Source organism: Euleptes europaea, chromosome 1, assembly GCF_029931775.1.
Source record: "Euleptes europaea isolate rEulEur1 chromosome 1, rEulEur1.hap1, whole genome shotgun sequence".
NCBI lineage: Eukaryota > Metazoa > Chordata > Lepidosauria > Squamata > Sphaerodactylidae > Euleptes > Euleptes europaea.
Genome location: NC_079312.1, coordinates 31,315,118 through 31,598,954, shown reverse-complemented (window position 1 = coordinate 31,598,954; position 283,837 = coordinate 31,315,118). Strand labels below are relative to the sequence as shown.

At 44.6% G+C, this 283,837-nt stretch overlaps 4 protein-coding genes across 4 annotated transcripts in view; 2 read left to right on the top strand and 2 right to left on the bottom strand.

Annotated features, from left to right (window-relative positions):
• Positions 1-9,705: 9,705 nt before the first annotated feature.
• LOC130491290 (monoacylglycerol lipase ABHD6-like) lies at positions 9,706-28,915 on the top strand. The gene is made up of 8 exons (XM_056865004.1): positions 9,706-9,824; positions 13,702-13,858; positions 16,162-16,275; positions 19,649-19,781; positions 22,042-22,202; positions 25,987-26,041; positions 27,097-27,197; positions 28,748-28,915. Exons 1-8 carry the CDS (start codon positions 9,706-9,708, stop codon positions 28,913-28,915), a joined length of 1,008 nt encoding a protein of 335 aa, XP_056720982.1.
• A 37,343-nt stretch (positions 28,916-66,258) lies between these two features.
• Positions 66,259-83,005, top strand: LOC130487957 (monoacylglycerol lipase ABHD6-like). The gene is made up of 8 exons (XM_056861527.1): positions 66,259-66,380; positions 69,186-69,342; positions 71,949-72,062; positions 75,000-75,132; positions 76,743-76,900; positions 77,565-77,619; positions 79,934-80,034; positions 82,798-83,005. The coding sequence occupies exons 1-8, from the start codon at positions 66,259-66,261 to the stop codon at positions 82,963-82,965; spliced, it is 1,008 nt and encodes a 335-aa protein (XP_056717505.1). The 3' UTR covers positions 82,966-83,005.
• Positions 83,006-102,280: 19,275 nt separating this feature from the next.
• PRKAR2A (protein kinase cAMP-dependent type II regulatory subunit alpha) lies at positions 102,281-243,361 on the bottom strand. The gene is made up of 11 exons (XM_056861515.1): positions 243,100-243,361; positions 199,731-199,766; positions 150,575-150,627; positions 142,330-142,413; positions 126,617-126,723; positions 123,811-123,964; positions 114,068-114,169; positions 112,432-112,506; positions 107,548-107,613; positions 104,817-104,955; positions 102,281-102,531 (listed from the first exon to the last, which is right to left on the bottom strand). Exons 1-11 carry the CDS (start codon positions 243,356-243,358, stop codon positions 102,398-102,400), a joined length of 1,209 nt encoding a protein of 402 aa, XP_056717493.1. The 5' UTR covers positions 243,359-243,361; the 3' UTR covers positions 102,281-102,397.
• Positions 243,362-276,434: 33,073 nt separating this feature from the next.
• Positions 276,435-283,837, bottom strand: part of SLC25A20 (solute carrier family 25 member 20) — a 23,954-nt gene continuing 16,551 nt past the window's right edge. The window contains exons 5-9 of the mRNA XM_056862013.1: positions 282,665-282,782; positions 281,543-281,615; positions 279,652-279,761; positions 277,855-277,979; positions 276,435-276,536 (exon numbers count right to left, since the gene is read on the bottom strand). Of these exons, the coding sequence (XP_056717991.1) occupies positions 276,474-276,536; positions 277,855-277,979; positions 279,652-279,761; positions 281,543-281,615; positions 282,665-282,782 (489 nt within the window). The 3' untranslated portion in view covers positions 276,435-276,473. The remainder of the gene's footprint in view (positions 276,537-277,854; positions 277,980-279,651; positions 279,762-281,542; positions 281,616-282,664; positions 282,783-283,837) is intronic.

The window sequence follows — 283,837 nt, the reverse complement described above, 5'->3', positions numbered from 1 at the left end:
AGTATTTGGCTTATTTCCAGGTTTACTGAAAAATTTGTACCCATTATAGTCTATGAGGATTTTTTTTAAATCTCCTGTGGGGGCACTTTTGGAGGTAGAGTCCCAAAATTTGCAGCATAGTGTCAAGGGACTCTTCTTAGATGGTCACCAAAGTTTGGTGAACTTTTGGACAGGGGGTCCAATTTTATGGGCCTGCAAAGGGGTTGCCCCCATCCTCCAGGCATTTGAGAGCCAAGCTGTCCATCGGTTTGCAGGTTCAGAAGTTCAGTGTTGCCAAGGACTGGCATAAAAAACTGATTGACAAGCTGCCCCTCAAAGTCTGGGGTCTCCCTTCATATCTGAGGCGCATAGCATGATGCCCATGCAAATTAGCTTCCAAACTGAGGAAAACTGCTTAAATGCAAGAAATATAAGGCACAGAAAACATTTCTTTTGGTGGCAAATGACATCCTATCAGCCCACTCTGAGCCCAGTTCACCGGGAATGAGGGCAGGATATAAGTGTGATGAAATAAATAAATAAATAAATAAGAAGGAAGGAAGGAAGGAAGGAAGGAAGGAAGGAAGGAAGGAAGGAAGGAAGGAAGGAAGGAAGGAAGGAAGGAAGGAAGGAAGGAAGGAAGGAAGGAAGTCCTTTATTATGGTCATCAAAATCTGATTTCAAGAGATGGTCATGGTGCAGGGAAATGAAGCCTCTACTCGGGGAAACCTTCAGTTTCAGAGCAGGTTTTCGGGGGGGGGGTGATATCGGAGCTAGCCGAAGTCATGACCAAGGCAGCTCTTGTGAAGGAGATTGCTCGTCTGCGTGGGTGAGGAGTCTTCTTCAAAAGCCCAATAAGTAATTGTAGAAGCTGCCTTTTTTTGGGTTGGGGGGGTACATCCCTTCAGATGGGACTTGGTGAACTTTTAAAGTGCAGATCAGCCCACCGCCTGGTTGGTCAGATAAAGTTGGCTCTGATTACATGACCCCGACCTCAAAAGGGCCCCAACTATAGGGCCCTAACAAAACCAGTCAAAAAAAGATGGAAAAATGGAAGAAAGCACAAAGCCCTGTGCACAAAGGCGAATAGCCGAACCCAAAAAAGCTGAATATTTTGAATAAGCTGAATATTCAACTTTTTCTGAAATCGCCTATTCGGCTTTGGGGAGATCCCCAGGTTCTGGTGTTCTGTAAACCCCAAACCCAAAAATTACCAAAATGGCTAATTTCGGGTTTATTTTCGGTTTGGGTTTATTGATATGCACAACCCTACTATGCACAGGTAACTTCTGCTACAAATGTTTCAGAAATGGTTTCTCCTGCCTTCAGACTTGGAGAGAAAATTGTTTAAAGTGGTGAATATACTTTCAAAGCGGCACCACTTCTCAACAAACTGGTTTTCAGATTAGTTCCTTTCTATAGGGAGCCCCGTGGCGCAGTGTTAAGCTGCAGTACAGCAGTCAAAAGCTCTGCTCACGACCTGAGTTCAATCCCGACGGAAGTCGGTTTCAGGTAGCCGGCTCAAGGTTGACTCAGCCTTCCATCCTTCCGAGGTCGGTGAAATGAGTACCCAGCTTGCTGGGGGTAAAGGTAAGATGACTGGGGAAGGCACTGGCAAATCACCCCGCTGTGGCGGGAATTCTTTGAATTCTTTTTCTTTATTAAAAGTATAACTTTGGATTAATAAGAACCAAGTTTAGTAATCTCTAGCTTAGAAGACCTGACTTTTTAGCTGACCCCAGTTCCAATTAGGGCCTCTGATCTTGGAGGAAATTGCAGGCTAAGGAGCTAGTTTACCCAAAAGTAAACACACCAGGATGCTTGTAATTGTTTGATGAGGGAACAGACATTTGGTCAGGCAGCAATCTATCTGCTAGATTGGGGGATGATGAGGGAACAGACATTTGGTCAGGCAGCAATCTATCTGCTAGATTGGGGGAAGGTGTTAAAATACACAAGACTTCATAGGCAAACATTTGTCAGAAACTCTGGGAACAGAAAGCTTCAAAACAAAAATATGGCAAGCCCATCTCCGGGAAAACTTGAAAGGAGGGCTGTTGTAAAAATCTTTCTCCCACAGTTTTACCTATAAAAGAGCTTCCCAAAATCCTGGTATTTTGTCATTCTAGGGAAAGAGGTCAGGCTTCTCAGTTCCTGCCATTCTCTCCTTGGGATGACCCAGAGCGCTCTGATTGTCTGTCTGCTAGTGTGTCCATTTTATGTGGGTCTGTTATTTTCTGTCTTGAATATTTACCAAAGTATTATTGTGTTTTCTTGTTGTTGTTCTCTTACCTTATATATCTCTTGTAAGCCTAATAAACCTGCATGTTTTACTGATATATGTTCAATGTGATGTTTGAGGGTGATGCAGGAATGAATGGCCTGTTCTGATTATCCCATCTCTAAGCTAAGCTTTGGTGAGTAGGCTAGCAGAGATTTTCCATTTACATCAAGGACCGAGGGAGAGGGCAAAGGGAAATTTCTTCCAACACCCGCAAACAAAGTCTGCCTTGGAAACGTCAGGATGTGACGTCACCCCAGGGGTCAGGAATAACCCGGTGCTTGCACAGGGGACCTTTACCTTTACTTTTTTTCCTTCCTATAAGAAACCCTTTCCACATAAATTTATCAGAAAAAAGCACTTCTACTCCACACCATACCCCAAGCCCAAAACTGCCCCTGTTGTCCCTCTGACTGGTCTCCCCATCCCTATGCAGGGCCTCGTGGCTGCTGTTAATGAAATTCTCTCCATCCTTGATCTCATGAAGGGTAGCAATCCAATCCTCCAAGTTCTGAACCTTTCCCTCTATGAGCTCTATCAGCTTACACTTTTGACATACTGGGTCCTTCCTCAACCCCAAACTGGGGGAGCAGACAGTGATGGTAACCTTCCTCCGTCCACAGAGTCCCAGTGTAGACAATGGCCAGATGTGTTCATGTGTTCAACTTCATAATGGATGACAAGAAGTCTTTGCTTATCTAGGCTGCCGGCCGACATGAGAAACACGAGACGGACCTAAGGCTTTCCCCTGCACTGTCATTAAATCAGCTGAATTTCATCATGGTCCACACCCAGCTCAGTTGATATATTGGCTACAATCCTCTTTTGAGTCTCGGCCAGTTTGTTTCCTCCTACTTCTGGAAAGTAGTTTGGTTTGCACTAATTCTGGTTTGGATGGAGAAGTACACCTAACTTGAGAATGTCCATCCTGACCACACTGATTAGGGTTTCCCGGTCCCTCTTTACCACTGGTAGGAGGTTTCTGGGGTGGAGCCTGAGGAGGGCAGGGTTTGAGGAGGGGAGGGACTTCAGTGCCATACAGTACAATGGCCAAAGTGGCCATTTTCTCCAGGGGAACTGATCTCTATTGGCTGGAGATCAGTTATAATAGCAGGAGATCTCCAGCTAGTATCTGGAGGCTTGCAATAAAGAAACAGTGCAGGCTCAATATTATCAAATCCTATATTCAAATTACTACAGAAAAGTGCCGCAACAAGACATCACAAGTGAAACAAAAATATATACAAAATCTATACAACAATTGTCCACAATGTGACAAAATTCATTACAAAAGGCTCAAGGAGGGAGTTGGAGCACTGAACCTTACATTCCCTCCTTTATTCTTCAACTTTGGAGCAGCGATCCTTACATTCCAGACTTTGGGTTCATGTACCCTTACCATTGATTTGGACCTCTTTAACTTCGTCTACTTGGAGACAGCCATTGAGCCTTTTGTAATTAATTTTGTCACATTGTGGACAATTGTTGTATAGATTTTGTATATATTTTTGTTTCACTTTTGTCTTGTTGCTGCACTTTTCTGTAGTAATTTGAATATAGGATTTGATAATATTGAGCCTGCACTGTTTCTTTATTGCAATTGTTGACAACAGTGATAGTGAGCTCTTTGTTAGTACCTGGAGGCTGGCAACCCTAACACTGAAAGCAAAAATACCGTTCACTGAATCATTTCTTCTTTGGAGCCTGAGTGGAGCAATGGGATAAATAAGGTGTATTTCCCATAGAAAAGTTACCTTCCATTTTAGTATTCTTTATTTGACTGTTCCCTTTTTTGGCAAATATGCTTTTGAGGCAAGCTAATCTGCTACTTAGGGACACAACACTTGCTTTCTCTTCCACACTATTTTCCTCAATGACCTTAAACTCCATTAATTGGCAGACACTATTATATGCCTTAGAGGTTGATTTGCCCAACTGTTTTGTTTTTCTACATTCTTTAGCTTCATTTTCTTCCTCCATAGAATGAATTTTGTACAGGGTCTTTGAATAAGAGACCCTTAAATAATCTGTCAAATGGAGTTGAATAATAAGATCTTAATTCCAGCATCCAGAAATAAATTGTTTTATCAGAGGCTAATCACTCTTGTCCTGCAAGTTCTCTCCCTTCTCTACTGTTTCCCTCCAGTAGCTATTCAGTCTACATAAATACTCTGAAGTTTTTTCTGCACTCTTTTGAACAGTCTCCAAAAACTATGCTTATAAATCATCTGCAGTTGCAGGAGACAATAGGCTTTCTAGCAATTTGTGCTTCTTCCCAGTGGCAAATATCTCAGAATCTTCTAATAACAGTTGAATTTGTAGTCTCCGTGTATCAAAATCTTTTGCTCCTACAGGTTTTGGCATTTTCCCAGAAAAACATTTTAATCTATAGGAAGCATGATTGTAACCCAACTCTGTAGCCCCCCGTAGTGGATTCAGGAGCCAGCGTGGTGTAGTGGTTAAGAGGGGCAGACTAATCTGGAGAACTGGGTTCGATTCCCTACTCATCCACATGAAGACTGCTGGGTGACCTTGGGCTACTCACAGTTCTTTCAGTCCAGTGAACTTTCTCAGTCCACGCAGACTCAGGCAATGGCAAACCACCTCTGAACATCTCTTGCCTTGAAAACTCTATGGGGTCACCATAAGTCAGCTGCAATTTGACAGCACACACACACACACACACAGTGGAGTCAGGGTTACATTAGCAATATATTTAGCAAATATATTTAGCAAAAAGCCCATTGGCCATAAGGGGAGCGAACAGCAGGTACAATTGGAAACAGCACTGGATGTGGGCAGGAAAGTGCAGAAATCTACCTTTCTCATCCACATGTTTCCAAAGGTCTTTCAGGAAACATAGTACCAAAGCGTGTTGCAGAAAACGTGCTGCAGAGCTGGGGGAAACCCAGAAAGTGGATGACTGTATGATAATGTTTGTGGCAGCCTCAAGAAGAACTGCTGCTATTTGGGAGGGGTAGGGGTGAACAACTTGGAATAAAACCTTTAGGCTTCATTAGACCTGCTAGAATTAGAACTTCCACAGAAGTATTTCATTTCGAAAGGCAGTAATGACATTTACAGTGCCATACTAACAAGAGTTAGATAGTAAAGAATGTTCCAGGTGTAAAGCAACAAACCTGATGATGGAACCCATTGTTACTTTTACTTTAACACGATCTGGTGACCTATTTCATGTTGCTCTAGCGAGCAATGTATATCAGTGCTGCAAAATTAGTCTGTTATGATGAAACATAACAATGCTGTTTTGTTCTCTCTTTTTTAAAAAAAGAATTCACAATACAAGAATGAAAAAAATTGAGCTCGGAATCATTTTTCAAGTACGTACATTTAAAATATGTACAACGCAGGGGTTACCAGCAGTTTACCTCAAATACCTCCAACACTGATCTTTCAGGAAATTTGTCCCTCGAGGCATTATCTACTGTAATAACAAAATTAATCTTGGCAAATAGCATTTTTTTTTAATTTAGCACATTCAGAAAACAGGTTTATCCACTTTCCATCAAGCATGCCTCCTACGTTGTTCTGCCAGGGAACTTGTCTGAGGCTAAAAGAAAAGCGACAAATATCGGTTTCTAAGTGCAAATGTGATAGAATCATAGCATCATAGAGTTGGAAGGAACCACCAGGGTCATCAAATCCAACCCCCTGGGCAATGCAGGAAATTCACAACTACCTACCCCCCCACACCCCTAGTGACCAGAAGATGGCCAAGATGCCCTCCCTCTCAGTTCATAATAAGATTTCACTTACCCATAATAGTGACAAAGATACTGACTTGTCCTGTTTGACTGAAACCTGGTTGGAGGAAGATCACAATGTTATTCTGTCCCCAATTGCTTCAGCTTGGTATACAATCTTTCATTAGCCCTGACCTGGAGGGTGGTGCAGGGGTGCAGTGAATGTCCCTTTCTTATGTAACAGTAGTGAACATTGTGGCAACCAGATGTTATCAGGGCTAGTTGCTTGCATTGCACCAATACTGAAGTATTTGCCCTGTCTGCCTATGTGTTTAAGGTCAGTTCAAGGTGAGGTCCCTTACTTGTAAAGTCCTTTGTGACCTGGGACCTACATACTTGAAGGAACAACATACCTCTTTCTCAATGTGAACATAAGAACATAAGAAAAGCCATGCTGGATCAGACCAAGGTCCATCAAGTCCAGCCGTCTGTTCACACAGTGGCCAACCAGGTGCCTCTAGGAAGCCCACAAACAAGACAACTGCAGCAGCACCATCCTGCCTGTGTTCCACCGCACCCAAAATAATAGGCATGCTCCTCTGACCCTAGAGAGAATAGGTATGCATCATGACTGGTATCCATTTTAACTAGTAGCCATGAATACCCCTCGACTCCATGAACATGAACATTCCCCTCTTAAAGCCTTCCATGTTGGCAGCCATCACCACATCCTGGGACAGGGAATCCCACAATTTAACTATGCGTTGTGTGAAGAAATACTTCTTTTTATCAGTTTTGAATCTCTTGCCCTCCAGCTTCAGCAGATGACCCCGTGTTCTAGTATTATGGGAGAGAGAGAAAAGCTTCTCCCTGTCCACTCTCTCCAAACCATGCATAATTTTATAGACCTCTACCATGTTTCCCCTTAACCACCTTCTTTCCAAGCTAAACCGCCCTAAGCATTTTAACTGCTCCTCATAAGCATTTTAACTCCTCTAGTCCCCTAATCATTTTGGTTGCTCTTTTCTCTGGTGACTTCAAAAATGCTATAATTTCCATAGAGGTTTTTTTTTTTTTTTTTTTTTTTTTTTGAGGGATGTGCTAGAGCATTCCAGGGTAAACCCGGAATGGACATTATTGCGCACACATGGATCGCTCCTCAGCAGCCCACTACGTGCAAGCTCCCGCCAGCAGCAGGTAGGGACCTGGCAAACCCTATTGGGAAGGCTGATATTCTTCAGGGACTGAATATACTTGTCCTAGATGGAGTTTTTTCAGAGCAGGTTAAGGGCTTGGTGGTGCTCCTGGGCCCTACCTTGCTGTTCGAAAAGCAGGTTGGCAGGTTGGTGGCCAGGAGCTCCTTCAACCAGCAACATCTGATTCACCAACTTTCTTGTTACCTAGACTCAGCTGATCTGGCCATGCAGATCCACTCTTCTGTAACCTCTTGGTTGGATTACTGCCACGCACTCTATGTGGGGCTGGTCTTGAAGACAACTATTGCCATTTATGCTTGGTAATTAGCAGCATGTTCCAGGCTGAATTGCCCTGCATATTTTTTTTAGTTTTTCACGCTGAACCGTCATTTAGGAAGTGGCTATGAAGCCGGCACATACCTGCTTTGCATTTCTTAAGAGCCCCTTTAACGCGACCTTTTGTGTTTGCTTCGCCCTCACTGCAAAGAATCCCCTCAAGGAACCATACAAAATCACAGCCGCGTGTTAGCTATGCACACGGCGGTTGCTAATGGCTATGTTAACAGGAATGAAGGAGCAGGCGAGTGCGGGGGTGGAATTTCTCCTTTTGCATCGGGACCATGAATAGGCATTTTAAAGGTCGCATTTTTAAAAACAGCTTTGTGCGAGCATCAAAACTGACCCTGCATAAATGGCCTATAACTGGTCCAGAATCTGGCCGCCCAACTGTTGTCAGGGGCCAGCTGCTGGGAACATATGTTAACCATTTTGAAACAGCGACATTGGCTGCCAGTCTGTTTCCAAATTCAATTCAAGTTTCTGGTTATGACCTTTAAAGCCCTATGTGATCCAGGATCCACATATTTGAAGGACCGTCTCCTTCCATAGTCCTTGTGTGTCAACTATGGTCATCAGGCAGCCATCCGTTGGCTGTCCCACCGCTTAGGGTTGCCTGTCTGGATCGACCAGAGCCTGGGCCTTTTCCATCATGACTCCAGCTATGTGGAATGGGCTCTCTGAAGAGGTAAGGGGTCCCCCTCCCAGGAGATTAAGCCTGATCAGCTCCAAGAGATGATCAGGCTTAATGACAGAGCCATCTGCCAGATCCTTGGCGTATAAGATCAAAAAGGGATATGACTCGCTTCCTTTCAGCAGATCAGGATAGTAACCTCACTGCTCTAGTAGCCTCCTTTTTAGCTACAGCCCTCTCTGAGAGAATCCCCAAAGATCATCCAGATCAAGAGAGCTCAAGTATTATATAAACTGTAATTTTAATCGATAAATTATCATTACTAATGAATCATAAGAATGATTTTAACCTATCTTTGCCGGCTGTTAGGCGTGTTTTATTACTTCAAGATGCCATTAAAGGTATAGTATTGTATTGACAGAGTTGCCGCTGTGGTATATCAGATCAGAGATAATCATTCCATAGTAAGAACTGCAATTTGCGAGCAAAACTGTGGTGCAACAGATCAGTGATAATCATTCCACAGTTTGAACTGCAATTTGCAAGCAAAACATACAGCACATTGCTGTACTGTAATAGGGTTGCCAACCTCCAGGTACTAACTTATAAACACAGCAGCATAAGACAACAAAACACCTAAATCATACTATGCAAAGAGTGCTATATTCTATGTGCAGTAGTCAAATACAGTGAATAAATATATACAGTGATGTTAGATCCAACTCAGAAGTTTGTAACTAACATTACAGCAGGCTGATTACTTATTTGCCATAACCTCCAGGTACTAGCTGGAGATCTCCAGCTGTTACAACTGATCTCCAGCTGATATAGATCAGTTCATCTGGAGACAATGGCTGCTTTGGCAATTGAACTCTATGGCATTGAAGCCCCTCCCCTCCCCAAACCCCGCCTTCCCCAGGCTCCACCCCTAAAACCTCCCGCTGGTGGTCAAGAGGGATCTGGCAACCCTATTCTGTAATCTAGAAGTTACCAGGGCATGTACCACTGTGACGAGATCTTTTTTGCCCGTGCTCATTTTGCTCATAAAATAAAAGGGTCTTTAAGTGATACCTGTTGCTTTCCATCCAATCCAATTTATGCTATACACAACATTTTTTTCAAAAGCAGTTCGGTTTCAGCATAGAGTCTTGTAACATCTTAGAGACTAGATTGGGCTACCAGATTTCATGACTTCGAGGCCATTTCATCAGATGCATGAAGTATTACATTCAGTTGGCAGGAAGGCACACACTTATAAACTTGCAAGCAGAAGGAAGGCCGAGTAGAGAGGGAAGATGTTACAAAGCAGCGCCAGGAGGTCAATGATTCCAAGATGCAAGTGTGTTACAAGTATTGTTTCCGGATAGACTATCATTAAGCCAATTTTGTAAGAGCAATGTGTACCTGCCAAGGTCAGTTTACATGTAGCTCGAACAGCAGAGAACATTTTAATTTCCATGTCTTAACTGTGCTAATGCCTCCACTCTTTTCTTGTATCATATTTTATTATGTCCTTTTCTCCTTATTGCCTTTTTACTATGTGCAGGTAGCAAAGATCAATCTTAACTAGGAAGGATGGAGATCAGTATGATCACAGTACTCGGGGTGACTGCATGCTGTGCTGTGGCTCTCTTGATTACTTTTGCCACAGTGTACTACTGGAGGCCTTCACAAATACTCAAGCTCCTGATATGGTGAGTGTATATCTAGGATACTCTAGGAATGGCTTCCATGCCTTGCCTCAAAAAGTAGGGCCTTAACCTTTCCTTTGTCCCTTAGGAGCTCCTTGATCCATTGATCTTGAGCAGTGTAATTTTAAATCTAATGTTTGAAGGATGTGTGTGTAAAGTGCCGTCAAGTCGCAGCCGACTTATGGTGACCCCTTTTTTGGGGTTTTCATGGCAAGAGACTAACAGAGGTGGTTTGCCAGTGCCTTCCTCTGCACAGCAACCCTGGTGTTCCTTGGTGGTCTCCCATCCAAATACTAACCAGGGCTGACCCTGCTTAGCTTCTGAGATCTGACGAGATCAGGCTAGCCTGGGCCATCCAGGTCAGGGCGTTTGAAGGATATAAGGGCTGAAATAAATCTTGCCACTGACAATGTAGCCTTGGGGTCCCTGTCACTTAATAAAAAAGGCATTATATCGGACACAGAGGCATTCGATTTATATATTAAAAGGGGAGAGATATAACGTGATCTAAGTTCCTCATAAAAGCGGCATTCCAAAAGGGCATGAGCTAGTGAATCAACAGAGCCAGAAGGGCAAGGACAGGTCCTTTCTGGATATGGCTTATTCAAAATTCTGCCTTGCATAACCATAGAGGGGATAGCATTCAGTCTAGCTAAACAGAAGGCTCTAGAAAGATGATTGTAAAATAATAAGTATAAGCGGGCAAACCACGTGGTGGTGGTATTCCGAAAAACTGAGATGAACAAATGCAGCGAGCATGAAAAGTAGTGCTATTATAATCAAGATCTTTAATGCTCCTTTTAATTTTGGTGAAAGCTTCAGTTTTTCCAAGATCTAATATGATATCCTACGAAAAGCCCAACAGTGACAATTTCTCATCTAAGATTTTTTGCCATGAGGATTTAAAAGAGTCATGCTTCAAAGAAGCTAGGAGCCCCTCAGTGCTAAAGCGCAGCTTAAGTTGTAACTTAAAGGCAGCCAGCCATGCCCTAGCTTCGAGCGACATTCGGCCAAACTCGGAGTGAAGGGTAACACCAGCAACGCATCGAGGGGCATTTAAGAGTTTTCATTAAAAATGAAGCAAAGGACGATCTATAGATAGGGCCTTAACCAGGGAGCAGAACATGGGGCAAGCTCAGAATCCAGGGAAGACCGAGGACTGGAAATTCAAAGGAACTAGTAGCTCACAGCGATCAGTCATTATAACATGATTATGCTTTAGCAATCTAGCAAATGCAGATTTTTAAGGCCCCCAACCCCTCTAATGGTGTTTGTGTGAGTGTGTTACCAAAATTGCTCTTTGGATGGGGAATTAGCTCGAGCAATCGGTAACTATGTATTTATTAAGCCGGGATCGCCCTATGTCTACGAGGGTTTTTCTCAGTGACTCCCCAAATAAAGACAGACTCAGGAATTTCAAATTAAAAGGTGTTTATATATATATATATTCATTCATTCAATGTTACAAGTAACTCACATACAAGAAACTAGGAATAAAGATAAAGGAGGTAAGCTAGAGACATTGAGGGAGTTATTAATTAGGATACTTTACCAATCTCTAGAAGTGGAGATGTTCCAAAATCCGTGGCATAGAGGTAGACAGAATACAGCGGGGGGGGGGGGAGAGGGAGGGGTGTATGGAACTTAACACACGAGGGAGACAGGGCAGAGAGTGAAGGGGGAAGATCTGCACTGAGCCTTGTTGGGTAGGGCAAAATATACCCTTTTCTGGGGGTGGGGGGGGAGTGAGATTCTCCAGATGGCTCCTTTCAACAACAAAAAGAGATCAAAAAGACTTCAGGGTCAGAGATAGGGTGAGGTGGCAATTTGTGTACTAAGCTGGCATCCTTGATTTATACATCCTGAGATGGTCCTTCTCCGGAGGTTGTAAATCTTCACATTCCAGGGAGGCGGCAGGGGGAATCCTTCAATGTAGATTGCTGAGGATGTTTTCCCACAGGATACAGGAAGGGGGGGGAATATGCATAGAAGGGCTACGTGATGCTCTCACTTCGGCATAATGGCTTCCCTTTGGGTCAAGAGGCAATCAGGGATCATGGCAATTCTTTTGCAGGTTCTGCAGGTGATCCGGCCTCTTGTCCTGGAAAGTCTGGCTTGTACAAAGCTGGGGAGAGCTAGCCCAGAGCAGCAGGCTATTAAGGTGCAGGCAGCAATGTTTCAAACAGTTCAGCGAGTCTCTGTTATGGGTGCCATCTCCAGGGCTGGAGCTTTTAGGTATCAAGTGCGAACAAGTCGCTTCTGAGTTATGGCAAGCCTATGAATTAATGACCTCCAAAATGTCATATTGTTAACAGCCTTGCTCAGGTCTTGCAAACTGAGGGCCCACTTATTTGTCTTTTTGGCAGTCCATGGTATCTGTAAAACTCTCCTACCACACCACATTTCAAATGAATCAACTTTCTTCCCGTCAGCTTTCTTTATTGTCCAACTTTCACACCAATACGTAGTAATGGGGAATACTACGGTATGAACTATCTTGATCTTGGTCACCAGTGACACATCCCTACAGTTAAGAATCTTTTCTAGCTCCTTCTTGGCTGCCCTTTCCAGTCTCAATCAACTTCAGATTTCTTGGTTGCAGTCTCCCTTTCGATTGATGATTGAGCCAAGGAATAGAAAAAGTTTAATGATTTCAATTTCTTAATTGTCAAAGTTGTGTAATTCCCCAGCAGTCATTACTTCTGTCTTCTTGATGTTCAGCTCTAATCCTGCTTTGGCACTTTCTCCTTTAACCTTCATCAGTGTTTGTTTCAAGTTGTTACTATTTTCTGTCAGTAACATGGTGTCATCTGCATTTCTCAAACTTTTAATGGTCCTTCTGCCAGTTTTCACTCCACCTTCATCTAAATCTAACCCAGCTTTCCTTATGAGATTTTTTGCATATAGATTGAACAGCTCGAGAGATAAAATATGTCCTGATTTGAGACCTTTGCCAATTGGAAACCATTCTCTTTTTCTGTGTTCTCTCCTCACAATAGCCTCTTGTCCAGAGTACAGGTTGCACATGAAAATAATCAGGTGTTGTGGCACACCCATTTCTTTTAAAACCAACCATAGTTTTTCATGTTCCACATAGTCAAAAGCTTTGCTGTAATCTAGAAACAAGAGTGATTTTCTTCTGAAATTTTCTGGTATGCTCCAGTAACCAACGTAAATTTGCAATGTGATCTCTAGTGCCTCTTCCTTTCCTGAATCCAGCTTGAACATCTGGCATGTCTCATTCCATATAGGGTTAACAGTCTTTGCTGTAAGATTTTCAGCATCACTTTACCCATGGGAGAATGGGATGGTTCAACAGTTGCTACAGTATTTGACGTCTCCTTTTTTGGAATTGTGGTACCTCTGGTGGTACCAGCAGAAAAATGCCATGCACCAGAAAGTTGAGACAAGGAAAATGCAAGGAAAACTGCCATGTGAATGCTTCTTTACTGCTGTGGAATGCCTCTGAGAATAGTCAGTGTGGAAGCAGCCTAGAAGAACCACAGTTAGAGAAATGACTAGCTAAGCATTTCTAATGGGATTTATATTTTCAGAGTTAACAAGTCCTGGAGATATGGAGTATATGGAGATAACAGCCCTGATCACCCCTATTGTCTCTCCCAATTTGTTTACACAGAGTCAAGTTCTTACCTCTCTCTAAAAATGCAAAGTTTCAAGGTGGTCCATGAAAAAAGGATTGTTGAGGTGTAGTTGCTTAGGGTAGGGAAGAAGAGACAAATTCAAGAAATTAGAGATGCCAACTTCAGCCTCTGAAATTCCTGGAGATTTGGGGATGGTGTCTCTGGAGGGGGGAGTTTTGAGAGTTCATCTTATTAATTTCTAATTTCTCTGTTCATCTTATTCATCTTTTTGCCTTTAGGTCCATGTATAAACTTAGACATGTGAAGGTAAAATATGTCAAGCATGAGAGCTACAAGTTCTGTTACTTCAGCCGTGGGAAGCCAGGACCGCAGCCGTCTATACTGATGTTCCACGGGTTCTCACTTGACAAAGACAGTTGGTTGCCTATAATGAAAGTATGTTTCCATTTTTTCTATTCAGCCCAGACAAAGATGATCCAAAATTTTTCTTTCTTTTTTTGTCTGGTACATTTCATAGAATTATAGAGTTGGAAGGGACCTCCACGATCATCTAGTCCACAGTCATCTAGGTCATCTCTGCCCAATACAGGAAATTCACAACAATCTTCCCCCCACACCTCCAGTGACCCCCACTCCATGCCCAGAAGGTGGCCAAAAAAAATCCTCCAGGATCTGGCCTGGAGGAAAATTGCTTCCTTACCCCAAAGTGGCGATCGGCATTTCCCTGGGCATGTAAGAGAGGGCCGCAAGAGCCAAACAGTGACGCAACCCTTCCTGCCCTCCCTCTCACGATCAGTTCCCTTGAAAGGCGTCGAAGGGGTGTGTGCAGAATTTTCCCATTGAATTATGTCCAACCCGCCAGTTCCCTGTTCTGTTGCCTGACTTTGCTAGTTGGTAGGACCACCTGTTTGTCAAGAGGTGTCGCGCTAGGGGACAAAGGCTCCACGGAATCGTCATTCAGTTATCCTGCAGTAAACTGAGCGGCTTGTGCCAATTGCAAAAGCAGCAAAACCAAGCCACCTACAGACAAGGCAGAGGTTTCTACATCATCCGGCGATTTCCTAAGGCCATGGGAAAATACGATATTGTAAGAAAAGAGGAAAACAGAAAAACCTGATGAGGATGGCACATTCTCCCAAAACCACAGGACGTTGAGAGCACCTGAGCTGAGTGTCAAAAGGAGGAAAGGAAATTTGAAACTGAGCACCCTTCTTTGGTATTACCATTTAAAGGTGAGGGTAGGGTTGCCAACCTCCAGGTACTAGCTGGAGATCTCCTGCTATTACAACTGGTCTCCAGGCAACAGAGATCAGTTCCCCTGGAGAAAATGGCCGTTTTGGCCATTGGACTCTACGGCATTGAAGTCCCTCCCCTCCCCAAACCCTTCCGCTGTGGCAGCTGCTGCCAAAAGCAACATGTTTAAAAATCTGCACAACCAATCAAATCTCCAAAGGCCAATCAGAAATGTTGCTGGGCAAAAGCCCCAGCCATTTTCTGAAAATACTTGGCGGGCAATAGGAAAGGTGCTGGTGGTTGCCCACAGACCCCACATTGGGGACCCAACTTGGAAGGCTTTAAGAGGGAAGGGGACATGTTTATGGAGGAGAGAGCTATTCATGGCTACTAGTAATAATGGATACTAGTCATGATGCATCCGTATTCTCTCCAGGATCAGAGGAGCATGCCTATTATATTAGGTGCTGTGGAACACAGGCAGGACAATGCTGCTGCTGTCATCTTGATTGTGGCCTTCCTGGAGGCACCTGGTTGGCCACTGTGTGAACAGACTGCTGGACTTGATGGGCCTTGGTCTGATCCAGCAGGGCCTTTCTTATGTTCTTATGACCCTTGGTATGGGGAATGTTGAGCCATATAGATCTTTGGTGTAGTTGAGCAAGCAGTACCTTTGATGTCTCTTACCTGACCTCCACTGAGGTTTCTCTGGAAAAGTACATAGCACAATGAGACAATACCAGGAGGCACCACATTGCTGATGGAAAACAAAGTACTGGTTGCAATATGCATAATCCACTTCCAGTACAGAGCAGGAAAGAGTCATGTGAAACATCTACACATCCATGGGAGATATATTGTACACTTGCCCCCTGAAAACACCCATCTACTTTATCAGAGAACCTGTGCGGTATAATAAAGTCTGTGGACCGTGGTCCAAATCCCCATCCAGGCATGAAGCTCATTGAATTATCTTGGGTCAACCACATTTTCTTTCTCTCAGCTGATGTACCTCACAGATAGGGTTGCCAAACTCCAGGTACTAGCTGTAGATCTCCTGCTGTTACAACTGATCTCCAGCAATAGCGATCAGTTCACCTGGAGAAAATGGCCGCTTTGCCAATTGGACTCTATGGCATTGAAGTCCCTCCCTTCCCCAAACCCCGCCCTCCTCAGGCTCCGCCCCAAGAACCTCCTACTGGTGGTGAAGAGGGACCTGGCAACCCTACTCACAGAGTTGTTGGGTGGATAAAACGGAGGAGAGCAGAACCATGTACACCAACATGTGCTCCCTGAAGGAAGGGATACAAATATGACAGATCAGAAATCTGCACGACAAAACCCCTCTCAGATGTTTTACTGCTGAATATTTGATGTCATTTTTCTGTATCGCAAAATAAATCTACTGGATCTAAGATTATGAATGGAGATTAAATACATTAACCCCTTCATCAGAGGGATCCAATTTTCGTAGCTCCAATGGCTTGATTTCGTTTGTTTCACAGTATATTCCTGAGGAGGTGCACGTGGTCTGTGTGGACCTGCCTGGGCACAGGGGAACAACTCGCTTGCCAGGAGAGGGCTACACAGCACTTGAGCAGGCTAAGCGGATGCACCAGGTAAAGCTTCCTTCTAGATATCCTCAGGTTATGTTCCACTTTGAAGGCAGGCAGTGGCTGTGGAAAGCATCCCTCTCTTTGGACCCAAGAGATCTGTTCGGCATTGAAATTATCATGACTGTAATTGTTTGGGAGGGGGGCAGTAGAGAGAATAGGACAGTCACCAGGCTCTCATCTGTGCATTTCTGCAATCACTTTTTGGCACTAGGCACTGCTGTTTTGCTATCACAGTACAGAGGGAATGCTCATCAGCTTGGTAGTCACAAGTTCAGGAATACATAATGCGTGTAAAGGATGGGAAAAAGTGTCAACAATCATGTGCCCGTGGTGTAGTGGTTAAGAGCAGTGGAATCTAATCTGAAGAACCGGGTTTGATTTCCCACTCCTACGCTTGAGTGGTGGACCCTAATCTGGTGGGTGACCTTTGGCTAGTCACAGCTCTCTTAGAGCTCTCTCAGCCCCACCTACCTCACAAGGTGTCTGTTATGGGGAGAGGAAGGGAAGGCAATTGTAAGCCGGTTTGAGTCTCCTTAAAAGGTAGAGAAAATCAGGGTATAAAAACCAACTCTTCTTCTTCTTATCATATAGTTGGAAGAGAGGCAGCAGATATTTTGAATCCAACATCCTCACATCCTAAGGCTTGGTAGCTAATACAGATACATGGGGAACCTTCCATTTCTATTTCTGTCCAGAGTTCTCACCATGTCAGAAGAACCCGCAGCTTCATTGGACACCTCATTGTGTCTGTGTGTAAAGTGCAGTCGCAACTGACTTATGGTGACCCATTATGGGGTTTTCAAGGCAAGAGATTAACAGGGGTGGTTTGCCAGTGCCTGCCTCTGCAGAGCAACCCTGGTATTACTTAGTGGTCTCCCATTCAAATGCTAACCAGGGCTGACCCTGCTCAGCTTCCAAGATCTGACAAGATTGGGCTATACCATGCTGCCTTCCTTCCAGGACATCTCATTATTCTATTGCAAAGCTTCTCTGTTTGACAAGAGAAATTTAAAGATGGACTGATAGGAGACAACGTTGCCTTTGGTGTATGCATTTCTTTTGTTCCATCACCATTTCTTGCCCCCCCCCAAAAAAACCCTGCATATTTTTGAAGCACTACAAAACTCTGCAACCCTTTTTTCCATCAAAGACGATTTTGCATACTATATTGGGCACTTCTTCTGCTTGTAGTGTTTTAACACTTTAAACAAAGTATTGCGAATTTCCAGCTGAGAAATTTCCCTTTGCAAGAGCAAATGTTTGTGCCAGTCATATAAAATTCAGAGAATAGTCTTTTAACAGCCCTTGGTTCTCACCCACTTCAACAGTGTTTCTCAAAAGCAGGTTTACATCATGCTCTGGGGCATTTTTCCTCATAGATTTTGCTTCTGTTTTGCCACGGACTAAAAAAAACCACAATTTAAATGTTTTTTTCATGGCCGCGATTTATCCCTGTCAATCTCGATGTAGTTTTGGTTTTTCATGGGAACAAAGCACGCTGTATTTGACAACGGTTTGGTGTGTCCCTTTTGCAGGAGGCCTCCCCTTCCAACAAGCTCATTGTTTATGCCTGCCCCCAGCTCCGCCCCAACTCTGCCCAGCAGATTACCTCGTGCGGTTCACCAGCCCCAGCGCAAAAAACAACCACCAGTCCCTCTGGTCTCCTCCATTTTTCTTCCACCCTCGCTCTGTTCTGCTTTTGGAACAGTCAGATTCCAAATTGGGGGGGGGGGGGCAAGGCAGCGCTTTCCTCAAAGCTTCCCTCTATTTTCTATAGGTGTGGAACCCATTGCCCTTTAATGATAGACAGGATGGGGGGGGCAGGAATTGCATCCATGTGCCCAGAGAAGTGTTTAGCTGAAAGTGGGAATGGCGGGGGGGGGAGAGAGAAAAGAAGGCCCCTGGCTTGTGCGCCAGCCATGATCCGGCCACAGTGCATTGAGAGAGAGGAGGGAGATAAGAGCAGGCTGGCCGCCCCTCTTCAGAAGAGTGATGGGAGGGAGTTTTGCCTTGGGTTTTCCGCTCTCAGGATGCACATTTTTCCCATCCGATTTCTCAAAAATCCCCCCTCCCCTCTGGGGCAGAGGGGCCAACAGCTCCTTCCCTTGAACATCCCCCCCACGGGTCCAGCTGCCCTAGACCGAGCTGCCACCACCACCACCCCCAGCGCGCGAGGAGCCCATGGCGTGGCCCCGCCGGTCTCCCCCTGGAGCCGTCTGTCCGACGTCCCCCTGGGCTTGGAGGTGTGGGCCCAGCTTCAAGGCCCATCCCGGGTGAGGGGCGGGGAACGCGTGCCGCCTGCCCGCCCGCCAGCCTCCGGGACGGAGGGAGAGAAGTGCCAGGACTCTAGGTAGACAGGCAGGCAGGCAGCAAAAGGGGCAGTATTCTTGTCAGAGCGCAAAACTCCCCCAGTCAATCACCGTTCTTGGGGGAGGAGAAAGGAGACGTCCCTGGGAGCGAAGCAAACATTTTTTCATGGGCATCCGAGCAACAAAACGCGCTTCTACTAGAAAGTATGGCTCAGAAGTGGTTTGGTTTGCCGCTGACATAACGCGACTTTTATACCTCTATCAGGGAAAAGCCGGATCTGCAGTGAAGAACCAAAATTTGACTCCGACGCAAATCAGCGTCGAAATAGCAGCAAATCTCCGTGAAAAATTCCCCTCTGAGAGGGGCCTTCCCAAACCTATACACATACTTAGAGCTGCCAAAATAGTGGAGATTGGGAGCCCAAGGAACAGGGCAAATCAAATGACTTGTTTTCCGGAAGGGGGTGGGAGACTGAGGAATCTTTGTTTTGAGGCCCTCACTGGCTCTCAGCAGTCCCGCGCTTACAATCACACACCATGTGCATATGTGCCAGAACACAACCCATCTTCGCTTTGAGGCTGAGAAGCGATGCTCATGTAGCACAGTCCACACACTTGCTCAAGAAGATGGCATCAGAAAACATACTAGTAGGAAACTACAAAATATCACATGGAAGGGGATAAAGAATAGGAGAGAAACCAGACAGGGACAGGGGTTCAAAGAAGGAAGAAGTGTGTCTCTGTTTCCTCTCTTTGTCCATCACATTTTTTTTACAAGCACAGGTCAGTTGGGATATCCTGGTCCAAGCAGCAGCAATGCCTTTGTGCGTCTTCTCGATGGCAGCAGAGTGGAAGGAATAACCCAGTGGTCACCATGCATGTCACTCTGACTTGGGCTTCTTGGGCCAAGCAGTGATGGCAACATTTGACCTTCTTGCACGCTGCAGTCCCTCTCAATCCCTACCTGTCTCATGTCACACAGAAACAGAAACACCTTCCTTGCAGAAGGCCCTAAGCAAGCATTTAGAGCTGAAACGTGCTTCTCTCTTTATTACCACTTCTTCCAGTTTGTTGAGTGCACTGGTCTGAACAAGAAGCCTTTCCACCTGGTTGGCATCTCCATGGGTGGAATGATTGCTGGTGTTTATACTGCTCTTTATCCGTCGGACGTCTACTGTTTGTCCCTCCTTTGTCCAGCTGGTGAGTGTCAAAAGCCCTGAAGCAGCTTATCTTGGAAGGAGGAGGGCAGGGTGCTTGGTCCAATCTTAAGGTGAGAAGAAACAAAAAAAAATCTGATTGGGAATGGTATTAATAAGGATTTTCTTCAACCAACCATTTTATGGCAGTCACCAGTGTATTACAATTCCTACCTCATCCTTATAATATCCCAATGGGATTCATTTATTTATCTACTGAATTTATGCCCCATCTTTCTCCACACTGGGCACCCAAATTGGCTTACACCATTCCCCATCTCTTCCATTTTTTCCTCACAACAACCCGGTGAGGTAGCTTAGACTGAGAGCATGTGACTGGCCCAAGGTCAGCCAACAATCTTCTATGGCAGAGAGGGGCTCAGAACTTGGGTCTCCCAGATCCTAGGAGTTCTCTAACCACTATGTAACACTGGTTCTCATGGCTGATGTCAAGGTATGTGAACATCTTAGACACATTTCATGTGGTGTAGTGGTTAAGAGCCAGCGTGATGGTGGTTAAGAACAGTGGTTTGGAGCAGTGGAGTCTGATCTGGAGAACCAGGTTTGATTCCCCACTCCTCCACATGAGTAGCAGATGCTAATCTGGTGAACTGGGTTGTTTTCCCCCCTCCTACACATGAAGCCAGCTGGGTGATCTTGGGCTAGTCACACTCTCTCAGCCCCACTTACCTCACAGGGTGTCTGTTGTAGGGAGGGGAAGGGAGGGTGATTGTAAGCCAGTTTGATTCTTCCTTAAGTGGTAGAGAAAGTCGGCATATAAAAACCAACTCTTCTTCTGCTTCTGCTTCTGCTTCTGCTTCTCCAAAAAATTTCCCACTCCTAACCCACAGAGCCCTATGCCATCTTCTTTCTCCTCTACACTTAGCAGTCTCCCCTTCCTCTAGTAACTTGGACTTTCCCAGCACCTGAACAACTTCCCGTACATGTGTGTTAATAACAATCTTTTGGGAGCAGATCTGAATCCCATTGGAGGAGGTTGGGAACTGGTAGTAGGGGATGTTACTCCCTATCAGGGATCAGGAAATTCCAGATGAGTAGATGCCTTTGTCCATGGCAGCATAATCCGGCGGCACAATTGAGACTGATGAACATTTATCCCAGAGTAGGCTTTCGGGACTCAGAACTCACTTCATCAGATGTATAAAATGTACATTGAATCTGTCGATGCATTTTATTCACATCAGGAAGATGGGATAGGGGAAAGAAGTTTCAAAGAGAGGCCAGTTTGAAACAAGATCCAATTTTAAAAAAATCAGTTCAATGAGACCGCAAAAAGACAACTTCCGACTGTCGTTAGATAGCCAGAGTGGGATCAACAGACCCACTAGGAAGTTACAATGAGCTATAGCTGAATTAATTAACATCTGTAAGTGTTGGGATATACAAGATATTAGGGCACATCCCATCATGAGGGAAGAAAGGTGAGGTATACATTTTATAAATAATGGTGAATAATAATAATTAATAAATAAAGCATCATGAGTGAGGAATTCCAGGAACTTGTTAAGACCAGGGAGGGTAAATTGTCTTGAATTTATCAAAGAATTCTAATCCAGCAGTTTACATTGGATTCCCCTCGACATTCTTTTGTAAGAGATCCGCAACAAAACACCCGGGAAGATAAAGCTGCTAATCCACTGGTTTCTGGATACTGTGGTTCTTAATGTCAGATTTGGGTCCATTTATGCTTTTGTACAGAGACTGACTTGTCTGTCCAAAGCGGAAAATAGAAGGGCATTGCAGTCACATGATCGTGGTGGACACTTGATCCCACTATTTACGCCCATTAATTAGTTCAACTATACCTTTGTAACTTCTTGTTGTATCTGTATATCTTGCTTCCTCCTGCATTCGATTTTATGGTAATCCCATTTTGCCTGCCTAACAAAAATTTGGGAACGCCACTCCATTCTAATGAAACTGAACTGATCATTCAGTCAGCATTTGTTTTAAACTAGGTTCTCTAACATCTCACCACCACCACCACCTTTCTGTTGTGACTATACACCTAATAGATAGATACTTCCAGCTTATGCCAGAATGAATGCTGTTAGTGCCACTGGACTGAAGGATCAGGTAGTGGGTGGTATGAAAGACCTCACCCTAAGACCCTGGAGAGCCAGTACCAGGCAGAATAGACAATACTGGCTTACAGCCCAAGAGTTTCACTCAGTAGAAGGCTGATTCACGCATTCAGTATTTACTACTAAGGTAGGTTTCAACTATGCTTTCTCAACTCTTAGGTCTAAGATATCCAATGGATAATGACTTCGTGAAGCACTTGAAGGAGCTGGAGAAATGCAAGGACTACAAGGATATCCCTCTCATTCCTGTGACTATAAACCAGTTAGAAGAAATGTTCAAACTTGGCCTCTACCGTCCCCCACTGAATCTAAACAAACAGGTGAAAAAGTGGTGCTCTGAAGACTGTAATGCTCCGGCCCAGTCTTCTGTAGGAATCAGTCCTCCTTAATTGCTTTTCTTGTGAAGGTAGAAAATATAGTGATTAAAATTGGGGTCTGGGGGAGGTAATAAACCATGTTTGAGGAACATGCAAATTTCCACCTGAAACTGAGAACTAGGGCTGTGCAAAAAAAAAAAAAAAAAATCATTAAAATTCAGGTTCATGTTTATTGGTCTCAATTTTTGTTAGGAAAACCTGAAAAGCCAAATTTTCCATAACGGTAAATGTGGGAATTCGGCTTTTTTCCAGGTTTCCCAAAAAATTCAGGTCCAATAAAACCTATGGGGCTTTCTGTGGCTCCTGAGGGGCATTTCTGCAGCTAGAGGTTCCACTTTTTCAGCGTAGCTAGAAGGGACTCTCCTTGCAAGAACCCCCAAGTTTGGTGAAGATTGGGTAAAGGGTTCCGGAGTTATGAGGTCTCGAAGGGGTCACCCCATCCTCCTCCATTGAAAAGCATTGGTGAAGTGGGTGTGTACAGATTCTTTAATGTGACGTTCGCAATGTATCTCAATGGAGCAGACAGGCTTTTAAACAGTGGGAAAGTTTGCCCCGTGCCTCCATAGAGATACAATGTATCCAGATATGTTATAGCTCTATGGAGCAGTGGTTCCCAACCTTTTTTTGACCAGGGACCAATAGGACTTTTTTGTTCAGTGCAGGGACCCCAAGGTTCAAAATAAAAATTCAGAGAATTTGAAAATAAACTTTAATCATAACTGTTAGTTAAACATTAAACTTAGAATTATATTTGAATATATATTTTTATAATAGAGAACTTTTAATTGAAAATATTAATTTATTATGGGTTTATAATTTTGTTTTGCGGACCTTAATTTAGTTCTCGTGGACCCCTGGGGGTCCATGGACCCCTGGTTGGGAACCAGTGCTATGGAGGCACAGGGCGAACTTTCGCCTATGTAGTTTACTATATGGTCTATGGGGAGGGGGCCGTGGCTCAGTGGTAGAGCCTCTGCTTGGCATGCAGAAGGTCCCAGGTTCAACCCCCAGCATCGCCAGTTAAAGGGACTCCGCAAGTAGGTGAAAGACCTCTGCCTGAGACCCTGGAGAGCTGCTGCCGGTCTGAGTAGGCAATAATGACTTTGATGGACCAAGAGTCTGATTCAGTATAAGGCCAACTTCATGTGTTCATGTGTTCACTTTGCAAACAAAACCGGGGGCCAGTACCAGGAGAAATATTGGGGTTTTCACCATGCATTGAATGTAAAATGAGAATTCCTCAATGCATGTTCAAAGAACAACGAAGTGCACATTGTATATGCGTTCACTGTAATTTGTGACCAGGGCTACAGAGAGAAGTTGCTTTCAAAACTTTATCCCCTCCTCAAAACCTTTTTCCTCGTCAGCTTGCCTGCTGAATAACTTCTCCGTGTATATGTCAGGACAGTATATGTCAGGACAGATCCCCGGACTGAGGAATCCCCAGACTGTGATGCTTCAGGGGCCGCTTGGGTCCGACCTTGCCAGCGATTGCCTATGCTGGATGTCGATGAACCTGGTACCATTTGCTCATGGCTGCCTGTAATCCTCCATGGCAGCAGCCCACTGGGTACTTTCCCTGTACATGAAATGGCCAGTCTGCCCCTGATTAGGGTGTGCCCATTCACATAGGACACTGGGCAAACCTCTCGGGGTCATCCTCTGTGACCCGGGAATGCACTCAGGAACAGGCCCCATATTCCCCTGTGACTGTAGATTTCAGGGGGGGGATGAGTATCGCTCCACGTGTGATGCCACAAACTCTGTTTCAGCAGTGCACAGCTGTCACTGTTTATCTTTACAGTGAAGAAGCAGTGAAGAAGTGAGCTTCTGAGCCAGTGTGGTGTAGTGGTTAAGTGCAATGGACTCTGATCCAGAGAAGTGGGTTTGTTTCCCCACTCCTCCCCATGAAGCCGACTGGGTGACCTTGGGCCAGTCACAGCTAGGGTTGCCAACCTCCAGGTACTAGCTGGAGATCTCCTGCTATTACGACTGATCTCCAGCTGATAGAGATCAGTCCACCTGGAGAAAATGGCCGCTTTGGCAATTGGGATTCTATGGCATTCAAGTCCCTCCCCTCCCCAAACCCTGCCTTCCTCAGGTTCCGCCCCAAAAACCTCCCGCCGGTGGCGAAGAGGGACCTGGCAGTGGCACCCCTAGTCACAGCTCTCTCAGAACTCTCCCAGCACCACCTGCCTGTTGTGGGAAGAAGAAAGGAATGGGATTGTAAGCCACTTCGAGTCTCCTTAAGGTAGAGAAAAGCAGGGTATAAAAACCTACTCGTTATCTTCTTCAACAGAGTTTGAAACCCCCGCCCATAGAGAAGCACGTTCCTTTTTCCCTGACCATGGCTCGGAGCCAAAGAGCTACTTAAGGCATGCCCCAGTGGGAATTTGCCTTTTCTGGTGTAGCCAACCACTCTGCTTTGGAAAGTCCAATCACCTTCAAATGCAGTGTGCCAAGTTTCTGCTGTTCAAGAAGCAGAAGAGTTGGTTTTGATACTCCACTTATCTCTACCTTAAGGAGTCTCAAAGTGGCTGACAATCACCTTCCCTTCCTCCCACCCCCACAACAGGCACCTTGCGAGGTAGGTGAGGCTCAGAGAGTTCCGAGAGAACTGTGACTAGCCCAAGGTCACCCAGCAGGCTGCATGTGGAGGAGTGGGGAAACCAACCCGGTTCTCCAGATTAGAGTCCGCTACACTTAACCACCACACCACGCTGGCTCCCAGACGTCTGTGGAGGGAGGCCTGCCTCCCTGGACATGCAGAACTAATGGCATGGTTTTTGGTCTTTTGTTGGTCCTGTTCTCAAAGCGTGGGGCCATCTTTCCTAAGGTGGTACAGACAATCACTAGAAAATGTGGCAGTCACTCTGACTCTTGACTACTAGAGTACAAAGCTAGATGGTGTGAAGGCTGTGTGCTGTGCTCCATTTAAGTAGATATAGGGTGCACTAGCATTTGAACCCCCTCAAACTGGCACCTTTTTCCTTTGGCAGTGTTACTGCTGTGCAGATCCCCAGATGTTTACAGAGAGAGTACATTTACTCAGTAAGAGCTCCCTCCAGGAGTATCTTGAAATTGGTTCTTGTAGGTTATCCGGGCTGTGTAACCGTGGTCTTGGAATTTTCTTTCCTGACGTTTCGCCAGCAACTGTGGCAGGCATCTTCAGAGGATTAACACTGAAGGACAGTGTCCTTCAGTGTTAATCCTCTGAAGATGCCTGCCACAGTTGCTGGCGAAACGTCAGGAAAGAAAATTCCAAGACCACGGTTACACAGCCCGGATAACCTACAAGAACCAATGAACTCTAACCGTGAAAGCCTTCGACAGTATCTTGAAAGTTTGCTCCAGCATCGGGGGCTGCTCTTTTGGTCACTGTTCACTCCTTTCTGGCCCACTAGGTTGCTTGATTATCAGGGATCAAGTCCATTACCCCAGACTGTTTCAAATGAATATGAGCAGTCTCAAACTGTTTTTTAAAAAGAGTTCACTCCATTTGGGCTACTTGCTTGTGTATTTGCTTATGACTTTGTTAATGAGCAATAAACCAAACTCCAACCATTTGGGCTATGAAATACGTAAACCAAGAAATGAGGCACAAGTAAGAAATTCTGATATAATAGTTCTCTCTTTCTTCAGAAAGGGCCATTTACCTAGTGCAGCCCAAGAGAGGCCTGCCCTATACTTCTGACCCACTCCTCTGTTTCTTTTTCTCCCCATTTAGTTCCTGAAGGTATTTCTTGACTATCGGAAACCACATATTCCTTTTTTCATTAAATGTAAGTACAAGCCAGGAATAGACTCTGCTTGAGGGTTGTTGCACAGAAGAAAACCCAGGTTTCCTTCTTATACTCGACAGTGTTATTCAGCTGCAACTGCAAAACACTTGGCTCTTCTGCACTCGCATATTCATCACTTGTGTGCCCCTGTTGCCTTGGGTTTTTTCTTTTCCCCATGTGTTTTGATCCCTCTTGTGGTTGCTTTGTATCTGTATCTCCAGCGTATTTCCTTGCACTTTAAAACTGCAGGAAAATATGCTGGAGATAAAGTCATGTAATGTTGAAGCGACCATTAGAGGGAGCAAAACACGTGCGGAAAAGAAAAAAAACAAGCACTAGGGGCACACAAGCGATGAAAATGAGAGTGCAGAAGAGCCCAGAATTGACTTCTAGAAGGAACTTGTTCATTTTGTCAGAGATAGCCAAGTTTAATGACTCATGTTTGTCAATTTCTCACTATGCATGTCCTTTGGAAAACGGGGGAGAAAACAGCCTTAGTGGTGGAGCATCTGCTTTGCATTACAAAGGTCCCAAGTTCAATCCCTGACATCTTCAGTTTTTAAAAGGATTAGGAAGTAGATGATGTGAAAGACTTCTGCCTGGAACCCGGGAGAGCTCCTGCCAGCTAGAATTAACACTGGCCTCAATAATCACTTCAGAACACCTGATCTCTGACTGTCTCAGACAAAGTGAAACTGGGGCTACACAGACAATGACACGTTACAAATCATATCATGTAGTTTGGCCCTTAAAACACAAGTGAGAGTATGTATGTCAGTAAGCATGATAACCTGACCTGGATGGCCCATACTAGTCTGATCTCATCAGATCTTAGAAGATAAGCAGGGTTGACCCTGGTTAATATTTGCATGGGCAACCTCCAAGGATTACCAAGGTTGTGATGCAGAGGCAGGCAATGGTGAACCACCTCTGAATGTCTCTTGCCTCGAAAACCCTACTGGGTCTCATAAATCGGCTGCAATTTGATGGCACTTTCCACCACCACCAAGCATGATGACAAGAAACTGCCCAGGGTTTTTTCCTTCTTTCAAAAGGCTTTTTAGATGTCTCCAGTATGGAGTCCAGGTACAGCCTTCAAGACAATATAAGCAAGATAACAGCTCCAACACAAGTTCTCTGGGGGAAACACGACAAGGTAAGGTACTCAGCTGCCTTCAGTAGCATTTTATTTCCAGAGGTTGTGGTTGTTGGGAACTCAAGACAGAGAGCTGCTGACTCAAACCAATCTCTCCGAATCCTGAGAAGAGCTCACTCCATATATTCTTGTATGCTTGATCTAGGTAGCTGTTAGCATGTTGGTAAGCAATGTTTTCAGATACACAGCCCCAAGGATGAAAAAGTTGGACCTTAGAAAGAATAAGCCAATTCCCTTTGTTCCACCCCTTTATTATTCCAGAGTTGTTGTTTTTCTCTGCAGCACATCTCAGCCCACCTTCATTTCTGTTTAACTAAGAGACTTTCTACAATTAATTCTGGAACTGCAGCATGCACAATTTGTTGAAGTGTTCAGTCTTTCATTTTTTTTCTTCTCTTTTTTTTTTACATTTTAATTAATATTCCAAACAGAAAACCACCACCCTCCACCCAGCCTTCAACATTACTAATCCACACATGCTCACTATTATCATAAACTCAAACTTTCCTATATGGAGATGACTGTTGTGTGGTTCTGAAGAAACGTGCAGAGCACAAACCTAGGCAGAACATGGCTGGTGGTCTTTGAAGTTTCCCCACTATCACACATAACTGGACACATAATTACCAGGGACTGGCACATAAAGCAATCGGTAATAAGACTGGCAGCTCATTTGGGTATATTCAAGCCCCCAAAGCTTGATTCTCCCATTTCCAGCACGGAGGGACACCAGCCAGGGTTTGTAAATCCCTTCTTAGTTCTGAAAATCAACTTAAAATTAGATGGGAGAAGATGGCAAGGACTATCTCTAAATATGACTGGCCAGCTATGTTTTTACCAAGGGACCAACATCTCCACGTATGAGTCTCAGAGAAAACCAGTCTAAGCTTTGATATTCTTGTTATTAACCCCTTACCAATTTAGTAAAACATTGGAGGCCCAGATGGAATTGTGGGAGGGAAAAGCACTTTGGAGATTCCACCAACCCCCAAATCTCTGCCTTGAGGGTTTTCTATGTTAATGGGGCTTGGGTAGGTTAAGTTTCTTCCCCCCACTTTTTATTTTAATTGACCCAACTGCTCTTAAACATTCTGTGCACCTGGAATATATCCAGCACTCATCAGGTCTGTGTTGCATTTTGTTTTGTTTTGGCAGAGGGGTTGATTAATTTTCAGCGTGACATTTTCCTGCATGCATAGAGAGTCCTCCACCCTGACCTGGATATCCCAGACTGGTCCAATCTCCTCAGATCTTGGAAGGGAAGGGGAGGGAAGGAAGGGGAAGGAAGGACGGAAGCTATGGAGCTGTGGGAGGGAGCAGCAAAAGCAGGGGGTGCTTAAGAAGGAGGATCAACAGGGAGAAGTAGCTTCCCCTGTGAGTCCTCACAGGTCTCAATCCCCCACCGCCCAGCATGTTCTAATTTAAAACGAAATCTTGTAGCAGAAAGCTTGAATACATCTTTCCATTGCTCACCAGGCCTTCTGGGTTATTTCATAGCCTTTATGAATACAGACCACTACAAAAGGATACACTAACTCTTTGTTGTTCAGGTGCTTGATCCAGCTGGTGGAGAAATTTTGGGCAACGCCATTCCTAGCTGCCAACTGCACATGCTGGATAGATGTGGACATCTTATTACAATAGAGAGACCAAGGAAAGCCACAAAGCTAATCTTGGAATTCCATGCTTCTGTTTGTGGCACAAAGAAGAATACGTAGGCATTGATCTTCATTCAGGAGTCATGCAGCTGGAGTATTCAACAACTCTCTCTACTCTGGAAAGAAAAATATGGACGTATCATGATGGAGTTAAGTGATAGTCATGCCATATTTAGAAGCTGGTCCTTAAAAGATGGACTTTCCCCCACTCTACTCTGGACTGAATATGCAGGTTTTGTGTTTGTACCATCGTTTCGTACCTCTAATTAAGCATAAACTTAAATAATGAACTGGGGGTTGGGGATTTTTTTTGAATAATTTTATTAAATTTTATGAGATACAAAGGGAAAAAGGGAAAGGGGTAAAACATCCGTCTGCATTAAACAAACATTCTTTTTGGTCATTGATATATAATTCGAATATATATTTGGAGTTTCATATGAGTGATTAAATTTTCTACTTTCTTATTGAAGTTCTAAAAGATTAAAAAACTGCTGATTTATATATTACATATTAGATATATAGGTATAAAATGGCTGCCACTTTTCATAAAAGCAATCCACAGAATCATTATCTGTTAGGTTCATCATAAAAGTCATTTTAGCCATGTTTGCATACTCTAACATCTTATCTTTCCATTCATCAACGTCAGGTATGGTCATTTGTTTCCATCTTCTTGCCAGGACAACTCTCGCAGCCGTGTAGCATATTTAAACAAGTCTTTATATTTATCAGGTAGATTAAGTGGTGTTATACTTAATAAAAAATATTTCAGGTCTATGAACTGAGGTTTTGAAAGATAACATTTTAGAACAGGACAAAGTCATTTCATCCAAATGTTGGCCTTTTCCGCACACATACTTTACAATGTTTCATGCCATCAAGAGCTGTTTTATTTTTTCACTTCCAAATGTTTTTTCCTCCATTTTCCTTTGTCCCCTGGGAGAAACGAGTTGTTCTTTTACATGGGAAGCAAGAACCTACGGCCTAACTACGTTAACCAAGCCTGAGATCCTGACAGTATCTCGCTGGTCTCTCTGAACTAGGTAACTCTGAGTGGACACCATTTTTTCATCTGTATCCTTCTGATCCCACATGCTGGAACCGTAGTTTCTAATGGACACTCTGTCACCTGCATGCAGATCTGGAAGTTCCTGAAGCCTTTTATCAAATGGTGTTTTTGTTGTTGATTCATCACTTACTTCCTGTGGATATCACTGTTGTCAGGTCCAGTAAGTAAATAATCAGCAATGGATAGTGTAGAACATATCCGTCGTCCCATGAGTAATGGATCTGGGCAGCTCCCATTGACTAATGGAGTGCTACGGTATGCCAGTTGTTACCTCTAGTAGGCAGTCTCCATTTTTAGATGGAGGAATTAGCGTTCTGGAGATTATGTTTAGCAAGAGGGAGGGGTACAGGATCTTTATACAATTTTTTATGGAGCTAAGCCTCCTTGGAAAACTCTTAAATGAAGAAGCATCATTTATAATGTCCCGAGACGGGCCCGGACCCGGTCCGTCCGGGACTGCAAGGCCCCACCACCACCAGGGGAACCCAGGGGCAGGGGGGGACTAGGGAGGGGGCCGGGGACGCCCAGAGATCCAACCCCTTACCTGCCGGTTTTTTCTTCCCCACAGACGCTGCGGCAGGAGCCGGAGCGGCCCGGGAGGAGGACGGGGCCAGTGGGTCGAGCCGGGGGGGGAAGCCGGCCGGCACCTCGAAGAGGGAGGGCAGGGCCGGCAGACGGGTGACGACGCCCGAGCTCCGGCTGGCCACAGGGGCCTTGGCAGTCCTGCCGTCCCCGCAGGCCTCCGAATAAACCGCCACATGGTCCAGCTGACAGGCGGGCGCGTGCGCCCCGGGCGAGGACGCGGCGATCCCGCGGCACACGGCACAGGAGGTCATCCCCCGGCCCCACTAAGAGGCGGGGGGGAGGCGCGGGCTGGACGGCCTGACCCAGACACGGAAGCAGGGCCCAAGGTGGAACGGCCTGCTTCCAGAGGAGGGGCTCGCCAGCCCTCATAAGGTCTCGGGGGCGGGGCCTGGGAGGGGGAAGGGAAGAGCCAGGCCTTTATAAAGGCCACTGGAGCGGAGGCCGGGGAGGAGTAAAGTCAGAAGTCTCCTTGCTGGCGGCTGACAGCGGCGAGACTCTGGCTACGTTGGAGAGAGAAGTTGACTCAGACTCTCCCTCCGAATGGTCTGAGGCCGAGGAGGCTCCGTTGGCTCGACCCGTGCAGGCTGCAGAGGAGCGGAGGGCACATACCCCAGAGCCCCCGGATCCTACATATAATTTTAAGGGGGTTTATTGAAAATAATTTTAAACACATGCACAGCAACAAAATCACACACCACACACACACAAAAGCCTAAGAAATAAAAGGGAAGAGTGGGTGGACACGATATGAGGATTTAGGGTGATATTTACCAATCCAGAAGAAATGCGACGTCCAAATGATAGCAGCGCTGAGCAACAGAGAAATGCATCAGCAACTCTTGAAGATGAAAGGACCTTACATGCAAGTAAGGTGTGGGTGTCTCAGATCCAAGAAAAACATGCACATGTTTGAATGGTAAAAGGGCTACTACTTATAGAAAAAATGGGCCCTGAGGCTGCATGAGGTAACTGACAAAAACAATGGACTTTGCCAGGGATAAAAGGTTTAATTACTTCTCCGGTGGCTATTAAAGTGTGAACGGGCATGAGGTACATTACTCACGTCACTCACCTCTGGTATAAGGCCAACCAAGTACTATCTCACTGAGTCATTGTCTAAAGAACCTGTCCTTTTGGGGCCATCCTCCATTATTTACCAGGGCTCAACTTGTGCCAGGATTGAAACAAAAGTCCCTCCCTCCTTTTGTTTCCAAGTATGGCAAGAAGAGAATAATTTCTGTGCCTCTCTTGCTAGCCCCATAATTAGCAATGGAATCCTTCCCCAATAACAACAACAACAACATATAAAACATCATAGTTACAATTCAATAAAATAAGTACAATCCAATATATAACCATTTAAAATTCAGAAATACAATCCTACCCAGGTGGCATAAAAAATCTCCACATCTAGGGAGGATGTTATATTGAGTGTTCATGTCTCCGTGCCCTTTTATTGTTATCACACAATCCAGGGTGGGGGGGGAGTGGAGATGGAAAAAGTTTAAAAGGGAAAAAAATTAAGGGAAATTTAAGAGAAAGGCTCTAGGGAAAGGAAGGGGGGGAAGGAATGAGGAAGGGAGGCCGGCTCTATGTACATGCTTGTGTCTGCTGTCCTAGATATGCTCTTGTCTTGAAAGCTGCTTAAGTTGTCCATCTGTTGCACAAAATGTCATGCACACATCCTATTTATTAATGGACCAGCTGCCTGGATTCTTCAGTGGATTCCTAGCTCGAGCTCAGGATTGGTTGCTATTTCACTTGCTCCCTCCCTTAACACCACACCACACAGGAGCCCACACAAATTGCTCCATCTATTGTCCTAGTTATACAGTGGAATGGCTGGGTGTTTCTATTAAGATACTTGCATTTCCATGCCACATGGAGGATGATCAGCCTTGAACCAATTCTATGGTGTCTCCTAAAGGTGTGCAGAAAAAAAGTTCAGTAAATTTCAAGTTAGGATTTATTGGCAGCAATTTTTCCCCAGTAAATCCAAAATAAGCTGAATACCCATACTGGTAAATGAATATTTCGGCTTTATTTTTGGTTTCTTGAAAAAAGCTCGAGTCCATTATAGTCTATGGATTTTTTTGTTTTTGTTTTGCAAAGCTCCTGTGCGGGCATTTGTAGAGGTAAAATCACAAAAATTACAGGGTAGCTGCAAGGGGCTCTCCTTAGATGGACACTGAAGTTTGGTGACATTTGGGACAGGGGTCCAATTTTATGGGCCCCCAAAGGGGTTGCCCCCATCCTCCAGGAATTTGCGAGCTGAGCTGTCAATCGGTTTTCAGATTCAGAAGGTCAGCGTTGCTAAGGACTGGTGGTTGATTGGCAAGCTGGGGCCTAAGAGTCTGGGGACTACATTCGTATCTGGATCGCTTTACATGATGTCCATTCAAATTAGCTTCCAAACTGAGGAAAATGGCTTAAATGCAAGAAAAAAAGGCACAGAAAACTGTCCTTAGCCATCAAAAACCTGATTTCAAGAGATGGTCTCAGTGTGGGGGAACAAAGCCACTACGCAGGGCGATCTTCAGTTTGAGAGCAGGTTTTCATGAGGGGGGGAGTCAGCCAAAGTCATGACCAAAGAGGCTCTTCTGAAGGAGATTGCTCATCTGCGCAGGTGAGGAGTCTTCTTCAGAAGTCCTATCAGCAGCTGTTGAAGCTGGTGCTTTTAGTTGGAGGGTATATCCCTCTGGGCAGGGCTGGGTGAGCCCCATCTTTTAAATGCCCCTTCTGCTATCCATATTAATCCACTGAATGGTGATGGATAGTTTGGTCTGACCAAGTTGGCTCCGATTACACAACCCCTACCTCAAAAGGGCTCCAACTATGGGGTTCTAACAAAACCAGTAAAAGATAGAAAAATGGGAGAATTCTGCCTTCTCCCGTGCATCTGAGCAAAGGCAAATAGCCGTAACCCAAAAAGCTAAATATCTATTCGGCTTTTTGGGAATCGCCTATTCAGCTTTGGGTAGATTCCCAGGTTTTGGTATTTGGCCGAAATAAAACCCGAATATTGCCGAAACGGCTAATTTTGGGTTTATTTTCGGTTTGGGTTTATTGATATGCACAGCCCTTGTGCCCCTGTTCCAGAAAGTAATTAGGCATCATTATTGTCTACAGGCTCTTTTGGGACATGGAATTCTCAGTGCCTAGAGCTCCAGTAGCCACATTTAGAGGCACTCGCCCTTCTATAAGGCTGCCTTCCCTGTATGGCCCACAGATGTCCAATCTCTATCCATCTGCTGCCATCTAGTGGCCTTCTTTTTAGTTGACATCTTAAAACTTGCAGAGACCATTTTTTTCTTCATAGCTGCAGCTCTCAAACTATCAACCCAAGGACTTCCATTTTTGTTCAAAATTGTTTGCATTCCCTCAGGCTTTCCTCTATTCCCTTGCTTGCACACATCACTTACTCAACAGCCAAATTTTTTGGGCAAGGCACAATATGCCCTGTGAAGACTTCTGCCTTATCCTCAAAACCATACAGTGCAACCCTTATCAGCCACCCTTTAATAGCAAGTTTAAGAAAAATGTTTGTATTGTCCATACGTGGCCTACAAGGTCAAGTCTTATGTGGTAGTCGATTCTCTAGAATCACAGTTCAAAAGGCCCTTGCTTGAAATATTGTCGAAGGCTTTCACGGTCAGAGTTTATTGGTTCTTGTAGGTTATCCGGGCAGTGAAACTGTGGTCTTGGTATTTTCTTTCCTGACGTTTCGCCTGCCACAGCTGCTGGCGAAACGTCAGGAAAGAAAATACCAAGACCACGGTTACACAGCCCGGATAACCTACAAGAACCAATGCCCTTGCTTGAGTTCTACTGAATCTCACCCTTTGATCGGAAGGGACTTTCTGCCAGAAACAGCAAGAAATCTCCCATTTGGTTAACATAGGTAGAGCCCCTGAACAGGAATGGGAAGAGGCATGGAAAAGCTTTCAGCATTGCTCAGAATCACACAAAACGTGAATTTCCTGTATGCATTGGAAAACTACATGAAAAAGCAGTTTTGTTTTATATCTGAAGTAACTATTGGTCATTTGACACGAGTCGGGACACAGGTGCTCAATGCTAGTGGGGTGTAGTGGTTAAGAGCTGTGGACTCTAATCTGGATAGCTGGGTTTGATTCCCCACTCCTCCACATGAGTGGCGGACTCTATTCTGGTGAACTGGGTTTGTTTCCTACACATGAAGCCAGCTGGGTGACCTTGGGCTAGTCACAGTTCTCTTAGAGCTCTTTCAGCCTGACCTACCTCACAAGGTGCTTGTTGTGGGGAGAGGAAGGGAAAGAGATTGTAAGCCGGTTTGATTCTCCTTAAAAGGTAGAGAAAGTCGGCATGTAAAAACCAACTCTTCTTCTTCCTCCTCAGACTTTAGAGCAGAGGGACAACCCTCTAAAAACCTTTAAAAGTCTTTGTCACCCCACTCACCTCCAAACACTGCAAGGGGTGAGGAGAGGCTTCATGCTTCACCCCATGACATTTTAACCAACAGCAGTGGCCATGTGGGGGGCTATTTCTCCCTATTTCTAGTTCCATGTGTCCTGGAAATGGACAAGTGGAGCATAAGGAAGGGGGAAACAGCCCCCCCCATGGTTAAAACAGCATGGGAAGGAAGCCCTTCCTGCCCACATCATATGGAGCTGTGCTGGGTGGCCGGGCAGGGTGAAGGTGGAGAGGTTGGGTGCCAGCTGGAGGCTCAGAAAAGGGGGCTCACAGTGGTGAGGATGCACCCTCCCTGCCCAAGCCTCGCCATGATGCAGGATAGGATCCTGCTGGGCCAGATGGTTTGAAGTTCTGCCCTCCAGGTGCCTCAACCAATCACTTTCCAACAGTGGATTTGAATGGGGAAAGGGGGGTAGAGTTTGGCAGTTTAACTGCTGGGCAACTGACAGAATTGAGGTTTGTTGGGTTTTGGTGAGAGGAGGGTTAGGAGGTCTTCTGGGTAGGCAGGGTATTTTAAAGATAGGTAGGGTTGACGTGCTGTGCCTGCCAAAAACAGTTACAACATGGACCAGAAAGGCTTTTAATGTTTATGTCTGAATCAGTCAAACAAGAAACATGGTTTGTAGCAGTTATTCTTTCTCATGCCCCAGGTCTCCAGTAACTTGGTTACTATAATATTGAGTCAATTTGCAAGATCTGAGCAAGGCTGTCAAAGACAGGGCATTTTGGAGGACTTTCATTCATAGGGTCGCCATGAGTCGGAAGCGACTTGACGGCACTTAACACACACACATAATATTGAGAGAGCTGTAGAAAAGGACAACAAAGGAACAACCAAGCTACACAGACCACAGAAATAAACCAGTTTCTTAGTTGTTTTCTTTGAGCCCATGGTGTGGTTCCATCAAGCCTATAATCTCCTCATAACAGGGCAAATGAATGCCGGTTGGCACCCTGAGCCCAGGTATTGCCCTCATTGAGGACTAGTAGACTAATTGGCTGCACTAAGCTTCACTTATAAAAATAAAAGTATAAAAAGAAAAAAGGTTTGTAGGGTGTGAAATCAAGTCCCTAGCTTCTAGATCTGAAGATGGTGTGTCATCAGTCCCACCCAGCCCTGCCTGGCTGCAGCAAATGATGGGACCTGCAAAGTATGGGAACCACCAGCCTGGCCTGGCTGTGGAAAATCTCTGCCCAGCCTGCCCTCACAGCATGTACTTTGCTGCAGCAAAGCTAGGCTGGGCCGACGCATGCTGTTCTTTGCCTTGGCCAGGCCAGGCTGGGAGTATCCTGTCCTTTGCTTCAGCCTGGCAGGCATGTCTCATCCTTTGCGACAGCTGGTGGCTGTGGTGAGGGGTGACTCCAATGCGGGGAGGTCCCCCAGACCATCAATCCACCAGGTATCTTTCTAGTGACCTTAATGGCCAACCCATAGGGTTGCCACATCCCTCTTCACCACCAGTTGGAGGTTTTTGGGGTGGAGCCTGAGGAAGGCAGGGTTTGGGGAGGGGAGGGGCTTCAGTGCCCTAGAGTCCAATAGCCAAAGTGGCCATTTTCTCCAGGTGAACTGATATCTGTCAGCTGGAGATCAGTTATAATAGCAGGAGATCTCTGGCTAGTATGTGGAGGTTGGCAACCCTACCAACCCACCCCTGGATTGGCCTTGTCTGGCATAGAGTATCACATTATGGCCCACTGTATTAATAAATTCTTATAATATTTAGAGTTTCTTTATCAACTTTATTGAACAGGTTTTTTAGTACACAGTTTGACTTTAATACAAAAACTTTAATACAAAGTTCTTAATACACAGTAAAAAGAGTGGAGAAAACAACCCAATAGGAGAAGAGAAAAGAAATGTTTTATCAAACATGAACCTTGCTACTAATGCATATTAATCTCTTGAATAAATTCAAATACTCATCTAAGTGAATGAGGCATCATCATCTAATAAAACCCCAAAGAGGACAGTTTACCAGGTTAATGTAAGCCGACAGATTCCTTCAACAGCGTCTATAGACACATGGCTTTTTAAAAAGCTTTCAGGGTTTAGAAATCCCTTAGCTATGCATATTTGTAAAATTAATGATTCCATTACAGCCGCTTCTTAGACACCAAGAGAGTATTAAAGGAAGAGCCGCAGATTTTCAGGGACCAGTGTGTTCCATTATATTTGCATTTAAAAGGCACACAAGGACTTTATTTTCAAGATAGTTTCAGAGGGTTGCTGTGTTGGTCCACAGTAGAACAGCTAGATTTGAGTCCAGTAGAACCTTAAAGACCAACAAGATTTCAGGGTTTGAGCTCTTGAGAGTCAAAGCTTCTTTTGCCAGACACAATGCCTCGAATTTAGCTATTTATTTTCAAGGCTGAACAAGTCATCCCTGAATTGCATTGTATAATTTTCTCCATCTCGTGAAAGGTTTCCATTCCATAATATAAAGCCATATTGCATCATCCCACGGGTGGAAAAGGGTGCCCACCAAGTCATAACATCTGAAGCAGAAATGTGGAGATATCCAATAAATACAACTGATCTTTCGAGGGTGAAAAATGACTCTTCGTTGCTTCTTCCACCGCAAACCATTTTATTTGGTTCCATATCCCATATAGCAAATCCACAACTGTAGAAATAGCTAACGTTAGCATTTCTACAAAGTAATATTGCCACATCCTTAGCACTGGCACGTACCTCTCCCACCTGGTTTTTATGGCCTCTTTTTATAGATGCTGCCTCAAGGCAGGCAATGTCTATTGTAAGCTCTTTTCAGTTTAATAATAATTTGTCTGCATTTATAAGGAACACACTTCTCGTGTTATTCAGTTGACAACCATTTTATAGCCTTAAGGTGGGAATTCTGAGGAAAGAGCGGAGTAGCTATCTTTGGGTTTGCAGAACAAATAGTGGGCTTTACAGAAACAGAAGGTCTTAATCGAGGCTTGCTTTGGGGGCACAGACAGGATAGTTCGTGTCGATTCCAAGGCAATGGGTTAGGTAGTGAGGTGAAAGCAGGTGTCAAGGAGCTGTGGTTCCCACAATTCCTCGCTGAAGCTATTTCAATGGTTCAGGCTTTGGGGCCTGCTTAAGTTTGATATTAAACTCTGAACAGTTGGATTGCAGGCATTCCAGCTGACAATTTACAGCGGTGGGAACGGTTTCACTTGTGAAGATTCACTCCTACTGGGAGGGAGGTAACACCCAGCTGTGGGTCATCTACAGCCCTGCCTTGTCCTCCCTAAATTGAAGGCCATTTGTTACCAGGGACACAACTCTGTTGGATAAGTGCTTATCTTGTTTCTGAGGAGTGTCAGGCGAACTGGGTTCTGCAGGCCCGGTTCACCTACAAACCTTTCGGATGCAATAGTGGGTCAATGTTTGACTCAGCATTAATTACTGGTTCATGGATATCTGTAGAGTTTTATCGAGGCCCAATGGATCGTGATTGTGGTTAGAAAGAATTAGGTCAAGCACACAATAAAACAGAGTCAAAGACTTTTCTCTTGATCAAACAAAATCCTTTACTTTCCTAAAAATAGGGAGGGTTACCTGGAGTAAAAACAAATAACAATCTTTCTATCTGGTTCCCTATAAATCTTGCTAGGAATGCTAGGAGGTACTAAGGCTTGAATCCCTTTTGTCTGTGTCCCAGCTCAGGAGAGCTAAGAACAGACATCTTGCTTCTGTGAGATTCAAAAGTAACTAACACATCCTGCCCCAAAGTTTTCGCACCTTTAACAAAGGAACAGGGTAATAAACAATTCTGACTCCGTGCCTTTCTGCATGTTTGCAATGGCGATTCCCTAGCCAATAGAATACTTACATCTGTCATTTCATCATCACCTTGAGACTATCTAAACTGTTGATATAAACAAGTTAACCCTTTAACTGCCCTGACAGAAATGGAACTCGCATTGAATCCCTAATAATATCCTCGGAATCTCATTGGGTCTCATGGGCTCACTCCACTGAGATTGGGACGATAAATGTAGCCAGTTGGGAACCATAATCTATGAACGCTTGGGGTATGCAGCCAGCATGTCGGGCTTCATCAAAACCCGTTTTGATTTACCCTTTTAGGGCGGAACTCTGTCAGACTGACTTTTGGAACGATTCGGGATGCTGAATCAAGATGCAATAACTTTTGTGGAACTGGTAAACCTATTTGAAACTTGCCTAAGCTTTTTGCCAAACTTTTGAACCTTAGAATCTTAATGTGTAGTTAGCCTCACGAATCCTTTTGCCTTCTGTAATGAGCACAAATCTTTGAAATAAATCTTTAAACTATATTTTGGTTGTGTTCTTTGGCTTTGCGGGCTTCAAGCTCTAAATCTAAGCGCCTTATTGTTTTGTGGGCCCACCTACCAAACCCAACCCTTCGACAATATTCCCAACCCTTTTGTTTGTGCAGCCCTCCCCTGTTGGGCCTCCTACCCTGCAGGGAGAGCGCTGCACCCTAATTTGGCTTCAGTGGGCAGAGGCTGCCCTTATCCTCTGCCTGGGGTTAGACTGAGTGAATAAGGGCTGGTGGCAGACTACCGGCTGAGCCCAGGGGACTCCTGTGCTCAGTGTTTGTTTAGAAGTACCTTTTGGACCACCTTTAAAGAGGAACGCCCAGCGGATGCTTGGCAGCTTTCCTCTACAATAGGGTTGCCAGGTCCCCCCACACCACTGGTGAGAGCTTTTTGGAAGTGGGGCTTAGGGGTCGATCCACATACATGTGCCGCAATGAATTAATTTCCGGGTTTAACCCTGAGTGCTGGCGTTGCACAGGATGCTCTAGCACTGTCCTCCAAAAACTCTATGGAAACCATAGAGTTTCGGGGTGAGAATGCAAGAGCATCCCTGTCACTTCCAGGGTTAACCTGAAAGTGACATCATTGTGCTTCATGCACACCGATGGCTTCCCCCCCCTTCAGCGGGCCTGCTCCTAGCTGAAGGGTGGTTGGCAGCCTGCTTAATTGGTGAGCAATTTCACAGGCCCACTGCAAGCATTCATGGGAAACTGAGTTTTCCCATGACTCTTTGGAGAGGAAGCAGCCATTACAGACTGTGAAAAGTAAGCCTTTTTAAAATTCTCCCTGGGGGCATTTTTGGAGGTAGAGTCACCAAATTCACAGCATAGCTTCAAGGGACTCTCCTTGCATAAACCCCAAAGTTTGGTAAAGTTTGGAACAGGGGGTCTGATTTTACGGGGTCCATGCTTCTCTATGGAGGAGGCGGTGACCCGGACCCCATAAAATTGGACCCCCTGACCCAATATTTACCAAACTTTGGGGTTCATGCAAGGAGAGTCCCTTGAAGCTACCCTGAAATTTGGGGACTCAGCCTCCAAAAATGCCTCCCCCAGAGCTCATTAAAAAAATTCCCATAGTGAAAAACCTGAGGAAAGCCGAAAAAAGCCGAATACCTATTTGGCTGCCTCGGCGATCTCCTATCCAGCTTTGTCTTTATTCTCAGGTTTTGGTATTCGGTAAAACCAAAACCCGAATATTGCCAAAACGGCTAAGTTCAGGTTTATCAATATGCACAACCATAGTACAGATTTCAGGAGGCCAATATTGATCAATGGCCGCTACTCTCAATAAGGAGTTTGTATTCCAAAACTACCTGAGTGTTTGGAGGTTTCTGTCTAATAAAACTGAAACATCTAGAGGTGTTAAGCTAGGCTTTGGGAGTTCTTTTCCACATCTATTTCAATGTGATCAAAGGACTTCATAATCCTGACCCCTCATTTTGTTTAGAACCATACATTTGTGGCCTTTTTATATACCAACAATGTTGCATCACTATCAAATATTCAAGCTAGTTTACGATGTCTGTAAAAATGTTTTGTCTGTTGCCTTGAACAGCATCTTTCCGTCAACTACGCCAAAACCAAAACTGTGTGGTAGTCATGATAGTCAATTAATGGTCATCAAATTGAACATTAAAGGTTTTTAAGTATCTTGGAGTAATTTCAATTATTCCACTGCTTGAAAATCATCCTTGCTAATAAACTGCTAGTAGTGAAGTCCGCACAGGCTATGTTTCTGCTGCTTCCATGTGGACTCTTCCATCTTGCCTCTCCAAATGGAGTAGGGGGAGGGTTGAGTTTCGGTATGATGTCGTTGTGCCATCATCCACCTTCCGGGTTTTCCCATCCCTCTTTGCATGTGTTTCTGAGTGTTTTGCCTGCGTTTTCTGGATGCTGGCTAAACAACTGGCAAAATGGGTGGGGAAAGCAAGGTGACCCCTGACAGTCAGAAAATGCATGCATAATCAAAAACAAAGCCCTGAAGTAGTCGGGGGTGGTGGTAGCCGCGAGGTAAACACCCATGCATAAAAGGCTCCGGATACTTCCTAATAGAAAAGAATGGCTGTTAAAAGTTCATGATACTCTACAAATGGTAAAATTAACTGCGCTGCAACGTTTTAGGAACGTGAACTATGAAGAAGAAAGTTGGCAACCTTTGATTAGCTATTTCAATTTAGTAGTAAAGCAATGCATAGAATAGTGTGGGTTGTTAATTAGAAATGAATGTCAGCTGATTTTCAAACTGAATATTGTTTTGCATAATTATAATGTATGTAATGATATTACAATGGGTATTATATTATTTTTTAAAATTAAAAAAATGGGGGGAATAGAGGGGGAGGAGGCTGTGTACACTGCCCTAAATTCCTTGAAGGAAGGGCAGTATATGAATTAGACAGATCTTTGTCAAATGTGTGACCATCATTGTCACAAGTATATTTCATCCTTAACCTTCCCTTCCCTTAAGGAAGACATTTACAAGCCTACGTTTCCAAACAAATATAATGTTGCATTACACACCAGTATCGTGTGTGGTCCTTGAGTGTGGTGGATGATACTGAGCACTACATTTGATATTGCCTCCTTCATAAGGGTCCCAAAGATCTCTTTTTCATTACTGGTCCCGTATAGGAATTCATTCAATTATACCATTAACTGTGCTGCATTATCACACAAGGATCTATTGATTCCATATGGAACTGCATATGTCTCTTGGAGAGTTTGGTGCCATTGTGAAGGGAATTAGACTGTCAGAGATAGATGGATCTGAAGTTACTCAAGGTGACCAGCAACATCAAACATGATTTACATCAACAGTTTGGAAATCCAATCGCAATCATTGGTCTTTTATACATGGCTGTTTCACTTGCTGAAACTCCTCCAATGACTATTGTCTTTGCAGGAGATTTGTTTTTCTATTTCATTTATTAAAACATTATATTAATAGCACATGGCAGAACCAAAGTTTCAAACAGCCACCCTTGTCCAAAGCTAAAGACAACATAGTACCTTTTTTTAAGACGAGCCCAAACAACACAAAATAGTATTATTTATACCAGAGGTATCAATAGGTTTGACAGGTCCCTCTTCACCACCGGTGGGAGGTTTGGGGGGCAGAGCCTGAGGAGGGCGGGGTTTGGGGAGGGGACTTCAATGCCATAGAGTCCAATTGCCAAAACGGCCATTTTCTCCAGGGGAACTGATCTCTGTTGGCTAGAGATAATTTGTAATAGCAGGAGATCTCCAGCTAGTACCTGGAGGTTGGCAACCCTAAGTATCAAACTCAATTGTTACGAGTGCCGGATATGATATAAATGCCACTTGGTCGGGCTGTGTCATGCCTCGCCAGCCCAGATCAGGACTGCGGTGGGGGGGGGAGTGCCTGCCTCGGCTGGCTCACAGGCAGGATAAGAGTTCTCAAGGGGCTGGATCCAGCCCCCAGGCTTTATGCTTGGCACCCCTGATTTATATCCTTTTCTCCCTGGTGGGGACCCAAAGTAGCATAGAAATAGGTCTCCACTTTATCCTCACAATAACGTCTCTGTGAGGTAGGTTAGGCTGAGAATATCTGACTGCCCTAGGGCCACCCAGCAAGCTCCCACGGGCAGAGTGGGGATTCAAACCTGGGTTGCCCAGATCATAGTCCAATACTCTAACCCCTACGCCACACTGGCTGAAGAGCATGCAGACTTCTGCGTTCTCAGGAACACTTCATCCAGTTGTATGGTTATGGTGGGGTGGGGAGGAAACAAAGCTGTTTCAGGTCATGGATGTAAGGGCTTTTGTCCGCACCCTGAATAGAATGTCAGGTCGGCTTAAATAAATCAATGGGCACCCCAATGGAACTGGTGTCAGGTTGGACCGCTGGCCTTCAACAAAGGATAAAAGAGGGAAGCAATAGCTGCCTCCAGTTACAAATATTAAAATGTGATGTTCATCAGATGTCCCTTAACAGGCTGAGAGCAGAGGACAAGGCAGATGGAGAGTCAATGGAAGCCAAATTGGGTAATACTGCCCAATTTGCCAAATTAGCCAAATTGGTTAATGTGTAATTTGGCTTCCATCAGCTCTTTCTCTAGTGGATTATCTAACATTAATCTCAGTACCATTAATATAATGACTACCATGTTTTCCCTTCTGCTGTCAGCCTTGTAAAGAGCTTGTGTGTTCTTCCCAGAAGGCCAAAGCTGCCACCTGATATTAGCTCCACCCAGCAGCCACCCATTTAAATCTACCCGGCCTTCTACAGAAAATACAAAACTAAGGCTTTAAGATCATGTCCTGAAATTTCTTCTTCTTTTCAGTGCCATCCCAGCCTGAGTTCCAAAAGAGTCCCCAAAAAACCTCAAAAACGTGCACGCTGTGCTTATTCGGCTGAATTCAATACAAGCGATTACATGACTTTTATTTGTAGCAGAACTGAAAAATTCTGTCATCAGAAAACAAAACACTCCATATCCTAAATATAAAGCCTTCTGTGATATTATGTCCTTACATGCCTTCCTAAAAATCAGCAGGGAGGGATAGAGATCCTTCCTAATTCCTCCATAAAAATCAGCCCAATGACCAGGGGCCGAAGGAGCGCACAGATCTACAAGAGAGACTTTTCAGCTGCCTCCCAGTTTTGGCTAGAGATAATTTGTAATAGCAGGAGATCTCCAGCTAGTACCTGGAGGTTGGCAACCCTAGGTATCAAACTCAATTGTTATGAGGGCCGGATATGATATAAATGCCACTTGGTCAGGCCGTATCATGCCTCACCAGCCCAGATCAGGACTGTTTTCAGTTGCCTCCCGGTGCATTGCTAATTATTCTCAACACATTCTGGAGATGATTGATATGTTTACTGTTCAGTTTTCAATAAGAGCATAAGAAGAGCCCTGCTTGATCAGACGAGAAATTAATCAAGTGCAGTTTCCTGTTTCACGCAGTAGCCAAAATAGTTGCCCTGGGGTGCCAAATAAACAGGGCATAGAGGCCGAGGCCTTCCCCTGGCACTGCCTCCCAGCCCCGGGATTCAGACATTTCTTGCCACTGCATAGGGATGATCTCTTCAGTCATCATCATCATTACCTTTACATTACATTGCATTTACATCAGCATACAATAAACAGAATTGTGAAAACGGTTAAAAGAGGTTACATTAAAATGACATTACTTAGAAGTACGAACAAACTGCTCGCAAATCCTTTGTGCAGACAGGAGAAAACTAGCTACTTGTTGGGTGACAGAGAGGTTTCTATCAGATAAAAGGTACATCACCAACTGCTGATCTGAGAGACGTTGATCACTGGGCAGTAGGGGTTTAATATAGGTATTCCTCGGCCTCGTGTAAAGCTGGCAGTACAACAGCACGTGGGTTAAGTGTTCAGGATCCCCAGTCTTACATGAACAATACCTATCAATAAAAGGGATTCCTTTGTATCTTCCTTGTAGAATAGCTGAAGGAAGAATGTTAAGTCTAGCGAGCATAAAAACTCTGCGAATGTCCGGTGACTCCAAATAAGACCAGTAGGAAACTGTAGCTCCATAAGTCGGAGTAATACCATGAAACATGGGGGAACAGTGTCTATTAGCTAGGGAGGTTAGGGTCTGCATTTCTATATCTAGTAGGCGCTGACGTATCAGCCTAATTGCTTGCTCTTTCCCAAGCATCAAAAGAGAATCAAATGGAATACCGATCTCTTCAGTCACTATATCTGTCGATGGCCGTCTCCTCCATGAATCTGTCTAATCTCTTTCTCTGGAAGTGAAATCCACAATTTAATGGCTCATTAAGTGAAGAAGTTCTGCCTTTTGTCTGCCCTGAATCTGTTGCCCATCAAGTTCTAACATGATGCACATGATACAAATCCAATCAAGCTAATTGTTGGAGTATCCTGGCCCACATTATATTCAGGCACTCTTGCACACACCACTGCTTGCCGTGGAAGCTAAGGATATCTGTTTTCGGCAGGCATAATCAGAGCTTCTGAGAGCCACAATGGGCCCCCATGGGGTGGAAATTCCACCTGCCCCCCCATGACCCTGATCCAAAACAAATATCAACATCTATTAATAGATTTGGAAATACTGTCAAAACACCTCTCCGGAAGTCTAAGGGTGATGGGTGCACAGTTAAGGTGGGTGGTGGTTATCGGGGCACTATATATTTTATAAATTTTACTGTATAACCGTAATGTTACTGAATGTAGAAGTGCTCTTTTTGAGAGTGCGTATTTTAATGTTGTTTTTGTATTATGATTTTAGTTTTTATATTTTTTTAAATTTTTTATATTGTTATCATTGTTTTGTTGTTGCTTAGTTTATTTTTTGTTATGTTTAATTATAAAAAAATCAATAAAATTTAATTTTTTTAAAAAAAATCAAAACAAATCACGTGGCTTTCTGTTACTGTGAGTAGAATAATAATGGTTACCTGGGAATAAGCCCCACTGAATTAAGTGAGGCATGTGTCTCTCTCAAACAGTACTAAACTGCAAAAAGATTTCTAACTAGGAAAAAAAAAGACTCACAGCATGTTTAATGGGGGAAGGAAAACTGGGGAGGTCATTTTCATCATCCAGGGAGAGGAGGCAGGATAGCCAAATCTCCAGCTGATGTTGTCTTCCTGCATTTATACTTGTATAACTTTTGAAAACGATTCTAGTCTCCTGATGCTAAAATCCAGGTAGCTCCAGCTCTCTCTCCTATTCCATTCCATTCCATTCCTGCTGCTGCCTCCTTAAAGAGGAAAAAAGAAAGCAGGAAATAATTTCCAGAGTGGCCTAATCCATGTTCCTGATCAGATTGAAGGGACAGGTCCTTAGTAGATAGAAGTCAGCCTACAGAATTGGCTAAATCTTTTGGGAGTAATCCTAAACAGGTTTCTCTAGAAATAAGTCCCATTTTATTCAATTACGCTTACCCCCAGCTTTTTGTTTTCTTTGCATATGAGGTTTTAAAAATTTAACATGTAATATGTTAAATTTTTAAAACCTCATATGCAAAGAAAACAGAAAGCTGGGGGTAAGCGTAATTGAATAAAATGGGACTTATTTTTGCATGGAAACGATATGGAAGAATTTAAACTAACATGGTCAAAGGCCTCCTCATATTGGGATAAGATGGCAAAAATGAATTTTACGATGTTGTTTAGTGAAGTATAGAAAATAAATTTTTAAATAAATTAAATTTTAGATAATAGATAAATAGATAGATAAATAAAGACTACCAGACACTTCTTCGGAAGTCTGGTGATGGGTCACTTATTCTTTTTGGTGGGTGGTGGAGAAAGGGTATTTTTTGAATAATTAGATTGAAGATTGTATTGAAAATTGAATGGTATTGAATATGTTGTATAAATACCCTTTTACACTTTTCTTTTGTTTTTAATACTATTGTATTTTTTTGTTCGTTTTTTTGTTTTTATATTGTATGTTTTGTTAAAAATTTAATAAAAATTATATATATATAAAAAATTTTTAACATGTAATATGAATTAATTACAAGGTATCATAGCTCCATAGCATGCATTTTAATGGGAATTGCAACTGTGTTTCTTTCTTACTAACAAGCATGTGTAGCAATATCTGCAGGCTGAGAATTCAATTCACACAAGGGGATGAAAACGCTGTGTTACATAATGTCAGATAGGGCTTCTGACAGTTCCGTTCCCAACAAGATGGTTTCCCCGCGAACAAGATGGAGTTCTCTGTGCACTCCTTCCCCCCCCCCCCGTTTTGCACACGAGCTCCGGCCAGGGATTTACAATTGTATGGGGATCAATCTCCGATCTGATATCGGGTCCCGCGCACAAAGCCGAGAGCTCGGCCATCTCCTCCACTGATTGCTCATAATTGTTTCTGTTTCAGTTTTACTTAAGTCGTTACCGGCAGGAAACGACTACATTGTCTCTTTGTTCCTGTAACCCTATTGTATCAGCCCTATATATGTATCCTCTCTCCCCCAGTCATGTATTCCAACCTTGTTTGTCTCCTTACTGAAATCACTACTTTCGGATTAATCTTTGAATCGCTGCTCTGCCTGGATTTCAGTTCTATTGCCTGAAATGCCGTGCATTTGCTGAAGCCTGACACATAAGTACAACAAAAATACAGCAAAATTAGGCTAACAATCAGGTAAGAGCAATAAGTGCAAATTGAATATATTCTCAGGTAAGTACTATTATCAATTGATAATTACTATGATACAATATGACACTTTCACATCTTGAATACATCAAATAAATTTGCCATAACTCGGATAACAAGAGGACATCACGTTATAAGTAATTATAAGCAGTGGCGTAGCGTGGGGGGTGCAGGGGGGGCCGGCCGCACCGGGCGCAACATCTGGGGGGGCGCGCTCGCACTCGCAGCTCTCTGCCCCGAGGGGCCGGGTCTCCATGGCTGGGGGAGGGGGGCAGACCCCCCCCGTCCCCAGCAGCCGTTCTTCTCCAGAGTCCGCTCCAGCCTCGCCCGCCAGGGTCTCAAGGGGAAGCCTCCCCTCCGGCAAAAGGGCGCTTCACCCGACCCGCCACCCCTTTCCTCTCCAGTGGGGACCCAAGACGGCTCACGTCGTTCCCCTCTGCGGCATGTTATCCTCACCCCCACCGGGTGAGGTGGGCCAGGCGGAGAATGCACGCGCTTGGCCGAGACCACCCAACACGCGTGCACGACGCAGCCGGGATTCGACCCCTGCCCCGCCGAGCCGAGCGTCCGCCAAGCCACCCTTCCTGGCGCCGCAGTCGGCCTGGCCGCTTGCTGGCAGGGAGGCAGGCAGGCCGGCCCCGCGCCTCCGCGCCAGCCCGGGGGCACGCGCAGCCCCCTGGCCCGCTCACCTGCGCGGCGTCCAGGTGGCTCTTGCTCTTGCTGCGGGGCCAGCAGACGTGGCGCAGGGAGGCGAGGCCCGGCCCGGCCCCCTCGCCAAGCACCTGCGCGGCACAGGGAGCGGAGCCAGCCCGGCCCCTGCGCGGCACAGCAGCCCCGCTCCCGCGGGAACACGCCCTTTCGGCGCAAGGCCGGCCCTTCGGCTTCTGCCGCCGGCCTTTCCTTCCAAGCCAGCCCCTGGAGCACGACCTGCAGCAAGACCCCCTCCCCAAGCCCCAGAAATCAAGCTGCCCTCCCTTCTGCGCCCCCCAGCAAAGCCAAGATTTGAACCCAGGCCTCCCAGGCCCCAGTTAGCACAACATGCTCTGCAGGGGACCAGTGCCCCCCCCCCACAGGCCCTCTCCTTGGAAACACATTACAGCCCTGGCGGAGGCTGTGGACACCAGGATGCTCTTCTGAGAAGTGTTTGAAAATAAACTTGTATTTAGATGCATTTTACTTTAATTACATCAGTATTTTCATAACAAACAATACATGTGCTTAGGGGGTAAGGGTTTCTTTAACTAATCTAGTGGAAGAGACTCGAGTGCTAAAATCCACGGGTTAGGGGGCGCAAATTACTTGCCTTGCCCCGGGTGCTGACAACCCACGCTACGCCACTGATTATAAGTAACTTTTTTTACATTGGTCTTGAAAGCTTAGTTAACCTTCCAAAAACGTTCCTACACAATCTTGTGCTTAACAAGTTAAGAAGGATGGACTTAACTTGTTAAGCACAATGATACTGGATCATTCGGTAACATCCATAAACAGTTCACCCCCAATTCCAGAGAATTTATGGAGAAACTGAATAGCACTGGTCCCAGTGATATCCATGTGTGACCTCAATATATATTTAAAAGTTCTTTGACAACATCTGTGTCTGCTATGTGATGAAAATTAAATGACTGGCTGAATTTCTTTTGTATCTTGGCAAATATTTGGAGGGGGAACATTTATAACTACCTCAAGAGTTGTGGAGAGGGATATGAAATGCCCTGCCTCGGGGGGGGGGCGGAGTCCCCGTCTTTGGAGGTTTTTAAGCAGAGGCTGGATGGCCATCTGTCAGGAGTGCTTTGATTGTGGGATCCTGCATGGCAGGGGGTTGGACTGGATGGCCCTTGTGGTCTCTTTCAACCTTGTGTGATTTTGTGATTTGTGATTTATGGAGAGGTGAACAAGAAAGGGTCTGAAAGCACATGAAGCAGTCACATGAACACATGAAGCTGCCTTATACTGAATCAGACTCTTGGTCCATCAAAGTCAGTATCATCTACTCAGACCAGCAGTGGCTCTCCAGGACCTCAGGCAGAGGTCTTTCACATCACCTACTTGCCTAGTCCCTTTAACTGGAGATGCCGGGGATTGAACCTGGGACCATCTACATGCCAAGCAGATGCTCTGCCTCTGAGCCACAGCCCCTTCACCTTGCTGAAACTAAGCAAGTCTTTGTCTGGTCAGTACCGAGATCAGATATTTCCCACAGCATCTCTGTCTGCTCCTTCAAGTTCTGTAATGGAATAGAGGATGGATATAAATGAAATAAGAACAACACGGTGGAATTAAACAAGGAAAGAGATGCAAGGGAAGAGACACTCCCTCCCAGCTTTATCAAAGTTTTGTTCCTTTAAGAAAAGCAATGTTGGGAGAGGTGGGTGGCTTAGATACTGGTTTCTCCCATTGTGGGTCAGAATTGCCTGAGGATGATCCAGCACACCTGTGTGTTATGTGCCATCAAGTCACTTCCAACTTATGGCAACCCTATGAATTAATGTAAGTGTAAGGATGTGTAAGGATGTGTCACTGGCCACCAAGACTAGATTAATTCATGCCATCGTATTCCCTATTACTATGTATGGGTGTGAAAGCTGGACAGTGAAGAAAGCTGATAGGAAGAAAATAGATTCCTTTGAAATGTGGTGTTGGAGGAGAGCGTTACGGATTCCGTGGACTGCCAAAAAAACAAATCAATGGGTTATAGATCAAATCAAGCCTGAACTGACCTTAGAAGCTAAAATGACTAAACTGCTGTTAGGAAAAGTTGAGGGCAGCAGGAAAAGAGGAAGACCCAACAAGAGATGGATTGACTCAATAAAGGAAGTCACAGCCTTCGATTTGCAAGATCTGAGCAAGGCTGTCAAAGATAGGACATTTTGGAGGACTTTCATTCATAGGGTCGCCACGAGTGACTTGACGGCTCTTAACACACACACTCATGAATTAATGACCTCCAGGACATCCGATTGTTAACAGCCTTGCTCAGATATTGCAGACTGAAGGCCGTGGTTTCCTTTACGGAGTCAATCCATCTCATGTTGGGTCTTCCTCATTTCCTGTTGCCTTCAGCTTTTGCTAGCACCAGCATGGTATAGTGGTTAAAAGCAGCGGACTCTATTCTGGAGAACCAAAGATTCCCCACTCCTCCACATGCAGCCTGCTAGGTGACCTTGGGCTAGTCACAGTTCTCTCAGAACTCTCTCAGCCCCACCTACCTCACAAAGTGTCTGTTGTGAGGGGGGAAAGGGAAGGTGATTGTAAGCCGCTTTGAGACTCTTTTCAGTATAAAAAAGCCAGTATAAAAACCAACCCTTCTTCTTTTCCAGTGAGTGAGACTTGTCTTCTCATGGGCACCTAGAGGACAGTATATGAACTTCCAGAGAAGGAGAGAATCTTGAAGCAGATGGAGCCTCTCTACTTTCTTCAGTCAAGGTTTTGCAACGGCTACTGCCTCCAAGGAGGAGGCAAGGCAGGTTTGGCATGAGGCACTGGGGGTGGAAGATGAAGTTTACAAGAGGAAGATGATCCAGCAAAGTGTTTCCTTCCTACCTCTCCTCCCAGGAGCTGTGTCTTAGCATTAGAGCCAACACCCTTCTCTGTGTTGTGGAGGTTTCCCAGCCCTAGGTGTGGGAGCTACTAGTCACAAAAAAGTAGTAGTAGTAGTATACTGCAAGCATAGGACTTTGTGCAAAGAGATCCATAGATTTACCTGTTGAACAAATAGCTGGTTGCCGGCTTGAGGGGTTCAGAAAGTGTTACCACACCCCCACAAAAATGTGAACATAATGTCAGATTAACATGGGGAATTGGGATCTTTTACCTAAAGAGTTGACTGTGAGTACTGAGTTTTCAGTAACAAAAGAATGATAGAGACCTGATTTAAAGATTTAAAAGGAATATCGAATTTATTGAGGGATTTGGTATAATAGTGAGGGCAGGACCTATCTTAAGCAAATACTAGCAAATAATAAATCAAGTTTAGATAAATAGCGCATTCCTCATCCTAGCTAAACTATAACAGCAACAACCGAAAATCAATCAGAGCTACTCCACTTTGGAGCAGGAGTTACTTTTTGAGCTAAAGGTGTGAATGTGGGGAAATAGGAGAAGTGAAATCATTTGGGACAGACGGGTCCAGTCTTCCAGATTGTGAGGCCCTAGAGAGCAGAGAGGAGCAAAGTGCCGGCTCTCTGTGTAGTGCAAATGTAGTTTGTAAAATAAAGGGAAATAGATCAAGGTGGGGAGCAAAGGTATACCTGTCCTAGTCTCCGAGACATCAGATGAAAGAAGGAGGGATCCAGTATCAATCTCACTGCATACAACGTATCAGTACAATCTCACTGCATACAATGGAGAACCTCCGTTGCAGACCAGTTTGTAGCCCAAGTCGGACTCCACGATTTCACCGAGGAAGCAGACCAACCATGAAGTTGAGGTAACAGGTAGGATCCAGAAACCAGATACAAAAGTTGTAGGGGGGGCCCTGAGAGGTAGCTTTTATACACCTTTAGTCACATTGAGCAGGGGTCAGTGTCTCTGCTGTGATGGGATTGGGTGCTGGCTAGAAACTTTGAATCTTATTGGAGGAAGAAGGAAATATGTATTCAGGTCCCCCCTGGCAACCGGCAGGAGCTTTCTGAGGCTGAGCCGATGTGACCCGGAAGTGGCGCAGACACTCTTAGCAATTTCCTCCGAAAACTCTCTGGTTTCCATAGGGTTTGGGGAGAGTGTACTAGAGTGTTTGCATCGCTTCTGGGTAAACCTGGAAGTGACGCAAACGCCTTAGCAATCTCCTCTGGATACCATAGAGTTTGGGGGGGGAGTGCTAGGGTGTCCGCGTCGCTTCCGGGTTTAACCAGAAGTGATTATCATTTCGCCCCCTTCAGTTGGCCCTCTTCCACCCACTAACCAGCTGAGGGGTGCCAGGCAGCTAGAGTTGCCAACTGCCAGGTAGTAGCAGGAGATCTCCTGCTAATTCAGCTGATCTCCAGCCGATAGAGATCAGATCACCTGAAGAAAAATGGCCGCTTTGGCAATTGAACTCTATGGCATTGAAGTCCCGCCGGTTGAGAAGAGGGACCTGGAAACCCTACAGGCAGCATTGTCAATTGGCGGGCATTTGCCTGCCAATACCGGGCAATTGGCAAGCCTAGAAATATGGGGAATGTCAACCTGGGGTGATTAGAATACCAGTTTGGTCAGAATACCAGTTTAGTCTGGTTTAGCAAAGGACTAGACAGAGCTTCATGGCCCTTAACAAGGGCCAGGAGGTGGCCGATGGGCCTAGCCTCCCTCACCATTAATTTTTCAGGGAATTCTACATTGTAATGCAGTTTCCTGAATGGTCCTAGAAGGCAAGTTATTCTTCTACAAACCTGGATCACTAATCATGGCCTGAATTTTGATGAGCCCTCAGGAAGCCAAAGGATAGAACCATTATCGAGGGAGTGTCTAGCCCCCTGGGGGATGTGGCCCCTTCCCTGTGGGTCGGGTTTCTGTTGCCTGCACCCTGATATCTCTTTCTCAATTTTAATATCAAACATGGCTTCTCTTTCACAATCTCAGACAGCATATGGTTTAAGAATAGGGTTGCCAGGTCCCCACTTACCTTCAGTGGGAGGTCCTGTTGGGCGGGGCTGGAGGGAGTCCTGCGCACTCCTAACTCCGTTTCCGGTTTCCTAGCCTTGCTGTGCACACACTTGGAGCACATGCGCACAGCAGGGATAGGGAGGAATGCTGCATGCTTCCTTTATCTGCTAGAAGCCAAATCAGGCTTGTAGCAGGGACTGGGAGCCTGGAGCCTTCAGCCCCACTGTGCGCACGCTTGGAGCGCGCACAGCAGAGCTGGGGAGGAACGATGCAGGCTTCAGAATGCTGCAGAAGCCCGATTGGGCTTGTAGCAGGGACCGGGAGCCTGGAGCCTTCAAAACCCCGCTGTGTGCATGCTTGGAGCACGCGCACAGCAGGGCTGAAAGGAACGCTGCAGCCTCCCTTTCCATGCTACAAGCCCGATTGGGCTTGCAGCGTGGAACAGAAGGCTGGAGCCTTTGTGGGAGCGCGCGGGGGATCGTTCCCCCCTTTCTTCTTCCTCCCGCCGGCCATCAGCTGGTCAGTGGGAAGCCCAGTTGATTGGTGGGCAATTGCCCGCCACAACCGGGCAGTTGGCAACCCTACCTAAGAAGTCCTGGTGACCCAAAAAAAACATGGCTCCTGACTCAGGGCTGCTTTCAGATTTACAAAAGTACAGCTGCTTTAAAGGGATAAGGTTTGAATTCAAGAGTGAAAAGACTAAAATAAAAGAAACCTCACTAGGCAATCACAGGGGAAGATTTCTGCCAAGGAATACCCGATGCTTGGACTGTTGCTGCTAATTAAATATGTTTTTGCAAATTATTGTTAGCTGCCTTGGGCTTGATGAAAAAATGTGGTTAGGGATTTTTTTTTAAGGATAAATGCAACTACTGTTTAACAGGGAACTATTCTGAGAGACATCAAAGAGATTATTTTTCTGCTCCATTCCTTAGGAATTGCCATGTGTCCTCCTGCACCATATGATGGACCTAAGAGATATACACCAGATAGTGAAATAGGGTTGCCAGGTGCCTCTTTGCCCCCACAGGAGGTTTTTTGAGCAGAGCCTGAGGAGGGGGGGTTGGGAAGGGGAGGGACTTCAATGCCATTGAGTCCGATTGCCAAAGCAGCCATTTCCTCCAGGGGAACTGATCTCTATTGGCTGGAGATCATCTGTAATAGCGGGAGATCTCCAGCTAGTACCAGGAAGTTGGCAACCCTCTGGTGAAAAGGTCCTTCAGTCAGTGCTGGTCTCCCAAACAGCCTCTGCCTTAAATGACCAGGTCCCAGGCGTGCTCCATAGAAGTTCTTCCTGAGAGAAACAAGTGCAGCCCCTCATCTCCTGCTGGTCCTAGGGAAGGCTACATTATTCTAAGGAGGGGCAGGAATTTGAAGCTCAGATTGAAATTAACATATCTGGAGCAGCTGGGCTGATTGGTTTAGCAATAATCTCACTGCATGCAATGATTTGTCACACTTGGGGGGAAATGACTCTGCCACCTCCAAGACCCACGTGGACCTCGGATAGGGTTGCCAACCTCCAGGTAATAGCTGGAGATCTCCTGCTATTACAACTGATCTCCAGCCAATAGAGATCAGTTCACCTGCAGAAAATGGCCGCTTTGGCAATTGGATGCTATGGCATTGAAGTCCCTCCCCTCCCCAAACCCCGCCTTCCTCAGGCTTTGCCCCCAAAACCTCCCGCCGGTGGCGAAGAGGGACCTGGCAACCCTAACTTTGGAGGCAGCTGAAATTTTTCAGGTTTGGGTTTAATAGAACCGAAAATTTTTGAATATCTGAAAAAGCTGACACCCCCTACAATACCGATATTGGGATTTGGCTTTTTCGGGTTTTTTTGAAAGTTTCAAACCCGATCCTGAAAAATACAGGGGAGAAACAGTGCACACAACTTATTGTGGATGGGGCAGAGTGCAACACAGTGACACACACAAGAAACTCCCCATGTGACCCAAGAATACATTCACGCTTTCAGGAAAATATTTATCTTTTATTAATAATGTGATGAATGGACACATGACTGAATGAACTTAGTTTACTCTTTAAAAATAAAATATGAAAGAGGGCCATCTGCTTGGACCATGGGAACAAGCCTGATGATATTCCACTTACTGTAGGGTTGCCAACCTCCAGGTACTAGCTGAAGATCTCCTGCTATTACAACTGATCTCCAACCAATAGAGATCAGTTCACCCCAAATCCTGCCCTCCTCAGGCTCCGCCCCAAAAACCTCCCTCCGGTGGCGAAGAGGGACCTGGCAACCCTAACTTCCCAGCATGTCTGTCTGTCAATCGAATAGCCCACTTGGGAGGAAGTTGGTCACATGCTGTGTTTTATAGGATGCCTGTCTTTTCCTTCGGCAAACTGGGAAAGCAGGCAAACAAATAAACCTCCATAACAGGAGCCCAATCTCTGCTGCATTTAATTTGCATCATATTAAATGCTTATCTAGCCTGATGAATAATTTTAGTTTTAAGTGGAACTAGCAATCATTGTCTTGCTCACAGAAGAGTTTGCCAACAAATGTTGCTTAATAGAGAGGGAGGCTGTTTTCTTGGGCTTCGAAATGTGGCGTTGCTGGATCAGCACTGATGTAGTCGCAGAATTGACTCCACCGCCTCCCCAGACTAAGGAAGGAATTATATTTTAAAACCTGTGTTTTGAAAACATGGCCTTGCCAGTTAACTGGGAAATACTATTTTCCTGTGCCAGGGAGGGGGGAAGCTGAAGACTGGGGACAGATAAAGGTAGGTTGGCCGTTGGGTGAGAAGGAGAGAAGGAAGCAGGAAAAGGGGAGAGGCTCTGGGGGCTTTCAGGGGAGGGAAAGAGAAAATGAAATACCACTCAGAAGCCCTTGCAGGTCCCCCGCTTGTAGTCATGTAATATTCGGGTTTTTTAAAAAAAATAATAATAAATAAATAAGACCTGCAGAAACTGACTAATGGCCAAACTAGACATTATGATTTTTCACAGGTTGGGTCTGGGTTCCTCAAGCTGACTTTTAGAATGTCAATCACAATGCCGAGAATTTATTTCCCAAGCATGCCGGGCCACATTTTGTATCAGGACCATGGTGCAGAGCAAGAAAGGGCTTCAGCTTTTCCCACCATGCCATTTTCCCAAGCCAAAATGGTCCTGGGTGGTCACTATTTGCCTTGGTGTGGGGGAGCTGTACATGCACTGATATGCTACACATGCAAACGCCCCACATATTCCCTCTTTTGTCATCTCATCCGAGTTTGCTTATCAGGGGACCTGACTGCTTTTCTGGGCTGGCCACAGCCTGTGTGCTGTTGAATGGGCGCCAATTTGGTTTTAATGTTAGAGAGGTTGGTTTTAAATTGGTACCGAAATTATTTTGTATACTGTTGTTGTTTATTGTATTACATTTTAATTGATGTTAGCCGCCCTGAGCTCAGCTTTGGCTTGGATAGAGGGTGGGATATAAGTCTGAAAATAAATAAATAATAAATAGCTCTCCTCCAGGGCTGTTTCAGGTTGGGAACATGTCCGGGGGGGGGGGGAGGCCAAAGCCTCTTCTCCCCACACAAACTGTTTCCCAATCCTTACATTGTCATTGTCCATTTGTTGACTTTCCATGGTTTCCTCATTGTGCTCTTTCAAACTACCTTCAATTAGGGTTGCCAATCTCCAGGTACTAGCTGGAGATCTCCTGCTATTACAACTGATCTCCAGCCAATAGAGATCTGTTCATCTAAAGAAAATGGCTGCTTTGGCCACTGGACTCTATGGCATTGAAGTCCCTCCCCTGCCCAAACCCCGCCCTCCTCAGGCTCTGCCAGCAAAATCTCCCGTTGGTGGCAAAGAGGGACCCAGCAACCCTACCTTCAATCCAACATTGAGAAAGCGTGGTGAAAAAAACACAAAAAGACCACAAATGGAAAATGATGTTGTGAGGAATGTTGGAGAGGGGAAAGTTGCAGTTCAGCACCCAAGCTGCAGGGAAACAAACCTCCATGTGAAAAGATCCATCTGCTTCCCCCTGTTCAATGGTGTGCTGAAATCAACTAGATCACTTTGCAAGGTGTTTTTTTTGGGGGGGGGCAGGAAGAGGGTCTACTGACTATCATTCCAAAAAAGAAACATTATACAACTTGTTTTTGAATGTGCTGAATGAAGATGAGGAGCTCTTCTTGCTCAAATAAAAAAAGTATTTGAAGATATGAGGTTGCAATGTGTGAATATTTTTATTTTGGTAACTTTTTAAAAGGGCAAAGTCATTATTATACTTGACTTTTTAAACTTTGCCGCTGCTCAACCCATTGGCGGGCCTCCAGAAGTGGCTGAACATTGGATACGCACCACTTGAATGTACAATGCCCTAAAATCCTTGGAGGAAGGGTGGGATTAAAAAATATACACACATATACACACCCATCACATATGGGGGTGGAAATAATAAAAACACTTTTAAAGTTGCTCTAATGATAGGGAATGAAGGAGTATTATTTATCTATTTTGTTGCATCTACACTCTGCCTTTCTCCCAAGGAACTCAAGGTGGCATTCACAGGGTTCCGTCCAGGCACCAGCCAGATCCAGATCTGCTTAAGTTTCACTGAGGTTGCTAAATCACATGTCTTTAGGCTACACAGTAAGACAAGGATCCCCAACGCAGCTCCCCTGGGCACCATGGTGCCCACCAACATGTTTCCTGGTGCTCACTTCCTTTCTGCCCGAAGCTCCTCTTTCCCAAAGCAAACAGCCAATCCTGACTTTCCTACATCTCACTGCAGCAGGAGGTGTTTCTGTAGAACAAAGCCTTCCCCTTTGTGTCTTCAGCTGCCTCCATTATGGAGGGCTGCTTGGGTTAGAAGCTCCCAACAGTTTGATAAGATTGGCCCCGGACCCCATGCCCCTAAAACCCATGGCAACCATTTTGTACACATGGATACTAGTCATGCTGCATACCTATTCTCTGTAGTATCAGAGGTGCATGCCTATTATTTTGGGTGCGGTGGAACACAGGCAGGATGGTGCTGCTGCACTCGTCTTGTTTGTGACTTCCTAGAGGCACCTGGTTGGCCACTGTGTGAACAGACTGCTGGACTTGATGGGCCTTGGTCTGATCCAGCAGGGCCTTTTTTATGTAGCTGGCTGTCCACCCTCACGGCAGCAGTTTTGTGGTACTGCCCACTACCTCTTCTCAAAATTTCAGAAGTTTTCACCGGTTCCACAAGGTGGAGACTACTGCCCTAGGCTATCAATCACTGATGAAATGGGAATCATTCGTTCAACTCCGGTAGCACCTTAAAGACCAACAAGATTTCCAGTATAAGCTTTCAAGAGTCAAACTTCCTCAGATATCTGAGACTAGCAAAAATACATATCCTTTAGCATTCTGGGCTACTTCAAGCTTAGTAAAAGGAAAATAATTACTGCCAAGAAATGTCACAGACACTGTACACTAGGTGCTGAGGCATCACAGAACATATGTCAAACTTCTAAAAACCCATATTCTTTGATGCTTCCCTTGGGATTCTGTATTGGTAGTATTTGTTGGAAAGCCATTTAGCAGGCAATGTAGTGCATGGATTCCTACTGATTAATAACTACTTTCCAACTTTCATCCCTACAAGCTCTGTTTTTCGGGGCAACTCTCGCAGCAAACATCAGATGAAATTATTTCTGAGGATGCCTCTGAGGACTTTGGGACATCCTGGAAGTTGGATGGATACTTCCCTCCGAAAGAAAAATTGTTCCCACAGTTATAGAAAATCTTATTTAAAATATTTATATTGCTGCCTTTCTGCCTCCCCAAAGACCCAAGTTTGGTCCTCAGAATGAGGACATGAGTTAGGGATACCAGCCTCCAGGTGGGACCTGGGGATACCCTGGAATGACAGCTCATCTCTAGACTATTTGGATCAGTTCCCTTGGAGAAAACGATGCTTTGCAAGGTGGACTCTATGGCATTGTCACCCCACTGAGATGCCTGCTCTCCCCAGACTTCATCCCCAAATCATCAGGAGTTCCCCAACCTGGATCTGGCAACACTACCCCCACATCCCCCACCAGTGGCCAGGGGGGACCTGACAACCTTCCCATGAGTTCTTCATTTAGGATCCTTGAGAGAGTATAACAGGCTTCCGCAAGATGGGCATGACACTCCTTAACAGTCTCCCTTGGCCTTCCCAATGAAATGTGGTTAGATATGTATCTGCAAAATAGAAACAAAGCCATGGCCCCTACCATTGGGTCACAGCACCTCTGGGTGTTTCCATCCTCCTTCAGTGAGGAAAAAAAAAAGCTCCAGGTGTGGGAGGTAGAATTGTCATAACACCTCCACAGAACTGAAGGACTTTAAAAAGGCTCCTCCGCCCAGCATCAAGATGCAGAACCCAAGCACTACATCAGCAGTAGAAAGAGAGAGTGGACGCCTCTCCAGAACTGGCGGTCTCAGGTAAGTCTCAATATATGTCTGATATACAGGAATGGAAAAGGGCAAACAGGAAAAAAACTCGTGGAGGTTTTACATAATATTTATTACACACAATATTTGCATCTACTTAGTGTACACCTCTTACCTTTTGACATTTTGATGAGCTCTGCTTGGTGGTATGTAAGAGGAAGGCAACAAATACATGGCACTGAATGGGCAACTAGGATGTCCTAGTTTCTTATGTTCTAATGTGCAGTGTCTAAAGATGGTAACTCACCAGACTAATTTGTAATATTACAAACTTAACTGGGTATTAAAAGAAGAATTATGTGAAGATGTCTTTTGTCTGTCTTGACTCCACTGCCCATCAACTTTGTCAGATGCCTTGGAGTTCTGATATTTGGGGAGAAGGAGGACAAGATCTTTGGGCAAAAAAGCACGGTCGCTTTAGCCTCCTTTATTCCCTGTTTCAGCCAGGATTCAGCCAGGATCGAACGCAAGTTCGGCGAAACACATGCGTTCGATCCTGGCTGAATCCTGGCTGAAACAGGGAATAATGGAGGCTAAAGCTACCATGTGTTTTCACCCTTTCTCTCACCCTCTCCACACCATGAATGATTTTATAAAAACTCTCATCATCAACACCTTAAGTAGTCTTTTCCTCTAAACCGAGAATCTCCAAATCTTTATCATTTTGTGTCATTAATATGCTGATAAAACAATGTTTAAAAATATAATGGTAAACTATTAGTAAGTAACCTTTAAGACAGTATATCCCAAATAATGGGAGGGAATCCAGTATTTGGGGAATTATTTTACAAGTTATATGAAATAGTCGTCTTTGCAGCAGAAAGTAAATTTGTTTTCCACATTCTTCACCAGTTCTGTAGGAGTTGTAATAGCTAATGAGCTTCTCAATGTATTTCAAGATAACATTCTAGAATTTCGTAAGTTTACTACAGTAAGAATAATAAGTCAACATGTGACTCATTGTGTTGCCAACAAGACATTTGATAAATTAGCTTCAAGCTATGCACGTGAAATATCTTAAAATAAGTTTCCATATTCATTGCGATCCATATTATTGAGATCCATCTCTTGAAGACATTTGTCCAAATCGAATTCCATGTTGTTATGGGAATTTCAACCCTCCCCCCATCTCTCTTCCATTTCCTCCAAGTTATCAACCCATCTGCTCAACTCATTGTGCAAATTTCCCTTGTAGAATTTCTATTGCAAGTCTACTGAAGCATGATTACAAACTGAGCTGAATTCCATAATGGACCATAAGTTCATATTAACAATATAACCACATGTCAAATCCAGAAGTCCTGGAACAAATATAAATCACATGGATAAAATTTCTCAGTAATTTTATCAGGCGGAGATATAAACTCATTCTCCACAGTACTTCTTAATGCCATCATTCGTTCCCCCTCTCCCTTCCCCGTGTTAATATATCTCTTCAAACTCTCCTTTCCAACCATTTGTTCATTAAGAACATGTAGTCCAGCATCCTGTTTCACACAATGGCCAACCAACTGCCCTGGAAGGGCAACAAAGTGGGCACAGAGGCCAAGCGTGTCCCCATGCTGCCTCCTGGCATTGGTATTCAGGCAGGTATGCTGCCTCTGAATGTGGAGGTCCCCTTTAGTTGCCATGGCTAGCTGCCATTGATTTGCCTCTCCTCCATGAATCTGTCAAGTTCCTCCTTAAAGCCATCTATGCTCATAGCCATCACTATGTCCACTAGCAGTGAGTCCCACAATTTAATTACTTATTGAGTAAAGAAGCATCTCCTTTTGTCCTTTCTGAACCTACTGCTCATCAACTTCTTTTGGTGCCTACAAGTTCTAGTATTATGGGAGAGGAAAGAAGCTCTATCCCCTTTTTCTACCCCATGCATACTTTCATTAACCTCTATCATGTCCCCCCCCCCCTAAAGAGTCTTTATATAGAAAGGAGCTGTGTTATTTTAAAAGAGCTGTACACAGAGAGGGTCCTGAGTCCACAGTGTGGATTTATATTTATGCCTAACTGGAATGCTACACTAGGACATGGATTATTCTTTATTTTGTTAAAGTCTTCATTCATTTGAAACCAGAGCATGTATTTCAGATAATTGCTTAGTTTTCGTATCAACCTTTTTCAGATTAAAATAGGGACACATTTGCAAGACCTCTATGACTTCTGCCAAGAGGTTTTTTGTTCTCTGCATTAAAATTTGGTTGAAAAGTCAATTTGTCATCAACTGTTCAAAACATACACTTTCAGCTGCTGCAATATGCTTTACACAGGGCCAGGGGTGGTCTCAGCTAATGAGCGACAGGAGACGCTGCCCCAGGCCCTGTCCTGGGAGGGACAACCACCCATGGACCCACTCCCCAACAGAGAGGGGGAAAGAACCAAAGAGAACATAAGAACATAAGAAAAGCCATGCTGGATCAGACCAAGGCCCATCAAGTCCAGCAGTCTGTTCCCACAGTGGCCAACCAAGTGCCTCTAGGAAGCCCCCAAACAAGACCACTGCAGCAGCACCATCCTGCCTGTGCTCCACAGCACCTAATATAATAGGCATGCTTCTCAGATACTGTAGAGAATGAGCATGCATGACTAGTATCTATTTTGACTAGTAGCCATGGATAGCCCATGAACATATCCACTCCCCTCTTAAGGCCTTCTAAGTTGGCAGCCATCACCACATCCTGGGGCAGGGAGTTCCACAATTTAACTGTGCATTATGTGAAGAAATACTTCCTTTTATCTGTTTTGAATCTCTCACCCTCCAGCTTCAGCAGATGACCCCGCATTCTAGTATTATGAGAGAGGGAGAAAAACGTCTCCCTGTTCACTCTCTCCGTACCATCCAAATTTTATAGACCTCTATCATGTATTCCCTTAACCACCATCTTTCCAAGCTAAACAGCCCTAAGTGTTTTAACCGTTCCTCACAGGGCAGTTGTTCTAGTCCCCTGATCATTTTGGTTGCTGTTTTCTGCACCTTCTCAAACGCTGTAATATCCTTTTTTAGATGTGGTGACTAGAACTGTACACAGTATTCCAAGCGTGGTCTCACCATAGATTTATACAAGGGCAGTATGATAGCGGTAGTTTTATTCTCTATTCCTTGTCTAATTCTGGCCAGCATGGAATTTGCCCTTTTCACAGCAGCTGTACACTGGGTTGACGTCTTCATCGAGCAGGCTTCCACCGCCACCATTGGCACACATCCTGTCCAGGGCTTGGGCAGTCTGCTCACAGCAACAAGCATTCGTGCCCACCCTCTCTGGGGCTTGGGCAGCCTCTCTAACTAAACTGCACAACATTTAGGAAGAAGAAGATCCCATTACAACATCGAAGAGCTGTATGGGAACATTTGGGGAGAGATGGTCTTGATTCCTAAACCTATTATAGAATCATAGAATCATAGAGTTGGAAGGGACCACCAGGGTCATCTAGTCCAACACCCTGCACAATGCAGGAAATTCACCACTACCTCCCCCACCCCACACCCCCAGTGACCAGAAGATGGCCAAAAAGGTTTATTGATTCATAAACCTAATGCCTTCCACTTTCCACACTTCAACAGTGACAGGTAGTTCTATGCTCCCCCTTGTTGGCAGTGCTTAAGCAGCAGCTGGACAAACACTTGTCAGGGATACTTAAAACTGATCCTGCATTGAGCAGGGGGTTGGACTAGATGACCTGTATGGCCCCTTTCGATTCTACGATTCAATGCCTTTATAACATTGAGGATCAACCTCTTCTTGGAGTTGCCCTTGAAAACTGCTCAGAAGCTTCAGCTAGTGCATAATGCAGCGACCTGCTTTTTGATAAGATGTTGGGAGCCAAGAACTCATTCAACCAGCTACACTGGATGGCTTCTGGAAAGGATCCAGTTGTTATCTTTACAACTCTCTATAATCTTTCTGATCTTACCACATGCCTCTCCCATCTCTCCTTTACAGAGCAGCCAAATCTCCAGCATCTCAAACCCTGAGATTTGAGGAGCAGAACCTAGTGATGTCCTACTAATTAGCAGCAAAATGGCCAGGAAAGAAAGAATTAAACAATCTTTCTCTGCCCATGCTTTTTCTGGTCAGATGTTTTCAATTTAAAGGTTTTTATTATTAATATTTTTAAAAACTATGGATGTGAATGTGAATACGAATACGAAGCCTTATTGGCATTGGTATACAACAATAGCATCTGCATAAACATAAAACACAATTTAGGATCATCTCCATAAAATTAACACTAAAACAGTTTTAAATGCAATCAGTAGATTACTCACTTCAGAGCCCTAAGATCGCCTCATTAATTACACAAACTTTCACGCACTTTAATTGCCCTCTGTAAGAATCTTGCCACCACATAAATTATGAGTGGATCCTGTGCGTTCATAAGGAGGGCGGCCTTAATGCTTACAGGTAACCATTCTCTGCCCGCAAATATTGGGTCTAGTAATTGAAGCCGACCTCTGACATACAGTGGGCAGTTGAATAGGATGTGGGAGACTGATTCAGTCTCACCCTCCCCACATGGACAAACCCTGTCTGCATAGGGGGAAACTATAATAATCACACACATGAAACTATCTTACACTGAATCAAAACATTGGGTCCATGGAGGTCAGTATTGTCTACTCAGACTGGCAGAAGGGTCTCGGGCAAAGGTCTTTCTCATCACCTAATGCCTGGTCCTTTTTACTGGAGATGGCAGGGGTTGAACCTGGGACTTTATGCATGCAGAGAAGAGGCTCTTCCACTGAGCCATGGCCCCTAGCCACTAAATTGCTTTTGTTCTACCACTCCTTGCGCAGAAGTGAGAGTTTTCCTGCATTCCTCTCTGCTCTTTTTCTAAATTCTATTTTATAAATTGAAAAAAAAGTTCTACAAATATTACCATTTCTAACACTGTCGAAGGCTTTCACAGTCAGAGTTCATCGGTTCTTGTAGGTTCTTGTACAAGAACCAATTTCTAACACTAATATTAAAAATGGTAAAGGTCCCCCGTGCAAGCACCGGGTTATTCCTGACCCATGGGGTGACACCACATCCCGACATTTACTAGGCAGACTATGTTTCACAGGGTGGTTTGCCAGTGCCTTCCCCAGTCATCTTCCCTTTGCCCCCAGCAGCAAGCTGGGTACTCATTTTACCGACCTCGGAAGGATGGAAGGCTGAGTCAACCTTGAGCCGGCTACCTGAAACCGACTTCCGTCGGGATCGAACTCAGGTCGTGAGCAGAGCTCGGACTGCAGTACTGCAGCTTACCACTGTGCACCACAGGGCTCCTAAAACCCTAATCTTACATACAAATAATATTTCTACATAACAACCTTGCATACATTTCCACTAGATTTAGTTATAAAACAACCCGCTTTCATAATCATAGGCTTTCATTTATGGTCTAGTTTGTTCTATCCCTAATTTTCTGATATTCAGTCTAATAAGTTTATACAAAACTGTCACCTTATCATTCCTGGCCCCAACAAAGATAATTTCCAGGGTGGTAGGACCCACATCAAGGTATAGTGACATGGGTTGGGAGGCTGTAATTAGAAGGAACAAGGGGGTGAAATCACTCATCCCTCCTCTTCTGCAAGTGCAGGTCTGCTGAGGGAAAGGGTCAATTTCATATCCTTGTCCCTCCCCACTCCAACCCACCGACCTCTACAGGGATCCTGCAACTCCAAGAATTATGTTTCTGGAGGCTGGAAGAGGTTGCAGGAATAGACAGGAATGCGGGGAAACTTTCTGTGCATGAATAGTTGGATGCAGGCCAATGTGTAGTTTGAGCCTCAAGGCCAAAAGAACAAATGCCAAAAGAGCAAATTCCTTTGAGTATAATAATGGTTAGCTTTGAACACATGAAGCTGCCTTCTACTGAATCAGACCCTTGGTCCATCAGTCAGTATTGTCTACTCAGACTGACAGCGGCTCTCCAGGGTCTCAGGCGGAGGTCTTTCACATTACCTACTTGCCTGGTCCCTTTAACTGGAGATGCCAGGGACTGAACCTGGGACCTTCTGCATGCCAAGCAGATGCTCTACCACTGAGCCACAGCCCCTCCCCTTTGATCTATACTGATCAATATAGCAATGTTATTAGGAGGTATAAAAATCACCACATACTCTTAAAATGGCAAAAAAAAAAAACCTGTGTATCTTAAATACAGGTTGAGTATCCGAAATGCCTGGGACCAGAAGTGCTTCGGATTTTGGACTTCTTTGGATTTTGGAATATTTGCATATACATAATGAGATATCTTGGGGATGGGACCAAGTCTAAACGTGAAATTCATTTATGTTTCATATACCTTATACACATAGCCTGGAGGTAATTTTATAAAATATTTTTAATAATTTTGTGCATGTGGGGCATTGTGGGGAACTTGCCATTGGCATTACCACCTGCACATGTGCCATTTAATTACCCTTTATGGGCGCTCAAAAAGTTTTGGATTTCAAAGTATTTGGGATATTGGATTTCCAGGTAAGGGACACTCAACCTGTATACTACAGAACATTCTCAACAGCTTGCTGAGAACTTTCAAATGCACACATTTCTTTATGCAGACACATACACCGAAATCTGAAAGGTTACACTATCACCAGCAGCTAGTAAGGTAAAATGAGCTATCAAAGTAGCAACCAATTTGTGGAAACCCCATCATCAAGTTTTCAAGGCAGATGATAAGCAGAAGTGGTTTGCCATTGCCTTCCTCTGCCTTTCTTGGTGGTCTCCCACCCAACCTTGTATTAAATGCCCCCATTTTCTTTTTATCATGATTTGTGACTTAATTCCTTTTTTAAACTATTATCTAAAACTTCTTATACTATGTTGTGCAGGCAGCAAAGGCGACACGTAACCAGCCACCATGGAGCTCACTGCGGTCAGGATACTCTACTTGGTTCTTGGCTCCATTTTGGCTTGCATCACAAGTATTCTTGTCGCAAGGTACAACTTGTGGCATAAAATACTGTTCAAGCTCTGGACATGGTGAGTGTGTATCATGGGATGATAGTCTCTTGGATGTCTTAACCAGGAAACCATATCTGGTACCAAAATTAGAATCCCACAGAAATCCATCCAAGAGAGATAAGTACTAGCAAGTCTGGCCCTGGTTGGTATCTGGACGAGAGACTACACAGGAATTCCACATGTATGGCTGTGACCTCATGAAAGGAAATGACACAAATGAAATAAAAACATAATAAAAAGGTTTGCCAAACAGTAATACTGAATACTGCTGTGTTAAAGGAGTCTGGAACAAATTGCCCCCTGTAAGACATCTTGGTCTGAGGCACTGTTTTGAATAATCAATAATATCGGTAACAGGGGAATGGTTAACATGGTTAAAAAGGGGGATGTGCTGGTATTTACACAAGAAAAACAGAATTTGTTTTTAAAGCAAGAACCAAGGAGGCTATGAAATCCTTAGAAACTTCAGGATTGCTTCTTCCTGCCATGACTGACAGTTGCTCCCCAGAGCCTCTTGTCACTCAAATTTCTCAGGCATACTTCATCTCAGGAGCCTTGACTCTCTCAAGCACAAACTGACAGCTTCTTTTTAAGAAGCATAGAGCTGCTTCACTTATTACAGCAGAAACTCGGATGCTGTCAAAAATATTCCCATATGTGGCAACCCTAATATATAGGTAAGGGTTCGCTGGGTGCCGACAAGAACTCTCAAGGGATAGTCACATCCTCTTGGAGGTCACTGACACAATCGTGGACATTTTCTACACAACTGCAAAGCAGCACATACTGAGTCCATTACACTACAACATAGGGTTGCCAGGTCCCTCTTCGCAATCAGCCGGAGGTTTTTGGGGCGGAGCCCAAGGAGAGCGGGGTTTGGGGAGGGGAGGGACTTAAATGCCATAGCACCCAATTGCCAAAGCGGCAATTTTCGCCAGGTGAACTGATCTCTGTTGGCTGGAGATCAGTTGTAATAGCAGGAGATCTCCAGTAGTACCTGCAGGTTGGCAACCCTACTACAACAGTAGTGTTGGACTGCTGATTTGATTGCAAAAGTGCTTCTGAGGGAGAGAGCATTTAACCCTTCCCTCCTGCATCCTCTCTCTCCTCCCCCACAGAGATCTATTAATCCCATCAGGAGAGAAAACACAAGGGTAGATGCCGTATCTGTTTTCTATGTCCTCCCACAGAGCTACTAAGGTAAAGGTAAAGTGTGCCATCAAGTCACAACTGACTCATGGCGACTCCATGAAGTTCCACCCCATGGGTTTTATAAGCCAAGAGATGAGCAGAGATGGTTTGCCATTGCCTGCCTCTGCATAGTAGCCCCAGACTTCCTGGGAGGTCTCCCACCCAAGTACGAGCCTGCTTAGCTTTTGAGTTTTGATGAGATCAGGCTAGTGTGGATTATTAGGGATGCTACTAGCAGCTGCCAACGGAGATTTAGACTGAGGGTTAAACCCTATTCCCTAATGAAATTAACAGCCTCGCCCAGCAGCTTTGGAGTTAAAGATGCTGACCATCATTCACCCACAACACAGCTAAACTGCCCATTAAGTCGAGGCCAGTTTTCTACTCTACTAGCAGTGCTGCCTGTTTTTGACAGCAGTCTAGGACGCAGATTGCTAGGTGCCAAAGGGTTATGTTTTATTTTGATGCCTGTTCTCTTACTAGCTTGTATTTTAAGATTTTGTAGGCTTTATCTTTGTTGATTGATTGTTCATTGAATTGTTGTGAGCCGCCCCGAGCCCTGTGACCCAGGGAAGGGGAGGGGTATAAGTTCAAAATAAAGTAAAATAGAGTCGATTTATGCATGGCTTTTTCCTCGTGGTCACCCTGCTGACTATGTTGGGGCTTTGCTTTGATTATGCTTGCATTTTCCGACCGTCAGAGATTGCCTCGCTCTCCCCATGCATTTTCTGGACTCGCATTTAGCCAGCGTCCAGAAAACATGGGGGGAATGTGCGGAAACTCATGGGGAGAGTGAGGGCAACCTCTGACAGTTGGAAAATGCATGCATCATCAAAGCAAAGCCCCAAAGTAGTCAGCGGGGTGACTGTGAGGAAACAGCCATGCATAAACGGCCAAAGTAATTATTCTCCATTTTGCCTTCATCGCCTCTGTGGATGCAGAAGCATTCGCCATAGGCAAGGGAGTGACCATAAGGCATTTTCCTGTACAATTTCCCGTCACCTTCCATTTGCCCTGCATTTTGCCCTGTCATGCCACCAGAGGACTTTTGGAGTTGTTTTTTTTTTTTTAATGAATAATTGTTATAGTGCTATAACAGCTAAATTTGAGTCTGGTAGCACCTTAGAGACCAACAAGATTTTCAGGGTATGAGCTTTCAAGTGTGCTATAACAATGAACCATTTTTAAACCCTCAAAAAGCCTACAGGTGGCATGGCAGGGAAAATGGCACCCGTGGGGGGCAAAACCTTCAAAAAGGCAAACGTTCCCATCCAGATGGCATGCCATCGTACTTGGAGTACGTTCTTTCCAGAAAGATGGTAGTAAACCAGATTTGAGAAAGGTCATGGCAAGGATGGAGAAAACGTGGACAGTGGATGCTCCAAAAAGCAGCATTCCCATTTGGAAGCAGAGGCAGAGAAAAAAGTATGCATGTTAGACCCCCTTTGAAAAACCCAGATGACTGGGATTATAATTTAAGGATTGGGATTATGCTTGTTTGGTCTATTGGTAAATCTACCAATCCAATGTCAGCACCATGCCTGTAGAAACGTTTCCATCTTAGTTGCAAGTGAATGGTGCTAAATAATATCCTTCCAATGCAGAACCACTTGTTTATCTTTTTGCCTTTAGGTTAAGACGCATGAAACGGGGTGTGAAGGTGAAATGCGTCAAACACAACGACTACAACTTCTGCTATTTCAGCCGGGGGAAGCCCGGAGCCCAGCCATCTATCCTGATGCTTCATGGGTTCTCACTCAGCAAAGACATGTGGTTAGATACTCTAAAGGTATGTCTCCATTCACACCAAGGCAAGGCTAGACCAAGATATTTTGGTTACTGAGAAGAAACTGTCTATGTCCTTCCACAGTTTCCATTCATTTTAGTGGGGCTTATGGAGAAAGACTTCAGGATTGTGTTTAATCTTTCTACTTCTGACTCTGCTCACTGAGATGGCTTCCCCAACCTGCCTCCTGGTACCTCAGGGAGTATTTCCCAGTGGACAGGTCTACAGTAGCCACTATAAAATCCATACTGCATCTACAGGAGGAGGAGGAGGAGGAGAAAGAAGAAAGAAGAAAGAAGAAGAAGAAGAAGAGCTGGTTTTTATATGCCGACTTTCTCCACCACTTAAGGAAGACTCAAACCGACTGACAATCACCTTCCCTTCCCCATAACAGACACCCTGTGATGTAGGTAGGGCTGAGAGAGCTGTGACTGGCCCAAGGTCACCCAGCTGGCTTCATGTGTAGGAGGAAGGAAGGTAACTTGTACCAGCACAAAAACAGCAAAGCCAGGACACCATCAGAACAACCAAAAAGACCCCTTTCTCCAGTGTCTCAGTGAAAACCAAGCATCCTTCAAGAGCCACAGAGCAGTGATAGTTGCAGTCAGTTACAGGGGAGAGGAAAGAGAAATGGAGGAACTGGCTTGTTCAAGCCCCTGTATAGAACCTGGGGCATTTGCACATGTGGGTGCATGCATGCACATTAATTTTTGTGTAGTCCATCACCACCCCATTCCTTGTGAGGCCCAAACCTTGGACAGCATAATAATAGTCAGCTGCCTGTCTCTTCCAAACTCCTAGTTTCTTCACTAGTTAAGGGATTCACAGTTAGGGATTTGTGTACTCTGGCTATCCTTGTGTCACAGGACACGTACAAGATACAACACTTGGGACACAGGCCATTTTCACACGGGTTACCTGCCCTGGGTGCAATGCTGGTGGGATTTCCTGTTTCTCCGCAGCATTGTGGTGCATTTTTGCACCTCCTGGGTTGTCCCCCGTTTCCCTTGGAGAGGGGAGGGACCTAAGTGGCGTATAATGCAATAGAGTTCACCCTCTGAAGCAGTCATTGTTGCTCTGGCAGCAGCTGCTCCCACAGTACAAGGATCTGCACTGTGTTTCTGAAGTTAAGCTGTGGCAATCATTTTGTGGCTGGCCCCGCCTCCCATGGCAGCCATTTTGTTGCTGCGCCCACCATGCCGCATCAGAATTCCCAATGTGCCGACAGGCTCAAAGCGTTTGGGGACCCCTAATCTAGGCTATTCCTATTGAAGTGGTTTCCATTGGGTACGGTGGGTAGGTTGATACTGCCTCGCCTCCTTGTATAAGCATTCATATCTAGACCCACGTGTCTTTGGTATCCACAGCTGCACCTGTTCCCTTTCTTCCTCTCCAGTTTCAAGCCGCATCACCAGATGTTGCCAGAAGCTGCTTAAAGAGAAAGCATTCTCACTAATCTGTGAAATGGGATTTAAATTGGGATTTAACGTATTAACTGTAATGTCAAGGGAGGATCACTGGACTTTATGATTATCCCAGGGCTTGTCCATGTCGCCTTATTGGCATGACAAATGAAAATTAACTCAATTCTACTGTAGATGATACTGTGGCTAGTTTATCTCAAAATAGAAGGCTCTTGTTATTCCCCCCCCCCATTTATTTATTGTCCATTTTTACCCAGCCCTTCCTCCAAAGAGTTTGAGGTGGCATGCATTATTCTCTCCCCCTCCCCTTTCAAGAGTGGCCCTGATTTGAACAGACGGATGCAACATTGGTCTATCAAGTTCAGTATTATTTATTCTGACTGGCAGCAGCTCTCCAGGGTCCCTGGTAGAGAAAGGGTTTTTCACATCATCTTCTTCTTAATATGTTTTTAAACTGGAAATGCCAGGACTGGACCTTCAGCATGTAAAGCAGATGTTCTAGCACTGAGCCATATGCCCCTTCCTGAAGGGTCTTCCCAGATCTTAGTCCAACGCCCTAACCACTGTCGCACACTGGCATGTATTCCCCTTAAGTGCTCTCAGGAGCCATTGTGGTGTAGTGGTTAAGAGCAGTGGTTTGGAACGGTGGACTCTGATCTGGAGAACCGGGTTTGATTCCCCCACTCCTCATCCACATGAGCGACAGATGCTGATCCAGAGAACCAGGTTGGTTTCTCCATTCCTCCACATGAAGCCAGCTGGGTGACCTTGGGCTCGTCACAGCTCTCTTAGAGCTCTCTCAGCCTCACCTACCTCACAGGGTGTCTGTTGTGGGGAGGGGAAGGTAAGGTGATTCTAAGTCAGTTTGATTCTTCCTTAAGTGGTAGAGAAAGTTGGCATATAAAAACCAACTCTTCTTTTTCTAGCACTGAGCCATATGCCCCTTCCTGAAGGGTCTTCCCAGATCTTAGCCCAACCCCCTAACCACTGCAGCACACTGGCACTTATTCCCCTCTCATGTGCTCTATTGCATATTCTGCATTATTTTCTATATTATAAAAGCGATTGTGTTTCTCTCCAAGACTAGCAGCGGTGTTCCAGAAGATTAACCTTCTTCGTGGTTTGATATTTAAAGAAGCTTGGCACCATTACTCTGATTCATTCCCGATGTTTTTTTCCTCACAGTATATTCCTAAGGACATGCACGTGGTCTGTGTTGACCTCCCTGGTCACGGGGCAACCACTCGCTTGCTGGGAGATAGTTACGGAGCACCTGACCAGGCTAAGCGGATACATGAGGTAAGACCTCCCTCTAGATGTCCTCAGGTTGTGGTCTACCTTGAAGGCAGGCACTGGCTCTAGTAATAATGCCAAAGATTTCACCGATCCAGTAAAGGATGGAGCTGTGGTAAGGGTGATTGAGTCAAGAACAACAAACTGGGCAGTTGCCGGGAATCTGGGTGTGCATTTCAGCAGTCAGTGGTTAGGATTGTGCACTGCAGCATTACCATCCCAGTACAAGGGAAATTCTCGTCTGTTTCTGACAACCCCCAAAAAATGATACATCACCAGCTTATATGTCTCAATCATATAGAAGGAAGGATTGCTGCAAATCATTTGCGTCCAGCCCCACACCTAGGGTTGCTAACATCCAGGTGGGGCCTGGGGATCTCCCGCTATTACAGTTGATCTCTAGGCAATAGAGATCAGTTCCCCTGGAGAAAACGGCTGCTTTGGCAGATAGGCTGTATAGCATTGTACCATAATGAAGTCCCTGCTGTCCCCAAATCCTGCCCTCCCCAGGCTCCACCCCCAAAATCTTCAGGTATTTCCCCACCCAAAGCTGGCAACCCTATCCCCACACAAAGACCTCATAGATGACAAAAAAGGGGGCAGATCCCCCCTCCCAGCAGTCCCCTTACACCCTCACAAAAATTATTCCTAAGATTGTGGGAAGTAGATGATTTTGCCTTTTTCTCTCTCCTCATTGAAGCTCCTGGGTTGGATCCAGACTAAATGTTTTGCTAATGGAAGGGGCAGGAGTCATTTCCACCAGTTCCTTCTCCTTGCTGTAGACTCCAGATTTGCTTGTCATGCTGTTCCAGAGGATCACCTATCCCTACAGACAAGTAGTTTGGGGACTTTTAGTGGGCTGCTGTGCGAAGGGTGGGGTGACAGGAACATTCTGTTCTGCTGACGGAAGTAGAAGAAGAAGAGTTGGTTTTTATATGCCGACTTTCTCTACCAGTTAAGGGAGACTCAAACCGGCTTACAATCACCTTCCCTCCCCCTCCCCACAACAGATACCCTGTGAGGTAGGTGAGGCTGAGAGAGCTGTGACTAGCCCAAGGTCACCTAGCTGGCTTCGTGTGCAGGAGTGGGGAAACAAATCTAGTTCACCAGATTAGCCTTCGCCGCTCCAAACCACTGCTCTTCACCACTACACCACGCTGGCTCTCCAGCGTGCTGAAGTGCTTGCATGAGTGGAAAATTTCATCTGGATCCAGCCCTTTGACCCAGGCAGGTGTTTGTCCATGTGAGCCCTGCAGCCACAGCAATGATCTTGAGGAGGGGGGTGGTCTATAGTGACTTCTGAAGAGAAGAGAAGCACTGGGACAATCCCTCACCACCTTCTTTCAGAGGTTGGTTGGATGCATAAAGTACCTCTGTTCAGGCGTTTCTTCAGACTTCCCATGAGAGGAAAATCCACAAGATCCCTAGAGAGTTTATTCCATCGCTGAACTGCTCCTTTTGGCACCATTTTTAAGAGAAATAAAAGAGGAATGACAGAAGACAATATTACCCTAGCCCACATTGTTTTAGCATGTCCACAAAACAATATTGCACAAAATAAATATATCACTCCCTGGATAAAACAGCTATAGACACTTTCTGAGAAGCGAATACTGCGTTATCTGCTTTCAAATAGATCACTCAGTTGCGTGAGAGATGTGGTAACGTTTCTCTTTATAGAGTCAAGGAAAAATTAAATTTCATCTCCCCTTTTTAAAGCGTGAAGTGGTTGATGGATAGCTAGTGGCCATTAAATCTAGGGAAAGGAAAAATATTACCCTTCGCCTACTCAAATGTCTTTTGTTCCATTGTGCTCTCTGTTCAAACCACTCCGGCAGGTTCTGGAATCTCTACCAAAACGTGCAAAACTACTTTTCCAGAGATAAGGTGATATTTACAGGGAAGCTTCCGTTGCACACTTTAAAACTTGGGGGGGGGGGTGGAGTACTGTTGATCTTCGTAATTTTTTCCCCTTAGAGGTAAGCAATTCTGCATTTCCTGTAAAAACAATAAATGCCAGCTCCATAAACAAAAGTATCATGGGGGAGGGAAACTGAATAGGGGTGTGTGTGTTTGTGTGTAAGTCCCGTCAAGATGACTTTTGGCAACCCCGTAGGGTTTTCAAGGCAACAGACTGACAGTGGTGGTTTGCCATTGCCTGTCTCTGCATAGAAACCCTGGACTTCCTTGGTAGTCTCCCATCCAAGTACTAACCAGGGCTGACCCTGCTTAGCTTCTGAGATCTGATGAGATCAGGCTAGCCTGGGTCATCCAAGTCGGGGCACAGGGATACATGCAGCTACTTTATTCTGAATTGCATCATTCAGCATGGTGTAGTGGTTAAGAGCAGTAGTTTGGAGCGGTGGACTCTGATCTGGAGAACCAGGCTTGATTCCCCACTCCTCCACCTGAGTGTCTGATGTTAATCTGGTGAACTGGATTTGTTTCCCCACTCCTCCACATGAAGCCAGCTGGGTGAACTTGGGCTAGTCACACTCTCTCAGCCTCACCTACCTCACAGGGTGTCTGCTGTGGGGTGGGGAAGGGAAGGTGATTGTAAGCTAGTTTGATTCTTCCTTAAGAGGCAGAGAAAGTCGGCAAATAAAAACCAACTCTTCTTCTTCTTCTCATCTAAAGTTAGTATTGTCTGCTTTGAGCAGTAGCAGCTCCCCAGAGTTTCAGGTAAAGGTCAGACATGGCTCAGACCACAATATCCTCTTCCAAGCAGCAGAAGGTGCCTCACCTCCACAGAGGTAATGTGGAGCAATATACTGGTTGCTATGACTGCCTCTCTATCTGGGGCAGGCTTAGCCTATGGAATTGTCGCAGTCACGGGTCCCCTCGCATACTCCCTGCTTGTATTACCCAGAAATTGAAGCAAAAGTCTTCCTTGGAAAATAACCCAAGCCTGCATTTAGCTCTTTGTTCCTGCTTCTTTCACAGTTTGTCAAGTGTATTAATCTGGACAAAAAACCCTTCCACCTGGTTGGCTTCTCCATGGGCGGAATGATTGCCGGGGTTTATGCTGCTCTTTATCCATCACATGTCCGCTGTTTGTCCCTCCTTTGCCCAGGTGGTGAGTGTCTTTCTTTTTTTAGGGTGTCTATCTTACATAAATAGGACAATGGATAGTTATGACTAAGGGCTTAACAAGACATTACATCCCACCTCCCGATTGTCCTGATAATCCATATGTCCTTGTGAGTTCCTCACTGGTAACTGCCTCCTCCCCTACATACACACTGTCCTTCTAAAGTGAAATGGGTCCAGGGGCATTCTTTGCCTCACTGGGGTCTCCATATATACTGATGGAGTATAGGAAGGTCAGGAAGCAAGTTTCCTCCAGGTCAGGTTGGCCAGGGATACTGGATGGTGTTTTTTTTGGGGGGGGGGCATCTTCTGGGCATGGAGTAAGGGTCACTGGGGGTATGGGGGAGATAGTTGTGAATTTCCTGCATTGTGCAGGGGGTTGGACTAGATGACCCTGGTGGTCCCTTCCGACTCTATGATTCTATGAATGTTTTCCAGTGGGGCAAACAGCATTTCCCTAGGACCATTCAGGGTCAGGAAAACTGCACGTGAAGGAAGGCACAAGCTGCATAGTACCCCATGTACCATGGTCCTGACCCAAACTGGGTACCTGTGCACCTGGGAGCTGAATTCCAGTGGGGAACTCAGAAGCACACATCTGACTGAGAGTTCTCATGGCAGACCCAGATTCAGCCCATGTATTGTGCATAGGGCCTAAGCATTCATCAGGTTTTTATCATCTCATTACTGCCCTTATTAAGGGCTATAAATTAAAGGGAACAATGGTAGATTTCATAGGCGTTTTATGCTTGGCTGTTTCTCTTGCTGTTACCCCTCCAATGACTTCGGGTCTTTATTTTGATTATGCATGATTCTGACTGTCAGCGGTCACCTCGCTCTGCCCCTGCGTTTCCCTGCGTTTTGCCTGTTGTTGTTTTTCAAATTCAAGATAAAACAAGTCTCTGAAAAAGCGGGCAAAATGCAGGGGGAGAGCGAGGCGTCCTCTGACAGTTGGAAACAGTCGGACAATCAAAATAAAGACCCGAAGACCCGAAGTCATTGGAGGGGTGACCGTGAGGGAAACAGCTAAGCATAAAAGGCCATCGTTTGAAAAGTTGAGGACTTAGAAACTCCTGAACTGTAATTTTTACACATTACCCCGTTCTAAGTTTATTGAGCCTCTCTTATTGAGAATGGGACCTGACAGGGCAGGAGAAAACGCTGGATTGCTCCTACAAGGGGATAATCCTTCAATCACTTTACAGGTTGCGAAATTTTGCTCGGCAGCAATGAAAATTCGACGCCATAGAACAGTCTCTTCGCCCAATTGGCAAAAGTGTCTCGGTTGACTGTCATTCTTTGTTTGTAGGAATATTTTAGTCCATGTTTCTGGTTTTATCTGGCTAAGAGTCGTAAATAAACAATCTATCTCTCTATCTATTGGGCAGCCTCCAAATCTGCATCTCTCTCAACCCATTCCCATAACTTTTGGCTACCCTTCTCTTCCTCCTCCTCCTCTCCCCCCCAGTCATTAATTGCTTCATCATCACCATCATGGCAAGCCGTCTTCTGAGCTGATCTAAATGCCATTTTTTTAAGGATCAGTTTGTCACTAACTTCCGTTTAATAATCTGTGCCTTGCCTCCCAATTCATAGGTCTCAGGTATCAAGGAGGTTATGAGTTCATCAAGCACTTAAGGGAGATAGAGAAGTCTATCAGCGTGGGAAGCAGTCGCCTGGTTTCTTTGACCGAGAGGCAGGGAGAAGAGCTACTGAAGCTTGGCCTGTACCACCCAAGCATATCACAGTTGCAGGTAAAGAAGGGCCACAGCATTGGCTGCCATTATAAAGTTTCACAGCTTTGCACATCTGTCTGTCACCCATCAATATTTTGCTGGTGTGGGCAGGAGAGGCACTGTCTTAAATCTGAGAGTGAGTTAGGTAATAAACTGCTGGGGGGTATCTTGCAAATTTTCACCTGCAACTTAGACCCCCCCCCCACATCCCTTTCCCCTAGGAGCTGAACACAGATCTCTAACTAGAGAGTTGCCAGTTCCCTCTTCACTACTGGCGGGAGGTTTTGGGGGTGGAGCCTGAGGAGGGTGGGGTTTGGGGAGGGGAAGGACTTCAATGCCATAGAGTCCAATTACCATAGCGGCCATTTTCTCCAGGTGAACTGACCTCTATCGGCTGGAGATCAGTTGGACTAGTAGATCTCCAGCTAGTACCTGGAGGTTGGCAACCCTATCTCTAACAGTCATTCCAGTCCATTTTTTGATGGCCAAGAATTGATTCTATTGCCACAAAGGGTCTTAAACTATTAATTGTTGTCACTTGAGCTAGTAAATGTACGTTAAGAGGCTGTCACATTACAGAAGGATTTTCAAATCTCACCACTTACTGTCTTCAGGAAGGAACATCTTGCTGCCTGACAGAAACTTTCCTGCTACTCTTGACTCACCTGTTTTTCCTCCTCAGCTCCTTAAGGGATATCTTGATGATGACAGACCACAAAGGATGTTCTTCATTAAAAGTAAGTGAAATAGCGGGAATACAAGCTACCTGGGCCATTTCAGAGCAAAGTTGACCATCAAGGGTAATCTCAAACAGGAAGTGACAACCAGCCACCCCTCCAGCCAATGTCCAGAATGGCTTGTGTGTGCAGAGAAACCAAAGGTTACAGATTCAGCCTTCGTTTCCTGCCTTAACGGTAGATGTTTATCCAGAGTGAGATTCCCAAGGGTGTTTCCCTGCACGTGCCTTTTTAAATAGTGACTCTTAGATCATTTAGCCCAAGATAAAACAAAGGCAAGAGTTTCTAATGATTGCAAGATGGACACAAATCTTCAATTTTCAGAGACAAGTCAGATGGAGCTCTGCAAATAATCCTCAGCTTTGGGTCTGAATTTCTCACTGATGCTTTCTGGCAAACTCGAGGTTGTAGCTTTGGCCCAGCCCTCCCAGCATCATACGAAAGTTGAGCCTGAGAGGTAGGAGATCTCCTGCTAGTACAACTGATCTCCAGCCAATAGAGAACAGTTCCCCTGGAGAAAATGGCCACTTTGGCAATTGGGCTCCATGGCATTGAAGTTCCTCCTCTCCCCAAACCCCACCCTCCTCAGGCTCTGCCCCAAAAACCTCCCGCCGGTGGTGAAGGGGGACCTGGCGGCTGGAGATCAGTTGTAATAGCGAGAGATCTCCAGCTAGTTCCTGGAGGTTATTTAGTAATCAAAAAATCCACCTCTGGTGCTGGCATAATTATTGGAAGATATTACAGCACACTTGAGCAAGTGTGCTGTAATATCTTCCAGTACCTGGAGGTTGGCAACCCTAGCTTGCTCAATGCTGACACCTCACCTTTGGAATACCTTCTCCACTGTACAGTCCTTCAGGCATACGGTTTCCAGGTCTGAGTTGGGAAATACCTGGAGATTTTTGGGGTGGAACCTGAGGAGGGTGTTTAGGGAGGGTCGGGATTTCAGTGGGGCATAATGCCATAGAGTCCACCTTCCAAAGCGGCCTTTTTCTCTAGGTGAACTGATCATCTTTGCTTTAATGGTTTGCTTCTGGCCTGTTTATTTTAGACTGCTGAATCTTGTTTTATGCTGTTTTTATGCAGCTGGCTTGTTTATGACAGCATAAAAATCATCAGTTGTTTCTATGCACCCACCAGCAATGTGCTCACCAGCATAACACACACAAGCTTTCTTTCATGAAGGCAACATTTGTGTCTGAAGGTTGTTGTTGTTTTTAAGTGTACAAAGTGGGCTGTCAAGTCGCAGGATGGTCCAGGCTAGCCCAATCTCAGCAGATCTCAGAAGCTAAGCAGGGTTGGCCTTGGTTCATACTTGGATGGGAGACCACCAAGGAAGTCCAGGGTTGCTATGCAGAAGAAGGCAATGACAAACCACCTCTGTTAGTCCTTGCCTTGAAAACCCTACAGGGTCGCCATAAGTCGGCTGCAACTTGACTGCACTTTACACCACCACCATGCAAAACCACTTGAAATACTATTGCACTGACCTGGTTGGCCCAGGCTAGCCTGTTCTCATCAGATATCAGAAGCTTATCAGGGTTGGCCCTAGTTCATAATTGGATGGGAGACCACCAAGACACTCCAGGGTCCCGATGCAGAGGAAGGCAATGACAAACCACCTCTGTTAGTCTCCTGCCTTGAAAACCCTACTGGGTTCCCATAAGTCAGCTGCACTTGCTAGCACTTTACACCACCACCAATCTGCCTGAAGTCTCAGCAAGAAATGCAGGCTATAAATGAAGTAAACAAATAATAAAGGAGCAAGGTGATCTCGGAAAGGAAGGCAGCATAGGAGGAGGAGTATAGCCCAATCTCATCAGATCTCAGAAGCTAAGCTGGGTCGGCCCTGGTTAGTATTTGGATGGGAGACCACCAAGAAATACCAGGGTTGCTATGCAGAGGAAGGCACTGGCAAACCACCTCTGATAGCCTCTTGCCTTGAAAACCCCATAAGTGGTTGCCCTAAGTCGGCTGCAACTTGACATAACTTCACACACACACAAGGCGAGTCCATTAATATGTCCCGGCAAAGATTATGAAGGACTCTGAATTTTAAAACAATTCTAAACTATGGATGAACATCCATCGGTGGCCAACCTACAGCACAGTTTGGTTCAAGGCACAGCCAGCAGAGGTTCGTGCCCACCTGGACAGAAATAGGCTGCCGATGGGCTGTTGGGTTTCCTGACCACTGCCTCCACATTCTGCTAGCTGGCAAAATAGACATCTTATTGGTGGCCCATCTGAGTAGATCTGAAGATGTACTTCAGTAGGCGATGATAGCCCCAACTCTGATTCTTTCTTGGAAAAGACTTTTTAGATCTCTCCAGTGAGGAGTCCAGGTACAGCCTTCAAGACAACGCAAGCAAGATCAAGGCTCCAACTGAGATCATCTGGGGAAAGTATGACAAGGTAGGGCAACCAGGCAAGAGAACCATCCATGAATGTCAATTAGTTGGTTTCAGTGGCATTTTTTTTCCAGTAGGTGGAAGTTGTAGGGAACTAGAAGTATATGGCTGCTGCATCAAACATCCCTGTTCCTGGTCTCAGCCATTCTTCCTGAGTAGCATGGGTGTAGAACTAATCAGATCAAATGAAGGAATTAGCTGGGATGGGAACCCGCAAGCTTGCCAATTCATAAATCTGACTCAGCCATGCACCTGCTATTGCAGACGCCAATAATTAAAAACAGATACAATTATGCATACAGATCCCAACCACTGAGTATCATATGCCTAATATTTAAGTTCAGACAGTAAACGCTTTTAATATCACTTATGCTCATCTTGAATCTGGAATTTAAGGCACCAAATTGCCAACAAGGTCTGGTCTAACTGAACAGGTGATATGGATATTGAAGGACACAGCAAATTTCCTTGGAGGATGTAACATTTTAGGATGGTGCTTACAAGACAAGAACAAGCACTCAACTCTCACCATATTTAGAACTTAAAATAATTTCAGCCTGAGTGCACACACAGCTGGCTCTTATGCACAGTAGCAGCCCATTCACAATGAACACATTGTATTGACCATGCAGGAAAATCCAGATGCAAATGATGGCAAATGATGTAAAGACAGCAACATATCCAATGGCGTAGGAATGCAGCCATGGATATCAGATTTATGCTACACCTCATCTAGAGGTCTTAGGTCCAGTATCTGCACCAAGATGGGCTCCAAAACAGTTACAAAAATGTTAGGTCAGGTAGAAAGGAAAACTCGGTCAGATAAGGAGGCAAGTAAGGGAGGAACATCATGACAGACTCGTATAATTATAGAATCATAGAGTTGGAAGGGACCACCCCCTTCACAATGTAGGAAATTCACAACTACCTCCCCCCACACACACACCCAGTAACCCCTATTCCATGCCCAGAATAAGTCAAAGATGTCCTCCCTCTCATGATGTGCCTAGGGTCATAGAATCAGCATTGATTCTATTGACTCCAAATAATTGAAATAGCCGAAGGAAGGTGGAGAATTGTTGGCCATTTTTCCTACTGGGTCTAGAACTACACCATTTCTTGAAACCTGATTTAAGACCTCTTGAAACTCTTCCAACCATGACACTCCTTGAATGACTCACAATGCAGTCCAAGAAGGAACACAAGCAACAAAAGATAAATCCTAGGGGAAAGACAGAATATTATACAATGAAAGCAGACCCACTCACATGCTTTAGCTCTATGGGAGGAGTTGGGTAGGGCTCCTGTAGTTTGTGCGAAAGGTCCAGGTTCAGTCCCTGACATCTCTATTTCAAGGACCTTAAGTAGCAGGTGACCTGACCTGGATGGCCCAGGCTAGCCTGATATTATAAGTATCTTGGAAAGTAAGCAGGGTCGGCCCTGTTTCATACTTGGAAGGGAGAACACCAAGGAAGTCCAGGGTTGCTATGCAGAGACAGGCAATGGCAAACCACTTCTGAACGTCTTGCCTTGAAAACCCTATGCAGCTTGAAAGCACTTTCCGCCATCACCACCACTAAGTAGCAGGTATCAGGACCGTCTGCCAGTCAGAGTAGACTCTACTAAGCTAGATGACCCAATGTTCTCACTCAGTATAAGGCAGCTTCCTATTTGTGGTATATGTGTGGGGGGGAGAGATACATTTGGGGTCATCCAGAAAGTTCATATGGCTTAAAAATAATTCCTGGATCCAAGAGAATCCAAGAGAATCCTGGAAACTATAGCTCTCTGTCAGCACCCTCAAAATACAATTCCTGTGACTTATTAGTATAAAATTCCTGTGACTTATTAGTATAAAATTGATTTAACGTTGTAACACAGACAAGATCTAAGTCCTTCTATTCAACTCATCTACACACCCTATCACTGGCGATGTGTGGAGTGGATGGAGCAAGCCCCTATTCCATCTCCCTCTCCGACCACTAGGAGGCTGTCTACCTTTTACCCTGTTGCCAGCCTCCAGGTATGGCCTGGAAATCTCCCCCAGTTACAGTGGTTTTCCTGACTACAGAGATGGTTCCCCTGGAGTAAATTGGCTGCTTTGGAGGGTGGACTGTATGGCATTAGACCATGCTAAGGTCGCACCTCTCCTCAAACCCTGCCCTCCCTAGTTTCCTCCACCAAATCTCCAAGAATTTCCCAACACGGAGTTGGCAACCTAATTATATCCTAGTGCCAGTTCATAAGGGGAAATCACAGCTGCCCCGTAAATGAGGTGATGGAAAGCTAAAACAGAAGGTAAACGTGTGGAACTGGTTCCTAACAAGTTAGCTGTTTCTTTTAAATAAGCAATTAGGTCCTTTTTTAGGACCGTAAACGTGGTATTTGTCTAGTCTTTATCTTATTCCCGCACCATGTGATAATGCTTCTGTCCGCAATGGCAGCTCTTCCCAATTGCAACACATTTTTCCCTTAAACTGTCTCAGGGCTTGAAATGGTCAGTCCACATTCCAACTTTGTTGTTTGTTGCAACCCAGCAGTAAAGATGTAAGAAATTGCCACAGATGCATGCTTCCGAGGGTGCGTTTTCTGGTGCAGTTCTTTGGCTGGTAGAAATCTAGCAATGTGGTTATCGGATGGTGGGGAAGAAACATTTTGTTTAGTTCAAATCCTAATCCATTTGCACTTCCATCAGAAAGCTTGCATTCTTCCTTCCATTTTTCAGCATCTTCTCAGCTTACCTTGTTTAAATTCTGTTGTTGTTCAGGTACTGGATCCCTCTGGAGCGGACATTTTAGCCAAAGCCATTCCTCACTGCCAAGTGTACATACTGGATAGATGTGGACACTTCATAACCATAGACAGGCCAGAGAAATCTGCAGAGCTCATCCTGGAATTCCACATTTCAGTTTGTGGCACCAAGAAGACTAACTAGTTGGCATGAACCTCATGCGGGCATCAAGCAGGTGGAGTATTCAAAGCCACGTTTCCAGGCTGGAAAAATGCTGGAACTAGAAGGGTGGAGGGCTGTTTGGACTTCCCCTATTGTCTTGAAGACGATGTTGAAAAGATGGCCTCTCATTTCCCTGCCTCAGACCGAATTTGGGTTTTTGATGCTCATCAGCTTCTTTCTTCTGCAATGGCAACCTGTAAATTAGGCCTTGCTGGTGAACTGAGTGCAGGGTATAATATTATTATTATTAAATATTAAATGAGAGCCAGCATGGTGTAATGGTTAAGAGTGGTGGACTCTAATCCGGTGAACAGGGTTCGATTCCCCTCTCCTCCACATGAAGCCTGCTGGGTGACCTTGGGCCTGTCACAGATCTCTTCGAACTCTCTCAGCCCAGGCAGAGGCAGGCAATGGTAAACCACCTCTGAACGTCTCTTGCCTTGAAAACACTTCAGGGCCACCATAAGTCCTCAGTGACTTGACAGCACTTTCCACCACCACCACAATAGTAAATAAATATTAGAACTGTGAGGGATAAGAACTTTCAAATTATAACAGCTTTGGGGCCACCGATCCAGAATATTTTTATCCCGTTTTTCCTCCATGAGACTGAGGGCGACATACATGGCTCCTCCCTGGTTTATCCTGGAACAACTTTTTGAGTACGGTTGCCAGAAATACTTGGAGATCTTGGGGGTGGAGCCTGAGGGAGGGTTTGGGGAGGGGAGGGACTTCAGTGGGGTATAATGGCGTAGAGTCCACCTTCCAAACCAGCCATTTTCTCCAGGTGAACTGATCTCTATCGCATGGAGATCAATTGTAATCCCAGGAGACCTCCAGCCACCGCCTGGAGGTTGGCAACTCAACTTGTGAGGTAGAAAAATCTTATTAAAAAAAAAAAACTTGTGAGGTAGGTTAGGCTGAGAATGACTGGCCCAACAGTCACCCAGTGAGCTTCCATGGTGGAGTGTGGAACTGAACAAGTGTCCCCCAGATACTAGTCCAGGACGCTAACCACCACACTACACGAATCACTTAAGTATCTTTTGTTCTACAATTAAAGGTGTTGTTTCTTACTTCCAAAATTTGCCAGGATGGTGCTAGGACAGATAGGCTTTGCTTCCAATGGGCAATGGCTCTCACCAGATCTCCCATATTCAGCCACTTCCCACAATACGTTTCAAAACGCCCTGCCTTCGTTCTTCATCTCCTCAGTCAAAAATCTGGTCATCTCCTGCCTTAGCTATTGGTGGTCTCTTGCCACATCCCTAGGGTTGCCAGCTCCAGGTTGGGAAATACCTGGAGATTTTGGGGGTGGAGCCTGAGGAGGGCAGGGTTTGAGGAGGGAAGGGACTTCAATGGGGTATAATGCCATAGAGTCCACCTTCCAAAGCAGCCATTTTCTCCATGTGAGCTGATCTCTTGTCACCTAAAAACAGTTGTAATAGCGGGAGATCTCCAGCCACTACCTGGAGGCTGGCAACCCTACACATCTCATTCTTCTCACCTCTGGCCATAATTCAGCTCCCAAAATATTCCACCTTTATTGTTATTCACCACCACCACCTCACAAATCCATTCCCCTCTGTATCCAGTCCACTCTTTCTCCTTCCCTTTAAATCTTTTCATGGCCTTCACCCTCTCAATCTTTCTGTGTCTCTCCCCCCCCCCTTCACAGTATTTGTTCATTTTCAGTCACTGCCAGCCACCCCAAAGTGTGCTGTTCCTAAAAACAGCTTTGCTCATTCTCCTCTGCTGCTCCCGGGTAATCCTGATCAGAATCCCTAAATAATGAGAGTTTTCTCTCGCTCTTCCCTTCACATCCCTCCTCAAAGCCCACCTCTCCTTTGAATCCTTTTGCCTACCCCGTAGGGCCACATCCCCATCTGAAATTAAGCTCGAATACATCCCTATTTTCACATTCATCCCATCTGAAATTAAGCTCGAATACATCCCTATTTTCACATTCATCCCTTGCTACTCTCATCACTCCCTTCACCAGCTTCCCTGAGGAAATTCAGAGTGCAAGCTTCTCAGGGGCAGGGACCTCTCTTTTTCGTGTGTTCCTCCACAAAGTGCCATATATTATGATCGTATTAAATCGACAGTAACAGTGCTTGAGGCTCTATGCCTAAGGAAAACTGGGCTAAGTGTGCTTGAAGCGGCTCATAGGACTCTTTGGTGCTCTCACGATTTGTACTGAACTCTGTTGTACACATCTCACTGATCTACGAAAACCCCGAGGAGAAAAAGATATTTAGCGTCAATAACATTAGAGGTTAGGATTCAAGCTTCTGCCAGTTCTGTTTGCAGAAGTGTTTCCCCTCAATTTCTGCCTTCTTCGGTATCCCTGTAAGCATCCCCAGAAGCCTGCTGAGGAGGGATTCCCAATCCTGAACAACTTTTTTGGGGAGGAGGGATTTCTGGAGAAAGGAGCTTCCGTTCAACCCTATGCATTTTCTGTTATGTGGGAACGTCAATTAACTGGCAAAACCAGCCATCTCTCCAATCTTTGAAGACTTTGTGGGGGAAATAAAGGTAGATGATAGAATGCGACCAAACCAACGTCCCGCTATAAAAGTTGACAGAGGGATCACCTTCAGTCTCTGGAGTCTCCCATGTTTGTTATGACGTTCTAGAACGTGCGAGTTGCAAGGAAATCCTGCCCACTTGTTCTTCTGTGGGACTACTTAAGAGAGATGTAACGTCTGTCGGCTTTCTTGGGCAACCAGAGCGCTCGTTATTCTGTAATTATGAGTCACTTTTTAATAAACTTAAGCTGAGCATGACAAGCTGAAGCCCTTATTAATACATGATGAACACTCCCCAGGGGAAATATGCATCACACCCTTGATTCCATTTAGACCTTGCCTCTTTTACCCAATAGAAACTCAAGTGGGCAGCTATCAGCAGCAAAACAACATTTCTCCGGTAGCACCCGATGCTCCAACAGGTTCTATGGCATAATCCCGATGTCAATAAATTAGTTAGAAACACAGGCATGGCAAGGGTGGGGCATGTTGGATGATAAATGATAGTGTACGAACTACACTAAACAGATTTAACACTTCTCGGTCTCGGTCTTGATCAAGAACAGAGTCAGTATGGACAAAAAGGAATGCCTCCAAGTACACAATTTACAGAACTTGCTACCAAACTGAGGGAGCTTTTAGAAAACGGAGGGAGCTTTTAGAAAACGATTAAACAAATTCATGGAATACCCAAGTATATCAACGTGTTAACTAAGACCACGGAATTAAAGGCAATGTTCTTATAAATATTAAGTTGCTAATAAGAGGAAAGGATGACCCGCTCTCCTGCAGAAAATGGCAACTTTGGAGGATGGACTCTATGGCGTCATGCCCCTGCTGAACTCCTTCCCCTCCCTAAACTCCACCCTCCACTAACTCCACCCCCAAATCTCCAGGAATTTCCCAACCCAGAGTTGGCATCCTTACCACCTAAAGGGACCTCCAAGCAACATATATATGTCTCCCCTCACCTATTTCTCCCCCCAGAACCATAATCCTGTGTAACAAACTAAACTGAGAGAAGATAAGTGGCTCAAGGCTTCTGGGCATAGCGGACGTTTGATCCCTATTCTCCACAGTTCTAGAACAACACTAACTACTGTACCACACTGGTTCTCACTGGACCAGGGGAGTAACATGGGTAGGGTTGCCAACTTCCAGCTGGTGGCTGGAGATCTCTCACCAATAGAGATCAGTTTACCTGGAGAAAATGGTTGCTTTGGCAATTGGACTCTATGGCATTGAAGTCTCTCCCCTCTCTAAACCCACCCTCTTCAGGCTCCATCCCCAAAATCTCCAGGTATTTCCCAACCCAGAGCTGGCAACTCTAAGCATGGGGAGCTTTTAGTCCTTTATCCACTCCACACCATTTTTCAAATCCAAACCACACGTATGCTATTTGATGCTAGGGTTGCCAACCTCCAGGTGGTAGCTGGAGATCTCCCACTGTTACAACTAATCTCCAGGTGACAGAGATCAGTTCACCTGGAGAAAATGGCCGCTTTGGAAGGTGGACACTATGGCATTATGCCCCACTGAAATCTCTCCCCTCCCCAAACCCCACCCTTAGGCTCCACTCCCAAAATATCCACTTATTTCCTAACCTAGAACTGTCAACCCTATTTCCTGCATGGTGGCAAACAAACAGGTCATATGTGAAACAAATAGTGGGGGTTCCCACCCTAATTGTTTAGCATTCTCATTTTCTCTGTGAGTGGGTGTTTAAAAAAGGAAAGTAAAGCAATTGCGTGAACTTCAGACTTGGTCCTTGAATTATATTTACGGTCTCCTTTCTTTCATTCATTAAGACAAGAATTGAATTACTGTAATGAGAACTAGATTGTTCTCATCCCACCACGACAAAGGCAAGCAGATCACATTATTTGCTTCCCATTTGACACTTCTTTTCCTTCTTGCTTACAATAATAATCCCCAAAGCCGAAGTAATCCCAGTTTCAAAACCAGGAATTAATTATCACACTAAAAAGCTGCCAACCTTCTGACAGACTTTAGAATAAGCCTTGGGGCTGATGCCAGACAATTAAGGAACGTGGAGCTTCCAGTACCCCAGATGAGTTGGAAAGGACATAGAAGGTTTAACAATATCATAGAAAAGAGTTGGACAGGTTGTCACTGGCTTGTTGACAAATGCATGCCGTGGGTTACTGGGAAGAAGACAGAAGTGTGCAATTGTTGAACTTGTGGGCAATTGTGGATATTTTCAGACATAGCAATTGCCACCACAAAATGGTTATCGTGGCGGCTGGGGCCAATCACAAAATGCTCAGATGTTCCAAGCCGAACGTCCTCCTACAATGGAGTCAGCTGTTTTTAAAGGGGTACTCCCTAGGGTTGCAAGCCCAGTTCTGGTAGGGTTGCCAGCTCCATGCTGGGAAATACCTGGAGATTTTTTGGGGTGGGGTTTGGGGAGGGACTTCAATGCCATAGGGTCCAACTGCCAAAGCGGCCATTTTCTCCAGGTGAACTGATCTCTATCGGCTGGAGATAATTTGTAATAGCGGGAGATCTCCAGCTACTACCTGGAGGTTATAACTATAATAAATGGCAGTACGTGGCTTCAAAGATAATATAATGTGAAATATACCAACTGGAAAAGAAAACAATATTATAGAATATAATAATTTTATTTTTTGGAAAATCCAAAACACAACATATATTCATAAACACTGTGTTGAAAGTCACACAGAAACCTCACTGGATCTGAAATAACAAAAAATGTATATATACAGATTGCTTTTAACAACAAAACATGAACAACATAAATTCAAGAATTATTTCTGTGGCCTTAACAAAGGCTCATGTATACTCAAGAATTATAGTCCATGAAAAATCACGAGACAAAGAAAGGTCCAAGGTGGGTCTATCACAGGGATAGGGAACCTCAGGCCCGGGGGCCGTATGCGGCCCGAGGACATTTTTTGTGGCCCTCGGGAGCTCTGGGGCCCTGCTGCGGAGGCGGGGCACAGGGCGGCCCTCCCCGAGGGTGTTCCTGGGGCCGCGGCTTACAGGGGTGCTGCGGTGCCCTTCGGACCTCCTCTCACCAACTGTCAGCTGTTGGTCGGCGAGAGGAGAGGGGAGGGATGCTTCTCCCAAGGCTGCCCCCCACAGCCGCGGCATGCAGGAATGCCGTGGCACATTGTAAGCCCCTCTCGCTGCCTGTCGGCTGTTGAGCAGCGAGAGGGAGGCGGGGAAAGAGGCCGGCGGCTCCTGGCGGCAGAGCATGCATGTGGGAGCCGATCGGGCTTCAAGAGGGGGGCTTTTGTGGACTCTGTGGGGGGGAGAGCATGGAGACTGGGGTCTGGTCGCGTGGGGCTCTGTGCGCCACCATGTGTGTGTGTAGGTGTGGGAAGTGGGGAGACTGGGGCCCGGTGGCACCGGGCCGGCATATGTGTGTGTGGGGAAGGCTTTTCTCTCTTTTCTTCCTCTTTTTCTGTAACTCTTTCTCCTTTCTCTCCCTCTCTTTCTCTTTCTCCTTCTCTTTCTCCCTCTTTTTCTGTCTCCCTCCATCCTTTTCTTTCTTTCCCTCCATCCTTTTCTTTCTTTCTTTCTTTCTTTCTCCCTTTCTCTCTCTTTCTCCCTCCCTTTTCCTCTTTTTCTGTTTTCCTTCCTCCCTTGCCAATCGACTGTGGTCTGCGCCCCCCTGGTGCCTCGTTTGCTCGGGCCCACTGCTGGCTGCCCTCCCACCTGGAGGGGGAGCGGGGGCGCCCTGCAGGCCTTCTCTGTGTGGCCTCCCCTGGGGTTGCCAACCTCCAGGTGGTGGCTGGAGACCTGGCAACCCTAGCCTCTTCCCCCCACCTTCACCAGGCGATTTACACCTGGTATGGCCCCTGAATGATGTTATAAATGTGCAAATGGCCCTTGGCAGGAAAAAGGTTCCCCACCCCTGGTCTATCACAAGTATGCGTTTCGGAATCCAATCCTTTCTCAGCTTGGCGACCACAACGATGTTTAGAGAGACCAATAATAATGGCTTCATTGCTTTTCAAAAAGTCCAAAGAATCTTCAAAAGGAAATTCATGGGAACAATTTTTCCCCATATGAAAGGGATCTAGAAAGAGTAATCAACCCATTCAGAAGTCAGTATTCGTCGAAGAATTTCCTTTTGAAGCAATCTGTATATATACATTTTTTGTTATTTCAGACACAGTGAGGTTTCTGTGTGGCTTTCAACACAGTGTTTATGAATATATGTTGTGTTTTGGATTTTCCAAAAAATAGAATTATTATATTCTATAATATTGTTTTCTTTTCCAGTTGGTATATTTCACATTATATTATCTTTGAAGCCACGTGCTGCCATTTATTATAGTTTCTACTATTTCCAGCATAGGTATTTTCTTCTTCCAACTACCTGGAAGTTGGCAACCCTAAGTTCTGGCAACCAACGGGGGGCAGAGACATGAAAACTGCCACCACTCCGCCAGTTCAATGCCATTGCTGATAGAAACTTGGACATGACATCATTACATTGAGGCAATGAATCATAGAACATTGCCCCAATGCAATGAAGTCATGCCCAGATTTCTGTCAGAAATGATGTTGCACTGTCAAAGTGGTGGCAGTTTATAGGTCTCTGCCTCCTTCTGTCTCCCGCTGGTTGCCACTGAAGTTTCGGTGGCATTCTAGAGAGTCACCACAATACAATGACGTGACTTCTGGGTTCATGGCAGAGATGATGTTGCACTGTATGAACAACAATGATCTCTTTCCATTTACCCCCCCCCCCCCACACACACACCCTACCGAATAATAGTGGGAGTCCAGGGCTGATCTGACAGCACTACATCCCGCAGCCACAAAGATGCTGCTGCTTGGGTCCTTCTGAAGCATCTTCTGCTCCAGTGAGGTGGGGGTGGAGAGATAGGTAGTGTTGAGAGTGAGTGTGGTATAGCAGTTAGCCTAAGGTTTGGGGGACCCAGATTCAAATCCCCACTCTGCCATGGAAGCCTGCTGGGTGCCCTTGGGGCAGCCACTTGCTCTCAGCCTAACCTCACAGGGCTGTTGTGTGGATAAAATTGAGGTGACGAGAATGATATAAGCTGCTTTGGTGAGAACCACCACAAGTACCACAATGGGGATTGTCAGGGTAGATGGTGTGATCCAAACGTCTGTAACACCAAAGCCACCTCCTGGAATTACAACTGATCTCCTTAAGAAAATGGCTGCTTTGGAGGGTGGGTCTATGGCATCATATCCTGCTGAGGTCCCTCCCTGCCCCAAGCCTGGCCCTCCCCAGGAATTTCCCAACATGCAGCTAGCAACCCTAATGGCAGTACTTAGGCACACATGTGTGCTCTCTCTCTCTCTCTCTCTATCATTCTTCTTAGTTATTCTCAGTTTGAAGAATGCCAGAACTCTTTGTGTCAGGTGATATGTAAGACTCCAATTATTTTTAAACCAATATTTTGAATTATAATTGAACCTTTCATTTTACTCTGCAAGTGGGCACACGAGCACAAAATCTGAGCACAAGAGTTGCATCTCAGTCCAAGCTCTATGGTTGCTTCCACACCAAGACTTCTTTTGCACTGTTGAAGAATTCCTTTCCCACAGTCAGTTGTGAGTAGAACTGAAACTGTTCTATAAAGCACTATGTTCTCCTTAAGTATCCAGCAAAACTCAACCCAAGGGCAAGATCCATTATTATGTACAGTTGAAAGTAACCTCACTTTAATGGTCCCATTACCCCCTGCTGATGGCACTTAAAACGTATTACTTCCCAGCCCTGTCAGGTGTTCTGCCCTTGAACTGTTTGATGAATTCCTTCCTATTCACTTGTGAAGAGACCTTTTATTTGTTCCTTTCCCCTGTACGTGTAAAGTGCCATAGAGTTGCTTCCAACTTATGGTGATCCTAAAGATGCCAGCCTCCAAGGTGGAACCTGGATATCCCATGGAATTACAGCTCATCTCCAGCTCATAATTTACATGGAGTCTCCTTTGGGAAACAAGTATCTAAATTAAATCCTATCTTAAAAGGAAATGCTTCTTGAAGGTTATACAGTGAAATTTTTATTGAGCCCTGGACTTTCTCCTTTGCCCCGTTTTCTATAATGAGCAATCACTTCATATCTGCAAATCAGCTCAAACCATCAAGGAATGCCAGGGACGCTATGCAGAGTAAGACGATGGCAAACCACCTCTGTTAGTCTCTTGCCTTGAAAACCCTACTGGGTTACCACACTGGTATGTATGCTACATACGGAATGGTTTCCAATTGGCAAAGGAGTCAGACAAGGATGTATTTTATCTCCCTCTCTCTTCAGTCTATATGCAGAACATATAATTAGGAAAGTTGGATTAGATTTAGATGAAGGGGGAGTGAAAATTAGAGGAACATTAATAATTTGAGATATGCCGATGACACTACATTATTGGCAGAAAATAGTGAAGATTTGAAACGACTACTGCTGAAAGTTAAAAGAGAAAGTGGCAAAACAGGACTACAGCTGAACATCAAGAAAACAAAAGTAATGACTACAGGAGAATTACACAACTTTAAGGTTGACAATGAGGAAACTGAAATTGTTCAAGACTTTCTATTCCTTGGCTTCACCATCAACCAAAAGGGAGACTGCAGCCAAGAAATCAGAAGGAGATTGAGACTGGGAAGGGCAGCCATGAAGGATCTAGAAAAGATTCTTAAGAGTAAGGATTTGTCACTGGCCTCCAAAATCAAGTTAATTCATGCCATCGTATTCCCTATTACTATGTATGGGTGTGAAAGCTGGACAGTGAAGAAAGCTGATAGGAAGAAAGTAGATTCCTTTGAAATGTGGTGTTGGAGGAGAGCGTTACAGATTCTGTGGACTGCCAAAAAAACAAATCAGTGGGTTATAGATCAAATCAAGCCTGAACTGACCCTAGAAGCTAAAATGACTAAACTGAGGCTATCGTATTTTGGTCACGTCATGAGACGACAAGAGTCACTGGAAAAGACAGTCATGCTAGGAAAAGTTGAGGGCAGCAGGAAAAAAGGAAGACCCAACAAAAGATGGACTGACTCAATAAAGGAAGCCACAGCCCTCAATTTGCAAGATCTGAGCAAGGCTGTCAAAGATAGGACATTTTGGAGGACTTTCATTCATAGGGTCGCCATGAGTCAGAAGCGACTTGACGGCACTTAACACACACACGCACACACACACGTATGCTACATTATAACTAATGCTTTCCTTTTCTGGAACTAACAAGGCCAGTTTTTTGATCCTACTTTTATTTTTTTTAAAGTTGTATTAAAAAGGTAAAGGTCCCCTGTGCAAGCACTGGGTCATTCCTGACCCATGGGGTGACGTCATATCTCGACGTTTACTAGGCAGACTCTGTTTACGGGGTGGTTTGCCAGTGCCTTCCCCCCAAAAAAGTTGTATTATCCATTTAATAAAATATTTCTACTCTCCATCAGCCTAGAAAGAACATAATGAAAGCTGATAGGCTTTTTTTGATCCCCAAAAGCCTGCTACTTGGAACATTTTGCAATTTTGCCTATACAAAAAAAAGTCCGGGAAATAAAATTTCCTGCCAAGCAATACCAATATTGCTGAATTTAACTAACTCCAGAGGTGAGCAGGGAGACATTATAGCAAAACACTGCAATGTTTGTCTTAAGCTTATAATCCTTTGCATCCCAAGGTTTTGCTGTTACTGCATAACAGAATCATATACCTATTAAACAACTCTACAAAGTTAATTTTAACTGGCAATTCCATCTACTAAATGTCAGCCTACACAAACAGGAGCTACCAGGTCATCTAGTCCAACCCCCTGCACAATGCAGGAAATTCACAACTACCTCCCCCTCACACCCCCAGTGACCCCTACTCCATGCCCAGAAGATGGCCAAGATGCCCTCCCTCTCATGATCTGCCTACGGTCATAGAATCAGCCATCTAGCCTCTGCTTAAAAACCTCCAGGAAAGGAGAGCTCACCACCTCCCGAAGAAGCCTGCAATACAGAACACCAACAGCTATCCAGGGAAAAGTGATTTGCTTATGGAGTCCTTTTTTATTATTATTAGAAAAAACCCAATGACAATAACAACAACTTAAAAAAGCAGAATTACTGACAGTCTTCATAATTTAAACTTATGGAGTCCTTTGTGAACCAACACTCTTTTCGCAAGATCCTACAGGGTATAAAACAGCAGGGTAGCATTTAAAACTATTGGGAAAGCTGGCAGTGGGTAGGGTAGATAGCAATTAATCAGCACCTTAATTACTAAGTTACACTTGCTGAAAATTGTTTCTTCCAACCTAAAAATCATGCCCTAAAACTCGATAGATATGGTTGTGTAGTAAAATGCTCTCTGCACACGTGCCGTTTGCAATCTCAACATTCAGAGAACGGATTATTTTTGGCACAGACCAGGTTTTACCTGTAGTGAGAAGTGGTGGTGGGGGTTCTCCTTGGATATTATTGTGCCTTCGATCCTTTGACCTTCTTTAAGTGAAGAACTTTTTTTCCGTAGCAAGAGGTTTTCGAGTATAAACCTACCAGAGCATTACGCCTCTTCAACTCTCTAGCCACCTTTGCCACTACAGCTTGAGTGGTTATTCACTGGTGAGTAAAAGGCATTCTGCACATGCTTAAGCATACATATTCCTTTACACAGAAAAGGTGAAGCAAGATGCTTCACCTTAAGGATTAAAACCAGATACCAAGTTAAACAGGACATTCGTTTTTCTACTCCCCGCCCTGTGGTTCACCCTCTCTTGAAACAAATTTCCCACAGCAGACAAGGAAGGCAACCTCCATTTAAAAAAATGTTCAATCTAGATATCAGGCACTCCTATGCCTAAGGCAAATTCCCTGCTGCAAGCAGCAGAGGCAACCCCCCCCCCAACTTCAGAAATCTCACTCCAGTTTTCTGCCCTCTGTGCTCACCTGTCACTGTGGAAAGGAGAACAGCTGACAAGAAAGAAACCAAAGGGCCAAGGAAATAAGGTGATGGGGCACAGCAGATGAAAAAGGATTTGATCAGAGAAGGAGTAACTGACTGAGCTCCGGCCTCTTGCAGCTACCCCTGCTTCATTTCTTCCCGGGCATTCAGAACAAAAGCCTGTTCACTTATCCCACTGCAACAACAAGGGTTACAGGCTTGAATAAAATCTGGGAATTCAGAAGTGAGACATATTCTACAGGGGCACTGCCTTCCATCCTTATGTTATAGTCCATCAAAACATCAAGACATACTTATGGACAACACTGTTAATTTAGAGTCACAGCAGTTCAGAAACAAAAAGGACCAAAAAATAGCCATTTTGTGCCTTTAACTGGAATTACAGTAAGAGTTGCTATGGAGAACAGGCAATTTTCTACTTAACATTATGTGGCTAATGTCAGTGTGCTTCCTACCAACTTGTAGGCAGCAGGTCCAGAATCAAAAGTGTGATTTGTTCCATGAGTGACATAATTCATTCCTTTGCAAACAGCAGTGCGAGTTTTGCAGATGGAATTTAGAATCCTATAGTTAACCTGAATCCAGCAGCCATAAATCATGTAAACCAGGTACCAGTTGCTGCATTATTTATGTCAGCTGCACTTTGAAGAGAAAACATTTTTCTTCTCTAAAGGGAATCAAAATTTTATACGAAGAAGCAGGAGGAAATGGACATATGACTTGTGGCATAATCAAATATACAAGGAGACAGAGAAATGTCAACTGAAAGCAATGGAAAGCAGGGTTTCTGACTATCCCGCCTGTAAGGACTCTAATGTGACCGTTAAACATGACAGCCTAGATCTTATGGAGTACCATCATTTAAGGACAATCAACACAGTTGGTTCTTGTAGGTTATCCGGGCTGTGTGACCGTGGTCTTGGTATTTTCTTTCCTGACGTTTCACCAGCAGCTGTGGCAGGCATCTTCAGAGGAGTAACACTGAAGGACAGTGTCTCTGAGTGTGAAGTATGTAGGAAAAGTGATATATATAGTCAGAAAGATGTTGGGTTTGAACTGAATCATTGTCCTGCAAAAGTATCAAAGGTAATGTGCTAATCATTGTCCTGTAAGTATCAAGATAATGTGCTAATGAGGGTGTGGTATGTTAATATGGAACCATTGTATCCTGAAGTGATCTGTTAATGTGTGAAATCCAAAGCTAATCTGCATGGCTATTGTGGACTGTAGTCTTTGTTAGTCTGGAGGTTTTCAGGACAGGAAGCCAAGCCTTATTCATTCTTAAACTCTCTTCTGTTAAAGTTGTGCTGATGTTTATGAATTTCAATGGCTTCTCTGTGCAATCTGACAAAATAGTTGGTAGAATTGTCCAGTCTTTCAGTGTCTTGGAATAAGACCCTGTGTCCTGTTTGTGTCAGTCCATGTTCAGCCACTGCTGATTTCTCAGGTTGGCCAAGTCTGCAGTATCTTTCATGTTCTTTTATCCTTGTATGCATGCTGTGTTTTGTGGTCCCGATGTAAACTTGTCCGCAACTGCAAGGTATACGATATACTCCTGCAGAGGTGAGGGGGTCTCTTTTGTCTTTTGCTGATCGTAGCATCTGTTGTATTTTCTTGGTGGGTTTAAACACTGTTTGTAGGTTACGTTTTTTCAAACGTTTCTCCATCCTATCAGTGACTCCTTTAATAAAAATGCAAGAATACCTTTCCTATGGGAGACTGTTTTTCCTGAGTTTTCTGATTTTTGTTTGGTTTAATGGCCCTTCTGATTTCATTTCTGGAATAGCCGTTTGCTAGCAGTGCGTGATTTAGATGATTAATTTCTTCCTTGAGAAACTGTGGTTCACAGATCCGACTTGCACGGTCCATTAATGTTTTGATTATTCCTCTTTTCTGTCGGGAGTGGTGGTTGGAGTTTTTGTGTAAGTAGCGATCTGTGTGAGTTGGTTTCCAGTAGACCTTGTGACCTAACTGAAAGTTTGTTTTACGGGTGACAAAGGTATCAAGAAATGGGAGTTTACCCTCAGTTTCCTTTTCCATAGTAAACTGAATGTTTGGATGGATATTATTGAGATATTATTAACCAGCACAGTTCTTGCCTGCTCTTCCCCTTCTCCCAGACGTCCTGATACCTCCAAAAACTGACGCTAGAGGCTGCAGGGCTCACTCGGACACAAAGCCAAGAAATCCAGGGTGGGGCGGGGGGAAGAGGGCCCCCTTCCTCTTCTGAAAAGCGGTGCTTCTGATGATGCCATTCTTGTCATGCAGGAAGGCCAACTTGGCTCTCCGTCCTCTGGGCAACATGGATTTTGTTTATGAGTCCTACAACCCTCAACATCAGCGCTTTGGAGGGGTTTTTTGGGGGGGGGGCAATTAGGGAAGGAAAGGCTGAGGAAACACATCCACACATGCACTCCACAGGATCCAAGCCAACAGACTGGTTTTCAAAATGGTATGCTAGAACTTTAAATGAACTACAGGATCTCATGGTACCTTAAAGACTAAAAAATTATTAGGGCATAAACTTTGGTGTGAGCCAGGGTGGTGTAGTGGTTAAGAGCGGTGGTCTCTAATCTGGAGAACCAGGTTTGATTCCCCAGTCCTCCCCATGAAGCCAGCTGGGTGATCTTGGGCCAGTCACAGTTCTCTCAGAACTCTTTGTCCCACCTACCTCACAAGGAGCATGTTTTGGTGGGGGGAGGTAATCGTAAGCCGCTTTAAGACTCCTTGAAGGTAGAGAGAAAGGGTATAAAAACCAACTCTTTCTCTTCTTCATCTTCTTCTTGGTGGAATAGAGCCTACCTCAGATGCACAAAGTGTGACCTCAGGTGACAGATAGATAATCTCTCTCTCAAACACTCACGGGCCTGGGGGCTTGAGGCTAAATCAGCCAAGATGTCTCAGCTTTGTTTGTGGCTGGCCCACTGCTCTCAAGAAACATGTAGCCACCCCACCACCACCCCTTGAACAAAAGATTGTCAGTCAAGAACATGTTTTTGTGCTTTGTGATTTTAAGAGCCAATACCATTCACTGCCAAAAGTCAGTTTTGGTACAGTTGAAAACTTTAGCTATTTAGACATTTGTTTTTTTATCTGTAAATGCCATGTGAATTCTCTTCTGTATAATAAATTCTTTTAAACTTTTTGATTGTAATACTGTGCCTGTGAAATTTTTTACACTCACGTGCCCATGTCATTTGTTAAATAACAAACCAGGGTCATTGTGTTTATCTTGCATACGACTGAGTGTACCTTTTGTATTCTGCCAACTAGAAAGGCTTTAAGAGGGGAGTGGACATGTTCTTGGAGGAGAGGTCTATTCATGGCTCCTAGTAAAAACTGGATACTAGTCATGATGCATACCTATTCTCTCCAGGATCAGAGGAGCATGCCTATTATATTAGGTGCTGTGGAACACAGGCAGGACGGTGATGCTGCAGTTGTCTTGTTTGTGGGCTTCCTAGAGGCACCTGGTTGGCCGCTGTGTGAACAGACTGGTGGACTTGATGGGCCTTGGTCTGATCCAGCATGGCCTTTCTTATGTTCTTATTCCATTTTCTTTCTACCCATTTATATGTGTGTGTGTGTGTGTGTGTGTGTGTGTGTGTGTGTGTGTGTATCGGACAAGTGACAGAACATGTCATATACCTATATGGCGGGCTCTAGACTGTGCATGTTTATGCCAACAGACTATAATGGCTACCCTCATACTCATAAATTTGTTTACGTTCAGAAATAATTAAGTGGTATCTTCTCTCTTAGCTTCCCATGTGCGAGAAATGTTTGCTATGGGAAACCATTTCACTGTGATCTCCCAACTGTAATTTGAACACAGAAGGGCTGCAGCACACAACATTCATGAACATTTTAAAAAGAGGGACTGATGGGACTTTTCAGGGTTCTCAGAAAGTGAGGTTGCACTGCCTTCCTGTCCTTCGCTGTTATACAGTAGCTAAACCAAATCTCCTTTTCCATCTCTAAGCAATGAAAAGGGCTATACTTGCTGGAGCAAGTTAAAAATGCACAAGAAAGCACACTGAAACGTATTCACAAGAGTGTAATCAGAAAGGCTGGACGCAGCATGTCAGCTTTTATTAGTTGGAAGTGACCTCAAACCCCAGATCAGAATGAGACCAGTATCTTTATAATGGCAGGTGTTTGCTCCTTATCTTGTGCAATACTATATAGTGCAAGAACTGATCTTCTCGCCATTTTGAAAAAAAAAAGCAAATACTAGCTGTAAAAATGACTTAAACAACACACCCACCCAAGCAATATTTTTTTTAAAAAAGAACATTCCAAACGTTAAATGCAACAGACCAATTTATCAGAACCAATTTGTGGAATTCTCACAGGCAAGACACATTTAAAGCACTTGGAGCCTTGAGGTAGCATCTTTATGCAAAACTAAATGACTTTTTTGTGGTTGGAGGGAAGCGGCGGCAGCATGTGGCTTCAGCTAGGCACAGCAAATGTGTGTGTTTCTGCTGGGTGATCAAGGTCTTGTGTAGCCCTATAGCCCGTACACAGAGAAACCAAATAAAAGACCTCCCCCATATACACACACCAATGAAACGCTGCTGGAGAAACTGGGGGGAGAGAGAAAACCCACCAGCAATATTCAAACAACAGAAGATAACTGGAGTGGGGGGGAAATACCAGAGAAGTTGTATTTTTTGGCAAGACTGGTTTACAAACACATGCCCAGAACATCTGAAAAGAAAAGAAAAAGTAGCAAAAAGGGTTGCCTTTTTTCAGTGTGTCAATCCACACTCTCTTGCTGATGGTTGTTAAAGACAAGGACTTCCGTTTTAATACATTGTAAAAACCTCAGCTGTGACATGGACAGAAATATCATAATACCAGAACACAAATCTTCTCCCGGTGGTTTAAAAAATGACAAGCAGGAAGGTTTTTTTTTTTTTAAAGGACAGTCTCAGATGACACCACTCTTGTTAGTCACTTTGCTGCTGAGTTCTCTTATTAAAGCTAGACATCACCAACGGTCTTACACAAAGCATTAGCAGATTTCTTCCCCCCTCCCCTTTTACACACAGTGATATAAAGAGAAAACACAAGATTTGTGAGAAAGATCAAATAAAAGTTTAAAAAAAAGGTTAATGCAGTCAAAGTGAAGCAGGGATCAAAAGATGGAGGAGGATCACTCCTAGCAACATGGCCAGACACAAGCTGGAATATGGAGGCACAAGGCGAATACATGACCAGAAGCCAGAATTAGAGCACTGTAAATATTGCACAATAGATCACTTAACAATCCCCAAATCATTACCATTCAAGCAAATCCCAAAGAGCTCATTTGCAAAAAACGATGCTGCTCTCAGCACAGGGGAAGATCCACGCATCCACAAATTGGACTTGCATTTGAACCCGACAGACACACACCCCTCCCCAAAAGGAAGAAGGGTCTCATTCTGATTAATTCTGTAGGTGGAATTCTCTTCACTGTGCTCTTGAAAAAGGAATTAATGTAACATAACCCATACGTATGTAGATCAAAAAAGATTTTCCGCAGAATGGAATGACGAGCAGATTTTGAGTTGGGCAACTCAGCAATAAGTGTGGTTTTGTTGTTATCCCCCCGCCCTGGAAATTTACAGATCAGGAACATTAATCATGGCCCAACTCAAGCCTCACACGGGTTTTCAGTCCTGCGCGTAGCTTCTTACACATTTGCTCCTTGCCCTATCGGACTTCTTTTTCTCTTTTGCAGCTCCATCGAAGAGAACCCACAGCAAATGTTCCTTGACTCCGGCCAGGTGAAAAAGAGGCAAGTTTGTGAAGCCAATGCACTTAACGAGAGCCAAGTGGTACGCAGCTAGGACTCGAAAAGACTCCGGGACAAATGGGATGCCTAAACGAGAGGAGAGCCTGCAATGGCTCAACAGCTTTATCTAGAGGGCATGAGTTTGGCTCAGCTGAAAATTGGCCATGTCTTAGCGAATGCTCAAGATTGGCTTGGACACACCAATACCACTGCACAACCCATGTCTGCTCCACAGTGAACCCGACCCCCTTCATTGAATTCATAAGCTAGAAGAAGTCTACGCAAAGAAAGAATCCTACAATTAAAAACAATATCTTTGGTGCAAAAAAATATTACCATGAAAGAAGTGTATTTTCTTCTGGCTTTTGAGACGGTAAGCGAGCGCATCTCTAGTAACAGAGGCATTAGAAAAACCAACATGTTATGGTTGCCAGGGATTCAGTATCTTTCCCAAAGGTATTTGTTCCTCCCCTCACCCCCAAAAAAGGCCTTTTACCTTCAGACTAGTATAACATCATACCCTGATTCAACACCATATTAAAATTGTATCATTAGTTACCAATATAGGAACAAAATTCATAGTAGTTTAGAAAATCGATACTTGCTAGGACAGAACTCACAGGTTACCTGTGGCACTGACAGGAAAGATGAATTCCAAATGGTGGAATTATTTCAGGGCCATGATAAGTAAATGTTGGTTTATTCTATCAATCAGAAACCCACAATTAGTATAATTCTATCTCCGAAATATTTATAACATGCTAAGAAAAACAGATAATGAGAAGATCTATTGAAATTATCTATTGAAATTGCTTTTAAATGCTTAAGAGGCCCATTTTAAGGTCCAATTCTTGAGACAACACTCAGATAAAACTGAATCTAGATGTTACTTTTGGAAAGCCTTGGTATAAACAGATGCCTACGTTTAAAAATGCTGCTGACATAGCTGGGTTTTTTTAGAGAAATATCATTAACTGAATCTTAGCTCAAAAAATCTTCCATCCACATACCAATTGCCCAAAAAGTAAATGCAATTTTTTTCATTTTAAGTTTTTTTTAAAAAAATCATTCACTTCTAAAGTAAAATGTTGATCATTTTCACAAGATTTAGTAAATAGATTTGGCAATTGAAAAATGTGTATCTAATCATGTTGAAGAATACTGTAAAACACTTTTGCTGAAGGGAGCTCCCCTTAGTTTGTAAATATTCTTTAAATTACCCCCCCCCAAAAATCAAACTCCTATTTTAAAAAACAGCATTAAAATTGATTCTGCCCAGAGCAGTGCCATGTGAAATCCAGGAGTACAAAGAATCTCCATGAGCAGGATTTGGGTCACGTGTTGCTGTTTTTCATGAGATCACAAATCAATCCAATTTAAGAAACAGACAGAGCTTAGAGGGACAATGCAGATGCAACATTCTTGTGGCCACTGGATCCTTTGGACTACTGTTCCACGAAGCCATAAAAATTCATACGTTTAAAAAAAAATGCTTGCTGTTACAGATACAATTCAGTATTTAGTTTCTTTGCTCCTTATTGACTAGGCAGCCCTTGAGTTCTTAAACCTTAGGAGCTGCAGTACCTGCCACATCCCACAGATGGCACAACAGCTCAGACCTAGCGAACTCATTAGTTCCGGCACATTTCCATCCTCTGAAAGAGTTAACAACTATTGCAAATCCAAGGACACCATCAATGAATGCAGCTTGTGGTAATTCTGAGGGAAAAGAGAACACTGAAAATAAGATACCGCAAGGAGGTGGCTGTCCCCAAGGCAAGGAAGAGCCACCTCCTACCCCCAATCACTTGCCAACATTTTTTGTCGTGGTTTTTTTTCTTCGTTTTTTTAAAAAGCGAGAACAACAGAGAGGGCTCCACATCTTTGTATCAGGCACTTAAATTGTTGGACTGGCATGCCATTCTGAACCAAGCAAAGTGAAAGGAGGATTAAGGAACTCAGCAGTAAGCTAGGTCTAATAACGAAATTTCAGCAGCAAAGCAGAGGCCGGGAGAGAGCCTTGACCCATCCAGCTGTGCTCAGACCTATGTAGGTTTCTAAAAAAAATGCCCAAGAAGACACCAACAGCCACTGTCCCGTAATGTCCATTTTTTTCATTTGTGTGGTGTTGCTAACAGGAGTGTCTTGAACGGAGAAGGCACAAAGGTAACTCTGTGCCTAATTGCCTGGATTGGTCAGGTCCAAGCTAGAACCAAACATTGCCACCAGCTGCTCTTCATAATGTGTTATATTCCTCTTCATAATGTCCATACAGGGCCCAAGTAATCTCTCGAAAGCTTGTACATCCATAACTGCACAGAAACACAAACATACAAGAAAGGAACATGTGAACATGGACTCTGAAAGAAGGCATGGGGGAGAGAATCCCGGTAAACTCAAGTTGAGAGCCAAGGAAATTAAATCTAAGATGACATCTCTTGACTTTAGTAGTACGCAGGAGAGGGCTCGGCGAGTTTGCTCTGCGGCTACTTTTTGTTTAATCTCTTCTAAGTCCATTCCACAACATGTCTTTAACGGTGTATTAATATAGAAGAGAGTTTATGTTGGCTAGGCTGGATGCTGTCCCATCTAGCGTTACTGAAGGAAGATTTGCAGGCATTACCTATTCAGACAGAAGCTGCATATATGGGGACGGCCATATAGAGACCCTGAGACATATTTTGTGTACTGTTGTCATTGGGATGACCTGAGGAAGAAATATTTAGGGCAACTCCTACTTTATAAATTTTTATCTCTCCCCGCAAAGCTTAATTCAATGGTTGCTATTTGGTACAGATAAAAGAATCACATTATTAGGGGTTAAATTTTGGGGGGTGGTAATTAAATGTTTAAAAAGGGTTAATTTTGGGGATTGTATTAGTGTGATGCTGCTTGTGGCCTTTTGGCTGTTTAAGCAATATCATTTAAGTACGCTGAGAGCTAGCATGGTGTAGTGGTTAAGAGTGGTGGACTCTAATCTGGAGAACCGGGTTTGATTCTCCACTCCTTGAAATGAAGCCAGCTAGGTGACCTTGGGCCAGTCACGATTCTCTCCGAACTCTCTCAGCCCCACCTACCCCCACAAAGTGTCTGTTGTGGGGAGGGGGAGGGAAGGTGATTGTAAGCCGCTTTGAGACTCCTTAAAGGTACAGTAAAAGCGGGGTATAAAAACCAACTCTTCTTGCTCAGGGGAGCTTCAAGATGTCTTCCCTGGAAGCTCTCAAAGCTGTGCTGCATGAATAGCCGTTGCATGAAGGTGTAAGTCAAGGAAACGTGCACTGCTGCACAGGAAAGGGAGGAAGAGGGGCAGCTGGGCGAGCCAAATGGCTCTTGCCAATCCAGTTTATTTCTGCTTCTTTGACAGAAGCTGCCTCTCGCTCTGAGGAGGAGGGCATCTTCAGATTTGGTGATTTTCTTCACTTGCTCAGCAAGGAAGGAACGAGATCTTTCACTTCCTGCCTCCTGAGGGAATCAACCCTCTTCTCCTCAGTTCGTTTCCTGCCTCACAAAGGGAGAGCCGCTTCTGTGCAGCTCTCTGCTGTCCTTTGGTCATCTCTTAGGAAACTTACCCTTTACCTCCTCCTATTCTCAGATTTACCCTTTTTTCTCCTCCTCCCTTTGCCTTTACTGTATTTCTCCTCTGATCACAGACAGCATATTCCTGACTACCTGGAGCCACAATGGGGTTATAAAAGATGTTTGATGCACAGCAAATCTAATGAGCTCGTCCCCAAATTCCCTGTTGTGCTTTGAACAAAAATGCTCTTCCTTTGGGAAACTGCTCAGCAAATTAAGAGTCAACACTCTGATTCAATTCAGTGTCCCCCAGCTTCTTGCAGAGTGAACTGCTAGTCAAATATCAAGGAAATCAGCAGCTCCATGATCAACCAACCCAATGGAAACTTGGGATCGGACAAAAGTTGAATATCCACTTCTAGCGTGATGCTGCAGAAGATTTAGGAAATCAGAATACTGATTTCTTACATTTATATCTTTAGCACTCCCTCAAAACAATATTTATGATCAAACTGCACTGGGAAATTTAGAAACCAGTTTGTCAACAAACCTGTCTAGCACCTAATAGTTTTGCTCCATTCTGCTAGCTCAGTGGTTAAAGTGTGTTCCGGGGAACTGCAGGGTTCCAGGTAAGTATAGTAGCAGTTTCTCACTGGTAAGAGGAGTAACAAAGGACAAGTGTTTTCCAAGGCACATTCTTATTTGAATTAGGCAACAGAGAAACTACGTGCCCGGCCTGCTGCCCACACGACCCAAAAATGCCCCCTAGAACATGCTCTAGAATCCCATTCAATGTGCAGAGATCCCATGGCAGAAACAGGTTCCTCAGAAGATAAGCTATGTGGGAAGGGGTCTATGTAGGTTAAAGGTTTGAACAACTTTGTTAGGTTACTTGGGGCAGTGTAGACATATTATGGGGGAAAGTCCGCTTGAATTCCCATGCCAGCATTCTGTATCAGTGGTTGAATAACATTAAAGGCCGCCCCCCTAACTCTTGTAACGGCCCCCTTTAACTACTGCTGTTTAATAAGGATGGTGTTTGATCAGGAAGAAGACATCACAAGGGAGAAGAAGTCCTTACCTAAACATTTGACCTCCCCAACAGCATAGGCAGAGGCGGCTCTCGGTTTGTTGGTAACAAGTGCAAGCTCTCCAAAATACTGTCCTTTTTGACACCGAGCAATCTCCACCTCCTGGTTTGCATCCTTATTTGTGATAGTCTGCATTAGAAATAAAACACTTAGAAGTGCCTCTCACGAACACAACGCCACACCAAAAACTTACCCCTCCAGGAATTCCATCGATAAAGAGCACGTACTGCTCCGAATTTTGTGGCTATCAAATGAATAACTATAAAGGGCTTTTTCTGCAAAAAAGCCTTTACGCATGATGAAGCTTTCCCAGCTGTGAATACCATACATTATTTGTAATTTGCTGTTCTGCTCCTGCTAGGTGTGGGTTTTTCAAATTAATAAACTGTGTAGTTTTAAGTTGATTTTGAGACTTCTAATAACTGGTTTTATTGTTACTTTTTTATTCTCTATTTTCAGTCACCAGGAGGAAGCCCACTTGATGAGATTTTTTTAAAAAAATGTTCTCTTAGCAACTGTCAGAGAGACAGTCCAGTATTCTGCACGGACAAAATTCTCTTGGCTTGCCTACTTCCGTCACAACTTGGGGCCCTCATAAATGTCTCTGCAGCAATATAGTGGGAGGACTTAACTTCATTCAGAACAAACAAGAAAAAATCCGAGACATCTCAGAAGACTGAAGATCATACCAATTGCTTGCCTGTTAACTGAATCCTATTACTGTTCCATTAGGAAATTCAGGGGCTTTGGTGATGGTCAGAAAGAGTATATTGTGACTGTCAGCTTATGAGATACTTTATATTAAAAAAGGCTCACAGCCCGTTCCTGAGCATTGTGGCCAAAATTGCTTAGGAGGCGCAGAAGGGAATGCGCCGGGGGTCGTGCCACTTGCGCCAAGACTGGCGTGGACGCTGGTATTGGGGTACTAACGCCGCTCCCCTTGCAAGTCCTCGAGCTGGCGTCCCAGGGAGCATTCCCGGCGGTTTTTGGGGGCGGAGGTGCCAGTAGGCAGCTTCCTAACCCTTTTCAGCCCAGGAACGTCCCCTTCAGTAACAGCGGTGCTGCGCCAGATTTTTGTTGGCACAGCATTGCTGTTTGCTATGGGGCTTTCCACCCCATTTTTAATTTTTTACCTGAAGAAAACCCCTTTTTTCTTTCTGTGGCAGCCGCCAAACCTCTTTGAAGGCGCCGCCACTACCAAGCCATCCCCGGCTGTGGCGGCTTTGAGGAATGGGCTGTCAGTGGCTAAGTACCCATGTACTGCTGCCAGTCTTTCAACCTGGGATGAAAAATCAGGAGTCATGCCCTTTCTCGCCCGCTATCAGAGAGAGCATTTAAACCAGGATTTGAGGCTGGTTTGGGGACCCTCACTACTGTGAAACATGGTAAGTGCTAAGATCGACAAAACATTACAGAAGGATTAAACACTGAGAAGTGAAGGCAGCAGAGAGTGCATGTGCTTACGGCTTCGTCCTGATCGCTTATCCATAACTAAGAGAATATCTGCACCAGCCCCTTAGGGTATATCCCACAGAGTGTTTCACGCCCCGCTGACCAAAATCCATCTATCAGCAGGAACAATCTGTGGGATCCAAACCCATTTCTACTCTTAAATTTGAGATATGATCCTATCTTAGGCTGGAGGCAGGCTTCAAACTTTGCTCAGTAGAGTGGGAGGACACATGACAATCTATCTAACGGCAAATTCGCAAATGACATTTTCTAGGCGTGAGGTTGCTCATGAGGACCGTTTCATGTTAACATTTCCCCCTAGGCAAACCAAATGCTCCCCGTGACCAAATTGATGTACAAATGTACGACGTTCTTCAATATCTCTGCTTCAATATACATGCACCTCGCAGAATACTTTTTAACCACAGACTTGCAGAAAGCAATTACTGTTCCTGGAAATAAAACAGAGGAACTGACTCTCTAGTTGCTCCACTAGTTCTACATCCACCGTAACCTTACTCCAGAGAAAGCAGCCTCTAGGCGTCTAAACGTCATTCGTTCTCTCCCTTTTAACTATACTATTTTATCTTCGCCCTGACCTGGATGGCCCAGGCTAGCCTGATCTCGTCAGATCTCAGAAGCTAAGCAGGGTCAGCCCCAGTTAGTATTTGGATGGGAGACCACCAAGGAAGTCCAGGGTTGCTGTGCAGAGGAAGGCACTGGAAAACCACCTCGGTTAGTCTTGTCCATGAAAAAAACCCCAAAACGGGTCGCCATAAGTCGGCTGCGACTTGACGGCACTTTACACACATTTTATCTTCAGATGTATGTAACAGCACAGAGGGACTTTTTAAGGTAGACAGTGGAACTTGGATTTCTTTCCAATATTGGCCCTTTTCAAGCAGACTTGCTTTAAGCCACATCACATTTATAAATACATTTATAAACCAGTGCATTTACTCTTACCTTAAGCCTTTCTGAAGACTCCTGTTCACAGCCCACTCTTGCCTTAATTATTTTATCACCCACTCACAGGTGCTTATGCCTTTTTACTCCAAAAGATCACAGGATTTAAGAAGAACTGGCCATATTAACATAAGAACATATCTCTGCTTCAATATACATGCACCTCGCAGAATAATTTTTAACCACAGACTTAGAACTCGAGGGGGGAATTTTAATTTACAGTCACCTTTCCTGACCATTCTTCCTCTCTCCTTTAGCAAGTCACCACTTATTGTACTTCACCACAGCCATATTTGAACTCACCTTGCTTTTAATCAAGATTTTTACTTCACCAGATTCTACAATGTAAAAGCTTTCTGCTTTATCACCCTGTGAATGCAAGGAAAAAATTAATCAGACATGGCTTAAGTTTCTGCAACTCTGCTCAAACTCTACATCTCGAATCAGGCTGTGTATTGATTTCCAAAACAGGTGCTGGAAAAGCCTAAACACAGCACAGAGAAGGTTCGAGCTCTTGGGGGAACTCCTTCGAGTGGGTGTTTTGCCATGAAGGATGACAGAAGGGAATGATGCTAAAGAGAGTTGCAGATGAACTAGGGTGGGGGCATCCTGATCATAGTAGATTAGATTTATTAAATACAGTCATTGACCATCCTATGAGGGCATCCAAAAGGTAAAGGTAGTCCCCTGGGCAAGTACTGGGTTATTACTGACCCACAGGGTGATGTCACATCCCGAAGCTTACTAGGCAGACTTGTTTATGGGATGGTTTGCCATTGCCTTCCCCAATCGTCTACTCTTTACCCCCGACAAGCTGGGTACTCGTTTTACTGACCTCGGAAGGATGGGAGGCTGAGTCAAACTTGAGCCCACTACCTGAAATCGACTTCCGTCCGGATCAAACTTAGGTCGTGAGCAGAGCTTTGATTGCAGTACTGCAGCTTACCACTCTGCGCCACGGGGCTCTTGAGTGCATCCTGCCAACTACCCAAATCAGATGCAACATGGATTTGTAAGTATTTTAGTTGGCACCTGTCTTTTTATTTTCCTTAGTGTGCCTAAACCCTTCGCAATACTCTTGAGTTTGTGCCTTGTAGAAATAAAGTTTTGTTTAACTTGAGAGAGTCAGTGATAGCCCTGCAAGGTTGACTTCCGGCAACCACTTGGGGGGGGGGGGCTAGATTTTACCCAAAATGGTGGCAGCGACAGTAAAGGGGAGTAAAACAGTCTTGCCCTACAGCATGAAAGACACCACAACAAGGCCTTTATGTGTTTCTCAGAGGCAGGGAAGGAAGGTTGGGAACACCTTTGTGTGAAATCTGGATAAACCTCTGCAAGACCTCTGTTGCAGATATTCAGCCTGACCAAGGCCAGAGGCACAAGCCAAAGAGCAAGAGAAAAAAGGACTCTTCGTCTTAGTTCGTGGCTCTTGGCCTGTGGCTCTGAGTGAGCCAATAGATGCTTTTCTTTCTGTCTCTGTACTTGGACTGCATTATTATTTTTCCCTGGGTAATTCTGTAAGCTGCTTCAGGTCCCCAAGGAGGAAGAAAAGTGGGATATACATAACTTAAATAGATACGTTTTAACTGTTCCCGAACAAGAAGTTTTGCTCTAGAGTTGTAACATGAAGGAGTTTATTGTATTGTTTGTTTACTGAAATTTAAATATACTGTTTCAAATCTGGAATGACCGTCAGATGCCTCAAGCAGAACACAATAAATGCTCCAATTCCGTCTGCCTGCATCTTGTAAGAAGCCCCGCAGTAAACCAAGGTACATCCTAGAATCATTCTGAGGGCCGAGCTGCTTCAGATGGAGGTAGCCATATGTTTACTCACATCTAAAACAGAGTGTGGGTGTCAACTTTTTATAAACACTGGTGCCTGTCGGTGAGGGAGCTGAACCCTCCTCTGTGTTATCTAACACAGTTTCCGTTGCTGCAAGCAATTTTTTAAACTGGGATTATGGTTTTTTTTTTAAAGCTATGGTTTATAGAGTCTGCCAGCCCCCATCGGGGTGAGGGATCCCCAGCCCCCTGCTCCCGTTGCCCACCAACGCCCAGAACAGCAGGAGAAAAACACCTCCCATGACACCAGCTGTGACATCATGTCCTTTCCAGTTGTTTTTTTTTAATTAAGTGGCATGAGGTAGCTCTCGGAATTGCCAGAAACTCTAATGTTTTTACCATAAAGTTTCTGGTGATTCCTAGAGCTACCCCAAAAAGGTTCCTTTGGTTTAGAATCCGTTTCTGGGCAAGACAAATCCCAATTTGTTATGGCTCCCAAATGGGCATGTCACAGAAAACTATGCTTAGAAGAAAGACTTCCTTGAAGCGCATGACATTAAGAACAGTAGGAATGCACAGCCAGAGAATAAACTGAGTTCACTGACATTGAACAAACTATGGCTTGTTTGAGGTATATGAATTCAGCCTAACGGCCCAAATAAATAAAACCCTAAACAGTGTGAAATAGATTTGGAAAGAAGCTATGAATTGTTCAGCAACTAATACTTAAGAGACCATGCCGAGAATCTGTAAGAAATAATGTGGGATTATTTTGCTTTTGGCTACCAGGCTCCTAGCACAGGGAGAGTTATATGCCAAACACACATGAAGCTTTCATTTCTCAGACAAAGAAGGTTAGTCCCACTGAAGAGAATTAACATATTTAGTAATAAATTTGCCTGAGACAGTATCATCATGTTAAAATAGCATCAAGCTTCACAGAGATTTCTTGGATCCTCTGAAACTTTCCCTTGAATACAGTTTCCACGTACTATATGCTACCAATAACAAAATACTTTTCCTCGTTAAAAAGTCCAGTATTATACAAATAAAAATCAGAAAAGAATTAATAAACCCCATGGGGGGGCCTGGTCAGAGATTTATAGTTATTATCACTGCTATATTTTTAATGCCTTGTTTCCTTCCATAAATTTAATCTGATACTTTCTTTTACTTCAAGGCCCTCAGGCTTCTAAAAAGCTTTTCACAGTCTTGAAAGCTATTAGAACCATGAAAAATGTGGGGTTGGGGGGGTCACATACATTCTCTATTGCTCTAATAGCATGCCAAAATGCATGAAAAGCATTTTATACACTTCAGGACCTCGAAGAAAAATAAAGTATCAGAAGTGCAGGTTGAAATATGCACACAAATAAGAGTGTTTAAAATGATTAAATAACGCTTTAACATAAAATGCATATTTTTTAACTCAACACATAAACATTTACTTATGGAACATAGCAGCGCCCCTGCTGTCTTAGCACATTTCATTCAGCACATTTAAATTTCTCCAACAGAAAAAAATGGGGAAAGCCTTCATATTTGTTTTTCACACTATACAGAAAACCTTGCCTTAAAAAGCATTTCACAAATTTTGGCCGGTTCCCCTCCCCAGAAGCTGTTTCAGTGTTTACCAAAACTAGAAATGCTGTGCAATATGAGTAAAACTTGCCTTAAAAGCATTCCACTCATTTGAATGCGAAAATTGTATTTCAAAGTATTGTCGAAGGCTTTCACGGTCAGAGTTCATCGGTTCTTGTACCGTATATACTCGTGTATAAGCCGAGTTTTTCAGCCCAAAAAAAGGGCTGAAAAAACCAAACTCGGCTTATACACGGGTCAATACGGTGGGAGGGGGGAGGGGGGAAGGAGGGAAGAGGAACTTACCGCCGCCACCGCCGCCGGCCCGCATGACTTCTGGGCGGCCTGGAAGCGGCCAGCGGGGCCTGCCTGCGCGCAGGCTGGGCCCTGCCGCCGCCACCGCCGCCGGCCGGCGCGCTCTCTGGGCGCCTGGAAGTGGCCAGCGGGGAAGTGGCCAGCGCCTGGAAGTGGCCAGCCGCCGCCACCGGCTCCAGCGCTGGAAGGGCTCCGCTGCCGCCTCCAGCTGATCAGCGGGCCTCCTCCTCCCACCTCTCCCGGTAAGTTGGGGGTTCAGGGGCTCTTCCCCCTCCCCCCCCCCAGGGTGGCGCTGGGGTCGGGGTGGGTCTGGAGGGCCCGGGAGGAGGTGGCACTGGGGTTGGTCTGGAGGGCCCGGGAGGCCGGGCGGGAGGGCGACCCGTTGTATAAGCCGACCCTCGGCTTATACACGGGTGCCTAATTTTTCCCCATTTTTGGGGTGAAATTAGGCACCTCGGCTTATATGCGGGTCGGCTTATACACAAGTATATACGGTAGGTTATCCGGGTTGTGTGACCGTGGTCTTGGTATTTTCTTTCCTGACGTTTCGCCCACAGCTGTGACAGGCATCTTCAGAGGAGTAACACTGAAGGACAGTGTTACTCCTCTGAAGATGCCTGCCACAGCTGTGGGCGAAACGTCAGGAAAGAAAATACCAAGACCACAGTCACACAACCCGGATAACCTACAAGAACCGATGTATTTCAAAGTATTTTTCGGTGTTCCCCAAAAATCCCATTCGAAAAATTTTAAAAGTCCTCAGACTTTTCATGCTAGACATAAAGTCTTGAGTGAGTGAAAACCCTTGCCAACAAAAAGGATTTCACTCAGTTCCAAGAAAATTATATTTTTAGAGGAGTTTTTTCCCCCAGCGCTCCATTAGAAAATCTTGGGAAAAAGTGTCCTCGGAAAACACACACACACACCGATTGTCTCCTGTGGCTTTAGCAGTATTCTGCCAGCTGATGTTTCTACCATCAATGGTAGTATTTCCCAAGGGAGGCAGTGAAGGCCTAACGACAGCGGATGCCGAATTTTGATTTAATCTATCAGCCAGGTCGTCTAACAAATTTTGTTGCAGAAAAAGAGTTCACTTGATACATATTCTGGAATGCTGGCTAAGCACAGTAATGTATTTCTAGTTTTAAAACAAGATCATACCGCTTCCTTATAAAGCCAAGTTAGGCGCTTAATCTCTTTGGTATGTAAGGAGCTGGACAATCTTTGTTCTTTCTATTTTCAGAGCACTAGCAAGCGCTATCTCAGGATCACTATCTTCTTGCTGTCTGGAGAAAACTGAGAAATTTATAGGGTATCTAGAAGGGGGGGGTTTCATGTAAAAAACAGACTGATGACATGCGAGTGAATTAAAAAGATACAGGCCTGAACAAGTCTTATCAGCTGAAACGAGGGGAAATAATTTGTGTTCAAAATGTAGCAAATGAAAGCAGGCAAAATCACCTATTAAACCAGGTAGTAGGTCACAAGGGAACTGTGTTAATATACCTGAGCAATGATACGCTCCCCATCTTGAAAATTCTTCTCCCCTATTACATCAACAATCTTCATTCGTTCTGAAGGCTGCAAGAGAAAGAAAAAATGAATTCCTCTAAGCCCAACCCCCTTGCTGGTATATCCCAGCTAACTCAATAACAGGTTTTGTTTGGGTGTTGCCGCTGTACTTATCGTCTTGTTTTTATTGTTTGTTAATTATTTGTTAATGTTATTTATGGCTGCGAGCCTTTATGCAGAGGGGGTAAAAATAGTTTAAATAAACAAATGTAGATTTACAAGCATCACTTCCCATCTCACTCTTAGGCATCGTGGGAGCATTCCAAGAAATCATAACTTTGCTTAAAATAGCCCTGTAATTCATTACTGAGGACCTGCTTGCCCGCCCACTTCTCCACATAACCCCTCACCTCTCCCCATCCCTTTCTGGGTTAAGGGACCTGGCAGGTCCAAAAGAAATGGCAGTGGAAAATCATGCCCTCCCCTTCCCACGTCTGCCAAAGCACAAAGCTGAGCACAATGACAAATGCCCTGTTCCTGCTACCATTAAGAAGAGGAGTTGGTTTTTATATGCTGACTTTCTCTACCACTTAAGGAAGAATCAAACTGGCTTACAATCACCTTCCCTCCCCCTCCCCACAACAGACACCCTGTGAGGTAGGTGAGGCTGAGAGAGTGTGACTAGCCCAAGGTCACCCAGCTGGCTTCATGTGGAGGAGCGGGGAAACAAATCCAGTTCACCAGATTAGCCTCCACCACTCAAGTGGAGGAGTGGAGAATCAAACCCGGTTCTCCAGATCAGAGTCTACTGCTCCCAGGAAGCAACAGAAAGCAGCCACTGCAATCTCTTCTGTCCCGTACCCAGCTTCATATAAACATAAGAAAAGCCATGCTGGATCAGACCAAGGCCCATAAAGTTCAGCAGTCTGTTCACACAGTGGCCAACCAAGTGCCTCTATGCAACTCTGTGTCTTCATTCTACCTCACTGGACTAGAGGCTCTCAAGCCACAAGCAGGACTCGGAGAACTGAATGTACAGCTTAAGGTGAAAGCAAGGTGGCTCAGCACTACCCTACATTATCATGTGCTTGTACATTCTCAAGAGGAGACCTGCTGGATCAGACTAACTATCTATCTCATACATTGGTCAGCTCTTTGCAGAACCCGCGTGTGGCCTGACATTCTCCCACTAGCAGTCCTTCGAATTTAGTGAGGCTGCTTCATCTCAAATGCTTTCCTGGGGGCAAGCATCCATAAGAACATAAGAAAGGCCATGCTGGATCAGACCAAGGCCCATCAGGTCCAGCAGTATGTTCACACAGTGGTCAATCAAGAAGCCCACAAACAAGACGACTGCAGCAGCTTTGTCCTGCCTGTGTTCCAAAGCACCTCATATAATAGACATGCTCCTCTGATCCTGGAGAGAATAGGTAAGCCAATTACAATGCTGGTCAAAAAGCTTCCTATAGAAAAACACTGTGCAGCGCCTGCCTTCACAGATCTCTGCTCATCCCGCTAAGGCAACGCTGACGAACCTGTAAGTATTTACAAGTGCTGAAAAGGCATCTACAAGAGTTCCCCCCAAAGCTAATAATCCTTTGTGAATCACCTCCCATAAAGAACTTTTTACCTCTAGCGACTTAAGAAGCGGCACTGATTCAATAAATAGTTCATATGTCTTCCTTTTCTTTGCATTGTTTTTCAGTATGATCCTTCTGAACGTCACTCGATCCTTTAAGAAACAACAAAAGAAAGGAGCTTATTTTCCTTGATCGTTATGGAGTTCGGGGAACAAACACAAAAAAGTCTGAAGGATATATTGGGAAAAAGTGATTCATATTATATCTAAAGGTCTGGAAATATATATACCTATTAAACCAGAAGCAATTTTATTAAATTGTCTACGGACCATGGCATAAGAAATATCTCAATACATTCCTCCACAAGTTAACAATCGCAAGAGTAAATTTTACTAGATGTTGGAAAGGAAAAAAACTGACCAGATTCAATTAGTTGGTTTGAAGTGAAAGAGATCTATGTCTTGATTAAATTGACTTATTACCAAAATGACAAAAATAAATAAATAGAGGATTTACAAGTATGGAGTCCTACAATTTCCAGAATGGAAAATATATTTCAAGTCTAGAACCAGATGGCCATGGTTCATAAAGTGATTGCTTGTTTGGGAATATCACGTTTTATGTGTTTTATACGTCTATATGTTTTGGTTGATGTTTGGGTTGTATTGTCCTTTTTTAATGTTGTAATATATTTTTTTTTAATTGTGAAGGATAAGCATAGAGGAATCCTCCAAGCTGACCAAACAACTAGTTCCCAATGGTGAAGGAAAGGGAAACAAAGAGTCAGCTCAGCTTCCCCCAATTAGCACCTGTCGTTATGCTGCCCCTAGTGGTCATCTGTGCAGAGAACTGGCCCAGAATGGAACCCTTAAGGGTCCGCAGGGCAAATCCAACAGAGAAGAACAGAACTCTCCCATGGACTATCTTCTGGGACAACTCCTGTGTTTATTCTCACCTCTGGATAGAAATCAATGGAATATAATGAGGCCACTAGATGGTAGTGTAAGACACAGTGGGTTAGAGATTCTCCAGACACTGTGGAGATTGTTCTGAGGACCAAATTCCCATGTTAAGTTTTCACATTCTCTAAATGCATCCACGTGTACAAGAACTATGCCATTTGTGAGGCTGGAAAGGGCAGAGCAGTGTTGTCTTTGGTCCAGTGCACCGTAAACACTGATACAATCACCACTGTGTTGCCAAATTCATAAGCCCTTTTAACATGCAGGATTACATGTTACATGGGGAGGGGCTGTGGCTCAGTGGCAGAGCATCTGCTTGTCATGCAGAAGGTCCCAGGTTCAATCGCCGGCATCTCCAGTTAAAGGGACTAGGCAAGTAGGTGATGTGAAAGACCCCTGCCTGAGACCCTGGAGAGCCACTGCCGGTCTGAGTAGACAATACTGACTTGGATGGACTGAGGGTCTGATTCAGTATAAGGCAGCTTCATGGGTTCAATGGTACACTTGTGTGTATGTGTGAATCAGTGTATTTCTATCATGAAAACAGGAACAAGCTGCATGCAAAGGCTTTAACTCTGTAACCATCTGCCTATAACAGGACAGGCAGCAATTTTGCATGTCACTTATTTCTTTTAAAAATCAGCATCGCTGCCTGCTCATTAGAACCCTCTTCTCTCAGCCTATCCTTGCCATTATGTTTCTACTTAAAAAACAAAACAAAAAACACCTTTGTCAATAATACAGGGAGCCAACAGAAACTGAGGACAAGCTGTCCTTTTAGATGTTTTGTCTGAAGACTTGGCTTCATGTACAAATATGATGCTGGAGAACTACTACAAATCAAAATGGGAAAGCATAACTAGATCCCTACCTGACCATGGGAGCATATTGTACACAGCTTACTGGAGTGCCAAAATACTTTCTCCTATCATGAATCTATATCTCCTATATAGATAATCTATATCTCCTATATAGATTAGACTTTCAAGATTGCAACTTCAACATGCAATTCAAGAGGAGGGAGAGGAGTTCAAGGATGGCAACTTGACTAGAGCAGAACAGAAGGCGGAATTAATACTCCATTTTAAGTTGTGCTGGAAGCTAGTCTAAGCAGGGAAAGTATTTGTGGACCTGAATGTTTTATGTAGATGGAAAAAAGGCCAGGACTTAAGAGACACCACACAGAAAGGAGGAAGATGATTTGTCTATGGCAGTGATGGCGAACCTTTTAGAGACCGAGTGCCCAAACTGCAACCCAAAACCCACTTATTTATCGCCGAGTGCTAATGCGGCAATTTAACCTGAATACCACCCCCAGAGGGGGCCCAGAGGGAGAGGCTAGGGTTGCCAAGTTCCTCTTCGCCATGAGTGGGAGGTTTTTGGGGTGGTGCCTGAGGAGGGTGGGGTTTGGGGAAGGACTTCAGTGCCATAGAGTCCAATTGCCAAAGTGGCAATTTTTTCCAGGAGAACTGATCTCTATTGGTTGGAGATCATTTGTAATAGCAGGAGATCTCCAGCTAGTACCTGGAGATTGGCAACTAGTTCCTTAGTGTTTTCTCGCTACATATCAAGACAAATGGAAAAGTGTTTGGAGGATGGCTTGTGGGCACTTCAAAGGTGGAATAGGACTGCACGCCCCTCCGCCCGCGCAGACCCAGAGGGCGCTGGAGAAGCTGCTGGAGGGAAAGAAGGAAGGAAGGAAGGAAAGAAGGAAAGGGAGGGAGAAAGGGAAGGGAGGGGGAAAGGGAAGGAAGGGAGGGAGAGAAAGAAAGAAAAAGAGAGAGAAAGGGAGAAAGAAATGGAGCGAGGGAGAGAAAGAAAAGTAGGGAAAGAAAAGGACAGAGGGAGACAGAGAAAGAAAGAGGCCATTTATGCATGGGAGGTTTTGCCTTGGATTTGCCACTCTCCAGATGCACATTTTCCCCATCTGGATTCTCAAAACTCTGCATGGGGACTTACTGATGAGTTTTGAGAATTTGGATGGGGAAAATGTGCATCTACAGAGCGGCAAATCCAAGGCAAAACCTCCCATGCTTGAGTGGCCAGAGACAGAAAAGCCTTCCTGCTTTTTCTCTCTCTCTCTCTCTCTCTCTCTCTCTCACACACACACACACACACACACACACACACACACACACGGCCCCCCCTCCTCCATCAGCAGAGAAGTGGGGGGCGTGCACGCAGAACAGCCCGCAGCACACGGGGCGCCGGGAGGCCCTTCCCTTCCTGCGGAGGCTCGATGTCCTGCCCCGCTCCTACACACCCATGGAGGGCTGGGGCAGGTCCTGGGTGAGGGAGACGGAGCTGGGAGAGGAAGGGTGAAGGGGCAGGAGAGGCAGAGCAGCCCAAGGAAGGCCAACAATGCGGCGGTGTGGCTCAGGCCCACCAGCCATCTGGGCAGCGAGCAGGAAGGCATGCAAGGAGAGAAGGGGGGAAAGGGGGGAATGGACAAGGGCCCAGAAGCCTTCCCCAATCAGGCACCAGCTGCGAAGGGGGAAGAAGGGAAGGGGGACAAGGGAAAAAGAAAAAAAATCCTGCCCTTCTGACAGCTGCCCCCACCCAGCCGGGCCCGCCGCCAGCAAGGGAGGGGAGGGAGGCGCCCCAGAGCCTCCGCCTGACTTACCGCCCTGTGGCTCACCAGCCACCAGCCCTGCCGCTGCGCCCTTTGCTTATGGACGGGGCTGGGTCCTACCGCATCCCACGTGCCAGGGGCAAGCAGCAGGAGGAGGAGGATCCCCCACCCGGCTGGGCCTCGCCGCCACCGCCTCCACCCAACCCTTTCAGAGTGGAGCTCCGGCGGAAAGGAGGCCCATCTGGCGCAGAGGGAAGGAGGGAGGGAGCCCAGCCTAGCTCAGCACCCCTCTCTGCCTGCCTGCCTGGCTTGCCCAGGCCCCTAAGCCCCCCGCCCAGAGGGGATCTCCCACCCGGCCTTGCCTGCCCCAAGGGGGGGATGCGGCGGTGGGGCGCGCAGCAGCAGGCTTGTGAGAGGCAGAGGGCGCTTCCTTCACGCCCACTGGCCAGCCACGCCCCTCCAACTGCACAGGCCCAGAGGGCGCCGGAGAAGCCGCAGGCCATGCCGAGTGTGGGCGCTCGGCTTCTGTTCCCCACTCTCCCACCCACCTGGCCGGCCACGCACGCTCCAGCAGCGGCAATGGCGGCGGCTTCTGTGGGAGAGTCCAGGGGCCACCGCCAATGATGTTGGAGGTTCCCCACCCCTGGGCTACAGCCTCCCCCATCCGGGGCAGGGCAGATCTGGAAAGGCCAGCTGCTTGCAGGAACTGCGCGTGCCGGCAGAGAGGGCTACGCGTGCCGGACGTGGCACTCGTGCCATAGGTTCGCCAACACGGGTCTATGGTGTGAACATGACTTCATGAACAGTGGAGTTGTAATGATACCTAGCATGTGATCTGATGACAGGGGAAGTATCCAATCAGCAACAGAACGGGATGAGAACGAGCCTTGATTACTTACCATGAAGGCTCCTTCTGCTCTGAGAGACGAAGGGCGTCTTCAGCTCAGGTTATTTTCCTTCTCATATCTGGGAGGCAGGAATCAAATCTTTATAGGCCTTCCTGTCTCCTGGGGAAAATTACCCCCCCCCCTTCTCCAGAATATCCAGTATTTTAACAAGCTTGTCAGGAGGAATATACAGGAAGACACCAACACATGTAAATTAGAGAACATATATTCAGATAATTCACAGTGGGTAGCCGTGTTAGTCTTTGTTAGTCTTTAAGGTGCTACTGGACTCTTGCTCTTTTCTACTACATATATTAAGATAGTAAGTTAGGCCCGAAGAAGGCCAATAAGAACCTTGGAATTAAGAACCTTGGAATTGTACTCCGAAGAGGAGCGGTTAGTAACAGTTGAGAAGAAAAAACACAGGGTGTAACTCAACAGGGAGCCTAGGCAGGCGAAAGGGGTAAGTAGCTGTCCCTTCAGTAACTTCCTACTCTGGTATAGGATATATTTTTTTTGGTAGCTGCAGGTAATCAGGAGGGGAAGGCGTCCTCCTCTGCAAAAGGACCCTCTCAACTGAGACCACTGGCCCCTTTTGTGGTCTGATCTAAACCTTTGGAGCGAGTGAAAAGAACGAAAGGAACCGGGGTAGCCTTTCTGTTCCCTGCGAAAGCTTTTGGGCATCGCTTTCTTTTTATCCTTAGTTTCAATAAGGATCATATCTAGCTGGTCCCCAGACAGTTTTCCCCCTTGATAGGGAAACCCCATGAGGTCAGCCTTGGATCAGGGGTCAGCTTGCCAGGGGCTAAGCCATAAGGCACGTCTGGCAGCTGTTTGGGTAGAGATGGCCCGTGCTGAGAACGATAGCGTGTCAAGTGTGGAGTCCACCAGAAAAGTCACTGTTTTGAGCACTTGGGAGACCCCCTCTAGAGCCTTTCAGTTGTTCTCGGGGATGAAGTGATTAAGCTTGCGGGTCCAGACGATGGCAGCCCTAGAAATGAGGGCGGACATAATAGAGGCGCTGGCCGCTACAGAGGAGGCTTCGTGAACTCTTTTTATGGCTAGCTCTGCCTTCTTGTCTAAAGGGTCCTTTAGAGAACCCATTCCGTCTCTAGCCACCAGGTCATAGGAATGCAAGGCCACTACGGGGGCCTCTACCACTGGGATTTGGAGTGACTGAGTGGAAGGCTTAGAGATAGAATAAAACTTCTTGGTGACCACTGGGAACTGTTTGGAAGACATTGGCTTATCCCATTCAGCTTTGATAAGCATAGTAATCAGGCACTGGGATATCTCTAGATGGAGCAGTATGCCTGTGAAAAAAATCCTTAGATCCCTTAAGTTTGTCGGACTCAAAAGAGTCACAGACCTCTGTTAAGTCAAGGGTGGCTAAGGATTTAGAGAGGAGACCCTGAAAATCTTCCTGGGCAAAAAGCCTGATTTGTTTCTCCTCAGGCGGAGGGGACTCCTCCTCTGAAAACTCTCCCTCTTCTCCGTCGTCTTCTGACGAGGCAGGAGACATGGATGTCTCGGAGCGGGAGGAGGGAGGTGCTTTGCACGCAGCCTTGGTGGGCCAGCTTGCCTTGTTGCTACCCTGGGCGGTAGCGTTAAAGATGTCCCCCCCCCTTGAAGTGCCTCCCCAGAGGCAGGATCGCCTTGGATAGAGGGGGCAGGGGAAGCGCCTTGCACAGCCTGCAAACCCTCTACAAATACGCTCACCAGTTGGACCAACTCGGATCTTAGGGCAGACAGCCCCCCTTCCCCCTGTGAAAGCGCACGGGTCTATACATTACCGTCCGCCGACAGATCACTCCCGCCGCTTGCAGTTCCCGCTGAAGGTCCAGGCGCGGGAATGGAGCTTTGCGCCAAAGGCGGTTCCAAAGGGGCCGGGAGGGAAGCGGGCTGCTCGGCCAAGCCGGTCGGTAAAGCCCGGGGTACTTCAATGTTAGGAGTTGCGCCGCTTATAAACTGCGCCATTCTTACAGGGCTAGAAGCCGCGCCTGCCTTCTGCAGCGAGGCAGCAGAAGCCGCTGAGCCAGCAGAAGCCGCCGCGCTGTGCAGTTTGGAATTGACGTCCTTCTTCCTCTTGGAGATCTTATCGGACTTAACTAAATTTTTCTTTCGTTTTACTCCGGGCTGAGTTGCTTTAGCGCGGCTGCTGGAGGGCTCGTCCTGGGTCCCATAAACTGCGGTCAGAAAGCCCAGATCAAGATCCTCTGACGAGATAAACTCGTCATTTTGGGCCTCCGCCATGATTTTTTGGGCCGGAAATTGCCTAGCTAATGCATGAGGCAAAGGAACAGCCAGGGAATAAGGAGCACACAGAAAAAACAAACGCACAAGCAGGACACACTAACTAGAACACTAACGGAAAAACTAAGTAGCACCTAGGTAGAAGAGCCCTAAATACTGAAAAACCTCTACAGCTAATCAGCAGAGCTCTAGCGTTGCTGCTCTCCCATCAGGCAGGAAACAAAAACTGGATATTCTGGAGAAGGGGGGGTCATTTCCCCCAGGAGACAGGAAGGCCTACAAAGATTTGATTCCTGCCTCCCAGATATGAGAAGGAAAATAACCCGAGCTGAAGACGCCCTTTTCTCTCAGAGCGAGAACATGGTTCAATTTGGACCACAGGGGAAAAAATGAACACACACAGCAGAGTTAAGGTTTAGTCACAACATATATGAGTACTATTAGGGGACTGGGGGCCCTTGGTTCCGTATCTGGCTATAACTCCATTTCTAAAGCCAAATCACTCAAAGCCACATCTTCATCCTGACAGAAATCAGACACTAGGCTCCTAGGAGATGTTTTTATATGTGCTGGGAGTATTACAGAATGGGTGGGCTGTTCTTGTTATCTTCCCCACATCCATATTCCAGTTCTTAACACCAAATTAAAATGACCAGAGCCTCTACAATGCCCTATGCAAAATTCAAAGAGGCAGCTTCTCTATTGTAAGAGCACAGGGGTCCCAGAGGAATTAGCTCATATGACTGAAACACACTGAGCATCCATGACTGGGAGATGACACAGATCTCTGGATTCACTGTGGAATTCACAAAGATCTGTCCATGTTTGTTTAGGCATTAAAAAAACCATCAAGCAAAAGAGAAAACCTGTGCACACATCTGCCATCAGTTAAGTTGCTCTGAAAATAGTCAGTCCTTGAAACAAATGCCTTCCTCCAATAAAGATGACCAAAAGGATGAGAGAAAGGAAAACCAGTTACGTAAGAGACACACGGTGTTAAGAAGGGTGATGGGGTAGTTGTGAAATTCCTGCATTGTGCAGGGGGTTGGACTAGATGACCCTGGTGGTCCCTTCCAACTCTATGATTCTATGTTTCTAAGCATCTTTGGAAAGTAAGAAGAGTTTTGGAGGGCAGGACACCTACGTCGTTAAGAGATGCTTCCTGAAGTAGCCAATTGTGCAGTGCAGCAATAGAAGTTCCATACAAATGGCTGTGCCAATATGGCACAAAACGTTAATTTGATTTCCTATTTTTGGCAGTGCAGGCTTGCGATGCTGTTTATGGTTAATGGCTCCTCCCTGTGGTGGGAGGGGGAGAGGAGAGCCTGTCATTTATAAGTGCCTCCAGGGCTACGGCAGCACAAAAGAAGACGGGGACAATGGGGGGAAATCTCTGGGAACTTGACAGTGATGCGGATAATTAAATGGGAACATAAATACAGCCAAGTGAAACTCTCTCAATGAGGACATAAGCAGTGAGGTTATTTACATTTCTTCTCAACATTTTACTGCTTCCATTTAAAAGGAAAAACATCCATTCTAGAAAAACTTGATCCCATAATTGGGGGGGGGGAAATACTTGGAACAAAACATTACCGTCCATTTTTCCCATCTCCGATCAGTAAATTGACATTACCCTCAAGTATTGCTGGCATTGTTTAATTTTTAGCATTTTCTACAAAGAGAAATGAGAAGGACGGCAAATCTACGAGCGCACACCCGAGGATGCACAAAGGTACTGGTGTGCAAAGCACCAGCTGATTATCAAAACCGTTCCTGTTATCGTACAGGCAGATTTAATATGGGTTGCCAAGAAGCCAATGAATACAGTGTATATATAATCCAAGAGGCTTCAAAGGCCTCTGTGACGTCGGAGTCACCAAGGCAAACTCTGGCAAGCAACTATGAAGCGCTCCAAAATTAGCAGCTGCACAAATACCACAGATTAGTGCTGGAAGGAAAGTTGTTCATTTTGTAAACATATTCCAGGAAAAGCGGTGGTGGCAACTGTTAGTTTTGGGGACTCCGGCGATGCTCTTTTCAGACCCACTCTGGGATAAGAGAATTTATACAAACGTCTGCCATCTCCATATATAGATTTCCCCAAAGCAGATGTGGAAAAAAACCAATTATGCAGCAAACTGAGCAACTAGCACATTTAATATTTGGCCGTGACCCAAAAAAAATCTGAACAAATTGTTTCTGCTGTGCCCAAGGGAGTTTCAGCTTGTGATTCCTCAACAGCAGCCCGTCAAGCCAATTTGAAAAGCAGTTCACAGCAGAACATGGCGAGGTTAGGCGGGGAAGAGGAAAAACCTGAGCTCCAGAGAGTAACTTTTTTAAAACTAGGCATGCAAAAGTACTGCAAATATGGCTACTATTCTCTCCCTAAGTAACAGTTTTTGTATGTGGCACTGCAATTTTTTTTTGCATTTTTTTGCTAAATAATAATAAACCCATTAGAATAAATCTTTAGCCGGCAATCAGAACACCCATCCTGTTCCTGGCCCACCTTGTGGGGAGGGATGGCGATGGATATTCAGCAGTCAGAGTAGGCAGAGCTAAGTGCTATCATGTCTTGAGCCTCTAGGACAGAAAGTTGGTTTCTAGGAAATACTACAACGGTTTGGTACAAGCTCTGCTTTGGTATACCCTTGATCAAAGAACGGTACACTCCTTCTATCTGGGATAGTCGTCCTTTTCCATCGAGCGTGCAGCTTGGGAGGGATGCACATGGAGCGGTGAGGGAGGTGGGGGACACCTGTCCAGCCAGCCAGATCAGCGGCGCTTGATGGGGTGACAGATGTCGCAGCCAGACCGCCCTCACTTTTGTAACGGCCGTTGGCCCTATGCAATAAACTTGAACCCTGCTTTAGTGCAAGCCCTTTACAACCAGTCTGCGGTTTGGTAGAATAGCTAAAGCTGCAGAATTTTGGAGCTTTTCAAAAATGAAAATAAAGGTATAAGGAGCCCTGATAAATCAGGAATTGGCAAAGTCATGTGTCCTGAGGTTGTCGAGCGAGGAGGATCAGTAAGAATCGGTAAACATATTTACCACTATATAACGCAAACAGATTGGAACAACTTAACCCACCACCACCCCAAAAGGAAAAACTTACCAGTCCCCAAAGGGCTCCTTCTGTTGTAGCCACAATTGTTGCTGCTCTAGGAGTGTTGTACATCAAGGCCAGCTCTCCAAAGCTGCCACGATTATCATAGCGGCCAACACAACGGGACTGGCCATCTCGTGATACAAAAATATCATACAATCCCCTACAACCAGAGAAGGGAAAAAAATCTGGCCATTAAAACAGATGAAAATACTCGTAATAAAGAAGCCCGCAGTGGCACAAGCACAAGGAGGAAAGGCCGTCACATCTTCTCCCCTCCCCTTATATATAAAAAACTACAAATTTTCAAATCTCTCATCTGTAGTTTGGACAGAATACACTCCTGCGTGCTGTTAAAGAACTTGTCCGTTCCTTTGGTTGTTTTTGTGTTCAGATACCCCCTATCAAAAGTGTTATATACTTTCCATACGGTTGGATCCTATGGGTTCAGGAGCAGCCGGTGCTTACAGTGGTGTTATCTTTCCATGCCTTCTCTTTCCCCCTGCAGCTCATTGTGACCCACAGAAAGGCACTGCTGGGGTGGGGGGAGCATGGGAGCCCCCCAGACATAAACACACAATGTACTGGAGACTGCAGCGAGGAGGGGAAATCAGACAAAATTATCCCCATTTTGCTCTTGTGCCCATGGAAAGCTTGTTCTGCCACCTCCCCCTGGAGAAGAGTTAGTTTGCCTGATTCTCCTTCCTTAGCTCAGTCACCTGTTTCCAGCACCCTTTTGTCCAAAGATTGCATGACCCCCCTCCCATTTGCAGGGGTCACAGAGGGCAGCTGGAGGAATGGAGAAGCAGGGAAAGACCACCACTGTGAATGCCTTCCATTTGCACAACTGCATAACCATGCATAAACAAACACATTCTGCAACCCATGTTTGCATGAAGCGGTCAGGCTGTACTGCCAAATGAAGGTCCTGTTTCCAGAAATTCAACTGTTCAAGAAGACCCAGTCATCTCATAGCCGGAAGTTTTCTATGAGTAAAATTTAAAAGAAATGCCTCTTCGACGTTTTCAAATGGCTTTTTAAACGGAACATCTCTAAAAGTCCATGGAAATATTATTGGAGTGACTCAGGCTTAATTGAACACTGGCAGGGACTGCATTCCCGCAGCCACCGATCCACTGCATTCCTCAGGCTTACATTTGTTAGCATTCATGTTCCACAGGAAACCACAAACTTGACATATTTTACCATATTTGTAGAATTAAGTTCATCTCCAGAACTTTCACCATGAAAATGTTTAACAACAGTGACACGGTCATCTCAAACCTACTTGAAAAGGATATCAACGCATTTTACAGCCCTAACTAATAAATTATATTCTTCCTATGCAGAGGTGGTTTGATGACGACAAATCGTCGTTTGTACAAGCTACGTTCACAAACCAGTTTACAAACCGCTTTACAGTTGACTGCCTCAAGTCTAAAAACCAACATGAAAAAAGTAGGGTTTTTTTTAATATGATACCCAAGTTCAGCTATGTATGGTGAAGATAGGTAACCAAAATACTACCTAGACTGAGTTCAGACAACATGATACATGGTGGTTTGTTCAAACTGTGGTTTGTGCAACGAAGTCTGGTTAGTCTACCAGACATCATAACAAATCCTGCTTTGTGTATAAACCCCAGCTTGTTGGCTTCTTGACTCCTTCTTATCCAAAAGGAAGAAGAAGAGTTGGTTTTTATATGCCGACTGTCTCTACCACTTAAGGGAGAATCAAACCGGCTTACAATCACCTTCCCTTCCCCTCCCCACAACAGACACTCTGTAAGGTAGGTGGGGCTGAGAGTGACTTGCCCAAGGTCATCCAGCTGGCTTCATGTGTAAGAGTGGGAAAAGCAACCCGGCTCACCAGATTAGCATCTGCCACTCATGTGGAGGAGTGGGGAATCAAACCCAGTTCTGCAGATCAGAGTCCACAGCTTCAAACCACCGCTCTTAACCACTACACCACGCTGGCTCCTGCACTGATGGCTCTGTAGCCAGGCATCTATAAGAGATGGTGCTGTGCAACAGGCTGCAGTCCATGAATTCAATCATCACAACCAATCATAGTTAGTACACGTTGTGGCTAACAGGCTAGCTGCAAGCACTAGTTTGAAATCTTAGTTGGGATGGCAACCAACAAACCCCTATTTGTTGGATTGTCTGGATTTAGATGCTACAACTAACTGAGGCTTGCTCAACCAGGAGTAAAAAGGTAAAGGTGCAAGCACCGGGTCATTACTGACCCATGAGGTGACGTCACATCCCAACGTTTACTAGGCAGACTATGTTTATGGGGTGGTTTGCCATTGGCTTCCCCAGTCACCTACACTTTACCTCCAGCAAACTGGGTACTCGTTTTATCGACCTCAGAAGGATGGAAGGCTGAGTCAACCTTGAGCCAACTACCTGAAACCAATCGAACTCAGGTCATGAGCAGAGTTTTTGACTGCAGTACTGCAGCTTACCACTCTGTGCCACGGGCAACCACAAGTATAAACCAGTTTATCATGATCCCTAAATGCAGGCCCACTTGTGACGTGGCCATGTATGACCTATGCATATCATTTCTAAGTGATGAATGAGCTATATATGCAGTATTGCTCCTTCTATATGTTTGTGGTCATTCACAGCATATCCCTCGATGTCTCTCTCCTTCATTTAAAAAGGCACATGCCTAGTACAGAAACTTGTTTCTCAGCAATGCATTCCTAGTTATTATATTAGTTACTGGAATGCCAAAAGGAGACCATTTGGTGGTCAGACAAGGAACACAGTCACAAAAATACTAAAGCTGTGCTTTGGTTTCTTACCGTTCAACAACATAGAAGTTGTCTCCATCGTCCCCTTGGTCAATTACATGTTCCTGAGGTTGCACTTTCCTTTCAAACATGGCATCGAGAACCTGTGACAGTTGCTCCTGAAAGGTCAACATTGCTTTGGTTGGTATTATTTGAAAAAGGAATTGGTGAGGCAAAGCTACTTTTATGCCCCGAATTATCTCGCTTATGCAGAGTACACATTCTATGAATTTTTGGGTCACTGAATCTAGCAATCATAATGTTACTTTGTATGCCGATGTCTGTTTCAAACATTTCATCGACTTCAGAGCTTTCTCCCTGTAGGAAAAACATGTATATATGGTACTGTATGAAGCATGCTTTAAGTTTTTACCCAACAATAAGGACAAAAGAAACCACTGCCCACATTGGTTCCTTGAAAGAATTCAAATACTGTGTGTGTGTCTGTGTGTGTGTGTGTGTGTCATTCCTCACCCCTGGGTGACGTCACATCCCAACGTTTACTAGGCAGACTTTGTTTGCGGGGTGGTTTCCCAGTGCCTTCCCCAGTCGTCTTCCCTTTACCCCCAGCAAGCTGGGTACTCATTTGACCGACCTCGGAAGGATGGAAGGCTGAGTCAACCTTGAGCCGGCTACCTGAAACCAACTTCCGTCGGGAACACACACATATATAAAACACATTTGAAGGAGTACTGCACCTATGAAATTCTGAAAATGTGTACTTGCTTGGGGCAATTAATGGCGCTGCTCATCATTGTGAGCTCGGCATTAGTTTCCATCTATAATGTGGACACATGGCTCATCTTACAAGGCAGTCATGTGATGTAGCAATCAGAGCACTTTACAAAGTATTCTTCAATGGGTATAAGCACCGAGTAGTCAAGGCCACGCAGAACATATTTCACACTTGGAAATCTCCATGTTTCCAAACACTGACGATTATCCCATAGCTTAAATAAATCAGCATGCAACTGAACAGCTGATTTCACTCATACTGAGCACCATGCGAAGTCAGAATGGTTTATTTTTACTGCAAAATGCTGTTTGGTGTGTTTGGACCCCTTTCCCCAATCAAACAAACTCTGGACAGGAGGCATCTCAGGGAGAAGGCCGGGCAAAAACCACTCTCCTTGACAAGCTAGCTATCCCTAAGCAGAAAGCGGCTGCTTAAAAAACAATTTATGAAATGGGGAACGTGCGTGATTCCACCGCCTGAAGTCTGAAGCTGTACGATGAAGAAAGGGCTGTACCATGTGCTATTCCTACACTTGAAACGGTTCTGTGAAAGGCGACGAGGAAAAAGCAGTGGGATGGGGGACAGATGAAAATGTGAGAAAGTCAAGAAAATAATGGTCTTCACTGACTGCAGGTCCGAGGGCAAAATAGCTTCATTCAGTAGCAGTTATCATCGGGAAACATAATTAATGCATGCACTACAAAAATGAGGGGAGACTTGCCTAACAATGAGGGGGGGAAACAGAAATGTGATTATGGCATTCATGCTTCAATGCAGATTAAGTCAATGCAATTAATTTTTTATGGCTGAAATGTTTATTGTAAAGAAGCTATACTTTCAAACCATAGTTTTATTTAATCGATTATGAAAATTGCGGTTTTAGGATGGATTTATGGAATTAGCTCAGACACTCATTGGTGTAAATAGCTAAAATTTCTTTTGATTGCAGAGATGGAAGTTTGTATTTCATTCTTTGGTCCTCTAGTTCAGGGATGGGGAACCTCAGGCCCGGGGGCCGTATGCGGCCCCTGAGGACATTTTTTGTGGCCCTCGGGAGCTCCGGGGCCCTGCCACGGAGGCGGGGCGCAGGGCGGTCCTCCCCAAGGCTGTTCCTGGGGCTGCGGCTTACAGGGGCACTGCAGTGCCCTTTGGACCTCCTCTCGCCGACTGTCGGCTGTTGGTCGGCGAGAGGGGAGGGGGAGGGATGCTTCCCCTAAGGCAGCCCCCTACAGCCGTGGCGTGCAGGAATGCCACGGCACATTGTAAGCCTCTCTCGCTGCCTGTCGGCTGTTGAGCAACGGGGGAGGGGGAGAGGCTGGCAGCTCCCGGTGGCAGAGCATGCATGCGGGAGCCGATCGGGCTTCAGGGGGGCCTTTTATGGACTCTGGGGGGCGAGGGCATGGAGACTGGGTCCTAATCGCTCGGGGCTCTGTGTGCCACAGGGTGTGTGTGTGTGTGTGTGTGTGTGTGTGTGTGGGCGGGGGAGGTGGGGAGGCTGGGGCCTGGTTGCGCGGGTGTGTGTGCGTGGAGGGGGGAGGCTTTTCTCTCTTTTCTTCCTCTTTTTCTGTCACTCTTTCTCCTTTCTCTCCCTCTCTCCCTCTTTTTCTGTCACTTTGTTTGTCTCCCTCCGTCCTTTTCTTTCTTTCCCTCCGTCCTTTTCCTTCTTTCTTTCTCTCCCTCCGTCCTTTTCTTTCTCTCCCTCCGTCCTTTTCTTTCTTTCCCTCCCTCCTTTTCTTTCTTTCTTTCTTTCTTTCTTTCTTTCTTTCTTTCTTTCTTTCTTTCTTTCTCCCCTCTCTCCGTTTCTTTCTCCCTTTCTCTCTCTTTCTCCCTCCCTCCCTTTTCCTCTTTCTCTGTTTTCCTTCCTCCCTTGCCGATCTACTGCGGGCTGTTTGCTGGGGCCCACCACTGGCTGCCCTCCCGCCTGAGAGGGGGGAGTGGGGGCGCCCTGCAGGCCTTCTCTGTGTGGCCTCCCCTGGGGTTGCCAACCTCCAGGTGGTGGCTGGAGACCTGGCAACCCTAGCCTCTTTCCCCCCCCCCACCGGGAGATCTACACCTGGTATGGCCCCCGAATGATTTTATAAATATGCAAATGGCCCTTGGCAGGAAAAAGGTTCCCCACCCCTGCTCTAGTTGATGTCATGTTTTTCAAATTCTGCACAGAGATTTTTGCCCCTCATTAACACATAAAGAAAAACTTGTCTGTGTCCAAATATAACCTTTTCAGTTTGGGTGATATAAGATCTCTTACTAGCCAGCTGTGTCAATTAGTCTTTTTTAACAACACATTTTCTCAACTATTAGTAAGTGCTATTTAATAACAGGATGAATATTTGGGCCTATTACTTGCACATGTTCTATATTATTCATTATTTAAATGTTTGATTGACACAAATACTTGTGAAATCTGTTCTCAGTTGCTGCTGGAATTCAGCGTTGCTGCCTTTTGAATTATTAAAGCCAAATGCACCACAGTTAACATTTTGAAAGCAAAAGGGATTATCTCAGTGGTTGCTAATAATTGCGAAATAAACTCTGCCAGGGTTTATAACCATTTCTGCTGGGTGGAACATTTTGGAAACATAGTAATCTGGGTTACTGACGTTTAGACAAAAAGGCTGTTTCTCCCTGTTCAAATCCTATCAAAGGAAGTTCCAGAGCTTTCATCATGGGGAGGGGCCATGGCTCAGTGGTAAAGCCTCTGCTTTGCATGCAGAAGGTCCCAGGTTCAATCCCCGGCATCTCCAGTTAAACGGACTAGGCAAGTAGGTGATGTAAAAGACCCTCTGCCTGAGACCTAGAATCATAGAGTTGGAAGGGACCACCAGGTCATCTAGTTCAACCCCCTGCACAATGCAGGAAATTCACAACTACCCCCCACATCCCCAGTGACCCCTTACTCCATGCCCAGAAAAAGGCCAAGATACTCTCCCTCTCATCATCTGCTTAAGGTCATAGAATCAGCATTGTGATGTGAAAGACCTCTGCCTGAGACCCTGGAGAGCCGCTGCTGGGCTGAGTAGACTACTGACTTTGATGGACCAAAGGTCTTATTCAGTATAAGGGAGATTCATGTGTTCATCATACCAAGATTCCCAGTGCTCATGCCGTCATCGCCAAAAGGGTTCACATTATAGGTTAAACAATCTTCGACAAAATCTGAATTAACTACAGTTAGAAGAAACCCATTCCATTTATCCGAGGACAAGCCCAATAACATTCAGAACACCATACTGGCAAACAAACTAGGTAAGGAAAAGTAGGGGTTTTTTTTTCTTTTTTGCCCTGTGTTTACATATTATCCTTGGCTTTACAGCATCCCAAATGTACGCCAGAATGTTTCACACTCTTCTAACAATTGCACATTCTAACACCTTCAAAACAGCTGAAGGCCACTATAGAACAGGACTTTCTAACTGCCCCGTTAGAAGCGCAGGGCCTGACAAGATGGACTGGGACCAATAATGTGTCCCATCCCAAACCAACGCTGGTCCAACTGTCTCTAAATAATCTACAGCCCATACATTAGTATGATCTTTATCGCTACTGCTTCATTATTACAACACTATAGTGACAGTCTTGAATCTGGAATGCTGTGATTCAAGTAACTTCTGGACATGGTGGTTCCATTTACTTATTATAGTAATCGTCAGGCCAGCGTGGTGTAGTGGTTAAGAGCGGTAGTTTGGAGCGGTGGACTCTGATCTGGAGAACCGGGTTTAATTCCCCACTCCCTCCACATGAACGGTGGAGGATAATCTGGTGAACTGGATTTGTTTCCCCACTCCTATACACGAAGCCAGCTGGGTGACCTTGGGCCAGTCACAGCTCTCTTCGAGATCTCTCAGCCCCACCTGCCTCACAGGGTGCCTGTTGTGGGGAGGGGAAAAAGAAGGTGATTGTAAGCTGGTTTGATTCTTCCTTAACTGGTAGAGAAAGTCGGCATATAAAAACCAACTCTTCTTCTTCTATCCTCTACGAATTTGGCTAAGCCCCTTTCAAAGTCTTTTCAGACACTGGTCAATGTCACATCCTAAGAACGCAAGAGAAGCCCTACTGGATCAGACCAGTGATTCATCTACTCCAGCATCCTGTTTCACACAGCGGCCAACCAGTAGCCTTGGAGGGCCAAACAAACACGGCACAGAGGTTGAAGCCCACCCCTGCAGCTGGCCTCCCAGTACTGGGATTCCGAGGTATATTACCTCTGTAAATAGAGGCTCACTGCAGCAGCAAACTACTTAACTTTGCAGTTTACATAGTTCTTCGACTGTTCCTCCATAGTGCTCCATAGTGCCGTCTTTGAAATAGAGCAACCAGAAGAGTTTACAAATTACAAATGTTGCCATACTGTACATGTAGATATAGGCATGGTGACATTGGTTTTGACTTTCCAGCACTTTCCTAAGAACCCCCCAGCATGGAATTTTCTTTTTCATTGTTCCTCTGGTTTTTACTTAGGAAATCACCCCAACCAAGATCTCTTTATTGGATAGGGTCTGCCAGTTAACATGAGAATTTGTGGAGGGAGTTGTGCTGGTGTTCATCACTTTACATTGCTGTTGATCCAGGGGTAGAACTAGAGATGGAGTAAAGTGGGTAGCTTTTAGGGTTACCAACATCCAGGGAGTAGCTGGAGATCTCCTGCTATTACAACTGCTCAGTCGATTGAGACCAGATCACCTGGAGAAAATGGCAGCTTTGGCAATTGGACTCTATGGCATTAAAGTCCCTCTCCTCCCCAAACCCTGCCCCAAAAACCTTCCACCGGTAGCTAAGAGGGATCTGGCAACCCAAGCAGCATTTCCTGTAAATATACACAGACACACACATACCGTATATACTCGCGTATAGGCCGAGTTTTTCAGCCCAAAAAAAGGGCTGAAAAATCCCAAATCGGCCTATACGCGGGTCAATACAGTAGGTGGAGGGAGGGGGGAAACTTACAGCCTCCAGCGCGCCTTCCCCCGGACCAGGAGTGGCCTGCTGGGCCTCCTGCGCGCCGGGGGGGGGGGCGCCGCCGCCGCTGCCAGCTTAGCGCCGCCTCTCCCGGTAAGTAGGGGGTTCAGGGGCTCTTCCCCCTCCCCCCCTAGGGTGGCGCTGGGGTCGGGGTGGGTTTGGAGGGCCCGGGAAGCCGGGTGGGAGGGCGATCCGGGGGTTGTATAAGCCGACCCTCGGCTTATACGCGGGTGCCTAATTTTCCCCCATTTTTGGGGTGAAATTAGGCACCTCGGCTTATACGCGGGTCGGTTTATACACAAGTATATACGGTATGTATAAAACAAACTTATTAGTAGTACCACATGGCTACTGGGAAGATCAAGGAACTGCAGCTAGAGTGGGGTTCGCAATTCCTCCTGTACCTTTTCACCTATTTAACCAGCATTAGCTTACCAGGGGAGGACTTACTACTGCTGAGCCTCTCTTTTTCCCCTTGTAGATGTAATTGCAGTTGTACACAAGGGATGCATTTAATCAGCAAAGGCGTGAGAGGAAAGGCTAAGGCAACCCCTCGCCCCCCCAAACCTCCTTGATCTTCAAAGCAGCCACGTGAGGCTCATAATTAATCTTTGAAAACCTGCAGGAGATCACAACCATAAATCTCTTGCATCACATCTCCTCTCGTTTGACCTTCATTTGCCTTTTTTTTGTGCTCCCATTTATCTGCTGTGGAAAAGTCCTTCGGTGCTTTTAGTCTGCCCAGATTCCCCCCCCCCATCCTGAATAAACTGGCGTCATCTGCAAGCAAAGCTTCCTGACTGCTCACCCCCTCCCAAACTCCAGATCACTTATGAATCAAACAATACTGTTTTCCAATATAGATCAGCAAGGCACTCGTTGCTTAATTTTATTCATTTCAAAAGAAGAAGAGGAGTCGGTTTTTACATGCCTACTTTCTCTACCACTTAAGGAAGAATCAAAGTGGCTTACAATCACCTTCCCTTCCCCTCCCCACAACAGACACCCAGTGAGGTAGGTGGGGCTGAGAGAGCTCTAAGAGAGCTGTGACTAGCCCAAGTACACCCAGCTGGCTTCGTGTGTAGGAGTGGGGAAACCACCCCAGTTCCCCAGATTAGCGTCAGCCGCTCATGTGGTGGAGTGGGAGTCAAACCTGGTTCTCCAGATCAGAGTCCACTGCTCCAAACCACCGCTCTTAACCACTACACCACGCTGTCTCTCAAAAACTGCTTGTATTTATTCTTTGCTGCCTGTTCTAGTCAGAGGATCTGTCTTCAAATGTATGCAAGATAAAGTTAGCAAATTTGTCAGAAAGCTTATTTCAAGTTGAAGTACAGAATGTCTACCAGGTCATTTCTGCTTACATATTTTTAAAGCTTAAAAAAACCTCCAAAATGTTGGTAAAGCCACAGCGGCCGCCACCTCTGCTCAATTTATAGATATACGAAAATGATGCAGAATTAAATACCAGCATTACATGATTTTATGAAGGGTTTAAGTTTACGGAAGAAGACCCTGTAAAAAAGAAGTTGTATTCTGAAATAAGAATATTATATTGCACCTAGTAACTTTTTTTTTCTTTTTATGCATTGACCTCTGTGACAAACTCAGGGGTCCCAAATCACTGGAGAACTGGAAAGGGAGGGGGGAAAGGAGAATATCACACCTATCAAACCAAGAAATTGCTCCTCCAAACCCCAGGGAATTGGGGCCCTGGCATTCTCTGGGTAGCACTGCATAAGCTACCAGCAGAGGAAAAAAACGCAGGCCAATGTTAACCCTTGATTTGCCTCAAAAGCAACTTTGCTAAACAGCACCTAAGCATGTGCTGAGTGAAATAAAAAACCTCAGTCGTTAATCAGGGAATGAGTTTATTTGGGTGCTGAGGGGAAAAATAAGGGGAAATGTGCCTGAAATGTGAGAATTACTATCAGACTACTGCATAACCTCACTCCCTGACATTTTGTGGTTGGCTCTACCTTCAACAACAGTCATTCTGTCATTGGCTCGGCCTCCTGTGGTAGCCATTTTGTGGTTGCCCCCACCAACCTGTGTCAGAATCCCAAAGGTGCCTGCAGGATGAAAAATATTAGGGATTCCTACACTACTACACTTTTTTTTTTAATGATGATTTTCAATTTGGTTTTGGTCATAGCTTTGTTTTACTGTTTTCTGGTGTGTGTTTTCTTCTTCTTTGAATGATCAGCATTCACATTCTATATTCGTTTTCATAAGCCGGAGGCCAGCAAGTAATTAAATGGGGAATAAATCATTGTGAAGTTCTTGCCTGATCCAAATGCTCCCCTGCCTACAGGGTATAAGCAGCTATCGGGGTTTGAGTGGGCCAACTTCCCAATAATCTCCTGTTTTGCTACCCCCCACCAACAGATGCTTAATGGCCCTCAGCATTGCATGCCTACATCAATAAGAGAGGCCAGAAGTGTGGAAGGAGGACAGATTGTGTGATGGCACAGATGACACTGTTGTTGTTATTCACAAGAATGGCAGCTTAAAGCTAGAAGGAAGAAAAAAAAATCTGAGGTAATTCCTCCAGAAAACAAACACGGAGCTACTAAAGGTGAAGTGCTCAGAAGAGAACAGAGTGGGAAAGGCACTCATCCCTCTTTTTTGGTGCATGTGCCAAGAGGTGAAATGCTCCCTTGCAGGAAGGACATCTGAGCAACAATTCCTTGCTTAGAGCATGCAAATTTATATATGAATGAGCAAAGCCAAAGAGGACAGGGCTTGTGGAAATCCATTCTGAACAGTTCAGGCTTTTGACACTATTCAAGGATCTGTCATTCATGGACATCAGAGATGCTACACACACTAATAAATTTGTTAACTCAAGCAAGACCTGAAAGGTGAGTTGTACAGGTTGAGTATCCCTTATCTGGACTGCTTGGGACAAGAAGTGGGATGTATTTCGGATCTTTCCGTATATTGGAATATTTTGGATTTTTTTGCATATACATAATGAAATATCTTGGGGATGGGGCCCAAATTCATTTATGTTTTGTATACACGTTTTACACATAGCCTGAACGTAATTTTAAACAATATTTTTAATAATTTTGTGTACATTGACCCATCAGAAAGCAAAGGTGTAACTATCTCACCAGAATACTTGTATCAGCTGTTAAACAAGAGCAACAACGAACAAACAAACAAACAACGGCAGACTTTCAGTCTCTACCTACGATGCAGTGTACACTGTTTTTTGTTTTTGTTTGTTTGTTTGTTTGTTTTGGTGAGAGGAAACATTGAAAGCAGGCAGCATGGATATGCCTGCATGCTGGCTCGAAGGGTCCAGTTTTCAGGTCAATCCGGATATGGGATGTCTGGATAAGGGATACTCTACCTGTATACAGTCATAGGTTGTCTAGGATCACCTACATTCAATGAACATTGCATGTGGGAAAGAATGTGACGTAAAGTAGGAAAGAACACAGCTTAAAGGAAAGAGAGCAGAGTTTGCAAATGGGAGGGAAAGGGAGAGGAGGCACACACACAGAGAGAGAATTAGGCTATACAGGTTGAGTATCCCTTATTCGAAAATCCGAAAACCAAAATGCTCCAAAATCCTAAAGTTTTTGAGCCAACATGACGCCACACCTCAAAACGCAGGAGTTATTCACAGTACAGTATGGAACAAATTGTATATAGCCAAAGGCCATTACAATCTGAATAAGGGATTATATACTCTACTTGTATATAGTTGTGGGCTGTCTAGGAATGTGGCAAAGAATGTGACATAAAGTAGGGAAGAACACAGAATTCTGAAGGTGCTCATCAGAATAAGGAGACAGGGCATCAATATGAGATGGCTGATGCCCTTCATTTCCCAGTTCATGGCCAGTGAGCCTTAAGTTTCCTTCATAAATTATCTGGCATCAGGGTGAATAGTGGGGTGGCAAGCTTGGAGAGAACACCAAGCTATTCAGCAAATCCAAAATGACTGCATAAAGCTCCAAAAAAGTCTCTTAAAGTTAGATGAGTGGTCAAGAACATGGTAAATAAGATTCAAAATAAGCATAAAGAAATGCATACCGGGACAAAGCTTTTAACTTCACATATACACTAATAAGGCCTGAAATACAGAGACTAATCAGGCAAGACCTTGGGATGATGATGGGTATCTCAGTGAAAGTCGACTCAATGTACAGAAAAAGGGCCAATTCCATGGAATGGAATATTAGCATACTAAAAAGCCAAAACCGGTACAAAGTAGAGCTATCAAATTGATAAAGAGATTAGAGACTAAGCATTTGAGGCTTTAGTGTATGGGGAAAAGAAGACAGAGAAAGAACATGACAGATGTTTATAAAATTATGCATGTTGTGGAGCAAGTGGACTGAGAGAACTCCTTGCTTTCCCATAATACTAGAACTTGGAGTTACCTAATGAAATTGATGACTAGTTGGATCAGGACTAGCAAATTCTTATGCACATGCATAATTAACTATGGGATTTGGTGCCAAAAGGTATGGTAAATGACCACTAACAATAGCTTTAAAGGGGGTATTAGACTTATCTTCAAATATCTGTCTATCAACAGCTACTACGATAGCTAAAGGGAACCTCTGCGGTCACAGGCAATGTGCCAGACAATATCAGTTGCTGGAGGGAAACATCACTGTAGGAAAATAGCCTTTTTCTTGCCCCTTTGTGGACTTCCCATGAGCATTTGGTTGGGTGAACCTGATGACCTTTTCCAACTGTGGCAAACAGGATGCTGGACTAAATGACCTGTGGTCTAATCCAACAGGGCTCGTGTTCTGTTCTACCGTTCCACAATGAAGAATCCAGGTGGCAATTTCCCCTCCATTAACCTTTGTCAGTTTGAATGAACATGAAGTTCGATCTACTCTTTTAATTGTCACTTAAGCTTTAGATAATGTATTGCCCAAACATAAAATATTCATGCGGTAATTAGCTCTTGTGCCGTGATGTTCTTCATCTCTTACCACTCTGTGCCGTGACGCATCCAAGAAGAATTCTTGTCATTCTAGGTTTGACTCTGGGAATTAATTGTTTCAACTAACTGGGACAAGCTGTCTTTGAATTCAATGCCCCAATTGTACTGAACTTTTCGGAAGCAGAATCTATGTTCAGGGTTATCCATAATTACACATGGCTGCTCTTTATTCATCAGATTCTAATAAGTGGAAGCTTGAAAATTCAGTCAGATCTCGCAGAAGTAAGTCTAAGGGAAGAAATCCGGATGATTTAAAATGGTAGACTCCTCTGCAGCATCCATCTATCTAGACAAGAAGGAGCCCACAGTGTAGTATTCTATGAAGGGATACACCAGTACCAATATCACCGCCCTAAAGATCTCTTCTACAGATGCGGACGTGCTCTCAAAGGGTGCACTCTGATCCCTTGAAGGGGCTGTTTCTGCACAGCTTTTAAGCTGTGAATAAACAACCACTTCCACCCCTAGACAATGAAGCCTTAGATGTTTTTTACTCATGAACTATCCCCTGGAAGGACAAAGAACAGAACTTCCAACCTGTGAGCTCCTGCTGTCCTGTCCAGGTAGAATCCAAAGGCCTCCTAATGTTTGGCTTTATGCCATATGCGGCTGGGATGTGACAAAATGATGCAAGTACCATCTCTTCCAAGTAGTGGAAAACTGAATTAACCTTGGGCATGAGGGCAGGGTCCAGATAGAGGACCAATTTGCCCCCATGGAAAATATACATGTCTGCGTTGGACAACAGTATTGCCATCGCTGAGACCCTGCACAATGAGGTGATAGCTACAAGAAAGGCTGTCTTAAGGTGGGCTTCAAAGGAGGATTGTGAGCAGCCACAGTTCAGACTGCATGTGGGAACTCTGTGGATTATTGGCGGATTAGCCAAAGCCTCTTTCTTAAAGATGCAGCAGATGTGAGAATACATAGCTCTCCACAGCCCAGGGTGCTCCCGCCACAATTTCTCTTGACTACTTCTGCTCAGTCATTAAGGAATCAACCAGAATATTTTCAACTTGAGGTAGAAGACCAGGCCCTTCGGCAACAGGTCCCTGTATCCTGGGCAGTCTCCAGTATAGATGTATGGACAGCACAAGCAGGTCCAGGAACCAGGTACATTGTGACCAATGTGGGACGACTAGGATTACCTTTATCTTTAGCTTCCTTCATCCTCCTCAGCACCCTCAAGATTACATCAATCAGCAAAAACATACACCAGCCCTTCTAGCCAAAAATCCAATATGGTTTCTGTTCCCTCAATCTTGGGGAGTGCTATTTTGCTCTCTGTGTGCTCTCTGTAGTAGCATAATAGGACTACTGTTGTATCACCTGTGCAAAGACTACCTTGTCCAGGGTCCACCCCAAGCTCTTGATGGCCATCCTACTCTAATATCCTTTTGGTCACATCCCCTAGAAGACTGGCCTGGAAGGACTGCAGGTTGTTCTGCCATATGTTCTGTCCTCTGATGGACAGAGGACAACTGCATGCCTTCACATGAACAGATAAAGCAGCCTATAGTGAGTCAGATCACTGGCCTACCAAGGTGGTCTCTTCCAACCATGTGAACTTGTGAAGGTCAACCCTGTCCATATTGCCTACTCTGACTGGCAGCAATACTCTGTGATCTCAGTCAGAGATCTTTCACATCACCTCCTACTTGACATTGCAGATGCTCTACCAGTGAGCCATGGCCCCTTCCAGCCACCAGATGAGATAAGCCTTGGTGGCTACCTTGTTCATGCTGATAAGAACATGCCAACCTCAACGTGATCCCTGAAAGCTTTCAGGGGCAGTTTCACATTCCAGCCAATTTACACTGTACTTCTGTTCTGAAGTCAATCACACTTTGTAAGTCATCAGCTATGACATGTGAGCTTTCCAGTCTGCCAGATTCACATCTGTTATCAGGACTCCAACAGCCTAAGGCTGCAACTCTATGTACACTTACTTAGGAGTAAGTTTCACTGAGCTCAGTGAGGCTTACTGACCGCAAAGGATCATGCTGTAACTTTTTTCATCATCTCTTGTTCCCAACTACCCGTAGGAGGAAGAACATGAATTGTCATAAATTTCCTAACAAATTTAAAAAATATTGCACTCAGTACAAGAGGTTAACACGGTCACACAGCCCGGATAACCTACAAGAACCAATTAATATAAACTGTTTTCAGACTGATGCTCCACATAGTCACCTTAAAGCTGCCATTTTTCTTCCCAAAGATTCTAGCAGACTGGTGAACAAGGCCACTAACATGGCAACACAGGAGATGTATGTGACTGAAGTTTTCGGGTCCTAATAGCACAACAACTATTAAAATGCCACCAAACAGTGTTCTGGTCTTGTCAAACGTCTTTTTGGCAGTTTGCTAAGACTACAGAGTTAACATTTCAAGATAGCTGGCAGTAGCTTGAAATTCCAATAGAAGTCAGTCGGCAGGACTAATTCTATTAACAAAAGTGTTGAAAGGGTTCCGTAGGCAAAATTTGTAATTGGCTGAATAATAAACAGGGTTCTATAGTTTATTTAGTCTAACAGATCAGATTAAGATCTCCTGTTAACAGCAGTGAGAGGCACAATCCTTAAAGTGTGGGTCTTCTACCATTTCACCCAACACCAGCTACAAGATTAACTTAATCACGCAAACAGTAATTCTGATACCAGACCTCCAATGGAAGGGCTCCAAGAAAGTAAGTGAACAAAGACCCTTGGGCCACTCTTTCCAAAAGTTTTGTACATATGAAGCTGCCTTTTACTGAATCAGACCCTTGGTCCATCAAAGTCAGTACTGTCTACTCTGACTGGCAGTGGCTCTCCAGAGTCTCAGGCAGGGGTCTTTCACATCACCTACCTGCCTAGTCCCTTTAACTGGAGATGCCGGGGATTGAACCTGAGACCTTCTGCATGCCAAGCAGATGCTCTATCACTGAGCCACAGCCCCTCCCAGTGTAACAGCCGAAAATCCACTATTTTAAATGCCGATAATACATAAAGCCACAATACACAAGGCCTTAAAGCAAAGCATAATTTCAGTAAAGTATCAGAAAGAGGCAATATAACAATGACAAGCTGTGAATACACTGGGCACGTTGGTTGGTGCGACACAACCTGTGGAGAAATCTACTCGAAAATATGAGACAAAGGCTGCTCACTTCTCTCTGTACACGCAGTTTGTCAACCCACAATGATACTTCCTTTTCTCATGTTTTCGTTATTCTATTATTAGTTTATTTGCCTTTGACATCCCAGCTAGCCTAGGTCTGAAGTACATCAGCAATAAATCTTAGGTATCAAGAAACAAACGAGGATATACAGTCTTGATTTTTTTTTAATCATTTAGATGCGAATGCAATTTTTCTAGCAGCACTGTAAAATGGTTCTCCAGTCTAACTGTACAAATAGGGGAACGGAATCTCACACACAGCTACTTCAAAGGAATCCATCTCAGAGGTGAGCTAAGCTATCCCCCAGGACTATCCAACTGTCTAGACATAGGAAGGGAGAAAGAATTGCCAAAAGTTCTTTAATAGTCATCAGTGTACGCCTCATTTCAAATGTTGAGTTTTACTGGTGTTGAAAAGACCATAAAAGACTGGCAAAAGTCAATAAATGGTTTCTTTTTACACCAAATAAAATTAATGCTTAGCTTTAAAATACTTTTGAGATCCAGAGGGATCTTGCATGAAAGGAGAATCACTCACTGAAAAAGAAAGGAGGGATTTTGCTCCCTTCTCTCTTCCCTACTCCAGCTGCCCCACCAGTGCAGCTATTAGGACACAAAAGTCCCACAATCCCAGGAATAAACTTTCCGAGGACTGGAAATGGCTCCTAGGAGAAGGAGATCCCATGATCTTCGAGCCCCTGGATTGTGGGGACCAAACTCGTCTGTAAATTTCCCCTCAGGAATCATTTTTCTACACTCCGATTTGGGAAAATCATAATTACTTACTTTGGATTAAGTAATTTTTTTTAGAAGAAAGAAGAATTCCAGTCAACCTGAACTATTCACATATTTTCAGACTACAAATTATACCTTTTAAAAAAACTAATTTTCCTGCAAGAACCAAAATTAGACAAGTATACCAGTTATTAATGGCAAAGTTTCAAAAGGCAAAAATGGGACAAAAATGTTGGGAATGGTATGTTGCAACATGCTCAAAAAATAGGAGTTAATGTGTCTCACTGTGTTAATGTGTGTGTGTGTGCATGTGTAAAGTGCCATCAAGTCACAGCTGACTTATGACAACCCAATAGGGTTTTCAAGGAAGGAGGTGGTTTGCCAGTACCTTCCTCTGCCTAGCAACCCTGGTATTCCTTGGTGGTCTCCCATCCAAATGCTAACCAGGGCTGACCCTGCTTAGCTTCTGATGAGATCAGGTTAGCCTGGGCTATCCAGGTCAGGGCTGTGTTAGCAGAGAACAGTTTAAAATAATTTCCCAGTGTATTCCACCAAAGCTAAAACAGATTTGCACTGAGGACTGATGGGAAATTTTAGAGATGGAGCCACTCTAAAGGAGATTTTCTTTCATATCTGATGCTGATCAATTTAACATATGAAACGGTCCTGTACAGAGTCAGACGACTGACCCATCTACCTTGAAAGTATCTACTGAAACAGGCAGCAGCTCTCAGGCTGAGAAAGCTGGTTTCCCAACACCTGCTTCCGTTGATCCCCAACACCCCAAAATCTGCCTGAGGCTACTGTCTTGCCTTATCGTAGAAGTTGCTATGGTTGCCTCTACTGTAGGAGAACATTTGGCTTGTGACTTCCCAACATTCTGTGAAACCTTCTAGCATTTTGAGATTGCCCCTTATCCATGCAGCAGACTTTTTTTTTTTACAGGCCTTACCCCCATGGCAGTCATTTTGTGGTAGCACCCACTACTGCCTCTCCGATGTCCAAAAGTACCCACAGGCTCAATAGGGTTGCAGACCTCTGAATTAGATCAGTAGACACATGTATATGCACATCACAGTTTTTCCAGTTATTAGGTTGCCATCAACTGAGATGATAAAAGATTGAATTAATACTATGTAAACACTACAAGCAAGCTACCTGGTCTAGGTTTTTGAAAAGGAGGATGTCTTTACATGCATCCTGCAATCTGCACCTCTGCTCATCTGTTTTGGGATGAACTATCTGCAAAACATGATAAAGCAAGAAATGCTGTGACAAAGAAAAAACAACAACGAAAGTTTAAGTGTACAATCTCACTGTAAATCTGGACATTGTTTTACTATACCCTAATACAAAGAAATTAGCATTGAGCAACCACAGTACATTCCATGCACCTACAAATCACTCTAAAAAATGAAGATCTTTGCTTGAAAAGAATAAATATTATAACAGTGGCATTTGAAAATTTCACAGGCAGTTAAAGCCCTAAATGGTTTGGGTATGAATTATCTGAAGGAACACCTTTGCCTATATGAACTTGCCCAGATGTTGAGATCACCCAGTGGTACACTCTCACGGGGTCTGCTGAGTACTCACAGAAGGACTTCTACAGCTACGGCCCACAAATTATGGAATTCTCTCTTCACTGAGATACGGTAATCCTCTTATTTGAAAGCCCTTTATTGAAATTTCAAACCACCTTTTCCAGAAGGCCTCCAATATATAATTGTGATTATGGCACCAAGTGGTTTGGATGTCTTTCAAACAGATTTAAATGGTTTTAATATAGGGATGATTATGACACCTGATTACACTGGAGTCTGCAACCTAAACAAGGTCCCTGCTGCCTTGGACTCCTCGTTGGATCAAATCTTGTTGCAAGGAACTTCCAATGGGCACTGAAAACCAGTTTGAATCTGTAAATTTGACCCTGACACTTAGAAATGGTTCTCTAAGTGGCTGGCTGACTTCGTAGAAGTCCAGTGGCATCCTGAATACTAACAACATTTATTCCTACATGAGCTTTCAGAGAGTTCTGAGCCCAGAGGCGTAAACGTGAAGGATATGAAAAGCGACCAAGAAACTTAGAAACTTTAAGTACCTGGATGTAATCTTAGAGCCCAGAAGCGTACAATTATAGGTAAGATTTAATTCCAACCCCCGCCCACTCCCACCAAAAACGTGAGGGGGGGGGTTCCAAGCCACCCACGCAGATAGGCTTTTCTCTTGGTACTGTTTAGTTTCTACAGGGTGTGGGAGGGATGGAAAAAAAGAAGTGTGAAAAGGAGTTGCCTGTTCCCTCTCCACGTCTATGATTCTACAGTGTCAAAGTACATCAACTTCACCAGAAGATCTTCTAACCCAGTGGTTCCCAAAGTAGGCAGTACCACCCCCTGGGAGGGTTACCTGGGGGGCAATAAGAGGCAAAGGGGCAGCAGGGGGGCGCTAGAGGTGGGCCCCTTCAACTGTTTGTTCACTAATTTACAATAGATCAAGCTATGGCACCATGCTGGCAAATTTGGTGGAAACTATCAGAATTTTTTTTCCAGACTTCGAAGAGCTGGTACCACTGGATCAAGTTCATCAGTTTTGCTGAATACATTTCAACTAAAAAGTTTTAAATTGATTTTGAATAGATTTGTAATTAATAGTTACTGTTTTGAAATTTTATTGTTATTATCTTCTTTAGTGTGTCATGCAAACCCTTACTTTGAATAATGCTTTTTATAGGATAGGGTAGGGGACGCTGGGGTTGAGTCTGTGGAACCAAGGGGGCGGTGGCCCGAAAGGTTTGGGAACCACTGTTCTAACCTAATCTCCAGGAAGGATCAAATCCTAAACCTACTACAACTTTAGGAATCTGCTCAGCCACACTGTTCAATGATTTTTACACCATACTAATATGAACAAAAAAAAATATTCCGTTTTAGGATGTTCTCAAAATCTGTATATTTGAAATAGATTCAGATTGTTTATTTACGGCCCTTAGCCAGATAAAACCAGAAACGTGTACTCATTTGAAAGATTTATATTCTGTTTTCTTTCATGTTGTTTCTATATCATTTATGCTGCTTTGAATTTCTTTTGAAATCTTTTTACAATAAATTACTTGCTGCTTTTAGATTTATTTATCTGCTTTAATAATAGCTTTTCTAAGCCACCTTGAATGCACTGTTGTAGAAAGGACAATGTAAATTTCCTAAGTGAATAGCACTTACTCGCATCAGAAAATAGCAAGCCATTTTTGGGGAGTAAATTTCTGCTTTGGAAAGACAAGTTACTCTCTGTAGCATCACATCAGACTGGTGATTACAATATTCCCCATACCATGTGATAGGACACATCTAAATAAGAATTTTAGCTTTGTTTTGATTTGACTTGCACAGCTAATCAGGCAAATTCATAGTCTGATGTTTTAGATTTCATTGTACGTATTTGTTGTTTTATCCCCTCACTCAGCTTAAAACGGAGCCTTGGCTTACCTGTGAGGGCTCCTTCTTCTCTGAGGGAAGAGGACATCTTATGAGCGGGTGTTTCCGTTCCTATGCTCAGGGATAGGCAGGTTCTTCAATCTTTTTAACTTCCTGTCCTGTACCGGAAACGCCCTCCCAGTTCGAGGACTTCCAAAGTAGAATAAGAGGACAGAAAAAACATAGTAAACACAACAAACATAGAACAAACAGTGTAATCAACCAGTGCTGAACTAAGGTTGATCAACGATTGTACAACAAGAATCAACAAGTACAACATGAAAATGTTATAAACTCGGGTAAGAACATCAGGTAAGGAGTAAATGGATTCAGTGGCGAGGAGTTCCAATTATTCATCTTGGTGCTTGACTGGCGCTTTAACTTCGCCCTGGGCGGGCAAGATGTCCTCTTCCCTCAGAGAAGAAGGAGCCCTCACAGGTAAGCCAAGGCTCCGTTCTCTCTCTGAGGCTCAGAGGACATCTTATGAGCGGGATGTTCAAGAGCTGTAACTTCCGGGTGGGTCAAGCATCATTCGCCACTTGCTGAAGCACTCTCCTTCCAAATGAGGCATCTGCGGAAGCGTAGGCGTCAATTTTGTAATGCCTAACGAAGGTAGATGAGGTTGACCACGTCGCTGCCTTGCATATCTCCTCCACTGAAGCTTGGGTGTCAAAGGCCGCAGAGGTAGAGGCACTCCGTACTGAATGAGCCGTTATTCCTTGAGGACAGGGAATGCCAGCGTGTTGATAGCAGAGTTGTATGCACTGCTTGATACACCTGCTGATCGAAGGGTCTGACATTTTGAGACCCTTATTAGGAGGAGATATGGATATGAAAAGTGCCTCCGACCTCCTGAAGGATTTAGTGCATTTTAGATAAATTCTTAATGCTCTTTTGACGTCCAAGGAATGCCAATTTTTCTCTTTGGGATGACGCGGGTTAGGGCAGAAGGATGGTAACACCAGTTCCTGCTGTTTGTGAAAGCTGGTATTCACCTTTGGTATGAATGTTGGGTCTGGACGAAGAACGACTTTGTCAGCATGAAAGACACAAAGACTGTCTCTTGACGATAGGGCCCTCAACTCCGAAACCCTTCTGGCAGAAGTCACCGCCACCAAGAAGAGTACCTTCATGCGTAGGTAGGACAAGGGCACGTCCCTTAACGGCTCAAAAGGTGAATGTGTCAAGGCTTTCAGAACCACATTCAGGCGCCATGTAGGAAATCTGTGTAATACCGGGGGTGACAAATAAGAAACTCCCTTAAGAAAGGTGACAATGTGTGGATGTCGAGTCGTAACGTATCCGTCGAGGTGTGTAATTACTGTGGCTATAGCCGCCACTTGTCTTCGTAGAGTGGATGCCTTCAAGTGTTGATTCAGGCCATCCTGTAGAAAATGAAGTAAATTCGCCGTTGAAATATTTAGTGGGTCCAGATGTTTTCTGTCACACCACCGGACGAAGGCTTTCCACGTGAAGTTGTAGATGCGTTTTGTGGACAATTTTCGGGCTTCCAACATAGTCGATACCACCTCCGTGGAATATCCCAGACTTAACATCCGTTGCCTTTCAAGTCCCAGGCGGTCAGTCTTAACCACGCTGGGTCTGGATGTAAAATGGGGCCTTGATGTAGAAGGTCCTCTGTCACTGGCAATTCCCATGGTTGTTGGACGGATAGTTCTTTTAGCGTCGGAAACCAAGGGCGCCTGGGCCAATGGGGTGCAATCAGCACGACGTGAGCCCTTTCCCTCCGAATCTTCCTGAGGACTTTTGGCAATATCGGAAGCGGTGGAAAGGCGTAGAGTTTTTCCTTCGGCCAAGGAGACTCCAGGGCGTCTATCCCTTTTGCCTCGGGATCCAAGAACCGGAGAAAAATCTTTTTAGTTGTCTGTTTTTTGAAGAGGCAAAGAGGTCCACTGTCGGATTCCCGAACCTCATGTGGACGGTCAGAAAAATGTCCCTGTTCAGGGCCCACTCCCCTTCGTCCACTTGCTGCCTGCTCAGCCAGTCGGCTTGTTGGTTCAGAACACCCTGTATGTGTTCGGCTTTTAGGGAGGCGAGGTGCTTTTCCGCCCAATTGAGGATAGTCAAGAATTCCGCATGGAGGGAGGAGGAACGAGACCCTCCTTGCCTGTTTATGTGGGCTTTGGTGGAAACGTTGTCTGTTCTCACCAGAATATGCAGTCCTTCGACTATCGGTTGGAATTCGAGAAGGGCTTTGTGGACAGCCCTCAGCTCCAGTCTGTTGATATGCATGCGGGTTTCCGGCCGTGTCCACCGACCTTGGGCAAAATGATTCTGAATAGTGGCCCCCCAACCCTGTAGACTCGCATCTATGAATAACTGAATTGATGAGGCCGTAATGTAGGGAAGGCCCCTTGACAGGTTGGTCTTCTTGGTCCACCACAGGAGACTGTCCTTGACCTGCGATGTAAGTAGCAGACGTGGGTTCTTTTTCTGGATTATTTGAATTTGGAAGGGTTTGAGGAACCACTGAAGGTCCCTCATGTGTAGCCGTGTCCAAGGAACCAAGTCTATACAAGCCACCATAAGGCCTTGAAGCCTGACCAAGGTTGAGAGGCCAGCTGATTTCGCACTTCTGGTAGTCTTGGCTAGCATCTGTAAGGTAGTCATTTTGTCCTTTGGGAGAAACAGCTTGTTCTGCACCGTGTTTATGATTGCTCCCAGATGGTGAATCTTCTGTGAAGGTGTGGTCAGGCTCTTGGACATGTTGACGATAAAGCCGTGTTGGGTCAGGATTGAAATAACCTTCTCTGTGTGTTGTCTCGAGGTCAACTCCGACGGAGCACTCACCAAGATGTCGTCGAGATAGGGAAAAATGTGGATCCCCTGCTCCCTCAGGATTGCCACAAGGTTGACGAGGACCTTGGAGAACACTCTCGGAGCTGATGTAAGTCCGAAAGGTAGTGCCCGGAATTGAAGGTGTAGATGGCCATGAGTGAATCGAAGGTACCTGCGATGTGACGGATGTATCATGATATGCAGGTACGCTTCCTTCAAATCTAGTGACGTCAAGTACGCTTGTGGGCGAAGGGCTTCCACTATGGAGCGGAGAGTTTCCATTCTGAAATGCCTTTTGTAGACAAAACGATTGAGGAACTTTAAATCTAGAATGGCACTCCAGTCGCCGTTCCTTTTTGGCACTGTAAAAAAGAAGGAGTAAACCCCGGTGTGCTGCTCTAATTTTGGAACATGTTGTATGGCGTGAATGTCCAACAAGTGTTGAATGGCCCTTTGCGTACGCAGCACCTTCTCCTGATTGTGCGACACTGGAGAATTCAGAAATCGGTTTGGTGGAAGAGTTTGAAATTCTATCTTGTAGCCTTGGGAAATCAGTTGACGTGACCAATTGTCTGTTGTTGAGGAGGTCCATACCTTGGCGAAGAATTGAAGACGCCCCCCCACCGGAGCCAGGCTGTAGTCACTGTTTTCCTTGCCTATCTCCAAATCTTGCAGGTTTGTCCACTCCCTGTCCACCAAACTGGTTGCCCTTGCCAAACCTGGATCCTTTTCTGAAGGATCCCCGTCCAGAGCTCCAGGAGGTTCTTCTTCCATCGGATCTGGGGCGTGCCATGAAGTGGGAAGTTCTAAAGGGACGAAAGGAGTGCGGGAAGGACGGTTTTCCATCCTTCCTGATGTACTTGGGCAAGGCTTTCTTTTTGTCCTTGGTTTCAACAAGGATATCGTCGAGCTTTGGCCCAAACAAACGACCACCTTCGTAGGGATAGCCCAGGAGTATAGCTTTTGAGCCAGAGTCAGCTGACCATGATCTAATCCACGCAGCCCTCCTGACAGCGGAGGAAGCCGCCAAGGACCTAGCTGTGAAAGACAAGGAATCCAGCGTAGCATCTGCCATGAAATTGGAGGCTTTTAACAAACGCTTCAGGCCGTCTAAAATCCTTTTATTACCTGGTGGTAGCAATTCAATGATTTTTCTAATCCACATAATGCTGGCCCTTGCCACTAAGGCGGACGTGGCCGATGCCTGTATGGATAGGGCGGCCGCTTCGTGAGCTTTCTTGGCAGCGAAATCAATCTTCCTATCAAGGGGATCTTTTATACTGCCTGCTCCATCCTCAGAGATTAGGCCTGAGGACTGAAGGTCTGTGACAGGGGCTTCCACCAATGGCACCTTCAAGAGTGACATGCCTCTGGGCTCCAGAGAATATAAACGTTTAATAGAGGCTGGTATCTGTTTACTGGACATAGGCTTCTGCCATTCCGATTTTACCAGGTCTTCGAAATACTCAGGGAAGGGCACTGAACATGACTTGGTTTGTAACCTGGTAAAGAATTCCTTGGAACCCCTGAATTTAGCCTTGCTCTTAATAGCATCCGTGTCTTCATCTTCGTGAAGATCAAGGGCTGACATTACTTTACATAAAAAGGCTTGATAATCCTCCCCCGCAAACAAGCGTGGATGAGGATCCTGACCTTGCTCTCCCTCTTCTCCAGATGAAAATTCCCCTTCTTCTTTTTCCTCCTCTTCCCCAGAGGAGGGGTCCTGAGAAATGGGCTTGGAAGGGTGAGTTGGTCTGGCCTTTCTGGCCGCCTTAGTTGGCCAGGCAGTGCTGGGACCTTGGACTGGGGGCTCTAGTTGAACTGATCCCCTGGAGGGAGAGGAGGCCCGGGAGCTGGAAGGGCCTCTTGAAGACATTTCGCCCAATAGGGCAAACTCCTCACGCAGAGCCCTGCGCATCAATTCTAGCATTCCCTGTTCACTCGCCCCCCCCCACCGTCAAAAGGGAAAGAGAGGATTGCACTGTACCCGATCCGACGTCCGTAGTAAGGCTTCCCGTGGGACCGACATTACGGACTGGTTGTTCCCCCTCACCCTCGTCACCCTCCAGGGACGAACGGGGAGGCTCGGCGGCCATCTTTTCTGCGCGGGGACGTTTCGCGCCATTTTTCTCTCCCTCGGCAGCCGCCTGCTTTCACTTGTGCCGCTGCGCCGCCGCCGCGGCCGACACTGTTCCTTGCTGCCGCCGCGTCTTCTTTTCGCTCGCCCCCGCCGAGTTATTTCGGCGGGAAGGCAGGAGCTCCGTCGATACCGCCTCATCCCCCGAGAGGAGCTCTTCTCCTGACAGCTCCTCGCTCGCCGCCATTTTCCTCCGTGCGGGGAACAAACGGACCGGCACCAGGGGGAAGGATCGAAAATAAACGGAGACAGGACCAGACGAGGTAAAGGACAGACGAGGGTAGGAAGGGATTTTGAGTTAGCAGGGAGGATAAGGTTGAAAGATTTGGATCTTGAGCGTAGCTGAGGAGCTCGCAAAAAGGCCTGCTCTTCCCTCTGAGGCAGGAATAGAACTGGGAGGGCGTTTCCGGTACAGGACAGGAAGTTAAAAAGATTGAAGAACCTGCCTATCCCTGAGCATAGGAACGGAAACACCCGCTCATAAGATGTCCTCTGAGCCTCAGAGAGAGAAAGGTAAGGACAGTCCCCTGTGCAAGAACTGGGTCACTACTGACCCATGGGGTGACATTACATCATGTTACATTTACTAGGCAGACTGTGTTTACAGGGTAGTTTGCCATTGCCTTCCCCAGTCTACACTTTACCCCCAGTAAACCGGGTACTCATTTTACCAACCTCAGAAGGATGAAAGGCTCAGTCAACCTTGAGCCGGCTACCTGAAACCGACTTCCGTTGGGATCAAGTTTTGACTGCAGTTCAGCAGCTTACCACTATCCTTCACACAATTCTTAGGAGTAAACGCTCAAAAAACCACTAGTTACAACATTGAAACTGTATCGGCAATGGCATTCATTCATTGTTATTAAATCTATGAAACAATGAATCTTGGCAAATGGGATTTTTTCCTATGGAAACAAATAAGCACTAAATATGTTTAACCCCACCTCTCTGAACAGAATACCATTAAACTGTGCTAGAATCATATTCATTCTCTCACCCTTGGTTCTGTTTCATCATCTTCTTCATCTGGGTTAAATGCTTCTGCGCAGACTAGAAAAAGAAGGAAAGGCAATTACTTTTTTTAGTTTAAACATTATTACCCTGTATATAGAACAATGAATTCTGTACACACCTATATATAAATTAACTAACACTCTGGTGCATTACAGCTCCCCAACGTCACTGCTCATGGTGAAATTACACTAGTGGAGCGACCAATGCTACTGTTCCAAAGTCTGGTTAACTATCCATCAAAAAAACATCTCTAGAAACCGCCTGTGACAAATGGGGAAAGGTCCTGCCGCTTTCTGAAAAACTCCAGTCCCCTCTAATCCTGTTTGGTGTGGGAGCAGAGCAGCTAGCAGCCGACCAGGGTCCCTCTGGAAGGGCTGGAGGCGCCAGATGGGAGGAAGAGAGAGAAACCTGTTACACTGTCAGCTCAGGAAGAGAGTCTGAACCTTCACAGAAAGAGAGACCGGAGGGCTCCTGTCTCAGAGTCTGCCTTGTGTTTAAGCAGGCTGAACCAGCGAATATGTGGAGACAGGGGTTTGCGTCCTCAGAGAGTTAATCGAGAGGTAACCTGTCTCGGGAGACTGTGGATGTCTCAAAATCCGCCTTTTTAGTAAAGCAGGAGAGCTTGAGGAAGAGACTGACACTGTCTTGAAGCCCCAGTTTCTGAGGGAAATATTTGTGTTTCTGAGAGGAGCTCACATTTACACTGCGACTCTTGAGGCTGAGGGAAGGCCAATATTCACCTCAAGAATACAAACCTGGCTGCTAACTGCTCTCCATTCTCCTAAATTATCAACTGCATTATACCTATACATAATTTTTATCCTCTTTTCTGAACCATCCTATTCCCGTATCCTTGCAAGTAAATAAAAGTTGCCGCTCTTTTTCTGTTTCCGTCAGGGGGCTGAACTTATTTTTATTCAGAAGCAGCTTGGGTTAAGTCTGTCAGGTGGAGGGTTGGGGTAGGGACCACTCTAGTTGAACTTTACATCATGCTACTTCTGTTTAAATGTCGTATTTAAGACCCCGACCTTCATACCACCCCAACAGGCCTTCCTTACAAATGAGTTCGACACCCCGGCCCTACAGGGTCGTCATGAGTCAGCTGTGATTTGACAGCACTTTCCACCACACAAATCTGTCACAAATATAAATCAAACATTACCAGCACCAACAATGAATTGATCAGGCATGCTAATTTACACACATGTCTTTTGATGCATTACTACTGAAACAATCCATGGATCTCCTAAAGCTTTATAATGGATATGCCCCTTTTAATAATTAACTTTCATTACAACTAGATCACAAACATGCTGGACTCTGAAGGGTATTTCATTCCACTGACCTTCCGCTACAACAAAAGAGGGTATCAGTTCTCTCAAATTAAACGTTCCATAATACATGAGAGCTTAAAGTTTTTAAAGGGTTTTGTGGGGCAGATTACATTCTGTACATACAGTTCTCTATTTTATGGGAATGGACCCCCTTTCTATCATCTCTCCCAATCCATTATGTACAGTTGAAACTCGACTGTGTTTAGTCATTAAGTGGACTGCATGTTTTTCTAGTGCTCACAAAATCTTTTGCTGGTTAATTCCACATTAAATAGCATAGATGTGACATTTTCTCAACGCTGTACCTGTTTGTAGCCTTACAAACTCGAATCTGACATTCAAAAATGTTTTTCTTTCTAGAAGTTTTGCTGGTACTTTGCATCCAGTGACAAAGTGGATGCAATGTATTGTTAATACTCTGCACCTGTCTGTTCTTGAGCCTGGCTTCGGCCAGGGAGGGAGGGCTAGGAATATAATAAAATAAAATTGGATCTCTTGACTAATTGGGGGCAAAGCGACTGGAGGCAGGACTCCACTTCTTTCCCACATGCAAACTCCCCACCACCATATTACCAGAATTCAGCATTACCTCCAACAGGAACTAACTGGCCCTAATTTATTACCTACATTCAGCACATGAATCTTTGGTCATCAGATGGAACGTTGGGCTTTTTTGTTCGTTTGTTTGTTAAAAGATCTCAACTGAAACCTAAAGGAAACATTAGGTTAACCCATCCCTAATCCCGTGTTGAAATCTAGTAAAGGCAGCAGCATTAAGACATTTCCCAAGAGAGTCAGCATGATGTAGTGGTTAAGAGCAGTGGTTTGGAGCAGTAGACTCTGATCTGGAGAACCAGGTTTGATTCCCCACTCCTCCACATGAGTGGCAGATGCTAATCTGGTGAACCAGGTTGGTGTCCCCACTCCTCCACTTGAAGCCAGCTGGGTGACCTTGGGCTAGTCACACTCTCTCAGCCCCACCTACCTCACAGGGTGTCTGCTGTGGGGAGGGGCAGATGATTGTAAGCCAGTTTGATTCTTCCTTACGCGGTAGAGAAAGTTGGCATATAAAAGCCAACTCTTCTTCTTCACATTATATAATTGTACACTCATGAAGCATAATTCAGCTCCAAGAAGTTTTTGGAGTTGAATTGTGCTACATGAGTACCTTCTCTGTAAACCATTTTAGTCTTACCTAAACTAAAAGTATAAAATTCCTCTAGAGGCCTGTTTTTGCTAAGTTAATAAACTAGTTGCAGGACAGTACTATTGCAGAAATTAATTTAGCATTATCCCATGTTGTATCAGCTGTAATGAATCCTTTGGCAAGCATAAAGAGAACAGCCACATTTTCCAGAAGCTGTGGAACAGAAATACAAGCACACTACGTTCGAAATATGACAATCTCTGTTTTAATTCTAGACGTCCCATGAAAACTAAGGGAAGCCATAATTTTAAGATAAAATGTATTTTCTTGTTTCTACAAAGCCTGAAATCCTTGGTTTCCCCCCCCCCCATGTTTATATCATAAGAACCTCTCATTTCTGTGAAGATGTCAACAAGCAGTCTGAGTATGATGCAAAATTCTGGTTATAGAGCTGGAAAGGGAAAAACCAAAATGATCGAAGGGTTGAAGCATCTCACCTATAAGCTAAGCTCAAAGCATTTAGGGAAAAATGGCCAGATAGATCTTCATCCTTGGCATCAGTAATTTACAGAATTTGCCGCCACACAAGAGATAGCAATCACCATGTGCTTGGAAGGCTTTCCAAATTCTCAAACAACAACTTTCAGCCGTAATGGCTAACTGCAGTTTCTATGTCCGAGCGCCATTGGCGGGATACAAATAGGGCAGCATTAATTGTGAGACTCCAGCGGTCTGTCCAGACCTCAAAAGGTTCAGCTGTCCCCTCCAGGAACTGGCGCCAGGTCATGAGGGCATGCTTGATCGCCATGGCCTCTTTTTCCCCAATGGGCCAGTTAAGTTCGGGGCCCGAGAACTTCTTGAAAAAATAGGCGCAGTGTTGGAGCACCCCTTGAGCATCCCCCTGAAGGAGCGCGCCCCCCATGGCCTTTTCCGAGGCGTCCACCTGGAGGGTGAATGGACGCAAACAGTCAGGATGGGCGAGAACGGGTTCGGAAGTAAAGCGCTCTTTCAGAACCTCGAATGCCGCCTGGCAACGATCATCCCAAGGCACTTGATAATGAGCAGTGGTAGCCGCCTGCCCCTTGCCTTTCATCTTAAGCAGTAATGGGCAGGGCAACCTTGGCAAAGTGTGGGATGAAACTGCGGTAAAAATTAGCGAACCCCAAGAACTGCTGGACCTGCTTGCGAGTCCTGGGGGGTTCCCATTCTCGGACCACCCAAACCTTTTTGGGGTCCATGATCAAACCTTCGGGGGATACGACATACCCGAGAAAAGACAGTTGGTTCTGGTTGAAAGCACACTTTGAAAGTTTAGCATACAAATGGTGCTCTTGTAAGCGGCGCAAGACTTCCCTCACCAACTCCCAGTGTTCACCCGGGTCCCTGGAGTAGATTAAGATATCGTCTAAGTAAACGATCACCCCCTTAAACAGTAGATCATGTAAAATCTCATTAATTAGTTGCATGAAGCACGACGGAGCTCCAGACAACCTGAACGGCATGACCATAAACTCAAACAAACCATAACAACATGAAAAAGCTGTCTTCGCCTCATCCCCCTCCTTTATCCGGACCCGGTAGTACTTGAGCTTCTGAAAGATATTAGACAAACTGATCGACAGGTCTATTAATTACTATCTCCTTCCTTTTACTACATGTCTTCTACCTTGGTGTAGTAGTTAACAGCGGTGGTTTGGAGCGGTGGACTCTGATCTGGAGAGCCAGGTTTGATTCCCCGCTCCTCCACATGAGCGGTGGATGCTAATCTGATGAACCGGGTTGGTTTCCCCACTCCTCCACATGAAGCCAGCTGGGCTAGTCACGGCTCTCTTAGAGCTCTCTCAGCCCCACCTATCTCACAGGGTGTCTGTTGCGGGGAGGGGAAGGGAAGGTGATTGTAAGCCGGTTTGATACTTCCTTAAGTGGTGGAGAAAGTCGGTGTACAAAAAACAACTCTTCTTCATAACCCATTTTCTGCATTATGGTATATCCTGCCCTGGACAGTTCTTTTGTTTGTTCCAATTCTGTAACCCTAGCCCTACAACACTGTTTATTGGAGATCTTTGCTGTATTAATTATTTTAAATTTTGTAATCTGCCTTGAGTTATAGTGAAAAAGGGGGGCTTATAAAGTATATAAATATTAATGATGGTAGCTAAAAGTGTAAACCCTATACTAGAAAACAGCATATCTGACTACCATCTGCAGGAGATAAACAAGCATAAAGATGTTTTACTCTGTGTCATACTGTGAGTTACCTGGGGCATATGGCTATCCACCACTGGAGAAAGCGCTGGCCTACATGGATCTTTGGTTGTGATCCAGCAAGAAAGTTACATTGAGCAGGGTTGCCAAGCCAACCCGGAAAGCACCCCCTACTTATTCTCATTTCTAACATTTTTTGTATCGCCCTTCTACAGAGGTACTTGGGCAAAGTACAAGTAAAAACATCACATCAGAATACTTGCATCCAATTGTCTCCTAAGAGGAATCTGCTCTCCTCAGAAAAATCAGGTTTCCTTTTAACCAAAAATTGCCTCAGGGACATAGCTTACAATGAATGTAAATATGTTCTAATGGCAACAGATGAAAAGTCATCACTGTTTTCTTTTCATCATTCTATTCCTCCTCTGTTTAATCTCTGTGTCATTAAGAATTTTACAGAGATACACTCGTTGGTACTTTATTCATAAGCCTGACAATACAAAAGTCTTGGCAGAGTGCCAAGTGATTAAGCCTGGTAAGGAGGAGAAAAACAAGCCATTAAAAAAAAAGAAAACCTAGAATTCAGCTGCATCATTCAGAAACCTGCAAATCTCTTGGGAGTTTACAGTTCTAAGCTGCTACCTATCAAGTCACCCTTAAATGCACCATATTTAAGGTGAGTATTACCTACAGAGATCATGTATAAAGGAAAGCACTGTCACGTTGCTAAGCTAAACATTCATTTAGGAAACACAGCTCATTCAAATCTGATAGCAAAACAGATATAAAGCTGAAATGAGGAATACTATAAAACACTCATTCTTTATTCCCCACCCTATTAAGAAAAAACAAGTAGACAAAAAATTAGTTCTTTAACATATAATGTGAGGTAAGATTGCAAGAAAACTGCTTTCAGAGTTTACCTTAATAAATGGCATAGTATTTTTTACTGTAGGAGTGCATTTCACATTTTAATTTACATGTGATCACAAGAAAGAATAGGGGGAAAAGGGCCACAGCTGTCAACAAGATCTCAATCTCTTCAGCTTTAAAAGATAAGTTAGGTAAAGGTAGTCCCCTGTGCAAGCACCGGGTCATTCCTGACCCATGGGGTGACGTCACACCCCGATATTTAGTAGACAGACTTTGTTTACAGGGTGGTTTGCCAGTGCCTTCCCCAGTCACCTTCCCTTTACCCCCAGCAAGCTGGGTACTCATTTTACCGACCTCGGAAGGATGGAAGGCTGAGAAACTCAAGCCGGCTACCTGAAACCAACTTGGGATCGAACTCAGGTCGTGAGCAGAGCTTTTGACTGCAGTACTGCAACTTACCACTCTGCGCCATGGGGCTCTTAAAAGAGAAGTCACAGGTGCATGTATCCCAGACTTAGATCAGGACTGCAACTCCACAGTATCATAAATCAAAAACTGTTCTCATGCTGTTATTAGCATTTAAAGGGGGCAAACGTGAGGTTTATAATGGAATCAGATTAGAAGAGGAGGAAGAGAATGCCTCCCAGCAACGGAGAAAGGAAGCTTGCAAGTTGTCCATGTTTCCTAACTTAATGGGAGGAACCTCCTATCTATCAAGGCTGACCTCATCCACACAGAAACCTTATCTGAGCCTGGGCCACGCACACCTGCAGTTTAAAGGATAAATGGCAATCTGTGATTTTCATGGCTGTCTGCCCTCTTATTGCTACAGATTCATTAAGCAGAATACTAAATAGAACCATCTTTATTGCCATCTAGAAGGGGAATCCATTAAAAAGTGAGGCAAAGCTATAAAATTGCCCTAACAGAGAAGGAACTAAAAGCAAAAGTAAAATGTATCCCCTCAAGAGGTGATACTTTTCACAGGTATAGGAGAAAACTGTGAAACCACATGACAATAATCTGCAATGAATTGCATTACAGAGTTGTTTACACCAAAGACACTGTAATCCCTTGTATTTGTGAAAGTAACATGAAACACAATGCAGAACGCACATCAAAAGCTGCAGGTTTCAAGAGTCACAACATGGTCCGGATAAACAATTGGGACATGCACCTGAGAAACCACTGTGCACACCTGATCAAAACCTTTTGAACCTCAATTCCCTAACCAAGACAATAGAGGGAGGACAACAGTAACAGCTCAGGGTTGTAAGGCAACTGACGTTTGCTTAAATGTGCATGACCACCAACATGGACACTGGTACTGCTACTGCCTAAATGGGACTCCATGTGGTATGTGAGGCGGGGGCTCCAGCAACACCACCCTCTTTTCCTCCTGTACCTTTGAGAGGCCTGGCCAACGGCGCCTCCTCAGCCTCAGACCACTCTGAGGGGGAGTCCAAGCTATCCTCTCCCTCAGAGGTTGCCAGGGTTTAAAATTTGCATTGCCAGCCTCCACACCCATGTCGTTCCTCCACGGCCTTCACTCCCTTCTGGCCTTATATAGGGCCTTGTCTCAGGAGTTCCTCCCAGCTCCGCCCCCTGGCCCCGCCTCCCCCCCGAGTCCATAAAAGGGCCTGGGTGTGGGCTTGCTCCATCCCCATGCCAGCCCTTCCTAGCACGCCAGGTCCTCCGATGCCTTGTCCCGGCCCAACTGACTACCAGCTGGTCGGTGGTGCCTGGGAAAAGCAGCAGGGACTGCGGGCCAGCTTGCTTGCTGCCGGGTGGCTTCGCTCTTGCTCCTCTTGCAGGACTGGTCCTCGTGCCAGCTTGTCCTGGGCATCTTCCAGGAGCAGTTGGGAGCCGGTCTGCGGCAGGGAGGGAGGGAGGGAAGGCGGCTGTGGAGAGGTACAGTCATACACGGCCACGCTGGAGCCTTTCCCCCTTGCCCCAGAGGAGAGCTGCGAGGGGCAGGGAGGGCCCGAGACGCCCGGGATTGGGGCCACTGCAGGACATGGTAAGACATTTGTAAGAACAGTTCCTCATGACTCAGAATTATTTAACTAAGTCAACACACACACACACACACACACACACAATATAAGGGCTTGTGTTGGCAACACTGAAGGCTAAATTGAGTGGGAAGCCACTCACACAGATGGGTTTTCTTTGTGGAGCTTCCCTGATGTATTTACATTACAAGTGGTGCTTCACATGGATGGCTCCACATATGAAGCAGTGCTCTGGCTGCACACAAGGAATGGAGGTTTTTTTTTGGCTCATACAGCACTCTTGAGTGGTTTAATTTCACAGAAACTGCCTTTATCTTCAAAGCCATTAAATCAGGACCATCAGCTAAATGCAGCATCCCTGAAATACCAAGCTGTACTCTATAAGGATTCATTTCTCAAATTCTAAGTAGTACTACACAAGAATTAGACAAAGATTCTTAGGAAAATTTAACACTGAAAAGTTGAAAGATAAAGCCTTTAACATAATGTGAAAACAAAACATAATTTAACCAAATTGAAGCCTATAATAAAAACCAGGAGTGACCAATCTAAAGGAAGGTTATTCATCAGGTACAGTAATTTGGACATTTAGGGGTGTCACTTCAAATCCATTCCTGCTCCAACCCCAATTGGTCTCTACTGGTTTGGAGAAGGCAAAGAAAGACCTTTTGTGATGTCTAACAATCAATATTTTATCACTGATTTCAAACTGGGTTGAGGCCACATTTGGGGACCCAGACAACTCTGGTTCCAATTTTATCTTAGTGAATGAACGCGGAGCTATGAGAGAAGTTGGAGTCTGTTCTTTAAGAGTTGACATGTGAAGGCTGCAGGATTTTATGTCCTATGCCGGGAGGTTTATAGAGCTCCTGCAAGACTTGTTATAGCATAGCTTCTTTTCCTTCAATCACATCAATTCCTTTGTCCATATCCTCAGGGGAGCATCTTTCAAGTTCACTTCAGTGTTATAGTGTACAAGTTCAGTACGCGGCATAAAAGTGTGTAGGGTTGCTTTTTGTGGATTTCACAACGAGTGTTGCACCACTCAACACTTGGCATACAGATTTTGTTAAAGTAGGACAATGATCAGTGTTTAAATGGAAGGATAACAATACTACTGAAGTACACGATACATGCTGAAAACTTTGAAAAGGAGCAAAGCTTTTGATCCCATTACTTAATTCTTGACAGGATAAGAAGCCACACTGAACTCTCCCTTTTCCAGCAGAACTACATTTAACTCTTATTTTGGATACCACCGTCTTTTGCATTTACTTTTAAAAAATCTGTATTTATGTTTACAGATGTGCCAGGCTTGTGTTGTGACTTGTACTTTTAGAGGCACCTAGGTAATTTAATATAATCTTTCTATGACATATAGGGCTATTTTAAAATGTTTTAATGCTTTTACTGATTTAATAGGACTTTTATATTTTGTAAGACGGTCTGAGTCCAGCTTTGGCCGGGGAGAACAGGGTAATAAATGAAAGAAAGAAAGAAAGAAAGAAAGAAAGAAAGAAAGAAAGAAAGAAAGAAAGAAAGAAAGAAAGAAAGAAAGAAAGAAAGAAAGAAAGAAAGGTTTGATTCAGATGGCACAATCAAACTGCCAGGATTACATGATCCTTCCCTCCCAGCAGTGACGTCCAAACACAGGAACTCTCTCTAACTGTGGCAGTTTCTTTCCCCAATTAAGAATCCCAGTCACTGGGGAAGAAACAAATCACAATGAAGGCACCTGCACACGGACTTCACAACTAAGTGGAGTCAGACTGAAGACGTCAGTAATCTTCTATCTTGGTGCAAAATGCCACAGGAGGAGGAAAGGAGTACATGACCCTACAACTAACCAAGCTCATGTCCATCATAAACAGATTTGTTTATTACGCCTGACCTGTGCATTCTGTGTGTGCATTAATACACAGAGGTATATGATATGCATACTGTACCTTTTGAGCTCTGGATAGGTGAGTTCCTATAAGTGCCATTCCTCTGTCATGGCAAAAACCAAAATTCTTTTTGCCGGTTTGAATTGATTACCCATGCAACAGTGCATTACCACTATGGAAACCACAGCTATGCCTTATAGCAACCATTTATATTATGTTGGGTGTCAGTTCACATATATCATCCAAGAAAAATATCTTTATGAATGAGACCCTTAACCACAGAGATAGATCACGAAGCTTCTGAAGAAGTCAGCTGTGGCTCATGAAAGCTCATACCCAGCCAGAAATTTTATTAGGCTTTAAGGTGCTACTGGACTCTTGTTCTTTTCTGCCCCTAACCACATGAGACACGTGTAATATGTGCATACCCCTATATCCTACAATCACTCCACATCCAAAAGATGTGAAAGGATCACAACAACAAGGATAATTTGCATATCACAGATGTGTTACAATAAGAAGGGATGTTGCTTGGTCAGCCATTTTTGTGAGCAATCAGACCCCTCCTCCCATTAAAGGGCTTCATGGAGGGCAGGGAGTATCCAAGACTGACACCAGAGCAGGGCACTGCTACCACAAAATGGATGCCCCTCAGTTTTTGGGATCCGTCTTGTTGTGTTCAAGCCTGGGCAGGAAGGGGGTTAGCAGCTGACCTTTCCCCCTGGCCTAAAGGTGTGCCTGGCTTAACAATGGGGCTAGCTAAACCCCATTGTGTCACCCTAAGGTGATTTAATCAGCGCTCTGAGCAGACTGTTACTCACCCTATCTGCAGCCATCCCTCCAATCAAACAGTATTCAAGGGAATAGCCCAGGCATTCTCTTGGGACCCATCAAACCTCTCCTACCCTTTTGTTGAAACCCCAGAAAAGCAATTAATTCTTTGTTCCCTGGCTTTCTTGCCAGAATACCCATTTTAGGGTCCTAGTAAAAATGGATACTAGTCATGATGCATACCTATTCTCTTCAGTATCAGAGGAGCACGCCTATTATATTAGGTGCTTTGATAATGCTGCTGAAGGATAATGCTGCTGCAATCGTCTTGTTTGTGGGCTTCCTAGAGGCACCTGGTTGGCCACTGTGTGAACAGACTGCTGGACTTGATGGACCTTGGTCTAATCCAGCTTGGCCTTTCTTATGTTCTTATGTAGGGTATAGAAACTGGTCCTCGGGCCATTAATATGTGTCTCTGCGTGTCCTGGATCCAGGCACTCACCCCCACTTGAGTGTGATCTTTCTTCCTTGCTCCCAGAAATGCTGGTCGTTTTCCTCAGTGCTGCTCTAGGGCACATCCCTTCAAGACTGGTGACTATCACTCTTCCCTAAACAGCATCCAACCTCCTCCTTGGTTCTCTAAGTTAGCTCTTGTGTGCTTTGTGTGTGTATGTTCATTGCTTGAAACACATTTCTTATTTTTATTATTTTTCTGTTTTAATAAAACCCATTTCAATTAGCACAACCGCCTGCTCATTTAAGAGTTCTCACCAGGGCCAATCCTGGTACACATAGGTTATTAATCCCGGTGACCCCCCCCCCCTCGCTCTGTCTCCAGCGAATTCCCCCAACTTAAGTGGAGATTGCCTGCTCAGCATAACAATTTGACTGAGCTCCAGCTCACAGCATAATTATTTGTTTTCGCTTTGAAAACACATAGGTTGCCTCTCTGGAGACCTGATCGAGGTGGCTCCCGTGTTGTATCTGATTGAAAATCAAATACAACATAACTATTTTTAAAACCCATAAACATCTCATTTAAACAAGCCATAAAAGTAACATTAAGCAGCCTAAAATGCTATCTGTAAAACAGCTCTCAGGCTAGAAGTGGACCAAGAAAACAGCTAAAGAAGGCCGTTCTATTAAAGGCTTTTGTAAAGAGAAATGTTTTGCCTTAAACTGGATTAAGATGAGTCTCTTCCAAGAGTGCCTAACTCTGTGTAAGCCTCTTCCCCAAGAATTGGATGTTAACCACTGAGTGGTAGTTATTTAGGTCTTTTGTGTCCAGAAGTGTCTCACCACCATTCCTTTCACAGTGGTCAATACACCTTCCAGTAAAGAGGTGTTTGTTACCTCCTGGACACAATCAACCAAAGTTGACTAGACATTATCAGCCACAAAGGGCAAGAACTGAGTGGACCACACACTTCTAAGCAGCCAGCATGGTGTAGTGGTTAAGAGAGGTGGTTAGGAGGGTTGGACTCTAATCTAGAGAACCGGGTTTGATTCCCCACTCCTCCACATGAGCAGTGGACCCTAATCTGGTGAACAAGGTTGGTTTCTCCACTCCTACACATAAAGCCAACTGGATGACCTTGGGCAAATCACAGTTCTCTTAGAGCTCTCTCAGCCCCACCTACCTCACAGGGTATCTGTTGTGGGGACGGGAAAGGAAGGAGATTGTTAACCGGTTTGATTCTTCCTTAAGTGGTAGAGAAAGTCGGCATATAAAAACCAACTCTTCTTGTTGTTGTTGTCCACTTTATCAGATTTCACCAACTGAGAGCCACCACACAGTTCCAGGCTGCACTATAAAAGCATCCTGAATTTGAACGGAACCAGTCCTGATATCTACAATGCAGTAGATGCCAGCGATTTTATTCTCAAAATGCACCCAAAAACGTAGTCACTGTGAGCCTGTAGATTTCTATGTCAACATCCTCAAGGGCCTCACATAGAAGCCCCCTTACAACCAGTAAAAAAATCCATGAGAAGGGAAATGTGGAAAAATTGGGGGGGGGGGGCGCAAAGTTAAAGATGGCTAACCCTTCCTCTTCACCTACTCAAGTACTCCAAGCTGCCCTGCTCATCTAGTATTAAATCATGGATGAAGGGTATTTTGCATGAACCCTGGCAAGAAACTTCACCCAGAATTGCCAACCATAGTGCTACTTTATTCGTTATCTCCACGGTCATTTTCCCCGAGCTCTAAAATAATTATGCCCAATCGATAATGGGAAACATAGTAACATGTGTACATTTATAATACAGTAAAGATGTTCTAAGAGCAATGAAATGGAGATTTTAAATAAGTTTAACAAATATTTTAAACTGCTATTAAACACTGGGCCTTCATCCAACAGAGAGATACCGCAGAAAGCACACTCCACAACTTTCCATCTGTTTCTTGGTTCAACAACTTCTGCCCTCCAAGAGAAACTATTTAAAACCCTTTTTTAAAAATGGTGATTTAATGGTGGTGGGGAGGGGAAGGGGGAGAGATACTAACAACAGGATGAAAAAGCTGGGTATTCACATGGCTTGTCAACTGCAGGTTCAAATAGATTGCAAATTGCAGCCTTCATCAATATGTTTCCAGGCAACATATTTCTGAATCTACACTTTACCCTTTCATCTTTGGATAAACGGGGGGGGGGATCCCAAACATTTATGTCGTTACATGGGGGGAAAGCTACTACTCAGGCAGAGTACCAAATTGGCTGCCCATCCTGGTCGTGCACATAGAAAAAGAAGAAAAAGGGTTGGTTTTTATATCCTGATTTCTCTGCCTTTAAGGAGTCTCAAAACGGCTTATAATCTCCTTCCCTTCCCCTTCCCACAAGAGACACCTGGTGAGGTAGGTGGGGCTGAGAGAGTTCGGAGAGAACTGTGACTGGCCCAAGGTCACCCTTCATGCGTAGGAGTGGGGAAACCAACCTGGTTCACCAGATAAGAGTCCACCGCTCATGTGGAGAAGTGGGGAATCAAACCCGGTTCTCCAAATTAGAGTTCACAGCTCTCAACCACTATACCACACTAGCTCAGAGTACTGTAGTACCTGAGTCTTGCAATTAGTACCCTTCTCCATGCCAGACACAAAACAGACCCCCTGTGGTGTTTCCTGAGAAGTCAAAAGCTAAAAAAAGGTCAGAGCCACACTTGGTAATACATAGTCTTGCCTGCCTGTCATTATCCCCCTCCCTCCATGCTGGCATCTGGAGAGACTGCTTGGATGTCTACGCACACAGCTTGGATAGTCACATGTAGATATTTTGAGGACAACAGTACAAAACAGAAGCTATAATCTAAACAATTTGAAAAGTCCTGAAGACAACTTTTGAGCCCTTCAGAACAGTTTTTCACACAATAAATGTATATTTATTATGCAACATCCACTCCCTCCTGCAGAACTGTCACAATTTTTCCTAGCGCGTAAAGAGCATTCTTTTCTCACTGGGGGGAAAAACAACACTGCAACTTTCCTTCCACCTAGTTGTGAATTTCCTGCATTGTGCAGGGGGTTGGACTAGATGACCCTGGTGGTTCCTTCCAACTCTATGATTCTAGCACCTCCATTTGTGGAATCTGGCTGCGCAAGTGACATTGGGCGAAAACGCACGGTCGCTTTATCCTCCTTTAATCCCTGTTTTAGCCAGGACTGAACGCACATTAGGCGAAACACATGCGTTCAATCCAGGCTGAATCCTGGCTGAAACAGGGATTAAAGGAGGATAAAGTGACCATGCGTTTTCACCCATTGTTGTGGTCGTTACTCAATAATGTGCATTGCCTCATTGGTGTAACTAATGACAACACCCAAAATCCACACCTGTTTGTGTTTTGCCTGTTCATGGTTCCAATCTTTGGATTTAAGTATCCAGACTGGGGGCCATGTTGAGAATTATTTTATTTCCCTCTGGTTCCTATTTCATGTCACTTCACCTGATCTCTCACAAACTGCTTTTCATGTACATAGATATTTCTGAAGCAGCTGGAAGATTTAACTCTAGACCTTTACTTCCAAGGGGGAAATGCTGCTAGTGCATTAGTGCTTTTTTTCCTCCCAATTTCCCTTGAGAATACATCCCATGCCTTTTTTTAGCATTTTACTTCCTGTTAACACCTTTCGCTCAGAGAAATGACAGTTATCAGAGCTGGCTGTTAGTACAGTGTGTCCCCCAAAATAGACTAAATAAGGAAAGAACACTGGAAAGCAAACACATTTGTTGATCCTTTGCCAAGCCATTCCAAGGAAAGGAGGTTTTCTAAAGAGGCTTTTGGATAAAATAGCTCCCCCTCCCACATCTGCATCCTCAAAACCTCTACTGTACAATGAAGGCACAGCCACCATTTTTAGTAGCCAACAGGTTTTTTTATATTGCATATTTTCAGAATGGCTTTAAAACAGATTAATTTAACTATGGAAAATACACTAAGGAATCGAGCAAAAGACTTATTTTAAAAATCTGCAATATTTATGCTATGCTGGGCCAGCAGTATCCTTCTCCAGCCTGGAGGACTAGACTTTTCCCTGACCAGCCAAGTCCATACCGTGTCAACTAATGAATCGGCCAAAATCTAAGCCTTCAAATAAAACAAGCCCAACTCAGCTGGTCATCTTCCCCAGTTAGGAAGTTCATGGTGCAAGTTCCCCCCACCCACTCCTGGGAGGTACAGGGTTCTGGTGGGTAGGGTTGCCAACCTCCAGGTACTACTGGAGAAAAGAGGCACTTGGTACTAATGGAATTTGGGAGAAAATAAGTACCAACACAACGTAAATGCAACCTAAGTTTAGTACAGTGAAAAAGTGCACAGTGAACAAACAACGAACATTACAAGCAGGAAAAATACGTGGCTCTCAAAGAGTCTCATGGAATCTTCAACAATCTTCACTGAAGTTCTTACTAAAGTCCAAAAGGCTTCAACAAGCAAAGTCCATAAGAAGGACGGTGGAAAAAAACCGATAGTGTGAAACGCAGTCCGGATTAACTTTAACGTTTTCACCGCCGCGCAAGCGGCTTCATCAGCACACCGTTCTAATATCGGGAAACAAGGATCCTAGATAAATATAACAATAGTAATATATAATATATATAATCTTCCAGATACATTTTAAATACATTTTTAAATTTTAAATATTTTAAATACATTTTAAATATTTTTTAATAATTTAAATTGATTGTTACTGTTGCTAAAATACATATTTGCTATTAAAACAATGACCTGACATACCTTTATAATAGGGTTTACAAAAATCTCAAGACAATTTAACAGCGCTGCAAAGCTGCTCCGTTCGAAGTTGGATACTGAGGTTACAGGTGAAGTTAATTTATACAATGCTCCACAGTAGAAACGTTATTAAAGGACACAGCCAACTACAGACAATTATAAGAAGTTTATAAGAAGTTTATAAAAAACAAGACAAGTCCATTTCATTATTGAGCCCATACGGAAAATAAGATTTGAATAAATATATAAAACGCATTTCTTGCTGTAATAAATTTTTTTGTACATTTTCAAGATCAAATAAATTACCCTTATAAGTCCAAATAACAAAAAAATGGATATCATTCTCGCTGTGTTTATTGTCTATAAAGTGCATAATGAGGGGGGGGGCGCGTCCAAAATCTTCTGTCTAATTCTAGATTTATGCTCACCTATTCTGAGCTTTACCTGACGAACTGTGCTCCCCACGTACAATTTTCCACATTTACAAGAAATGCAGTACACACATTTACTAGTAGAGCAGTTTGAAAATTGTTTTAACTCAAAAGAAAAATTGGAGGTGGTGGATGTAAATGTTTTTAAAGGTAAGCTTAGGGGACAGAAGGAACAAGAGCCACAAGGAAAGTGGCCATTGATAGAAGGACTGAATCTCTTGAGATGATGATCTGAGTGGACAAGTTGGTCTCTTAAAGAGATATTCCGTTTGAGTCCAAAAATGGGCGGATTCAAACAGCCCGGTATAGTGGAAAGTAGATGCCAATGTTTTTTGATGATATTTTGAATAGAAGAAGAATGACGACTGAAAGTAAGTGAACAGAAAATTCTATTAGCATTGTTAGGTTTTGGTTTTGAAATGAGCAGGGAAGATCGATCCTGCAAGCTGGCTTTAAGTTTAGCTTGATATATAACGTTCTCAGGATATCCCCTGTCAGCTAAGTCTGCCTGTAAGTGTCTAGCTGCATGTTCATAGTCCTTGGTATGGGATGAATTTCTTTTTAAACGGATAAATTGACTATAAGGTAAGTTATTTTTTAAATGATATGGATGATAGGAGTTATATCTTAGACCTGAGTTTCTGGCCATAGGTTTCTTATAGGGTCTGAAAGCCAGTGTTCTTATAGGGTCTGAAAGCCAGTGTTCTGTCAGATGTTATAAACATCTTATAGGGTCTGAAAGCCAGTGTTCTTATAGGGTCTGAAAGCCAGTGTTCTGTCAGATGTTATAAACATCTGACAGAACACTGGCTTTCAGACCCTATAAGAAACCTATGGCCAGAAACTCAGGTCTAAGATATAACTCCTATCATCCATATCATTTAAAAAATAACTTACCTTATAGTCAATTTATCCGTTTAAAAAGAAATTCATCCCATACCAAGGACTATGAACATGCAGCTAGACACTTACAGGCAGACTTAGCTGACAGGGGATATCCTGAGAACGTTATATATCAAGCTAAACTTAAAGCCAGCTTGCAGGATCGATCTTCCCTGCTCATTTCAAAACCAAAACCTAACAATGCTAATAGAATTTTCTGTTCACTTACTTTCAGTCGTCATTCTTCTTCTATTCAAAATATCATCAAAAAACATTGGCATCTACTTTCCACTATACCGGGCTGTTTGAATCCGCCCATTTTTGGACTCAAACGGAATATCTCTTTAAGAGACCAACTTGTCCACTCAGATCATCATCTCAAGAGATTCAGTCCTTCTATCAATGGCCACTTTCCTTGTGGCTCTTGTTCCTTCTGTCCCCTAAGCTTACCTTTAAAAACATTTACATCCACCACCTCCAATTTTTCTTTTGAGTTAAAACAATTTTCAAACTGCTCTACTAGTAAATGTGTGTACTGCATTTCTTGTAAATGTGGAAAATTGTACGTGGGGAGCACAGTTCGTCAGGTAAAGCTCAGAATAGGTGAGCATAAATCTAGAATTAGACAGAAGATTTTGGACGCCCCCCTCACTATGCACTTTATAGACAATAAACACAGCGAGAATGATATCCGTTTTTTTTGTTATTTGGACTTATAAGGGTAATTTATTTGATCTTGAAAATGTACAAAAAAATTTATTACAGCAAGAAATGCGTTTTATATATTTATTCAAATCTTATTTTCCGTATGGGCTCAATAATGAAATGGACTTGTCTTGTTTTTTATAAACTTCTTATAAACTTCTTATAATTGTCTGTAGTTGGCTGTCTCCTTTAATAACGTTTCTACTGTGGAGCATTGTATAAATTAACTTCACCTGTAACCTCAGTATCCGACTTCGAACGGAGCAGCTTTGCAACCTAAGTTTAGTACAGTGAAAATATATTTATATCATGCAATATGTTTAAATTTAACATTAATTGAAATCAGCTTAGTAAAAGTTTAGGTAAAACTGTAGTAGCAAGCAAACAAAGGATGAAAAATTTAATGTTAAATTTAAACATATTGCATGATATAAATATATTTTCCATCAGGCTGATGAAGCCCTCTAGCGGCGAAAACGTGCAAAAACAATCCGGAAGGCGTTCCTATTTTCCTTTCAGGCTGTGAAGACTTCTTGTGAAGCAAATTCAATTTCATCTTTAGCCTGTCTGGCAAAAAGAAGAAATTTGTAATTGATGCACTACTTATGAACTTTGCAACAATGCCATGTGCAAAGAGGAATGCATAAATCATTTTGATGTATATTGAGAAATGTTCTTTTATGTTTGTATTGTCTGTTTTGTCACACTTTGGGTGGTTGTATACACTTGTCACACTGTTAGTCGTGTATATATTAGCTTAATATGGTTTTTGCAATTTGAAATATATAGAGCTTTGTGCTGTTTTTTCTTACTAGTACCTGGAGGTTGGCAACCCTGAGCAAGAGGTTGGCAGCTGAGCAAGAGAAGGTTATCAGACAGCGGCTTGTGCAAGTCTGTATAGGCTAGCAAGAATCCTTTTATTGCAACATTAATTGCTTGTGACCATAAAAATTTGCAGTGTTCACATTGCTAAAAATCAGACACAAGCTGTATCTGTGTTCATATAGAAGGAAGACAGAATTCCCCAAGCAAACTTTACTGCTAACCCAGCAGGTCTACTTTCTGGATCATAATCCAACAGAAAGTATGAGCTCTTCTACTGCTCTGCTCTACTCATTGCACAGCAAAACAGGAGATAAAGTAGTCAAATGCGAAGGGACGAGATCTGGTGCGCTCCAGGAACCCTTTCTGCCTGCCCTGCTTCTTCAAGAAGAAGAGCTGGTTTTTATATGCCGACTTTCTAAGCCACTTAAGGGAAACTCAAACCAGCTTACAACCACCTTCCCTTCCCCACAACAGACTCCCTGTGAGGCAGGTGGGGCTGAGAGAGCTCTAAGAGAGCTGTAACTTGCCCAAGGTCACCCAGCTGGCTTCGTGTGTAGGAGTGGGGAAACAAACCCAGTTCACCAGATTAGCCTTCACCGCTCATGTGGAGGAGTGGGTAATCAAACCCAGTTCTCCAGATCAGCCTTCACCGCTCATGTGGAGGAGTGGGTAATCAAACCCAGTTCTCCAGATCAGACTCCACTGCTCCAAACCACCGTTCTTAACCACTACACCACGCTGGCTCTCTCAAGAGGTATGCTTATAGCTGGCACCAGCATAGCTTCACACTGAACCCGAGTCACAACATCACTATTTTTACTTTCATTCTGTGTTTCTGAGGAAGTTGGACAGCAAAGTCTACCCTTGCTGCACCATTTATTTGTTCTAATAGAATTGCAGCTGGACTAATACAATCAAGTGTGTTTTTGTCAGGAAACGACAGTCTGATCAAAACTGCTTAACTGGTTTTCAAGAACAGATGGAAGATGCCCCATATATATGGTAACTGACTTCCAAAATCCTTGTAACATAGTCTAGCAAAATAGACACATGGCACAAGCCTTAAAATTTACAACCCTAACACATACTTCTCTGCTTTTAGGCTGCAATACTAGAGCACTTGACTTGCAAACTCAATTTTGTACCATTATGAAATTTTCTGTTTCTGGGAAAAGATCAACAATAGAACTGCTGTTAAGGGAACCACATGCATGTTACACACCTACCCTTTGAAGCCTTCTAGAAATCAGACACATAAACATACTTCAGAATACACATTAAAAATTTAAGCAGAGGCTAGATGGCCATCTGTCAACAATGCTGATTCTATTACCTTAGGCAGATGATGAGAGGGAGGGCATCTTTGCAATCTTCTGGGCATGGAGTAGGGGTCACTGCGGGGGGGGGTAGTTGTGAATTTCCTGAATTGTGCAGGTGTTTGGACTAGTTGACCCTGGTGGTCCCTTCCAACTCTATGATTCTATGATATAGGAGAGTAACAACTGAGTGTGGGGGAGAAATAAAGAGAAGGATGGGTGACTAATGGACTGGGATATTGGGATCCCAATTGTGTCTGGGATTGTATATAATTGTATTCCCAATTGTATTTGCCATGAGTGCAACTCTGACATATATATTCTGCAATAAGAATAAACAGAAAATCCATATTTTTTCTGATCTTACCTTACAAAAGCAGCAGTAAAATAAAAAAATGGTAGACAGTGCTACCACTATCCAAGTTCCTTGCACAAAAAGGCATGAACTGAATGCAGGGGAACTTGCAGGGGAAGAAAACAGCATATAGCAGGAACTAAGGTAGCATAGGATGCATCAGCTTGCACATTTCTCTCAATTGTTGGGCATATTCACAGTTTTGCTTGTAGAAAACTAAGGCGTGTATAACTTTTAAATTCCACAACTATGTCAAATATTGCAATTTGATATGCTAAGTTGTAAACGATGCATTTCATGTTGTTAAAGCAGTAAAGCTAGTTTACATTTGATAGGACAGTAAATATTGCATGTATTTCAATTTTTCCTAAAAATGTCTGAGTTTTTTTTCCCCTTCAAAAAAATGTTATGTCTCTAGGTACTCCCCATCAGGATACAAGCACCAGCATCCAATCTTCACTCCAACAGGGGATGCAATGGCAATGCAACTTGCACAGGTAAGCAAGGGAGGGTAACTGCTGCAAATATATACTCCCTACCCACTACCTACCTACTATATATTGGCTCAACAACTCTTCCTCCCTCAACAGCTGTTATCAGTCTCTCCAGAACACAAAGGGTACATGGTAATTATGCACGATGCAGAAAGGGGACCCCCTAAGTAATATGCTGACAAAATATCACCACCGTGATATTCAGGGAAGGTCTTCATTTTCTACTGCAGTGGTGACAATTTTTCAAGATTTGCTTAAATTCTTGCCTCTGCTTGCTCTTACACATTTTGTGGATATCCTTTGATTTAATGCTTTTATGACAGTTAACTGCATATTTTTCTTGAGGCAGTGGTGCTTTTGCAGATATATTTTTCATTCATAAACTCAATAATCTCATATGTAAATTATTTACACTCCTTTCCCTCTCTTGCTGTTCCCAAATTCAGTGGCATGAAACAACAAGGTACAAGCTATTTGCATGGAGAAATTGACTTGGGAAGATTAATGGAAGGCTAATTAAAAGTACAAGGACATTAATTTCCACCATGGGACAATATAAATTTCTTTTAAGAGCAGCAATTGCACACTATCATTCAATCCCTCTCATTCTAAATCAACGTTACGTTTTTAAAATGTACTATAGTGGCTTAGCCTGTCTCATAGGATTCTGAACTTGCATTTCTCAAACTGCAGTCTCTCATGCCACATGGCAAACCACTTTTGGAAACTTGAAAGTGTTTTAAAAAGTGATTTATTGTGATGTGGCACGTGTGTAACCTGATCAAAGAGAAGAAATCCTAACTCCCACTGGGTGCAGCTAAAAGTAGGTCTACATTTCTACCATCCACAGTATTCCTTTTAAACTATGGAATTATATTCTTCTGTATCCAGCTATTGCTTAGTTCGTCTAGTTTCTAGAGACAGACATTTTACAAGAACCAGGAGCTTCCAAATCTCAATGAAAATTTAAGGGGGCCGTTCTTATTTTAGCTTGCAGCAATGACATAATAAAACCAATTTCATAAACCTTCAAATCATGTTTCATGTGGTCATTATGGAGCCTCCTGTGAACAAAACACAACTTTTGGTAATAAAAGGATCCTTTAATTTCTCCCCTATAAATTGGGCTGCCACAACCAGCAAGCTGCACAGCAACCATATTTTTAGCTCTTTATCTTCTTCTTTCTGCTTTTGCAGCAGTTATGTAGATGATCACAGTCAAATGGTTTGCTAGCAAGTAGGGATGACTGCAACGAGCATTCAAGGAGTGCAGGGCTCCTTTACCGGTAGGGTTGCCAGCTCCGGGATGGGAATTATCTGGAGATTTTGGGGGTGGAGCTTGAGGAGGGTGGGGTTTGGAGAGGGGAGGGACTTCAATGCCATGGAGTCCCATTGCCAAAGCGGCCATTTTTTCCAGGTGAACTGATCTCTATCATGTGGAGATCAGTCATAATAGCAGGAGATCTCTTTTTTTTTTAATGAAATTTTTATTTTATTTTTCCAAATAATCATTACATTCCATTGCGCATTTTAAAAAGTATAGTTCTTTGACTTCCCCTCCCCCTCCTCTGATCTTTTAGTTAACATTTTTTTCCTCTTTGTATTGTTTTTCTAATTCAATTATAACAAAGCCATCCATGCCCAATACATCCTTTCTGAATTAGATCAAAATACATTTGTTAATATCACATTTAAGTTCATCTCTACAATAATTAACCCATGCCTCCCAATCTTTTGCAAATTCATTATCATCCTTTTGATTTACCGACGCCGTAAGTTTTGCCATTTCTACTAATTCCATCATTTTTTCAATCCACTCCAATATAATAGCAGGAGATCTCCAGCCACAACCTGGGGGTTGGCAACATTATTTACCCTATTTAAATATTTTCACCTAGAATTTGGGATGGGGGGGTTGAAGTAATGGCCTCTATTGAATCTTGGGACCGGCTGTAGATTTTTAGTACCACCTCTGCAGTGCACTGTACTGTTTCTTTAAAGTTTTGGGAAGCCGCTTCCTCCAAAGGGCTAAGAAAAGAGTCAGATGGCCATTGATGCTCACAGAACATGATCTCTCACAAGGCGATGGCTGAGGCATGGAAATGTTTTCTATTCCTCCGTTGTGTCCTTCTCTACTGAAACACTCATTAGCCAGAGAGAAACAAACTGTGCTCAGCCCTTTTGACCCTACCAAAACAGCATTATGGAATATGCAAGGACTCCAATTCTCTCCCTTTATTAGCAGTAACTAAAATTAGGAAAGATGTTCTCAGAATCAGCTAATATTGTTTTCACCATACACAAAACATTTCCCTCAAAGCACAGTGGAAATTATTAACAGAGAGAAACAAAAGGTTCTCTTTCCCATTAAGTTCAGCTCTCTACCACGTGACACCTTTCAAAAGGCAAAGAGTCCTCTTATGGGTGGGGGAGGAAAGCACTGCACAGCCTGAAGTTCAGATAACACTCAAGGTAAATTTGTACAAAGCACTGATCCATCGGATTCCTCGAAATTTCAGCTTTCAGCTTTTAAAGACATTCTGTTTGCAGCTTGAGTGGTGTAACAAATTCTACCTGTTTCCTGAGGAGTCCAGTTAATTTCTTTGTATACTCCTGACTACCATAACCAGCAAAAGGCAGGGCAATCACACGTTTTCACTTCATCAGGTCATGTCCAAAAATGTGGGTTTAACTTGGGAGGGGCTGTTAGGGAAGAGGCCGTGGCTCTGTGGTAGAGCATCTGCTTGGCATGTAGAAGGTCCCAGGTTCAACCCCCAGCATCTCCAGTTAAAGGGACTAGACAAGCAGGTGATGTGAAAGACCTCTACCTGAGACCCTGGAGAGCCGCTGCCCATCTGAGTAGACAATACTGACTTTGATGGACCGAGGGTCTTCAGTATATGACAGCTTCATGTGTTCAAGTCTTTCCATAGGCCTGACCTCATTCATACTCAGCCCTTTCCCAAGTGGCTTTTCATATCCCCTTCCTTATACAGTCTTTTTGTGGATTCATCACTTCATTCATTAACGTCACTAGAAGAGAAAGGTAGGGCTCAGTTCTAGCAAAAGTTCAATTCTCTCTCTACCTAGACAGAGCTGATCTTGAGGTGCAACACCACACATGTTTTCCTGAAGCTGCCAGAGCCCTAACATAGCCAACTCCATTTTAAATCATTGACAACGGCTGAAAACAACAGACTCTTAAAAACCATGTACACTGGGGGGGGGGGGTTGGGTAAAGAATCCAAACGTGCCAGGAAGGGCTGGATGTGGTGCAAAAGCCCTATAATTTTAAAGGTTTTTCTTATAGAATGATTTTTAAATTTACATAATGCATGAGAACTCATTCTACATTTTTCATATGTTGCAGATACTTTAAAGGTTTTTGTCATTTCAACATATTATTCTACAAAAACTATTTTAAAAAAACCAAACAACAACCTAGATAAGCCCAAGCTAGCTCAATCTTGTCAGATCTTGGAAGCTAAGCAGAATCGGCCCTGGTTAGTACTTGGATGGGTGACCACCAAGGAAGTCTAGGGTTGCTACGCAGAGGCAAGCAATGGCAAACCACCCCTGACATTGTCTTGCCTTGAAAACCCCACACTTGGTTGCCATAAATTGGCTGCAGGTTGATAGTACCGTATTTTTCGCTCCATAAGACACACATTTTTCCTCCTCAAAAGTGAGAGGAAATGTCTGTGCGACTTATGGAGCGAATGTGCACACAGAGCCAGCTGGGCGCGCTGGAATGACGTGAGCCGGCTCTGTGCGCCCTGTTCCAGCACGCCCAGCCGGCTCTGTGCGCCCGCCCGCCTCCCAGCTGGCAGTCGGGGTGGGGAAAGCCGGCTTGCGTCGTTCCAGAGCGCCCAGCCGGCTCTGTGCGCCCCGCCCGCCTCCCAGCTGGCCGTCGGGGCGGGGAACGCCGGCTCGCGCAGTACCGACGTGCATGCGCCCAGCTGGCATTCGCTCCATAAGACAAGTTTTTAGAGGAGGAAAATAAGATTTTTTTCTTGTTTTCCTTCTCTAAAAACTAGGTGTGTCTTATGGAGCAGTGCGTCCTATGGAGCGAAAAATACGGTATATTAAAAAAACTTGGTAAGCTGGCTCAAGTTTCACATTGGAGGGTAACGCTTAAGCATAATGCATTCTGTGTTCACTCAAATGCTGTGAAAATTGTTAATTACATGCAGGCAGATATAAAAATTAGGAACTGCTTTCCAGTTGAATGGGGCCCTTAATACTAAACCAGTTCCCCATCCCTGATTTATAGTTGTTTTTCCTACAAGCAGCAGAACAAAGGGCACCTGTAAACGGTCAAAGGAAGAACTAAGTGTTCCCTCATGAAGCTCCCTAAAGAGCTAATCTAGCGTAAGGACAAAAGCATAAAGGCTATCAACCATCATTCACGCTATAATGACCCTCCCAGTTTGAGTGGGTCACAGATTACCACACAGTCCAACCTACTTCTGTTAAACTCTGTGGACATCAAAGTCAACAAGAGGAGAACCCCGATTGTATGTGCACATCTACCCAGCTGGATCTGAAGTCATGGAGTACCAGGAAAGTCTGTTTTTAAAAAATATATTTTATTGTTCTACTTATGGAATCAGATCTATGTACCAACTAAAAATTTAAAAAGTTTCAACTTGTTCCTCTATAAATTCACTACTTAGGTTACCATGACATTTATAACAGTCCTGGCAAGCTGGTTGCAAAGGTACAATAATACACTGCTATTAGTCTTTGTAGGCATACCAACTGCCGGATGAAATATAGACTTGTTTCTGTCTTACATATCTGAAAGCTAAGTGATTCATCACATTCCTTTCTGAAACGGAAGGTCATCTTATCGCTGCCACAAGACTGCACAAAGCCTGATAAATGTAATCAAGATTTACATAACCTTGGGCTTAAGAAATAAAGGAATTTCAGTTATAGTACTAGTTAGATGTGACAAGATCATTCCAATTTGTAAATAACAAAACTTTAAATTTGATCTTTAAAGAGAAATTACTCTTACGTGTTTTCGGCACACTATTCATTTTCAACCTGTCCTTCCTCTGAGGAACTCTTTGAGGTATGTTAGAGGGAATTACTGGCCCCAGGTCACCCAATAAGCTTCACAGCTGAGTGGGGATTCGAACCTCAGTCTCCTCAGTCCTGGTCCAGCATAAGAACATAAGAAAGGCCATGCTGGATCAGACCAAGGTCCATCAAGTCCAGCAGTCTGTTCACACAGTGGACAACCAGGTGCCTCTAGGAAGCCCACAAACAAGATGACTGCAGCACCATTATCCTGTCTGTGTTTCACAGCACCTAATATAATAGGCATGCTCCTCTGATCCTGGAGAGAATAGGTATGCATCATGACTAGTATCCATTTAGACAAGTAGCCATGAATAGCCCTCTCCTCCATGAACATGTCCACTCCCCACTTAAAGCCTTCCAAGTTGGCAGCCATCACCACATCCTGGGGCAGGAAGTTCCACAATTTAACTATGGGTGTGTGAAGAAATTCTTCCTTTTATCTGTTTTGAATCTCTCACCCTCCAACCACTAACTATACTGGCACACTGACACAACAAGAATACAACAATTCTGCTTTCACCATGACCATGAAAAAAACAAAGGATTGTTTGAGTGACACCACTACACATGCCAGCTGTAATGAAGAGGTCGACTCCTTCTTGCTATAGCCAACAGATCTATGATCAGGAGACACCTTCATGCAAAGGTTTTAAAAGCTTCAGTCTCAAGTGATGCTCTTTCAGCCCCATCCTTAAGGCACCCTGATCACTGATCTAAAGTCAAGATTACCATCCAGAATTAGCAGGTGCTTATACAAGCAAGGAATTTCAAAGCATTTTAGCTGCAGAACCCAACTGTAACCCAGATCTGGTACGCCTGCTCCAAACTGTGGTCTCCATTCCCTACGGCAGCATAAGCGACTGCCATCTTAAGGTCACAAATCATGTCCTTGTTTCCTTGCAGTACTCATGAGCAACAGAAACAGACACATGGATCTATTTAGATGGCAAGAGCCAAAGCTACCCCCTGCTATTGTACTCGCTCACCCCGCTGCACCATCCCATCTACCCACAGCTCCAAACCAAGACATCTTGATTCTCCAGCCCTCTCCACATGAGCAGCAGACTCTAATCTGGTGAACCAGGTTGGTTTCCCCACTCCTACACATGAAGCCTGCTGGGGGACCTTGGGGCTAGTCACAGTTCTCTCTGCACTTTCTCAGCCCCACCTACATCACAAGGAGTCTGTTGTGGGGAGAGGAAGGGAAGGAGATTGTAAACTGGTTTGATTCTCCTTTAAAAAGGTCGAGAAAACCGGCATATAAAAACCAACTCTTCTTCAATAACCCACAACTGTTGTGAGTGGGTTCTTTAACCCATTACAGGCTGCGACAATAAAAGTTTGTTGAAGACTTTGCAATTTTGGCACTGCACATATCGACAGAAGTGTGAGAGAGCAGACTGGATAAAAATGGATGGTTGCTTTAAAACTCATTTAAAAATGTATAAATTTCTGCCTTCAAAATAACCTGATTTAAAATGAAGCCTGGACATGAAGGGAACATTCGAAAACAGACCTTAAGACTGCTTTCCTTTGTTCAAAAAATATCTGCTGAGAAAACAGCTTCATGAGTCATTGTACGACACAGTAGTTCATGTACTTGTATTATGGCTCTGATACTGGAGACTAGAGACAGGCAAGTCATCACAGATGTCAACCACTGATCCACCTTGGTGACTTTTTATTCCTATTTCATGCCAAATAATAACCTAGTCTCTGCAACTGGCTCAGTATACTCTCAGTACTCAGTTCTGGTTGAGATTCGCTTTTGTAAAATGAGGATGTACAGGACTGGAAAATCACGTAGCAAAAAAAAAAACTAAATCAGAAAGGAGTACTGGAAAGTAGCAGCACCTTCTTGTGTTGATATTAACCATCACCCATCTATAAAAATTTGTCACGGCTACAGGCTCCAAGTGAAAAACAATCTAGAATCACGAGCATTAAATTAGCTAAATATAAGCCTCTATTCAGTTTTAAATCAACATTGTTATACCAACCAATTAGTACGGACTTTTATTTCGGGAGTTATCTACATAATAAATGGAAATTTTAAAATTTAAATCACTGATTAAAGTAGGCTTTGTTCTTGGTTATTTAAATAATGATTGAAATTGCCTTGATTTAAATCAATCCACAGTAGCAAAGAAAGGGAGAGAAGAAGAGATGTACAAGCTGGAAGATTTTGTCTCTTCACAGGCTGAGGTTTGCATGCAGGCTTGTGGTGATATGCTCGCAGGGCCAAACCTACCAGTCACCAGTGCAGAAAAATAAAATCTGAGAGTATTGTTATACATTTTAGGTTGAGGTTTTGTGTACTTGGTACGTTCAGTACACAGTAGATAAACAAGCTGGTGGGGGAGATTCCCATTTCCGTAAATGAAGAGCCTTCTCTTATGCTGTAAAGTTCAGCCAGTGTCTGAAGTTATTAACTTCAGCATGGTGTAGTGGTTAAGAGCGGTGGTTTGGAGCAGTGGAATCTAATCTGGAGAACTGGATTTGATTTCCCCACTCCTCCACATGAGCGGCGGAGGCTAATCTGGTGAGCCAGGTTGGTTTTCCCACTCTTACACATGAAGCCAGCTGGGTGACCTTGGGCCAGTCACAGCTCTCTTCGAGCTCTCCCAGCCCCACCTACCTCACAGGGTGTCTGTTGTGGGGAGGGGAAGAGGTGATTGTAAGCCGGTTTGAGTCTCCCTTAAGTGGTGGAGAAAGTCGGCATATAAAAACCAACCCTTCTTCTTCTTAAAATGGCTGTTGAAATCTTTTCTTTCTAAGCATTAAGCCAAGGATCAAAATATCAATCGTCGGTGCGGTCCATGATCTCTGGTCAAACCAGTTTTGAAGGTTTTCATACCAGGCCAGGATGACATTTCTTGACAAAAAGACAGCGTGATAAGTCTCGAGAAGATGCCCTTTCTTCATCCACATATTTTGAAAGATATTAATTCCTTCTGGTGAGACATTTTAAAGCTGTATCGAAACTGGTCAGACTAAAATGCAATCAATTCAGCTATATTACAAACAGAGAACTTTCCATTAAACGTGCTACTGCTTGTGTTGCGTGCATACTTAATCCAGTCAGTGTAATATCCATTGTACTGTCAATACTGAAATTAATTTCATTTTAAAACGGCTACCAGAATGTTCCAAATGTCACAGACGTATGTATTAGCAAAACCATATTGTGCAAACAGATGAGGCGAAAAAAAGAAGCATCACAGCTTTGAGTATAAAGGAAACGAGAGGCAAAATGCATTTTTATACCCCAAAAGCTTTATGAACATTGAAACCAAGATGCCTTGTGTATATGTAGAAAGTAGTCCTATTAGCAAAACCTCTGCAGTGGTTTGGACAGAAACTGCCGCTGCAATGGTGGATGCAGATATAACATACCTTGTAGCTCTGAAGTCATAAACCTGAAAAATATTTTTCTCATGGAATGAAACACTTTCTAAAGTGTTCCCATATAGCAATAACCCATTCCATCCTCTCCTACAGACCTCATGGACTTGCCACCAGCAGATTAACCCAAAATACTCTCTCAAGCATTAAATGATGAAAAGACAGGTCATCTAAATGTCATAATGGGGGCTTAAACATTGATCTCTACCTGAACAGCATCCACAAAACCACGCTCTGTTAAATTTTGGCAGAACATAAACAGTGCAATCCTGGCTGGGGGGTGGGGGGAGTCCATTCAGGGAGCCAACTGAGACTTATGCCAGCATATTTCTTTGATATGCCAGAGTAAGGGCTAGTTATGCCAGCGCAGGACCCCACTGCCACAGTGCCGTTCTCGGGAGCTGGTGCAGCTCTGCTGTGGATGCACACCCCTGTAGCTCAGGCCTCTGTACTGGCTTAGTCCTGGGCAGATTGTGGGGTTTCACCAGAGTTATTCCACTCACTAAGCCCTTTCAGCCTGGGAACGCCCCCTGACAGAGTAGCAAAGTTGTGCCATCAAAAAACATGACGCCCACTGAGACAGAAAAAACAAGTGCCTTTTCTTGGTCTAGACCAGTGGTGGTGAACCTATGGCACACGTCCCAGAGGGAGTACGCAGAGCCCTCTCTGGGGGCACGCGTGCCATCACCCCACAACAGAAAAGCAGCAGGAGAGGCGGCGGGTGGGATCCCCTGAGCCGCCTCATGGTGGCGACCCCTGCACGCAGCCCCGGCTCTTGCACCGGGCAGCCTCCCTCCCCTCCTTCTTTTGGCAGCCACAAGGGGAGGGGTGGGGGGAGAAGGTGAGCTCCCCGGGTCCTCTTGCCGTCGCCGGGGCACCTGTGAGCTTCCCTCTCTCTCTCTCCCTTGGCGGTGCAGGGCAACCTTGCTTTGGCCGCCCCCCAGGCGCCGGGACTGGCCGGGATGGTTGGCGGGGTGTCCAGGCTCTCCTCGAGCGGGAGCCACTGCACCACTCCTGCTTTGCGCCGCCAGCGTCTGTCCCGTACGGTGCGAGCGGCGGCAAGACTGGAGCTGGCTCTTGCTGCCTGCGCCGCCCCTGGCCCTGCCCTAGGAGGAGGAGTCCAGCCGGGGCAACCTCTGCCCTCGCTTCTCACCCAGAACTGCTGCTGCTTGCGCAGCCTGGCCAACTTCCCCGAGGATGCAGTAAGTGGGCGATCCTGAGGTAACACGGCGACGTCCCCTTGCTTTCCCACCATCGTAGGGATTCCTCCCCTGGTACGATTACCAAAGATAGGACTTTTTGGAGGACTCTGATTCATAGGCACGTCACACACACACACACACACGATTGCCAACCTCCAGTTGGGGCCTGGGAATCTCCCGGGATTACAACTGACCGTCGCTCTACACAGATCAGTTCCCTCCTCAAACTCCGCTGTCCCCTAGATCTCCAGGAATTTCCCGGCCTGGAGTTAGCAACCGTATTCAGGTTAAATTGTTGTGCTGGCACTTTGCGATAAATAAGTGGGTTTTGGGTTGCAGTTGGGCACTCGGTCTCTAAAAGGTTCGCCATCACTCGTCTAGACGGTTAACGTGTCACTTCGAAAGGTATCAGTAGAACCTGATGAAGTGTCTGGGTGAAAGACCACGTGGACTACCTAGAAGTTCAAGCTGAACAAGGTCTTCGCACCTGAGCAAATACAGGCAAATAGCACGTCTCACTTCATTTGAACTGCACAATTAACCTTTTGTTCAAGAACTGCCAGGAACAAAGTTGTCCTCATAATGTAGCTATGTAACCAAGCATTTCTGCAGGGCGATTATGAATGGTGCCAGCTTTCGCTGCAAAACGTGTATATCATCTGAAAATGGTTGCTGTGCCAACAACTGTGCTGAGTTTTTTGTTGTTTTTTTGGAAGCTTGCTATATTACAATAAAGGCATTCACTTAGTACACCCTAAAAGATGTACTCTTAAAAGACCACATATCATGTATACCAGTATAGTTCAATGGCTTTAAGGATTCCGTTGGATCTGTAACAAAAAGACAAAATTACTGCTAACGTGGCACTAGCTTTGATTCAGCAGAAGTACATAAGAAAAGCCCTGCTGCATCAGACCAAGGCCATCAAGTCCAGCAGTCTGTTCACACAGTGGCCAACCAGATGCCTCTAGGAAGCCCACAAGCAAGACAACGGCAGCAGCATTATCCTGTCTGTGTTTCACAGCACCTAACATAATAGGCATGCTCCTCTGATCCTGGAGAGAATAGGTATGCATCATGACTAGTAGCCATTTTGACTAGTAGCCATGGATAGCCCTCTCCTCCATGAACATGTCCATTCCCCTCTTAAAGCCTTCCGAGTTGCCATCATCACATCCTTGGGCAGGGAGTTCCACAATTTAACTATGTGTTGTGTGAAGAAATGCTTCCTTTTATCTGTTTTGAATCTCTCACCCTGCAGCTTCAGCAGATGGCCCTGAGTTCTGGTATTTTGAGAGAGGGAGAAAAGCTTCTCCCTGCCCACTCTCTCCACACCATGCATAATTTTATAGACCTCTATCATACCTCCCTTAAACACCTCCTTTCTAAAGCTAAACATCTCTAAGCATTTTACTTGGATAAAATGTACCCCTGTAATGGAAGAAGGGAGGGGGAGGGGCCTCCTAGCAGAAGGGAAAGATCCCTTTCCTAGTTGCCCCAACATTTTTTTTGGCCATCAAGTCACAACTGACTTATGGCAACCCCGTAGGGTTTTAAAGGCAAGGGAGGTTGGGAGGTGGTTTGCCATTGCCTTCCTCTGCACAGCGACCCTGATATTCCTTAGAGGCTTCCCATCCAAATACTTGCCAGGGTTGAGGTTAAGAGTATGTCACTGGCCCAAGGTCACCCAGCAAGCTTCCATGGGATGAGTGGGGATTTGAACCTGGATTTCCCAGGTCTTAGTCCGACACCTTAACCACTACACCACACTGGCTTCCCCAACAAACAAGCTGCTACATTAGCTAAACCTGATCATAAGAAGCTTCTGTCAATTTCACTCGTAAGGGGGAAGAGCTTCAAAAGAAAGAAAATGCACTTGTGGTCCTCGACTTGGAGTGCATGGTGGTGACATACACACACACACACACACACACAAAGGATCCTAAAAATAACTGTTGAAAAGAGCTGATAGATAACGTGGATAAATTTACACAATAGTGGGTCTACATATGCCCTTTAAGACCCTTTGAAAACTAGTCATTGTGCGGCAGGGGAGTGTTGTTACCATATCTAATAGATACTCGTGACAACTACACACACACACACAAACATACACGTTGCATGACTGCTGGTCATGTTTCTAGAAGTTAGTTTTGACTTCGCTCTGGTACTTGCTTGAGAACTTACAAAAGCCTACAAAACTGGTTTGACATGGAACACACCCAAAATTAATATTTTGATCCTTAGGCTCAACAGTTAAAATAAGATTTCAAAATAAGATTTCAACAATTGTATTAACTTCAGACTGGCTCAACTTTACACCATAAGAGGAGGGACTCTGCAGTGCACAGAAATACAGACCTCTCCCACAAAACTGTTTGCCTACCATCTACCAAATGTAATCAACACAGAAAACTCTAAAATGCAGAAAAATGCTCTCAGATATTGGTTGTCTGGGCTAATGACTTGTCTGGACTTGGCCCTGCAAGTGAAACCACTGTAAGTTTATCTTAAGCAATCTATTTCCCTGCATCAATTCTGGTTTAAAGTTCAATAAAGAATTTATCAGTTAAAGCCAAACTAGATGTTGTAAAAAGGGGAGGGGAACGGGAGATAAGAGGGGGGGGGGAGAGAGAGAGAGAGAGCTTGGATCTGTCTGAGCACAGGCACAGTTAAAAGGCTACCTGGAACCTTACTACTCTTTGTAGTTTCTGGGGTTTAGTAACCATTACATGACATGTGATGCTCCACCAGGTGATTTCTGCTCATGCAGGTAGAACAGGGAGAAATTCCCTTTCTCTACATCTTTGGTAGGTGAAAAGAGCAAAGGGCTTGTGAGGGGAGCCGTACAGAATGACTCTCAGAACAATAAGATCTACATTAGAAAGGTTTATTGCTTAGTACGTGGACGCACACATTGGCAAAATGAGTGGGGGAATGGGGTTGAGAAACAGAACACAGGAAAAGAAACAGCAAAATGATTTTTGGCTCACTGAAATGGATAAAGGTTTTTTGGTCCTTGGCACTCCCCCTGCTCTAGGGTTGCCAGGTCCCTCTTCACAACCGGCGGGAGGTTTTTGGGGCAGAGCCTGAGGAGGGCGGGGTTTGGGGAGGGGAGGACTTCAATGCCATAGAGTCCAATTACCAAAGCAGCCATTTTCTCCAGGTGAACTGATCTCTATCGGCTGGAGATCAGTTGTAATAGCAGGAGATCTCCAGCTAGTACCTGGAGGTTGGCAACCCTACACTGCTCCACTGAGGCTGATGACATCATGCGGGAGGGTGGTGACTAGTGACTGGTCCTCCCACACTGTATTTCAGGCTTGCTCCGGAAGGAGGAGCTTGCCTTGGACTAATCAGAAATTGAGGGACTCGTTCAAAAGCTGCATCCAACAAAGGACCCGGCCAATAAATTATTTCCAGGGGAGGTTTATATTAGTTAATTGCACCTCAGACTTCTAGGGATGGATGCAGAACTTGTCCGTGGCACGTAGAAGGGGAAGTCTGTTAGCGAAGTCAGACTGGAGGAAGTTCTCCTTCCATCTCTCCTAGATGCTCACATAAGGCTCCCACTTTGGGGTAACAAAATTTCGGTCCAGCTAAGATTCTCACACAAAACTTGACTCCTTCAGAAAAACACGGCCGTGCTCAGGACAGATGTAACCTGGAAATGGGGGTGGGGAAGGTGGCTCTGTATTCACAGTATTTACTCCAATGAAGGACTAGGTTTTCTCCCAGGTAGATCTTAAATTTGAATTCAGGTTACAGTTATGTCCACATAAAACAAATGGGTGTGTGTGTATAATATTAGGGGAGTTGCCTTACACTCAGGTTCACCTTCCTGTCAAGTAAATATGGTATACACGTGTCCTGTTAAAGCAGGGACAGTTTAAAGGTCTTTTTTTTTTTAAGGTTGTGAGCGCTGGCAGGGGGAGCTAAGTGGTGCCTTGCTTTAACCCTGACATGCTCTAGCACTTTTTGTATTTTTCTTCTAGCACGGTTCTTACAGCAGGGATGGGGAACCTCAGGCCCGGGGGCCGTATACGGCCCCCGAGGACATTTTTTGTGGCCCTCGGGAGCTCCAGGGCCCTGCCGAGGAGGAGCAAGGCAGGGCAGCCCTCCCTGAGGGTGTTCCTGGGGCCATGGCTTGCAGGTGTGCTCCGGCGCCCTTTGGACCTCCTCTCACCAACTGACGGCTGTTGGTCGGCGAGAGGAGGAGGAGGGATGCTTCCCCCAAGGCTGCCTCCTATAGCCGCCAGGGCACACTGTAAGCCCCTCTCACTGCCTGAGGCTGTTGAGCAGTGAGAGGGAGGGGGGAAAGAGGCCCACGGCTCCCGGCGGCACAGCATGCGTGCAGGAGCCGATCGGGTTTCGGGGGGCCTTTTGTGGACTCTGGAGGGGAGGGCATGGAGCCTGGGGCCAGGTCGTGTGGGGCCGGCGTGTGTGTGTGTGTGGGGGGGGGGGAAGGCTTTTCTCTCTCCCTCTCTTTCTGTCTCTTTCTTTGTCTGTCTCCCTTGGTCATTTTCTTTCTCCCTCTCTTTCCATTTCTTTCTCCCTCTCTCCCTTTTTCTCTGTTATACTTCCTTCCTCTCTTGCCGATCAACCATGGACTGCGCCCCCTGGCGCCTCGTTTGCTCGGGCCCACCGCTGGCTGCCCTCCCGCCTGGGAGGGGGGAGGACCGGGGGAGCGGGGACGCCCTCCAGGCCTCCCCTGGGGTTACCAACCTCCAGGTGGTGGCCGGAGACCTGGCAACCCTAGCCTCTCCCCCCCCACTCGGAGATCTACACCTGGTATGGCCCCCGAATGATGTTATAAATGTGCAAATGGCCCTTGGCAGGAAAAAGGTTCCCCACCCCTGTCTTACAGGAAGCAATCCAGGCTGCAAGGAAAATACTGAAAGCACCACAGCAAGTTAGACTTGGAGAGGACAGGGTTTAAACTTCAGCGGGTGGACCTATGAATAAATGCACATGGATCTCCCTACATCTCATTTGGTCCTTAGTAGGAGGAGAGGGAAAGCTTGGCCTAGCTTCAAGTTCAATTCAACAGGAGGACTCCTTGCTGCATTTCTTTCCATTTCAGATCTGTCCCTATTGTGTGACTCCAGGCAAGAGCAGCTTTATTTCCAGGAATCAACACATGCAGTTTTAAAAATAGTCAAGGGGAAAACACAGTTTTCAAGCAATATGCATCTCAAAACAGATTTCACTGTAAGAAGCTTCACTGCTTGAAACCAATTTCCTAGAAGCACACTCATATTAGGTAGCAAGGCAGTTAATACTAATTTACACCAGGAACACTTTTTGAAAATTCACAAAAAATTACTGGTGCAGGGCCTCATTGTTCACTTCAATGACTGTGAAAAAATATTTTTAGATGGGGTATACACATTCACAACCCAGTGACTTAGTCTCCCTCCAGTATTAAAAACTGGTGTTCTGTTAAAGCTTGGTAAAGGGGATTTGGAACGGAGGCTGGCATTTCTTGCTGAGTTCACCAACCACTGCATGGTTGTTTGAAACGTCACATTAGAATAGTTATTAGTGAATTAATTTACCTACAGATAGCTATGGCAGCGTACCATTTGAAATGCAACACTGCTGCACCTGATTATCTTGAAGTTTACTCTTGAGTTGGCAACTTGGAAAAGGGGGGGACCATGCCCCTTGAAAAGTCTGTCAAAGAACTGACGGGAAATAAGCAATCCTTTTGGACAGTCCTACTTTCATGCCAAAAAAAAATAAGGCAGAAGTTCATATCAAGGCCATCTCTTAGGAGGAGATAAAGACTGCGCCAGCTCTCTGCAATATGTTCCAGGAATATCAAATGAAAATTATCTGGTTCAGACATTCCCAAGAAATAATTTCAGATTTTTCAAGCCTACAATTATTCTCTTCATTCATTCCAATATTTCTCTGTTCAAAGAAATACAATTTGAAGTTGTTGGGGTAGCTGTTTTTTACTTATTTATTTGAGAAAGCATTATCAAGGCTGCTTATATTGCTCTTGAAGAGCCCCGTGGCGCAGAGTGGTAAAGCTGGATTACTGAAGTCCAAGCTCTGCTCACGACCTGAGTTCGATCCCAACGGAAGTTGGTTTCAGGTAGGCAGCTCAAGGTTGACTCAGCCTTCCATCCTTTTGAGGTCGGTGAAATGAGTACCCAGCTTGCTGGGGGTAAAGGGGAGATGACTGGAGAAGGCACTGGCAAACCACCCCGTAAACAAAGTCTGCCTAGGAAACGTCAAGATGTGATGTCACCCCATGGGTCAGGAATGACCTGGTGCTTGTCCAGGGGACCTTTACCTTTACCTTTTTATATTGCTCTTAACATTTTCAACAGAGGCCTGAACTCGGGAACTGCAAATCTACCACACTCACCCAAAATAGATTTTTAAAAAATCATACGTCTCTAATAAGAGGCAAGCCAATTTTAAAGAAATCCTACACTGTACCAGTTGTGTTGTACCACATCTTTAGTGAAAAATAAATTCATGTTTTCAAGAAGACAGACTCAAAAATGATAATGTTCTTTACAACAATGCTTTTTTATTAAAAACAAAAAGGCAGCAGTCGGCATAAGAAAGTGAAGTGATCCTAAAACCTATCTACAGAGGCAACCAAATTAGGTGTTCAAGCTCACAGAAAGCAATTAATTTGACAGCTGAGGTCTTGTTACACAGTAGGAGGGAAAAGTAAAACTGAGGAAGGTTCCTGAAAATTTCTAAGCACTGCAGGAGAAGGAAGAAAAGGTGTTGCCCATCCGTGACAGCTGGCAGCCTACCCTTATCTGAAAAGTTTCCAGTCTGGTAATTATATTATGCACAAGCCATGCAGATGTGGCAGAAGTGGAAGGCGCTTACCTTGTTATTCGCTTGCCAGCATGCATAATAAAAACTCACACATCAGTGTCAAACTCAAGAAGAAGAAAAGAGCAAGAGTCCAGTAGCACCTTAAAGACTAACAAAAATATTTTCTGGCAGGGTATGAGCTTTCGTGAGCCACAGCTCACTTCTTCAGATACAGCTAGAATGTGAATCCATCTGTCTTTAAGTAGAGGAGAGTGAATTCAGACAAGCATTAGTATGTAAATGTTAACAGTATGTAAATGTGAATAGCAGGTGATGGGATTAGGTGTGGTATGCAGAAGAGTCTGATGTCCAGGGGAGAGATGGGTGTGGAGAAATCAGCATTGGTAATGAGCCATGAATGCAAGGTCTTTATTCAGCCCAGGTAAATGCACTGTCTTTAGGTTGAATATCAACTGTAATTCAGCAGTTTCTCTTTCCAATCTCCCTTTGAAATTCCTTTGTAAGAGAACTGCTACTCTTAAATCTGCAACAGAATGTCCTGGAAGGTTGAAATGTTCTCCCACTGGTTTTTGAATATTGTGGTTTCTGATGTCAGACTTCTGTCCATTTGATCTTTGTCTAAGAGACTGACCTGTTTGTCCAATGTAGATTGTGGAAGGGCATTGCTGGCATGTGATGGCATAAATCACATTAGAAGATGAGCAGGAGTATGAACCTGAGATAGCATGGCTGACATTGGTGGGTCCAGAAATGATGTTCCTAGAATCTATATGAGGGCAAAGTTGGCACCTTGGTTTTTAGGAGGCCTTGGTGCCAGAGTCCATGTTCCTGTTAAGTAGTTTATCATCATGGGTGAGAAGTTGTTTTAGGTTAGCCGGCTGTCTGTAAGCAAGAAAGGGACGCCCCCCCTCAGTGCTTCAGCGAGGGAAGAGTCACAATCCAGCATTGGTTGTAGGTCCTTAATAATACATTGGACTGGTTTTAGTTGGGAGCTATAAGTGACAACCAGAGGTGTTCTGTTGTCATTCTGTCTGGGCTTATCTTGTAGTAAGTTGCGCCTGAGTATCATTCTGGGTATCATTCAAGAAGAAGAGTTGGTTTTTATATGCCGATTTTCTCTACCACTTAAGGAAGAATCAAACCAGTTTACAATCACCTTCCATTCCCCTCCTCACAACAGACACCCGGTGAGGTACGTGGGGTTAGGTCACCCAGCTGGCTTCGTGTGCAGGAGTGGGGAAACCAACCCAGTTCACCAGATTAGTCTCTGCCACTCATGTTGAGGAGTGGGGAATCAAACCCGGTTCTCCAGATCAAAGTCCACCGCTCCAAACCACCGCTTTTAACCACTACACCAAGCTGCATAGAGGTTGTTTTACCACTGGCAAAAGAACTCTCTCTGTACACACAGAGAGAGAGTAGCAATCATTTTTTCATAGCCCCACAGATCACCCACAAATACATGTTCTCAAAGATGAAAAAACTAGAGTACAACTGTGCCAGTACTGCCTAATGATCACCCTGGCCCGTTTTTGTTTTATTCTGCTAGGACAGACTAACGAAGATAGCCCTATGCAATTGGCAAAAGGTGAAACACATTTAAATGTCTGGAGTTCATCTTGAGAGCCAAAGCTTACAAAGCTGCCAGCCAATCCACACTAAAAATGAGTATGCTAAATTTTCTTGGTTTGTACTTCATCCCCACTGGGGGCCAGTCTGCACAATTTTTGTTTTTCCTCTTCTTCATTTAAATGCTCTGGGCCTGATTTACACACACATATACAGCAGAATGCAGTGGCAGAACCGCTGAATTTAAATTGAGTGTTTATTCTTCTCAGCAGTTAAGGAGGATGTCCTAGTTAATGGGAGACTCCTCCCTTTGGATCTGGAGATAGCTTCCAACTGCCTGTCTCCAACAGTGTGGTGGAATCCTCTATCAGTTTGAGCCTTCCAAAGATGGACTCCCAAAACACCTGAACTACAAAATAATAAACAAGTAATGAACTTTATTTAAGCATAGGATGAAACAAGCATTTACCAGTTATGAAAAAGCTCTGGAAAGAAGCAGATTCAAAGAAAAACAGAGACTACTGAAACTGATCAAATGCAATCCTAGAATTCCAACCCCAGACATAACCCCTCCCAGAACAGTGAGTGGGACAGGATCTCTTTCTCACCTTCAAAAGGAACAGACACAGAAAGGCCAGGGTTCAGTTTTCTCTTGCTGGCAAACGACATCCAGATAAACAGGATGCTAAAAAGCAGTCTCCCATCTAGGATGGGAGTGACCAGTGGAATTACAGAATGGTACCCCCCCCCCGAGAGCATTACGCTCTGCGAATACCAACTTGCTGGTGGTCCCCAGCTCAAAACATGACCAGCTGTCTTCAATCAGGGCCCCAGCCTGATGGAACTCTCTTTCTAGTGAGGCAAGGGCCCTGTGGGATCTTACGTAATTCCGCCGGGCCTGTAAGACTGAGATGTTTCGCCGGGCCTATGGTTGAGGGCAGCTAGGGTGTCCATCTTAGCTGGCCTCCCTTTCCCCCCCCTCTATAATTTCCATCTACATGTGTCAACTGGGGACTCAGATTGCTTTTCCCCAGGCCCACCATGGACTGCTGTGATGAATAATAACTCCAACTGATTTTAATAATTTACTGTATTTGACCTAACTTTTAATTTATATATGTTTTAAACATTTGTGTACGATATTTTGTGACTGTTAGCCACTCTGAGCCCGGCTTCAGCCGGGATATAGAGTGGGATATAAGACCAAGAATAATAATTTAAAAATTATAGGACTTTCCAGCTAAAGATCATATAAGGTGACAAAAGGGAGTGGAACTTGTAATGACCAACAAAGGTAGAAGCTTAAGCTCAAGTGGCCACTTTATGTAAGACCTTCGGAGAAACACTGTTATCAAAGGCTGCCGATGTTGCTCTAACTGAAACCACTTTATTCCAGATGGCATTGGCTTTCCTTATAGGCCGAGGCAATGCGTTCTTTGAGCCCTTTAATGGAAGAGTGGAAAATGATGAACAAGGAATCCATCTTCTTACTAGAAACTATCTAATCTACATTCTAAGAGCTCTGCAAATATCCAAGGCAAGCTAGCTATCCAAGGATTTATGTGGCTTAGGACAAAACTATGGTAAACATAGCTTCTGTGAGCAATAAATTTATGTCAGGCATAAGGGAGGGGCAAATTCTCAGGAAGTCCTTATTCTACTGAAACACACCTAAAATTTCCACATCCACAGGGGGTGGTTTTCGCCACCATCCTTCTTTGGCAGACCTCCACTATTCCTGTCCCCTCACCCCCATCATCCAGGAGCAGCACTGGGGGAGCATTTAGGACTGAAACAGGAAGGGAGAAGTGGGCAAGTCTTGGTCCTGTAGATGGAAATTCTTCTAGTCAGGAAATTTTAAACAGGATCCAACTCAGACCCTGATAAATAGAAAGTGCCCCTACTTCAGAAATCCTCCATACAAAAGTTACTGCAATTGCACTGTCAACTTAAGACACCATCTCTGATTGGACCAAATGGAAGAGAAATAAGGTACTGGAGAACTGTGTATGACCTCCAAATGAGAAATCTGTGAATTTTTTAACAGAATGTAGTACATTCTCCTGAAGGAAGTGTCTAATTTGAAGGTGCCTGGATAGCGTGACAGTTTCAAGATGGTTGGGCAGCTATTTGTCTCTTATTCATGTAGGGGCACCTTAATCAGCACCTGACTTCGAAAATGACCTGACTTGAGGTACAGATGCCTCTAAAAGTTATTGAAGTGTTTTCCTTGATATCAAGCAGTATCATAAATACAAGAGCTACATGACGATAATAGTACCCTGGCAACCATCTCTGGGTAACCTAGCAAAATGCTGCCCTCAATTTCCATGTAGTCAAATTCAAACTCTGGTTATGGATAATGGATCAGGCTTTAAGGCAGCAATCTTTGAGCTGATGGAAATTTCCACTGAGGTTTGGACAAGGGTAAAAAACCAAGGCCCCCTAGGTTAGTATGGCATTATGCAGATCAGCTCCTCTTCTTTGAGCTGGAGGCCTTTAACCATGGCACATTCCATCATCCACTGGTTCTGCTTCAGTGTTCTGGTTGTGGCTCAGTGGTAGAGCATCTGCTTGGCATGCAGAAGGTCCCAGGTTCAATCCCTGGCATCTCCAGTTAAAGGGACTAGGCGGGTAGGTGATGTGAAAGACCCCTGCCTGAGACCCTAGAGAGCCGCTGACCATCTGAGTAGACAATACTGACTTCGATGGACCCAGGGTCTGATTCCATATAAAGCAGCTTCATATGTACCTGAAAAAAACCTCAAGAGCTTTCTGTTCTGAGGATACACAAGCCAAGCCACTAGGGACATCCCAACTCTCTTCTGAGAGTCTTGAAGCCATGGTTGATACTGGCAGCTGAGCTGGGCCACCCGCACATTATAAATTTCTTGGATGTGTCCTGCTGAATGAAACACCAAGTGCTTCTCTGCTTAAGGTAGACACAGACATTTCTCTCCTCAGGAGTGAAGAAGTGAGGTTACCTTCTGAAATTTTTGGGTTTGGTCCCTCTTACCATTTGACATGGTCTTTGACTGTCTTGCTGTCCATCCTTACCAAGACATGTTGGTGCTGGATTCTTGGTATATAACTCATTAGAAGGAGGTAAATGGCTATTTAATTCTAGCCAGTTCATGCTGCGTTGTTTGTCAGTTGGTCTGTTGTCCATGTACTAAAATCTCATCACAGTGACACCCAAGGACGGCTGGCATCCATGGTTACTTGAATCATTTCCTGAGTCTGGAAAATACCTCACTTTGTTCAAAAAGAGTTTGTTGTCTGACTAGTAGAAGTATATGAACATGAATCATGTATCTGCATTATGATGCCTTCCTGGAAATACAAGAATGTGTATTTTGGGGTATGGCATTGTCTGCATAGGGCACAGAATCTATGTAGACCACCACTGAACCCTGTAGATAAGCTAGAAACATGAGATCCACATACTATGACCTGGGGGTGGAGGAGTTCCATTCTTATCATCCCAAAAGGCTGCAGACTTATAGTACGTGCCAGACAACTCTTTTCTTGATCTATCAGGAAACCATGTTCCTGGAGGCAAGATTTTGTCACTTGAAGATCTTGTAATGCTTGTTCCTTCTCAGGAGCAAATTGTTTCAATGGGTGGAGATGGGTTCCCAGAGGCCTCAAACAGCAGCTGCAGTTAACTTGGAGAACATCCTAGATGCTGACAACAGATTAAAAGCAACTGAGAGTACATTTCCAGTTATACAAACCTGAAAAACTGACTATGAGACAAAAGAATAGGGGCATGCTTCCATTGTATCTACGGAGAACAATAGTTCACTGAGAAGCAGTGCCTCCACTTTCTGCCTATTGCCCTCTCACTGAGAGTTGGAAGGTGCATTATTTTTTCCCATTATCCTTTGATTTTACTTCATTTAAACAATCTCTCCCAAAAGGAAGAAACCACCATATTTTCCATAGAAGCTGAGGCCACTGCCCATGACTTCACCCATAAATTATATCTGGCAACTACCACTGCAACCACAGACTTGGACGAAGGTTTTAAGTGAGCCCAGGTTAGCATCTGTTAGGAATGCTGCTGCAGCAGCAGGAGGAAGAGGAGGAGGAGGGTTGGTTTTTATAACCTGCTTTTCTCTACCTTTAAGGAATCGCAAAGTGGCTTAAAATCTCCTCCCCTTCCCCACAACAGACACCTTGTGAGGTAGGTGAGGCTGAGAGAGTTCAGAAAGGACTGAGACTAGCCCAAGGTCACCCAGCTGGCTTCATGTGGAAGAGTGGGCAAACAAACCCAGTTCTCCAGATTAGAGTCCGCCGCTCATGTGGAGGAGTGGGGAATCAAACCCAGTTCTCCAGATTAGAGGCCATTGCTCTTAAGTGCTATGCTTCACTGGTTCTCAATCAATCAATCTTTGTAATCCATCCGTAAACCTACAACCACCTCTCAGGAACTGATTCAAGAAGCTTCTTGGAACACAGAAAATAAGTCCTTACAAGCACAGATGATGGTGCTAAGGTCCTAATAGTCCAGGAAGAGGCCTCAAGTTACTTGTGTAGGGCAAATTTACTTTTTCAGTCAGAACTTTCCTTGAGGGAACTTTCTCTACCCTTAGGCAGAGCAGTCCATTACACCAAAGCTACTGGGGCATCCACAACTGAAGTATGAATCATGTCTATAAGCCTCCTGCCCCATAGGGCAAATCTTTTAAAACCACCAATGAAATTGATTTTTTAAAGGAATCAGAAGTTTTAACCAGTTATAAGCCCCTTCCCCCAGTAAAGAGAAGGAACTGATGAGCTCAAAAAAGCTGCAGTAGGACCTACCACTCAAGCATCCATTTTGCTGAGTTTGGGCAGCTGCCAAGTACTCCTTTCCATACATGGATGGCCACTGTTCTTCTAAAGGGACTTTAACTGTAACTGGCCCAACGCCTGTCAGCAGGGCAAGCCCCCTATTGATTTTACCTTCTAAAAAGCCTGCTTAGAGAATAAAGCCAATGAAAACTCCAACACAGCTTAGCACACCACCATACCTCCATCCAATGCAAGCAGCAAGACATTAAAAAAAATCATTAGGAAACAACCACTTCCCAGCAGGGAGATAAAGAAAAAATAAATGACTCCAAAAGATGGACTAGGATCATTACCTAAACCAAAGCAGGAATATAGCAAAGCTACACATACAAGCTAGAGACAGAAAACTCTGCTCTACCTTTACAAACTGCACAATACCAGCAATGGCTTCTGCTCATTGTTGTATTATTGTGACCTGGCAACTTTGAAGGGGCAATAAGAGCCAAAACTGGAGGAAGCACTGAACTTGATTTGAATTAACAAGCCAACATTTTGACTACAGGCATCTCGTTTTTGCATACAGACTGGGTTAGATCCACATGACTGCACGATGAAGTCCCTAAAGTGTGGGAATGGCATGGAAAGCTGGATGGGATTGAGAGATGTTACACAGACTGCTTTGCTTAAGGATGTCTTCTGTTTGCACAAACAGGGGCTCAGACCAAACCCAGTGCCCCCTGTTAACATTGTAGAAAGAAAATTATTGTGTGTTACGTTTGGGTGGATTATTTATGAGAATCAAATCTTCGAATCAAACAGATAAGTTTCCAGTTAATTAACTGCATTTTTACAGACTTCTGAAACTATTTTCATCTGCTCCATTTAATCAAGCAGATACCCAATTTTGCTAGGTCACTATGAATATAACAGTTAAAAAAAATTTTCAAGGTCTGTCACATGTTGTTTGAGATAAGAGTTTCAACTGTTTAGACAATCTCTTTGGTTTTATTGGTTTTTCCTCTATAAAATTTTGTTTAAAAGTTATATCACTGAACAGCAATACAAACAAACTGCTTCAATAAGAACAATGCAAGGCTGCTAAGTATTCCTACCTGGAGCACCATATCACCATAAAAACCATAATGGCCATCCCATAAACCCAGTCCCATTTACTTTTAACACCGTGACAGCTCCACAAGGGAAGCATCAGTTTTTGAAAATTGGATCTGGTGACTTTTAACAGAATTGTTCTTTTGCAAGGTTAATTCTTTAATTGTCTTTTAGCAAAAGTGTGGTGCATAATCAAAACCAGGTAATTCCAAACATGGTGGTTTCACTGATCTATGCAATGAGTTTAATCTTTCATCTTGTTCCAAATAAACATTTCACTGGCATGGTGGCAGTCATCATGACAACACCAACACTCTACTTGGCAAAGCAGACATTGTTGCAAAGGATGCTAGATAGTTTTCAAAAAAGGAAGTCAATCAGTACATAATACTGATAAGAGAGACAAAGGCCCTAACATAATTGTGTAGTTGCAGAGTTCTAGGAATTTCCAAAACTAGTCTAAGTCCTTGGAGGTAAGTAATAGTAGTTCAAAGGCTCAAAAGAGAAGGAAGTTTCCCTGTAGCTCCAAATTCCAACCAAAAACTGTGTCTCTCTGGTTTTCTGGGGAGGGGCTGTGGCTCAGTGGTAGAGCATCTGCTTGACATGCAGAAGGACCCAGGTTCAATCGCTGGCATCTCCAGTTCAAGGGACTAGGCAAGTAGGTGATGTGAAAGACCTCTGCCTGAGACCCTGGAGAGTCGCTGCCGGTCTGAGTAGACAATACTGACTTCGATGAACAAAGGGTCTAATTCAGTATAAGGCAGCTTCTTGTGTTTATAGTGTTCAACGCCTTCCTATCAGCTGGCTATTCTTCCCTCTCTACATTTCTGCATTCTACTGTTATCCCACTGGTTTCATTGTTCAACACAGTTTGGCTTTCTTACCTCCTGCTTCTTACATGCAAGGGAGTTTTGCAGAGGAGCAATAAATAGCAGGACAACCGCTTGCTTACAGAAACTCTTCTCTTCTAATCCACAACACTGATGCTGCCTGATATCATTTTAGAAGACACACACACTGTCTTTCCGAACTGACTTTTCAAAATCTACAGTATACTAGATACTTTTCTCTCACTGTTCACCAAAATTAAATCTCTTGTTGTCAGTGGCGACCATATTTGTGGCGTGCTGGTTACTCTTTCTTTACTTGCAAGTACTGAGCTCTTTCTACCCCAAGATGTTGTATGGGTACCTTTGTACTTACCTATTTTTATTTTTTATACATTATTTTGTTTAAAATTGATATCCTTGACGCCAACTAAAATTTTACAAAGTGGATTTCATATTCATCATTAAAACAAAAACACAACCCAAATGCAGCAAAAATGCCAGACAGAAGCAACAAAATTTTAAGTCAATCAGCAATAAAACTAGCACCAAACAGAAATATTCCAGCAATAATATATTCATGAGTAATAAATTTAATACAGTATAGGTAAAGGTAGTCCCCTGTGCAAGAACTGCATCATTACTAACCCATGGGGTGATGTCACATCCCGACATTGACTAGGCAGACTATGTTTAAGGGGTGGTTTGCCATTGCCTTCTCCAGTCGTCTACACGTTACCCCCAGCAAGCCGGGTACTCATTTTGCTGACCTCGGAAGGATGGAAGGCTGAGTCAACCTTGAGCTGGCTACCTGAAACTGACTTCTGTTAAAATATTTGAGGCGCTACTGATAAAATCCTCAAGGCAGATCAGATCACACACAGTGACACCAAGGGAAAACTTAGATGTGGGAAGGAAGTTCCACAACCGTGAAACCATGGCAAAGGAGTGCCATGGGGGTCAGGCAGGTCCCCAAAACCAGATCAGTGAGACAGGAATAGTCACAGGATGCCCCCAAACATCCCTCTCAGCCAACCAATGCAGCAGAATACCAAAATCAATCACATCAAACCCACTTAGCGACTCAGGAGAATCAACAGGGATATGCTCCCATCTCTCCTATCAAGGACTGCCAATCAGGGTGACCAAGAAAGCTTCAGTTCCAAAACTGGGCCTGAAGCCAGATTGAAGCATGTCCAGACAATCAGTTTCACACACACCCCACCCCAAAAAAAGACTGAGGTTGCCCAGTCAACACATGTTTAAGCACTTTGCACCAAATCTGTTACCAGATTATAGGAGAAATCATTCACACTGACATTACCTCCTCCCCCACTCCCTCTCTTTCAAAGAAGCACTGATTGCCTCCTGGATCCATCCAGGCAACCCCCTTCAGCTAGATTTAGTAAGCAGAGACAACTTCAGCCGCAGGTATATATATAATAACTTATAATAAATTTACAAACTGGCCCAAGAAATCGGTAGCAAGCCTGTACTCTGATAACATTCTGATTGTCAACCCTGTGGAGTTCAATTAGCTAAAGCAAGCGATTTCATCCAAAAAAAAATGCAAAGTAAAAATATCCCAGAAACCTTCAGCATTTTCTGTGCTCACATCATCAGGGGGGCAATTCTGCTCCCCATTCTGCTTAGCTGGATGCAATGTTGGAAGAAAAGCACAAATGCTCCAAGTCTTCATTACCACCACAAAACAGGCCCTCTTCACAAACTACACTCTTCTGGCTCCAGCAAACGTCTTGTTCTGAGTCTTCGTTTGGCATTCCCAGCAACCTACTCGGCCCAGAGTTTTTTTTTTTTTAATGCCTGAAATTAGCCTGCAGTGCTTTTTATCATTCTACCTCAGTTACTTATCAAAACTCTCCTGTCTCCAATCCTTCAGCGTGTTGAAATATAGTTGTGTGGAGAACTGATTGAGCTAGGTGAGGGGGAAAAGGGAAAGATCACTTTTTGATAAATAACTGAGCGCTGCATCACATCTGACAGTTGAATTCGATCCGGTTCAATTTCTCCTTCAGAGAACGAGTGGGGCGGAGTCAGAGAACGGGTCAACCAAGTCATCAGAGGTGGAAGGACTATCTCCTGAAGTTCAGGTAACAGATCCAGGGACAGAACCAAAAGGGACTGATGTTTTGGGTCCGACTTAGCCCGCTCTTTATGTCTCAACTTCGACTTAATATTTCTTTGCCGAATTCCTCGGAACTGAGGGGAAGCAGGATTCGGTTTGAGATTTGTGCATTTTCGTTCTCAGAACCACTGGAGCTGACTTAACCAATACCACCAAAGGCAGTTTCGACAGTTTTTCAGGCACAGATGTTGCCGTGGATGATTCAGAAGACAAGAGCACTTTTTCCCAGAGGGCAGCTTATAATTTGGATGCTCTATCACTGCAAGCCTTCGGGGTAAACTGTTGGCATGCTTTACATGCACCAACTTTGTGCCCTTCTCTCCCAGGCAAAGTAAACAGAGACTGTGCTCATGGGGTTGCATCATTTTCACTCTGTATTGGAAACACTTTTTAACCAAGCAGAGACCAGCCGGTCGCCTCGGGGAGGGGGGGGTGTTCAGCGAAAAAGGTGTACAAGTGAGAGAACAGCCAAGTATTTATCTTACATAGTTGTAGCTGTAAGTATCATAGTGTTGGAAGGGACCACCAGGGTCATAGAATCATAGAGTTGGAAGGGACCACCAGGGCCATCTAGTCCAACCCCCTGCACAATGCAGGAAAGTCACAACTACCTCCTCCCACACACACCCAGTGACCCCTACTCCATGCCCAGAAGATGGCCAAGATGCCCTCCCTCTCATGAACTGCCTAAGTTCATAGAATCAGTATTGCTGACAGATGGCCATCTAGCCTCTGCTTAAAAATCTCCAGAAAAGGAGCACTTTTCTGAGGACGCCTGTTCCACTGAGGAACCGCTCTAACTGTTAGAAACTCTTTTGATTTAATTTCAACCTGTTGGTTCTGGTCTGACTTTCTGGGACAAAAGAAAACAACTCGGCACAATCCTCTCTATGACAGCCCTTCAAGTACTTGAAGATGGTTATCCTTTCTCAGTCTTCTCCTCTTCAGGTTAAACATACCCAGTTCCTTCAACCTTTCCTCATAGGACTTGGTCTCCAGACCCCTCACCATCTTTGTTGCCCTCCTCTGGGCACGTTCCAGCTTGTCTACATCTTTCTTAAATTGCGGTGCCCAGAACTCAACACAGGACTCTAGGTGAGGTCTAACCAGAGCAGAGTAAAGAGACTTCACTGTTGTTGTTGAGGGAACATAGATTTTTGAGAGAGAAAATGTCAAACAAAAACAAGCAACGCTAGGCTGAACCTACTTTGTCGGCAGCAAAGAAGGAACTGACAGAAAAGGGCACGCCCTCGGACCATGTGACTGTTTGGGTGGGAAATGGCTTCAACAGCTCTGAGAGACAGTTCAGCGCCCCCAGTGGAATTTTTAAGCAATGAAAATCTCTCCGTGGTGTTACTGCACAGAATACCGAAGATGAGCATTTTTATTATAGCTTTATAATATGAATGCTAAGAAACATGTAATTACACGGGCAACGATGTAGCGACCAAAACAGTACTGGTAGGTTATAAAGAAATAAGCAAGTCTGGGTGCTAGTGGTATATCAGTATACCAGCACTACGTATAAGAGCATTATGGCATTAAGAAAGTGATTTTTTAAAAGTGCTATAAAAAAGGAAATACCATCTTAAAGTTCTCAAAACATCTCAAATTTTACCAACACAATAGAAATATAGGGGGGAAACTCAAAATAACATGATACAAAAGTTAATTTTAGCCTAGATCATTATATATTGTTATGAGTTGTACAAAAATAGTAAACAAAGGTTACCTGATACTCTTCTGTTGAATCTGTTAACAACAGGAGCTGCCAAAAAAAGAGAGAATCTAATTAGCTAGAAAATAAGAGGTGAAATTACTAAGAGCACATACACCGTATAGACTTTTCACACAGACTTCAGAGTTTTCAGGTCCTTAGACTACATGGACCTTCATTCTTTCAATTACACACTGAAGAATAGATTTTCCCAAATGCCCCCAAAGCAAGAAATGTGGCATTGAGAAACTCCTGGCTATATTTACCTGTTTGTATAAATACAGCCCTGACCTGGATGGCCCAGGCTAGCCTGATCTCGTGAGATCTCAGAAGCTAAGCCGGGCCAGCCAAGGTTAGTATTTGGATGGGAGACCACCAAGGAATACCAGGGTTGCTGTGCAGAGGAAGGCACTGGCAAACCACCTCTGTTAGTCTCTTGCCATGAAAACCCCAAAAGGGGTCGCCATAAGTCGGCTGCGACTTGATGGCACTTCACACACACACACACACATAAATACTTATGCCCTGTCTTTCCCCATGGATAAAGATGATTTACAACTCCAAATTTAAAACGTACAACACATTATAACCTACACCCTTAAAAAATGCTTGCAGCTTGCACACGCCATTAAAAGCCCAAGCAAATAAAATGGCCTTGCAGTGCCTTCCAAACACTTCTAGAGATGGTGCTTCTTTCTCCTCCTCGGAGAGCCTGTTCTGTAGTGCGGGAGCTGCAAGAAAAAGCATGGGCCCTAGTCAACGCCAGCCAGGCTACCGTTCCCCAGTAGGCGGTAGACTGAAGACCGTAGTTTGCACACAGGGATATACGGAAAAAGATCCTGAGGGTTCTGTGCCATAAAAGACTATAAAAGTCATAACAGCGACTCAATTTGAACTGGTAAACAAAATGGCAGCCTACAGGGGCTTTTAAATAGGCCAGGTATGTTCCCATCAGCTAAAAGGTAAGGTAAAGGTCCCCTGTGCAAGCACCGGGTCATTCCTGACCCATGGGGTGATGTCACATGCCGACGTTTACTAGGCAGACTTTGTTTACGGGGTGATTTGCCGGTGCCTTCCCCAGTCATCTTCCCTTTACCCCCAGCAAGCTGGGTACTCATTTCACCGTCCTCGGAAGGACGGAAGGCTGAGTCAACCTTGAGTCGGCTACCTGAAACCAACTTCCGTTGGGACCGAACTCAGGTCGTGAGCAGAGCTTTTGACTGCAGTCCTGCAGCTTAACACTCTGCGCCACGGGCCATCCGCCAGGCCCTAATAATAACCAGGTTGCGGCATTCTGAACTAGTTGCAGTTTTTATATTGTCTTCAAGGGTAGCCCAGCATAGAACACATTACAGTTAATTTAACTGCGACATTACAGAACCATGGATTAGTGAGGCCAGGTCAACTGAGTCTAATGACGCCATGCGTGAATCAAACGTGGTTGGCAGAAGGCACTCTTGCCCACCACACCAACCTGCTTTTCAAACAGTAAGGCTGGGTCCATAAGGACCCACAACCTCTTAACCTGGTCTGCAAATACCAGCCCCACTCCATCTACCACAAGTAGATCCAGTCCCTCCCAAAGCATCAGCCCTCGTGACCAACATTACTTCTGTCTCGTCTGGATTCTTAGCCACACAGTGCAGAATTAAGGTTATCATAATGGCCTTTGAGATTGCTCAACAATGAGGGGTTTGGGGGATTTTTTAAATAGTTAAGTGGTATTACTCTTACGCTTTAACTCATCAGCTAGCAACAGTGAATTTTGCATTCTTGAAGTGTCCCATAACAAGCGTATTCCATTGTCAAATATTTCCAGGTAATCCCTGTGTTGGTTGAGCCAGTCCTTTTTTTTTCTTTGTCACACCCGCTTTCCCAAGAAAACTCTGCTCCCCTTCTCCATTCCTGATATACAACAGTAACTTCAATTTGCATTCAGGGATTTTCCCATCAGAGCATTTCTGTATACATGCATCCACAATACAGCTGCATATACAATCTGTACACCAGCCTAACAGCACTTCCTGGAAAGGGAAAACACCATACCTGAAACTTTCTAATAAAAAAACAAATCCAACAATGATACATTGTAAGAAAGCCTCAAGAAACCTGTTTCTGGCTGCATGTCACCTCCAATTCTAGCTAGCAGTGCAAGTTTTTTAAAAACCACTGTGAGCTCAATGACAACCCTCTTGGCCTGGACTTTACTATTAGACATATGCAGGCAGTGAATCTGAAGCCACCATCATACCAAGTAGTGGTTAAAACTACTCATGAATTGCCCTTTAAAAAAACTGGATTGTTTTACCACTTACATCAGCTTAGAGAGATTTGTCCTCCTCTCTTAGGAGCTACCTGCTCTTTGCGCTAGGGCTGTCGATTCGGTTCGTCCGAACCGAAAAAAACAGCCAAATTTTCTGCAATACGGCAGTTTTCAGTTCGGATTGAACCGAACTGAAAAAAGGCAGGGAAATGACTGAATAAATATCGCTGAATAAATTCGGCAGATTTGGCGTTCCCGCCTTTTTTCAGTCCCCCCCCCCCCCCGCGAGCCTTCACGGGGCTTCATGAAGGCGCACGGGGGGCTCTTTAAACAGATCTGCGCCTCCCAGCTGGAAGGCGCAGATCTGTTTAAAGACTCCCCTGCGAGGCTTCATGGAAGCCCCGTGAAGGCGCGCGGGGGTGCTCGGCTGAATTTTTCCTCGAACTCCGGATCTCGCGCCGAATTTCGCGGATCCGAAGAGGGGGAGTTCGGACTTTGGCACGTCCCAAATTTAAAAGAGCCGAATTTTGCTGAAGCCGAACTTTAACAAAAAAAATTTTCAACAGCCCTACTTTGCACACAAATATGTGTAACCAAACCCCAGGGGTCTTTTTATCATGCTGGGAAATCATGCTGGGAAGCTGGAGATCTGCAGCAGAGAAACAGCAAGGAAGGGAGGGCTTTGTCCTTTCCCTTCCACCACTTCTCTATACCACCCTACCTCTCCCCTTCTCAGTCCAAATATGCAGCCATTTACGCACTGAAGGTTTTGCCTTGGATTTGCTCCTCTCTAGATGCACATTTTCCCCATCCAAATTCTCAAAACTCTGCTTGGGGGCTTATTTTTGAGTTTTGAGAATTCGGATGGGAAAAATGTGCACCTATTGAGCGGCAAATCCAAGTCAAAATCTCCTGTGCATAAATGGCCTATGTTTCCCCTTGCAAAAAGTGTGTTTGTAACACTCCTAAGGGCAATTTGCAACAGAGAAATGGCATGCACCCACACTGCATAGCTAGGCCCTTATCTGTGCCTGGCCCCGGGACAACCATGTGAGAGATGACAATTAAAGCAGTGCTGCCAAAGCTAATATTATAAATGCACACAACATAATGAAAGGACCACAGCACAAAATGGAGGGGGGCACCATTATTATCCTCTCAAGAAGCAAAACGAGTGTTTTATCAACTAAGGACACATGACCGGCTTTCTGAGAAAGACATACATGCCAGGGATTTGTAATAACTCAGAGCCATCCCTCTCATCCCAAACGGTAGAGAATATATTAACCTTTCCCCCATCAGACATTTTTAGATATGACTGACTTGAAGAAGCAGACCCACGTCAAAAAGTGAAAACCGCCGTTATGGCAACTCCAGCAGCAGCAAGCCAGCGGATGAATGGTAATAGGCACATCCCCCCAACACTGTTCAGAGGAAATTCTGCTCAGCTAAGAGCTACGGTTGTTCACAGAGATCAACATGCTGACATTTCTAGCAGCTCACTCGTTCCTTGGGAAAGGCATCTATCCGCCTTTACGAGCAAAGATCAGTAGTAATTATACAGAAAGCCTCTGCAGAGCTTTGCGAACAGCAATACAAATTCTGCCCGAATTCGCAGAAATACAGACGAATTGTTTCGGGAGCTGTTTAGCCTTCATTGCCTCAGTCAGAACAAAGATTCTAGCAGAGCCACCACATATTTTGTGAAATTGCACAGAACAAGGATTACATCGAAGGAGATCTCAGCACCATCTGATTTGACAGCTCACGGGCACATTACCCAGGGTTCAATTCAGACCTCATGAACTACCAGAATTTGTTCATGACAGGCATGAACCTGGTTTACTGGCAAGTTTACATGCTCTCTTCCCACTTCTCCGGCTTCTTTCTCCCCCCACTTCCCTCGTGCAACACATTGAGAGTGATGTTTTCATCCCCAGTTAGTCATTACATTTGAATACAGGTGCTTCTTTCAAAGCAATCGGGATTCTTATCCACAATGTACTACGAAAGAAGCTAGCGGACTGAGATTAAGAGCCACACACTGCGATTTCATGACTAATTGGAATTTCTGGTGAGAAAGTCCCAACGAACTTAGCATTAGCTCGAGTTAATGTAAACAGGTTGCAACTGGCCATGTTTATTTTATTTATGTATTTGTTTGTTTGTTTATTTTCACATTTGTAGCCTGCCCTCCCCAGCAAGCCGGCTCAGGGCGGGTAACATCATTAAACCTTTTTTCCTACAAGACTGCTTCCTTAAATAGAAAAGCAGCCTCTAACCTAATGTTAGAAAGCCATGGAGACAACAGAGTGGAATTCTACCTGCACAATAGACACTCCATATACATTTCTAAAAAATTTTGAACCCCTCAATCACCACTCCCAAGAGACCCTCATCATTCCTCCTGGTCTATGATATGGCACAGGGACCAGCAGAAACCTGAGACCTGTACCTTCCACTTATGCAAAGAACCCTTTGGATCTAAACATGCAATTGTAAGCAAGGGCTTGACAAATCCCAGGCAACAAGTCACCATGGTGCCTAAAAATTTCACTGTGGCATCTAGGATTTTTGTGGTAGCAGTAGTTAGAAAATATGGTCAAGCAGAATAAGGAAAACCTTCAGATATGTGAGGAGCGAATGCAAGGTAAAAGAGGTGACAGGCCCATTGTTGGGTGAAAATGGAGAAACCTAGAGAGAGAAAGCAAAAATGAATGTTCCAGAACAAAGCATAAAAAGAGGTTTTCATGCCAGATCATGAACAGACCTAGATTAAAGTCCTTCTTCAGCCATGGATTCATAGGGTAGGCTTGGAAAAGATATCCTTTGAGCCATTGTCCTTTGTCCATACAGTGCACTGAGAATTCCATTTTTATTAACAGATATCCAACAGATCTTCCTAACCTATCTTGTATACAACCAGAACAGTATATATGCACTGACAAGACACCTCAGCTATAACCACTAAACACTCATCAGATTCTGGAAGATTATAGATTGTTGACCAGAAACACATCTGTTGGATTAAAAGATACTGTAGCACTATTCATATTGCCTGATAATACGGTTTCAAGATTAGTAATGTCTACCATCCTGACTTCAATGGGTTCCCTACCACAACATGATTCCGCAAGTACCAAATTGTTACTGCCTGACACTGATTTTGCACCGTATCTGTGTTAATGCATATCAGAGCTACCGGTAAAGGCAAAACAACTATACATTTAATTGCTTCACTAAATTTTCTTATACTGCATAGCACTAATTTTAAGTGTTAGACTGTACTTTAAGTCTAAGGCTGTACTTTCCCCCCCAATACACTAATGTATATTCCCACTTTTTTATCATATTGTGCATCCTTAAGGAATCAGCTTTGTAATTAGAATGCAGGCATAAACAGTCAATAGGAAAGCAGAGAGGCAGCAGTGAAAATGGGGGTGGGATCATTGCGCTGGGGCTGTGGCTCAGTGGTAGAGCATCTGCTTGGCATGCAGAAGGTCCCAGGCTCAATCCCTGGCATCTCCAGTTAAAGGGACTAGGCAAACAGGCAATGTGAAAGACCTCTACCTGAGACCCTGGAGAGCCACTGCCAGTCTGAGTAGACAATACTGACTTTGATGGACCAAGGGTCTGATTCAGTCGAAGGCAGCTTCATGTGTTCACTTGTAGAAGTGAGAAACTAAAGTGAAAGAAGGCCTTTACTGAAAGCATGTTATACGACAGGGCATTTTTAGTAACCAAAGTTTAGCGTTAACTCCATTACTTTGTTTTATTAATAGTCAAACTTTCTCACTGGACTCAAGGTGGATTTACACTGTGCAAATCAATGAAACCAATAGGAGGAGATATATAATAAGCAATGTAATAGGACTAGGATTACAGAAATTTGAAATAAGACAGAAGGCAGAAAATGGTGTCAGGACTAACTTATGGCTAATGCTAATCAAGATTGCCCAAAAGGCAGGCAAAGAAAAGATAAGGAAAACGTTCTGGATCCAATGAACTACAGGCGGTATGAGTCTTGGAACAGAACTCCCTGTAGACCGCCAAGTTGCTCCAAAGGGTCAGCAGGCCCTTGAGATCTGAGTGGAGTGAGGCGGGGGAAGGGGCTTCAGCAGGAAGTGGCAGAAATCATCCCCCACCAGTACATGCCCATTCTATTCACAGAAGGACTTTCACCCCATGGGAGGGGGAAACGTCTATTGATTTCCCTTTAAGGTGAAGTCCCCACATCCTATTTTTTCCAGATGGGTCCCCTGATTCCTCTGGAACAGCCTTTCAGGGAGCACGGACGGAAGGATATGGATTTATTTAATGGTCTTTTGGGCTTTTTATTATGGTGCCCAAGTAATAACTAGTGATAAGGGTACTGTGCTGGCCTTAGGGCGAGAAATGCTCTTTGTTTATTCTGAGTCTTCAAAACTGTCTCTTGACTAGTCACGTTTTCCTCACTGAATTATTTGTAACGGCAAGTGAACGAGAAAAAAATCCAGCAAGCAATCCAAACAAAACAAAATTGTACAACTATTTGGTGGGTCCACTTGATTGGCTGTCTAGATTGAACAACTTTAAATTGCAAATCAGAAATATTTTCTACAGGAAAAAAAAAATCATGACCTGAATACATAACAGCCTGAATAGCATACGCCTAACCTGACTACAAAACCCAACTCACAAACATACCCCAGTGCATATTTCTAATACTGGTAGCCACGCTATCAAATTCTTCTATACAAGAAAAAGGGGAATAGGTACCTGGAACTACAATGTTCACAACCAACATTCCATGTACCATTAACAATGTAGGATTCATAGGATTGCCAACCTCCAGGTACTAGCTGGAGGTCTCCTGCTATTACAAGTGATCTCCAGTTGACAGAGATCAGTTCACCTGGACAAAATGGCTACTTTAGCAATTGGACTCTATGGCACTGAGTTCCTGCCCCTCCCCAAACCCAAGCCCACTCAGGCTCTGCCCCAAAAACCTCCCGCCGGTGGCAAAAAGGGACCTGGCAACCCTATGGATTTGCAGTGCCACAATAACCGAGGCATTAAAAGCACATTGTTATGCTTTAATAGTTGCTGAAAAGGTATCGGAACATATATATCTTCGGTTCTTGTAGGTTATCCAGGCTGTGTGACCGTGGTCTTGGTATTTTCTTTCCTGACGTTTCGCCAGCAGCTGTGGCAGGCATCTTCAGAGGAGTAACACAGACAGTGTTACTCCTCTGAAGATGCCTGCCACAGCTGCTGGCGAAACGTCAGGAAAGAAAATACTAAGACCACAGTCACACAGCCCAGATAACCTACAAGAACCGATGAACTCTGACCATGAAAGCCTTCGACAATATATATATCTTGTTTTAAAAGACAATCTACAGATTTTTAAAGAGTTTTCATTTAAACATTATCCTCACATAAACACTTAACAATTCTTCACCATCATCTTCCAAAAAAAAAGGGAAAACTGAAATTGACTGGTTCATAGATATACATCGAGCAGATCTAAGGACTTCAACAGAATTCTCTCCTATTTAAATTCAGCGTTTGTATATCAAGGGAAGCACGCTGGCTCTTAAATATCTGTATATGTAGCAGTTATTCAAGATGCCAGCTTTTACTGGCATTATTTGCATCCAAATTTTGCTACTACTTATGCTTGTATTTAACACTCGCCTCCAAAGGGCTCCATGCAGTATTTTAGACTACCAGCCACAAAATAAAATAGATTAGGCAGAAGGAGCATGACTTGCCCTAGGCCACCCGGAGAGCTTGATGACTGAGCAGGGATTCAAGTCTGGCTTTCCATGCTAGAACAAGCCATTAAAACAAAATGTAGAACTGTTTGTAACGCCAGCAGCCACACTCCTCATACCTACCCAAGCCATATTTTATTAAACATTCCTTTTACAGCTGTCAAGATCAGGGTTTTCAAATACAAAAACTAGACAAGGACTGGAAAGGTGCAAGCTGAATGTATTAAATACCTTCCTGACTGATCTATAATTCTGGGTTTTGGAGAAGGTTCAAGCTTCTTTGATCCAGCTTCATCAGATATTGAGGAAGACAGAAATTTTCTGGACTTTAAAATAATTTAGCACCTACGAGCTGGAATGAAGCCTTGGATTGGATGACTGTTTTATGAAATACCTATTTACAAGTGGGGACCTGCAAGAAGCTTGCAGAGAGGGTGCATCCCTTCCTATCCCTACCTTTGGCACTCCTCTTACCCCTACACTCACTGCTCTGCCCATCTACCCCCACTCTTGGCATTCTTCTCACCCCCACCCTTGATGCCCTCACCATGTACCACCTCCTGTGCGGTTGGGTTGGGAGCAGCTGCTGGCTTCCTCCCCCCACATTGCCGCAAGGGCCAGCAAGGCTCCCTGTCTCCGCCGCCAAACCCATGGTGGCTTCCTTCCCCTTCCCCCTTCTTCCTCCAGCGTGCCAGGACCTGGAGCGGCTGTTGGAGTCCTCCTCAGCCCACATTTTTTTGAACGTTAGCTTTAGCCAGCAAGAGAGGGGGGAGGCCTCCCTCACCCGCCCGGAGTGTCCTCGGGTGAGCCAGCAAGAACGGGGCTGTGGGGGGGGGGCAGAAGCCTTGCCCCTTCAAAGCCGCTCCGAGAGAGCGAGGTCTCCTCCCCCAAAGCCACGCCGGGTTGGTGTGGACCCCTGCACCGGCAGCCGTCACTTCAACAGGTAAGAGTGTTATCTGGACATGCGGGCAACATTTTTAAAACTGGAGGAATTTTAATCCCCCTTTTTTTTACCTTTCAAATTTTTCTGCAGATCCAAGGGGTCCCCTGAGTCTGCAGAAAAACCTGTTGGGGTGAAGTATGCCCCCTATCTGCGGATCTCAGTATCCACACGCAAAGGGCACAATTGGGGGATACATAGATAGCCCACCTTTTCTCAAGGTGGATTATACAGTGCTGCAGGTCTGCCGCTGAGGCAGCTGCCACCCCCCTGCTCCCAATCTGGGCTGGCGAGCCCGCTGCGGGCTTGCCAGCCGAAGCAGCCACACACACACACAGCCCCGAGGTGTCAATTATCAAAGACTGTTACAAAAAAGAAATTGTAAGAGCGTTATTGTTTTAAGCATGTTTGTATTTTAAGTAAAAAAATTAAGTAAATAATATCATTAGTTGGCTTTGCCTGTGTCGTCTATAAAGTGTGCATCTCTGGTACCTGGCATTAAATTGTATAGTATACATGGCCCAGCCTGACCAAGCGACATATGTCATATCCAGCCCTCATAACAAATGAGTTTGACACCCCTGACCTAGTGAGTAATTCAGTTAATTCATGCTAATTTTTTATATTTTAATTTTGTGGTAACTAAATATTTAGCTGTATGAAGTTTTTGTTTAGCTTACACGATCTCAGTCAACTGCTTTGAACACATTTCCTTGTATATATACTAAAGGATGCTTGTTTTCTTTAGATTGTAGGTACTGCTTTACATTTCATCAGGTTCTGAAAAAAAATTCTTCGACCTTCTTTTGTTTTCTGGTTTCAACGTTGGCTGCAGGTTTTACTTCCCCTTTTTTCATGATCACCTAAAAAGCACCTAACTTTTTTTTGCATTCTGATGAAGCTTGTTATCGCAAGAAGTGGCTTTCAAGATCAACAAAGGCATGTCAGGAGAATACCATATTACAGCAAAACAATTTCAGAAACCAAGAATCTGAATAATGCATTTGCAATTCAGCAGCTGCCACAGACAACAAAACCAAACCCACTTAACAATGTATACCAATGTCAAATTTCCTTAAGTGCTCATTTAATTTATATATAAGCCTGCTAAACTGTAACAGGAAGACGCAACATTTAGACTACGGTTTCTTCCACTGATGCACTATCTAACGGTACTAATTTCAGAGACAGCTCATTCAATCATTTAGCTTTTCTCTTGTTGTTGCAGATTGCTCCAGTTCACTCACGCACATTGTTCAGTAGCTCTGGGGAATGGCAAGGGACTGGAGAAAGGATCATTAGTTTGAAAGTATTTTCTACCAACTGCACTATTATTCCCTTCACATTTCAATAAATCTTTCCTTAACCAAACCACAACAACCAGCGGTGGTTTTCTTATTAGGTCTTCGGTGATTTATCAATGAAGTGCTCTTAAAGTATGTTATGTACTTCATTGTTGAATGAACCCACTAACTTTGCAAACTGAATATACCAGCCCTTCTCCCCGCCCCACTGATATTCAAGTAAAATTATGAGAGCTTTATGAATGGATCAAACCCATATGAGAGCATATAGAATAAGACAACAGACGAGAAGACAGGCTTTTTAAAAAGGAGGTGGAGACTGATACTTCACACAAATCACAATGGCAAGCATATAAGTACGTGAATACAAAGGAAAGAGGGTTCACCACTAAACATTTGAGCCTTTCTACTACCTGGGCGGGGAGGGGGGGATGTAGAAAATATATTTACCCAGAATCCCACTCTAGAATCCTCTCTAAGATTACAATAGACTTCACTGGGAGATAGAGATTTCTTTGAAAAATATCAAATGGATTTATTTTGCATCTATCGTCCTTCTTCAGATCAAAGATCTCCATCCTACAGGTTACAACGAGACATGTCACAATTACAGTAGGCACCTGCTTATACATAACATGACATATGTATTACATAGCTAAGATGTTAAGATATTGCATATGCCAAGAGCAATTCATGCTTGTAAGACCATTCGAAGCTGTTTATTTCAAGTAAGACCATTGGTTCACCTATCCTGATATTACCTAACATGACAACAATGCTCCAGGGTATCAGGCTTCCTAATCATATTCACCAAACATCTTGAAATGACAGCAATCAAATTTCAAAACACAACAGAGCAAGAGGTCTACCGGTGCAATCTTGCCCTTCCCACTGAACTAACCACATGGGCTATGCACACTGAGCACTCAGTTATACCTTGGCCTCAAGTGAGGGTTCAGGAGAAACTATTACAACAAGCATCATTCCTAAAACCATATTTCAGACAGTAATCTGTTGCGACAAACTCAGTCAGCCACTTGGATGGAAAAACTGAGCTGTTCAGTATGGTTCATGGTACCTAAAATTCTACTCTATTGCAGTTTTGTGTAAGGCCAGCCTTCTGCCATACGGCTCAAAGCCCAAATAAATTGATTATGATACAGGGATCCATAGTTTGTGCCACCACTGGACCGGGGCCACGGCCCTATAGTGTCCTATAGTGAGGGGTGACATGATTGCTCTCTTTAAGGATTTGAAGGGCTGTCACTTAGAGGAGGGCTGGGAGCTGTTCCTGTTGGCAGCATAGGATAGGACTTACAATAATGGGTTTAAACTGCGGGCTGAAAGGTACCAGCTGGATATTAGGAGGGGGAATTTTTACAGTAAGAATTGTTTGACAGCGGAATTAGCTACCTAGGGAGGTGGTGAACTGCCCCTCACTGGCAGTCTTCAAGCAGAGACTGGACAAACACTTCTCAGGGATGCTCTAGGCTGATCCTGCATTGAGCGGGGAGTTGGACTAGATGCACTGTATGGCCCCTTCCAACTCTACGATTTTAGTTTCTCTCCCTTTTTAAGGGCTGCATTGCTGCCTGCTTCCTGGCCCAGAGAAAAGAGGATGCATATGTGAACATGTGCCACTCTAGATGCTGGCTTCCTCTTGGGGGAGGGGAGGAGAGAGAGGAAAAAAACAACAACAAAAGCCTGCTGAACCGAATTTTTGGCTAAAATATGAAACAAGTTAGCTACAGCAAGTGTCCTTTCGTTTTAGACTCACACGTTATGTTGAGCCCATTGAGCGAGACAGAACGGTTCCCTAATCAAGACTCCCAATTTAATTTCTTCTCAAAGATGCAATAGGACAGCCAGTTTTGAGACTCTGGGAGGTGACTGGACTGAATGCCAAGTCGAGAACTGATAAGGAAGTGTGAGTGAACTATGACTGTCAAGCAACATTCCAGTAGGTTGATGAACATACAACGAAGAGGTGACAAAATCCAGACGTTAACAATGGCAGCTCCCAGGCATCAGAAGGGCCCCCAACTGATACCAACTGAAGGTCCAGGCCAATTCTCCCAAAGACTTTTGCTGGACAGCTCTTCTAATTAAATGCAACTCAGAACCAATGCTCATTCTGATCTGGAGGACTGGGTTTGATTCCCCACTCCTCCACATGAGTGGCGGGTGCTAATCTGGAAACTGGGTTGGTTTCCCTACTCCTACACCCGAAGCCAGCTGGGTGACCTGGGGCTAGTCACAGCTCTCTCAGCCCCAACCACCTCACAGGGTGTCTGTTGTGGGGAGGGGAAGGTGACTGTAAGCCAGTTTGATTCTTCCTTAAGTGGTAGATGTAAAAACCAACTCTTCTTCATTTTTAAAGAATTATCAACATTGTCCAGGCAGAAAATCTGCCTTCAAACGGAAAGCTGTCACTCAGGCACAGACGTTTCTTATGATAAAGATCTATCCGATACGGAGCAAGGACCTTCTGTGTCCAGAATCCTAGGTAAAGCATGAGAAGACAACAAGGCCCAAGGGTGCTTATTCAATACGCTCTAACACTCAATGTATTTCATCCATCCTTTGACCCATTTCTGGGCGATGGGATCATGGCGTATTATTATTAACTCTGTTTTAAACCTCTTAAAACTGCAGTCCCCCTCCCACACTACAATTACATTCATGAAAGGCTAAACAGGACATTTTATGCACACGCTGCACAAAAATGGTTCAACTGTACCCTTTAACTGTCTATTCTTGGTAGCCCTGGTAAGAAGCTTCAGCAAGCGCCAGGGGAAATAACCAAACATACAGACTACAAACAGTAGCACTTGAGGAGCAATTTGTGAATGGTTTCTATGGGAGCAGCACAACTCGCTTCCAAACATTTGTGCAAATGAGCACAGCATATAGAGACGAATGTTACAACGCTGAGTCTGAAAGGGGGCAAGGACAACTAAACAGAACATCTGTGGCTGTATGCCCAACATTACATATTCCATGAGATGGAAATTCAAAAAGCATCGGAATTGTGTCTATAAATTCCAGTGCTTCCCATGAAATGATATTTGCACACAATCATTACTTTTTTCCAACTTTGCCATTGATTATCATCTCCCCACCTCTTTGGGCTGCCTGGGGATCATTAAATCATTCCCAGAAGTCATTGATTCAGATCATTACAATCATTGGACAGGCAACCATGCAGGGGTTCTGCAATTGCTTATTGTTAAAAGGTTAACAAATCCATTCAAATACAAAGTAATTGTTGCAGGTGGTGTATCAGATGTTTGGTGATACATTTTAAGCACTCGTGGTTTTACATTTTAAACGGATTTCTTTCCGTTCTATCCAATTTCCTCACATAAGAAAAAATAAACATGAAGAAAACATGTCATATGGCTAAATACTATTCTACGTCCAACTCTGTGGCATCATTCAGACCAACAATTTTGTGTCATTTACACGTGCAAGCCTGGGAAGAAGAAGAAGAGTTTTTTAAGGAGTCTCAAAGCAGCTTAAAATCGCCTTCCCTTTCCTTCCCCACAACAGGCACCTTGTGAGGTAGGTGGAGCTGAGAGAGTTCTGAGAGAACTGTGACTGGCCCAAGGTCACCCACCAGGCTTCCTTCAAACAATTTTTGAACATCTGAAACAGCATGTTTGGTTACAAATCCCAGCAAGATATTAAGGGAAATCATCTTTACTATTTGCTTGAAATTTCTAGTTAAAATATCATCCCATCCGTTTTCTTATTGGCAGCTACAACTAATGAACACCTTGATATTTCCCAAGTAGCAAAATACTTTTTACTTGCGTTTTACGGCACTTTCATAAATTCCACTGAAACATACAGTGCTTAATAGCAAGTTACCAAGTCACTTTAACAGTATGGCATGGAACAGTATTACAGTACTTTCCTTGCATGTGTATGTCATTATATAGAACACATACGTTTCATAGTTGTACAATGAAAGGAAACATTCACGGTTTGGTGATCAATGCATTTTCTTAGTCCCTCCTACCAGAGCAATTGTGCTATAATCATATTAAATATATTGCAGTTAAGAGAACGAGCCTTGGATACTCACTGTGAAGGCTCCTTCTGCTCTGGAATACGGAGGTCATCTGTAAAGTGGGTGTTTCCGTTCCTCTTGCTTCTGGGAGGCAGGACTAAAACTTTGACTTCCTGTCTCTGAGGAAACGCCCCCTCATTTCCAGTTTGAAACTTTACGAGCTATAGGGCACAAGAACGCCTAAATTCCTTTTTTTTTCTTTTTTTTTTAAGGACAGGAAGGTTTAAATAGAAGGAACAACAGTAACTGTGAGAAGAAAACAATAAGTGTTAGTAACAGCAACTCAACTAAGAGCCGTGGCTCCATTGTGGAAAAGGCAGGAAGTTGCTAGATCCCCAAACGAACTAGCTAATCCTGAACAAAATGCTAAATTCCTGAGAGGTGGGCCAGATGACCTTCGTATTCCAGAGCAGAAGGAACCTTCACAGTGAGTATCCAAGGCTCGTTCTCGCTCTGGAAGAGGAGGTCATCTGTAAAGTGGGACTTACAAGAGCTGTCCCTGGCCCGGGTGGGTTAAGAATTTTGCAAAACGCTCTGAAGGACTCTGCGGCCGAAGGCCGCGTCCGCAGAAGCGAACAGATTCAATTTATAATGACGGACAAAAGTGGAGACGGACGACCAGGTCGCCGCCTTGCAGATTTCCTCTAGGGAAGCCTGTCGATGGAGGGCAGCTGTGGTAGCGGCACTCCTGACAGAATGGGCTGTGATGCCTTGTGGCACGGCCAACTTGTTGGAGCTATAGGCCTGGGAAATGCAAGATCTGATGGTGCGGCTTATTGCCGTGCGAGACATGGGTTTGCCTTTATTTGGGGCTGACAAATTGATAAACAAGGATTCAGAGGTCCTGATGCCCTCAGTGCGTGAGATGTAGATCTTGAGTGCCCTCCTAAGGTCTAAAGTGTGCCATTCTCTCTCTTTGGAATGTTGGGGGTTGGGGCAGAAGGAGGGCAGCACTAATTCCTGGTCCCTATGGAATTTGGTGTTAACCTTAGGGAGGAAGGACGGGTCTGGGCGAAGGACCACCTTATCCCTGTGAAAGGTACATAACTCGGGTCTAACCGAAAGAGCCCCCAACTCTGAGACCCTTCGAGCCGAGGTAACGGCCGTTAGGAACAAAACCTTCATTCTCAGGTGTCTTAGGTCGGTAGAACGTAAAGGTTCGAAAGGTGTCTTGGAGAGGGCGGATAAAACCGTATGGAGACTCCATGTGGGAAATCTATGGGCCACTGCTGGGGAGGAGAGACTGACCCCTCTAAGGAAGGCCCTTACATGAGGATGTTTAGTTATCTGGATGCCTGAGATCTTGGGAACTAAGGTGGCTATTGCGGCAAGTTGTCGGCGAAGGGTGGCTGGCTTGAGACCCTTGATTAGTCCATCTTTGAAAAAGGACAGCAGGTGAGAAACTCGGGGTTTTAAGGGGTTCGCGTGCTTGCGGGTGCACCACCTAACGAAGGTCTTCCAGGTCGTGCCATAGATGCGACGTGTGGATGGACGCCGGGACGCAACGATGGTGTCCGCAATTTCTGGATTGTAGCCTAAGGCTAAAAGCCGGTCCCTTTCAACAGCCATGCGGTCAAGCGGTACCACCCCAGGTCCGGGTGGCATATGGGACCCTGTTTGAGTAGATCGTGTCACACTGGGAGTCTCCAGGGATCGCAGATTGACATCTCCACAAGGTTTGGAAACCAGGGACGTCTCAGCCAAAATGGTGCGATTAGAATGATTTGACGCTTTCAGAATCCTTACCCGTCGCAGGAGTCTGGGGATAAGTGGAAGAGGAGGGAAGGCGTAGAGAAGAACTTTCGGCCACGGAGACAGCAAGGCATCCGTCATTTCCGCCTGAGGATGATAGTAGCGGGTAAAGAATCTTGGGAGCAGGTGGTTTGTAGCTGATGCGAAAAGGTCTACCTGCGGGAAGCCCAGGCGCTGGGAGAGGAGAAGGAAGGTTTCCGGATGTAGGGACCACTCTGACTCGTCCAGATTCCGTCTGCTCAGCCAGTCCGCTTGTGTGTTGACTGTCCCCTGGATATGTTCCGCTGAAATGGAGGTGAGATGGATCTCTGCCCAGGATAGGATGAGCTTGGTCTCTCTGTGCAGGTTTAAGGACCGAGAGCCCCCCTGTTTGTTTATGTGCGCTTTCACTGCCACATTGTCGGTCCTGATGAGAACGTGTTGGTTTTTGACCTGAGCATGAAAGTGTTGTAGGGCCATCCGGATGGCTCTGATTTCCAGGGCGTTGATGTTCATAAGTCGTTCCTTCGAGTTCCAGAGGCCCTGCGCCGGTTGGTTGAGAAGGGAGGCTCCCCAACCCGAGAGGGATGCGTTGGTGAACAACTGGATAGGAGGAGGAGTGATATATTGAAGACCCTGAGAGAGGTTGCTGGGACAGGCCCACCATTGGAGGCTCGACTTGACAGCTTTGGGTATAATCAAGCGTTTGCGAGACCTGAGGGAGATCTCCCTCTGATACGGGCGAAGGAACCACTGCAAGGTCCTGGCATGAAGTCTGGCCCACTGTACTGCTGGAATGGTGGAGATCATAAGGCCCTGGAGTTTTGCTAGGTTGATGATCTGAGCTGACTTGGAGAGAAGAGTGAACTTGGCTAAGGAGGAGATCTTGGTTACCTTGTCCTCTGGCAGTGACAGAGTGTTGAAGACTGTGTCTATGTGGACGCCCAAGTGAAGCAGATGCTGGGAAGGGGAAAGATGACTCTTTTCCTTGTTTATCAGGAAACCATGGACTTCCAAAAGCTCCATGACTATCCTGGTGTGGTTGAGGCACAGATCCCTTGATGACGCACAGATCAGAATGTCGTCTAAGTAGGGGTGCAGTCGGATCCCCTTCTCCCGTGCCCGGGCTATCAAGGTTACAAGCACCTTCGTGAAGACCCGGGGGGCGGATGACAAGCCGAAGGGGAGCACCTGGAACTGGTAGTGTCTGAGATGAAGGTGGAAACGGAGGAATTTTCGATGGAGGGACTGGATCATGACGTGTAGGTAGGCTTCCTTTAAGTCGATGGATGTGAGGAAGTCCTGTGGTCGTAGAGCCTCTGTGATTGAACACAGTTTCCATCCTGAAGCGTCTTCTGAGGATGTGTCTGTTGAGGAACTTGAGCTCGAGGATAGCCCTCCAATCTCCGTTTCTCTTTGGCACTGTGAAGAAATAGGAGTAGACTCCTGATGAGTGCTCCTGTGGATTGACTGGTTCGATGGCTTGGATGTCGAGTAGATGACGGACGGCTTCTGATGTTCTGAGTTGCTTTTCTCTGTTTGAGGTGCGAGTCGATGCTACCAGACAGTCTGGAGGAGTGGAAACCAGTTCCAGCTGGTAGCCCTGATGGATGACGTTGAATACCCAGGCATCTGGGTGGGAGGTTTTCCACCGGTGACGGAATTGGGTCACCCTGCCCCCCACAGGCTGAATGGGAGCGTCATTGTTTTGATGGACGAAAGAATTTGTCGTTCCTTTCTCCCTGGAAGTTGGTAAAGCGTGAGGGTTTGGAAAAGCGCCCCCCCCCCTCCGAAAGGAACCCCTGGAGGAGCTCCACTGACTTCTTCTTTGTTCTGGTCTGTACCTAGACAGGGTGTGGGAGGTATGAAAGGAACCCTGGGAGGAAAAGCTTTTTTGTTCTTTACTGAAGACCTTGGGTAAGACCTTCTTCTTATCCTTGGTTTCGACCAATATCTCTTCCTGCTTTTCCCCGAAAAGCTTCTTTCCCTGAAAGGGGAACCCCATTAAAACTGTTTTGGATCTGTGTTGTACTTGCCAAGGGCGGTTCCATAATGCCCTTCTAGCCGCCGCCGTGGTTGCCATGACTCTAGCCGCGAAGGCCATCGTGTCTAAGGAGGAGTCTGCTAGAAAGGACACGGCTTTTAGAATCCTAGAGGCCCCCTCCAAGGCATTCCTGTCGTCCTCTGGGATAAGTTGACTCAGTTTTCTGGTCCAGACTATTGCCGCACGAGAGACAAGGGCTGAAGTGATGGAAGCTTGGATGGCCCAGGCTGCTGCATCGTGGGACTTTTTGCAAGCCAAGTCGGCTTTTCGGCCCTGGCCCTCCTCTGTGATTAGGTCAGAGGTATGGAGAGCACTGACTGCGGGTTCCACTAGGGGGACCTTGAATAAATCAGCAGAGTTACTGGCTATGTTATAAAGCTTCTTAACCACTGCTGGAGGTTGGCGAGAAGCCAGGGGTTTATCCCACTCTGCATTGATAAGGGTTAAGAAATAATCAGGGACAGGGGCTACATGTGGAGTAGCGTGGTGCATATGGAAGAACTCTTTGGCCCCTAACTGCTTCTCTTGAGGCTGGGAGTCAGAAGCTGCATTTAAGTCAAGGGGCTAAATAATCTGAGTTGCTTTTCCTCGGTAGCGAGGTCCTCTCCTTCGGAGGAGAACTCGCCTTCTTCCCTCTCATCGTCAGAAGAGGCAGGGGGAAAAGTGACTGTGGTGGTGGCTGATTTGGTCGGAGGAGACTTAAGGGCTGCTTTGGTAAGCCACTGGCTCCCTCCCTCCCTTTGGGGTGGTTGGGCACTGGGGCCCTCCCCCGGGTCGCTAACAGAGAGTTCGGAGGAGTCACGGATGGAGGAGGTAGGGGAGGTGAGCTGCACCGCTCTGATGCCTTCTGCAAAGGTCTCCTTAATTAGGGGCGAGAGTTCCGCCTTAAGGGACAGCAGTCCCGTCGCCTCTATGGCGGCTAGGAGAGGGAGCGCGTTACCCTCCGAGGAGGGAGTCGGCGCCTTACCGGCTGGAGGGTTCTCCGAGGTTGCGGCGTGTGGCGCAGCTGGAGCCATCAGGTTCTCCGGCCTCATCACCATGGAGGAGAGCCTGCGCAGCGCCGCCGCAGCAAGAGAGCGGGGGACAGTAGTTGCGCAAGCTCTTCTGTTACTTTTAACATGAGCCGCATCGGTTCCTTTCCTTTTAATGGAACCGTCTCCCCGCTTCTTCTTGCTCTTCCCCTTAGAACCACCGGAGTGGCTGCCAGGGTTTTTTTTTGTTGGACTTGCTGGGCTGGGACAAGCAAGCTGGGGTCCAAATCTTCCTGTGCGATAAAGGCGTCAGGAGGAGAGTCTGCCATTTTGATTTGGCGGAAAAGCCAAAAACCTGACTAAAAAGGCCTATACTGTGCAGCAGGAAGACAGAAAAAGAAACAGTACAGATTAGAAAATAGACCTCTAAGAGGAGGAAGAAAGAAAATTTTAGAAAAGTAGACTTCTAAGAAGAATTAGTAGAGAGCTGCTGATAGAGCCTGCTCTCCCGATGCGAGGCAGGAAAGAACTGGAAATGAGGGGGCGTTTCCTCAGAGACAGGAAGTCAAAGTTTTAGTCCTGCCTCCCAGAAGCAAGAGGAACGGAAACACCCACTTTACAGATGACCTCCTCTTCCAGAGCGAGAATGCTGTTCTTCACATCATGAACATTAGTATTCAGAAATTATCCACAATTTTCCTTATAAGAACCTTGTCACAGCCACTGTCTCACAGGACTGAGTATTAATGCTAGATATACATTCTTGGTTATTGCTTGGAAGGCTTTGTGTTCTTATAAAGTCCAGCTGAAAAACTGAGAGCATCCAGATTGAAAATTAAATACCCAATAACCGGGAGCAGGTTTCTGATCCCTTCTGTATCTACTACACTGCTTATCAGCAACCTTAGTACTGGCGAGAAGTCGATTTCACATTAAGAGAGTGTTTCCAAAGCAAAAAAGCCTATATAAGGAGACTGATGCAATGACCCAATACCGTACCCTCCATATTTATCTAAATGATATTTTCAGAGGACAGGTTCAGCTTTCAGAAAATTAAATGCTGCCCTACAGCGGAAATCCATTAGTAATTTCTGAATCTCTTATTACAGAGCTTAACAGAGAAAAACAGTGGCTGGGATCCAAAGATCCCCACATGCAAGCAGAATGCTCTATTCCACGGCCAGGAGATTGCTGATTTTCCATTCTACCAGCAGCCTCCTTGTGCCGGTCTTAACGCTGGTATCAAAGTCCGACAGCAGCTTTTCAGTGGAGCGTGAGGGGCTGCAGTAGGAAAGGAGGTTCAGACAAGCCACGCTGCATGCAGAACACAGTTCAACGAATCCTGGGTGAATACCTTTCAAGATGCACTGATGACCTAGGTAACACAATGGGTCTGTTCTGTTAATAAACCTTAAGAATAATGTCCCAGTGACTTTTCAAAGTTAAAGCCCTAAGGCTTCTGCCAGTTGCTTATTTCTACAGTTTATGCTGTTTAGCTTGGAAAGAAGGTGGTTAAGGGGAGACATGATAGAGGTCTATAAAATTATGGTCAAAACATGGTTTGGAGAGAGTGGACAGGGAGAAGTTTTTCTCCCTCTCTCATAATACTAGAATGCGGGGTCATCTGCTGGAGCTGGAGGGTGAGAGATTCAAAACAGATAAAAGGAAGTATTTCATTACACAACACATTGTTAAATTGTGGAACTCCCTGCCCCAGGATGTGGTGATGGCTGCCAACCTGGAAGGCTTTAAGAGGGGAGTGGACATCTTTGTGGAGGAGAGGGCTATTAATGGCAACTAGTAAAATTAGATACTAGTCATGTTGCATACCTATTATCTTCAGGATAAGAGCAGCATGCCTATCATATTAGGTGCTGTGAAACACAGGCAGGATAATGCTGCTGCAGTCGTCTTGTTCGTGGGCTTCCCAGAGGCACCTGGTTGGCCACTGCGTGAACAGGCTGCTGGACTTGATGGACCCTGGTCTGATCCAGCATGGCCTTTCTTATGTTCTTAAGTCTGTTCCAATGAACAGAACTGGCTCGACAATGCCAATGTGTTGCAGAATATGTACTGCAAGGCACCCTGCAAAAACGATATAATGACAGAAAGGTATGCGAGATTACTCTGACGAAGGTTAAACTGATGATCAACAAGGATTTCCCAGAATAGCTACAGTACATGCCGCCTAACGCTGGCACAATAATTACCTACTTTAGTGGAAGACAGACACTGAACAGGTTAAAGAGTGTAAGACAACATAATTTCTCCTTTGTCTATATTCAAAATGTTATGTTCAAGTTCAATACGAACACCTACAATACACGTGCCCCTCACTTAACAGAGACTGGGAACGTAGCTGATGTAGCCATTCATATTTTAATCACTTGCCATGAGCCCTTAGAAGAGAAGTTGCTAAAACAGTCCGTGCAGTTTTATGTATTACACCAGGGGTGGGGAACCTTTTTTCTGCCAAGGGCCATTTGGATATTTAGAACATCATCCGCGGGCCATACAAAATTATCAACTTAAAAATTAGCCTGCTATATTTGGTCAAACATTCAGCCAAGAGGCATGACCGGAGACAGCTCCGAGTATCTGCCATGAAGAGCGACTCGCTTTTGAGCTCTGCCTTTCCCAGCTGGGCCTGAGAGATTCAGGCAGGGCAGCAAACACAAGACTCAGTTTGTTGGAAAGTCCTAGCAGCTCCATAGCTAACGACTCTTCTTCAAGGGGGGAAAAAGGTTCCCTTTCTCAGCAAGACAAACTCACATCCGCCTTGAATAGAGGCTATTCCTGTCCGCGGGAGGGGGCGGATCACTAGTCTTAGATCCTTCTGAGCTAGAGATCTGCCAGGACCCACAAAGGGCCAGACCAAATGATTTCGCGGGCCTTATACGGCCCCCGGGCCTGACGTTCCCCATCCCTGTATTACACACTACTGCAATGCCTTTGACATTACCATATATTAACAAGATTCTTTTCTTTGGTATAAATAAAAATACTGACCTAGATCTGGAGACAGGCTTGTGGGAGATTTGCATACACAATGGGGCTTTTATATACCTTTCGCCTGGAACCATCTCCCTGCATCACACTGCAAGTTACTTTTTAAACATACCAAGTATTGCTGGTAAGTTCCCCACTTTCTTTAAAAATTACTCTGCAGGCTCAGCCAATCATACAGCCAAAGGCAGCTTAAGGTAGGACTAAAAGGGATGGCATACCAATAATAATAAGAAGAGTATGCTGACTTTCTCTACCACTTAAGGGAGACTCAAACCAGCTTACAATCACCTTCCCCTCCCCACAACAGACACCCTGGGAGGTGGGTGAGGCTGAGAGAATGGGACTTGCCCAAGGTCACCCAGCTGGCTTTGTGTGTAGGAGTGGGAAAACAAATCCAGTTCACCAGATTAGCCTCTGCCGCTCATGTGGAGGAGTAGGGAATCAAACCCGGTTCTCCAGATCAGAGTCCACCACTCCAAACCACGCTCTTAATCACTACACCACCAAATTAATCCAATGCACCAGCTAAACAGCTTAGAAAAACTAAAACGAACTGGGGGCGGGGGGACTCCTTCCACATTCCAAATATCCTCTGAATCATCCTCAAACTCCATCTCAAATCTCATGAGGTTGAGAGTGACGGCAAAAGCCACACTTGTTTACAGGCGAAAAGAATTCTAAGTAACCCAAATTGTGTCTAATAGCTATCTCTGCGCAAGAGGAAAGAGTGACTTTCTCTAAGGTAAAGATGAGCAAAAGCAGTCTTCAAGAATTCTTCTGTATGGCATGTCTCTTGCTTCTGTGCGATATAACAATCACAACCTGTTTATGAGCTGCTGAAGAAGTAGCTTTAATCTACTGGTCCCCAGTGCAGCATCAGCCAGCAGACTGCCTAACAGGGCAATGCCCAGGATGAGACCCTCGCACTCTCCCCAAAGGAAAAGAAGGCTTATTCCACTTCTTGGAACATCAGGCTAGTGGCTACAATGAAGTGGCCCCAATGAAGATGAAAGGATCTGTAAGTTATTATACTGATGCATTCCAGAGAAGCAGGTTTGTCTGAAAACTCAAGCTTTGGCTCTAGCAAGCCAGGTGGAATAAGCAGACAAATAAAGGCAGCTTAACTCAAGAAATGCCCTGACCTGGATGGCCCAGGCTAGCCTGATCTCGTCAGATCTCAGAAGCTAAGCCGGGTCAGCCCTGGTTAGTATTTGGATGGGAGACCATCAAAGAATACCAGAGTTGCTGTGCAGAGGAAGGCACTGGCAAACCACCTCTGTTAGTCTCTTGCCATGAAAACCCCAAGAGGGGTCGCCATAAATCAGCTGCAACTTGACGGCACTTTACACACACACACACACAACTCAAGAAATTCAACTGAAGGAAAGTTCTAAAACTGGCATATTTTATCTCAGCTACTGTTGTATAAAGGAGCCCCGTGGCGCAGAGTGGTAAGCTGCAGTACTGCAGTCCAAGCTCTGCTCACGGCCTGAGTTTGATCCCAACGGGAGTTGGTTTCAGGTAGCCGGCTCAAGGTTGACTCAGCCTTCCATCCTTCCAAGGTTGGTGAAATGAGTGCCCAGCTTGCTGGGGGTAAAGTGTAGATGACTGGGGAAGGCACTGGCAAACTACCCCATAAACAAAGGCTGCCTAGGAAATGTCAGGATGTGATGTCACCCCATGGGTCAGGAATGACCCAGTGCTTGCACAGGGGACCTTTACCTTTTTACTTTTTACTGTTGTATAAGAAGACAAAAGTAATGACTTACAGGAGAATTACACAACTTTAAGTCTGACTGTCAAGCTTCTCTCCCCTCTCTGCATTTTGTCTTTGCTCAAGGATTGTTTATCTAACTGTTGCATTCCTCTCCAGGCTTTGATGCCCGTGAGAGCCTGGCACCATTAGCCTGGGGTTGCCATGTCAACCTGTATTATCTGATGTGACCTGTATGACCACTATTCCTCCATATATTCTGCTGTATGTCCTTGCCCCCCCATTCCTGCCTTTTTACTTCTGCAAGCTCTGAATACCTGTATGTTTTCCAATAAAGTCAACTTTCTTTTGGATTGCCTGTCTGTGAATGTTGCTTTAAGGAGTACTACGGGGACAAGTGCTTACACTGACAATGAGGAAATTGAAATTGTTGAAGACTTTCTATTCCTTGGCTCCATCATCAACCAGAAGGGAGACTGCAGCCAAGAAATCAGAAGGAGATTGAGACCTGGGAAGGGCAGCCATGAAGGAGCTAGAAAAGATTCTTAAGTGTAAGGATCTGTCACTGTCACTGGCCACCACGATCAAGTTAATTCATGCCATCGTATTCCCTATTACTATGTATGGGTGTGAAAGCTGGACAATGAAGAAAGCTCATAGGAAGAAAGTAGATTCCTTTGAAATGAGGTGTTGGAGGAGAGTGTTACGGATACCGTGAACTGCCAAAAAAACCAATCAGTGGGTTATAGATCAAATCAAGCCTGAACTGACCCTAGAAGCTAAAATGACTAAACTGAGGCTATCATACTTTGGTCACATTATGAGAAGACAAGAGTCACTGAAAAAGACAGTCATGCTAGGAAAAGTTGAGGGCAGCAGGAAAAGAGGAAGACCCAAAAAGAGATAGATTGACTCTATAAAGGAAGCCACAGCCCTCAATTTGCAAGATCTGAGCAAGGCTGTCAAAGATAGGACATTTTAGATGACATTGATTCATAGGGTCGCCATGAGTCGTAGGTGACTTGATGGCACTAGCACAACCCTATGCAGAGTTACTCCAGTCTAAACCTATTGATTTTGACAGGCTTAAACTGCAGTAGCTCTGCCAAGAATTTACACTGTAAGAATCTACAGAAGTAACCCAAATAATATCTTCATTTTATATCAAAAGAAGATGCCATCACAACATTATATAACTACACTAAAATTAAGAAATTTTAGACCACTGTGTGAGCTTACTAATTATCACACAGTATAAATTTCAGAAGAAGAGATCTAATATAGGAATTTTAAAAACAGCTTCCACTTACAATGCAATCACCTAAGAAAAATGTGTGTACACATGTGAACATGGATATTCATTCTATTGGGTTGGATCCCATGGAAAATTTCACAGAGCTCTTGTGCAAGTAGATATACTCTGCTCTGGTTAGACAAGCTGGAACGTGTCCAGAGGAGGGCAACAAAGATGGTGAGGGGTCTGGAGACCAAGTCCCATATGAGGAAAGGTTGAAGGAGCTGGGTCTGTTTAGCCTGAAGAGGAGAAGACTGAGAGGGGATATGATAACCATCTTCAAGTACTTGAAGGGCTGTCATACAGAGGAGGGTGCCTAGTCGTTTTCTGTTGCCCCAGAAGGTCGGACCAGAACCAACAGGTTGAAATTAAATCAACAGAGTTTCCGTCTAAACATTAGGAAGAACTTTCTAACAGTTAGAGCGGTTCCTCAATGGAAAAGGCTTCCTCGGGAGGTGGTAAGTGCTCCTTCCCTGGAGGTTTTTAAGCAGAGGCTAAATGGCCATCTGTCAGCAATGCTGATTCTGTGACTAGGCAGAAGATGAGAGGGAGGGCATCTTGGCCATCTTCTGGGCATGGAGTAGGGGTCACTGGGGCTGTGGGGAGAGGCAGTTGTGAATTTCCTGCATTGTGCAGGGGGTTGGACTAGATGACCCTGGTGGTCACTTCCAGCTCTATGATTCTAAGGAGGTCACCTCGAGTAGCCCTTGCACTAAGACCGCTTTCCTGTATCCAATCTTGCATTTCCACTAGCACAAGACCTAGTAGAGGGTATATTTCAGCATCCTTAAATAACGACCCTCTGATCAAATCATACTGCATTTCCGAACTGGGCTGCTATGGCTGCATCAAATGAATAGTGTTTCGCCTTTTGATTTTTGTGTACGGCAACACGGACAACTTTCGCACAAACAGAACTACATTAAGAGGAGCTTCTCCTCCACTGCTGCGTGATGGGATCCAACTTTTTTTGTGTGTGTGGCCAGCTAAGGAAGAACATGGCAGAAGTTTGCAAAATGATGAACAACATGGAAACAAGATAATATTTTCTGTCAGAATATTTGGTACTGGAGAAAGCTCCCCACAAAGACAAATAATTGCCATATGGAATTCACGGCCACAAGATGTCACTAATTTAGCTGACTTTACAGATAGGGCTTAGACAACTCTTTTAGAATAGATCGACAAGTGATAAGCTAAAAATGGAACTATGGTAAGAGGAAATACAGCTCTGACCACCAGATGCTAGATACAAATCACAGAGGGCTGTTATCTCCATCACGTCCTGCTTGTTGTGAACTTTCTGCAGCATCTGGCTGGCTACTGCTGAAGGTATAAGGCTTAGTTTGACCTTACAAGACAATTTCTTGACACCTCTTCAAAGAGGTAGCGCCATCTGACAGCCACGATCAGGGCACCATTATTGTTTCTTACTATTTAAGGTTTTGGTTATTCCTATGGCGTTTATTATTTTAATTGTAATTTTATGCTGTTAGCCACCCTGAGCCTGGCTTTAGTTGGGAATGGGGGGAGAGAGAGAAAGAGAGACTCACTTGAGATGTAAATATCCCTGTGCCATTTGAAGATAGTTAACATCAACATATCTGTCTACAAGACTGCCAGCCTGTTGACCCACACAGTGGATCTGCTAATATATCCTGAAGAAATTGTTATTTACTCTACTTATGTGGATAATGCTATTGTTCTCCCACCCTTGAGATGCTGCTAAACAGCTGCTCTGACTTGCATACAGACAATTTAAGACTTAGTTGACTGGTGTCAAACAGGTGACTAAATTTACATTTTCCCAGCAGAACGAAGAAGTCTTCAGCTGACGCCAATTATTTCTTGGTGATTAAGAGACTCTGTATTTTAGCAAGACAGCATATTACCTTGCATAAAGCACTGAGGTTAGTTGTTCCAATGAAGATTAGAGGTTAGGGCAAAATTCAGACTTGTAAAAACAGCTTGGTACTTTGTATGCTTGAGGAATCCATTATACACCAGGATTTTTAAAAAGTATTTAGAAAGATTAATGCTATTATCAAGTCTGGGCCAACAAAATGTCACAAAATTGAGTTCACAAGATTAAACCCCAATTTTATACATGTCCACATAAACAATTCTCTCATGCCCATCTTAACTTCCTGCTGCAACCCTCCATGATAAAGCAGTGATCAGAATCCAGAAAATATCAGAAGGGAGAAAAGAGGGTTCACCAACCAAGACAAGATGAAGGGGCCCTCATAATTCACTGTCTACTTGACATGAGGCAAAAATTATATACATCACTAAATACAGTCCAAAATGTCCCCCAATATACTACAAGGAGGTTTATGACACAGAAGGCTAAAATGGAGCCTTGGATACTCACCGTGAAGGCTCCTTCTCTCCCGAGGCAAAGGGCATCTTCAGCTGTGGGTGTTTTCCCGCTCTTTCCAGGAGGCAGGACCAAACTTTACTTCCTGTCTCCTTGGCGGGAAGACCACTCTTGATCCTCAGTTACAGGCTTGCCCAGCTACTTAAAAAGGTGTAAACACATTAAACTGGGAACACTGTACAAACAAGGTAAGGTTAGGAAACAGGAACCAACGTGCATTATACGTAACGTAAAACCTGACTGAACCTGTAAGGTTGGCAGGTAAACTACTACTATGACAGGTAAATTGAGGTGATAACAGTTAAACTGAGATGATTGCGAGTCCTGGTCCTCCTGTTGTTCGTTTGGGCAAAATGCCCTTCGCTTCGGGAGACAAGGAGCCTTCAAGGTGAGTATCCAAGGCTCCATTCTCCTCCGAGGCAAGGGCATCTTCAGCTGTGGGACTTCCAAGAGCTCCCTAACTGGGTGGGTTAGTTCCCTTCATCCACGACATGTTGGAGAACCCTGCGCCCAAATGCCGCCTGTGCTGAAGACCAGGTATTAATTTTGTAGTGCTTAACGAAGGTATTAACGGAGGACCAGGTGGCAACTCGACAGATCTCCTCGACTGGAGCCTGTCTGTTAAATGCTGCCGATGTAGCTGAGCTATGTAATGAGTGAGCGGTAATACCGCCAGGGACCGGAACCTTGGAGCCTTTATAACACTCCACTATACACTGCCTCAGGGTGTAGCTCATGGAGGCTGTCGACATTCTTAACACCTTGTTGGGGTTGGAGATATTGATGAACATAGAGTCTGATTTTCTGAACTCTGCCATTCTGGTGATGAAAATTTGAAAAGCCCGTCTAAGATCCAATGAGTGCCAGGTTCTCTCAGTTGGGCATGATGGTTTTGGACAAAACGAAGGCAAAGATATTTCTTGGGATCTGTGGAAGGTAGAATTCACCTTCGGTAGAAAGGTAGGGTCCGGTCTTAAGACCAATTTCTCCTTGTGGAATACGCAAAGACCTTTGTTGATTGACAGTGCCCGTAGCTATGAAACGCAGCGAGCTGAGGTGATTTCAGACAAGAATAGGACCTTCATGCGAAGGAACCTTAAAGGTACCGTTCTCAGAGGCTCGAAGGGTTCTGAGGTAAGGGCCTTTAGAACTAGATTAAGTTTCCATGTGGGGAAACGGTGTACCGTAGATGGTCTGATTTGAGTGACCCTTTTTAGGAAGGCGATGATGTCTCGATGTTGCGAGGTAGGAACACCTTCCGAGAAGGGAATGATCATGGATGTGGCCGCCACTTGGCATCTGAGAGTGGATGCAGACAACTTCAAGCGTACTCCCTCCTGGAGGAACTCTAAGATCTTGTTGACTCCTGGGTTGAGGGGGTCCACTTTTTTCCTGCGAGACCATTGTACAAAGGCCTTCCATGATGCGGTATAGATGCAACTAGTAGCCGGCTTGCGCACCTCCAGGATGGTGCTCGCTACCTCCTCTGAATAGCCGCAGTCTAGGAGTCTCCTCCGTTCAAGACCCAGATGGTCAAACAGTACCACTGGGGGTTCGGATGGATTAGTGGACCCTGCTGTAGCATGGTCCCGGTGATTGGTATTTTCCATGGATCCTGAATTGACAGTCTGCGCAATGTGGTAAACCATGGTCTGCGGGGCCAGAACGGGGCTACTACCAGGACTTTGGCCTTCTCTTGTTGGATCTTGCAAAGTACTCTGGGGAGGATGGGTAGTGGCGGGAAGGCGTACAGTAACTCCTGGGGCCAGGGGTTTAGAAGAGCGTCTGCACCCTCTGCCTGTGGATGGAAGTACCTTGTGAAAAAGCGTGGTACCTTGTGGTTGGTGGCTGACGCGAATAAATCGACTGCTGGGACTCCAAATTTGCATGTGATGGTCTGGAAGGTCTGTTGATCCAGGGCCCATTCGCCTTCCTCTAAGGTCTGGCGGCTTAGCCAGTCCACCTGGATGTTTAAAACTTCCCTGATGTGTTCCGCCCTCAGCGAGGTCACATTGAGCTGTTCCCACCGAAAGATCCGTGAGGCCTCCAGATGAAGGGCAGACGATCTGGTGCCGCCCTGCTTGTTTAGGTAAGCCTCGGTCATCATATTGTCGGATCTCACTAGCACGTGATGGCGCCGGAGGTCTGCGGTAAACGACAGAAGAGCAAGCCTCACCACACGGAGCTCCAGAAGATTGATGTGGAGCCTCTTCTCCTGCGTAGACCAGAGGCCCTGGGCTACTTTCCCATTGAAGGTGGTTCCCCAGCCTTCGAGGCTTGCATCCGTGAATAATTGCAGAGGGTCCTCGTGAATATACTGTTGACTCTTCCCAAGGTTCAGGGGACCGGCCCACCAACGTAGGCTGTGTTTTACTCTGTCACCTGAATTAACCTGTCCCTTTTGTGGGTAATGTCTCTCTGAAAGGGACGGAGGAGCCACTGTAGTGGTCTTGAGTGAAACCTTGCCCAAGAGACTAGGGCAATACAGGACACCATGAGTCCCATGAGCTTTGTCAGGGACATAAGGCGAGATTTCCTGCTTTGTATTGTGGAATTCGCTAGGGCGACTATTTTCCCGATCCCTTCTTGGGGTAGGGAGAGGGAGTTCTCTAGGGAATTTATTCGGACTCCCAGGTGTGTAACAATCTGGGAGGGTCCCAGAGAGCTCTTTTCTAAGTTCAGCAGATAGCCGTGCTCCCGCAATAGCTCAATTACTCTTGCAGTGTGCGACAGGGACTGTTCCCGTGATTGGGCACAGATAAGGATATCGTCCAGGTACAGATGTACCTGGATCGACTCCTGTCTGAGAACTGCTATGATGGTAACCAACACCTTTGAAAAGACTCGGGGGGGGTGATGATAGTCCAAAAGGGAGGACCCTGAATTGGTAGTGCTCCTGTGAATAAGCAAAGCAGAAGAACTGCCTGTGTAGAGTATGTATCGGTATATGCAGATAGGCCTCCTTGAGGTCCACTGCCGTCATAAAGGTTCCAGGGAGGAGGGATTCCACGATGGAACGCAGAGTTTCCATTCAGAAGTGTTTTTTCTGCATCCTTCGGTTGACGTATTTTAAGTCGAGGATGGCCCTCCAGTCCCCATTTCTTTTGGGGACCGTGAAAAATGTGGAGTAGACTCCCTGGAATCTTTCCAACGGTGGTACAGGTTCTATTGCGGCCAACTGTAGGAGGTGTAGGATGGCCTGGTGGGTTCTGGAGTGTTTTTCTCTCCTTGAGGAAGTGGGGAAGGCACAAATTGGTCCAGTGGTAGGGAAACAAATTCCAGAAGGCATCTCCTGGATATTATTTGAGAAACCCAATTGTCCGGATTGGACTCCTCCCACCTGTTTGTGAAAGCCTGCAACCTTCCCCCCAACTGTAGTGACTGGGCACTGGGCTTTGAGAACTTGTCTGGCTTGTCCGACCTGGGCTGTTGGCCCTGTCTGTTGAACTTTCCGCCTTTGCAGAAGGGTCGGCTGTTAGTATTCAAGGTACCCTTTCTGAAATCAGCCCTATATCTAAAGGGTGTTTTGGGGAGCCGAAAGGACTGATATGAGGCTGAGCGACTATCCTTTCGTAGCTGTCTGGGCATGACATGCTTCTTGTCTCTAGTCTCCACTAGAATTTTGGCGAGCTTATCCCCAAATAATCTCCCCTCCTGGATGGGGTAGGCCATCAGGGTTGTTTTGGCTTTGAAATCGGTTGGCCAGGCCCTCAGCCATAGGGTTCTTCTTGCCGAGGTAACTGATGCCATGGATTTTGCAGTGAAGGATATAGAATCCAGGGAGGCATCCACCATCAAGGTGGTGGCTTTGAGAACCCTTTCCAGGCCTGCGGAAACCCTACGGTTCTTCTCTGGTACCAGCTGGATAAGCTTCTTAACCCAGAGGTAAGAGGCTCTGGCGAAAATGGAAATAGTGGCGCTAGACTGGATTGCCAGTGCGGCAGCCTCATGAGCCTTCCTAGTTAGGGACAATTGATCCCTTATGGAACCCACTCCATCCTCTGGTAACAGGCCAGGGGTCTGCAGGTCAATTATCGGGCCTCCACTAATGGCACCTTAAGAAGATCCATGGCATGGGGTGCTAAGGTATAGAGTTTCTTAACGCCAGTGGGGATTTGTTTGCCTGAGGCCGGGTTTTCCCACTCCTCTCTGACTGCCCTTAAAAAGAACTCAAGAAAGGGAACGGAATTACTTTGGGTTTGCTTCCTAGGGAAGCATTCCTTAACCCCTTGCTTGCACTTTGGAGCAGGCTTGCACTTTGGAGCAGCCGCTTCCTGTTCCTCATTAAGGTCCAAGGCCAAGAGTGCCTTGGCCAGTAAACTCTGGAAATCATCCCCATTAAACAGCCTGGGCTGTTGCTCATCTGAAGGAATGAGCCCCTCATCAGAGTCAAATTTGCCCTATTTGCGTTCATCTGGATCGGACTCCTGCTCAGAAGAGAGGGGTTCATCTTGTACCATGGTAGTATGAACTGTGGCTTTCTTGGCTGCCTTGGTGGGCCATTGACTGGTAGAGGCTCTAGGGGATATAGGTCCCTGCAGTTCCGCGCTAAGGGACTGGGAGGAGGAGGAAGCTGGCGAGGTTTCATGTACCGCCCAAAAAAGGGGGGGAGCCTCATTTGAAAGGAGTGAAATGCCTGCCACTGCCTCTGGAGGGCCAAATTGACTAGGTTGTTGGCCTCCACGCTAGAATAAGAGTGCCCGCCCGCTGTGTCTAAGGAAGAGGGGGGGATGCCATCTCCCACCTGGGGCAATCCTACCGGTACTTCTCCGGCATTCGAAGTCTGCGCGATGGCCGCATGCTGAACCGGAATTGCCCTTTCGGGAGGCACCAAGTAGGTGGGTCTGAAGGTTCCGGCTCTCGGGAAGGTGAAGAATTTGGAACGTTTTTTCTTTTTGTGTGCTGCCCCCCCTTCTGTGCTTTAAAGGTATATCCACCCAAGCGTTGGCACCAAATACTCTCAAATGCTTCAAGGATGGATTCCTGTTATACAAAACTGTATAGGGGGTGTTATCAATGCTAGAAGTCCACAGTCTATTAATGAGGTAATTAGAAACCTTAATTGCCTCTGCCCAGAACCTAAACTTTAGATTAGCATCCTCCAGCAGAGATTGCATCATGGATTTTAAATATCCCATCCATCTCTCTGCAATTCCATTTTCCTGGGGGCCACAAGGGTTAGCAAGTCTGTGCTGAATCCCTTTGCTCTCTAACCACTGGGTCAACTCATGAGAAAGAAATTCTCCACCACGATCCAATTGGAGACTGGCAACTGGCAAACCTAGCTGTCTTTCCACCCTGTTCACCCAGTACTTGATTGTTTTACAAGCTTCACTCTTGTGCTTGAGCAGATAAACCCAGCCAAACCTTGTGTGGTCATCAACCAGAACCAGAGCCCATCTGTTTTTTGACACACTCTCTTGGAAGGGGCCACATACATCTAAATGAACGATTTGTAAGGGTCTGTCTGTCACCCTCTGGCTGACTTTGGCCATGGGACTCCTTCTGCTTTTTACTGATTTACACACAGTACAATCAAGGAAAGTATTACATTTGTTTAGCTTCACCTCCTTTTCCCCTAGCAAACTCAGGGTCTTCTGTATTGTTGAAAAGGAGGCGTGGCCTAAACGCCGATGTAATAAATGCACACAATCTGGATGAGGATTTACATTTAAAGCTCCCACTGTGCTTGTGGCTTCCCCAGCCCCTGCGCACAACATAAACATCCTGCTTTAATTCCCCTCAACAGCATGTCTCCCTCTTTGCTTATCTGGCAGGAGTTCCCTTTAAACTGCACAGAAAAACCAGCCCTTGTCAAAGCAGACACACTCAGCAAATTATTCTCCAGGAGAGGTACGAAGCACATTCTGGAACGTATGGCTTAATTCTAGAAAGTTTAGGCTGCCCTCACACTGTATACTTTATCTTCATCTGAGACAGTTTTCCCTCTTAATTCCAGGTGCCGAAACAATTCAGCCAGTGACCTCAAATGTTCCGAGGCAGGAATGTGAGGTGATTTATGAGTCCTGTATAGCCTCCTCATTAGTGCAAGTATAGTTCCAGCCGAGTCCCTGCGATAAACGGCTTGTAGAGCCTCCCACGCTCCTTTCGCAGAGGTTTTGCTGGCAACTTATACAAGCTGGCTATCCCCCACAGTCAAAATTATATTGGCAAGCGCTTTCTTATCTTTCTCCTGCTCCTCCTCATCATCAGCAGGGGCTTGCACCACAACATCCCATAAACCTTCACGTTTCAGGTAATGCTCAATTCTCACCGACAAAATGCTCCCACAGAACACTTAAATGCTGCTTGCTTTTGGTCCTGTCAATTCAGCTGGGGGTGGGGGGTCAGGTATGCATTTTTAGAGCTTGGAATATATCATGATATGTCTGGCATTAAACCTGTAAATTTTTCTGAAAACTTCAAAGCTAATTGTTTGGCACTGCCAATTATTGCGATTGCAACCAAATCCACAGCATGCATGACAACTATGAGTATTTGACTCTGTACTTGCTATTTAAAAAACAAACTAAATGTTTTTGGAAAATTTGTATACCAAGGCATTAAAAACATAAGAGGGAGACAATTCCCTGGTTTTGATAAACATCCTATACTTGAACAATATTTGGTAAGTCAATTGGACACTCTTAGATAATTCTGAAACAACCCATCAAATGCAATAACATTTCGCTGCTTAGGACACCACATCACAATTTTCATTTCTATCTTTCATTGGCCCTTTTATAAACACATTTATATCATAAAGAGATCTATGACGGTAATTCATTAAGGGCAGTGGTTCTCAAACAATGGGTCAGGAGTGGGTCCCAACCTTCTAGTAGATGGGTTACAAGGCCGAAAGGGAGAGGAAAGAATAGGGTCCCAACCTTCTAGTAGATGGGTTACAAGGCCGAAAGGGAGAGGAAAGAATAGGGTGAGCTGAGAGGTTCAATGGAAAATTTGGGTTTGCCCTACAGAACGCGCAAAATGGCTAGGGACTACAGCCTGTTTCTCAGTAACACTACACATTTATAAATCTGAAAATGAAATATAAATATAATGAAGTTAAATATAAATATAATGAAATATACGATTAACTGATGAGATTCCTATGTTTTATACTAAGAAGGGAGAAAGAAGCGTGCAGCAACAAGTAGACCCAAAAAGGCAAGTCAGGGAGTGACACTAAGCAAGGCTTCTCAGGAATCATAGAATCATACGAGTTGGAAGGGACCACCAGGGTCATCTAGTCCAACCCCCTGCACAATGCAGGAAATTCACAACTACCTCCCCCCACATCCCCAGCGACCCCTACTCCATGCCCAGAAGATGGCCAAGATGCCCTCCCTCTCATCATCTGCCAAAGGTCACAGAATCAGAATTGCTGACAGATGGCCATGCAGCCTCTGCTTAAAAACCTCCAGCAAAGGAGAGCTCACCACCTCCTGAGGAAGCCTGTTCCACTGATGAACTGCTCTAACTGTTAGAAAATTCTTCCTAATGTCTAGACGGAAACTCTTTTGATTTAATTTCAACCCACTGGTTCTGGTCCGACCTTCTTGGGCAACAGAAAACAACTCTGCACCATCCTCAATGTGACAGCCCTTCAAGTACTTGAAGATGGTTATCATATCACCTCTCAGTCTTCTCCTCTTCAGGCTAAACAGACCCAGCTCCTTCAATCTTTCCTGATAGGACTTGGTCTCCAGACCCCTCACCATCTTTGTTGCCCTCCTCTGGACTCATTCCAGCTTGTCTACAAGTAGCAATGGCTCCCAGGAAAAGTGCTCTTAGGGTTGCAATGTAAACTCAGAACTGGAACCCACTTTACAGCATTTGAAAAACTACTGATATAAAGTCAACTGAGAATGGAAACCTACCTGCAACTTCACCTGAATAAAAGTAAACTATGGGCTGGATCCCACCAACTTTCTACTGACGCAACAGATTGTTACACACCTTTCCCCGCCCCAAGCCCCTTTTGACGCTCCCAAAAACTTGCTGTAAATCAGCGGAACTGTGTGGACATAAAGCCACTGAGGAAAAAGGGCTTGCGGGGCCAAGTGGTAGTGGGCAAGATCACGCCTTTCCTCTCACACCTGCAGAAAACTCAGTGGATTCAATCAGCAATCACAGTTCTTTCTGTATCACTAAAGATCTAAACATAAAGACAAGATAACAGTTACAGCACTACAAACAGAAGAATAACATGTAACAGGAAAAAGCAAAATGCTTACTCAGGACAACTGAAAGCAATAAATCTATACCAAAAACAATCTATTTTTTTTCTAATCACTGTTGTATGCCACTCTTCTTCAAAGAAATTTAACATAGCCTGCAGCAGGATCCCCCCCTTTTAACACAATGACCCTCTGAGGTAGACTATGAAGAAACACCATGACTGCCTAAAGGCCACCCGGTATCCTTCATGGCTCACTGAGAGCTTGAACTGGAATTCTTTCACAGAAACCCATAACAGAAGAACCAGGTATTAATACTTATTCTCATCTTTCCCCAGCATAGGCCAAGTTCCCAGAACAGCAACACAACACATGCTCATCTCAGAAGCAAGCACTTGGAATTGCTTTCTTTAACATGTCCTAGAATGCTCAGGAAAGCTATTCAAAGCATCAGCTGCCCGCATGTTGGCCTATCTACCAGGCACAATTCAAGATATTATTCTTGACCTTTAAAGCCCTATATGACATTGGCATCGATATAGCTGAAGGACCACCTACTCCCTTATGAACCTACCCAACTTCTACAGACATCTTCCAAGGCCCTGCCTCAAGTGCCTCCACCTTCTGAGATTAGGCAGGCAGCAACCCAGGAGAAGGCCTCCTCAGTTGTGGCACCAAAACTCTCGAGCTCTCTCCCAATGGAGAAGCATCTGTCCCAATGGAGAAGCACAGATGCTCAGTGGTAGAGCATCTGCTGGGAATGCAGAGGGTCCCAGGTTCAATCCCTGGCATCTCCAGTTAAAGGGACTAGGCAAGTAAGTAATGTGATGTCTGCCTAAGTAATGTCTGCCTAAGACCCTGGAGAGCCGCTGCCAGTCTGAGTAGACAACACTGACTTTGATGGACCATGGGTCTGATTCAGTATAAGGAACCTTCATGTGCGTTTGTGTGTTCACCAGTGGGTACAGACTATTTGTTTCGTTTGGCATTCCCTCAATGATCCCTCCTTCCTGCCCAATGTTTTAACTGTTTTTTTATGTGTCTTTTATCTCTGGTTTTAATGATGTGTTCACTGTTGGCTTTGATGGTTTTTAAGAAGTGAGTTTTATGTTTTTTTAATATCTTAGCTGCCTTGGTGGCTCTTATGAGGGCAGAAAGGCAGGGTATAAATTCTGTAAAATAAATAAATAAAAATAAAGTAGGAACCCAGGTGAAGACATAATTTTAACCCCTAATCGAGACTTGCTAATTTGAGAAAGAAAAAGAGAGAGAAACCAAATGCAGGCAGGATAGTACAAGAAGCACACAAATCAATGCCTTGGACTGACTGAGAACACTTAATCTTACATCAGATGAGCAATTTATAGGGATATCCAATACATCATCCAAGCAGTATGTGATCAAAAAATATTGGATTAATTTGTCAAATTCTGGAATTTAACTCTCGGGGAATCACAAAATATGTCCTTGATTTATCCAGACTTCATAATGTAGATAACAGGCAATCCTGGTGTTTGCATTAAAACAAATATTTGGCATAATGAAATCATAGCATCCTTGTTGACAGCATGAATCATGCAGTGAAGATTTTAAATAATCTTTAGTAATACCCCTGCATACAACAGTAAATTCCAAGATGAAGTAAGCAGAGTTAACTTGTTCTCAGTCTTCAGAGGGGATGCCAGCAAGATAAAAACTATATTTCCGCTTGCTCAGGGATCTCTGAAGTTTTGCAGACACCATTTTTTCTCTCTAAGTACCTCCACAGCTACCTCCATTTCACCCAGCAGCTATAGGATATCTGATCTGTTGGATTGAGGGGAAGTCAGAGACAGCCAAATATGATGCCAGCTGGCTATTTATACAGGAAGTCAGAGCTCTGATTTTCCAGTGCAGTTTTAAATTTCGGTATATTGCAGCTCCCCATAAGAAGAATGCTTCCTGTGCTAAAGGACAGGCAACACCTGTTCAGTAAAACTTCAAGCAGTTTATCCCATGAGAATGCACTTCTCTCTCAAGGACAATTCTAAAACATGCAAGCTATTCTCGTGACATTGCCAAAGGGGAAAAAATACAACCTTAATTGCACTGTTGCTACAAAGTTATAATTTAAAAAAATCAAATGTACTTATTATGCAGGTTGTAGGGTGCTGTTTAAAACGTTTTCACTAAGCACAGAAACCCATGGCAGAAGAACCAGATATTAATATTTACACTCAGCTTTCCCCAGTACAGGTCAAGTTCCCAGAGCAGCAGAACAACGCCTGCTCATCTCAGAAGCAAGCACTTGGAATGGCTTTCTACAATGTACTCTAGAATGCCCAGGAAAGCAATTCAAAGCATCAGCTGCCCACATCCAATTATGATTACTTTAAAAACAAAGTACCCAAACACGGCTGGGCTGTATCATGATAAGCTGAACGGTTAATATGACAGGCAGCAGTTAATCCTGTCTATGGAACGCTGAGTTTTAATCTTTAACTTTAATAGATGATGGCAAACTGATCACAGGATAAGTCATTTCGCTAAGCCTAAAAACTATGCATCGACTACTCCAGGGAGAAGGTTTATTTATTTATTTTACTGACGAAGTAACTTTCTGCTACAGTTGTGCCCAAGGCAACGCACGATGAAAACAGACTAAGGAGATGTATACTCAGAATACTACATATGCATATTTTATAGGATGAGTAACCAGAACTATGCTGTGCCTTGATTAACAAGACACTCGTGGAAGGAAAAAGCAAGCAAAAGTCAGTGACAATTTTTTTCAGTAGTAACAACTGCTTACTTTGAAACTGGTTCTTCAATCGGTGTGACAAGTATATTTAAGCCATCAATTATTATCTAGTAAAGATCCCAACAGCAATCCTAAATCATCTCACAATTTCATCTCCATGTATTCTTTATGCACACTACCTGGACTGTGCTGCATAACTTAGCTACAAAGATGTTTGTTGTATTTTGCTCTTTACGGGGAACAGGAAAGGCTGCAAGAAGCACAGACATGCCTTAAAAACAGGCAAGGCTTCTAAGGCAACACATGATAAGAAGCCTCCCTTCTATTGCCAAAACATATCAAAATACACAAGCAGCCAGGTACTACAAGCAGAATAGAATTTCTTACAATTAATTTTGAGCACAGAATTTGTTTCCTTCACACAGTGAACCAAGGAACATCAAGATGATCTCAAGTTGCATCACAGGCAATGCGGGCAGCCTTTCTCCTACCCAACAAATTCCTGAGTTCACATCTGCAACATCTTCTGGATTAAACGTCCAAAAACTATGTAATGGAGTCAAACCTTTGTATGCATTGCCTACATTCTATATCATACAATGACAATATTTTCACCCTGATCTCTCAACTGCTTTAGATTTCCCCTTCAATAACCTAGATGTTTATGTTTATTATATCTCATATCCTGCAAGATTCTATGCCTGATCCACAAGTACACCAAACTTTACCCATGAAAGAACAGTACTGCCAAATACACTAGTAACATCTAACCCTCAGTAAGAATAGTATGGTGAACCCTCTTGCAAAGAAGCAATGGAGTTGTATTATTGCAATTACGGCACAGAACTAACCTTTGGCTGAAACACAAAATAATAAGTTCAAAAGTAGAGAATCCTATCTTGAAGAAATGAGGAGCAGAATGAAAGTGTAAAATTCACACCATGCTAGAAGTCTCTAAGCAGCAATGAAAGTGATCAATTTGGTCACTCACATTATTGCTCAGAAAGCTGTTAGGAGCTGTGAAGTTTACACTTTCATTTTGCTCATTCCTTCCAGATAGCATTCACCACTTTTGACCTTACAGTGTTAAATTTCATTTCTACGTATGCAGAAACAAGCAAGTCAAAATTAATCTCTGCTTATTTCAGCGCAAGCATTCATCGATACATTCTACATCAATACATAAGTGTATTTGACCTATATCAAATACACTTATATTCAAAATGACCTTTACCTAAAAGATCTATACTCAAAAGATGTACTGAAATCAGCATTTGCATGTTGATCAACCAGCACATTAGCCACTGAATCAGGAACACTGCTAACAAATAAATGTGACCATAAACATAATAACTCAATACAGACAAGAATCTTTGAAATACTGCACACCAGCTGCTGCTGTCAGCACTACCATGAACAGTCACTACACTTAAGCATCAGGGGAAAAACACCATTTCCTTTGAAAATTCAAATCAGGCTGTAACAATGCCATATGAGCAGCTACTGGGGAGCTACATATTTTGCTTTCTTCTCAAAGGCAACCCTTTCCAGAAAGCAAATTAAAGCTAAACACAGCGGATACAATTGCTTCTGCCATTATTTAATGTTTATTTACTGTATTTCAGAAGACTTTGGCAAAGCTTCACTTTACCACGGATGGTACTAAATACAGTACAGCACACAATAATATCACAGAACCTATTCTTGTTTATTGCCCTCACCCTGGATGGCCCAGGATAGCATGATCTCATCAGATCTCAGAATCTAAGTAGGGCCAGCCCTTGTTAGCAGTTGGATGGGAGACCACCCAGGAATACCAGGGTTGGTACACATGGGAAGACAAAGGCAAACCACCTCTGTTAGTCTCTTGCCTTGAAAACCCCATAAGGGGTTGCCAGAAGTCAGCTGCGACTTGACTGCACTTTACACACACATAAATGGTAAAGGTCCCCTGTGCAAGCACCGGGTCATTCCTGACCCATGGGGTGACGTCCCATCCCGACGTTTACTAGGCAGACTTTGTTTACGGGGTGGTTTGCCAGTGCCTTCCCCAGTCAACTTCCCTTTACCCCCAACAAGCTGGGTACTCATTTTACCAACCTCGGAAGGATAGAAGGCTGAGTCAACCTTGAACCAGCTACCTGGAAACCGACTTCCGTTGGGATCGAACTCAGGTTGTGAGCAGAGCTTGGACTGCAGTACAGCAGGTTACCACTCTGCGCCACGGGGCTCCTATTACACACACATACCCATTCTTATTTATTACTGCCCTATGAAGCCCATTAGAAGCTAAGGTGCTCAAATACTGGTTGTCTTTTTACTGCTACAATTGGACCAGAGAATGACGTCCTTTTCTTTATACCTGAGAAGCGACACACTTACTGTATCTCCATTCTCAAAGGGGGTTACCGCACTTGTATTCCCAGCAATGTATTAAGAGTTTGAAAACGTTATAAAAAATATTGTTCGCACTTTGTTTGGCCCCTTTAGCTGAGAAGACGTCTTCCAACCATTTATAAGCCATGGTATCCAAAAACCCTTTTAAAGCGATGTTTTTTATAACGTTTTCAAACTCTTAATACATCACTGGGAATACAAAGTGCGGTAACCCCCAAAGACTGAAGCAGCTAATAAATTCCAGAGAATTGCTGCTGAATTCATCTACCGTCATCTTTATTAAAGGACTGCAGAAGGGATGTGGGAAGTGAAAGCACAACCTGGACTTCCTGAAGAAATGCAAATGTATCATCTCCTGAGAGCTGACTCCTCAGCACTCATCTCGTGCTTCCTTCTTGGGCAGAGGGCAGGTCCTAATGACAATTCTTAAACAGAGATACTTTAAGCTGCTATGTAACCTCCCTGTTTCTCCTTCTCAGTTTAATTTAATCTCATTTTTTTTTAATGACAACACTGAGGGGGGGAAATCACACACTATCACAAGCCTCCAACATGAGAAGTGGTTGTGCATTTCCAGCATTGCTGCAGATTCTGGTAACACCTAATCAACTTCTCTATAGCTCAACTCAGAATTTGCCAAAGAACCCTACTATTCCATTAATCTCTGCAGTTCTGTTCTTCATATATATTTTTATATACACTCCTTGATATCATACAACACAACTGCTTTTGCTCACTTGTGTCTCCTCCTCGTTTCTCATCCTGGAACTGAACACACATGTAAGCTTGACAATTTGACACATCAGAATGACACGTCCCTTGAAAGGTCCCCTTTGTACTTGCATTTTAAGAAGAGTAGGTCAGGGAAGGAGTAGAGATGTCCCTTTCCTTGAAAACATGCATCCTTCTACTACATGTTCAGAGGGTGGCCAGGCTGCTAAACTGAGGATTTGTTCCTGCAACTCTAGTACATCACCTGTGCCCCAAAATGTGGGAAGAGAGCCTCTCATTTCCCAAGTCAGGGTCTGCTGCAACAGTTCCACCTCCTCCTATATCTAGAAAGAAATCACTACTCATTTGCTATGCTGCTCCAAGAACTAGGGGTTCAGTCTATGGCCAATTGTGCATGGGATGTTTTGCCTTAGATTTGCCGCTCTATAGATACATATTTTCCCCATCCAAATTCTCAAAACTCTGCACAGGGGCTTAGTTTTGAGGATTCAGATGGGGAAAATGCATCTAGAGAACGGCAAATCCAAGGCAAAACCTCTCAATCATCAATAGCCTATGCTCCCACCTTCCTCCACAAATGTATGCCACCGTAGAAGCTGGAGATTAGGAAGTCCTTACCATTACAAAGAAAGAGGTTCCCTTCATGCCACTCCTGCCACAAACGAACAGGGAAAGGAGTCTCTTTGAAAGTTCCTTCTATTTCAGCCACATTTCTACCCAATCCCCAAGAGTGTATGTTCACAAGTTGCCACTCCTTCCTTTTGCATATTAATCAATAATAAATCCATCAACACACACACACCCGTGCAAAAACAAGGGTTACAATCACCAGTCCACATACAAGTTCACATGTGCCTCCCCCGAGTAATGGCACCAAGAACCACCTAGTATGCACATAGGGACTCCACAACAACCAGCGTTTCATTCATAATTGTTCAACTGAGGGTGCCTGAGGAAAACCCCACACAAGCTACGATCAAGGGAGTGGAAAGGGATGGAATCACAAGCCTCTGAATGGGGGAGGAGAGAAAAGCCACATACAGAAAGATCGCCCATCCTCTGGATTAGCTTGTGGGCAGGGAAAGACGAGAACAGATCCATCCTCTTTCGTCACATACGCAAGCTCACACACCCTACTCCAAGCCCGCAAGAACCTCGTACACCTACACACACCCATGCAGTGGGTTATAAATCCCACTTACCATAGGGCAAAAACACATGGGAGGTTTTGCCTTGGATTTGCCACTCTCTAGATGCACATTTTCCCCGTCTGAATTCTCAAAACTCTGCATAGGGGCTTATTTTTGAGCGTGGAGAATTTAGCTGGGGGAAATGTGCATCTGGAGAGTGGCAAATCCAAGGCAAAACCTCCCATGCGTTTTCGCCCTAGGACATGCTCTGAAAGAAGAACAGGGGGGAATTAAACCCAGTTTTCCCCCCCCACACACACACACACACATAGCTTGACTATGAGGTAAGGTAAAGTACAACTAATCCCTGCTACCTGATTATAATTTCATTGATTGGCTTGATTTATACCCTGCCTTTCTAACACACCTTTAAAAAAAAAAAAAATACCTCCTGGCTACATGAGCCGATTAAGGCGAGGAAACCCTTATTTTCTGCCCAGTGTAATAATAATAGAAATAATAGTAATAATAGTGATAATAAATGCTATCAACCCCAATAATGAGAAGAATCTTCACGGAACAGTTTTGAGAGCCTAAATGCACCGGCCCCAAAGGAGGGCAAAGGGAGTCCCGGGGTGGGGGGGGGGGTAAGGAGGGACGGAGGGGGGGTACTTCCAAGACACATGAGGCCAGACCGTGCCCCCTCCCTCCCGCCACTCACGCTCAAAGTCGGAATCGGACTCCTCGTCGACCTCTTCCCTCCGCTCCTCCTCGCCGTTGGACTCCGTCTGCATCGGCTCCCCGTCGAAGGCGACCCCTTTAACCCTGCCCGTCTCGCGCAGCTGCTGGTCGCGGGCATCCCTCAGGCGGGCGAAGTACTCGGCGGCGAAGTTGAGCAGATCCGGCGGCCGGTGCCGCAGCACCTCCACCGTGTAGCCCTGCAGCAGCTCCGTCAGGCCCGGCGGGATCTCGATGCTCATCGTGCCGCCTCGCCCCCCCCCCACACCCCCCTTTGCCTCGGCTCGGCAGACCCGACCGCCGGGCGGGCGCGAGGACGGGCCCGGTGCTGCGGGGGCCTCCTTCGACGACCCCCCGCTCGCGCCAAGGAGAGCTGCGGGCTGACAGGGCTCGCGCCGCCGCCGCTCGCTCTCTCTCTCTCTCTCTCTCTGTCACACGCGGGGAAGAGAATGGGACGGAGGGCGAGGAGGGGGGAGGGGCCGCGATGGAAGCACAAGGCTCATCTGCGCAGGCCCGGCAGGAAGCAGCGGCGGCCGCCGCCGCCTAAGAAAAGGGGCGGGTGCGGGGGGGGACACTCGAGAGGCGTGAAGGGGAGAGTGGGCGGGGCGCCCGGCGTCACAATGAAGAACAAGAGGCGCGCGCGAGCGGCTTGGGCGAATGAGGCGGCGGCCGAGGGGGGCCTGCGCGTGCGCGGGAGAGGGCTTGGGAACCAATCCCTTCGGAGGGCTGGGCCAACGGTCGTGTGGCGCGTGGGTGGGGGGAGGGGAAAACGGGAGCCGGTTCTTTCGTGTTCAGGCTGCTTTAACTGCCCTTTCGAGCAGTCTGAGCTGAGGAGAACTTGGAAGTTTCCCGCTCGGGTGGTTTCAGGGACTATAACCCCTTCAAGCCTTGCCTTCGCCAGCTAAGAAAGTTACCAAAAGCCAACGCGACGAGGAGTCCGTTGTGTGGGTCGAGTGCCGTCAAGTCGCTTCTGGCTCATGGCGACCCTATGGATCAATGTCCTCCAAGACGTCCTAGCCTTAACAGCCATGCTCAGGTCTTGCAAATTGAGGGCCGTGGCTTCCTTCATTGAGTCAATCCATCTCTTGTTGGGCCTTCCTCTTTTCCTGCTGCCTTCAGCTTTTCCTGGCACGACTTGTCTTCTTCTCCAGTGACTCTTGTCCAAAGTACGACAACCTGAGTTTAGTCATTTGAGCTTCTAGGGTCAGTTCAGGCTTAATTTGATCTATAACTAATGCCCAGATATAAGGGCTGGTTTAGAACACTATTCATATGCACACACATGGAAGCTTTGGGAAGTTGGCATCCGGGAGCCATGAACCAACAAATCATGCTCTCTGTGCTTGGTACGGCCTTTCACCAGTAGAGAGCTCTGAATTACCTTCATCTTTAGGTATGTGGTTTCTAGTTACCGAGCTCACAAGACCTAGAACTTGCTTAGAGACAGCCTTCGGCCAATATCTATAGGTTATGCTAATTAGAGTGAAGTAGACACTTAATGCGCATTGGTGCTTTTGTGTATCAATCTGCTTGTCAGCAGCCATGGGCCTGCCCCATGCAAATGCATAAATGATACTGACTTTCCTTTGTTTCTCTGGTGAGTAACTGCATCTTATTTGTGGGTTTTTTCATCACCCAGGTCTGTGTTTAGCTAAATAAAGAACTGTTGCTCTTTTTAACCTCCTAGTTGTCTTCATTGGACTCTATAAGACAACCAGGGCACTTCATAACCCACTGGTTTGTATTTTTGGCAGTCCACGGTATCCGTAACACTCTCCTCCAGCACCACATTAGTTGGAGTCCATTAAAAACCGCTAATTGGAAACTATTAATTAGGGTCCTGCCCCTGCAGTTTTGAGTGTTTCCGCTAGTAGACTGATCCTCCCCTCCCCCCCCCCCCGTTTTCTTTCACAGCCAAGGAAAGCGGCCTTTTAACACGGAAGGTGATGTGTTTGTGGCGCTTATAATTTCGGTAGTATGGATTGTGGCCGGGCTGCTGTCATTCATGTCGATTGGGTTTTATATCTGATGTGTAACTAGAAATAAATGTAGACAATTCGTGTTGATTAAGAGCTTGAAAAACGTTTTCTTTGGGGATTTTGCTTGATCGCAGTTGGAAGCAGGTCCCCTTGATTTCAATTGTGCTGACCTCTGAGGATATCTTAAGAGACTATGTATTAAAGCAGATACTTTATAAATAATTATAGGTGGATAAACAAGAAGCGATTTGTTCTCTGGTCTGGAATGGAATCTTCTTTTTTCCATTGTGTGTGTGTAGTTGTTACTCCATTTGTGTCCCTGAACAGATAGTCATAAGTACCAGCGTTTCATAGATTAAAACAGACACAACTGTAACATCCCTGCTCTAATACCAGGGGTCACTGCTTGTTATAGATTGCTGTATGTGGAACTGAAGCTCAGTATTCTTTTACTTTAGAATACCGTTTTACTTTTGGTTAAAGATATGCTACAAGTAAGCGTCCTACAATTTATCAGTAGGACCTAAATATATAGCTGAATGCTTGCAGTATCTTAAATGTCAGGCAGTGTGCTGGGTTGCACCTTTGTGTTTATGTGGATGCTCTTGTGTGCACATTCACTAGAGTCAAGATGCAGGCACGAACAGCCTCTGGGATTTAGGAGATAACCCCAGGCAGAGGAGGCTGAGAATCAAATTATTTAGGGTGGTTAAAACAAAATCAGACTGTGAAAGGCTCCAAAAGGATCTCTACAAACTGGAAGAATGGGCATTAAAATGGCAAATGAGATTCCATGTATGTGAGAAAGTGTAAAGTAATGCATATTGGGGCAAAAAAAATCTCAATTTCACATATACACTGATAGGATTTGTGACGGCAGCGACAGACCAAGAAAGGGATTTTGGGGTGGTAATGGATAGCTCAATGAAGATGTCAACCCAGTGTGCGGCTGCTGTGAAAAAGGTAAATTCCATGCTAGCCATAATTAGACAAGGAATAGAGAATAAAACTGCTGCTATCATACTGCCCTTGTACAAATCTATGGTGGTACCACACTTGGAATACTGTGTACAGTTCTGATCACCACACCTAAAAAAGGATATTGCAGAGCTTGTGAAGATGCAGAAAAGAGCAACCAAAATGATCGGGGGACTAGAGCAACTGCCCTATGAGGAGCGGTTAAAATGCTTAGGGCTGTTTAGCTTGGAAAGAAGGTGGTGAAGGGGAAACATGATAGAGGTCTATAAGATTATGCATGGTATGGAGAGAATGGACAAAGAGAAGCTTTTCTTCCTCTCAATACTAGAAAGTGGGGTCATCTGCTGAAGCTGGAGGGTGAGAGATTCAAAACAGATAAAAGGAAGTATTTCTTCACACAACGCATAGTTACCGTAAATTGTGGGACTCTATGCCCTAGGATGTGGTGATGGCTGCGCTTGGAAGGCTTTAAGTGGACATGTTCATGGGGGAGAGGGCTATTCATGGCTACTAGTCAAAATGGATACTAGTCATGAGGTATACCTATTCTCTCCAGGATCAGAGGAGCATGCCTGTTATATTAGGTGCTTTGGAACACAGGCAAAATAATGCTGATGCCATTGTCTTGTTTGTGGGCTTCCTAGAGGCACCTGGTGGGCCACTGAACGGATTGCTGCACTTGATGGACCTTGGTCTGATCCAGCATGGCCTTTCTTATGTTCTTATCATAAAGAATGACAGTGTCAGTAATTCACACTTACATAATAGCATCCCCCAAAGTCACAAAATAGGTGCAGCAATTTAGGAAGGATAGGGACCACTGGAGTGTATGGCACAGGGAACATGCCTTTAAGGTGCTACAAAATTTGCTATTTTGGCAGACAACATTATTTCTCAAGCTGGAGTACATGAGATGGCCCAGGGGAGGGGAGGTAAGCCATCATTCCTGTCTGACTGCAGCCTTGTGAATAGGTTCATAAAAGTTACACGCCTCCTCATATTCTTGGCCACCTACCCACACATACCACATTAGTCATTTGTGGTGCATTGAAAGATTCAGCTCCTTTCCAGTTTTAGAAAAGCTTTCTTGCCTGGAGATTATTTGTGCTCAATGCAGCAGGCCAAGCAAGTAGTTATGTGCAAAGCTGACTGATTGAGAAAATGCTTATAAACAGTCATAAGCGAAGCTTCCCAAAGTATGATGCAAACAGATACTTCAAACTTGGTAAGTGGAGAAGGGGGTGCAGAAGCCAGTGGGGGGAAAATGGGATGGAAGGAATATGAGAAAAATGCCTATAACCAGTGTTTTTTATAAGCTGGGTTGACTGCAAAAGACCTAGCAAATGTATGCAGTTCCATAATGTATGGCCTTTTATGCATGGGTTGGACCTCCCTGGTTGGACCTGGGTTCATTGCATATTAATGTAACCCAATTTGGGGGAAAGTATGCATTGGCTTGAATGATCAGGGACGAAACTGTGTGCTAATCGAGCCATGAATACAGAAAAGCTCAAATCAAGTCCCACCCCTTTAAATGCTGCTCTGTAATTGGCTTACCGTGAGAGAAAATCTCTTTCCCCCCAAACCCAACTGCCGCATAAAAAAAGCATTTTAAGAACAAAAAACTGAGCAATCTGAAAGAAGGGGGGAATCCAAGCCTCGTTTTTAAAAAGCCTTTCTTTTGCTCAGAAAGAGCTCCAAGGTAGCAGGAAGCACTTGAATCCCCGCCTCTTTACACACTGCTTCATGATTGGCTGTGAGAGAAGCCAATCTTCTGTGTTTCCCCTTAATGCAGTATGTACTCTCTGTGACTCCGGAATGAGCCAGGATCAACGGTTTAATTCGGGCTAGAAGAGGAATGGGAAAAGCCAGGTTCGTTTTGCGTCAAAACAGCGTTGAGCTTCTAAGGAATGAGATAGCGTGCATACTGAAAAATTTGATTGTGGCTGAAACAGGTAATAAAGGAGGTTAAAGTGACCGTGCATAAATGACCTTTGAGTAACATTGTTGAAGAAGTTAGGTGTATGTAATGGTTTCCAAAAACAGGATCATTCCTGATAACAATTCCAGATTATGTATTCTTGACAATCTAAGGCCATTAACGCATGGGCAAGATGTCACCGGTTAATCTCTCTCTCATCTCACACTATTTTAATCTGGGATCATAAAAGTAAACGCACGTCCGTCTCCCATCCCACACTATGTGCACCACCCGAAGCTCCATGCGTTTGGGACATGGGATAACGTGGGATATTCGGGGAGTGCTCCATCGCTACCGACGTCATTACATCACAGTCACATGATTGTGCGTGCTTGGCGTCTTCCTTTTTTTTCTTCTCCCCCCTAGAATGATATGCTGGTATACCAACGCAACTCACTTCAGGACATTAGTTTTTCTCCTGCCCTCCTGCTCTGCAGCAAAAAGCAGAGCTCTGCGGCCCGCAGCTCCGCCGTCTCCTTTTTTGAGGCGGCAGGAGGCTCGGAAGCTCGGGGCAGGCGCTGCTAGAGCAGGGAACACTGAGTCCGTTGGCCAGCTGAGCGGCGGCTTGGCGGGAGCCGCGAGAGACGAGCAGACATTTGGGCCGTCTCGACAGGCTTAGCAGTGTCGCCCGCTCGCTTTCCTGGCCAGGGGAGGGGCTGTTTTGAGCCCCTGAGGGGAGTGAGCCTGTGAGGGAGAGGAGCGGCCTCGGCGCGAGGCGTACAAGGGGCCTGGTGTCAGCGGGTGGCTGATCTACCGGAAGCCCCCCCTCCTCTCTTTGGCGGGGAATTTCACACACACACCCCTCTTTAGGGCGGCCAGGCGCTAATAAAAAAAATCACTCCTGGTTGCGTTTGGCCAGGTGATTATCACGCACGCACGCATGCACACATGCAGTCTTGGGCGGCAAGGACTAATGGAATATCAACCCGGAAGCGCATGCATGACGAAACAACCGGATTTATCTCGATTGTGATCTGTATTTCAGGATAAGCTGAGTCTTGGAAAACACGCAAGTAAATCGCGCTCGTGGTAGATTTGATCCGCAGAGCGGGGACAGCGTGCGTGTGACCACTGGAAAACCACTACTTGAGGGGGGGAGAAGCAGACCAAATCGGTCATGCGTTAACGGCCTAAGATTCAAATATACATAAGCTTGTTTTTCCACAGTCACATATATTAAATAGGCTGCCAGATGGCTCACATGTCATGTTTTTATGGGTTTCTAAGTACATGTTGCTCATAAATAGGAGTGATCCTGTATCTGTAAAATCTGTGATTTGCCCTTTTATACTGCTTTTCTTTAATGCATAGTATTATTTCCATACATAGGACAAGAAATAAACTTCCAACCTCTCTAAAAGCAAAGGTCTGTCAAACATACAAGCACTTGGCATCTGTCTACCCTTAAGATTTTAAAAAACCTCCAGTGAAGTAGGGCTTTTGGTTTGATTACGGCACTCTGTGTGGTCACTGTAAATGTTTCCACTTTGGTTTCTTCCTTCTATTGTTGAAATGAAAGAATAACTATCTATTTTATTATTTATTATTATTATTATTTATTACATTTCTACCCTGCTCTCCCCAACCTGAAGGTTGGGCTCAGAGCGGCTTACAGTCTAAAAACACAATAAAACAATAACCCATTAAAATAGTTTAAAATAATTTAAAATAGCCCCTCAATGGCGCCAAAACTCCAGAGACATAAATTTGTAATAAAATTAATCTAACCACACCCTAAGGTGATATTGAAGGGGTGGGGCTCAGCAGTGGGGAAAGGGGGGGAAAGGATTAGGGAGGCCAGTAATTATAACGAGAACCATCACTGGCCTCAACCAGCGGAATAGCTCTGTCTTGCTATTCCTAGCGGAATAGCTCCGTCTTGCAGGCCCTGCGGATCTCCTGAAGGTCCCTCAGGGCCCTGATCTCATTAGAGAGGTTATTCCAGCAGGCAGGGGCCAGGGCCGAAAAAGCCCTGGCCGAGGCCAGCCGGATACTCCTTGGGCCAGGGATCACCAGCAAGTTGGAATTACCTGAACGTAAGCTTCTCTGGGGAACATACCAGGAGAGGTGGTCCCGTAGATATGACTGTCCCAGACTGTGTAAGGCTTTAAAGGTCATAACCAGCACCTTGAACCTGACCCGATATTCCAGCTGGAGCCAGTGCCCATGGCGAGGAACCAGTAAGAAGCCTTACCGCGGCATTCTGTACCAGCTGGAATCTTCGAGTCTCAGGGGCAGCCCTACGTAGAGCGAGTTGCAGTAGTCAAATTTGAATTTGAAGTTCCACTCACATATATATTTTGAGCTGAATGTTGTTAGTAACAGCATATTGAGTTTTCCTTGTTCCTCTAGAAATCAGAGCTCCTCTACATAGCTTTCTGCTGCTTGTACTTCAGAAATAAACACTACTTAATTGTTTTTATGCATAGAGAATTAGATGTTCCCTTGTACGTAGTTTTTGTTGAGTGCTTATTTTGGCAGCTGCAAGAAAGGCCAATTAGAAATCTTACTAGTGTTAGTTATAGTGCCATTACATGTATTTGATGTTTATTTACAGTACTGTTTTCACAATTGTGTGCATGGCACATTTTCTGTCAGTAAACAGTGGAGCATTGGCTTAGCTGCTATGATATTGTGGAATATTCCCAAACATTTTAACTAGTAAGGGAGAAAGGTTAGTCATGTGAAATTAACAGACAACTTCAGCATAAAAACGTCTGACAGAGATGAAAGGAGAAATCTCCTTATGTGATACATTAGACAGTGAAGAGAGCATAGTGATAAAGGCAGACTGGGTTATAGGCCAAGGTGGCAGAAAGTCCTGTAGAATGTTCACATATCCACTGAATATAATTAGCCAAATTCCTGGCTGCAAGTGTCTAACCAATATATAGTATATTTAAATAAACATAGTAACTCCTTTTGAGGCTGCATTTTTAATTACACGTGCAAGTAGGAGGGAAAGTATTGTCTTGGCAGTATCCTGGGATTCTCAGCTTTCTTTTAAAGTTTATTTAATTAATTTAAAATATTTCTCATCCGAGAGCCAGCATGGTGTAGTAGTTAAGAGTGATGGACTCTAATCTGGAGAACCTAATGGACTCTAATCTGGAGGGATTCCCCACTCTTCCACATAAAGCCTGCTAGGTGACCTTGGGCCAGTCACTGTTCTCTCAGAACTCTCTCAGCTTCACTTACCTTACAAGGTGCCTGTTGTGGGGAAAGGAAGGGAATGTGATTGTAAGTCACTTTGAGATGCCTTAAGGTAGAGAAAACTGGGGTATAAAAGCCTATTCTTCCTTGTTTTTACTTTGCAGATCGTTTCAGAGGGCAGATTTGATTCCAGTACCACCTTAAAGACCTACAAGATTTTGGGGGTGTAAGCTTTGAAGAGTCAAAGCTCCCTTCATCAGATACCTGGTGAAGGTAGCTTTGACTCTCAAAAGCTTACATCCCAAAAATGTTGTTGGTCTCTAGGTGTAGGTCTCTAGGACTCAAACCTAGCTTTCTACCTTGTGGAACTCAAGGCAGTTAAAAATGTTTTTTTTTAGTTATTAAAATATGTAGAAGGCCACAATTTAAAATTTAAAAGCAGTTAATAAAAAATCACAATTACTAAAAAAAATACAAAATACAATAAATACAAAACTAATTAGTCAAATGCAGTCCTAAATAAAATCAGCTGCCTCCATAAAATCAAAGGTGAGGGGGCCAGGTACACGTCCCTGGGAAGGTTGTTTCAGAATCATGGGGCTGCCACCAAAAGGGCCTTCTCTTGTTGTAGTGCTATTGTGGGAAAACCCACACACACACACAGAGAGAGAAGATTAGGGAATGATGAGGTCAGGTGACCTTATCCTGACTTCTTCTATGTTGGTATTTAGGTTCTATAATTTAAGTGGCTGCAGGATTACTTCCTCATACTTATTCAGCCTTGTCAAAGGGGGTTCCTGGTGCATGCATTAATCCTTTAATTATATCTCTCATTAATTATATCTCTCTCCCCCCCACAACCTTCTCTTCTCCGGGCAGAACATTCCCAATTCCCACAGGCTTTCCTCGTAAGTCCCCAAATCCCTAATCATCCTCGTTGCTCTCCTCTGCACCCGCTCTAAAGTTTCTAAAGGTTTCAGACTGCTCTAAAGTTTCTAAAGGTTTCATTCTGTTTCCCAAGGAAAAAGAAACTGACATAAGAGTATCACTTTTTTATCCAGTCATGACTCTACATTACCAAGGATAAGGCTGACCATGGGAATTTAGTTTACACACACACATACACTAGTACTAGGCCAAGCTTTTTTTTTTTTTTAAACGTGAGTGGTTTGGGAAGTCTATTTTAATGCAGTGCCAATGTGAAATATTTGAAACCTGTGGTATCACCTTATCCCATGTATCGTAATAAAAAGTGCACCAGATTGCCTGACAGCTGTCTCTGTCTAGCATAGGAAAACACACATAGCATTGAAACAAAACCAAAGGGGGGGGGGAGTTCATGTTGTTGTCATATTCTAGGAATTTAAATTGTGAATCTGATTTATCCTCTTGTTGATATTTGGGTCTCTATAATCATAATATTATTGATATGTTTTCATGTGAGAGATTCTTGCTTTGAAGACCACCTTTGGAACCCAGGAAAAGAAACAGCAGATGTAGTTCTAACACATTAATTTTCTCTTTCCAAATCTCTTACACAGCAGCAAGGCACTTGGCTAACTGCTGCTTTTGGCATTGGTCTATTCTTGCTCCAGTTTTGTATGTTTGTTGACAATTTCTGCTTATTTGTATTTTGTATATAAATCTGGTTGTTTATACAGGGTGGGGGGGCAAATGTGTTGCCAGTAAATATTAGCAAGCCTCTGAATAGCTGTGTTTGGTTGTTCTTCTGATGTTTATATGTCCATACATGGAGAACATCCAAGAAGCATCAAACTAGCTTTTCTGCAGTATCTGAAGGTCATAGAGCAAAGACCAAAGGAATTTCTTTCCCCCTTTTTTTCACCTGTTGTCAGGCATTCAAAGGCAGTAGGAGAATTATACCGTCCATTCTAGGTACTTAAATATTATACCTGTATCCTGTTCTTTTTCCAGAAGCTCAAAACAGCTTATATGTGTCTCCCATCCCAGTAGCTTAAAGGGCTCAATATTAATAGCTTCAGAAATAAAACTGCATCACATACCCGCTCAGAGCATTCTCTTATACTTTACGCTCAAAGTCTTCTGCTGCACTAGCTCCTCAGTCCTCATTTCCATGAGGTCAGGCTGCCTAAGACTATTTGCTAGTTGGTTGCTCTGGTCTTCTAGGCCTGGCCTCTGATGTTTTGCTTCCATGTTGGCTTTGGTGCTTGCTGCTTCTGCTTGCAATTCGTCATTGTGCAGGAGCAACTTCAAATTCTCCTCCATTCCTAGCTGCGACAAATATTGATGGCTTGCATCCTGGCCTGGGCATAATTAGACTGCTAAATCCTATTGATTTCAGCTGTTCACCTGTGTGCAAGATTGCTGTCAACCCCTCCAACTCCCCTATAGGCAGGCCCCCTGGATGTGTGCATATGTATGAGCAGCAGCAGCAGCACGAACTGCAGTGCTCAGCCAGACTCCACTGAAATGGTTGATTGCATCCATCAGTGCAGATGCGGAGGTATATTCCCTTCTAGGACCACTCGTTTTGCCAGACTAGAGCTGAACTGGTGCCAATATCTTTAAATGATTTCCAGATCAACAATTTGCTTTCCACTCACACCTCAGCATTTTGGTTCTCATGCAGAACTCATACACTGGAAAAAGTTACTCATTCTTCCATTGCTATTTATATGGAAAAGATTTACTGTCTCTTAACAGCAGATTTTAAAATAAACGTTAAAATATTAACATTAAAAAGTTCAGCGTAAATAGCTTTGTAAATAGTATGTAACCCCTGCAAGACTCCATTTGATGCATCCAAACTACAGCCAGTTTTGGTAGAGAGGTTGTATCTCAAAGGGCACTTTTTTCCAGTGGGCATACCCTACTGTGTAAAAATTTGGGAATTTAGTTGCAGACGTTTGTCAAGGAATCCTCAACTCAGTATCATTGAAATGTCAAAGCAGTGAAGCTCTACCATTTTGAACAGAATGAGATTGGCTTCTTCAATAAGGATCTCTTTAGGCACATATATAGTACAGCTAAACTATACAGGTACAAATTGGAAATTTCCCCATCAGTCTTCCAACAATAGGCTGACTCAATATCAGAAGCTGACGGTAATGTACAAACTTAATTGTTAAGTCCAGTGTTGTGTGGTAGTTAGAATGTTTGACTAGGACTGGAGAGAGTTTGGTTCAAATACCCGTAAGGTTATGAAACTCGCTGAGTGACCTTGGGCAATTCATTCACCTAATTCACAACACAAGATTATTGTGAGGAGTACTGGGTACACCGCCAGGAACTGAGAGATAGATAGTAGGTGGGTCGAACAAAAAGATCATGGCTTCTTGGTTGTCCATCATACACACTGAGTAGTCTTTTTTTTAATTTATTTTTAATTTACATTATAGTCCACCTTTCTCACTGGACTCAAGACAAATTACACAGAGTGAATCATACAATCAAAAGGATGGGACATTCAATACACAACAAAATAGGATTTGGATTGTAGAACCAACCAGAAATCTAAAAAAGAGAACTGAAGCAAAGCATAAGTGTTAACATGTCACATTAAATGATGCAAAGTTACATAGTAGGGTCCAATTTACAGCAAACTATGCACAGTAGAATAGACCAAAGCTTCTTAAACTGTGGGTCACATAACTGAATGTGGGGGTCACAAAAACTTTGGCAACAGTAAACGTTTTCTGAACCTTTTATCAGTAAATGTTTCATTTGTATACCTATTTTATATACCTACATACCCAACAAGAGCTGGATTGAAGAAGAGTTGGTTTTTATATGCCGCCTTTCTCTACCACTTAAGGGACACTCAAACTGGCTTACAATCACCTTACCTTCCCCTCCCCACAACAGACACCCTGTGAGGTAGGTGGGGCTGAGAGAGCTGTGACTTGCCCAAGGTCACCCAGCTGGCTTCGTGTGTAGGAGTGGGGAAACAAATCCAGTTCACCAGATTAGCCTCCGCTGCTTATGTGGAGGAGTGGGGAATCAAACTCGGTTCTCCAGATCAGACTCCACTGCTCCAAACCATTACACCACACTGGCTCTCAATAAATATTGATTCAATAAAGGAAGCCATAGCCCTCAATTTGCAAGATCTGAGCAAGGCTGTCAAAGATCGGGCATTTTGGAGGACATTGATTCATAGGGTCGCCATGAATCGGAAGCGACTTGACGGCACTTAACACACACATATATCCGGGGTCGCATAAATATTTCTTGGTCAAAAAGGGGTCATGAGTGGAAAAAGTTTAAGAAGCCCTGGAAGAGACCACAGTACCTAATAATTTGTGCAATTAACTTTGTGAAGCCTTTTGTACAGTGCTCCCCTATTGCCTGCATAGAAAAGCCCTCTTGAATAATTCAGTTTGTGGAAAGCCAGGAGAATGGGAGCCTTCCTGACCTCAGGCTGACCATTCCACAAGGTGGGGGCCACAATGAAGGAGGCACGTATATGGGCAGTTGTTGATTTTGCCCTTTTACAGGTACGAATAATAAGGCATAGTAATTTACTCCACCTCACCTTGCTTGGCTCATCAACTAGACTCAATATTTATTTAGCTTTCTTATGCCATAGATATTCACCCTCCCCCTTTGGTTTCTCATTTTGCTTAGTAGATTTTTATTTTGCATGTTGAAAACCCATTGTGGAAAGCCAAACAATGAGTTAAGTATCTGTTAGTACATTTTCATTTGTTTACTTCAACTCTTATTTGTATATTTAGTATTTAAAATGCATGTAAATCAAATTAATGTTTAAAAAATTCAACCAGGAACTGAAATTCATCTGCTAATATTCCTCAATTTTGAAGGCAAGCTTTTCAAAACCCTTGCATAAACACGACTATACCTGTTGCTGCTTGCTTTAATTAAGCTTGTAGCACAGCATGTTATTCAATTTACTGATAATTTAAGGAGCAATTTTGTGTTATTATGGCCATTATTAGGAAGTGTTCCCTGGGGCTTTGTTCGTGATAGCCCTCACCTGCTGGGTTTTTAACATACATAATAAATCAAAAACATCCATAGGTGAGCGAATGGCTCAGAAGTATTACAACGTGGCTTGGAGCTCCCACTTCTTTGAATCAAGCTCAGGTCCCTAACCAACAAAACTAATTTGCATCCATCTATTGTTCAATTAAATGAGTTTGAAATCTAATTAAACTTTCTAATAAGGGAAGTAAAATATCAATAATTATGGTGGATGGGCCATGACAGTCTGGAAATTCTACCTCAAGCACAGAAGATCCCTTAATCATAGGCTATTGGAGCCAAGAAAGTAAAAAACAGGAGGGAGACTGCCTCATCTGTTTGCTTATTTGTTTTCAGAATAGATTCACCATTCCAGTCCAGAGAGTCCAGGAGAAGGAAATAAGGCAGGTGACTAATGCAGATAATGTGATACTGGGTGATTTCAACTACCCTCACATTGAGTGGGTAAACAGGTACTCGGGTCATGCTATAAAAATGAGATTCTTAGACATCATAAATGTCTGTGCTCTGGAACAGTTGGTGGCAGCTAATCAGAGAGGCTGTGATCTTGAATTTCATTTGGATGGAGGTTCAAGACATAGATGTTGCTGCACCAATTGGGAGCAGTGATCACAATGCTATTAACTTCATCATTTATGTCAGTGGAAAGAAACAGTACGGGGGAACCGGCCGACCTGGGCACCTGAGCTTTGCCGTAGGAGCTTGTTTCCGTTGAGGATGGAGAAGGGACTTCTTGACACCTGCAGCAGTGATGAAGCTGTTTAGACTAGAGTCTCTGACACCCCTTGATGTCCTTGCAGCTATCTGAGCAACACACTGCTCTACCGTCTAATGGGCCAGTGCTGTAAGGGAGGGGCCGTGGCTCAGTGGTAGAGCATCTGCTTGGCATGCATAAGGTCCCAGGTTCAATCCCCAGCATCTCTAGTTAAAAGGACCAGGCAAGTAGGTGATGTGAAAGACCCCTGCCTGAGACCCTGGAGAGCCACTGCCGGTCTGAGTGGACGATACTGACTTTGATGGACCACGGGTCTGTTTCAGTAGAAGGCAGCTTCATGTGTACCCCTAAGGTCCAAAGTTGTAACATTTTATTTCTAAAGAGGGAACTTTACAAAAATGAGGGGAATAGTTAAAAGGAAGCTGAAAGGGAAACACAAGAGAATGAATTCCCCAGGTTAGGAAAGACACTGCCAATTCTAAAAACGATACCTGCAAGTCAAGAAAGCCATAAAAGGGGGAAGGTTTTTTTTATTATTATTGGAAGGTCTGCCCCCAATGAAGTTAACAGAAGGGAGCACAGGGTCTAGCAGAAGAAGTTAATAATCAGGCATGCAATGAGAGAATTTGAGGAGCAGATTGCTAGAAGCGGCAACACAATAAGCATTTATTCAAATATATCCAGAGCAGGAAATCAGCCAGAGAAGCAGTTGGCCTTCTGGATGACCAAGGAATTAAATTATTGCTAAAGGAAGGTGGGGAGATGGCAGAGAAGCTAAATGAATTCTTTGCATCTCTGTTCACGGAAAGTATGGGGCATGTACCCAGGCCACATCCACTATTTTCAGAGAGTCTGAAGAACTGAGTTAAATTGAGGTGGTGAGAGATGGCATTCTTGACCTACTGGGTAAATTAAAAACCAATAAGTCTCCAGATGGAGCATCTGCTTTGCATTCAGAAGGTCCCAGATTCAATTCCTGGCATCTCTAGTTAAAAGGATCAGGTAGTAGGTGACATGCAAAACCTCTGCTTGAGATCCTGGAATGCTGCTGCCAGTCTGAGTAGACAATACTGACCTTGATGAACCAATAGTCTGATTTAGTATAAGGCAGTTTTATGTGTTTGGCTGAACTATTAGAAAATGAACAAAAATGTAGATAACAGTGACCTGGTAGACATTATATAATTGGATTTTCAAAGGCTTTTGACAAGGTGCCTTACTACTGTGCAAGATAGGATACTGGACTAGATGGACCACTAATCTTTATGTTGAGATGATGTTGTTAAGCTGTGCCAAAGTTCCCTTTCGAAGCATAAGCAAAGAGGAAAAGAGCTACACAGTTTGTCCATTGGGCAGATTGATCCTAGGCATGGAATCCCACTCCTCCATGTGAGGCCTGCTGGGTGACCTTGGGCTAGTCACAGACCTCTCTGAACTCTCTCAGCCCCACCTACCTCACAAGGTGCCTGTTGTGGGAGGGGAGGGGAAGGCGATTGTAAGCCGGGTTGAGCCTCCTTAAAGGTAGAGAAAATCAGGGTATAAAAATCAACTCTTCTTCAGTCCATTAATAGCTCTGTCATTGATGGTCAGCACTTCAGTCTTATCTGAACCGAGTTTAGTTTGTTTGCACGCTCATCCATCCCAATTCCTTTCCTACGCATGTGTTCAGGACTTTTACAGACCCACCCAACTCAGCTGTCAGGGAGAAATAGAGCTTGGTGTCATCCACATTTTGGTGACACCCAACTTCTGTTCTGCACATGATCTCCAGGGATGTGGGTAGGGTTACCAGGTCCCTCTTTGCCTTCAGTGGGAGGTTTTTGGGGTGGGGAGGGACTTCAGTGCCATAGAGTCCAATTGTCAAAACGGCCATTTTCTCCAGGTGAACTGATCTCTATCGGCTAGAGATCAGTTGTAATAGCAGGAGATCTTCTGCTATTACATGGTGGTTAAGTCCAAAAGAGCACGGAATAAATATCAGACGCAATGGGCTTCCGGTAAAATCCCCATTTCAGAGCTTTCCTCAAGCTTCAAGAAGTACCACGTGCCAATATCACCTATAATAAAATGCATGCTATCACAATATCCAATCAAATTTACAAGACAACATTTGATATAAATTAATTAAAGGTTACAAATTATTAAAATATCATGCTTACAAAAATATATCATTTTACATACCAAAATTGGAGAGAGATGTCTGTTCTGCCATTCTATGTAAGAGGCTTGGTAAGCGTCTGAAGTAAAACTGGCTGACTCTCTCTTAAGGCTTTAATGGTTCCACAGGTGTATGCTATCTTCTCATAAGTGCTAGGTCATGCTACCTTAAGCTATGGTGAAGAGGCAAACCTACTGCAAATCAATAGAACATTAAAGAAAACTGGAGAGATCCAAAAATGAATTTAATCCTTTTGGCATTAAAGTGTCAAAAAGGAAAATGAAGCGGGACTCCTGTTGTGCTAAAATCCTGTCTATATTTTGATTCTGAAAAACCTTCCCTTGATACTGCCAAATAACAAAAAATTGCAGGTCCGTGTCTAAGTGCTTGAGTTCTTTATAATGGGCAGTCAATGGGGCTTCTAGATTAGAATTCCTAATCCGGGACCGGTGCTCCCCTATACGAAGTTTGATCTCCCTTTTTGTTTTGCCTACTTAGAGTAGACCACACGGGCAACGAATTAAATAAATAACAAATTTACTGTTACAATTACTAAAGTGCCTCAATGTGAAAGTAAAGCCCGTTCTAATGTCCCGAAATTCTTTAACCAGTAGTGCTTGTGCACAAGCACTGCAATTGCCACACTTAAAATGGCCGACTGGCAGGCAATTCTGCTGGAGAGGTAGACAATCAGATTTTACAAGTTTGTCCCATAAGGAGTGTGTTCTTTTTAAACCAAATCTAGGTAGTTCTTCACAGCCCGGCATGTTTTGTACCAAGTGCCAATGTTTTCTGATGATATTCTGTATATCCCTAGTTTTGTAATTAAATTGCAGGGCTGCGGTTACACTGGCAGGACTAGAACTTTTTTGCTTCCTTTCCAGGAGTTCTGATCTCTGTCCGCGACAGCCGACAGAGATCAGAACTCCTGGAAAGGAAGCAAAAAAGTTCTAGTCCTGCCAGTGTAACCGCAGCCCTGCAATTTAATTACAAAACTAGGGATATACAGAATATCATCAGAAAACATTGGCACTTGGTACAAAACATACCGGGCTGTGAAGAACTACCTAGATTTGGTTTAAAAAGAACACACTCCTTACGGGACAAACTTGTAAAATCTGATTGTCTACCTCTCCAGCAGAATTGCCTGCCAGTCGGCCATTTTAAGTGTGGCAATTGCAGTGCTTGTGCACAAGCACTACCGGTTAAAGAATTTCGGGACATTAGAATGGGCTTTACTTTCACATTGAGGCACTTTAGTAATTGTAACAGTAAATTTGTTATTTATTTAATTCGTTGCCCGTGTGGTCTACTCTAAGTAGGCAAAACAAAAAGGGAGATCAAACTTCGTATAGGGGAGCACCGGTCCCGGATTAGGAATTCTAATCTAGAAGCCCCATTGACTGCCCATTATAAAGAACTCAAGCACTTAGACACGGACCTGCAATTTTTTGTTATTTGGCAGTATCAAGGGAAGGTTTTTCAGAATCAAAATATAGACAGGATTTTAGCACAACAGGAGTCCCGCTTCATTTTCCTTTTTGACACTTTAATGCCAAAAGGATTAAATTCATTTTTGGATCTCTCCAGTTTTCTTTAATGTTCTATTGATTTGCAGTAGGTTTGCCTCTTCACCATAGCTTAAGGTAGCATGACCTAGCACTTATGAGAAGATAGCATACACCTGTGGAACCATTAAAGCCTTAAGAGAGAGTCAGCCAGTTTTACTTCAGAAGCTTACCAAGCCTCTTACATAGAATGGCAGAATAGACGTCTCTCTCCAATTTTGGTATGTAAAATGATATATTTTTGTAAACATTATATTTTAATAATTTGTAACCTTTAATTAATTTATATCAAATGTTGTCTTGTAAATTTGATTGGATATTGTGATAGCATGCATTTTATTATAGGTGATATTGGCACGTGGTACTTCTTGAAGCTTGAGGAAAGCTCTGAAATGGGGATTTTACCGGAAGCCCATTGCGTCTGATATTTATTCCGTGCTCTTTTGGACTTTACCATTCTGGATAGTCTATTATTGTATACCTGACTTATTCTTGTACACATTTTTTGTATTCTTATTGTGTATTAACTTACCTTGCTCAGTATTTATATCCTTTGGATACCTTTGCAGTGAGGTTCTTTTTTCTCTGAATACAATTGTTTGCATATTGCTCTTATGTGCTTTATTGAGCTTTCAACAAGTGCATAACTTTGATTCCTCATTACATGGTGGTTGGCAACCCTAGATGTGGGGCATGTGGGATAATGACCAGGTGGTGAATGACTAGCTATATTATCCCTAGATTTTTGCCGAGCACATCAGTTCAGACCCTCCCTGTGGGTACTGCTCAATGCTTTACAGGTTTTAAATAAGAAATCTTAGCTGGTGCCGTGATGTAAGAATGTTCCATTTGAAACAAAGTTTTTGTCACCCTGATGATGCCTGGGTGGTCTCCCTCAGATTTAATAAGGGGCCACTGCAATTAGGGTTACTGGCCAAGTACATTCTGCTGTCACAGAAACACATACAAATCAAGCTCTGTCTTTTTCCCTTTTCCATGTTGTTAGGGCTGTGATTGCAGCTCTTTTCTCTGTTGACACCTAGTGTCCTGCACAGAAAGAACTCTGTTAAGGCATATTACCCAAAGGCATTCCATTCCACTTCACTTGGTTCTAATATTTACCTTTGCAAAGCAGAGACTCTTCCCCCTTTATAACTGCTGTATAAAACTTTATAAAAGTCAGAGACTCTTCCCCCTTTATAACTGCTGTAGACTTTTGCTAGCAGCACCACACCAATGACATCTCAAGTCCTGCACTTTGTGTGTTTGTCTGCCTCCGGTGGTTTTTCCCGGATTTCTCGTAATAAATTCTACTACCGGCTTGCACAATCTGTTCCAAGTACTGTATCAATTGGCTTGTACAATCTGTATCAAGCTCTTCTTGTTCGTATTTGATCCTTGCTGACTCACAACATCGATAATAGTCTAATAGCTGTTTGGGGAAACCTTTTTGCAACTCCTTCCACCCACTCTGCCCTGTCCTTCCTCCTCCATCTTTAGCAAGCTTTTCCTGTTTTTTTTTTTAAACAAATTATACTTCTGTTGTTGTTTTTGAACTATGACTATGTACATTTCCCCTTAGTCACAAATTTTCACTACTAAGAGACCCCTTTTTTCACTTCCTTTTTAATTTCTAGGATATGAGTATCGCTTCTTCGTAGCTTGGGTGGAGAAGTAGCCTACTGGCATTTTTAAGTTTTAAAAGGGGTTAATAAGAAATTCCTCTCCTGACAAAGTCTGCTCACCCTTCAGTCCGCCACCCCAGCAAAAATGGTGTCTTGAGCCTGGCAAGTCAACCTGGACCATAGCGAATTGTCTTAGGTCTGTCAAGAGGCACTTTAAAACTTCTTTCCTACCATATTTTGCTAGCACTATATATGATTCACTAAGTAGATTATGAGGAACGGTATGGTATATCCTGATCTTGGAAGCTAAGCAGGGTTGGTACTTGAACGGGAGACCGCCAAGGAAGACTCTAGAGAGGAAGGCGATGGCAAACCACCTCTGCTTCTCACTTGCCTTGAAAGCCCCTTAACGGGGCTGCCATATATCAGCTGTGACTTGAGGGCACTTTACACACACAAGTAGATTATGTTGGCTAGAGCTAGCTTTGCACAGTGGAACAGAGATTCTGCTTTAGGAATAAAAGTTTACACTAGGCTTATTGCTTTATTCTTTACTGTGAAGGAATTCCATACTGGACAGGAAGTAGTAGTAGTAAAATTAAATAGCTGGAATAGTCCTCTAGTATAGTGTGGTGTAGTGGTTAAGAGCGGTGGTTTGGAGTGGCGGAGTCTAATTTGGAGAACCGGGCTTGATTCCCCAACCTCCACATGAGTGGTGGAGGCTAATCAGGTGAACTGGGTTGGTTTCTCCATTCTTCCACATGAAGCCAACTGGGTGACCTTGGGCTAGTTGCAGCTCTCTTAGAGCTCTCTCAGTCCCACCTATCTCACAGGGTGTCTGTTGTTGGGAGAGGAAGGGAAGTTGGTTGTAAGCCAGTTTGATTCTTCCTGAAGTGGTAGAGAAAGTTGGCATATAAAAAACAATTCTCCTTCTTCTCCTCCTCCTCTATCTAGGCTAGTATAGAGAAAGATTGCAGAGAGAAGCCCTCTTGGTCAAGAACGGGCAGAGAAGAGGATTACCTGGAAGGAAGTCCTGTGTGAATAGCAATCTGGATAAACAAAGGAACAGCATTAGAGCTGAGAAGAGGGATGGTACACAGAGACCTGACCTACTTATCTTTCTAGCTCTGTTGCCCCTTCTGTGGTCCTGGTGTTTGCCAGAATTAAGAGACATTCTTCAGTGCATCTCTTCTAACAGCTTCTTGATCTGCTCCAACAGCCCTTAGAAAGACACGGGGAACCATTAACATTCCTGCCTTCTCTTTCTCCCCCGGTGTACCTTGCACAGAGAAAACCAACATTGTAGCAGTACCTGTGGCTGCTTCTGGCTGAGGACATCATCAGAACAAGTTGTCCCCCCACCCAACAATCTTGGTAGAGACTTGTAGCATTGGATCAGACCAACATTTTAAAAGACGGATGAATGATAGACAGGCCGTCCCCTGGGGTATATTAGATGTCTTAGGTGCTGTCAAGAGAATCACAAAAGCAGATTTCTACACTTAGCATTGCCAAGATGCATTTGAAGATACAATGGTAATGACTCCAAATTGTTTCCAATTATTTGATGTCTTTGCCATCATTTCTTCAAACACATCTCAACAGCCATGAGACAAGCACATCACTAGTAGCAGTAGTTTAGTATCTGCCGTGTTAACGTCCTGAAACTTTTGTCACATTAATGTTGATTACATCTTATTACAAATGCAAAGTAGCTGTGGCCCTAGATGCAGGATGATATTCCCAGTTCTGGGAAAGTATTTCTAAACTGGCAGAACTGTGATATTTTTAAAGTGCTGTTCAACACCTACATGAAACTGCTGGGAGAGTTCATTCAGGGGTTCGGAGTGAGATGTCAAGAATATGTGGATGACACCCAGCTCTCTTCCTTCTAAACAACTGGGGGAAGGGTGGGGGGATCTGTGGAGATCCTGAACAAAATACCTGGGAAAGGTAATGGGATGGCTGAGGGCCTATAAACTGAAGTTAAATCCAGAGAAGACCGAGGTGCTCTTGATCAATGACAAAGCAGCTTGAGGACTGAGGAGCCAGCTTGTCCTTGAGGGGTTGCACTCCCCTTAAGAACATAAGGAAGGCCATGCTGGATCAGACGAAGGCCCATCAAGTCCAGCAGTCTGTTCACACAGTGGCCAACCAGGTGCCTCTAGGAAACCCATAAGCAAGATGACTGCAGCAACATCGTCCTGCCTGTGTTCCACAGCACCTAATATATTAGGCATGCTCCTCTCATCCTGGAGAGAATAGGTATGCATCATGACTAGTATCAATTTTGACTTGTAGCCATGGATAGCCCTCTCCTCCATGAACATGTCCACTCCCTCTTCAAGCCTTCCAAGTTGACAACCATCACCACATCCTGGGGCAGGGAGTTCTTCTATGACAAAAGCTGCCAGACATATATATTTCGTATCAAATAAAGTGTATGTGCCTCCAGCACATGCATATGAGAGAAAATATGAGCCTACTTATGCCTCTGCTATCGACAGGAACAGTACAGACGGGCACTGCTGTTGCTATCCTGCAGCGGTTCAGGGACGTGTTCGGCCTCCAGGGGTGCTTAGGCCCTTGGAACTGCCCGGCAATGTTGACCCCTGATGCTGGCCCTATGCTAGTCTATTTTATATGAACGTCATAAAGATTATCATGCAGTGCACGGAATACACTTTGAGTCCTTGAAAGGTGTTCTATAAATCATGAGCATTATTGCTATCTTGAACACACATTAACACATGGGCTAAACATTTGCAGATAATATGGGACAAGAAATATTATATTTATTAAAAGATTTTTAACCCACCTTCCCATCCACACATGGGAGCCTCAGGGCATCTAACAATTAAGAAGCCAATTAACGTAGTAACATAAAACATAAATATATACATTAAACAGCAATGGTAGTACAACGACGTATCAAAACCAAAAACAACAAAGATTAGTACCAAGAGGTTGTTACTGTACTCAGATCAATTTTTTGTCAAAATAGTAGTGCCTTGACCCCAAACCTATTAATAAATGAGGGAGTTAGACCAACATCTTGTGGCAAAGAGTTCAAGATCTGGGAACCAACAGGAGAACAGCCCCATTTCATGTGCCCACACACCACACACCTCATACAATGAGAAAACACAGAGCAGATATCTGTATATTTAAAAGCATTATCAACAATCTCCTACTTACATTTAGTTAGAACGTCAGACCAGGATCTGGGAGAAGTTCAGATTTTCCCTCTGTCACGGTAGCTTGCTGGGTGACCTTGAGCCAGCCTCACATGATCAGCCTAGCCTATCTCAATGGGTTGTTGTGAAGATAAAGTGGCAGGGAGGGGGATTATTTAAGCCACTCTGGCTCCACACAAGGGAGAAAGGTAGGGTATAAATGAAGCAAATATGAATAAATACATCTATTTGTTTGCAATCGAACTTCCATCCTCTCTTTCACATTCTCCTTCTGTTGTTGAAGGCTTTCACAGTAAGAGTTCATTGGTTCTTGTAGGTTATCCGGGCTGTGTGATTGTGGTCTTGGTATTTTCTTTCCTGACGTTTCACTAGCAGCTGTGGCAGGCATCTTCAGAGGAGTAACACTGAAGGACAGTGTCTCTCAGTGTCAAGTGTGTAGGAAGAGTAATATATAGTCAGAAAGGGGTTGGGTTTGAGCTGAATCATTGTCCTGCAAAAAGTATCAAAGGTAATGTGCTAATCATTGTCCTGTAAGTATCAAGATAATGTGCTAATGAGGGTGTGGTATGTTAATATGGAACCATTGTATCCTGAAGTGATCTGTTAATGTGTGAAATCCAAGGCTAATCTGCATGGCTATTGTGGACTGTAGTCTTTGTTAGTCTGGAGGTTTTCAGGACAGGAAGCCAAGCCTTATTCATTCTTAAACTCTCTTCTTTTCTGTTAAAGTTGTGCTGATGTTTATGACTTTCAATGGCTTCTCTGTGCAATCTGACAAAATAGTTGGTAGAATTGTCCAGTCTTTCAGTGTCTTGGAATAAGACCCTGTGTCCTGTTTGGGTCAGTCCATGTTCAGCCACTGCTGATTTCTCAGGTTGGCCAAGTCTGCAGTATAGACCGTGCAAGACGGATCTGTGAACCACAGTTTCTCAAGGAAGAAATTAATCATCTAAATCACGCACTACTAGCAAACAACTATTCCAGAAATGAAATCAGAAGGGCCATTAAACCAAACAAAAATCAGAAAACTCAGGAAAAACAGTCTCCCATAGGAAAGGTATTCTTGCCATTTATTAAAGGAGTCACTGATAGGATGGAGAAACTTTTGAAAAAACATAACCTACAAACAGTGTTTAAACCCACCAAGAAAATACAACAGATGCTACGATCAGCAAAAGACAAAAGAGACCCCCTCACCTCTGCAGGAGTATATCGTATGCCCTGCAGTTGTGGACAAGTTTACATCGGGACCACAAAATGCAGAATACAAACAAGGATAAAAGAGCATGAATGATACTGCAGACTGGGCCAACCTGAGAAATCAGCAGTGGCTGAACATGGACTGACACAAACAGGACACAGAGTCTTATTCCAAGACACTGAAAGACTGGACAATTCTACCAACTATTTTGTCAGATTGCACAGAGAAGCCATTGAAATTCATAAACATCAGCACAACTTTAACAGAAAAGAAAAGAGTTTAAGAATGAATAAGGCTTGGCTTCCTGTCCTGAAAACCTCCAGACTAACAAAGACTACAGTCCACAATAGCCATGCGGATTAGCCTTGGATTTCACACATTAACAGATCACTTCAGGATACAATGGTTCCATATTAACATACCACACCCTCATTAGCACATTATCTTGATACTTACAGGACAATGATTAGCACATTACCTTTGATACTTTTGCAGGACAATGATTCAGCTCAAACCCACCCCCTTTCTGACTATGTATTACTCTTCCTACACACTTGACACTGAGAGACACTGTCCTTCAGTGTTACTCCTCTGAAGGTGCCTGCCACAGCTGTGGGCGAAACGTCAGGAAAGAAAATACCAAGACCACGGTCACACAGCCCGGATAACCTACAAGAACCAATCTCCTTCTGTTGTTCCTGTTCTGTAAGAGATTAGTAGTGACTAGTGGGCAGGGGGCCTTTGTTTAAGTACCGGCTGCTACTCTACTAAACAACTAATTAAACACCATTGCAGTACTGCTTTTTTTATTTAAGAAAAAAAAATTGCAACCAATATACAGATGCCTCTCCAGGTAGTTTAATTGGAAGGCTTTAAGAGGGGTATTCGTGGCTACTAGTTAAGATGGATACTAGTCATGATGCATACCTATTCTCTCCAGGATCAGAGGAGCATGCCAAATATATTAGGTGCTGAGGAACACAGTCAGGACGATGCTGCAGCAGTTGTCTTGCTTGTGGGCTTCCTAGAGGCACCTGGTTGGCCACTGTGTGAACAGACTGCTGGACTTGATGGGCCTTGGTCTGATCCAGCAGGGCTTTTCTTATGATTGCCACGTTGCAGTACCCATCTGAGAATTCTTCATCCCAGGCAGTGTAAAGTGCCATAAAGTCGGAGCCAATATATGGTGACCCCACAGGGTTTTCGAGGCATGAGACAAACAGAGGTGGTATGCCATTTGCTGGCCTCTGTATAGCAACCCTGGACTTTCATGGTGGTCTCCCATCCAAGCGCTAGCCGGAGCCAGCTCTCCTTAGCTGGGCCGTCCAGGTCAGGGCCTTCATCTCAGAGCACCTTCTAATCATTCATCTGTTGGTGACTGCAACTTTCCTCTCTTCTTTGCATTGTGGCTCCTCTTTACTTCCTACATTCTGCTGTAGAACCCAGAGATCCAAGCGAACCTGATTCGATTGATTCGTAGCAGCATCTGATTCGCAGCAGCATCCAAGAGCGTCCATCTGGTTGCTACGCAACATGTCTCCGCTTCCCTGTGGGATCTTTTTGGTTACCATGGTTACAACAGGGTGAGCAGATATGTCACATTGAATTGTGTCTCTCCTCCTTAAAAGAGGCAACAGGGAGACCTCTGTCCTTCAGGAGTGTTCTGGAAGTGAACAGAAGTGGCTGGGCTTGCAAGTTCAAGGCAAGAGTTGCTTGGGTTTTTTGGTTCCAAAAACCCACTAAAGTGTGTTCTCTCCTACCCACCTCCATCCTTCCAATAACAGGTGAAGCAGCATTGGGTGGAAAGCTCCCTTTGTTGCAGTTCTTAAGGAGCCTTTTCAGGCACTGGAGCCAATCCATCTGAACTGCAGTAATGCCTTGGACTGAAACTGTGATTGTGGCAAGGCAAATACAAGCAGAAAGAATGAACAGACCTTTGCAAACTGTCCCTTGTTTTAGAATCATAGAATCAGAGTTGGAAGGGACCACCAGGGTCATCTAGTCCAACCCCCTGCACAATGCAGGAAATTCCAAACTACCTCCCCAACACACATTCAGTGACCCATACTCCATGCCCAGAAGATAGCCAAGGTGCCCTCCCTCTCATGATCTGCCTAAGGTCATAGCATTGCTGACAGATGGCCATCTAACCTCTTCTTAAAAACCTCCAGGGAAGGAGAGCTTACCACCTCCCGAGGAAGCCTGTTCCACTGAGGAACCGCTTTGTTAGAAAATTCTTCCTAATGTCTAGATGGAAACTCTTTTGATTTAATTTCAACCTGTTGGTTCTGGGGCAACAGAAAACAACTCTGCACCATCCTCTATATGACAGCCCTTCAAGTACTTGAAGATGGTTATTATATCACCTCTCAGTCTTTTCTTCATAGGACTTGGTCTCCAGACCCCTCACCATCTTTGCTGCCCTCCTCTGGACACGTTCCCGCTTGTCTACATCTTTCTTAAATTGTGGTGCCCAAAACTGAACACTATACTCTAGGTGAGGTCTGAGCAGAGTAAAGTGATACCATCACTTTGCATGATCTGGACACTATACTTCTGTTGATACAGCCCAAGATCGCATTTGCCTTTTAAGTTACTGCATCACAGTGATTGTTTTATTGACCTAGTTGTGCTCAGTATGTTAAATATCATTCTTGGTGACCCGGGAGGAAATAAAGTGGATGTAATGCACAGACACACTGGATTGGACGAGACAGGTGGCGCGATGCGCTTTTCAATGATTCATAACAACCCATCGGGATACAGATGAAGTGACCTCCCAGGTCTTTCCCAGTCCCACTGCTCAAACAGCTTTTCTTCACAGCTGCAGCTGTCTGCCACAGAGCAGAAAGCGACTGCTAATGAGGACAGCGGAGATCAGACCTCAGCTCACTGGGGCAGACTTTAATGCTGATGGGCCTTTCCAAGCCTGTGTTGGTAGCCTCCTAACTCTTAGTGGCAGCCGATACGTTATAAATAGGATTTGGGCTCCATGGATACATGCAGCCTGGAAGAGCGGAATCCCAGAACCCCAAATACTGGAGGACTGTGTTCCTGAGTCTCTACAGACCTGTGCAACTGAACTAATGAAGCTACAGCTAGCATCCTACTTCTCTTCTGCCTGTCACCAGGAAGGAACAAAATATTTATGTTGTGGAAAGTAAAACAGGTCCTTGGTCAGGGAAAAAGTAATGGCTCTTTTCTCACACAGAAACTCACTGAGGGACCTCCGTTTTCATTTTAACAACTCCATGACAGACAGAAATTAAACAGTTAACCCCCCCCCCCCCCATCACAATGTCTCTAAGTTAGCAATTCTGTGCCTTCTTGAAGTTTTTATGTGCAATTTTTAAAAGTCTGGATGTTTTTTTTTTGTCATCCTCACTGAGAGCCGTTTTCATCAGGCTTTTGGCGTTCCACGAAAAGATCCAGAATTATGACTGAATGGAATGAAAATAAACCATCATCCTCACTGCTTTGCTTCTATGAAGAAGGAATTAACAAAAGATCTTTCACAATATTTCTATCCAATACAATATGTACATGAGGCCTTGTTAGCAGATACAAACTAGTGATTATTGTTTGTGCACAGTGGACAATAGGTTTTGTGTTCTCCCCCACCCTAGGGCAGTTATCAGAATGCAGGTCATCTGTTAAAGCTGGAGGGTGATTCAAAACAGATCAAAGGAAGTATTTCTTCACACTATGCATAGTTAAATTGTGGAATTCCCTGCCTCAGGATGTGGTGATGGCCGCCAACTTGGAAGGCTTTAAGAGGGGAGTGGACATGTTCATGGAGGAGAGGGCTATCCATGGCTACTAGTCAAAATGGATACTAGTCATGATGCATACCTATTCTCTCCAGGATCAGAGGAGCATGCCTATCATATCAGGTGCTATGGAACACAGGCAGGACAATGCTGCTGCCGTCATCTTGTTTGTGGCCTTCCTAGAGGCACCTGGTTGGCCACTGTGTGAACAGACTGCTGGTCTTGATGGACCTTGGTCTGATCCAGCATGGCCTTTCTTATGTTACCAAAATGTCATGCTAGTACCTTTGCTTATAATGCATACCATCAAAATGAGATTCCAAATGACACAATATGTAGCTATAACCAACATGCATATATGTGTTTTACATACAGTGTGTGCATTTTCACATATCAATTTTATCATGCACGATTTTCACACCCAGTGTAATCACGGCTGTTTTCACATGAACAACAGGAATCCAGTATTCATCTTGTTTTGATAGGTTTCTTCATCAGATGAATGCAAAGTCCAAGGAGGATGAGTTGCCTAGATAACTGACACAAAACAGATTACCCGCGTTGCATGAAAATACCTGGAGTATACCAGCATTGCGCATTGCCCTTCACAAAACAACAGGACTTGTCCCTGGCTTGAGAAGCTTACCATTTACAATTCAGAAGATGGTGGGTAAGACAGGAAGAAAGGGGGCTGTGCAGTTCACAGCCAAGTTATTTTATAATTGATAAATTTTCTTAAAGCATTTGCTGGGACAACAGAAATCTATGCAATACACTGAACGAGGGACAGAAGTACTAGGTCGTTTCAAATTCTGTCATCACAAAACTCATTCTGGACAAGAAACACAACATGGCACAGATGGTTAATTTCCATGCTTTTAAAATTTTAATCTGCCATACTTTCTATTGCAGGATTTGGACGTTGGCCTTTGGGAAAGCGGCACCACAAAAACATCCCCTGTTCATTTGGCCGGAGTTGTGGTAGAAAGCTTGCAAGCAGCTAGCTCAGCATGCAGCAAGCAGTGGGCAAACAAATTATGTTAGGACTTATTAGGAATGGGGGGCGGGCAGGAAAGAGAATGGCAACTATTTGAATGCCAATGTATGATGTAGTCACAACTAGAATACTGAGTGTCATTTTAGTTGCCCCAACTAAAAAAAATATGCAATCATTCAGCGGGGGGGGGGGGGGGACTGCAACAACAAAGGGATAGGAGAACCTTTGCTAGAACTCTGGAGGGTTTTTCAGTTTAGAGAAAAAAGACTTTATAACAGGTTTCCAAGTTATGAGGGGGGTGGAGAGAAAAAAATCCTCTTCATAATACTTGTGTCACACAAGAAACTTGATTGGCAATATCAGGACAGACAAAGTACTTCTTTATTCAATGCTTGTTGGATCTACAGTAGAGATGGCGGCATGGTATAACCTGATCTCGCCAGATCTCAGAAGCTAAGCAGGGCCACTCTGCAGAGGAAGGCAATGGCAAACCACTTTAGAGAAGCTCTGGAATCGGAACTAACGAGGATTCAGACACCAGTGTCTTAGCACCATCCAGAGGTGATGCTTTCTTCTCTTGGATAAGCCAGTCGTGACTTGACGGCCCTTGCAAACATTATTATTATTATTATTTATTTACTATTTCCATTTATTACCCCGCTCTCCCCGGCCAAAACCGGGCTCAGAGCGGCTTACAAAATATAAAAGCCCTATTCAATCAATAACAGCGCATTCCTGAAAGGAATGCCTGCGCCGGGCTTAGTAGGCAACCCAGTGGCGTTGCCTCCTAAGGAGGTTTCGGCACCGCCGAAACCTCTACCCAGCACAAAAAACCCGTGCAACCCTATGAGCAAAAAGCTGGCGTATCTCAACAACAAAAAAGGGGGGCGGAAAGCCCCGGGAACACCTCCCAGGGCGCCAGAATGCCCCCCGGCTCGCCGCCACGGCCTGTCCCAGTGGCCAGAGGCCAGCGGGAGGCTGTGGCGGCGGCTAGGCCCAGCGCTACAGCGGCAGTGGCCGGGGACCGGCGGCCGGGCTGGCACACCGGCGGTGGGGCCACTAACGCCAGCGTGCGCCTTCCGGGCGCCGTGGGCCCCAAAGCCGGCAGAGGCCTTTGTTGGCTTCCTAAGGACTATGGTAAGTGCATTTCAGGAATGCGCTGTCAAAGCATTAAAACATTTAAAACAGCCCTATAAAACTATGTAAACATTATCCTAAATTGCCTAGGCGCCTCTAAAGTATGAATTACAAACACACACAAACGTCAGCTAGGCGAGGAGGTGGAATAATACCAGATTGAATAGAAAAGGTATTACTGCAGTGGGGAGGTTAGGGAGGCCAGCATTTATATATAGGGAACCGTTGCTGGCCTCAACCATAAGCCTGTAGAATAGCTCTGTTTTGCAGGCCCTGCGGTACTCTTTGAGGTCCTGCAGGGCCCTGGTCTCACTAGAGGCTATTCCACCAGGTGGGGGCCAGGGCAGAAAAGGCCCTGGCCGAGACCAGCCAGGCACTCCTTGGGCCGAGGACCACCAAAAGATTGGTACTAGCTGAACGAAGAGTCCTCCGGGGAACATATGTATTGATGTGCAGAATTCACTGCTGCAAGAGGTGATGATGATCACTAACTCAGACGGCTCTAAGAAGAGTTAAATTAACAGGTAGTAAAATTTACAGCTATTGTTATCCGGAACCTCTGAGTACCACAGGCCAGAGCAAGCAACAGGAAAAGGACATTGCTTGTTGTTCCCCCCCCCCCTGCTTGTGAACTGCTAGATGCCTCTGGCTTGGAAACAGAAGAGCAGATCTTTGGCCTGATCTGGCAAGACAGGTGTTGGTTTAAGTGGTATGATGAGTTCAATGGATGGCAGCCTAGAAGCACTGTGATAGCAGCTCAAAGAGCTCACCCTCCCCCCCAAAAAAATCAAATTGATAACGCCAGCCTTATAAAAATATTTTTGTTGTTGAAAAGTGTATTGCCTTGTTTCACCTGCATGGTTGTGAAACACTCGCCTGGAAACGCTGCCCTCTAGAGGGAGGTGCTTCTTAAAGGGAAGGCAGGGGGAGTGCTTGCCTTGCAACAGGGCACATGAACACATGAAGCTGCCTTATACTGAATCAGACCCTTGGTCCATCAAAGTCAGTATCGTCTACTCAGACCAGCAGCAGCTCTCCAGGGTCTCAGGCAGGGGTCTATTCACATCACCCACCTGCCTAGTCCCTTTAACTGAGATGCTGGGGATTGAACCTGGGACCTTCTGCATGCCAAGCAGGTGCTCTACCACTGAACCACAGCCCTTCTACGGCAGTGGAAGAAGAAAGGGAAAGACTCCAAGAGGGAGACACGGCTAGAGGAGAAGCTGAGCGGTTGTTTCCTCCTGATGTTGTGGTGAATTTAAGCTCCTAAGAAAAACAGACAGGGGAGACAGAGAAAGGCAGCTGGTGGAAGAGTGGCCATCTTCTGGTTTGAGCCTTCCATCCTGAGTGTTAGAAGAAGGAGGAGTTGGTTTTTATATGCCAACTTTGGCTCCCACTTAAGGAAGACTCAAACCGGCTTACAATCTCCTTCCCTTCCCCACAACAGGCACCCTGTGAGGTAGGTGGGGCTGAGAGAGCTCTAAGACAGCTGTTACTGGGACCTCTGCTGTGCCTATGAGGAAAAGTGGTTTCTCTTTGAGTGACTGTGAAAAGAACGCAACCTGTCTGCAGTTTGTGAGTCAGGACCCAGAGACTAAAGAGACTTCCTTCTCTTTTCCCACTGACTTTAGGACTGGTTAATATAATTGTTATTCACACTGTTTTGTTTCAAACTCCCAGTCTGACTTAATTGTTTCCCTCCCCTTTCAATAAATGTTACTTGTTTAAGTGTTTCAGGTGTTGAATGGGGCATCTAAAATCCTGTGGTCACTAACCAGGCCCTTTTACAACAACAAAAAGTTACACTAACAATGCACTGCAGTGAGTAATGAAATGCACTGCAGGGAAAGATGAGACAGAAGATGAGGCCTCAGCGAACGTGGAAGAAAACCACTTTTAAGCCAGCAATGCTTGGCTTCATAATGGAACTTTTTGGTGTTTGACAGGTGATGAGGCCACAGTCACGAAGCTATGAGATTTTAGAACCAGCAATTAATATTTCACAAGTTCATAGGCACTTTTGTGTAGGCTTAATTATCTTACTTTGGCAGGGAGAGGGAGTACATTCTAGGGAGTTAATTTAACTTCAGAACGTCTTGCATATACAACGGAGACAGAGAGAAATTAACAGAATTACTACCAGAGACAGCCAATAAACCTTCGTGAACTAAAATCAGGATCTGAATTGCCCTGAAGGAAGCTTTCAGCACCTTGGGGAATTTAAAAGTTCAATATGTACTTTGAGCGATAGATTCTCTTAGCGGCAGCAACAAGTATTAATCTACACACAGTAGGGAGCCCGGTTACATCAAGGTCATCCATCTTCTGTTGTTCCACCACCCGAGAATCTCATCTAAAATTTAAATTCCTAACAATCTCAGTTTTAGTCTCCACTTAGAACAAGTCGATGGCCATCATGATTTAAATATATATATATATTTAAAACTGTATGTATGTGTGTGTGTGTGTATACACACACATATACATACAGTCTATCTCTACAAAAGAGAGGCAAGGTGCAGACGTCCGCGGCAAAGCAAATAAGAACACAGAGAAACGTTCTAGCCAAGAATCAGCAAATTTTATTGAATCCTAAAAAAACAAAAAACACCAGGATGTCAATTCATCCTAGTGAAACATTTTGTAGACTGATAGTCCTGTCACTATTCTTTGTGCACTGGAAGTGCTTGAATTAAAAAAAAAATGATTACATGTAATAAAGTCCCCTTGAGGCAGAGCTGCGGTGAAAACAGAATCACTCTGAAGGCTATTTCCTATATCCTATTTCAGTCCTCTTTAGCTTAGAAGTTTTAAAATCCCTCCTCGCTTTGAAATCCTCATTGTACAGCTATAGGTTACTGCCCGTAACAGAATTCCTCATTTGACACCCCAAGTGCACCATGGTGGTTAACATGGTACTAATGAAGTTGCAGCTCAGGAATACATCCAGTTACCCTGAAAGCACCGACTGGAAGAGGATTTTAGAGATGGGGGTGAGGGTGGGGGGAAGGAACTTTCTACGCTGACCACTCTTTCCAACCCAACATGGGAATCCGCAAAAAACATCCTGTCGATTACGCCTTCACCTGTCTAGTTCACCTGTTTGAGAGTCTCGCTATACACTTCAATTCACAGCTCATAGCCCTTCAGTGATTCAACCACCTAGATCTGGTGGCTCCCAAGATACATTTCATTTGGGTACTGTCCTCTCCAGCCCACTACATTCACATTTACATGCACAGTTCCCCCCCCCCCGCCCCCGCATGCAGCACCAGCATGCTCTTTGATTGTGGACCATACACGTCAAGGCAACCAGTGGAGACTCAATAGTCAGTGAATGCCGTGAAAGTGTCCAGTGCGAGCTCTTTGAGGGGAACGGGACTTGCACGAGAGCTCCTGCATGACTCCCGTGAGCTTCAGTGGAGCATGCGCATGAACACCGACAGGTGGTCGACAGTACCCAACGGACGCAAATCTAGGCAAAATACTCCTCCTTATAGTGGTGCAAGCAATTAAGTATTCAGTTTCTCTCCTGAGAATTAAATGCACTGTGTCGGTTCCCCACCTCCCCCTTCGGTTTCCAAAGGAAGCCAATGAGAAAAAGGACTCACTGCCTGTTAATAGCAATAAGGTTTTCTATTAGCAGCATTACCCGCTGTGGTATAGCTTTGGGTTCAGAAGGCAGGTTTGAGTGTCTCGAGCTTCTTTTGAACCCTGGATGGGAAGGGTTTTGGTTCAAGAGTCCAAATGGCAATACGGCTCCACCCAGAGGGTGTAAGGCAATAAAGAGTATTAGAAAACTAGCCGCTTCTAGAGCTTCTCTCGTTTCGTCATTCTGTCCTACTCCTCCAAGGTAGATGCTTTCTTGCTCTTGGTCGTTGAGTTCCCTCTGGAACACACCTCTCCTGGTCCTTACAGACCAGGCACAAGCCAGTTTAGAAACTTCATGGAAACTTCAAAGCCAAGGAAACAGGCCTGGAGGAAAATCAAGAAAGGTTCAGATGAGGTTAGTGTTGACTGGGGAGGTCTGGGTTCCAGCCCACCCCCGCCTCAGTCACAAAGCTCACTGGGTGACCTTGGGCTGGTCTCTCTCTTTTGGCCTTACCTACCTCACAGGGCTGTTGTAAGGGTGACAATGGAGCAGGGGAGAGCCACAAATGCTACCCTGAGCTCCTTGAAGGAAGGGGTGGGTGAGATAAAAACGTAACAGATAGAAATGACTCTAAAGTTAGTGCAGGACGAAACAATTCCCACTGCAGCTCAGCGTTCTTGTCTTCTTCACTTAGCCTCACTAATATTTAAGGGGAGAACAATGACAGCTCTGATGAACTTAGTCTGCAAGAGGACATGGTCTAGTTGGTCATATAAGACACGACCTGGGGGACATGACCTAGAGGTCCAGAACTCAGTTGGGGACTGGCTAGACAGGCTTAAGAAGAAGAAGAGTTGGTTTTTATATGCCGATTTTCTCTACCTTTTTTAAGGAGACTCAAACCGGCTTACGATCGCCGTCCCTCCCCATCCCCACAACAGACACCTTGTGAGGTAGGTGAGGCTGAGAGAGCTCTAAGAGAACTGTGAGTAGCCCAAGGTCACCCAGCTGGGTTCATATGTAGGAGTGGGGAAACCAACCCGGTTTACCAGATTAGAGTCCGCCGCTCTTAACCACTACACCAGTTGATGCTTGTAAAAAAAAAAAAAAAAATGGCATCACCAAGGTGGAAATTTCCTCGCATGTCTCCTGTGGGCTGGGATCCAATTTTATGATACAACAGATCCCAAGCCATAGAAACAAAGCTTTTCTTCTTCTCGGTCTGTACTGTCATTTATGTCCTGTCCAAAAAGTGCTCCCTTCAAAACCTAGAAGGTCAGCTCGTTGTTGCAGTTAAGTCATAAAACGGAAACAGCCGATTGCCTCTCCTTCTCCGGGGCATCAGGAAGTGCCACGGGTCAGATTGTTGAGCGGTGTAAGACTTACGCTTCCATCAATATTTGCCTCGGGGTAGCTGCAGAGATGGAAGAGCTCTGCGTTTGTACTCTCATGCTTGGGGATGGGGGGAGAATTAAAAGACTGGCTGGTAACCCTTGCTCTTTCGCACACGGCCCGAGCGCCTGCCTTTTCTCGTTCCTGTGTGGTACACAAGACTGGACTGCATCAATTGGTGTGACGAGGCTAGTGATGAATAGACTTTGCTTTGCAGAATGAATTAATAATGTCATAAAGCTCCCCCCACCCACCCCTGTTCCAATAATCAAGCTCCCGGAATCCAACTAAAAGTCGCGGTTTGCTTACGGCGTTGGCAGGGAAGGCCCTGATCATCACAGCTGTGAACCCCTTATACAGCGACATCACCCCCTCTTCTCGGATAAGCTCCCTCAGGACGTCTCGGAAGCCATTGGGGTACTTCCCTGGTGGAGCTGTTGAGCAAGACAAAGATCTGTAAATTACGCCTTCGGCATCTAATGAGCCTCAGCCGTTGAGAGGACCTGGACAGGGAAGGCACATGGTGAAGCCGTCTCATACTGAAGCAGACCCTTGGTCCATCAAGGTCAATATTGTCTACTCAGACTGGCAGCGGCACTCCAGGGACTCGGGGAGAGATCTATCACCTATTTCCTGGTCCTTTTTAACTGGAGATGCCAGGGATTGAATCTGGGACCTTCGGCACACAAAGCAGAGGTTCTTCCACTGAGCCACAGCTCCTCCCCAGTGGGAGACAGCCTCCCACTCCTCCCCCAACAATCACGGTCTTTCCTGCTCCTCACTATAGTGCTCTTATGCTACTTATGACAGCTGTTACTGAGGGTGGTAACTCTACACATTTCTGCCATGCCATCAATACACTAAACCCAACACAGACCATGATACAAGAAACTTGGTCCCTGCCCAGAGTGCTTGCAGGTGTACATTAGATGGATAAGAGAAGAACAGAAAGTGACTGAGAAAGAGATCTTCACACAATGCATAGTTAAATTGTGGAACTCCCTGCCCCAGGATGTGGTGATGGCTGCCAACTTGGAAGGCTTTAAGAGGGGAGTGGACATGTTCATGGAGGAGAGGGCTGTTAGTAAAAATGGATACTAGTCATGATGCATGATCATGATGTATGGGTGTGAAAGCTGGACAGTGAAGAAAGCTGATAGGAAGAAAATAGATTCCTTTGAAATGTGGTGTTGGAGGAGAGTGTTACGGATTCCGTGGACTGCCAAAAAAAAAACCAAATCAGTGGGTTATAGATCAAATCAAGCCTGAACTGACCCCAGAAGCTAAAATGACTAAACTGAGGCTATCGTATTTTGGTCACGTCATGAGAAGTCAAGAGTCACTGGAAAAGACAGTCATGCTAGGAAAAGTTGAGGGCAGCAGAAAAAGAGGGAGACCCTTCGTTTAAGTACCAGCTGCTACTCTACTAAACAACTAATTAAACACCATTGCAGCACTGCTTTTTTTATTTAAGAAAAAAAATTGCAAACAATATGCAGATGCCTCTCCAGGTAGTTTAATTGGAAGGCTTTAAGAGGGGTATGCGTGGCTACTAGTTAAGATGGATACTAGTCATGATGCATACCTATTCTCTCCAGGATCAGAGGAGCATGCCAAATATATTAGGTGCTGAGGAACACAGTCAGGACGATGCTGCAGCAGTTGTCTTGCTTGTGGGCTTCCTAGAGGCACCTGGTTGGCCACTGTGTGAACAGACTGCTGGACTTGATGGGCCTTGGTCTAATCCAGCAGGGGCTTTTCTTATGTTCTTATATAAGACTGCAAAACGGTAATGGTACCCCACTTCAGCACTGATCCCCTGAATTGTCTACAGTCACAGTGCTCGCGCTTGCTAGCAGCCAAGGAAGAGGGTGTCAGCTTGTTCTGGCTGCAGCTGCACACCCCCTGAAAGTTTTGGCTACAGATACGTAAGGCCTAATCACATCCAGCTTTGATTAATGCATTAAAATGGAGAAGGGAGAACAACCATCCTGAGCACCTTGGAGGAAGGGGTCAGTTAAAAATAAACATGCCAAAAAAACAAAAGCCCATCTTCAGGACTACTCCTGCCCGAAGATGTCGTTACTGGAATAACAACTGACTCACCCGTCTGGAAGCGGGATTTCAACACATCTGGTGGGATCCCAACAGCCCAGTTGAAGATCCCTGCCATGCCACCAGCAACGAGAATCCTAGGCACACTGAGGTCACTGACACTGCAAAAAGCATTGAGACACACACACACACACACACACACAGAGAGAGAGAGAGAGAGAGCGAGAGAGAGAGAGAGAGAGCGAGAGCGAGAGCGAGAGAGAGAGAGAACACTCTTAATTTATGAAGATCAAAACTGGACAAGCAATAAAAAGGCACTAAAATGCTACAGATATCTAATCTGTACCATCTCATCCGTAAACAGCATTAAACCACGCATGACTACATACAACTGTAACATTAATATTAAATCACAATGCTGGGATTTCCCCCCTTCATAAGGATTCCCCCCCCCCCAACAAAGACCTGGGAAATGAAATGAGCAAGAAAAGGAGGCGGGAGAAGGGAATGGAGATGGGGAGGAGGAAAGAAGAGACACGGGGAATTGACATACCAGAAGCCCAGTGAAAGATCCATGCAAAAACCCCTACTAATTTCTTTCTTAGGCCTTCCAGGAGACATTGCCCTGCAGATTTTCAAATTGCAACCATCAAGTTTAGAAAAAAATAAACTTTAAGCTGAGTTTCTCAGAATCCAGGTGCTGAAGTGTACAGTTTGCTCAACATACAGATGGCTTAAAAGGTGGGATAGAAGCTATGTGCTACGACAGGAGGGTTTATTTCTCAAGGAAACAAATCTGAAATCAATGTTTGCCAATTTGTGACAAAAGCATCAGGATAGGCTGAAATCAATCCTGTCAAGGAAAAAACAACTAAAAACTTTGAATAGCTTCTTAAATTTGCCATTTGCCAATTTTGTTTCATAGTGAGGCTTACTGGCACAATGGAACAATGTTCCCTTGCAGATATCCCAGTTGAAGGGGCACTAACGTTTAACCATCAGATCAATGGCCAATGAAAATATGGTTTAAAGTACAGCCAATAGGCAGTGTTCACACTGACCCCATCAGGAAGCTAATGAAGATGTGACAAGAAACTGCAGTATTACAGTTCCAACTGTTTCTTTTATTTTTATATTTTTTACTTTACTTATGTCTCACCTTTCTTGCTGAGATTCACGGAAGGTTACAAAAGATAAAAATCAATTTGATCAGCATGAGGCAACCAATAAAACAGTGTAACAGGACTCAGACACTGAGCCCAGTAATTCAGGGGTGTCGAACATAAGGCCCGCAGGTCAGATCCGGCCCCTTGAGAACTCTTATCCGGCCCGTGAGCCAGCCGATGCAGCCACCACCACCACCCCACTCTCGATCTGGGCTAGCGAGGCATGGCCCGGTCCAGCCAAGTGTCATTTATGTTATATCCAGCCCTCGTAACTATTGAGTTCGACACCCCTGCAGTAACTGATCAGCAACCAATGGAGGGACAGCTGAATGGGTGTGATATTCATGCCAAGTACTTTGATCACAGAAACAGCACTGGGAGGGATCTCAAGGGTCATCTAGTCCAACCAACCCCCTGCACAACACAGGAAATTCACAAGTCTCTCTCTCTCCCCCCCCCACTCCCCCAGTGACCCCTGCTCTATGCCCAGAGGAAGGCAAAAAACCTCAAAGATCCCTGGCCAATCTGGCCTGGAGGAAAATTCCTTCCTGACCCCAAAGTGGTAATCAGCATTACCCTGGGCATGTAAGAGAGGGCCACAAGAGCCAAGCACTGACTCGTCCCTTTCTGCCCTCCCTCTCATGCACTATATACATGCTGAGTATTATTAACACTACAGAGAAATTATCAAGACTAAACAGTAATTTAACCCTCAGCCGCACCTCTAAAAAAAATTTTTGGGATGTGTTTGTGGGAAAGCTCAGCGTTCTACTTACCTCTGCCCTTGAGGTGTCAGAATGTTTTTCAGCCATTCATAGGTCATGAAGTACATCCCGCTGGCTGGAACATCTAGACGGTCAAGGAAACAGAGGCAGACTCAGAGAAAACAGAGGCCCGAGCAGGGGCCATTGCACAATTCTGCCACGGGAAGGCAAGTTCTGCCAGCTTGCCATAGAAGAATTCCGAAAGGGACACAAAAGATTGCACTGGATCAAAAGATCCAACGAAGAATTTCACAAAAATTGGAAGTTATACTATGCAAACTATGTAAAACTGGAAATGATAATGTTTAGTTATAAGTCTGTAACGGGACAATATATAATAGAATCTAGTGAATATATTCAAATATATATACAAGCAATTAGAATGATTTAATAACAGTTAGCTTTAGCATACCCTGACCTGGATGGCCCAGGCTAGCCTGATCTCATCCGATCTCAGAAGCTAAGCAGGGTCGGCCCTGGTTAGTATTTGGATGGGAGACCACCAAGGAATACCAGGGTTGCTGTGCAGAGGAAGGCACTGGCAAACCACCTCTGTTAGTCTCTTGCCATGAAAACCCCAAAAAGGGGTCGCCATAAGTCGGCTGCGACTTGACGGCACTTTATACACACACAGCTTTACCATGCACGTTTAAAGTATCTATATCATGAGAAAGATTGATTAAAAAGCCGTAGATTCAATGTTATAAAGCAATAGATTTAATGTTATAAAGCTATGACAGTATTTAGAGAAGATAGAGAGAGGAAAACAAAAATTTTATATGTCCGCACAGTTAAAGTTTATTTTAGTATATTTTAGATCTTGCATATGTATTGTGTTGTTTGTGCATGTGATGTATTGGGTATGCATCGTTTGTGTTTATTCAGATATATGTTTATGTTCGTATGTTTATGTCAGTATGAAATTTTTAAAAGTTTTTAAAAAAAAGATAGCAGTGGATCCGGCAGTTAGAGCCAAGGAGGTTCAGCTCTTTGGCTCAAACAGGGGCAGGGGGTAGACAGCAGGGGAAAAAGCAACCCCAAAAGAGAATTATCGTCTGTGTCTGTAACATGAAAGGGGCTATCCGGCCTCAGTGTACTATACCGGTGCTTGCAGAACGTTTTCCCAGCACTTACCCCTCATGAGAGTGAGCACCGTTCCTTTGTATACACCTCGAATTCCAGCCTCACGATACAATTGTTTGGCACAGTCCAAAGGCCCCCCGTATTTGGTTTCGCCCGAGGCCGCCTGGATCTGAAAGAAACAGTTTCTCATAACTATCACCTGAGTGTTCTTAAAACAACGCAAAGTATTTATGAATCTTACCTGGTGAGGGATAATTCCGTAAATTCAGACCACCGCTTCAGAAGCAGCCTATGAGTCCCGAGCCCCAGGAAGTCAGACAACGATAAACTGACCCCAATGGTGGAAAGGAAATCAACAAATCACCAGTAACTCTGCCCTTCCTTTCCTGCCCCTTCAGTTCTATTGGTAAACTTCTGATATGTCTAACCCAGGGTTCCCCAAGGTGGCACCTGCAGGCATGTGCCCAAGTACCTGCCCTATGCTTTAGGAAAGTAGGTGGGGCATTGTGTAGGCAGGACCAACGATTGGCTGCCTTCATACAAACAAAGGAGCATTTTATCTTGGTCTTTTCTCTGTTTTTGTGCATCATCCCCTCTCCTGTCTCCCTTATGTGTGTTTTATCTTCCCTTTCCCCAAGCAAGTTCCCCAGATTGATCAGAGAGGCAGTCCACACAGTTTCAAGAAAGGGCTGATCACACACAGCATTCACAAAGGTACTGTGTGTCAAAGTTCTTCAGCCCAGTTTGGAGAATACTGTCCTAATTTCACCACAGAATATGTTACTGGGTTAGCCTTGGCTCTTCGGTAGGTGGTCTTCAATCTACAGCAGGACGAGCCAGCTTCTGGTTGGCGAGTTAAGTTTCTGTCTCTTCTTTCTGCTCTCTTCAATAGCCAATTCCAGCCATCATTCAAAAACACTGATGGTGGAAAATGGGATACATAGACATTTGCCAAATATGTTTCTCAAAGTGGACACTCAAAATATTTGGAGAACTGGGTCAACAGAACAGCCGTTCAAGTGATGCTATGATGACCACTGACTGAAACGTAAGGAGGAGGACACTCAGTGAATTTCGGTCACAAGATGAAGGATGTGAATTTCCATTAGGGTGAAATGGTCAAATAAGTTTTGACCATATGGACTCTAATCTGGATAACCGGGTTTGATTCCCCACATGAGCGGCGGATGCTAATCTGGTGAACCGGGTTGGTTTCCCCACTCC

Bases quoted from the DNA above. Each gene is read 5' to 3' on its own strand.
- LOC130491290 (XM_056865004.1), top strand. From the start codon at position 9,706: ATGGAGATCAGTATGATCACAGTACTCGGGGTGACTGCATGCTGTGCT. The intron at 19,782-22,041 runs GTGAGTGTCAAA...CTCAACTCTTAG, and splicing joins GTCCCTCCTTTGTCCAGCTG to GTCTAAGATATCCAATGGAT. The intron at 22,203-25,986 runs GTGAAAAAGTGG...CTCCCCATTTAG, and splicing joins CACTGAATCTAAACAAACAG to TTCCTGAAGGTATTTCTTGA.
- LOC130487957 (XM_056861527.1), top strand. From the start codon at position 66,259: ATGGAGCTCACTGCGGTCAGGATACTCTACTTGGTTCTTGGCTCCATT. The intron at 69,343-71,948 runs GTATGTCTCCAT...TTTTCCTCACAG, and splicing joins TGTGGTTAGATACTCTAAAG to TATATTCCTAAGGACATGCA. The intron at 75,133-76,742 runs GTGAGTGTCTTT...CCCAATTCATAG, and splicing joins GTCCCTCCTTTGCCCAGGTG to GTCTCAGGTATCAAGGAGGT.
- PRKAR2A (XM_056861515.1), bottom strand. From the start codon at position 243,358: ATGAGCATCGAGATCCCGCCGGGCCTGACGGAGCTGCTGCAGGGCTAC. The intron at 199,767-243,099 runs GTGAGTGGCGGG...TTTTTTTGGCAG, and splicing joins GTCCGATTCCGACTTTGAGC to CTCCTGTTGTTAACAGATTC. The intron at 142,414-150,574 runs GTGAGAGAATGA...CATGTTTTGCAG, and splicing joins ATGATGAAACAGAACCAAGG to ATAGTTCATCCCAAAACAGA.